A 288358-nucleotide genomic window follows, 5' to 3' on the forward strand; every position below is an offset into this window, starting at 1 on the left:
CACAAGTTGGACCTTCTACATGAAGGTGCAGTTAGACAACAATCAATTGAAACCCCTGATAGGTGATCTGCATTGCCGTAATTCTGTGACTTCTAAAACCAACTGCCTGCCCCAAATTAATTTAAACCACTATGCAAAGATCTGTTTTCACTTTGACATTAAAACAGTCTTTTTCTCGTGATCAGTGTCAAAAACAGTCTTTATAGAAATACTAGCAAAATACCCGCGCTTCGCAGCGGAGAAGTAATGTGTTAAAGAGGTTATGAAAAAAAAAAGAAACATTTTAAAAATAACGTAACATGATTCTCAATGTAATTGTGTTGTCATTGTTATAACTGTTGCTGTGTTTTATATATATATATATATATATATATTATATATATAATATACACACACACATAAACATTTATATACATATACATATATATACATATCTACATATACACATCTACATATATATACACACATACATAAACACACACATAAGACTTACTGAGTGAAACGGGCTTTCATTGACAATCATGTTACGTTATTTTTAAAATGTTTCCTTTTTTTTTCATAACCTCTTTAACACATTACTTCTCCGCTGCGAAGCGCGGGTATTTTGCTAGTATATATATATATATATATACATATACACACATACATGCAGTTTTTAATAACACAGAAATCAATATAAACATTAACATCATTATCATATGAGAATATGAAGTAATATATAAGAAGCACATTTCATATAAATATAAATTATTAAACAGTAAAATCTTCTTCTGTAATTTGCTACCATGACAATTTGTGTGTCTGTCCAGGATTTTAAATGACCTGTAGCTCGCAAACCGTTGCACCTATACACTTGAAATGTGGTACACATATAGTACGTCACGTCTACTATCCGCTTTATGGGTGATGATTGTTTTAGTCTTTTTATCTTTATTTTATTTTATTGTAGAATCAACTCCTATCTGCGCACAGCAGGGCAGCCGTGGGCGGATGCGTATGGTGTATTCACTCCATGTTATCGTGCATTGCGCTGTCAGTGGTATTTTGATAAAAGAATTTGAACAACATATAAGAAGCGTATAAATTATTAAACAGTAAAACATTAACATTTAAGAAGTAAAGTTACATTAAGTACTACTGCTGTGCCTTCGGGTATACCTCATTTTTTGTTTGCCCATTACATGCTTAAATGTATACATTTTTTGGTGCACCTACCCGAGAACACGCGACATATAACCGAGCGTGGGAGAAGCATGTATTTTAAACACGCGTTGAGTTGATCTGCTGGTCTCCCTCGTGGAATAACTGGTAATGTTTGACTAAAATGTACAGCGAGTAAAACGACATTACCTCCTATTTTTTTTCTTACGATCTCTGAGATCTTGCTTTTTTCGGTTCAAGGCTTCATAAGCTCTTTTATGTTGTATGGTGTACTTATCCCAAACCATCATCTTTGAATGTTGCAAGACTTTCGCCTTGTATGTAGATTGGGGTAATTACATTCATTGCATTCCTAGTCTGAATCACAATGTGATTGTATGGGTGGTTACCTGGCACTGTAGGGTTGCCATCCGTCCTTTAAAATACGGAATCGTGCCGCGTTTGAGAATGAAATTGCGCGTCCCGTTTTGAATCAATACTGGACGGGATTTATCCCGTATTTTTTTTATGATTTTTTTTTTAAAGCAGCGTCTCATGCAAATGATGTCATCGTTAGTTTGATTGGTGTTTTTAACTGTCCAGTGAGGAGTGTGTCTTTTAAGTATAGTCTGCAAAGTGTTGGCACTGAGATGTGGCGTCAGCGCCATACTTGAAGCCCCTAACGTTGCGGTCAGCAAGTCGGCTAACATCCGCCATGTGCCGTCTTTCAGTTGCGAGAAGCAGATCATAGAATGGTTGAAACTGTTGCCCCTAACGTTGCGCCACGGCGTGTGGTTCGTTTATACCTCGTGTGTTCTCATTAAAGTTTTATCTCGCGAATATGTTATTGCAATCCGCAGCGGGAGCATTTCTATAAACTTAATTTAAACTTACGTTTTACACCGTGCTTTCTTTCCCTTATGAACATGCTTGTATGCTTAACTCGCTCCGTTCTCAATTGTTTAATTAATTTTTTGCTGTTAGCTGTTCGCAGGCTCTTCCTCCATTTCCCCCTACTTCGTTCTTTTATCTCGCGAATATGTTATTGCAATCCTTAACGGGAGCGTTTCAATAAACTGATTGAAAATAGTTTTGCATTTACCTTTTTAGTAAAAGGCGAGCTTTTAAGCCTGAGAAATCAGCCCGTAAATGCACACGTTTAATTGCACATGTGTTAATATATATGGTTACACAGTATTAAAAGACAGTGAACAACGTCAGTTACCTTTCTTCCCGCGTTTGATAAAAGGTGAGCTTTTAAGCCTGAGAAATCACCCCGTAAATGCACACGTTTAATTGCACATGTGTTAATATGTATGCTTACACAGTATTAAAAGACAGTCAAAAATTAACGTCATTTACCTTCGTTCCCGCGTGTGACTCGTGCTGTAAATGTCTTCCTTGTTTTTAGTTCACGTGATTACGTAGGAGGCGTGATGACGCGATACGTGACTCCGCCTCCTCCATTACAGTGTATGGACAAAAAATATGTTCCAGTTATGACCATTACGCTTTGAATTTCGAAATGAAACCTGCCTAACTTTTGTAAGTAAGCTGTAAGGAATGAGCCTGCCAAATTTCAGCCTTCCACCTACACGGGAAGTTGGAGAATTAGTGATGAGTGAGTCAGTGAGTCAGTCAGTCAGTCAGTGAGGGCTTTGCCTTTTATTATTATAGATGAATCACCACACCAGTGTGCATGTCCCCAGGCACTGTTTCTGCCATCCATACAATAGTAAAGTGTTGCACCAGCTTAAACATCCTCACAATATCCTGGACTTTAAGCATTACAAGTTTGATCTCATCCCTCCTTGTGGCTTTTTATTTACTTCATGGACCTCAGTCTTGGAGATGGGCCCAGCCACAGCCAAAGTTATTACACTGACTCCCAGAGGTGGGCTTATTTGCTGAATACAGGAATTCCTCATACAGTATTGCTCTTTCCACATGTGGATAATATCCACAGGTGTGGCCAATGTCTCCCAACCCAGGGGCAGAACAAGCTGGATGGTGACCTGCATTACCTTTCCCAAATAATTAAATTATTTAGTAGAACCTTATTTGAACTATATTTTTAACAATCAGGCCATTCAGCTCAATAAAGCTTACCAGTCACATCCACTTAATCCTTCTGAAATAACATCAAGTCCAGTTTTGAAGGTCCCTAAAGCCTTACTGTCTACCACACTACTTGGTAGCTTATTCCATGTGTGTGTGGCTCTCTGTGTTATTGAAAAACTTCCTGTTTGTGCAAAATTTGCCCTTAACAAGTTTCCAACTGTGTCCCCATGTTCTTTTTGAATTCATTATAAAGTCATTGTCTCGATCCACTGGACTAATCCCCTTTGCAATTTTAAAAACTTCAATCATGTCTCTTCATAATCTTCTTTTTTTTTAAACTGTAAAAGCTCAACTCTTTTAAAATTTCCTCATAACTCATCCCCTGTATCCCTGGAATCAGCCTAGTCACTCTTGTCTGGTTTTTTACTAGTGCTGTTATGTCCATTCTGTAGCCTGGACACCAAAACTGCACACAGTACTCCAGATGAAGCCTCATCAGTGTGTTATAAAACTTGAGGAGAACTTCTTTGGACTTGTACTCCACACATCAGGGTGCTACATAACCTAATATTCTGTTAGCCTTCTTAATGGCTATCTGAACATTGTCTGGTAGTTGACAGTGATGAGTCCACTATGAGGTTTTAGAACAAATCACAGCACAGAAACTGCACTCGTTAAAGTAGTAAATGACTTGCGGGTAAATGCAGACAGAGGCCATTTATCTGTTCTCATCCTCTTAGATCTGAGTGCCGCATTTGACACCATTGATCATAATATTCTTAAGAATTGCCTTAGTCAATGGGTGGGCCTCTCTGGCAGTGTCTTAAATTGGTTTGAATCCTACCTGGCAGGGAAAAAATTCTTTGTTAGTTGTGGTAATTATAATTCAAAGACACATGATATCCTATATGGTGTTCCACAAGGCTCTATCCTGGGTCCGCTGCTCTTCTCAATCTACATGCTTCCATTAGGTCAGATTATCTCGGAACATAACGTGAGCTACCGCAGCTATGCTGATGACACACAGCTGTATTTATCAATAGCACCTGATGACCCCGAATCTCTTGATTCGCTAACACAATGTCTAACCTGTATCTCAGAATGGATGAATAGTAACTTTCTCAAATTAAATAAAGAGAAAACCGAAATCTTAGTGATTGGCAATAATGGATACAATGAGGCTATTAGAAATAAGATGGATGCATTAGGATTAAAAGTCAAAACGGAGGTAAAAAGCTTAGGGGTAACCATTGATTGTAATCTGGATATTAATCAGATCACTAAGACAGCATTTTTTCACCTAAGAAACATAGCAAAAGTTAGACCTCTTATATCATCGAAAGATGCAGAGAAATTAGTTCATGCGTTTGTTTTCAGTCGACTAGATTACTGTAACGCACTCCTCTCAGGATACCCAAAAAAGACATAAATCGTTTGCAACTAATGCAGAATGCAGCTGCTAGAATCCTTACCAGGAAAAGAAAATCCGAACACATTTCTCCAGTTTTGATGTCACCACACTGGTTACCTGTGTCATTCAGAATTGACTTTAAAATTCTGCTTATGGTTTATAAAGCCTTAAATAATCTCGCCCCATCTTATATACAGGAATGTCTGACACCTTATATTCCAAATCGTAACCTCAGATCCTCAAATGAGTGTCTCCTTAGAATTCCAAGAGCAAAACTTAAAAGAAGTGGTGAGGCGGCCTTCTGCTGTTATGCACCTAAAATCTGGAATAGCCTGCCAGTAGGAATTCGCCAGGCTAATACAGTGGAGCACTTTAAAAAACTACTGAAAACACATTACTTTAACATGGCCTTCTCATAACTTCACTGTAATTTAATCCTGATACTCTGTATATCCAATTCATTATAATAACTATTCATTCAAAATCTGTACTAACCCCTACTCTCTCTTCTGTTTCCTTTTCTGGCTTGCGCCACCACCATCTACCCAAAGCTCCATGATGTTCCAACAATGATGGATGGATTAAAAGCCAGAAGTCTGTATGACCATCAGCATCAAGTGACTCCATGAGAACCCTAACTACAAAGAGGACTATTTCATTTATGTTAGGTAGAATGCCCAAAGGGGACTGGGCGGTCTCGTGGCCTGGAACCCCTACAGATTTTATTTTTTTCTCCAGCCTTCTGGAGTTTTTTTTTGTTTTTTCTGTCCACCCTGGCCATCAGACCTTACTCCTTTTCTATGTCAACTAATGTTGTCTTATTTTAATTTTGTATTTTGTCTGTTATTTTTCTTTTCTTCATTATGTAAAGCACTTTGAGCTACTTTTTGTATGAAAATGTGCTATATAAATAAATGTTGTTGTTGTTGTTGAGTCCTAATTCTTTTTCATAAGGCGTATTTGAAATTTTCAGACATTGTGTATCCAAGCCCAACATTTTTACTTGTCTAATAGTTTGCATTTACTGACATTAAATTTCATCTGCCACAAACCTACCCTAATTTGTATGCTGTCCAGCTCCCTCTGTAATGATTCAATGGATTCTAGATTATCTGCCAATCCACCTGTCTTAGTATCATCTGCAAACTTAACCAACTTGTTACTTATATTCCAATCCATATCATTTATATATGTTAAAATAGAAGCAACCCCAGCACTGACCCATGTAGAACACCACTCTTAATGTCAGCCAATTGTGATAAGGTTCTTCACACCATCACCCTCTGCTTTCTGTGTGAGCCAATTTTCCACCCACCTACACTACACCCTGAAGTCACACTTATTTTAGTTTGATGCAAAACTTCTAATGTGGCACCTTATCAAATGCTTTCTGAAGTCAAGATAAATAATATCATATGCTCTATAAGACCTCCCTCTTCTAAACCCATGTTGACAGTAAAACTCCCGTTCTTTGACATGTGTTGCTCAATCCTTTCTTTAATAACTAGGGGGCTCCGCCCCCTGCTCGCTTCGCTCGCCAACCCCTGGTGTTGGGAATGACAAAGAGCGTGATGTATGAATGAGATATAGAATAGTGTGACGGTGTAGATGATGCAAATAGAAAGCAAACAATAAAGTGTGTGGCACAGTGTAAAGGTTTATTGGAAAATTTCTTTGTACATGCCGTTTAAGTGTAAAAGGTAATTCCAGGTCAGAACTTGTAAGGTCAATGAAGATGGTCATTATCGTGATCAGAGTCAACTTTGTCAGAGCTTAGAAAGAGTTGTGTCTCTCCAGGAAGTAATGGAATGACTTGGGTATTTATGTTTTCCACATTAATATTTTTTGGACATAATATAGTGCGTTGTGTTAAAAGGGGCATTTGGTCTAATGAGATTGCTGTTCCAAATCTCTCTGTAACTAAGTCGTCGCAGATAAAGGCTTGAGGAATTGTAATAATATGTGGCTGAAGTCCATCTGTATTGGTGAGTGTACCATCTCTCAGTTGTAATAAGCAATTGTTATGATCTGGTTCTGGACATCGTATCTTTTTTACTAACTGTATCTTTTGAAAGCAATGCCAATTGTCTGCGTATTTTAAGGTGCACTGAACAATAGCTGAGTGCATGGAATCTGGAAGAATAGCTAATCACTGTCTAAAATCTCCTCCTCATAAAAGTACCTTTCCTCCAAATCGAATATTATTATTCATAAACGTTTGTAGAAGTTTATGAATGGTGTTGAGTAAGTGACTTCATGCCATTGTACATTCATCAATAAACAACATTTTTTGAAGACGGATGTCACATGCAGTGCCACCGTTAATGTTCATAGTGGATACCGATTTGTAGGATCTAATGCAGTTGATAAAGATTTCACTTTCAGGTACATCGTCAGTTAGAATCTTCTGTAGATATTCAGTATATGAATGTAAAGAAGGCAGTCTAATTTGACCCTTTTGACAACAACGTCTAAATGTATTACTTGTATTGACAGTTGTTTCTTCAGGGAAGTGAACTGAATGACAATGATTGCAAATGACATTCATTAATCCGAATGAATTTTCCCGGTGTATGTTTTCCTTGTGCCGTTTGAGAGGCGCGTTGTTGCATGTGTAGTATTTGGGACGTGTTGTTTTGGAGCTGTAATCGATTTGCCTGTGCTGTGTGAGACGCCCATTGTAGCCTTCCTTGCCGTTAACGTATGTCTGAGACGGGAGGTGTTTCGTTTTGAATCCGTGCCTGTTGCGATGCAGCACTTTGATTGATAGTTTGCGTCATGTGGATCCAGGATGTAGATTTGTGCATATGTGCGTTGTTGATTTGTTTCAGGGTGCACTGTTCCAATGCGATGCAGTATTTGTGCACATATGGGAAAGCAGTATGGGCCATTGCCTTTTGGTGGCCTGATATTTACTAAAAGCAAATGAACTATTGTAGGATGTAACGCAGTTCATAAAGTTTTTACTTTTAGGTACATCGTTAGTTAGAAGCTTTAGTTGAGCTTTGCGTTTTTGGAGTCGAGACATTTTTTCTTTTAGAAATATGGATAAGTAATAAGGAGTATTGCACTCACTGTTAATATGGAGACTTTTCTGCGGTTGAATGGTTAATAGTGCCTTATTGTAATGAGATCCACCTATGCTGCATAGTCGTCTATTTTGTTGTTTCTTTCGTGTTCGTGTGTTTGTTCCTGTTATCCTTTCCTTTTCGTTTTGTACCCGTGACCGTGTATTCATGACTTGTTTCTTTCTCAGCATCCGAAATATGGATAAGTAATAAGGAGGGTCGCAGTCACTGTTAATATGTTTCCTTTTCTGCAGTTGAACGGTTAATAGTGCTTTATTGTAAGGAGATCCACCAATGCTGACACCTATGCTGTCTAGTGTGAAGGTGCTGACGTTCACTTTAGAATATGTGGCTTTGGGTGTGACTTCTTATGGATGTGGGTGGGGGGGGGTTGAGGATTGTTGAGGATTGTTGTTGCGCGAGCATCTTCTTTCTTTTTGTGTTCCTGTGTCTTGTTGAATCCCCCTCTTTGTGTGTGTCCCGTCCCTCGCTTGTAGAGTCTGTGGGGTGGTTTTGTGTTCTTTTTTTTGTGTTCCATGGGCTTGTTGAATCCCCCTCTTGGTGTGTGTCCCGTCCGGTGCCTGTAGGGGGGGGGGTGCCTTGCTGTTGTGCGCGAGCCTCTTTTTTTTTTTTTTTCGGGTCTAGTTTCGTGTGCAATGTGTTTCGTGCTTTTCCTGCGTTTGACTTTGCGCCTCATTTCTCCTTTTTGTATGTGCTCACTCCTTTTTTCTGTGGTCTTGCCCGCCACTCGCGGCCCCTCATCCGCCTTTGTCGCCCTCTTTTCTCCGCCTTTCTCCGACTCTCGCGGACTCTTTTTGCGCCTGCGCCTCTCGCGGCCCCTCATCCGCCTCTCTCGCCCTCTTTTGTCCGCCTTTCTCGGCTCCTCAGCCGACTCTCGCGGACTCTTTTTGCGCCTGCGCAGTACGTCTTTTTGCAGCTACGGCCCATGGCCGGATGTGCCTGCGTCCATCATCCGGTTTAGCATTCTCGGTTAGTAATATGGATGGTTGCCGTCATGTTCTCATGCTCCCTACAATTCACATTGGAGGCTATATGGATGTCATTGGATGGATGGCAAACATAATTTAAAAAGACTTGGATGATTTTCAGAACTGGTTGAACATTTGGGAAATGCAGTTTAATGCAGAAGAGTGCAAAGTGCTACACCTGGGTGAAACAAACATCAGTTATAAATATAAGATGGAAGACCCTGTCCTACAGGAAGCAGGTTATGAAAAGCATTTAAGGGTTTATAATGACACAACATTTTCATCATCTAAGCAATGTGCAGAAGTAATTAAAAAGGCGAATAAATAAAGATATATTGTAAAAAACTGCTGAATATAAATCAAGGGACGCTATGTTCAGACTATATAATGCACTAGTGGGAACACATCTGGTCACCACACTACAAGAAACACATAGCAGCACTTGAAACTGTGCAGAAGAGGGCAACAGCTACCATCCTAGGAACTGTGGATATGTCGTAGTCTGAAAAACTTAGAGAATTGAATCTGTACAGACTGCGTGAAGGAGACTACGTGGGGACCTAATCCAGGTCTTTAAAATCCTCAAAGGCATCGATAAAGTTGATCCAGCAGAATTTCTTCAACTAAATGGTGAATCACATACTGGAGAACACCAATGTAAATTAAGGGAAAGTGCATTTAGGATTGAAGCCAGGAAGCATTTTGTTATGCAAGAAGTTGTGGGTAACTGGAACAAACTACTGAGTCATATAATTGAAGCAGAGACCTTGACAACCTTTAAGAAGAATCTACAGTGCATCCGGAAAGTATTCACAGCGCATCACTTTTTCCACATTTTGTTATGTTACAGCCTTATTCCAAAATGGATTAAATTAATTTTTTTCCTCAGAATTCTACACACAACACCCCATAATGACAATATGAAAAAAGTTTACTTGAGGTTTTGCAAATTTATTAAAAAAAAAAAATTGAGAAAGCACATGTACATAAGTATTCACAGCCTTTGCTCAATACTTTGTCGATGCACCTTTTGCAGCAATTACAGCCTCAAGTCTTTTTGGAAATGATGCCACAAGCTTGGCACACCTATCCTTGGCCAGTTTCGCCCATTCCTCTTTGCAGCACCTCTCAAGCTCCATCAGGTTGGATGGGAAGCGTCGGTGCACAGCCATTTTAAGATCTCTCCAGAGATGTTCAATCGGATTCAAGTCTGGGCTCTGGCTGGGCAACTCAAGGACATTCACAGAGTTGTCCTGAAGCCACTCCTTTGATATCTTGGCTGTGTGCTTAGGGTCGTTGTCCTGCTGAAAGATGAACTGTTGCCCCAGTCTGAGGTTAAGAGCGCTCTGGAGCAGGTTTTCATCCAGGATGTCTCTGTACATTGCTGCAGTCATCTTTCCCTTTATCCTGACTAGTCTCCCAGTTCCTGCCGCTGAAAAACATCCCCACAGCATGATGCTGCCACCACCATGCTTCACTGTAGGGATGGTGCCAGGTTTCCTCCAAACGTGACGCCTGGCATTCACACCAAAGAGTTCAATCTTTCTCTCATCAGACCAGAGAATTTTCTTTCTCATGGTCTGAGAGTCCTTCAGGTGCCTTTTGGCAACTCCAGGTGGGCTGCCATGTGCCTTTTACTAAGGAGTGGCTTCTGTCTGGCCACTCTACCATACAGGCCTGATTGGTGGATTGCTGCAGAGATGGTTGTCCTTCTAGAAGGTTCTCCTCTCTCCACAGAGGACCTCTGGAGCTCTGACAGAGTGACCATCGGGTTCTTGGTCACCTCCCTGACTAAGGCCCTTCTCCCCCGATCGCTCAGTTTAGATGGCCGGCCAGCTCTAGGAAGAGTCCTGGTGGTTTCAAACTTCTTCCACTTACGGATGATGGAGGCCACTGTGCTCACTGGGACCTTCAAAGCAGCAGAAATTTTTCTGTAACCTTCCCCAGGTTTGTGCCTCAAGACAATCCTGCCTCGGAGGTCTACAGACAATTCCTTTGACTTCATGCTTGGTTTGTGCTCTGACATGAACTGTCAACTGTAGGACCTTATATAGACAGGTGTGTGCCTTTCCAAATCATGTCCAATCAACTGAATTTACCACAGGTGGACTCCAATTAAGTTGCAGAAACATCTCAAGGATGATCAGGGGAAACAGGATGCACCTGAGCTCAATTTTGAGCTTCATGGCAAAGGCTGTGAATACTTATGTACATGTGCTTTCTCAATTTTTTTATTTTTAATAAATCTGTAAAAATCTAAATCTTTTTTCTTGTTGTCATTATGGGGTGTTGTGTGCAGAATTCTGAGGAAAAAAATGAATTTAATCCATTTTGGAATAAGGCTGTAACATAAGAAAATGTGGAAAAAGTGGTGCACTGTGAATACTTTCCGGATGCACTGTAGATGAGATATTGGGACAGCTTAGCTATTGGCTAAACAAACAAGCATGATGGGCTGAATGGTCTCTTCTCATTTGTGAAATTTCTTTTGTTCTCTTGTTCATTGTCCATAACCTAACCAAATCTCCTAACCCAACACTGATGTCTGTGCTTCAGCCACCACAGCAGGTATTGCATGTCTGGCATACTGGCACCTGCAATGAATTCTGAAGATCATATTTCATGGTTGGTATTTTTCTTCATCTTGCCCTTTTTCTTAGTGTCCACTAGTGTCTGCTCTGAGTTACCACCGGGCAACAGAAACCTTTGGCCATAGCTATGGAGTGCTTCCTCTACTACTGAAGTTGTGAACCTGATTTATTAAGACTCTATGTTTCCACGCCCTTCCAAAAATACAATAGGAGCACTTCTGGGAGAGTAATGAAATCAAATTAAATTTTAAGTGTCATATACAATTATACACAGTACAATATGCAGTGAAATGCTTTGCTGCTAAACTCTAAGACTGCATATTAGAAGAATACCGAAAGGATTATCAACAGTAGCTACTCAGCTCTATAAATATCAGTAAGTATAATTACAGCATTATATTAATATTATAAAAGTAAATAATAGATAAATAACAAGAAGAATTAGCAATAGGGATTCATTCAGCCCTAGGCACTGTCCTCATTTAGGATGCACATGGACTGTGGACAGAAACTCCTGCTCAGTCTCTCCACAGTGGTCTTCAGACAGCAGTAGCATTTCCCTGAAAGTCACACAGAGAAGAGACCGTTGTTGGAATGGCTGGTATCTCTGATAAATTTCTTAGCCTTGGATTGACATTACTAGGTTTAGAAGTCCTGAAACTTAGGGAGCGCACACCCAGTGATGCATTCAGCTCTCCACATCACTCTCTGCAGAGCCATGCTGTTTCCAAACCAGTCAGTGATGCTTCCTGTCAGAATACTTTGATGGTGGATTTTTAGAAATTGTTTTGTACCTGGGAGGGCAGCCTAAAATCCCTGAGGCATCTGAGGTGGCAAAGATGTCGTTGTTCCTTCTTCACTAAGGTGTCAATTTGCTTGGACAGTCTGGTCCGCTGTGATGTGGATCCCAGGGTGTCTGCCCTCTCTACCTGAGTGCTGTTAATACTGAAGGGGTGGTAGTAACTCAAAGTTCCCCTCAATGTCCACAGTCAACTCCCTTGTCTTGTAACAGAGTCTCTACTTCATCCCAGAAGCCTGCTCATTCTTGTAGATATAAGGCCTACTGCAGCTTTGTCATCAGCAAACTTGACAATGATGTCAATGATAAAAGTAGAACTCATCCTGTTCATAGACTTCTATTAGTTATTCTCAGCAAACCCTCACTGCCATCTTGACCCTTCCATGCCCACTCCATCTGTTTGACTACTAAGTAGTGATTACCTGACAGCTCAGCACCTCTCTATTCAACAGTGCCTGGAAAATCAGATGGCAAGACCACAAAGTCGATCTGACCTTAGGCACTATAGAAAGGCCCTGACATGACTTAAGGGGCACAGAGAGCCCCAGAATGGTGCGACTTGACGACTAGGACTCATACCCAGTTATGAAGAAAAGCCAAACATGCCGGATTGCGTGTCCATCGACACACCACTGCGGACCCGAGCCCAGAGCATGCGTGGGGCTCCCGCGTGCACTCTCACTACAGAGGCTGCCTTCTTCAGTCTAAATATGAATCAGATTAAGAGTAGAAACCGATACCGCTAGTGGATTAGAGAGGAGCGAGCTGGGGGAGGTGAGTGAGAAGAGAGAGAGAGAGAGAGAGAGAGAGAGAGAGAGAGAGAGAGAGAGAGAGAGAGAGAGATGCCGTGGCTTCAGCGCGGGCTCATCTGTCTCACCCCCCTCCCCAACCCCAGTCCGCGCCAGCAGCACATCGACTTGATGTTCTCGGGCAGGGGACCTGTTCCCTCAGGTGGACCTTTCCTTTGGACGAACTGAAGTAGCTCCTGGCTTCCCCTCCTGTCTGAGAAAAAGTTGGGCGCACATACATCTCCTTACTAAAGTCCTGGCATCGAGCGACAGGTGGCACCTTGATGCCAAAACAGCCCAAACGGACTTGCTAAGCTTGGAGAGACGGAGGGCTTAACGGGAATTGCTGGTCTCCTTTGGATTCTACTTCTTGGTCCGTAATTTTTGGCTTTGGGGCGCAGCTCTACTACTCGCGAAAAGTTTAATTTATCAGTGTGCTGGATTGCTTTTTTTTTCACTGGGATGCGCACAAAATGTAGCTGAGAGGGACCATGCAATCGCGCAGGTGAGTGGCTTCTTCCAGTTTAAGAAATGAAGGGAACATAACGACATACCTGCACACAAATACCCTGAACTATATTGCATTTGCGTGATGTCTCATAAAAGGTGGAGCGTGCCCTGACTGTATGACTAAAACGTACAGCCAGCCAATGTCCAGTTTTAGCTTTACCTGTCGATTCTTGAGTTTTTGTATTTTTGAAGTACTTTAGGAACACAAAGACTTGGGACTCTTTGCATTTATGTAGATACTTCCATCATCCAGAATTCAACGTCCGGCTTACTAGTCCGGTTTGTGAAACAGCAAAATAAAGAGTAAAGTTCTATTTAAGCCTTCTTACTTCACGTGTACTAGCATCTTTCACAGCATTTAAAGTGCCAGCAAAGAGGAAAATACAAATAATGGACATTGCAGAATGCAGAAAGATATAGTAAGCATCTAAGGATTTATAGAAAAAACACTATTTAATACAGATAGACAGAAAGACTCTACATAATATAGGCAGAAAATTCACATGTAGAGAGATATTAAGTATATAAGAGTTAGACAAGACACTATATAAGAAAGATAAACGGAAACACTATAAGAAAAAAAGACACTCAGTTATACAGATGGAAAGAAATACACTACATAATATAGACAACTAGACAAATAGAAGATATACCCTAAAAGAGAGAAAGAAAACTAAAAAAGAAGAATATAGATAGAAAAGTCAGTGCATTAAGATACAAAAGGCACTATTATGGTATAGATAGACAGAATGAAAGACAGTATGGAATATAACGAGATAGAAAGTGACAAGCTATATATACAGCAGAGAGAAACGAAAGAAAGAAAGAGAGAAAGAAAGAAAGAAAGAAAGAAAGAAAGAAAGAAAGAAAGAAAGAAAGAAAGAAAGAAAGAAAGAGAAAAAAAGAAAGAAAGAGAAAGAAAGAAAGAAAGAAAGAAAGAAAGAAAGAAAGAAAGAAAGAAAGATGCTATAAAAGGGACCTGAGTTGCCTTGAAAGCTTGCAAATTGTAATCTTTTAAGTTACACAACAAAAGGTATCATCTTGCTTGACTTTTCACTAATATAGATGGATAAATAGAAAAATAAACAAGAAATTACATTTATGCATGTGTGTGTGTGTGTACACAGTACAGGAGCGTATATAATATAGAAACAAAAGACAATGAAAATAATAGAAAAGACACTGACAAAGATAAAAAAATGAAAGACAATATCTAATATAAAGAGTTAGACAGTGATGAGCTATATATATAGCAGGCAGAAAATATACTGCCTTAAAACATAGATAGATAGATCAGATAGAAATACATTGCATAAGAAAAAATGAAAGACGCTATATAATATTCATAGCTATATATTTATTGTATCAGTATGCTGCTGCTGAAGAATGTGAATTTCCCATTGGGATTAATAAAGTATCTATCTATCTATCTATCTATCTATCTATCTATCTATCTATCTATCTATCTATCTATCTATCTATCTATCTATCTATGTATACACAGATACACACAAAGGTAGAAAAAAACACATAGTGTAGAAAGTATGCAAGCAAGAAGCAATGGACAAAAAACAGATAACCGGATAGATAAACAGACATGGAGATCCTGTGCTTGGCATTGTTCAGACAGTCTTTAGTTTCTCCTTCACCTCACCTCATTTTTTCTAGTCCAGGGTGAAGGGATGAAGCCTTACTTGGAAACTCTGGATGCCAGGCAGGAAATACCCCCAGGCAGTATGATTACCAGATTATGTGCATTTTAAATTGTGCCATGGCATTGACTACACACTTCCAGAATCATGTTTGGCAATGCCTGTCAATTCCATACTATTCTGTTCCAATTTAAGTCTCAGAGACAGTCATACCTCAAGGACACTGAAATTCAGTTAATTGTTGATCAATAATTCTCAGCTTTTTGAGTTGTCGATCAACTTGATATATAAAAGTGGCTCAGGTCTACCCCATTAAAGAATATTTCATTGAGTTGTCCTGTGGCCTTGCACCCGAAGCACTGGACTGAAAGCACTGTGAGGTTCAGAACTTTTACCTTCTGTGTGAACTTAAAGTGTATAAATTTGGCAGTAATGTTTATTCACCTGTGATTTGGATAAAATCCTCAGCTAAATTAATAAATGTATTTAATTTAGTGGCCAGGTACTTCCTTTGCAGCTACAGATTCATGATTTTTAAAAGAATATTAACCTTATCGTTAATATGCTATCTTTTCATAGGATTGTTCGTAAATGACATAACTAAAATAATCTGTTAGAGGGTTTTCAGTAAAGGAGGTTAATTGCACTGATGCTAATGTGCGTCTGTAAATCCTAAGCCAGTTCAGGTCTCCTGGTTTGATGAAATGGTCACTTTCATTAGTTTTGACATCCAGTTTGTTAACAACACGACTGGCAATGGGCTGCATGTCTGTCCCTAGAGTGGTGTGCCCTGATAAAAAAAAAATGCCGTGATGTCACATATTGTGCTGTGAGTCACACTGAGCCAATACTGTAGGAAATGCTGGTGTGATATAGAAGACAATTTAATTTGACTCTCAAAGCCTCTGATTGAGGTCATTTATTAAAGTACTAGCTAAGCTTATCTTTCGAAGACAGGTAATTGAATAAATGTGATGTCTCTTTTCCTACGTGTAGACCCTTTGCTCCTCATACGCCTTTCTCCAGTATCCTTGTGTGTCTCACCTTCTCTTGGTCGGTGCTCCTTCTCTCAGTCTTGTTCCTATAAAGCCTGCTTCTCAGACTCTTGTCATTTCATGGTGCGATGCTCACCTCCTGTCCACTTTTTGACTACCACCAATTGCAGATGAGCCACCATTACCCACTGCGAAAACATCAGTCCAATTCTTGCGAATAACTCCAGTCTATGAAGGTGACTCAGATTGTGCCTTGTTAGTATTTAGTGACCAAATGTCACTTAGTAAGTTATTCACTTTGTTGTCATTGAAATGCTCCTTGGGATTAATAAAGTATCTATCTATCTATCTATCTATCTATCTATCTATCTATCTATCTATCTATCTATCTATCTATCTATCTATCTATCTATCTATCTATCTAAAAACATTGTCACAATCAGGAATTTAACTTTACACCCCTTGTGTCATCATGCCCACCATTAAGCAACTAAAGCCAAATCGACCAATCAGATTGCTCAGAGGGATCAGACACACACACACACACACACACACACACACTTGCTCAGACAGTAGTTTTTTATTATATAGTAGATAATATGAATAAATCCTAACTGTATTCAATACAGGAAGGCTGTGTTCTATTTATATATTGATATAAGTGCAAAAAGAAAACAAAAAACTTCAAATTCATAACAAATCGTTACACTGTTTTGGGAATTTTCTGGTGCTCTGGATGTCTAAACTGTGGTATAAGTGATTTAAAAAAATGTTTGCTCTATATTTTACAAAACCTTGTTGTTATATTTGGTTTAAAAATATATTGTAATGTCATTTGGACAAGATTAAACCCTAAATAGTTTGTGCATAGAGCTTAAATCTGCATTGTTTTCTTAGTTTGTTTTTTTTGCATTCTTATACAAGTATAGTGTTAATAATATTGAATTTCTTATTTTTGTTAACTTTATTTAGTGGTTAGCACTTCAGTCTCATAGCTCAAGGCGCTTGAGCTCTATGCTCGGCCTACTGACCAAATGTGTGTGTGCGGCTTCTCCTTCTGTCCATTTGAGTTTTCCATTTACTACTCTAATCATTTCTTCCCCCTTCTCAGTGACGGCTCAATAAAATAACAACAGACTCGGCCCTTCTGCCCAAATACGCTTCACCTGCAACAGTAAATCCACTGTCAGAATCAACAAAACTCTACTAGTTGGAAGTTCTTGACTAGCAGATCACCCAGCTCCACTTTGCCAGTCAGGACATGAATCATTTACTGTAGGCAGTGATGACATGCAATTGATTAAAGTTGTTCTATCACCATATTCACCCATTTTCATAAAAGATCTTTTTACAATAAAGACCAAGGACAGCTAAAGCCTAAAATGAAGAGGGCAAGACATACACATTCTTCTTGCAACACTAAATTAGCAGACAATTTAGAACATCCGGTATGTCCAAGTTATAGACATTCATCAATTTTGTGAACACCCCTTCTATATCAAAGCTGCAGGGAAAGAATGGCTGGTCCTGCAGCATCAGTTACAAACCAAGTATCTAAATGGACTGTCTCTCTGGGCTAATTTAGTGTGATAAATATGACCATTTGTCTCATTCGTTTAAGTCAATTTTCCATTTTTCAGTATCATTCCAAGGCAGGAACCAACACTTAATGAAGTCCAAGACCGTTACATATGCCCCCTCTCACTCAGAGTGACCCAGCTTAGAGGTACTAAAATGTTTAAAAGTTTGCATTTCAGAATTCTAAAACTTCAGTTTAATACTTCAAACTGTCACCCTTATTCTTTCTACATGAATTAGAGGTTTTGGAAAATGAAAGAATAAATGAATGTTAAACTTTTCTAAAAGAGCTTGCAGCATGTTGATTTAGAAATATCACAGTCAGATATACAGAGGATACACAGCCCTCAGCAGCAGCGCACAAGATCAGAAATCACTTGGTGTAGCTAACTTGGGCGCTAAAGTTATATGGCTCTCTTAAAACACTGATCAATAAAATGTAAGGGTGATGAAAACAAAACTGAGTGCCATTATGAACAAAGCTGCACACACTATCTCTGACACACTAACACTGAGAACTTTCAGCCAACAAATTGTCACAAATTGACAAAACAAAGTGTGTCAGGAAATGCTATTGGGGCTCCTTCATACCAAGAGCAATACGTCTACATAGTGCCTCACTGGGACAGCTCCTTTAAATCTGTAGCCAAGTCAGAGGTTCTCTTTCTTTTTACTTTTCTTTCCTTTTAATCATTCTGGTGTGTATTTGAGAGGATGATTGGTGTTTTTTATAATATAATATCTATTTCTGTATTTATTGAACTTTGGTAAAAAGCCAAATTTGGACAAATAAGGTTCTATCTATCTATCTATCTATCTATCTATCTATCTATCTATCTATCTATCTATCTATCTATCTATCTATCTATCTATCTATCTATCTATCTATCTAAAAACATTGTCACAATCAGGAATTTAACTTTACACCCCTTGAGTCATCATGCCCACCATTAAGCAACTAAAGCCAAATCGACCACTCAGATTGCTCAGAGGGATCAGACACACACACACACACACACACACACACACACACACTTGTTCAGACAGTAGTTTTTTATTATATAGTAGATAATATGAATAAATCCTAACTGTGTTCAATACAGGAAGGCTGCGTTCTACTTATATATTGATATAAGTGCAAAAAGAAAACAAAAAACTTCAAATTCATAATAATCTATCTATCTATCTATCTATCTATCTATCTATCTATCTATCTATCTATCTATCTATCTATCTATCTATCTATCTATCTATCTATCTATCTATCTATCTATCTATCTATCATAAAGTGCCTTTATCTATGAATATATCTCTCTAGCAGTGCTGTGATTAGCTGTAAGGCATACTGAACAAGTTACAAGAATAGCAGCCGGACGTGCATGTTATATGTAATGGTACGACAACTGTAGCTGTATTACCAAGAATTTAGTTACTTGGTAAAGTTGAAACAACCTCTTAGTCCTTCAGCTAAGTAGAAAATGTCCAACTTTAAGCAATGAGCCAACAGAGAATTTTGACAGTCCTCAGTAAGCAAACACTACAAAATACTACAGCTGGGACAAAGTAATATCAGAACATGTTCAGATCTTATATGTCAGCTTTCATGAGAAATGTGACATGACACATGAAAGTCTGTCTTAGAGCTAATTAACCGTAGCTCACACACTGGGAACTGATAACGTACAGTACAGTATAAATTGGTAATTGGGTGGCGCAGTGGTAGCGCTGCTGCTTCACAGTTAGGAGACCCGGGTTCGCTTCCCTGGTCCTCCCTGCATGGATTTTGCATGTTCTCCATGTGTCTGGGTGGGTTTCCTTCTGGTACTCCGGTTTCCTCCCACCGTCCAAAGACATGCAGGTTAGGTGCATTAGCGATTCTAAATTGTCCCTAGTGTGTGCTTGTTGTGTGGGTGTGTGTGTGTGTGTGCCCTGTCGTAGGCTGTTGCCCTGCCCGGGGTTTGTTCCTGCCTTGCACCCTGTGTTGGCTGGGATTGGCTCCAGCAGACCCCCCCGTGACCCTGTGTTAGGATATAGCGGGCTGGATAATGGATGGATAAAGAGTATTGTAAATGTAGAAGTAGTAGTAGTATTAAAAATCTTGCTATTATTTACAATCAACATGGCTATCCTAACATTTCTACAAATAAGCCAGCATGTACATGATGGTAATGGGGTGGAAGAGATATGAGCACCACTAAATAACAGTAGAAGAAAGGAGAAAACACAACAGAACAATAATTAGGAGCACTTTGTCTGTGACATGAAGATGTGCTTCTGCTCGGGCAGTTTCATTATAGGACCATACCCTTCAGTTTCCAGTCCGGCTCTTTGAGCTATGACAATCAAACTCACCAGTTAATAAGAGTCATTAGACAGAAGCCTATTAAAATGTTGGAAATCATGTTTCTCTGATCCAATTCATTCACTACAGGACATGTAAGCTGCAGTTTCAGACAGGGAGGTGGACTGTGCTTGTGTATTATTTATATCCTGTGTACTCACTTTCTTTTTGTGATTATTCTACAAGTATGTTTGATCAAATTAGTGATGCCGTGATCAATCAGCCGCCAATCTAAATCACTGGTTTTCACCACAAAAGACCCAATCAGTGATTGGTAAATTGCCCGATCACAAACAGTACTTTTTTCAGCATCTGCTTTTCTGAGTGTTGCAGCAGTTTAGTTGCGATGCTCCTTTACACGAGGTATTACGGGAGTTGAGTTAGTGAACGTCTTTTTTTGGGCTAACTTTACCATGAAAAGAGACGTTTGGAATATTAGCTATACCATTAAAGAAAGTGCAGTTATAAAGTGAGAAAAATGAATCGGAGGAGTCATCCTCTGCAATTAGACAAGCTTTAAGAAAAGCTACTTTAATGAATTCAGGCCTCTTTATTTTGTCCTTTAATGAAAATGAACATTGCTTGTCTAAGTTTGAATGGTAAGCGAGATTGTGTTTAGTACAGCAGTTCCCATTTTCAATTAGAAAAAGAAAAGATAAAGATGAATTTGAAATTGATGCTTAGTAAACAATGGATGTGTTAGCTTAAAAGATTATTTGTATAATTTATAAACTTGTTAATCATATTAGCCTTGCATCTTATTAAATAAACATAAAATTTTGATAGATTTGCAGCTTTTTTAAAGTTTGTACTGTGTTTATTATTTGTATGTGTAATGCAGTATAAGTATACATACTGTAATTACAATTGTAATACCTATTTATAATTACACCTCAAGAATTAGGAATGTCTAGCTGGTACGCTGTAAGTAAAATAAAATTAAGTTACATTTAAAAAACAACTGTATAAATACAGTAAATGTATATTTTAACAGCAAAAAAGTTATAATGTAATTCATGAAATGATTAAAAACTATAAGTATATGTCTTTTTACATTTAAGCTGAGTTTAATTCTAATATCAATTAACTGAATCAATGTGTGAGAATATATATTTTTTGATTAGACAAATGGTGAACACTACTTTTTGTAAATTAAGCTTTCTTTCAGATAAGTATAAATAAGAACAAATTAAACAAAATGACAGCTTATAATTATGAGAAGCATTTCTTTTTCTTCTAAGCCATATGTATTATGGATTAAATATTTTCTGTATATATTTCATTAGCAAAAAAATACATTGTTAATGAATGTTTATTTATTTTCATACTTTATTTTATTTATTTTAGTATCGTTCAGGTCACTGAACAATAAGCCTATTGAATTTAATTTTGTTCACAAAAATGAACAAGTGACAGCTGTGCTCTGTGGCTTAACTATAAAAACACCAAAGTTAACAGGTTAAAATAGAAGACAAGGCTTCAACATGTCTGCTTATTCAGAGGAATAAAGAAATCAGACTCGGTGCTGGAATCGGCCGTTTCAGTAAGATGAAATGTGTGCTCAGGTAAAAGAGCTGATCAGAACATCCCTGGTTTAAATCTGTCCACGCTAAATGGAGAGTAAGAATAAAAAAATTAACATGATTTAACTCTGTTGTCCCAATTCGAAACCCGCACTTGCCTTCAAAAATGAGCATCATTCATATTTTAGTAAAACTGTTCATGCAAAAATTAGCCTTTAAGTTGTCATCATCTCTGATCAAAAAGAAATCACTTAAGATAAAGTGTTCACTGCAGACTTTGTTATGAGCTCAAGCCATTTCACGTTTTTAATATTGGCTTGGGTTAAATCAGGAAAGCTTGGTTTTGACCAGAGAATCGTCTCTTTGTTGTGCACTTAAACACCCATACTGTCATAATGGAAGGGCACAGCAAGCACAGCTCAAAGCAGAATTTTGTTATAAATGTTTCAAATAAAGACAATAAGATTAATTCACTTGACAATCTTGTATCTTTTCTCCAACCATAGTGTTTCTTATGTTGATTTAAAATCTGCACATTTGGATACACATCACGAGTGTGACAGGGCGGGTAAAGCATCCCATAATTCGATTACCGTGGATCAAGGTCAAAGGTCAGAATCAAGGTTGGTTGAATATGATTGGCCATGTGCGTTATGTGCTCATGTCCAAAATATCAAAGAGAAAAAAGCATAGTAAAGAAAAACTCAACACTTGTGTGCAAAACACACACATATTCGCTTCTTTATTAATTCTGGTCTAGTTAATGTACTATTCTGAATTAATCTTTTAAATCATTTCAACTTATTCTTTTAAATCACACTTATAAAACGAAGGAACAGTAATAATGCAACAAAAAATAACCTGCAACCAGAACATAAAAACCATAATGATGGGCAAAAGAAAAACACATTCTAGTTGACAGTACCAAGTCACTGTAGCTTTCGAAGATCCTGATAATTAGTAAAGCAAGTTTAGGAAATATCTGACTGTGATGGCTAAAGTTCAAATCAGTTTTGAAGATAACAGACATTAGATTACAGGTAGATTCTGACAAATTAATGTTAATGTTTTAATCATTTAGAAATCTACAGCATTGCCTTTCTATCTCTAAAATTATTGTCCACTAAACAAACTCCAGTTTTTTTTTTAATTATGTGACAAATATGTATCCCTCCATTGTTTCTCATCATTCAAGTCATTAATCTATATCTATATCTATATATATATATATATAAGATCCAACATCTGACTGTTTGTCTGTCTGTATGTCTGTCCGCTTTACACGAGAGAACTTCTTAACGGATTTAGATCGAGTTTTTTTTTTCTATAATTTGCTTGAACATTCCAGTTGATTTTGTGACTTCTCTCATCGCATTAAATATCATAGGTCGATTGCGGTACCGATTTATTTGCGCGAATCCATGAGATCGGCTGCAGGCCAAGGGGAAGAGAGGGGGCACCTCTCCCTCCTCACTCACGTGCCAGCCTCCATTTGAGTCACTCTACCTCTTGCCACATGTTGGAGCGTACCTTGCCTCTGCTTAGCTATCGATGCCTGTTTGTGCAGCAGACATTATTATCTAATGATTGTTAAGGAGTAACATTTGACGTTTTTGAGACAGAGAGATCAGAGAGAGAGAGAGAGAGACAGAGAGATGTTTTAGAGGGTACCTGCTCAATGGCAGAGATATCATGGCTACGTGCTCTTGTCCCATCAGAGCTGACCACAATCAGATACAGTGGCGACATTTGATGTTGGCGAGTACCTACCTTCTGCTTGGCCAGAATTGCATTTATTTTATTTGTGTATTGATTTTTAAAGTTCATCCTGTTTCGCTACTACGTGGGCAGAGCCACGGGGGGCAGCTAGTCAATAATATACCTGAAGTGGGTATCGCTGCTGCCTCGCAGTAAGGAGACCTGGATTCGATTCCCGGGTCCTCCCTGCATGGAGTCTGCATGGGTTTCCTCTGGGTGCTCCGGTTTCCTCCCACAGTCCAAAGACTTGCAGATTAGATGCATTGGTGATCCTAAATTGTCCCTAGTTTGTGCTTGGTGTGTGTGGGTGTGTGTGCCCTGTGGTGGGCTGGTGCCCTGCCCGGGATTTCTTCCTGCCTTGCTCCCTGTGCTGGCTGGGATTGGCTCCAGCAGACCCCCCGTGACCCTGTGTTAGCATATAGCGGGTTGGATAATGACTGACTGGTGTCACTCAGTTTAAATTACAAATATGGCTAAGTGTCATCATCATCATGAAAATGACAGTTAATGTTATGTTTCTGAATTACCTTGAAGCTGTCTTACTGCTGAAGACAGACATGAACTCTTGTGTCTCGTTCTTTTTACTTTTCATTGCTGGACTCTGTCATTAATACAGAATAAAGAGTATAATGTAAAGGATGTGCAGTATCCGTAATGATTTTTCTTCATCTTATTAGGACAAGGCCAGCACATGACGGCTCAGTGCACATCTGATCAGCCAGCTCCAGTATTAGAAGAAAAGGCAGATGAGGCTACCAGGTCGAGCGTTTTTGCAAGTTTCTAGTTTGTGTATTGCTATGGTAAAAACATACGTTAAGTACACATCCTATTCTGATTGGGCACACTCCTTATCTGGGACAGTAACTGTGAACATTTCATTTTAATACAAATAATATGCTAAGCTAAACCACATCACTCCATCTCCCTAGTTTGGCTTTGAAATTGTTTTGTCAAATTATAATTTAATAATAATAATGATACATTTTATTTATTTGTAGGCACCTTTCTAAACACTCAAGGACACCGAACAGTAGATAAAACACAGATTATAAACAAAAGTAAAATATAAAAGTTAAAATCAGACAGAGCAATTGTAATCAAAGCGAAAAAGCAGTCTTAAACAAAGGAGTTTTAATTTAGATTTGAAAAGTGAGAATAATTCAATATTTCTAAGCTCAGATGGTAGCAAGTTCCAGCGCTGGGGAGCAAAGCAACTGAATGCTCTGCTCCCCATAGTGGTAAGAAGGACGAAGGGGACAGTCAAGTGGATGGAGTAAGAGGATCTAAGGGTACGGGAGGGAATGGCAACATGGAGGAGGTCAGATATGGAGGGGCAAGGTTGTGGATAGCCTTAAAAGTTAGTAGGAGAATTTTGAATTGAATTCAGAACTGAACTGGAAGCCAATGAAGCTGCTGAAAAATGGGAGTGATATGGTGAATAGAGGGGGTTCTAGTAATGATGCGGGCAGCTGCATTCTGGACTAGTTGAAGCTTATAAAGAGATCTGCGAGAAAGACCAAAGAAAAGGAAATTGCAATAATCCAGACGAGAAGTGACAAGGCTATGAACAAGGATAGCAGGGGTGTGGGGAGTGAGGGAGGGGCGAATACGATTAATGTTACGCAAGAGGAAATATGCAGACCGGGAGATGTTATTGATGTGGGACTGAAAAGATAAAGTACTGTCAAGGATGACACCCAGACTCTTAACCTGTGGGGAAGGGGAGACAGAGGAATTGTCAGTAACAAATGAAAAATGATCAGTTTTGGATAATGTTGATTTTGTACCAATGAGGAGAACCACAGTTTTGTCACTATTTAATTTAAGAAAATTTGAAGAAAACCAGGATTTGATTTCTGCTATGCAATCAATAAGTGAAGAGGGTGGAAAGAAAGCAGTAGGTTTCCTAGTGAGATAGAGCTGGGTGTCATCAGCATAACAGTGGAAGCTAATGTTATACTTACGAAAGATATTACCAAGGGGAAGGAGGTAAATAATGAAAAGGAGGGGCCCCAGGACAGAGCCCACCTGAAGTAAGAGCGGTGGGTTGGGATGTGAAAGTTTTAAGCTGAACAAACTGAGTGCGGCCTGAGAGGCAGGATATGAACCAGTCTAGTGGAGTGTGGGTAATGCCACAAGTTAATTTACAACTTAATTTATTGCCTTCATTATTTTGCAAAAACAAAAATTGCTAAATGCTGCAAACACTGTTTCAAGACATTATTGTTAAATTATCTTTAAAGTATCCTCAACCCAACAGTGCCATACCCTCTTAAAAATACTGGATCTTTAATGGCACTTTATGGTTTACTCCTGGGTTGTGTGGTCCCTCATAGAGCCATTGCTTGACAAAGCACCACTTTATTCTGGGAAGGGGTCTTTGCATAAGAAGTTGGTTCTTCGTGCTTTGAAAAAACTTCCTAATATGTAGAAAAACAAACTGAAATCTTAAATTGTGGAGGGCTACATAGCAGGACACAAACAGATTAAGAAATGTTGTACTTAACTTGTAAGCAGTTTAAGAGTCCTTTTAAAATCAGGAACCCTTGGTATTTCACAAATCTGTTACCATCTATTCTTGGTTATTTACTGTATGGAGCTTGTTACATATCTAAATAAATAAAGTTCTTTCTAGAACCTTCATGTGGTTGGATCTTTTGGGAACCTAAAATGTTTCCCTTATGGCATCGCTCTGAAGAACCACTGGGGCACCTTTATTTTTAAGAGTGTATATCTATAAATGAAAGGAAAAAGTATGTGTACCTGATAGGAAACATGCATTCTAGTAATTTTCTTTCCTTGAGGCTTTTTAATTCCTTTGCCTGAGTTCTTACATGGCGTGCTTCATCTCTGCCTTGGTCCTACACATTTTGTTTTTCTTTTCTTCAGTATCTCACTGCTGGAGTTTTTTTCTGTCCTCTTAGCCATTTAAAGTTATCATTAGACTCATCTTTAGAGACTTAGAATCTGACACTATATGTAAGGATTTTGCTGCTATACTATTTATATCTCTTTTATTTAAGCCCATAATGACATATATTTATTACTTATTCTTTACTAATCTTATCTAATTTATGTTTCTTTTCTTGTAACTGTTTTTTTGATTTCGCATAAAGCACTTTGAGCTGCATCCTCCATATGAAAATGTGCTATAGAAATAAATGTCGTTATTGAACCACCCAAAGATTGTGGCAATGCGGACATAAACATAAACAAGGTTTACACAAAATCTCACACAGCTGTTTTAGTCCCAGTAGGTTTGCAGTTTTGTCACTACCTTGTATTGCACTCCTCCCAAGAATATCCAGTAAACAGTTTAAAATGCCTGAATTTTTACTTTTTAAAATTTTTTTCTGTTTTTTGAGCTGGGCCACACAGTTCACATAACAAATGTATTCATACAATATCTGTATGAATATCATGCTTTTTGCATGCTCAAAAAAAGAAATTCTATTAAAAACCCTTCAGAGAAACCTAACTCTATAGAATAAACTTCAAAAACTAGACAGAAGACAAAAGAAGTTTAAATGCCTATATCTAGTTTGAAAGTATGTGAACTGGCAATGCAGCTCTACAAAGAAAGAAGGCCACATCCTTACCCAGGCATTACTTGGGCATCTCCATTGAGAGTCCCATTGATGCCAGAAGTGACACATCCATATTACTAACCGAGAATGGTAAACCGGATGGCTTGGACGCAGGTACACGGCGATAGGACCATGAGACGTACTGCGCAGACGCGTACAGCGCACGTCTCATAAACCGCAATCGAAGTCGTATCCACTGCGAACGAAGGACTCACGGCCCAAAAACGAAACAGCTCAACTGACGTGAATGAGAAATGAAGCAATAAGGCGCCCATAGCTAACGACTACCGACACAGCCACGCCAAAAAGAGGATTCTGTGCTGCAGCCCGGATTCAAACGGAAGAGGCTACGGCGGCCCCACAGGTCCACAAAGATAGTACGAAGGGCGCAGGTGTCACCGCCATATTGTGAGTGGCACTATTGCGGGGTGAAGTTAGGAGTAATGTGCTGCTTGGGATTGTACAAACCGCTGAATGCTTTACACCAAATTCAAACACAATACAGCTCAACGATACAAACACGAGCCCACCTAGATAAGATCAATGAACGCAGGCGCATACAACGCGTGTCTAAAACTGCGGAAGCAAAGCAGGCACGGGTTCAAAACGAACGAGCTCGACTGACGGATATACAAACACGAGCCCGGCTGGATAAAATCAATGAACGTAGGCGCCTACAACGCACGTCTGAAATGCCGCAAGCAGAGCGGGCACGGCTCCAAGACGAACGAGCTCGACTAATGTATTTCAGGATACCCAACACCGGGGGTAGACAAGCGAAGCGAGCAGGGGGCGGAGCCCCCCTTGTTAGAGAATAAGAAGACTTCTGTGTTAACACTTCTACCAAGGCGCAGTGGTCCACTTGGCGTAACTCAATTCAGTTCAGTTCGCTGTTGTATTGCGCTTTCCACTGAGAGTGCTGTGGCATACACGTTCTCTGGTAAAATGCAAGTATAAATTTGACAAATTACTAAATACAGAATTAGCACACAGAAAGCAAAGAAGAAACTGATTAACACATGTGGAGACCAACACCATCTGTCCATTGAATAATTGTTGAACTATGGCCAGTTGACAACGAAGAAGAGGACAACAAAAACGCCAGTCAGCATACATATCTGGAAAAAATAAACCTATTGGGGGGGTAGGGGTCCAGGGTTAATTATAAGAGAGACAATCAAAGACAAAGCCAGACACAGTGAAAATGGTGATTTACCACCAACTCATTGAACTGCTGAACGAAAGCCTGGCATTACAAGTTTTACACACAACAACAGTGTTTTGTTTCTGTATCCCAGTATTTCCTGACCTGACATTTCTTTTTTGACACCATATTTTATCCCTAATTTTGCTCCTCAATGGCACAGCGTTCGTATACTAGACCTCCGAAATGCACACTTTTGGCTTGTAGTGTCCAAGATGAATTTTACCACTAACTATTCATCTCTGGATTTGTGGTTGGCACCCATAGATTTTGAGTTGCATTTAGTGATAAGACCTGCTTCTTTTGTTTGTGAATGGATACTTTGTTCATGAAAATGGTGTAAACAACATTCTCATAATATAGTGTGAGTTATGCTGGGGTTTTAATTATTACATATGAATTCTGAAAGCATCTGCTGCTGCACAATGATGCATTGAAGAGACAGCGTTGTCCATCATATGACCTTTTAAAACTGGAATGCATTGGGACATCTTTACAGGGAGTAATGGCTGACTGTACACACAGTTGCAGGAACGCCTGTGTAATGTCAGCACACTCCATTTTTCCCAAGAGAGAATGTGAAGGATGTCCTGGCACTAAACACACACTCTGGTCCACATCCACTGTGAATCAGTAACTCCCTGGAGGAACAGTTGGACAGCACTTTGGCTGGGTGTGATCCAGGGCACTGTCTGGCACCAGTATTAGTCCACACCATGACACTTAGCTGCTTGTAGTCAAAGCTGTGCTTCCAACCCATCAAGCATAATCCTAGCAGCATTTTCTGTGTTGGACAATATTAGACTTAAAGCTGATTCTGTGCTGGTAATCAGGGTGCAAGCCAGCCTGCATGTATGTATCAAGACTGGCCATTCCATTCTGGGCATTGCATTACCAATGAGCGTGTCTTTTTATTAAATACCAATATGAAATTAATTAAGGTCAGCAATATGAAACATCTGTCTGCATTTTACAAGAGCTTCTGTTACGCTGACTTAGAAAGTTCATTCCAAACAGTAAATTCCTGATTATTTAAGTTAAACTATCCCCAACATCTATCAAGCTGTCTGTCATGTTTTCCCTTACAGAAGATCTGAATCCTTATTTTTTGCGTGTTTACATTCCAGGAACAAATTTTTAGCTGAGTTAAAGCCCTTACATTTCTGCTCATTTTGTTTTATTTAGTTATTTTACTGAGCAACAGGAAGGGTGACATTTATATGAATTTCTATTCTGCGAAGGTATCTTTCTTTTGACTGGTCTGCCAATCTGTGGATAGAGTATCACTCATTTCAGGAATGGTTTGCTACAGATGCAGGTTTTTTTTTCAGATAGCAATTATTTTCATCAACTGTTATTATTTTAAGAGTATAATGAAATGTATACAGCAAGTGCAGGATTAAACAAAATATTCCTAACCCAGAATCCACTGACATCTTCACCCACTATTCGCGTATGTCCTACGTCACCTACAGAAATTTTATGCTCTTGTCATAACGAGACTTTATGGCCAGCAAGTATTTCTTTCTGAGAAATAAATTGTTATAAGATTGTACACAAAAATGTATATTCAGTTTTATGGAGTCCAGCTGGCCTGAGTGTGCCAGAACTTCATTGTCTATGTAGATGGCAGGGTCCCAGACTTTCATTTTTTCCAAAATGTGATTCACACCAACATCTTTGTTTCCCTCTGATGCTTTTTAACCTACTTACAGGCCTAAATCTCCTAGACCTACTACAGTATGTACTCTATAGGTTTGAACTATTAATTAAAAAAAAACAACTGTAGCCATGATAATTTCTAGCTTTTCGCTAATTTCTATTTTGATTGTGTGTGACGCGTACTGTAAAGATCTTTATACAAAAAACGATTTAATACAAATGTATTAAAACTTGTGTTAGTGAAGAGATGTTGTGTTTCACTGATATGGAATTCTATGAGGAAATACTAAAGCATATGATCGGAATGGCACATACAGTATTATTTATCTTGATTTTTGGAAAGCCTATGATAAGGCCCCACATGAGAGGCTTGTGACCAAAGTCAGAGAGTAAAGTTGAGAGTGTAGATGACTGCAAAACTGGCCTAAACACAAGAAAGAAAGGGTTATGTGAAGGGAACCTTATTAGAATTTAATTATGTTAAATAGGTAACCCTCTTTGGCCTGCACTGGGTCACTGCACTTCCTAAAGTACATTCATAATTCTGATAAGAATATGAATAACAAGTTGTTAAGTTTGCAAATGATACCAGAATCAGCCAAATAATTAAAGATAGAGCTGGACAGAATTCAGACTTGAGACAAAATTAAGTAAATGCAAAGTACTACACAAGTTTTGTCTCATACACTGTACATGCATACATTTAATAGTAAACCTCTATTCCAGCCATCCATTATCCAACCCGCTGTATCCTACTACAGGGTCACGGGGGTCTGCTGGAGCCAATCCCAGCCAACACAGGGCGCAAAGGCAGGAAACAAACCCTGGACAGGGCACCAGCCCACCGCAGAGCACACCCCCCCACACACCAAGCACACACTAGGGACAATTTCGGATTGCCAATGCACCTAACCTGCGTAAACTTCTATTGAATTTACTATTACAGACTTACAGTGGGGTGCTTCTGATTACTTCACTTGTGAGTTGTTTGTAATTGAAAAACCGAGGAGGCTGCGCATTCGTGTGTACGTTGATTTTTCAGAGCAGCAGCTCGGAGGAGTGTATGTTCTGTTAAGAATGATGGACGTCATTAACTGCAGTTTGTAACTTTTTTTCTTTTATGTTCTTTAATGGAATGTTGTCTTCTTGACATTCCCTGTTTTGTGTTTCTAAAGTTATTTTTTATCTCCTCTTTTGTCTTTGCTTGTCTTTTTCTTTCCTTTTACCCTGCCTCTTTGTTTTAAATAGGTCCTTCTTAGTCATTTTATCATCCAATTCATTTCATTTTAATTTATTTCATTTTTTTAAAAATGCATTACTTCTGATTATTGTTTGTGCGGACATGTAGTGTTTTATGAAAACACTTGTGATATGTTGCGTTTTGCCAATACAAATCATGACATTTTTGAAAGTGAAATGTTCTGATTTAGATTTAACAAACTTGTAAAAAAAATAATATTGTCAATTATTTTCTGTGGAATTTGGTCACATCAAAACTGTTATTTTTTTAAATGACCTGACGTGGCTAAAATTGGTATTTACTATAACATTTGGCAATGAAATGTAAATTTGTCTGCCTGTGAAGTCCGTACAGATTTTCTTCTCATCTCAAATATGTATGTCACAATTAGCAGTAAATCGTTCCAATGTTAGTGAGTTTGTGAACATTAGAACAATAGAGACGAGAACAGGCCATTCAGCCTAACAAAGCTCGCCAGTCCTTTCCACTTAATTCTTCTAAAATAACATCAAGTCAAGTTTTGAAAGTCCCTAAAGTCCTACTGTCTACCACACTACTTGGTCGCTTATTCTAAGTGTCTGTGATTCTCTGTGTAAAGAAAAACTTCCTAATGTTTGTGCAAAATTTACCCTTAACAAGTTTCCAACTGTGTCCCCGTGTTCTTGATGATCTCATTTTAAAATAACAGTCTCGATTCACTGGACTAATTCCCTTCATAATTTTAAACAATTCAATCATGTCACCTCTTAATCTTCTTTTTATTTAAACTGAAAAGGCTCAACTCTTTTAATCTTTGCTCATAATTCATCCCCTGTAGCCCTGGAATCAGCCTAGTTGCTCTTCTCTGGACCTTTTCTAGTGCTGCTATGTCCTTTTTGTAGCCTGGAGACCAAAACTGCACACAGTACTCCAGATGAGGCCTCACCAGTGTGTTATAAAGCTTGAGCAGAACCTCTTTGGACTTGTACTCCACACATCAGGGTGCTATGTAACCTGATATTCTGTTAGCCTTCTTAGTGGATGCTGAACACTGCCTGGCAGTGGATAGTGATGAGTCCACTACAACTCCTAAATCCCTCTCATAAGGTGAATGTTTGATTTCCAGCCCTATAGTTGCTTGGATCAGGTTTAACAGGATTTATATTTGCTGTTTTCCTGTCCTCAGGAATTTCCCCAGTGTGCAGTGACTTCCTACAAATATGCGTCAAGGTCTTAAGTCCGTACTTGCTAACCTCCATAAGAGCTCGAGGGTAAATATTATCTGGTCCTGGGGATTTGTTTGATTTCAGCCTATTAGCAAACCCTTCAATGTGTGTGTGTGTGTGTTTCAGAGCTGTTGACGGACTGGAATCTCATTCCATGTTTTTTTCCTCTCCTGCCCCTAATACTATTAGAATAGGCTACAGCTACATTAATTGACTAATAACATTATAATATGCAGTTCAGAAATTTATTACAGTATACTCTGCACTACCATATCTCCAGATCTGTTTCATCTTTCATTACGTTGGTATCCCTACAAGCCACTAAGCTGCAGTATCCTTATCTAGTGGAGACTCTCCTTACAACTTTGAGCAGCTCAATTTTCCTACAGGTCCATAAATGTGCCTCTCTACTTAAAAATAAGCACATTAATTGTGTCCGTTTTCAATATCGACATTTTCCCACCAGGGGCCACAGAACAACTGTGCTTATTCTTGCAACAGCAGAGAGCACACACTCTGTTGCATAGTGTAAATTAACAAGACTGAGTTCTGTCTAATTAAGAATTAGCTTTACACTGCCTCTGAAGATTTGGGGGTATCTGGATTGTGGATGATGCTTTAAGCACATGCCCTCAAAGGCAAAGCAGACTGCTGCTGAAAGGTGACGCCAATTGATTGCATTTTCTTAAGAAACCACAGGACTGCTGCAAAGGTAGTGACTGGGGTTGGAGGGTTTAGAATGGAAAATGAACACACATCCCATTCAAAGCCAAGCCATTCCTTCATCAGTATATATTTTACATTTATTATGATATTTATTATGATTTATTTTATTTATTATGATATGATACTAAATTAAGTCACCAATTCAGGAATTGTGAGTAATGACTTCAGTCCAGGGGCTTTTACTGTTTTACTGTGACATCACAATACCAGTACGAATGTGATAAATGTTTACTCTGAAGCTGCTGTACTTGGGAAGGCATGTCTACAAATGCGCCTTGTCATTGTCATTATGTCAGTTAAGACATTCTAGGGAGGGCAAAGAAAAATCCTCCCACCTGCTCCAATCGGCTTTAATGCTTCTGTAATCAAGCACTAATCCTCAATGCACATTTCAAACAATTCGTCAGAAGATAAAGAAGCACACTTTCAACTCCTTTATCATATAGTTCCACAATTAACAAACCCTTCAGCACTAATTTGGATTATATAGTTTAGTGGATTAAAATTACTTACTTCTTATTTGTCCCACATTTTTGTTCCACACTTTGTCACTTACTTCTGTTTTGTTCCACATTACAAAGGCCGACAGTGAAACTGACTTACGTCTGTAAATTGGACGAGTTTGAGAGTGTACTCTGCAGTGAAATGGCATCCAACCCCAAGTTCCAGCTTTGTGGCTAAAGCTGCCAGAATGTATAGGAATAAGCAGATTCAGAAAATTAATGAAAGGAATAATAATGACAATTCTTTTCTCTGTTCCACACATTAACAAAAATTCCACAACCTATTATATTTAATCAAACTATTCTTTTTTCTGAACCAAAGGTTTCCAATGCAAGGTTGTGTGGAAGCAAAGTCTATCTTGGGATTACCAGTCCTAGAATGTGCAGAATAACCCATACGGGGGCAATTTTAAGTCATGTATTCAAGCAAAATGTCTGTAGACTGTGGAAAGAAACTGTAGAGAGAAACGTTTTTGTAGAGTGCTTAAGGAGGGTTAGTGAGTGCATGTATAAAACACTATAGCACACGGGAGAGATTCTTATGGATTTGGGTCTAGGAAATATTATATCATTACATGAAAAAGGGTGGGTGGCACGGTGGCGCAGTGGGTAGCGCTGCTGCCTCGCAGTTGGGAGACCTGGGTTCGCTTCCCAGGTCCTCCCTGCGTGGAGTTTGCATGTTCTCCCCGTGTCTGCGTGGGTTTCCTCCGGGCGCTCCGGTTTCCTCCCACAGTCCAAAGATATGCAGGTTAGGTGGATTGGCGATTCTAAATTGGCCCTAGTGTGTGCTTGGTGTGTGGGTGTGTTTGTGTGTGTCCTGCGGTGGGTTGGCACCCTGCCCGGGATTGGTTCCTGCCTTGTGCCCTGTGTTGGCTGGGATTGGCTCCAGCAGACCCCCGTGACCCTGTGTTTGGATTCAGCGGGTTGGAAAATGGATGGATGGATGGATGAAAAAGGGTGATTTTGCTGAGCTAAGTAAGTATGGGCTAGTAAGTGTAACACGTATTACAAGTAAATTAATGGGAGCAATGATTAAGGAAAGGGTGAGCATCACATAGTAAGAACACTTGTACTGGTAAACAGTCAATGTGGGCTCAGAGGGGGCGATCATGCTAAAATTCTATGTGGAAAAAATTCATGTATATGGCCAGAGAGGTGAATGCGGTATTATTTACCTGGATTTTAAGAAGGTTGTTGATAAGGTATCATATGAGAGGTTAGTCACAAAACCAGGGCTACATCTACACTAATAGGTTTTCATTTAAATTTAAATACAGTTAGGTCCATAAATATTTGTACAGAGACCACTTTTTTCTAATTTTGGTTCTGTACATTACCACAATGAATTTTAAATGAAACAACTCAGATGGGGTTGAAGTGCAGACTTTCAGCTTTAATTCAGTGGGGTGAACAAAACGATTGCATAAAAATGTGAGGCAACTAAAGCATTTTTTTTAACACAATCCCTTCATTTCAGGGGCTCAAAAATAATTGGACAAATTAAATAACTGGAAATAAAATGTTCATTTCTAATACTTGGTTGAAAACCCTTTGCTGGCAATGACAGCCTGAAGTCTTAAACTCATGGACATCACCAGATACTGGGTTTCCTCCTTTTTAATGCTCTGCCAGGCCTTTACTGCAGTGGCTTTCAGTTGCTGTTTATTTGTGGGCCTTTCTGTCTCAAGTTTAGTCTTCAACAAGTGAACTGCATGCTCAATTGGGTTAAGATCAGGTGACTGACTTGGCCATTCAAGAATTTTCCACTTCTTTTCTTTAATAAATTCCTCGGTTGCTTTGGCTGTATGATTTGGGTCATTGTCCATCTGTATCATGAAACGCCGCCCAATCAATTTGACTGCATTTAGCTGGATTTGAGCAGAAGTATGTCTCTGAACACCTCAGAATTCATTCGGCTGCTTCTGTCCTGTGTCACATCATCAATAAACACTAGTGTCCCAGTGCCACTGGCAGCTATGCACGCCCAAGCCATCACACTGCCTCCACCGTGTTTTACAGATGATGTGGTATGCTTTGGATAATGAGCTGTTCCACGCCTTCTCCATACTTTTTTCTTGCCATCATTCTGGTAGAGGTTGATCTGGTTTCATCTGTCCAAAGAATGTTTTTCCAGAACTGTGCTGGCTTTTTTAGATGTTCTTTATCAAAGTCCAATCTAGCCTTTCTATTCTTGAGGCTCATGAGTGGCTTGCACCTTGCAGTGCACCCTCTGTATTTACTTTCATGCAGTCTTCTCTTTATGGTAGACTTGGATATCGATACGCCTACCCCCTGGAGAGTGTTGTTCACTTGGTTGGCTGTTGTGAAGGGGTTTCTCTTCACCATGGAAATGATTCTGCGATCATCCACCACTGTTGTCTTCCGTGGACGTCCAGGTCTTTTTGCGTTGCTGACTTCATCAGTGCTTGCTTTCTTTCTCAGGATGTACCAAACTGTAGATTTTGCCACTCGTAATATTGTAGCAATTTCTCGGATGGGTTTTTTCTGATTTCGCAGCTTAAGGATGGCTTCTTTCACCTGCATGGAGAGCTCCTTTTACCGCATGTTGTCTGTTCACAGCAAAATCTTCCACATGCAAGCACCACACCTCAAATCAACTCCAGGCCTTTTATCTGCTTAATTGATAATGACATAATGACGGACTTGCCCACACCTGCCCATGAAATAACCTTTGAGTCAATTTTCCAATTACTTTTGAGCCCCTGAAATGAAGGGATTGTGTTAAAAAATGCTTTAGTTGCCTCACATTTTTATGCAATCGTTTTGTTCACCCCACTGAATTAAAGCTGAAAGTCTGCACTTCAACTGCATCTGAGTTGTTTCATTTAAAATTCATTGTGGTAATGTACAGAACCAAAATTAGAAAAAAGTTGTCTCTGTCCAAATATTTATGGACCTAACTGTACACACACATTAGTCTCCGTTTTCATCTTTTGTCCACATTACTGTAGTATTACTAACAGTTTTGTGCTTATTATGTGACCCATTCCTGATTGGGTTCTGCTCATTACAACCCTGATTGGTCAGCCATCACAGAGGAAAACCAGATTCCAACATGGCAAACACAGAGGAGGTGCTCGTTCTGTTTTTTATCATAAATTTTGCACAATTTGAATGGTACATGAATGTGCAAAAGACAGAAAATGTAAAGGTCATGACAGTTTTGTGATAAATTCCATGGCTGATGGTGTAACCATCACTTCAAGGACCACAATTCCTTACCTGTTTATGCCAATGTGAGTGCATGAATGGCCAAATCATATGCGTTTTCTGTCACTTTAATGTGAGTCGAGATGCTTCTGCAGGTGATGTGAAAAAGTGAGTATGGACAGAGATCACTTTTGTTTAAGTGGCTTAGCCCACTGCTGTTTTTAATATACAAGACTATTCAAAATGAAAGAGTAGATTTCAAAATTCTGTGTTTGATCGGAGCCTAGGAAATCCATATCAAGCATTGAACTTGGAATTCCTCAAACAACGGTATGACATGTTCTTAGACAGCATCTGCATATGAAGCCTTACAAGTTGCAGTTAGTGCAGGCATTGGATCCTGACGACCATAAAAAAAGGTTTGAATTTTTCACTGCAATTTTGGAGGATATGGAAGAGGACAATTTTCCCGAACAACTAATTTTTTTGGATGAATCAACTTTCCATCTCTCTGGTAAGGTTAATCGTCACAATGTTAGAATTTGGGGGTATGAAAATCCTTGCATAGTAGTCGAACATGAAAGAGACTCACTGAAGGTAAATGCAAGAAATGTTTATGGACCTTTCTTTTTTGCTGAGCAAACTGTGACTGGATTTCCATACTTGGACATGCTACAAAACTGGTTGTTTCCCCAACTTCAATAAGATTTGAATGAATTCATTTCCATGCAAGATGCCCCGTCACATTTCCACTTGGAGGTCTGGCATTACCTGAACGACACCATTCCAGGATGATGGATTGGAAGAGGTAGACAACAAGATCTTGCTCATTATCTATGGCCTCCCATGTCTCCAGACCTTACCCCCTGCAATTTTTATCTATGGGGGTACATTAAAGAATGAGTGTTTGTTCCACCTATGCCCGCTAATCTTCTAAGATTTGCGACATCGAATTCAGGAAGCTGTGAATTCAGTAACTAGGGACCAGTTGACTCGTGTGTGGCAAGAAATGGTCTACTTTTTTTTTTCTTTTTACTATTCTAAAGGAGACAGTTTAACATCATACCCTTGGGTTATTGTAATTATTATTGCATTAGGGTTTACTATGCTTATCCAGGGCCACTTTTTATCACCATTCCCTGGGTGTACTATCTTACTTTTTAAAGACTGTTAAAGATTATATTTTATGCTTATACAGTAGTATTTAGACTGTATTAGCAATAGATATCTCAATTTTAATCCTAATACTCCGCTGGTGGGGGGCTTGTTTTGTTTTGGACGAGCTCTGTCTCTATGTATGTCAGAGGACTGGGACTTTGTGAATTGGGGTCCAGCCTCATGTGGGGAGGCAAAATGGGGGGTGGGGGGACTAGGGGGGGAGAGAAAGAGAGCAAGCTATCTCTAATCTATCCTTTTAATCTTTATAATTATAATTACCAATGTAACAATAGGCTGCATGGCAATAACTCCTGGGAAAACTGGAAATTAAGGTCAAAGCTGTCTCACTTTCAGTTAAAACTACAAAATTACATCAGAAATTCAGAATCAATGTCTCCATGATGGGACAGTTAACTTTGTAAGCTGGAATGTTAAAGGCCTGAATCACGAATTAAAGAGAAAGAAAGTATTCTCTCACCTAACAGGTCTAAATGCTAAAATAGTATTTTTACAGGAGACCCACTTATTAAGGAAGGATCAGTTCCGGCTGCAAAAAGACTGGACTGGCCAAATGTTCCTTTCCAGCTTAACAAAGAAAACTAGAGGCGTGGGAATCCTCATACATAGAACAGTCTCATTTGTAGAATCAGATGTAGTATCTGATCCTGAAGGGAGATATGTGATTGTCATGGGCAATTTATTTAACTGTAAAGTGATTTTGATAAATGTTTATGCACCAAATGTGGATGATAGGGAATTCATGCAAAATGTATTTATCCATTCCCAATGTGAACACTCATAAAATTATAATAGCTGGGGACTGTGTTTAAAATCCACTCTTAGATAGGACTCCTGTCACAGGGGTGATGACATCTAACACTGCAAAGACAATTACACAGTTTGCAACTGACCACAACTTATCAGACTCCTGGAGGTTTCTAAACCCAAACTCAAGAACATATTCCTTCTACTCACCAGTGCATCATTGCTACTCAAGAATTGACTATTTCTTTATAGATAACAATTTCTTGCCTACCATTAAATCTAGCAAATACGACACTAATGTTATTTTCGACCATGGCCCTCTAATCTTTGAGCTAAAATCATTATGCCCCACATACTCATCTCGCAGATGGCGTTTTAACCCACTTTTATTAGCAGAAGAGAACTGTACAGAATTTATATCAAAACAAATCAGTATTGTTCTAGAGACAAATACATCCTCAGAGGTCTCTGCAGGAATACTCTGGGAAACCCTGAAGGCCTTCTTAAGAGGACAGATTATCTCATATCTTTCCCACAGAAATAAATTAGAAACCAAGAAGGTATCAGAGCTAACCAGCGAAATTGTTAGAATACATTAAGAACATGCCAGGTGTCCAAGTTAGGCTCTTCATAGAAAAAGGCAGGCTCTGCATTCAGAGCTCAACCTCTTAACAACTAAAGAAACTGAACTCATTTTTAAATCAAGACATCATAACTATGAACATGCAGAGAAAGCTAATAAGCTCTCAGCTCAACAAATCTACAAGCAAAAAGTTCGCAATACAATTCCAGCAATCACCAACACAAACAGAGACATGATCATTGACCATAAAAAATATTTTAGAGACTACTATAAATCCTTATATTCTACTGAGTTTAAAGAAGGAATTGGATAAACCTTTGGCACTATCAGAATTACTAGATGCTATAAAGTCACTTCAGAGTGGAAAAGCAGCAGGGCCTGATGGCTACCCTATCAAATTTTATAAGAAATTCTCCACTCAGCTAGCTCCCCTCTTATTAGCAACATTCACCGAAGCTAGAGACAATGAAATTCTACCTCAAACTTTTTGCCAAGCATTAATCACCGTCTTTCCTAAACAAAATAAGGACTTATTGCAATGTGCATCATACAGACCAATTTCACTTCTCAATAATGATGTTAAGATACTCTACAAAGTCCTAGCTAGAAGGATGGATAAAGTGCTGCCTTCGGTATTATCACAAGATCAAACTGGTTTCATTAAAGGCCGATGCAGCTTTCAATCTTCAACACCTGTTTAATGTAATATATTCACCCACAAAGTCTAACTCCCAGAAGATTTCTGGTCTCAGAATTAAACTGAATAAAAGTGTGGTCTTTCCAGTGAATTCTCAAGCATACAATATTAGATTGGACACCTTCCTTTTTATCATTGCAGATCAGTTTAAATACCTAGGGGTAAACATCACAAGTAAACATAAAGCTCTTTATAAACAAAATTTCACCGTCTGTATAAAAAAAATAAGCAAGACTTGCATAGATGGTCAACCCTTCATCTCACTTTAGCTGGAAGAATTAACGTTGTTAAGATGAATATCCTTCCTAAGCTTCTCTTTTTATTTCAAAACATTCCAATATACATCAATAAATTGTTTTTTAAGCAATTAGATTCAGCCATAACCTCATTTATTTGGAATTTAAAACATCCAAAGAGAGACCCTACAAAGACCTAAGGCAGAAGGTGGCATGGCTCTACCTAACTTTCAGTTTTATTACTGGGCAGCAAACATACAAGCCATAAAAACCTGGACATGGACACAAATAGATGAACATACACAGGCTTGGTCCGCAATAGAAATAAAATCCTGCAGTACTTCTTTATATTCTCTGCTTTGTGCCCCCATTAATGCAAGTTATCGCCAATATACTTAGAACCCAATTGTGCTTCACTCACTCAGAATATGGAACCAATGTAGGAAGCATTTTAAGACATCTATCTATCTATCTATCTATCTATCTATCTATCTATCTATCTATCTATCTATCTATCTATCTATCTATCTATCTATCTATCTATCTATCTATCTATCTATCTATCTATCTATATCTTTAGAACATGGGACCATACAGGACTACCCATTATCACCATCGCTGTTTGATATTGCTATTGAACCCGTAGCTATCTGCCTCCATAAACAATAAATTGTAATGATAGGATTTTCTATATTACTAATCCATATTCATCGCTGTCTGTTTTATTGAATATATTTGAAAAATTGCATAGAATCCCTGAGATCAATATTAAATTCAATAACAGCCTAATTTTCCTTGTTAATAGTCTTGCAGATCAACTTGAAATGCATCAGTTTATAAGTACAAATATGTTAATATTTATTCATATTTAGTTTTTACATCTTGGTGAAAAATATCCAAAAAATATTAATTAGTGGTTTTCTCTAAATCTCACATCAGACTGTTATGTTTGTGCTAGAAAAAAAAGCAAACTTTACGAAGTGGAAGTGACTAAGAGGAAAACGAAATTGTTCATCAGTTTTAAATGCTAAACCAAAAATTAAAATCAATTGCCAGAGATACTAAACTGAAATGCTGTCCACTAAAAACACAACCTATGCAGAAATTTCTTTGATTTTATCCACAAATGTGGATGACCAGGAAGTGCACTTGCATAGCAATGTTGCAACCACTGCTTGAAATGGTAGACCCCCTGAAAACCAAGATGGCATCAGAAATAGATGCAATAAATAATTAAAAGTCAGAAAACTCAAATTCAATCTAAAAGATAAATGGATCAATGGATTCTGCAACCTAAAAAACTAAAATAGGATGCAATTTGTTGGAAACAGAACTTAGGAAAATGTGGGCTTCCCCACTGAAATAAATCCTGTATTGTGCTGGGACCTCGGTCTGCTGTGTCGGGTGTTTGGGGAGTTGTGCACCCCCTGGTAACCACAATATATATTGCCTTTGGCATTAAGCAGCAATAATAATAATAATATGTTTTATTTATATAGCACTTTTCTCATGTTCAAAGTGGAAAATCAGAGCTCATGCAAATAATCTTCTTTATAAATAACAATTACTTTATCATTATTATTATGATCATCAATAATAATAATAATAATACACTTTAATTGTACAGTAAAATTAGTACTAATTATTGTGATTCTACGACGGTCAGGTGGTTTTCTTCCAAGCAGGTCTGGGCTGGGCACTTGCCAAAACAGGTGTCCCAGTGAAGCAGGTACCCAGCAATGTCAGCCACAAATTGGATCTTGACATGGCTACAATTTGGATAGTCTTATTTGAGTGAAATGTGTTCAGTTTACAATTTTCCATTGAATTAGCACAGGTTTCGCACAAATCACAGAACAATGTATTTTAAGCAGGAACTGACTTCCATTCATTGTCTGAAAATCTCCTTTAAAGGTTTCATTTCTTACACTCTGCCAGGTCATCTAAAGGTGTACTCTTTTAAAATCACTTCAGTAAAAAAAATATTTTTTAATTACATTTTCATCAATATTACATTGAATTTTGATTCCATGTTTGGAGTTACATCGTGATAATGCAACGTATAACTGCCCGTGAGTGAATATCGCTTCTTTCTCTCTAATAAATAAACCAACTTTTTCGAATGTTTGTCCCTGTGAATTGTCATAACAAAAGCTATTCTAATGGGAAACTGTAAATGTTTTAATATGAATGGCATATCAAGATCTCCTTTGGTGTCTAATGTTATCCGCAGAAGATGTACTACATTTCTTTTCTTGTCGCCTGTTAAAATTTTACATGTCAGAATTGTTCGACCGATTTTGAATACAGCTAATCTTGTCCTATTGCATAGCCCATCACTCATACATAAATTACGCAATAACATTACGATACATCTTTCTTTCAACAGTAATTCGGCCAGTTGGAAGACCAGATGGTGTTAATGGTTGTAGATATTCTACGGGATATTGTAAGTTGATGTTTTCATCTTCCGCACCATCACCACCAACTTTTTCAGCATAGTCTATTGATACGCATTTAACCAGTTTGCCGTGTAGCCAATCAACAATTTTCATGTTAATTCGTTTGACTTCATCATTTCTCTGTGCTAGGATTGCCCGTGTACTCATTTCTTCTATTGATAACCATTCAGGATGAATTTCTTCAATAAGATTTGGACATAATAAGTCTTAATTTATTGGGAACTTAAAGTGAGGAAAACGTAAAAATTTATAAGAGCTGAGAGCGCAGGAACTGTGTCTGACAAAAGCATTCACACGAATGAGAAGTGAGAGGACCATGGGCTTGGGCCGTGAACCTGAAATGATTGAGAGGAGGGCGGGACTTGAAAAAATCTCTTGGCAATAGTCTTGTCTCAAGATTTTCTTTTATAATAGAGATATAGTTTTTTATAACTAATGCCATATAAAAACAAATAGAATGTAGCATTAAATCATACAACCTGATCATGCTAGATCTGTAGTTTCAGGTGGCACTTAAACTTGTAGTTCTTTCTAGTGAGATCTTTTCTGGTCAGCTGTCTTCTGGTCATCATCTGCATAGGGTCAATCAGCCAGTCTAAATATTGCTGCTGAGAGAGAGGTCTTCTCAGACAGCATGCCTTTGCAAACCTCTTCTTATTGTGCTGTGATGCCCCTGACTCACCAATGAAACAGTTTAGTGATAACAAAAAGTCCAGCATTCCTCTTGTCAGCATCTTCTCCCATTTCAATGGAATGCACAAATGCAGTTTCAGACAAATATGAAAGTAACAAAAAGGGCCCAAGTGCTCTTTTGATCAATAAATCTCTGATCAATTATCCCACTAACAAAGGTCTTATCTGCTCTTTTAAGCTGTAAATGTCCATGAGGGAGAACTGGCTGGTGCAGCTTCCCTACATTTTAAAGGTAGACATTGTTAGACATTAATAAAACAATATTAAACTATATGCTAGATATTATTGTCCACTTCAATTCCATAATCTCATAAACTGTATATTCACAGCACAATAGGAGGGTTGTCATGCCACTGTCTGTTTTAGATAAGTGAAGATTTCATTTTTTTGTTTGTGGCTTCTTAAACTTCCAAATTAACAAAATTTCAATGTTATACATTTTTTAAAGAAGTACTTTTTAATATATATTGGAATGCACTCAAAAAACTCTAAATATTATTGGAGGGATAATTTCCTCCACTAATGTGAAACAGACACTTGACCAGTTGCTAAGGTTTTACTTAACCCTTTGGATCACTATTAAACTATGATTCCTAAGTGTATATAAACAGTTAATACTACAAAACGTTTAGCAAATACCAATCAAACCTGCGTTTATGATAACATTAATTTTGCACTCTGATCAAGCTCTTTAGAAGATTTGGGGTTTATATTGATAGAACCCTGTAATCTTTCAGATATTGTGCAAGACCAACAAAAAATGCAAATGAATTAAGTTACATCATAAACACTGTTGAACTACAATCAAGAGATCTTGTGCTCAAAGTTCGTACAACATTACTGAGTACCGTAGGAAGTTCTGGTGACTGCACTCTGGAAATTTTGCAGAAGCCCTGGAAGCCGTGAAGAGATAAGCAAAGGATGCATCAGGGGACTCAAGGGAGCGTTCTACTCTGAGAAGCTAAGGAAGCTACAACATGTTAGTTTTGTGTAGAGTACATTATGGTACTGACCGCTCTGGAAATGGAGCAGCAAAATCAGTATTAGGAATCAGGAAATGAAGCAAAGTCAAAACCAAGCCATAAGCCATAAGTAGAAAATCAATAAACAAGTAACCAGAGACAAAATGTTCAGAAAATGGAGCAAAATGTAGTGAACCAGAACTTTCAAAAACAACAAAGAAGTGAGCTCTGTAAGGTTTGATTGAATCTAAATCTCAGACAAACAGCTCAGTGCAATGCCCACTTAAACAGCTTTGCGTTAGTCTCACCTGAGACATGGCTTAGCAACTAGGGACATGGCCAAAATAGCGGCTTCAATAGAAGAAAACAATACGCCATTACAGAAGGAAGTGATTCATTTTTAACATTGTTAATACAAAATTAAAATTAAATTTGAATTCCTTGGTCTTTAAAACCTCAATCTACATGTAATGCTGTTAGTCAGTGTATGAAGTGAGCCATGCTGGCCATATTAGTACCGTCAGTTAGCATATGCATAGTTTTTTTGCCCCACAACCCAACTGGTATTTAGAAAAAAAATCTGTAATTTCACCAAGCTTTCGTGCTTTAAAGGGGTCCACCAACCCCACCACTAGTTGCACTATACTCATACTTTCTACACTAATGGAAGCATAGGTCTGTGAAATGGTTTGCATATTTGTAGCTGGAAATGCACAAAGGGAGAAAATGAATCAGGTATCTTAAAATAGTTTTTTATACCTGAGCTTTCTATACTATAATTTCTATACTTTTTGTGTTAACTGTGCTATCGGACCTCCAAGGGAGATCTACCTGCAGTTTCTGAAATTGTTTTAAACAACCATCAGCAAAATTAACAAGGAGTACTGGCAGATCTTTTTTACCACTTCAGCCTCTGGTGCCAGTGAAGACCAAGGAGCAGCCAGAAATGATTAAATAAAACACCATATCATGAAAATTACACGTGGGCCTAATCATTGTCATTTATAATTTTCTAATGTATTTTAATTATGTATCATGTAGTAGGGTCACCCAGTAGAAATTAATGGAAAACAGATTAAAGATGGAGGACAGAAAGTATTTCTGCACTAAAAGGATTGTGAGAATCTGGACAAACAGACAACAGCATTGTGTAGTTTATGTTAATACCATGATCTCAAGACTGTTGAAATTCTTCCATATCAAGTCCTGTTAAACCCTTTTAATAAATGAAGTGTCAGATTTTAAGGGATTTCCCAAAAGGACAGTCAAACATAGCCATGGTCAAAACATGTCATGTGGCCAATAGGGAGCACTGCAGCTCCCCAAACACAGACACAAAGGGTTTTATTTGTGTAAAACTCTATAAAGGAAGAGTTTCCCACACCACACCCGCCAACGCAACCCTAATGCACAGCAGCACTTTTGTCTTCTTTTTTCTCTCTCCTTCTCTTCCGCTCTTCTCTCAAGCTTTGTCCACCTCCTCCCAACTCCTCACAGGTCAGACTGAAGCAGAACTGTACCTTTTATATTACACCCAGAAGTACTTCTGGTGTCCCGAAACTGTGGCTCAGAAGCATTTCCAGGTGAAGTTGGAGCCCGACATAACAGGGCTCACCAGCCCTCCCAGCGCTCCTTGGCAGCACATACGGAACCCAACATGGCTGTGCTGACAAACTCCAACTGCCAGGATGTCCTGTGGGAATCATTTTCTCCCACAAAAGATTTGATTTCCTCTAAACTTGCTATCACACTATAATGTATATTTGTACAACAATTATCAGATAAGCATTTTCGTTAAGGATGGCATCAAACTAGGTTCTGCCCTCTATGTGTAGTGCTTATTTTACTGAATTTGGGCACAGGGTAATGGGCTTCAGAGTGTACAGTATATATTTATGTGATGTTAGAGTTTAGTATACCTATGCAAATCAAAACTGTCATGTGATAAATTCAAACCTAGCTTTTGGAGGTCTATTATTAATCTGTCAACCACTCACTCAGTCAGTTAATCAATAAATCATAAAGTCAATCAATTAATCAATCCATTAGTAAAACCATTATTCAATCAGCCTATCAAATGATCAGTTAAAGAAACACTCCATCAACAGTTCATCCACCAGTTGATCAGTATTTAAGGTCCACATGCTGTCTTCCAATAAATCTGTTATTCATTCTGTAAGTCAGTCATTAAGTCACACTTCTAGTCCATTAATCAATCACTAAAACTATGTTATCAGTCAAATGATCAAATCAGTTCAAGAAACAATCCATCTTCATTTTAGACCACAACTCAGACTTACGTAACTAGTGTTATATTTATTACACGACACGTGTTATGGAAGCCTGCAAACCACCACGGTACATCTGGTAAGCACATGTGAATTGAATCAGATGGCTAGTGGAGCTTGGGATTGCGACAAAAATTACTCATCCATTCCTTTTCCTCCTGGGACTGCTTTATACCCACAAGGTCAGTCGTTGTCCTCCAGCCTCTAATCTTCAAACTAGATTATCCTCAATCACAGGCTGTAGCCCGTGCCCCAGAACGCAGTCTGCAGCAAAGGAAAGCTTATTGTCCTTTAGTGCCAACAAATGAACTCTCTGGCCTGCATGCCTAGGAGGAGGCCAAACATTACCGATAAGCACATTATTCAGCAGCGGCCTGTTACTGTACTGTGGGCTCAGTTTAGATGTTACGCCTTGGCAGTTCAGCACCAGTTCTCCGGACAGGCTTAGTGTAAGGTGGTAGGATGAGGTGGTTAGAATTAGGAGAGCATATGGCAATTCTATAACTTTTGCTGTTGCAGTGACACTGAACTACAGCAGTCTGAAGATATTTGTGTGCAGGCCTTGAGCAGGTCGGGCACCACATGCCTGGCACCTTAAATTAACAGATGACGGTAAGGGGGATGAATGTGAGCAAAGCATGGCTAGCTACATTTAATTATAGAATTAAATGACTGGCACCTTTTGTGCAATGTATCAACGGATCCATGTTTAGATAATCTCAGAATTTTGGATTTAGATTTAGATTCCATCTCCACTAGCATAAGGTAATATTTTACTATTCTGTAATATCGCAATCTTTTCTATTTACATGTATTTATTAATTCTAGGCATTCATTCAAAACCATTTTGAAATCAAAAGTATAGTCAAATAGAATAACTGGTTTTAAATTTCTACATCTGGAGCACTATCAATGGTACCTTGAATAAGTGAACAATGTTTGCTCTATCTTGCCCTGTGTGTACCTTCAGCACCTTTCCTCCACATTCACTTGTGTGTGAATGTCTCTTACCCAGCACTTCCTGTAAAGCCTGTTTCTTTCATTATTTGTAAGGCACATTTCTCGCCTCCCTTATACTTGCCATCTTTAAAGACAACTCTCTCTGCGTAGCTCCTTTACTCCTCTTTGTTCATCTCACACTCTCACTTCCTCTTTCATCACATCACCAAAGCCAAACTGGCCAATCAGATTGCTCTGAGAAACTGGACACAAATACCTTAGTGTTTTATTATACAGCAGGTAATGTATAATATATTAATATATTATAATACTAGCTGTCCCCCGTGGCTCCACCCATACAGTAGTGAAACAGGACAAACTTTAAAAATCAATAAAAAAAATTTTAAAAAAATAAAATAATTTGTATTGAGAAGAATTTATATTGATAGATTTCATATCCATGAGCCTCTTGATATGCAATATTTTTGGTTTTTCAATCAGGGGCAAGAATGTAGCTGTGATCTCTTTACCAAAAATGTAAAAAGTTGGCGAGGTACCTCTGGCCAAGCGGAAGGTAGGCATGCTTCAACGCCAAACATTGCCACTGTATCTGATCGTGTTCAGCTCTGATGGGAGAGCTTCCTCCACGTTGGGAGAAGAGCCCTACTCCTGAGGTCCAGCCTCCCCCTCCCCTCGGCCCGCAGACTGTCTCTTGGATTTGTGCGAATAAATCGGTGCCGCAACAGAACTATGATACTTAACGCAATGAGAGAAGTAGCAAAATCAACCGGAATGTTCAAATTATAGAAAAAAATCAGATCTAAATCCGTTAAGTAGTTCTCTTGTTAAAAGCGGACATACATACATACAGGCAGACAGATGTTGGATTTCTATGTATACAGTATAGAGATGTTAGCCTTCTTCAGAAATGGAAACTGAGCCATAAATACAAAAGGGTAAGTCTTGCAATATGTGAAGTTTTGAACCTCTTAAGATAAACATGAACTAACTGCATTTTTGAAGAAGGCATAAAAGCTACAATGTACGTACAGCCCACATGGTCCTAAAGGCCTAAACTTTGAGATACTGGAAGTTACAGTTGGTATGTTTGCTTGTAAACCCTGTGGCTACCAGTAAAGAAAACATTGCAAGAAACAGAACAGAGATTGACATTTACTGTATGTACTGAGCTAAGATGGAAATCTGCAGACCCCAAGTCCCTCAGTTTCTACTGTCACCCTTTGAAACACAATCCACCTGGAGTAATTCTTAGATGGCATAGCATTCTATTAAGATGTAGACATCTACAGCCAGCATAATTTTCTTCTATTTTTTTCCATTAAAGACTTTGAAGTAGCTGAGCGTTTTTGCAGTAAACATTAGACCTTACTCTGCTGTAGGTGTCCATCACTATCAGGTAAAGCTGCTTCACTACTTCTCCCAAATCCAAGATGGGTTAGAGTAACTAAAGACAAGGGATAACCTTCAGTGAGGCACATAAATTACATGGGTCTGGGTTTAATGTGGAAGTGCCAAGGGCACTGTCTGCTTCTGCCATCTAGTGGCACCAACTGTCAGTGCATCCTGACCTCCACAGCCACGGACATACAGTATGTCTCCTATTGTGGCTAAAACCGAGAATTACACTATTGGGTGGGCCAATCCTAAAAATCAGGGCTGAAGAAGCTTCAAGTATGGCAGAGTTCAAAGATATGTGACTTTTTTATTTTTCTTTCAGTTGCCTCTAAACATTACATACTGTATTTGGCAAAATGATGCAGAAATCTATTTCTGGGCATTTCAGCGTTGTTTTTTGTTTTCTCTGGGGGATTAATGGCACTATAAAAAAGAGGCAAAAAGTCTGCATGATTTTTATACTTCTCGCTCTGTCAAATGGTAAATTGTTGCATTGCAAAAGTTTTGTCAGATTTGTTAGAGTCAAGATTTATTTTCTGAATATTACAGCATGGGATCTGGGATCCACAAGAGTAAAGATCCATTTAGGGACCACGTAAGGTGTCCTGAAGACTTAGATAGATAGATAGATAGATAGATAGATAGATAGATAGATAGATAGATAGATAGATAGATAGATAGATAGATAGATAGATAGATAGATAGATAGATAGATAGATAGATAGATAGATAGATAGATAGATACTTTATTAATCCCAAGGGGAAATTCACATACTCCAGCAGCAGCATACTGATACAAAAAAACAATATTAAATTAAAGAGTAATAAAAATGTAGGTAAAAACAGACAATAACTTTGAATAATGTTTCCGTTTACCCCCCCAGGTGGAATTGAAGAGTCGTATAGTTTGGGGGAGGAACGATCTCCTCAGTCTGTCAGTGGAGCAGGACAGTGACAGCAGTCTGTTGCTGAAGCTGCTGTTCTGTCTGGAGATGACACTGTTTAGTGGATGCAGTGGATTCTCCATGATTGACAGGAGCCTGCTGAGTGCCCGTCGTTCTGCCACAGATGTCAAACTGTCCAGCTCCATGCCAACAATAGAGCCTGCCTTCCTCACCAGTTTGTCCAGGCGTAAGGCATCTTTCTTCTTAATGCTGCCTCCCCAGCACACCACTGCGTAGAAAAGGGCACTCGCCACAACCGTCTGATAGAACATCTGCAGCATCTTATTGCAGATGTTGAAGGATGCCAGTCTTCTAAGGAAGTATAGCATATAGTATATGCACTTTGTAGAACATAAAGCCAAGAAGGTCTGAATACTGAATGTGCAGGAGACTCCAAAATGGAACTGTTTAATAAACTCCATGAATTATACAGGTATAAAGCAGCTGTTTTCATTTGTAGTACGCATTGCATTTGTCATTTCAACTGATGGTGCATCACAAAATGTAACACTGCTATTATGAATTTCATGCCATATGGAATACAAAACAGACTTATTCTTTTACATTTGACATTTGGCAATTTATAACTTACAAATGTTTGTGATGTGCTATCTGTTGGAATGCATTTTAGTGCTACGTGCATTCGAAAATACATTCCAAGAGATGGTGTACTGCCAACGCTAAAGCTGAGGTCTACGTTGACCACCCTAGATGGTTAGCACAGCTAATTGAATATAATTCTAATTGAATATAATCTGATGATTATAATTTACTGTATAGTCAGATTTATAATGAATATTATGCATTTAACCTACAGTAATTACAACTAAAATAAAATATTAGAGAAGGGTTGCCTTTGTGTAAATTTAGTAAATAAAAAAATAATATGTAACAGTTGCTTCCAGATTAAAAAACACAGACACAAAGTTTTGTCTTAATAGGGATTATTGTTATTGTTAGAAATCCTTCTCCATTTTCATATTTAAGAATGTGATAAATACAATCAAGAAGCCCTTATGTTCAGGTTCCACTGCACACGTATGATGGTGCCCAGTTCTTGTCACCGTGCTACATAGAACACTGCACTAGAATGTCTTCAGAAAAGACCAAGCAAATGTGTCCTTTGCTAACAGGCATTGACGATATTTATTTAACTGCAAAGCAGCACATGCAGGCGACAACAGGGGTGGGGTGCTGACAGACCATCTGGAAGTCAATGTGGAAAGACGCCTTTTGTTGTTAATGGGCTTATTATCATCGCATTAAGCCTGAAAGTTTCTTACTGGTTAGTTGTATCGTCATGTTAGCACCCTTTTGCTTTGCGCCCCCCCCCACAACCTATCATCTGTGGGGGAGGTGCAAAAGCTTTAGATTCGTCAAAAATTTCGATCTCCAGTTCTCAAGGGATCTCAACGTTTTAGGGTCCCCTGATACTGAATACACTGATATCATGGTGATGGGTGTGTGTCTGTCCTGTGTGTGTGTCACAGGTTCTTGAGGTCAGTCTAGAGCTAAAATGGCTGGATGGAAAAATACCAAACTTGAAACTTAAGCCTGTTATGAGATGATGATGTGCTGATTAGTTTTTGAGCCAAATCATGCAGGAGAAAGACGCAGTCACAAGAAACCATCACAGGTGGTGCAATGGTAGTGCTGCTGCTTTGCAGTAAGGACATCGTGGGTTCGCTTCCTGGGTCCTCCCTGTGTGGAGAGTACTTTGATTAGTGAGTAATTCTACATAAATGTAAAGAATTATTATTAAACTGTCAAATACCATAATTCTGCAATTAATTATTGTTTAACAATTAGAATCGTTCTCATCAATTGCTATTGTAATGACCTATTTTATGATCAGAAAGATTAGCATCAGAGCGGTAAATAATTACTGAAATGTTACAGAATAGTTTGGGTAACCTGGTTTTTAGGGCGCAAAGCCTACTGACACTCACATCCGAATTTTTTGTATTTGCTTTAGCCTATGATATTACTACAGGTATAATGTATCTGACACACATCATGAAATATATTATGATGTTAAAATGTTAACTAAAAAAGACAAACCGCAGTGTAGACATTCCTTCTGTGATAAAAGAATATTGGACCTCTCAAAAGTAACAGGTGATGATTCTGACAAACTTTAACTTTTATCACGCTACACTAAGCTTTGTAGACAGTAGACAGGCAGAGCAAAATGGGTGGTTTAGCCATCAGCACTTTGAGCTGGTCCTTTGTGAAAGGTGTCATAGAAGGGCAAAAGACTCTTTATCAATCATCTTTCACAAAGTATATCATCTGAAGGTGCTTTAAACACACACATTAATACAATTGCAAAGTGTAATAAAAAAATTTTAAAAATTAGGAAGGAGCTACATCACTTTAAATGAGTAGATTGGGCTGACTGTTGATAGTCAGTGTTAATAAAAAAGTGCAGTTAACCTTATAGAATAAAACAAATGCTGCTAAAATGCCTTGGAGAGAAGGTGGATTTTCGTGTGTGATTCAAACACCACTCACTATCATTGGAAAGAACCTCGTCCTAAAAGGAGAGAAGATCCAAAAAGTAGGCGCCTCAAAGCTCAGTGAGTCCTCCCTGGACGCCTGGTTATGATGCCATCTTCACCAGGCAATGCAAGAACCACATCTGCCAACACCGAGAACAAGCCAGGCCACTGGTGGAAATGTCAATAATGACTGTAATCACCTTTTTGATGAGTAAGGTGAAAATAAAGTTGTAAATCTACTCTGGCCTTCAGATCCACATAATCTTTAGTTAATGCTACAAAATGTTTTGTGGTACACATAAAAAATGCAAAGGAAATTAAAAAAAATTCTTGATGTTAAGTAAGTGGGCAGCTTAGTGGTTAGCACTGCTACCTCACAATCTATAGTTTGTCCATTCCCACCTCTGAATTCTCCAGTTTGATTTTCTCCAGTTTGCCTTCCACATCCCAAAAGACACAAGTGTTGGGTTAATTAGTGGCTCAAAGTTGACCCTTCATGTGTGATTGCAGACGTTTGCATTAATGTTCCCATCTTTTGTCCCAAGTGCTGCAAGAAACTGACCTCATAGAGGACTAAGCAAGCAAAAAAAATGAATGGATATTTTACCATACCATACCATACCATTTTTATTTGTTAAGTGCTTAAAAACACAGCATTACAACTGACCGAAGCGCTGTTCAGTTAAAACAAGCAAGACTAAAAGCAAAATATTAAAAACAAACATTAAGAGAGAATTAAAACAGAGACACTAAAAACAGGTCAGGGGACCCAATAAAACAGAGAAATAGCAAAAAGCAAGTGGAAATAAGACAGATTAAGAATTAAAAGCCAATGTGAAGAAGTGCGTTTTTAGGTGTGATTTGAATGTGGTGACTGAAGTGGCTTGCCTAACCACTAAAGGTAAGGAGTTCCAGAGCTTGGGTGCACAGACAGAAAAAGCCCTTTCACCACGAACTTTAAAACGTGCCTTGGGAACGGTTAGGAGCAGCTGATCTGCGGATCTAAGAACACGAGGGGGATTGTGACGATGGAGCAAGACACTCAAGTAGGCAGGGGCTAGACCATTTAGTGCCTTATAGGTTAAGAGGAGTATCTTAAAATCAATTCTGAAGCTAACCGGCAGCCAGTGTAGGGTTTTTAAAATCGGTGTAATGTGTTGGCTTCTGCTGCTTCCAGTTAAAAGCCTTGCAGCCGCATTTTGAACCAATTGAGTCTAGAAAGAGTGGCTTTACTAATACCATATAGGCAGGAAGTAGAATAGTCGAGCCGGGACGTAATGAATGCATGGATTACTGATTCCAGGAGGTGGTAAGGCAGAATTGGTTTGAGTTTGGCAATTCGCCTGAGATGGAAAAAGCAGGATTTTACTGTGCTGTTGACTTGAGCATCCATTTCAGGACCATATCCATTTTGATTCCAAGATTGGAAACAGACGAAGTTACTGGAATGGGAAGAAAGTCGAGGCCAAGGGGTAGGGTCTGTTTGCGGTCAGGACTAAAAACAATTTTAGCTATGTAGAAAACTGGATAAGATCTTATGTCAAAACAGCCTTACAATGGCACCACTGCATTTGATAAACAGGAATGTCCTTTAAAAGACAAGCTGGAAGGCTTGGAACTGCAAGAAGAAAATCCTAGGAAGTGTTGAGGGGTTTCTACCTGACGACCCAGACACTCTTGATTCACTGACACAGTGTCTCACTTGTGTTTGTGAATGGATGAGTAGTAATTTTCTCAAACTAAATAAAGAGAAAACATACATTTTAGTGATTGGCAATAATGGATATAATGAGGTTATTAGAAATAAACTTGATGCATTACGATTAAAAGTCAAGACGAAGGTAAAGAATTTAGGGGTAACTATTGACTCTGACCTGAATTTTATATCACATATTAATCAGATTATTAGGACAGCATTTTTTCACTTAAGAAATATAGCAAAAGTTAGACCTCTTTTAATAGTGCATGAAGCAGATAAATTAGTTCACGCTTTTGTTTTCAGTCGGCTAGATCAGTGTTTCCCAACCTCGGTCCTGGGGGCACACTGTGGCTGCAGGTTTTTGTTCCAACTAGCTTCTGTTTTTAATTGGATTCCTGGGATAATTAAGTGATGCATTATTTTCCAAGTTCTGTGTTTTGGGAACAATATAGAAATAAGAAAACTAAGTTTAGTAAAAAATATATATATATATATATATATATATATATATATATATATATATATATATATATATATATATATAATATATATATATATATATATATTAAAATGTATCAAGCAGTTATATGGGAAATAATGAATTTTTTTCTTTTTAACAATATTTTGTTCTTGATTTTCATTCTACTTTTCTAGGTGTTGTAATTGTTTAATTAATCCATTATTTACTAAACCGTGGGTCTGTTGCTAAAGTAGTTGCAGCCTTTGCTTATTCAGTGTCGTTTGCCAGCGTGTCTGCTCGGCTCATTTTAATTGTCATGAAGGGGAAAAACTGCACAGAGAAAGGGGCAAAATATAATGAAATCAAGAAAAGAGAGTTAAGCATTTAAATCTATAGCAAAAGCAGAAATATTTCTAAATGTCTTATAAATGTAAAAATCATGCTGCTGTGCTTTTCTGAATGTCGAATAAAAGAAAAATAATACCAGCTAATTAAATGAGATCCATGTTATGTGTTGTCACTGATTAGGAATCTGGTTGGAACAAAAACCTGCAGCCACAGTGTGCCTCCCAGGACTGATTTCGGGAAACACTGATCAAGATTACTGTAACGTACTCCTCTCAGGACTACCCAAAAAAAGGCATCAATCGATTGCAACGAGTGCAGAATGCAGCTGCTGGAATCTTAACTCGGAAATGAAAATCTGAGCACATCACCCCAGTTTTTGATGTTACTACACTGGTTACCTGTGTCATTCAGAATTGACTTTAAAATACTGCTTATGGTTTATAAAGCCTTAAATAATCTCGCTCCATCTTATATTTCGGAATTTCTTACACCTTACACTCCAAATCATAACCTTAGATCTTCAAATGAGTGTCTGCTTATAATCCCATGAGCTAAACGTAAAAGAAGTGGTGAGGCGGCCTTCTGCTGTTATGCACCTAAAATCTGGAACAGCTTGCCGATAGAAATTCACCAGGCTAATATGGTGGAGAACTTTAAAACACTGCTGAAAACACATGACTTTAACATGGCTTTCTCATCGCTTCATCTTAGTTAAATCCTGATGCTCTGTATATTCAATTAATTATCATTATCATTCATAGTGGCTCCAATCCGTACTAACCCCTACTTTCTCTTCTGTTTTCTGTGGTTGCGATCTGCGCCACCACCACCTAATCAAAGCACCGTGATGTCCCTGCATTGATGGATTGAAGGCCAGAAGTCCACATGACTATCATCATCAAATTCTTCCATGAGAACCCTGAATACCATGAGGACTGATTGAGGTCATTTATGTTAGATAGAAAACACAGAGGGGGCTGGGTGGTTTGTGGCATCAGTTTTTTTTGTGTGTTTTCTGTCCTCCCTGGCCATCGGACCTTACTTTTATTCTATGTTAATTAGTGTTCCCTAATTTTAATTATTTATTTTGTCTTTTATCTCTTTCTTCATCATGTAAAGCACTTTGAGCTACGTTGTTTGTATGAAAATGTGCTATAGAAAGAAATGTTGTTGTTGTTCTAATGACTTAGTGTCCTCCTTCTCTAGGCAATGCACAGATAACATATGTGGAAAGGTTCATAATATCCTAGGCTATATCAATGAAACTTGAATTCCCCTCCTTTGATAAACGCATTATGTTTTTATATTTTGACTCTGATCTATCCAGACCTTACCCAGGTTAACTAAAGGCCCATTCAGATGGTTAAAGCAGGTAGCTCAGGACCTCAGCATTGACAGAATGTGACTGAATGTCCTCCTTCGGTTTAAAAATGGGTTTTATCCTCACTTCATAGTGCTAACCATAGTATAGGCCATGTCCTGACTCTTTAGGCTTTATTTAAGCATTGTATGGTAATTGAAATGGCAGCATCTTAGTATTCACTTATCAAATTTCTCCTAGCATTTTCTGAAACTGATTTTCCAGCATGAGGTCCCCTATCCAGGTAGAAAGGCAGGAATCAACCACATGGGGAAACATGCCTTGCATATACCATGTACACACTGACACTGCGCCATTATAAATATTACAGCCAGCTTGACAGCATCTCTATGGACTGTGCAAAAGAAACCCACCATAAACCCATTCTAACTCTATCTGTGCTTTAAAACCGAGTCAAACCCCAAGTGAATTGAAGGAAGTTAAAAAAACAGGTAAGAGATCAGTCCTTCAATGAGAAAAGTGAACAGAGAATGAGAGATCCTTCATGCCTTGCTCCTGCTCTAACTCCCCACAACATTTGCATTAGGGTGGATATGAAACTTTATTGGAAGGGTTGATAGAGAAAGAGAGAAATTTAGGACTACAACAGCTATAAGAATGTAAAAAGCAGTTAATGTGACTAATTTATATCATTGTGGGCCTCAAACCACAAAAGAGGAGAAAGCAAAAACATAGCGACTTACTGTCGGGACGTGAGGGAATTAGCATGCAGCTTACGATTATCACTTTTCACTCCTCCCTTCTGGTGCAGGCTAGCAACGTGAAACTATCCAATCACAAAGCAGACGGCTTTATTCTAAAAGAAGATTAACTGTTGACACTAAATTTCCTGTGTAATAGCGATTACCTAAGAACTCACTGTTTTCCCTCTTTGTGGAAATGCAGATTTAAGGCTCCTGCCATACTATTTAAGGCTCCTGCCATACTACATACTACACAAACTGACTTCAAATTAAAGAAGGTTTTAGAAGCAGATGACATCTGTAATACTGTAAATGAGGGTACATGTCAAGTGTCAGGAAAGTGTTTATTGCAAAGTCAGCTTTTCAACCGGCTCTAATTGCAAGCTAGATACGTTAAGTAAATGAAGTAGGTTTGAAGACGTTACATGTAATTGGAGCACAGGTAGGTTAAAAGACTTGGCCAGATTGACATAGTAAGTTCCAGGTAGGAATAAATTGTGAATTTACTCTAAAGCCTCTAAAAAGTTTATGAAAACAGAAAAAATGACAGTTTTCTACTGAGTCAAGGTAGAATAGTATATTTGTGCTTTTCTGCGCGGAACAATTTTTTATGTATCATTAAAATTTTAAAGTTCTGAATAGTTTTAATGTCTTATTATCACAATAGATAAATAGAACTTCATTTGTCCCCAGAGGGATATTTGGATTTTTGCAGAAGCTTTTTCAATAAATGAGCCGGTAATATCACTTCAACAGGGGCCCACTGAATCAACAAACTAATTAAAAGGGCAGGCTCAGTTATAGGACACACTCTGGACCCCCATTAGGTAGTAGAGAAGGAGAGAACTAAAACAAAACTGAGTGCCATTATGAACAACACTGCACATCCTCTCTCCGACACACTAACACAGAGGACATTCAGCCAATGAATCATTCACAGAAGTGTGTCAAGAAACATGAGGGGAGCTCCTTTATACCAACAGCAATATGTCTGCATAATGCGTTACTGGGACTGGGACTGGGACTGGCAAGTCAGAAGTTTTTCTTTCTTTTTAATTTTCTTACTTTTTAGTCATTCTGTTGTGCGTTCATACCATAGTGTGTTATCTATCTATCTATCTATCTATCTATCTATCTATCTATCTATCTATCTATCTATCTATCTATCTATCTATCTATCTATCTATCTATCTATCGTGCCTTAGGTATTTATCTATCTTTAGGAAAAATGACAGACGTTGAGGTACCCTTTTTTATTAATTTAAATATTTGTGTGCAGATCTAGGATTGGATGTAGAACATTAGAATATTAGAACACTCTAGACGAGAACAGGCCATTCAGCCCAACAAAGCTTGCCAGTCCTACCCACTTATTTATTCCAAAAAAACATCAAGTAGAGTTTTGAAAGTCCCCAACTTCTTACTGCTTACCCAGTGGCAGCTCGCATATAGGCACTGTGGAACTGCAGCACCCCCTATCCTATTTCCACTTGATATTATCGATAACATTTAATATAATGAGTCCTTTTTTCTTTAATTCTTTCTTTATACTTGTACAGTATATAATCCTTAAGCTTAATGTCAGTAGCCATTCCCCAGTTTATGAAAAAGATACAAAAATCTTTGTATGGAACTGTGCGCTTCACAGTTCCAGCAGCGTGGTGTTTGGCTGTGGTGCGCATGCGCACATAGGAAGCAGCACGCGAGGCTGCGAGGGAGAGAGAGCACTGTCGCTCCCGCAGTGCCGACCCTGGCGTGCTGGTGGATGGTAGTGTTTTTTTTTTACTCCGCGTGTGTTGTGCTTAAAAACCGTGTACCATATTCTTGAATGTGATAAAGTGTAGAATTAGATTATTATCCTGCTTCCAGCTATTCTATTTGATTCATTTTTTTTTCGGTTTCTGAATACATTTTCTTTTTATACATGTTTATTTCCTTTTACACAATTTTTAAACAAAGGCTAAAAATTTTCTGGGGCAGCGAACCACTAATTTTAGCTACGAGCCGCCACTGTGTTTACCACACTACTTGGTAGCTTATTCCAAGTGTCTATCGTTCTTTGTGTAAAGAAAAACTTTTTAATGTTTGTGCGAAATTTCCCCTTAACAAATTTCTTACTGCGTCTCCGTGTTCTTGATGAACTCATTTTATAATTACAGTTTCAATCCACTGTACTAATTCCCTTCATAATTTTAAGCACTTCCATTATGTCACCTCTCAATCTTCTTTTTCTTAAACTGTATAGGCTCAGCTCTTTTAATCTTTTCTCATAATTCAACCCCTGTAGCCCTGTGATCAGCCTAGTCGCTCTTCTCTGGAAGTTTTCTAGTGCTGCTATGTCCTTTTTGTAGCCTGGAGACCAAAACTGCACACAGTACTCCAGATGAGGCCTCACCAGTGTGTTATAAAGGTTGAGCAGAACCTCCTTGGACTTGTACTCCACACACTGTGCCATTTAACTTAACATTCTGTTCGCCTTCTTAATGGCTTCTGAACACCGTTGGGAAGTCGATAGCTTAGAGTCCACTATGACTCCTAAATCCTTCTCATAAGGTATCTCAACAGTATTTGTTATCAAGTTCATATCGATAAATGCCAAAATGCATGTGGAAATGAGTCCACCAGTGTTTAATACACAAACATGGATATTTGATTGTATCACACAAACGGGGCCTGCTTTCTTCCACTCTTGGAAGCTGACAGACCACTTGCTATTTTTCATTTGACTGTCACATCACAAATCTTGTGATCTTGTTTCAAGGAAACTAAACAAAATCTACTGTCCCAGCAATTTTGTGTGTTTTAATTTATTTGCTGGGAGAGTAGAATTAGTTTTGTTTTTAGAGTCATGTGTTCAACTTGTTTGAATTTTTGTTTGTCACTGCTGACTGTCCAGTTTCTCTGTCACAGTTTGCATGTTTGAACACTAGCTGTCTGGTACTTTTAAACACTCCCTTTTTGTGTTTTTCTCTTGTTTGTTGTGTAGATGGGTATTTGTTCATTCAGGGCATCACTCATTCTAAGACACGCAGTCTCAGGTTTGAAGAGAAACCCAAGCAGACTCCTCGTGCTATGCTGTTTCAGTTACCTGGTCTTTCTTGCTGCTACTTTGCATTGCAGTGCCTTCAGAAAGTATTCAGACTTTTCGCCTTTTTCACATTTTGTTATGTTCCATACTTTTGCTAAAATCACTTAAATTCATTTTCCCACATTAAGCAACACTCAATAGACCAGAATGACAAAGTGAAATCAAGAGTTTAGAAAATTCTACAAACAGTACTTAATTGAAGCCCCTTAAGTAGTGATTCCAGCCTGGAGTCTTCTTGGGTCTGACACAATAAGCTTCACACACATGAATTTGGAGATTTTCTAACATTCTTCTCTGCAGATCCTCTCAAGCTCTGTCAGGTTAATAAGAGATGGTTGGTGGACGGATATTTCTGAGGTCTCTTTTGAGCCGTTCATTCAGATTCAAGTATGGGCTCCCTGGGCTATTTAAGAACATTCCCATAGTTGCCCTTAAGCCTTGCTCCTGTGTTGTTTTTGCTTTGTGCTCAGGGTAATTGTCCTGTTGGAAGACCAATCTAGACGAGAACAGGCCATTCATCCCAACAAAGCTCATCAGTCCTATCCACACAATTCTTCTAACAAAACTTCAAGTCGAGTTTTAAAAGTCTCCAAAATCCTACTCTCTGCCGTACTACTTGGTCACTAATTCCAAGTGTCTATCGTTCTTTGTGTAAAGAATAACTTCCTAATGTTTGTGTGAAATTTACCCTTAACAAGTTTCCAACTGTGTCCCCGTGTTCTTGATGAACTGTTTTTAAAATAACAGTCTCGATCCACTGTACTAATTCCCTTCATAATTTTAAACACTTCAGACATGTCACCTCTTAATCTTCTTTTGCTTAAACTGTAAAGGCTCAGTTCTTTTAATCTTTCTTTATAATTCATCCCCTGTAGCCCTGGAATCAGCCTAGTCGCTCTTCTCTGGACCTTTTCTAGTGCTGTTATGTCCTTTTTGTAGTCTGGAGACCAAAACTGCACACAGTACTCCAGATGAGGCCTCACCAGTGCATTATAAAGGTTGAGCAGAACCTCCTTGGACTTGTACTCCACACATCAGGGCGCTATATAACTTAACATTCTGTTAGCCTTCTTAATGGCTTCTGAACACCGTCGGGAAGTTGATAGCCTAGAGTCCATTACAACTCCAAAATCCTTCTCATAAGGTGTACTCTCGATATTCAGACCTCCCATTGTGTATTCAGTCCAATCTGAGATCCAGAGTGCCCTAGAGTAGGTTTTCATTAATGATACTTCTGTACTTTGCAGTGTTCAACTTTCCCTCAACCCTGTCTAGTCTCCCAGTATATGTTGCTGAAAAAAAAAACAACAGAATGATGCTACCACCACCATTTTTTATCATTGGGATTGTATTGCGCAGGTGATGAGCAGTGCCTGGTTTTCTCCAGACATGACACTTAGAATTGGGGCCAGACAGTTCAATTTTGGTTTCAATAGACTATGGTGTCTTGTTTCTCAAAGTCTGAGAGTCCTTTAGTTGCCTTTTTGGAAACTTCAAATGGGCTTTCATGTGTCATCTGGCCACTCGGCCACTCTGTCATAAAGCTCCGATCAGTGGAATGTTGCAGTGGTGGCTGTCCTTCTGAAAGGCCATCAGGTTCTTTGTCAATCTCTGACCAAGGCCCTTCTCCCCTGATTGCTCAGTTTGGTCGGGCAGCCAGCTCTATAAAGAGGTGTGGCTCTTCCAAACTTATTCTATTTAAGAATTATGGAGGCCATTGTGCTCTTGGGAACATTCAATTTTTTTTTTGCCTTCCCCAGATCTGTGCCTTGACTCAATTCTGTTTCTAAGCCCTGTAGGCAATTCCTTCAGTCTCATGGCTTGGTTTTTGCTGTGATACACATTGTCAACTATGGGACCTTCTAGAGACAGGTGTGTGCCATTGCTAATCATGTGCAATCAACTGAATTGATCACAAGTGGCAACATCTCAGTGAGATCAAAAGAATGGGATGAGCCTGATTTCAGGTGCCATAGCAAAGGTTCTGAATACTTGTGTCAATGGGCTCTTTCAGTTTTTTATTTTAAGTAAATCTGCAAAAAAATAGAAAATCCTATTTTAGCCTTGTCACTCTGGGGTACGTAAATTACTTTAGCAAAAGGCTGCAACATATCAACATTTGAAAAAATGTGAAGAGATCTGAATACTTTCTGAAGGCACTAAAAATCCTCCACATGGAATAAGATTAAAATGTACAGTAATAGAGAACGATACGAATTTAAGAAGAAATCAGGTAACATTTTCAATTGCTTGTTCAAGTAAGTAATGGAAAGGCGTTACAAATCTTTCTTTTTTTCTTTTTGTGTTCTGTTCTGCAGGTCTCACCCAAGGTGAAATCACCATGTTCAGTGAAACTGTTGGTTCCTGGTTCGCCTCTGTAAAGAAACATGCAGGATAGGCATTTTGTAACAAACCGACTACCTGGAAGTTGTACCTTACCATTTCCTGGTTCTTGGATGCTCTTCCTCAGTGTGTCTCACATAAGGACCATGTCCCTAACTCCAGAGTACTTTTGGAATTTTTTATTAACAATATCCAACCATCCAAGGTGGACACAGAAGTGGAACTGGACAGGGCATTGCAATGTATTTTTCTGCTGGTTCTTTCTAATCTTGACAACAATGCCAATTTTTGTAGGGGGTGCCACATTCAAAGTGGGAGTAGTTGGGCCCTGGAATTGTGACCCGTTATTTTATAATGCCCAACCTGAACTAGCTGCAAGACTAGCAGTAAGCCGAATCAATAAAGACCCATACTTGAATCAAGGATATTGGTATGACTATATTGTGCTAAGCGAGGATTGCCAGACATCCCGGGCATTATCGACATTTGTTAATCTCGAGAGCTATGCTACTGGGTTCGTGGGACCAATGAACCCAGGATATTGCACTGCAGCAGGTCTCATGGGAAAAAACTGGAACAAGCCAGTGGTCTCTTGGGCCTGTATCAATATGGACCTAGAAGAAGGGGGCTATCCAACTTTCCTACGACCCCTTCCTCTTGCCTCCAAGGTTCTCTTTTCTGTTCTCAAGTACTTCCGATGGGCACATGCAGCTATAGTAACATCTGACCAGGACGTGTGGATGGAGACGGGCCATGAGCTTGCCAGCTCCTTACGGAGACTTGGACTACCAGTCAGCGTCGTGGTCACCATGGAGACTGACCAGCGAGGTGCTGAGGATGCATTAAAACGCATTAAAAGGGCACACAAAGTAAGAGGTAGGGAAAATATATATGATATATATAAAGAAGAGCATGTCATTAGCTAAACTCCAGTTGTTTAGTATTTGTAAGATAGAAAATGAAGTGTGGTATATTTATGAAAGTAGTAAATATTAGTTTACCAGAATGAAAAATAGCACAGAGTTTACACATTAAAAACAGCTCTCAATTTAGTCTGACTTTACCTGTTACAGTCTCATTCTATGCTTCAGACTCATTTCAGGTATTAAGCACTCATGTTGTTTCTAGAAGATTCTTCCACTTTTTCATGCAACATTTGTGTAGATCTAGGCTTTTGATTAATATACTTTATTTTATAACAACTTAAGTGCATTTTATATAAAGATGAACAAGTAACGGTTATGCTAACAGATCACATTACTGGTGGTGGCGTGAAACTGTGGTATTGTGATTCCTTGACCTTAGGCTTTTAGGTGTGCTTGGTGCCGTCTTGTCACGTATCTTTGTTTCTTGTCTTTTTTGTTCCTGAGTTTTTGTTATTTTGTTTGAATCTTGGCCATCAATAATGCCATTACCACACACCACACGTGTGCCTTAGTATGCCTCAGATGTTCTTGCCACACATGGACATGATGCATACATACGCACCCATGTGATGTCACAGGTACCATTCTGCAAGCAATGTGCAATGAGTGATGCTTGCTTGATTTGGTATGGAAAGTCCAAAGTAAAGGAAAAGAAAGACTGTTATGGTGGGAGAAAAGAACATTTTTTATTTAAAGGCAAAAATTCTAAAATTAAGAAAGTTTTGGGGGAAATGACTTCTGTTTTGTGGTACAACCTTTTTATATCTTTTGTTTCGCTAGGTTAGGGACTGGATTCAGGGCCTGAAACATATAACATCAAATGAGAAGATTTTATAGACTTGGGGAGATTTCAGCTTAAGTTTTAAAATTTTAATAATAACATTGTCATCACATGTCTTCAGTTTACTGTTATTATCTTATATTTTATGGATTTCATTATATTTTAATGTTACTTTATCTAGTTTCATGGGCTCAGGCATTTTGTGCTGTTTTAATTTGGGTGTGGCCGTGTTATTTATGGTTGCCATCCCAGCTGCCACTATTGCTTGAGCCTTAAACTATTTAAGATGGTGGTGCGTGTCCCTCAGTATCCTAGATTTGGGGAAATTATTTTTAAAAAAAGTTTCTTTTCTGGTTCGGAGTTCTGCATTAAGACTTTTTAACTTCAAAGAGAGGCAAAAATCAGGCAAGAAGTCAAAACCAGGCTAGACACGAAAATCAATTAGCAAAGACAGGGGTTTTTTTTGTATTTAAAGGATTTCCGCAGATTGGATAATGACCTTTAATCTCGTCGTTCTGATGAACTCAAGGTCACGACCCCAGAGACCATGCCCTGGAAATGTAGGATGCGACCCTAACAATGGTTCCGCTAAATGGAGTTTAATACGGAAAAAAAAATAGAACCCTCAAATTCAGCCCTGATCATGGCATTAGAGGGTAGATTTTTGCTGTTGTGATAATGACTTTTGGCCCCTCTTTCTGACAATACCCGCTGAAAAGAAATTGTTTATTAATACTTTTATTGATTCATACATGTATTATTGAATCTGCATAATTCACTTCCGGGTTTTCAAGAGCTAACCTATCTAGCAATACAGTACTCCAGTCTGTGCTGGTTGAATCTGATTTGGAGCTCTAGGAGGGTAGAACTGGTTTGGCACCCATCTCTGTACATAACACAGAATTTACAGACCGTGCAACATTTGGTGTTAATAGCACATGCCCCTTAACATTCAAAAACAGCACCAAAAATGGATCGGCCATCTCAGAATGTAATTACCCTTCCTAAGTTCTAGGTGTAGAAATGCCCTGCGCCACCCTGGGCAGCTGCCAATGTTGTTCACACCTAAATCCAATACTAACTCCAATAACACAAACAATACAAAAATGACAATTTCATTTTATTGAAATGGCACAAGTGCAAAAATTGCACATACAAATATTCAGTAACAGCAAAAATTTCAGGGCATAAATAGTCTTCATAAACAAATGGGTAAACTAAGAAATTAAAATTCAGAGCATATTTAAAAAAAATATAAGTAAATGTTTTATTTGGAACTTAAAGCATTTAAGACTCTTTGTTTATTTTGTTGCTCTTTTTATTAGTGTAATTTATTGTAAATTGGAGCTTTTCTCGTTTAGTATATTTCCATATCTGATATAGCTATCCACTGCAATACACAATTGTGAGGTATTTTGAGTTTAACTCACAGAGCAACTCTCTCTTGTCCATGAGGAGTATCTCATAATTTCTGAAGCTCTTCTCATTTTTAGCTACTGGGAGGTACTGTATATGTAGTGCATTGCATCTCTGAAACCCCGATTGCCAGGTTGCCTGAGATGGGTCCACCCACAGTCCTCGGTGACTCCACAATTCAGTATCTTCGCTGGACAGCCAATTGAATTGCACATTTTTGTTTTTTAGTTTACTTGACTTGAGTTAGATAACCCTTCCCCAACCCTAATGTTAACCATTGTGTAACCAGGTGTTATCACTGACGTATAATATGAAGTGACAACCTCGTCCTGGAGTAGAGCGCTGGAGGTCCACAGCTAAAGTCTGTTGGGTTGCCCTTAATCATAAAAATCACCTCAATATTGCTGCACCCTCAATTTAGCAATTCATTAAGAATTTCAGTACTATTATACAGTAGGTCCCATAAGTAATCTGACTCCGAAGTCTTTAAAGAAATTTGTTTAGACAGAAAAAAACCAAGAAACTTCTAAACACTTAAAAAAAGTAATTTGGATTGTTCCTGTCTTGTGATGCATATATGGTTCATTACAATTTGGAGTAGGTATAATTTTATCTCAAAGATTCACTGCCACTGGGAAATTAAATTCTTGTGAGTATTTCTAAAGGAAACTGACAGAACAAAACTATGATGTAGGACACTGAGAACATTTAACAATGAAGTTACTTGTTGTGAATGAGTGAAATTGCATAGTCCCAAAAATGCATGAGGTGCCAACCAGGCACCACTGTTTAATATCTTTTTCCTAATCTAAAAAGGTTGCAATTAAATAAACTTATACACGGTATTCTAGAACACAAGGTATTCTTTTGGATCATCTAACTAAGATTTCCATCCTGCTGCTAGTCTGGGTGTAAGATAGATGCCACCTTCCAGGGAAGGGCTCTTTTTATATGTTTCCAATGATGAAGGGTGGGCGTTGAGGAAAGGGATGCCTGTTCTGTGATGCAAAGGGAAGAGAAAAGACAGTTAGTGACAGCGCCCCCTCTCACCCTGGAGTGGTACTGCAAACCTGATCAGAGCCAGCAAGGTGATACTCAGACGCTCATGGATGACATAGTCTTAGAAGTATGGAGTCACTGGTTAGAGGGGTCAGAATAACTATATTTAATCTTCACATATAGTAAACCTTAAATTTAAATACAGTAAAATGATCAAATGACACACAGCCAAAATAAGGTATATTTTTCACTTGATTTAGTTTTGTAATTTCATTTAAACTTGGTGATAAAAAAAATAAGGTAGATACTTATTTTTTTCAATTAGAGAGTATGTTTGATCTAATAAAGCATTCTGAATTTTAAAAATAAGCAGTAGTGAAATAACCCAGACCAGTTGCTAATAAAGATCTGTCACTTAAAGCAATGGAATCCTGAAAGCTTGTTTTTTGTTCCTCTTATTGAACTTCTAAAAGTCCTGTTCTGGGTTCATGATATATTATTGCTGGGTCACTTGAAAACAAAATCTTGAAATCTTGAAAACAAAAAAACTGTTTTAAGGTATTGTATTTTTGGTGGCCTACACTTCATGATGATGCAAAAATAATATTAACACATGTGCAACATGTAACTCTGTGATGAACTGTTAACCTGCTCATTGATAATTCCTATACATTCTTGGTATCTTCCTACCAGAAAGTGGAAGTGTTTTGCATGTTAGTTTGAAATTCAAGTAAAACTTCCACGGTACAGGTGACTGCACAGCAATGACAACAAATACTAGTACTACTACTACTTATTCTTATAAATGAAATGTTTAAATAGCAGTCCAAACGGGTCTTCTACAATTTTTACTGGCCCTAATTAATCATAAATGTATAGTACTGTTTTTCGTGAAACTGGTGAGTTCCAAAGCACAGGTCCCAAAACACTTTCCAGTGTTGCCTAATAGAGGGGGAAAAATAAAATCAAAAACCATGACTAGAAACCAAAAAGGTCCTTGCAAAATCTTAATAAAATAAAAGGTTTATTTTCCCAAAGGCTCTGCAATACATGAAGCTCCACAGTGAACAAAGTCCCAAAACAGGCAGTGGTCAAAACAGAGCAGGGGTTCAAAATATCAGTAAACAGAATTCAAAGAGTGCAACGTCAAAATACTAGAAAAAGAAGAAGCAAAAACACCCGACTCCCTAGCTACATTCGAAATGAATCACCAGGAACTATGGGAGGCCCTAACTTAAATAGGGTGGAGGTCCATTCCTGGCAGTGATTGACAGGTGGTCCCACCTCCTGGGTACCCACCCATAACACACAAGGGACACAACCAAGGCCACATTCATTTAAAAACAAACACAAAGAAAAATGTACATAATAAACAGAAGAAACATAAATACAAATAAATTTAGTGAAATTAGACATTATGAACAAAAAGCATATCTTCTGGCTGAACCATAACAGTGTTAATTTCATAATGGACCTATTACCCTGTTAAGATTTTATTACTATTTTAGCAGTAGTAGTCTCTGTAAGGCAAACTAGTTTATTCCATTGGTATAAATCTCATCTGCTCAAGATAAAATATTGGTTATCTAAAATATTTCTTGCAGAAATTTTCCATTGGTTTGCTTTCCCTATACCCAAAGTTACTGATTAGAGACTCTAATCATATTTCCCATTTTTTTCTGCTTGAAACGGCAATTTTGTATTGATGATAAAATATGGTTGTCCTGAGAAATGAAAAAACAAATGGCAAAATACAACGAATAGTCAAAAGCACTAGCAAGGTTGTACCAATGAGAAAATTTAGAAAAAGAAAAATGACAGCCAGGAATCTAAGTCAAAAACATGATTTCCAGAGCTGAAAATTTGAAGATTTAAAGAAAAATAAATCAAGCACAAAATTTGTTTGGAAAACTTTGAGGTTGACATTCCTGTGCCTCCATCTTATACAGGAGTGACACAATAATCAGACACATCATATGACTTAACGTGTTGTGACCAGCAATTGCTCCTAAATAAAAGAGAGTGTCCGTGAAAGTTGATGAAAATAGCATTTTGAAGATGGTGGGCAAACATTAATAACATTGCAGAAAACTGAAAATAGTGCAATAATTTGAACAAAATGTTGTGAATAACAATTGAGCATCCCATCTAAGGCATAGGGTTTAAACACGCCTGTCAAGTTTATAAGTGCCAGTGAAAATCCAAAAGAAGGCAAGGAGCATGAACAGCAGGAAACCCAAGATCTGTCTTCTTGGCCAAAATCACACCAATGAACTGAAATATTTTGAATTTTGTGTGGATGACGAATGTTTGGAAGGTGTCAGGAATGAGCATACTATATTTTAACTGAGAAACAACTGGTAATACCAGTTTAAGTATTAGAGATACAAACGTTTTCAGAACCGTGTAAGGTTCTATGAAACGTGGCTCTGGTTTAGGAGACTGAACTTTCAAACAGATGTCTCAGGTTGCAAGTCATGCTTTACTTAACACCTTAAGATCATTTGCAAGTCTACAGCATGCTTGCAGTCTGTTAAATGAATGGCAGAGGTCACCTCCATCAACAGGTTATCCCAAAACAGTTATCACATATTCTGTAAAAGTTTCTGAATAATTTGTCAGACATAGTACAGACAAAGCAGGTGTCAAATGAAAATAGTTTGGATTTAACTTAGTCGTGACATTCAAAGGGGCACATACCCCTTTAAGTTAATTTTAATTTATTCTTTGAAAGTTTAGCAAAGGGTTAAAGGTCAGACTAATAGTTCTCAAGATCCTGATTTATATGTTGTGTTTGCCCTTTGATTTCTGAGTGATATCCTGAGGTTAAATAAATTAACAATTAGATCAATCTGTTTGCCTAAATCAATGTAAGGTATAAATTAATCAAAGGCCATGATAGCTTCTGGCTCAATATTCTGAATTTCCCATTTGAATTGCCTGAATTATGTGTCTGCTTTTTGATTTTTATGTCCTGCTAAATACAAAATAATAAAATTGAAGAGCTAAAGAACAATGTAACTTAATGGTAATTTATTTGTTGTTTATTAAATGTATTTTACGGTTTATGAAAATGTATAAAAGGATATTCTGCAACTTCCGGTCCAGTGCCTCCTTTCCTCTAAGGCTAATTTTGTGGCTAAAAATTTTCTGTTACCCATCTTGTTCTGTGGAAATGCTAGACTGAAGTTTGCAGGAATGAGCAAATCAATAGGGGAGAATAGTGCCAACTCCAGTGTTGTTATAACTTTAATAGAAATAGCAGAAATATTTTAAAATAGGGACCGAGACATGAAACGAACTCTAAACTGAGTAAAAGTTTGTAACAAAAAAATCTGCCCCGTCTTTTGTCAAGGTCTAAAAAAAAGGCAGAAAATGTTGTTGAGAAAGCTAAAGCAGAAGATTAAAACAGGCACAAAGCAAAGCATACCCCACACATAAAGAATATTTATTCTCAGATTACCTTTTATATCGTCACACAATAGACAACACTCACTGCATACTCCCAGTTAGCAACCATAGCAATGGAGGTCTCAAGTTCCAAAAAAAATGCTTAGCAAAGAATAAAGAAAAATAATTAAGCATTTTAAAATATATTTCATTTACACAAAGTATTTTCAAAAAGCAGAATTAGTTTCAGCACAGGTCAAAACCCTTAACGCAAAGAAGAAATTCTATACAAAAAGCCAAAGATAATTTCAAAGTAAAATTATAACAAATACTTGATGCATCTGTTATGATCCACAGGGTTCCATGAAACTCCAGATGAAGCTTTGGGTCTAAACCAGGTCTTCAAGCTTCAAGGTGTGCCTTACCCCAATACTGAGACGCAGGCTTGTGGCCTGCACAGGCCCAAAAGAGAGGGAATCAAAATTTTAAACAACTCGGAAAGGGACTGGTAACTGTAAAACTCTTAGGGCCTACAATAACAAAAACTTACTTCCTTTAAATCTGAAGATGTATTATCAAAATGGTGTTCCTAAAAGGCAAACCTTAGGTAAATTAGACCAGCCTGTAACCCCGAAATCTTAACCTTAACAAAGACTAAAGATTGAAAAGAAAGATAAAGCTCTTACAAAGCATACATTTCAAAATTCAGGAAAGAGATGAACAAAAGAGGCAACTTGAACTCAATATACAAAAGAAGATCAATGATGTAATGACATAAAACAATAATGCAAAATAACAAATAAGGCAATACTCAGTAAGGAGTAATAATATTCAAATAGAAAGAAAACAAAATATATATTCAACAACATATATTACAGCAGCATACATCCATAGTTCAGCAATTAATTAATGGACAGATGATGCTGGTTTCCATTTATGTTAAACCTGTGGAAACTTTTTTGGGGATTTGTTTTCAAATTTGGAAAAACTTTAAGAAGCATGTGTGGACAAGTGAAGAATTGAAAGTCCCAGACATGGAAATGTTGGTGCACCAATCTGGTCATTCTCATTTACTTCAAAGTGGTTTAATAAAATATGCAAACGTAACATATCAAATTAAATAAAATAGCCCCAGTCGGGCTCATTCTAACGTCAGGTTATCCCACAGGAGCTCTGACTGTATCGTGCTCTGCTCGCAGAATGATACCTCTTTCCTTTGACCCTGTGATATAAAGCCAGGGGTTGGAGGGGGCGGAGTCATGTGCCCTCAGGGGTCGTCTTCTTGGTGTAATGGGAGGAATCAGAGAGGACATGATTAGCAAAAGCGCCCCCTCTCTCAATCTGGGGTGGTACCACTTACCTTAGAGGAGCCCTGAGCGTGTTCCACAGATGCACATGCGTGAAACATGGAAGCTCTGTGAAAAGATTTGGCAGTTGCTGGGGAAAAGAATCACCCAGGTATGGCAGAAACTGTGGATCACTATGTGAAGCATCTGATAGTGGATTCCATCCTGAAAAACAATTCTTAAATGCATTGATCATTTAAAGATTTCAAATAGAAACTGTCACATATAATAATTAAGCTTTACCTGTTTATAATGGGCAATGTAATCTTGATCTGTAGCATGCTACGATTATGGGAGAGGATTGCCACATGCTTTGCTTATGTTTGTAAGACTACCTGGTAGACACACAGCTCTGTTCCATCCATCCGAGTTCACAACACTTAAAAAGCAAACTCTAGTCTGGGAAAAAATCAAAAAATATATGGTGCAATGATATAAAAATATACACTAAACAAGTACAACGATTATATAAAGGACATGTTCAACATCAAAAGATAGCACTAGTCATTCATACAGACATGAACAACCAAATGTCCAAACTTCATAAAGATAAAAGAAGAACTTGACAGACAGAAGAGCAAGCCAATAAACAGTGAACCTGAAAAGAAATAAGACAGGGCATACTCAGGGTGGCCCATCTACAAAGGCAAACTAGATAGCACTTGACATCATTATGTGGCCTATTAGAAACTTAATAGCATAAGTTGACAATAGTGGTCTGGTGTGCACAGTTCTGAAAAGTAAGCATATTTACCGTAATAATATCCATTTATGTAATGATGTTTTTTAGTTGTTTAAGTGTGCTGCTAGTTTAATTTGTGCAGAAAGGACTTCCTGAAGATTTCCAGTTTGAGTCTGTTGGCACTCACGAAAGAGAAATGCTGCATTACCGATAGATTTGCATTGTGTGTATCAAACCATCCTCAAATCCTTAAAAATCTTGCAGGGCTCAAGTTGCTCTCTATATGTGTCCTGTTGCCCATTTCTAGTGCTACAATATTCTGTGCGTGTGTGTGGACAGACACTGTATTGCATTAATGTCATGTTACAAAGGTCAACAGAATTGTGTCTTGCCTAGAGCAGCAGAATGGCATGTGCGGCCTTGGTACTGCCAGTTTTATTCTTTGGATACTGAAGCAAGAATCCTCTGAGTAAACTTTGAAAGGCCATTACTCTTACAAGAACTGACATCCGTTTTGCGATAGTCATTTGTGGTTAAATCTGTATTTGTAAACTGCTGATATTTAGCCACCAATGGGAGAGATGATCCATAAAGGTCAGGCCTTAGATGTCAGAGTAAAAATTATAAAGACACAGAGCACCTTTATGGTAAGAAGAATCAAGATGGTGCTTCTGCCTGCTCATTTTAAAGTTGGTCCCACTTTCATGTTTCACATCTCACACCCGTTTTTCTGATGCTGTGTACTGATTTGCACTGGTCATTCTGTACTGAATTCCCTAGACAGTGTATGGTGAGACCGGTTAAATACTCTGACTCAAGGTTATGGCTTCCACATGCCTCATAAGAGATACAAAATAACTATATAATAAAGAGATCCAATGTACTGTGACATAACTTAACACCAAAGGAGTGTCTCTCTGTCTGCAGTGATCATCATGTGCATGCATTCCGTCCTGTTGGGTGGTCAGGAACAGAAGATCTTGTTGGAGAAAGCAGAGGAACTACGTATGGCAGATGGCACATATGTTTTTATCCCTTTTGATACCATGTACTACAGTCTGCCCTACAAGAAAACACCCTTCCCTATGCTGGCCAACAGCACAAAGCTTCAACAGGCCTATGATGCTGTGCTGACTATCTCCATTGAATCCAAGAGCCAGAGTTTTTATGAGGCCTTCCAAGAAGCCAAAGACTCCTATGAGATTCGCACAGCCCTACAACCTTCACAGGTGAGGTATTGGAAAGAGAGTTTGGAGTGAGGATAAATCCACACTTTACTTTTGACTGCAATGGTCGATCAGTTAGCCTACCCCTTTTTAACCTGTAAAGAAAAAACATATTGAGAAGCTGGTGAGGCCAGTTAGGTATAATTAGGGGGTAATAATCCTGCAATGCATGGCTGGTTCCTTGAAAAATAATTCGGTAGGAGCACCAGAGCAAAGAAAGTGCCATAGGGGGCTTGCAATACAAAAGCCCATTTACCTGCAATCACCAAGTAGTCTGGGTAGGGAGACACTGGGGCTTTGTTTTTAATGGTGAAGTGCAAGTGGTGTCCACTGGCAGGTGGTAATGTAGTCTGAGATATACGAGAAAGTAAGCTAGAATAAGATCTGATTTTGATGGTACTGTGGTGCAATAGTTAGCACTACTGCCAAAGGATTCAGCATCCTGGACTGAATCATACACATAGTTGGTGTCTGTGTAGAATTGGCATGTTTTCTCCATGTATGAATGGGGTCTCTCTGGGGTACTTTGGTTTCCTCCTATATCCCCACAGACATCCATGTAGGCTAAATGAGAATTCCATACTAACTCAGTGTGAATGTGAGCTTGATGAGGCTGAGTGTGTGAGAAGGCCCTGCAAAGAACTGGCCCCCTATCTAGGGCTGTTTCCTGCATTTCAGTCGAGATAGGCGTCAACCTCGTGAGACCTTGAATTGAATTAAGTGGGATTCAATATGTTTTAAAATGTTTGACAGTGTGCACAATCTATCTATCTATCTATCTATCTATCTATCTATCTATCTATCTATCTATCTATCTATCTATCTATCTATCTATCTATCTATCTATCTATCTATCTATCTATCTATCTATCTATCTAATAGTCAGCAGCCATACCACCTGCACTTCCAAAGTAATCCATTAGAAGTATCTTTGGGCCCAGCCAGTACTTGGATGGAATACCACCTAGGAAAAGATTGGGTTGCTGCTTGAAGAGAAGTTGGTAAGGCCAGCAGGAGACTTACCCTGTGGTCTGTGCAGTGCTGTAAAAATTGGTGTTATCCTTCAGATAAGATGTAAAACTGAGGTCCTGACTCTTTGTGGGCACCCTTCGTAAAGAGTAGGATGTATCCTGATGTCCTAGCTAAATTTTCCACCTTGGCCTTGTCATTCTGGAACCCAAATCATTCCTTTTCTCTTATTGACTATCTCTCTCTCTCTCACCACTTCAAAACATAATGGCTAATGTGTATTGGGCATACTGGTACAAAAAATGGCTGCCATCACATCCTTCAGGTAGATATTGCACCACTTACTATGTAAAGCGCTTTGAGTAGTGAGAAAATTGCTATATACATTTAAAGAATTATTATTATTACCTATCTATCTACCTATCTATCTATCTATCTATCTATCTATCTACTATCTATCTATCTATCTATCTATCTATCTATCTATCTATCTATCTATCTATCTATCTATCTATCATCTATCTACTTTATTTCAGAAAATGGTGACTGTGGACCTTAAATATTTTATTATTTCACTATCTCACTGCCTATCCCCAGGTGTCTCCTTTATTTGGCACAATCTACAATTCCATCTATTTCTTGGCCATGGCAGTAGAACGCAGCAGGAGGAATAACCGGTGGGTGACAGGCACATCCGTGTCACAAAATACCAGAAACATTGAATTTGAAGGTTTTAATCAGCCACTGTGGTCCAATCGTCATGGGGAGCTGCTCGCCAACTACGTGGTGCTAGATAGCGACGGCTCAAATGGTTTTCTTAGGGCTACGCATACAGTGGACATGGCTAATGGCATGCTGAAATATATGGGAAACTCCATCCATTTCCCTCAGGGTTCTAGCCCAGGAACAGATTCTGGCTGTTGGTTTGACTCAAGCACTATCTGCACTGGAGGTAAGGATTTCTTTTGCAGAGAAGAGGAATCTAGGCCACGCATTTCACATTTTATTTAGTAAAAAAGGTTACTTTTTATCAGTACCCTGTATAGTTAGTCATTTAATTAATGTTTAATGTAGTGTCCTACATATACTCAAAATGTATCAGGGTGTGTTTATATCAATACATATATGAAGTGCACTCAAATCACTTAACAAGTAGCTCCTCACACTACAGGGAAGATGATGAGGAACTGGGGCAAAAATGAACTTTTGCCTTTACTTTTATATGAATATAAAATAACTCACATTCATATTCCTTTTGGGAATCATAATTAATTACTGTTTTTATTCTAAAATATGAAGATGAGGGAGAGCACCATGAGTTTTAATATTGGTGGGAAGACAGTTAGTTAGTTAGTTAGTTAGTTAGTTAGTTAGTTAGTTAGTTAGTTAGTTAGTTAGTTAGTTAGTTACAAGAGAAACAGGGTGGGATCATGTTGACTTTTTGTGGCAAAAGATAGAGAATAGCTTGTTGAAAAAATTACATTGTAATTGAGATGGAGAGAATGAGGCCAAGCAGTAGGATGATGAAGAAGAAGAAGACAAAGGCAGAATTCATGGTGGGTGAAGTAAAAAAATGAGTCCCATTCTTACGACTGGAACTCTGGGAGCAACTGCTCCAGCTGGGTGAACACAGATAATACCTTTAAGGCTGGTTGTTGTGTGTTTGAATTGCCTGTCCTGTCTGTGACTCAGTTTCAGTAGGTGTGCAAACAGCTTGATCTGTATACCATAATATGAAAAATGGAGTCTTTTCTTTCTTTTTTTCTTTTTTTTTTTCTTTCTTTCTTTCTTCTTTCTTCTTTCTTTCTTTCTTTCTTTCTTTTTCTTTCTTTCTTTCTTTCTTTCTTTCTTTCTTTCTTTCTTTCTTTCTTTCTTTCTTTCTTTCTTACAGGCGTGGATCCCTCCTTCATTCTACTCATATTCATCTTGATATGTGGACTAGCTCTCGGTGGAGGTGCCTTGGCTTACTTTTTAAGGTGGGTGCACAGAAAGATGTGGATATACCTGGGATACACTTGAAAAGAATGTGTGCATCATTGGCATTTCTATAATACATATGTGTGTACTCATTCCTGATGTATATATCTACACTATACAACCTCCGTTGGCATGGCGATTTAGATGTTTCTACATTAAAGATACACTAAGCTTATCTCACCCTAGGTTTGTCTAAGAAGACCACTAATATATGTCATACTTTTATCTGGCTCATGTGAGCTATAAGCAATGTTACATTCCCATTAGAACATGGATTTGCTGATTGTATATTTGTTGAATGAATGAAACCTTCTTCTGAAAAAGCTGGAGGACATTTTAGTACCGTTCAGTTCTGTGGGTCAGTGAATATGTGCAGATATGGCTGTGAAGAATAATTCTGTCTTGGCAATACATTTAATTGGGTTACTGCCCAAGTGCCAATTCTACAGGAAACATCCATAGTAGCTACACCTGTGTGGTCCTTGTGTGATCAATTTCTGTAGCAGCATAAATTCCAGGAAAAATTAGACTTATTTCTCAGATCTTTACCATTTGCTGATCTCTGTTGTGTTCACATTACATCTTTCTGTGTGGTCCAAAGAAGGTTTAATCAAAGTCTCCTACAGTGGTTCAAGTAGTCCAGGGTAGCCCTGCTCATTGTCTTTTTCTGTGCCCAGAAGAGATGCTTCACTCTCCCACTATTTCTGACAGTGGTCCTAAGCTGGTGTTGACCCTCTTACTGTCTCTTGCTATTATCAATGCAAGTTTTCTTGCTCAGTTTTTTACATTTAATTTGGTGGACAGTTAAAGCCCTTACTATCTTTTCTAATTAGTCTCAGAGTGAAGATAGAGTATGTTTTACCATCTTTGTATGGTGGTTTGCACTCCATCTCTTTTCATGACCTAAGAATTGAAATGGTCAGCACCTCTCTTCATGACCCAACGGAAGGTTGACAGCCTCACTGTATACTTTCATCATTTAAGGCAAAGTTGAGTTACTCTTTGTTTCCTGGGCTAAACCAAAGGAGGGCTACAGAAAGTTGTAAGAAATATTCACAGGCTTCAATCATTGGATGAACAAATAGCATGTGCATCAATCATCTGTCAAGCCTAAATGTTACTTTAATTATGATGTCTAGTATGTTAGATCTGATGTTTCAGCATATGTATTATGCCCTCTGCCATATTTTATTTGTTTGTACTAAGTGTATGTTTAATGGCTGTGTTCTTTGTTGATGTATTTTAATGTCATGTCATGGTCCTTCTGTAAAACCCGCTGATGAACCAGATCTCCCTCTTTTGACAATAAAATTGAATTGAAAATTGAAAGTACACCTTATGAGAAGGATTTAGAAGTTGTAGTGGACTCGACAATATCAACTGCCAGACAGTGTTGAGAAGCCAATTAGAAGGCAAACAGAATGTTAGGTTATATACTGTAGCACGATGTATAGAGTACAAGTCCAAGGAGGCTCTACTCAAGCATTATAACACACTGGTGAGGCCTCATCTGGAGTACTGTGTGCAGTTTTGTTCATCGAGCTATAAAAAGGACATAGCAGCACTAGAAAAGGTCCAGAGAAGAGCGTCTAGACTGATTCCAGGGCTACAGGGGATGAATTATGAAGAAAGATTAAAAGTGCTGAACCGTTACAGTTTAGACAAATAGATTAAGAGGAGACATGAATGAAAAGTTTAAAATTATAATAGGAATTATTAGTGGATGGAGACTGGTTACTTTAAAATGAGGTCAACAAGAACACAGTTGGAAACTTGTTAATGGTAAATTTCGCACAAACATCAGGAAGTTATTCTTCACACAGAGAAATAAGTGACCAAGTAGTGTGGTAGACAATAGGAGTTTAGGGCTTTCAAAACTTGACTTGATGTTATTTTAGAAGACTTAAGTGGACAGGACTGGAGAGCTTTGTTGGCTCAATGGCCTGTTCTCATCTAGATTGTTCTAATGTCCTAAGTCAAGTAAAATGACACCTTTTGTAATGTAATGATTACATCTTGCCTGAAGAAGGGGCCTGAGTTGCCTCAAAAGGCTTGCATATTGTAATATTTTTAGTTAGCCAATAAAAGGCGTCATTTTACTTGACTTGAAAAGGAGGCTTGATTACTGCTTCTAGCAGCATTCCAGAACAGGGTGACTATTTCTCAGTCCGCTGGTCCAGGGAAAGGTTGATTCTTTCTCTCTGGTTGTGTTGCGAAGAGGGTTTCCTTGCTAGTCTTCTTCTTCTGACGGCCTGTATTATTAAACCTTGCTGTAGTCCAAAGCCGAGGAGGTTTGTTCACTATACTAGGTGTGTGTTTCAAAGAAAAGGAAATTCATTTTTATTTTTTCCTTGGATCCACAAGAGGGCTCATATTCAACAACAACATTTCATTTCCCAGTTGTATAAATATGTGCTTATGTAAAAGATTTGCACTGTAAAGTGCAAGTACAGAATTATGAGACACCAAGAATGGTTCTATACGAACTAGAGATTTTCTTCTTTGATTCTTCACTTTGTAGGATGAAAGGTATGAGGATTTTCTTGTATTTTATTCATTGAATATCATTTTTCTGACACACATTTATTTCCCAGTTTTGGTCCTCTTTACAATCAGAAAGATTGTATTGTAATTAATTAAGAACAATTGTCAAGCACCAATACTTTCGTAGCCTGTGTTTGCTTTTCCACTAAAGTCCACAACATACTTTTACATACCATTTTGTTGTTGATGTATAATTGCAGGCGGAGAATCCAACAGGTGCAGATGATGAAGGGACCAAATAAACTGCTTCTCACCATGGAAGACCTGGTTTTCATTAATGTACATCTTAGCAAGAAGGTGGGTTGTCTGCCAGTCTGTGTCTCACTGTCTTATATGTCTACCTGTCCAGGAAAGACAAGTTTGTGTTATTAAGAATTTTGCATAAGTGAAGAGTAGGCAGCCTGCTCCTTACAGCAGATGCACACTAAGCAGTTGCTGAACAGAGAGGCTGATCCCTGCAAATGCAAGTGACTCAGCACTTCAGTCCAAGAAGTTTTATCAGACCCTGAATATCAGCACAGTGTTTTACATCAACAGACTATTGAATGATAAGTGAAGATCGTCTTAGCTTATTGTCTGTAGATGATCTTCAGATTGCTGGCAGGTATTCCTCAACAGTGTTGTACTTTTCAATTGTGTTTTGAAAGTCAAACATGAGTTGAACAACAAGTGAAATGTGTGCGGTTGTTCCTTTCTTTTTAATATGATTTGATAGTCACAAAAAATTTGAACTGTTTTTGTCCAACATGTTTTGAGACATTCTGCTGCATGACAACTTAATGAAATAAGTTTCATGCCGGGGAACTCAAAGGTTAGCTGTTTTTTTATTTTTGATTTTGATGTGTGGATGTGAGCAGAGGACAACAAGGCATGTTCAGAAATAACGGTAATCCAGATAATCATAATCTTTCAAAGGAATTACACATTACAGTAATAAAATAAGAATAAACTGTATGTAAGCCATTTTTATTTATAGCCCTGCACACACAGACAAGGAAATAGTCTTGACATAAGCCTGAGAATACTGTGTGACAGAAAGGGGGCGCCACTGAACCCCAAACCCTGAACACAACTGACACAAACAATCACAGGTTTAAGATAGAGTACTTTGTATTTCGTTAAGTTACCATACACAGCACAGTATATACAGGGGCAGTGTAGCCTTCATCTTTCTTCTCTTCCTTTTCCACTCCCCATCCTCCTCACCAGTGTTGTCCACTGCCTCCCGACTCCAACTCCCAGAAGAGAGGCGGAGGTTTCTTTTTAAGCCAGACCCTGGAAGTACTTCCTGTGTTTGGACAAAGTCTAAAAGACGTGCTTCTGGGTCACTTTACTGTCATAAAGTAAGGATAGTCGATCCCTGTAGCTCCCCTTGGCAGCAAACACGACACCCAGAAGGGTTGTCCCATAGGACTACAATTCTCAATCTGCTAAATCTGGAAAATGGGAACAGTGACACATGGATGCTGCCCTCTAGTGCGTCGAGGCGTATTTACTCTGAACCTTCTAGTCTGCCGTCTAGGTAAGGGATGACCTTTATTTCTGGATTGGATGCAAACAAAAAAAAAACAAACATTTAGACTCAATAGAAAGTTATTGAACTTTTTTTGCTGTTCTCTGCAAGGTTATTGTTCATTAAACTTACAGACTAATTTAGAATGTAAAGACTTTATTAGTTGCATCAAAGACCTGCCACTAAAGTAAAGCGTTATTATGTCATAACCGAATTTCATCAGTGCTATTAGAAAATCTAACAGTGTGTTTCAAATGACATACTGTAATTTGGTGCAAAAAGAATAATCAAAGGCAATTTAATTTGCCAAATTTTAAACTGCAAGAGACACTATATATATATACATATATATATATATAAATATATATATATATATATATATATATATATATATATATATATATATATATATATATGTATACTGTATATAGTGAAGAAATCACAAACACAAAAAATAAAGGTTTGGGGTAGCCACCCCGTATACTTGGAAAGCAGTCAATGAAAGATGCAAAAATAATGCCTTTTCAGACCGAGCTCAATACAGAACTGAACTGTAGTGCACAAAATGGCATTTATATTTGATTAGAACAGGAAGTGAGGTCAGGAGAGCCAGGACAGGAAGTGAGGATCGTCAGGCGGGACTTCCTTCTAATGTCCACAGAGCACGAAGGAGAGAAAGTGTTATTTGACATTGCCAACACCTAATCACACTTTTTCTGGCCTGTAAACTGTCTACTGCACATGTGTGACAGTATATATAAACTGAATATATACAATAAGAATGAAAATATATAATAAGAATGACTTATTTATAAGTCATTCTTATGAGGTGAAAGTGTATATCTCCATTCTCACTTGTGCTGTATATCTTTGTATATATCAATACTTACACAGTAAATACGAGTGTGTGTGCTCATGTGTGTGTGTGTGTATCCACACAGATATTCAGCAGATGTCTCAGTGGTCGCTTTTATGACATTTCACATTTATTATTTTAGCCAGAGCTTTTGAATCTTGAGGTGCATGTTGGACATTTAGCTACTTGACGTCTTTCACTGCTGCTTTAGGTTCTTCTTCTGCCAGGAGCTTGAGGTGCAGTTAGAGGTGCCTTGTTTTTCAGTATGTATTTCATTACTTAACTGATTTTGCTTTTCACTTTTGACTTGTTGCTATTTTTTATCCAGTGGGAGAATGCCAATGAAGAACACAGTTTGCAAAAGTTCTCTAAATATCACAACTCTTTGCCTTGTTTGAGCAAAATGACATTGCCTGTGTCTCATTTCTTTCGATACCTGCAAGGGCAAAATTTCGCTCAGAAACTATCTAAGTAATCTAGAAGTAATTCAAATGTTCTTAGACATAATGAATTTTTGTTTTTGCCCTCTAATGCCCATAAATAATAATTTATTATAATTATCCTATGACCAAATAAACAGCTCATCTTATTTATTAAAACAGGGATGGGAAACTGACTATGACACGGCGATATCTATAGGTATATGGGACAAATGCCTTCGAAATATACACACTCATGCCGATAATGCTAGACAGTTTAAGGTAAAGAACAGACTTCATTCCTTTAAAACCAGACTGCACAAAATTTACTCCTCAGTTACTACAACATGCAACACATGTAGGACGGAAGGGGCTGCTCTCACATATCGCTTTGGCTTTGTCCCAATATTCACAGATTCTTTTCTGGCATAGTTTGTGGCTATGCAGTGAAGTGTATCGAGAGAATCTGGGACCTGGAGCAACGCTTGCTGTCATAGGTATCATTCCACCCTGGCAGAAGCTTATTCAAACAGCACAAGCAAAAACATTTGGAATTTACGAAACCAAAAATAAATCAATAAAACCCACTGATGAGCTAGTGAAATCAGTTCTAGTAAGCTGGCCACAAAACTAATTTACGATTAGTTTATTCAATATGGAAAGAATGAGATTCAGCATGTTGGATGAGATTGACGATTTTGCTGCAGTCTGGCAACTTTATGTGATCTATTTGGCCTTGGCTGATATATGCTGATAGACATGGCACTAAGATTGAAAGTTATACTAACTTGAGCTGCCTTCAGTTACATATATCACCAGCATTGACCTCCTTTCTTTAGTCTAACTTGAAAATGCTTATGAAGGATTTCCTGTGGCATTGTGCACTTATAAAGATAGTACATATTTTGATCTGTCCTCTTCTGTTGTTTGCATTGTTAATGTTTTTTGGAACTTATTGTATAGTCTTACCTCCAGTTCAGCTGTAAGAAGTAGTTTTGTAGCATCTCTCAGTAGAAGCAGTCCATGTGCTTCAGTCTTGTTTCCAGACTGTTTAAAAGTTTAATTGGAAAGAATGCCACAGTAAAATATGGCCAGCAAAACAGGATGAGGAAATTGATAGAATGTGTGTCTTATTCCCATCAGAAAACCAATGATGACAGTACTACTGGACGAAGTGTATCTGACATCAAGAGCACCAGAACACCACGTCATTCGGTGTCAGGAAAGAGCCTTGCTGCCACTCCAGAGAACTCCAACGTCGCCATCTATGAGGTACTTTCCCTATGGCCTTGATCATTATCTTTTTAAAATACCCAAGAGGTAATGAATCATATACCATACACCTTTGGGATTGTATAGCAGTTTAATTTAGCCATGATGTGTTGCTTACATGCTGCACTAGGGCTGGGCACCCATTTACAATTTCCCAGTTTTAATGTTTCTGCTTTTCAATCAGTTCATCTTCACTCAATCTCACATTCCTCCTATGATAACCTGCTGAGAATGCTACATAAAAATACACACCTTGTAAAGTCCGACCCCTTTACCCAGCCCTGCAGCTACACTACCAAGACTATTGCCTTAGCTAACCTGAGGTTCTCAGCCTAATAACAAGCCATACTCCTTACAAAATAATCCTTTTTCCCCCAAACAACAAAATAACAGGCACTACAAGTCAGCATTGTAAAATCAAGTGCAGATAAATCTATATATACATACACAAGGACAGACAAATAGGGCGGCATGGTGGTGCAGTGGTAGCGCTGCTGCCTCGCAGTTAGGAGACCCGGGTTTGCTTCCCAGGTCCTCCCTGCGTGGAGTTTGCATGTTCTCCCCGTGTCTGCGTGGGTTTCCTCCGGGTGCTCCGGTTTCCTCCCACAGTCCAAAGACATGCAGGTTAGGTGGATTGGCGATTCACTAGATTGTCCCTAGTGTGTGCTTGGTGTGTGGGTGTGTGTGTGCGCCCTGCCCAGGGTTTGTTTTCCTGCCTTGCGCCCTGTGTTGGCGGGATTGGCTCCAGCAGACCCCCGTGACCCTGTAGTTAGGATATAGCGGGTTGGATAATGGATGGATGGATGGATGGACAGACAAATACTCAATACTATATATATATGCACAGAATTCACCACTATCCCAAAGACACCAGTGAATGATTAAATATATATATATTATTTATATAAACACGAATAAACAATAATAATATTTACAAAAACCCTCCCTTGCCCCTAAACAATAAATGAATAAACACAGAACACAAACACAGATTAATGATAAACGGCAGTTGAAATGTATATGATAAATGAGTCCAAAGCTAATAAAGCCCGGCGGTGATTGAATATTGGCTGAAGTGATATTTTACTTCTTCCCGAAATACAAAATTACCTCACTGTGTAAGTCCGTGGCAATGGCTGATAGGAATCCAAGCCCCGGGGTTTCTCTGCACTGGTTGTCGTGATGATGATCCGGATACTGAAAAAGCAAGCAGAGGAATTGTTCAATGAATGGAAGTGATGAGTTTGAAAATGAATGCGTAAAATAGCTCCTTTCTTCTCTTAATCTTCTTTCTCTCTCCTTGCCTTTCTTTCTCTCTCTCTCTTCTCGCCTCTCTCTTCTTTTCCACTCCTCTCATTTAAAACTGAATGTCCTGGATGTCATTGGATGATTAAACAGGAAATTCTCGTCTTGGGGTTAGTCTCCCTTCACCGTCCTTCACCCGTTTGACTTACGGGGACAACATTTACTTACACATCACATACATGATAGTAAACGGGACAATGAAACAAAACGCAACTCAGCATAGACACAAAAAAAAAAAACTATTATTATGTAGCCCCGCTACAACCTAAGGTTCCCAAGCATCATGTCAGCCTGGGAAAATTCAAAAGGATTTCTGAATGACCAAAATGGGCAAAAGTTTATTACTCAAAAGAAAAAAGGAAAGACATACAAAGGAATAAGAACACCATAACAAAGCAATGAGGGTACAAAACCCATAAACCCAAGTAGGCCTGACTATCATAGGTTTTGCCTATCAGCTAGGATTGCTTTCCCATCTGCCTACTACCACTAGTTTTCTCTTTCACTTTTCTCTTTGTATCTGATGACTTTCCATCAGTCCACTTTAGACTTACTTAAACACTGGCAGGAAGGCTTTTAAATTAATTCAAGGAATCTCTTCTGGAGCAGGAGATGTTCTGTAAACCTCCAGGGTGTTTAGTGGTTCTTCTTCTACAATAAGAACATAAGAAATTTGACAAACAAGAGGAGGCCATTCAGTCCATCAAGCGCGTTTGTTTAGCTAATAGCTAAGCTGTCCCAAAACCTCATCCTTCTTAATGGTTGTCAAGGTTTCTGCGTCATCTACATGTCTTGGTAGTTTGTTCCAGAGTCCCACAAAGAGGTGCTTCCTGGTCGTCAGTCTTAAATGTTCTTCCCCTTAATTACCACTGATGTCTTTGAGTATGTGATTCACTCTTAAGCTGAAAGAATGTTGCTAGATCTACTTTATAATGACACTGCCAGCCTGCTGCTGCATCCCTAAGCAGTCACATTAATTTGTAATCCATTATCAAGTGTGGGCTCTGCTCTCCTCATATAACCCTTGTCTTGTCCTTTTCCTATTTTTTGTCCTTTCTGTGTTTTTACAAATACTTGTCATCTGGGAACTCATTTCATTTTCCCCTCACTCACCTGTAAGGCCAGTAATTCCCAGTATAACATAGCCCAAAAAAAGGTTTGGAAAAAGATTTTAAAAATATGAGTTGAGTTTATTCTAGTATGTCATATTTAGAAGCCTCACAAGATGAGTCTGTGATTGGAAGCCATTGCCAGGAGCAAGGTTCATTCCAAGATGGAATAGATCCCTCAACAGCACCAGTAGGCACATTCCAAAGATAGAAAGAGATCTACTACATGAAGCCCCAGAAGTACAGGTGGAGGGAGCTTGCTGCGTTCCCAATAGTAAGCCAAAGAGGAGGCTGGTCAGGATAATTTAAGGTTGCCTGACAATCTAAAGAGAAATTTGGAGGCAGGCAGACTATTATGGGTCAATGTAACTTTTTCCAGATTGGCAGATGGAGGCACAGCAACCCCACTTGGATAGATGAAACACCTAAGAACCAAAGCAGGTTTCCACAAAACTCCATTGAAAACCTAACATTTTTAATCTTAATCAAGGCTTAGCAGAAGAGCTACCTCATGGACTACTGGAGTAAGTTCTAGTCTGGTGTGACAGTAGGCCTAGTTGGCTAGTTGTGACTGGGTTTAAGGTGTTCCCTGACCAGGAGCATTTTAAGGTTGGACTTGGGAGGAGAAGTTTAGCTGGCAAGGAGATGAGAGACATTGTGGTATATATAAGTGGGAAAGCCACACCTAGTAGAAGATTTCTTTAGTGCTAGGCCACAATTTTTCATGAGTTTTCTCAGTGTTTTGTTTCCAAACTTGGACTTCTCATCTCTCTCTTGTATGCTTTGTCTACAAAATAACCTGGTCCTCTCAGCATTATTCTTCGTGTTGAGAGACCCCAATTGGCACCCTATTTATTGAGTTTCCACAACAAGCAGAAAAATGTGAATATAAAATGGAAATGCTGTGCATGAACTTTAGAGTGGATTTGGAGTATGGCCATGTCAGCGTGTGTCTGAAAAGTATTAAAAAATTCTGCCACTTAATGAATGCCCTTTTTTGTTTTTGGAGAATGAATGTCACCTTTTAAATAGCAAACAGAGAAGACACGGTTGTTCAGATATTTGTTTCAGCTTGCAAGTTCAGTCACAATCAAAGTGGAGTTTCCATGCCATTTCCTTGTTTGTGTCAGGATTTCCCTCGATATTCTGGTTTTCCTCCCACATCCAGAAGATATGCGTTAAGTGGAACAGAGACTGTAAATGGCCACTAAGCGTTAACATGGCTGTGTGTGTATGAGTGAGCCCTACTGCCTGGTCATGAAGTGCTTCTCCACCAGGTTTAGTTCTTGTTATAAGTCAGATGTTCTCCCATACAGGCATTGGCTCCCTAGGATCCTAAATGTGGATTTAGCCTTTCAAGATGATAGATGGAATGATGAATGATTTCATACAGTGGCTCCAAATGTCAAAATGCAAAAACAACAAATAGTGAAGGAAATGGACAAAAAAATTCTTAAAAATAATAAGAACATAAAACTCACACAAAAACAGTTCATGCAATTAACAAAAAAAAAAATCAAACAAAAACACATGAAATAAAAACGAGTACCGAAAAATCAGCAAAATTTGAATGTGCAAAAAAATTATCAAACATTGCACAGCATGAAATTAAAATCAAAAAGTGAATGCATGAAATAAAAATTAAAAAATTGGTTCATAAAACGGTGATCAAATAATGTGTAAGTGAAATAAATGTCTAAAAGTGCTTTCGAGAAATTAACTTCAAAAACCACAAAACAGCATCTGTGAAGGTGACCGTGCATGACTGCATGCAGTGCTGATTTCCTAACATGGACAGGACAGTCTGATGTTCTTGGGGTCTGTGAGGCGCACGCGTTGACCTTGTAATCCACTCACTGCTCAGCTCCACGGAGAGTCTGCACAGGTCGAGCAGGCTACTGACCATCCAGAGGGGTGAATTTATTTTTGTTGTGGATTGCATTTACGTTTATGAGCACACTTATTTATTTTTATTTCATGCATAGATTTTTTGATAATTATTTCAGTCATCAGTTTTTATCATGATTTTATCATGAGTTTATGTTATTTCTTGCACTCATTTTTATTTATTTGCCCAGGAGGAAAATAAAGTGTTTTTAATTGTTTGAGAAAAATATAATTTAAAAAAAACACAACTTTAAAAATAAAAATAAATTAACAAACAATGAAGCTAATGTGCTTGTCTTGCATGTATGTTATCATCAAGCTGATGCTCGGAACCGGCCAACTCTATTTAATTTCAAAAGCAACAGGGGCGCAGTGATTCTCAAGCATAAAGAATGCTGGCAGTCACCTGCAGTTTGCCCTCTGGTGGTCGTTCCGAGTTTCAACTGGATGATAACATGCATTCAAGACTGCAAGATCAACCCCATCCTACCCAGAAGGGGGTTGGTTAGGGTTAATTTCACCCTACAGTATTTTTAGTCGACCAATGAGAAACATGTAGCAGGTTTCATGAAAATCGCTCCAGCCATTTGGAAGTGATGCTGGAACATACATACACACACACACACACATTGGCCTTAATATATATAAAGAGAGATTTTGTCCTTTGAGGCCAGAAAAGTTATATTACTATGAGAAAACTGGGGTCAGAACATCTGGTTGACCATAGAATTACAGTAATCCATCCTGTCGGTGTTGTCAGACAGAAACGACGGAGCTAAAAAGATCTCCCCTGTTGTGACATTGGGGTAATATTCTTACAAGATGGCAAACTCCCTAGTACACTAGGCATTCAATGCCTCAAACTTTAACCATCCCAAGCTAACTTTGCAAAAACTATGTTTGCCATTAGAACCATCAAAGGATTCAAAGGATATACTTATGAGCAGTTTCTAAGATTCACCAATGATGTGATTTTTCAGTATGTCACCATTGTTCTCCTCTCACAGGGAGACTGGGTGTGGCTGAAGAAATTTCCAGATGGAGTGAAACACATGGAAATCAAACCTGCAACAAAGACCATCTTCTGCAAGGTGAGCACCAGCCTGCTGGGACCAAAACATCTAGCTTTAATTCCATTCCTATTTTTCTCACAACAGTCTGAAATTGAATGTTGCATCAATTACTGCAGTTTATAGCAAGCCAGGGTAGCGTCACTCGTAAGACCTTGCCTCCTGCTGTGCTTATTTCAGGGCAGTTAATTAAACATCTTAGAAATACAAAAAGTGGTAGACAAGATAAGAGGTTGTGGCACCACATGGTGAACCCCATATAATTGGCAAGATTGTTGAAAAAAAGGTTTTGTAGAAATAAATATCGAGGCTGTCGAGTAATGTCTTTGCAGACATGAGTCCAAATCATGACTGCCAATTTATGCTATTGATGTCCTACTTTGGAAGTCCTGGCAGGGACAGGTGGAGTCAAGGTCACTGGATCCAGACGTGACATCAGCAGTCCTCAGGCCATCAATCTTCTGGTCTGTGGCTGGAAAGAAAGGAGAGACAATAAGTGACAGCACCAACCCTTGACTCGGGGTGAAATTACTGTATAATAAACCCTGAAGTTTTCTCCCATTTGTGCATGTGTCACAATCTCTACAAATTTCTGATCATAGATTAACATAATATTATGGTTCTGATAAAGAATAATCCAGATGTTGGAGTCTTTGTTTCCGCTGTGCAGGCTCTAAAAAAGATCATCTGTATAAATGTTAGTTACTTAATTACTTATGTGTTACTGTAGGTCATCCCATCAATCAAACTTTATTTTGTACCATGCATTTAGTCAAAGGTACAAGTAGTTTTTACAGTATTCTAGAAGAATCCTCCCAAACCCTCAAACCACCTCGGCCATCTTAGTGGCCAAACTGCAGTGGTTGGCAGTAGGAGTCTGTGTTCTGTACAACAGATGCTTACAGGCTGCACTGAGAGAAATCAAGGATGTTATCTGTGATGCTCAATATATAATATACTCTTAAAACTGTACAGGCACTCTCCAATGATGCCAATGTACAGTATACAAAAACTAGAGTGTTTATTACACCAGTAAAACACACGATGGAGAGATATCTGAAGGTAAGCACAAAATGCGAAATAGACAGAAAGATAAGCAAGATCATATTACCTTTCGGGGCCCTCATACACAGTTACACATCGTGTCTTCTTGGTGGAAATGCTTGTCCTCTTGCCCACCTGAAAACACCTTGCATAGGGTTACTTTTCTCACCTGTGCTCAGTGGACTACTGAGAAGGAATAAACTTTAAATGCTACCTGAAGTTACTTTCTGATTGATAATGAGCATTTTTTTTTATTCTATTGATTCTGTTCTACTACTCTAAGGTTTCAGCACATGGAGAATCCATTTCTGTATGTATGTTGTGCTTTTGGCTTTGTTTTCATGGGGTTGTAAGTTTTTCACATTTTTATTTTTTTTGGACGTGCCACCATTTTGTTTCCTTGTGAGTACCACCATTTTGAGACTCAGAGTAGCCTTGTTAGTTCTTGTTAACAACGTCTTTGGTTGCTATCTTGTGAGAACTGGAATTTGTGGCTTGTGACGGTAACATAGTGCTGATATAAAGATCAATGTTGTGGACTCTGGTTATCCAAGATTGTATATATAACGAACAGAAAAACTTGAGGGTGCTTTTTTGGTTGGGTTTTTTGAAACTTTTTGTTACAAATTTTTGATTAGTGTTCAGGGTTTTTGGTGCGTGTCTTTGATAATGTAAAGTAACACACCTTTTTGTCTTGTGTTTTAGTAGTTGGAAACTTTGCCAGATGTTATGAAACTTTTAAAGATGTTTTAAATTTTTTGCTTCTTCACAGCCAGAAACAAAAGGTATGGGGTGTATATTCTGGAGAATTTCCAAGCTGACTTTATGAAGCCATCCAGCAGACCTGTGGGAGGTCTTGTATTCACTACAGGGATTTAAATAAAATTACAGTTATAACTACTTACTTCCCCTGATTTCCTTACCAACCAAGTTACTGGCTCCATCATATTCACAAAAAGAGATCTTAAAAGCGAATATAATCTTACACATATAAAAAAGAATGAAAACACTTTTAATGATTCCAATGGGCACTATGAATACAGAGTTATGTCCCATGGGTTTTTCAAGTCTTTGTGTTGTTCTAGTAGCTGGTAAATATCACTAAAAAAGAATGGACCAGAAGAAGTGATGTATTTGTAAAAAAAAAAAAAGATTGTAACCCAGAAAGACAATATATTATTGTCAAAACCAAAAACACATGTCAGGAATCGTTGCTGAAGAAATGGAGCCAAATGATCTTTCACTAGAAAGATAGTATATGGAAAAAGGATTCACTAACAGTTGACGTGAATTATACACAATCTTGGATCGAGACTGGATGTCAGAGTTGACCATTTACTCCATCATGCCACCTTTGAGACATGTCCCTTGGCACTGACAAAACTCACAGGACGGTGGGGTCCACATATTAAACAGAATGGCACCAAAAATGGGGCTAAATAGTTTTAACCACATTAAAATTTCATCAAATTAAAAAAAATAGCAAATTTGGATTTGCACTCATAAAAGGTTCACAGTATCAACAGCAAAAATTGACAAAAATCATGGAAAAAAACTGCAAACAAAACCAAATTATAACTCTTTTGTTCATTACTTATTGGCACATTTTGGGATTATTTGTTCTGATTTATTCTGACAACATTTTAATCTTTTTCAATGATCAAGAAACTCATAGTCAACATGTAGTGGGAATTCTTAGGAGTCTTTGCACCTGGAGAAATATGAGTTTCACAAGTCTTTATTTTTTAGATTACAAAATTTCTCCTTCTGGTCTTAGTATAGACTAATCACAAGTAGCATCAATCTTAAATGGAAACCTTTCTAAAAGCCTCAAAAAATTATTCATGTTTAATTATTTTCATCTATCACTTCTCTTCTCTGTAATTTGTTTGGACATCAGAAGCCCAAAATTCCTTGCAGTTATTGAAAGAGTATTTTTATTCTAAGAAACCCCAAAACTTCCCTTTAATTTGAAGTAGAAGTCAATGCCTCTAGGTGTTTGGAATTGCTGAAATTCTGTCCACCTCTCTACCTTTTATGTAAATAAATGAACTCCACCTAATCAAAATTATAAAGTGAGAAATAAGAAATTTACTTGAAATAAAACTGTTCCTAGAAGAATTGTGCCACTGGCTAGGCAGGGCCAAATTTCCATTTGTCATTTACACAGATCATAAGAATTAAATGTGCAGTATGCTTGGTGTGTGGGTGTGTGTTGTGTGTGTCCTGCGGTGGGTTGGCACCTTGCCCAGGATTGTTTTCCTGCCTTGTGCCCTGTGTTGGCTGGGATTGGCTCCAGCAGACCCCCGTGACCCTTGTTCGGATTCAGCGGGTTAGAAAATGGATGGATGGATGGATATTTCAAAACTGCTAAAACCACTAAAAGAGTGTAATACAGGTGGAATCCCATTGTAACGAAATCTTGGGACCATAAAAATATTTTGTTTTTAATGGAAATTTTTGTTATAAACAAATATGGAGAAAATACAGTATGTATACTATTGTGACCGGGGACACCGGTGATTCGCCATCTCTAATGGCAGCAGCGCAAGGACGATACCACAGCTGCTCTTCTGTGTCTGGTGAACATCAAACCAAGGGTAAAGTAATTGGTTGTCCTCTGCAGGACCAGCTTAGCATGTAACGTGTTTGTTACAAGATGTTTAGAACATTAACACCAGGGTTTCACCTGAGCTTGAGCACTAAAGTACAGTCATATGAAAAAGTTTGGGAACCCCTCTCAGCCTGCATAACAATTTACTCTACTTTCAACAAAAAAGATAACAGTGGTATGTCTTTCATTTCCTATGAACATCTGAGTACCAAGGTGTTTTCCGAACAAAGATTTTTAGTGAAGCAGTATTTAATTGTATGAAATGAAAATCAAATGTGAAAAACTGGCTGTGCAAAAAATGTGGGTCCCCTTGTAATTTTGCTGATTTGAATGCATGTAACTGCTCAGTTCTGATTACTTGCAACACCAAATTGGTTTGGATTAGCTCATTAAGCCTTGAATTTCATAGACAGGTGTGTCCAATCATGAGAAAAGGTATTTAAGGTGGTCAATTGCAAGTTGTGCTTCCCTTTGACTCTCCTCTGAAGAGTAACAGCATGGGATCCTCAAAGCAACTCTCAAAAGATCTGAAAACAAAGATTGTTCAGTATCATGGTTTAGGGGAAGGCTACAAAAAGCTATCTCAGAGGTTTAAACTGTCAGTTTCAACTGTAAGGAATGTAATCAGGAAATGGAAGACCACAGGCACAGTTGCTGTTAAACCCAGGTCTGGCAGGCCAAGAAAATTACATGAGCGGCATATGCGCAGGATTGTGAGAATGGTTACAGACAACCCAGAGATCACCTCCAAAGACCTGCAAGAACATCTTGCTGCAGATGGTGTATTCTGTACATCGTTCTACAATTCAGCGCAATTTGCACAAAGAACATCTGCATGGCAGAGTGATGAGAAAGAAGCCCTTTCTGCACTCACACCACAAACAGAGTCACTTGTTGTACGCAAATGCTCATTTAGACAAGCCAGATTCATTTTTGAACAAAGTGCTTTGGACTGATGAGACAAAAATTTTGTTATTTGGTCACAACAAAAAGTGCTTTGCATGGCAGAAGAAGAAAAACCCGTGCTACCTACTGTCAAATTTGGTGGAGGTTCCATCATGCTGTGGGGCTGTGGGGCTGTGGGGCTAGTTCAGGGACTCCTGGCCCTTGTTAAAGTCGAGGGTCGGGTGAATTCAACCCAATATCAACAAATTCTTCAGGATAATGTTCAAGCATCAGTCACAAAGTTGAAGTTACGCAGGGGTTGGATATTCCAACAAGACAATGACCCAAAACACAGTTTGAAATCTTCAAAGGCATTCATGCAGAGGGAGAAGTACGATGTTCTGGAATGGCCATTACAGTCCCCTGACTTAAATATCATCGAAAATCTATGGGATGAGTTTGAAGCAGGCTGTTCGTGCTCGGCAGCCATCAAATTTAACTGAACTGGAGAGATTTATATGGAAGAATGGTCAAAAAATACCTCCATCCAGAATGGCAGATACTCATCAAAAGCTATAGGTGGTGTCTAGAGGCTGTTATATTTGCAAAAGGAGGCTCAACTAAGTATTGATGTAATATCTCTGTTGGGATGCCCAAATTTATGCACCTGTCTAATTTTGTTATGATGCATATTGCATATTTTCTGTTAATCTAAAATAAAATCACTGCTGAAATACTACTGTTTCCATAAGGCATGCCATATATTAAAAGGAAGTTGCTACTTTGAAAAGCTCAGCCAATGATAAACAAAATCCAAAGAATTAAGAGGGATTCCCAAACTTTTTCATATGACTGTAATAGCTCCTGTTTTTGAATGAAGTCTTGAGACTGTACCTGCCTTCTCTATACAGTAATAAACTACCTGTATTTTTTCTTGGAAACAAGACTCACCTTCCAGTCTCTCATGCTAAATCTGTGACGCAAGCTTAACAATACCAACATAAAAAAGCACTTCTTAAAAAATACTGTATTTGAAAGTGAGACATTAAATGTAACTTTTTTTTTGTTCATTGCAAAGAAAACTTTGAGAAGTACTATGAAACTCAACAGTAAAGTATCTGCACACAACACAACTACTCACACGGACGTTCACTGGAACATGGACTCTGAATTCAGCTATACCTGTATGATGTCACACCTACACTATTGCTGAGCTTCGCTGAAATTTCGCATCAGACTAACACTTTCTTTAGTCTAAGAAGAAAGAGACAGCCTGTTACAGGGTACTGAAATTACAGGTGCGGCATTAAGTATTTTTTGCGTCGCATTATTATTTTCTGTGGCCATTTTTGGTCGAAAAAACATTTGACATACTGAAAGTTACATTTCATTAAAGCGAATTCTGTTAAACCTGATGTTGTATGAACGTTTGTCCAGGCCAACAAATAATATTTGTTATTCTGAAAATGTAATTATTTCAGTATTTGCTATAACGGGATTTGACCTGTACAACGCAGGCTAGGTGGACAGTTTTGACTTTATCAATGTATATCATATCACAGATAAAAATGGGAAGGCAGATGCATTTTCCAGGCAATCTGATCTGGATAAATTGTATAATTTAAACATGAGAAAATCCTACCGCTGGAAAACTTTCTAGCAGCCACTACAGTTCTTGTGGTACTCCTATGTCTGCAGGTTTTTGTTCTGACCAGTCTCACGATCAGTGAGTTATTGTATTTCTAATTTTATCTCTAACTGATCTCATTGTTTAATTAGATGGTCTCTTTTGTTCAGTATCTTTTTAAAAAATAAAAGTAAATTTTCATTTGCATCTGAGAAATGCATGTATTTCAATTTTATGCCATAGTTTTAAGTTCTTAACTCTTTTTCATAATTTTTCTGTGGCGTGATTAATTAATAATGGCTTCATTACTGGTCTGTATAACTGTTCCAGTGGCATTTGATAATTTTCCTAGGAGTTTTCTGCCTTCTGCTTAATTTTTTTCATCCTAAATTCAATGGGATGACTGAACAGGTAAATCAGGATTTAGAAAGGTTATTGCAATGTAATAATAACACTTTTCAATAGGACTGGAATTCTGTTCTACCATTGGGAGACTTTGGTAGTAATGTATTATATTATACATCCACTGAAATGTCACTGTTTGAGTGCTTACATAGTTTTCAGACCTTATTTTTTGGGTTTTCTCTTAGTCACGTGTTCCTAATCGGTCTGAATACCTGACTGAGTTACAGAATACTTGCAAGTTAGTTTTGGATGCTGTGCCAAATGACATTCAGAACATAAAGCAGGGACAACCACAGAGCTTAGGGTCAGGTAGAAGGTGTGCCTCATAGTGCAAGACATTCTACAGAAGGATCCATCCCATAAACTGGCTCTTCCATTCCATCTTCAACTCCTATAACTTCAAACTAGCTCTTCCATCTTATGTTAAGGTTCACCTTTTGTTTTATATGTCCAGATTCAAGCCTGTACGTTGTAATCTGTATGGCAGGAAAAATTCTGGCCTACCACTAATCCTGGTTGATGGTTTCAATGAATTTGAAGTTCATATTCATAGTATATTATTTGGTGCATTGGCAAGGATATGGTCCAAAAGACCACGTGTGTGTTCCCTATAATTATATTCATACTCAGCTTTTTGTGATAATTTCACCTTCGTCACCTGGAGAAGAAGCACAGGCTCATTTGAAGCCTCTGCCATAAGAGGGGGCTTTGTTATGATATAATAGGTTTTTATTTAATTTTACATCTGATTTTGTATTTATTTATCATTGCTACTGCTATACAATGGTTTTGGAACAGGCAAATTAGTCTTTAGGGTTTCTGAAATGTTTTGAGTTAGCATTTAAAGTTGTGGTGCATGTCTGTTTATTACCACCACAAACCCCGATCCCCCGTTTTTTAGTTTTTGCACAACTTTTCATTTTGAGTTTCATCTCTTCATCCTTTTTTCTCTTGCTTTTCATCATTTAGTGGACCGTTTTGCCACTGTTTTTCCAGAGCTTGTCCACATTTCCAAAACTCAGAAAGAGTTGAAGGGCATGACATCTTTAATGGTTCAACCACATGTTCAACATTATAGCCCTCTACTGCCACCTGATAGTGTGGGGAACATATTGGTGCCCATGGGAGAACTACACTACTTCTCTTTATCTAAGTATACTATACTCCCTGGTGCTGTGCCTTCTTTTGCACTATAATGACAGCATAACATGTCATTGCAAATGCATGCTGTCTTCTAAGACCTTTCTGGATCTCGTGCCTATCTCAAGCCTATTTTTAATTCAGTACGTTTATAGATCTGTGCATATACAGTACTGTGCAAAAAGTTTTAGGCAGGTGTGGAAAAAAATGCTGTAAACAAAGAATGCTTTCAGAAATGGAAGTATTAATCATTTATTTTCATCAATCAACAAAAATGCAGTGAATGAACAAAAGAGAAATCTAAATCAAATCAATATTTGGTGTGACCACCTTTGCCTTCAAAACAGCATCAATTCTTCTAGGTACACTTGCACACAGTTTTTGAAGGAACTCGCTGGTAGGTTGTTCCAAACATCTTAGAGAACTAACCACAGATCTTCTGTGGATGTAGGCTTCCTCACATCCTTCTGTCTCTTCATGTAATCCCAGATACACTCGATGATGTTGAGATCAGGGCTCTGGGGGGGGAGGGGGGGGCCATACCATCACTTCCAGGACTTCTTGTTCTTCTTTACGCTGAAGATAGTTCTTAGTGACTTTGGCTGTATGTTTGGGGTCGTTGTCCTGCTGCAGAATAAATTTGAGGCCAATCATACGCCTCCCTGATGGTATTGCATGATGGATAAGTATCTGCCTGTATTTCTCAGCATTGAGAACACCATTAATCCTGACCAAATCTCCAACTCCATTTGCAGAAATGCAGCCCCAAACATTCAAGGAACCTCCACCATGCTTCACTGTGGACTGCAGACACTCATTATTGTACTGCTCTCCAGCCCTTTGATGAACAAACTGCCTTCTGCTACAGCCAAATATTTCAAATTTTGACTCATCAGTCCAGAGCACCTGCTGCCATTTTTCTGCGCCCCAGTTCCTATGTTTTCATGCATACTTGAGTCGCTTGGCCTTGTTTCCACGTCGGAGGTATGGCTTTTTGGCTGCAACTCTTCCAAGACCTCTTCTGGCCAGACTTCTCCGGACAGTAGATGGGTGTACCTAGGTCCTACTGGTTTCTGCCAGTTCTGAGCTGATGGCACTGCTGGACAACTTTCGATTTCGAAAGGTAATAAGCTTGATGTGTCTTTCATCTGCTGCGCTAAGTTTCCTTGGCCGACCACTGCATCTACGATCCTCAGCGTTGCCCGTTTCTTTGTGCTTCTTTAAAAGAGCTTGAACAGCACATCTTGAAACCCCAGTCTGCTTTGAAATCTTTGTCTGGCAGAGACCTTGCTGATGCAGTAGAACTACCTTGTGTCTTGTTGCTGTGCTCAATCTTGCCATGACATGAAACTGTCTTCCACAACCTCACCTTGGTAGCACAGTTTGGCTGTACCTCACCCAGTTTTAAGCCTCCTGCACAGCTGTTTCTGTTTCAGTTAATGACTGTGTTTCAACCTACATGTGACATTGATGATCATTAGCACCTGTTTGGTAGAATTGGTTGATCAGACACCTGACTAGAATCCTACAAAATCCCTGACTTTGTGCAAGTGTACTTATAAGAATTGATGCTGGTCTGAAGGCAAAAGGTAGTAACACCAAATATTGATTTGATTTAGATTTTTCTTTTGTAAATTGATAACAATAAACAATCATTATTTATATTTCTGAAAACATTCTTTGTTTACAGCATTTTTTCACACCTGCCTAAAACTTTTGCACAGTACTGTATGTTTGGGTAAGAATTTATTTATATATACAGTGGATTCAGAAAGTACACAGACCCCTTCACCTTTTTCATGTTTTTCTAGGTTACAGCCTTGTGCTAAAATCATTTAAATTCCTGTTTTCCTGATTTAAAGCAACAGTCAATACTCCAGAATGAGAAAGCAAATGGGGGATTTCTAAATTTTTTCCCCTTATTAAAAATAAAAAACTGGAATTTCCCATTGATACAAGAACTCACAGCCTTTACTCAGTACTTAGCTGAGGCACCTTTGGCAGTGATTCTAGCCTGAGGAATTCTTGGGTATGACACAACAAGCTTCCTACACCTGGATTTGGGAATTTCCTGCTGTACTTTTCTGCAAACCCTCTCAAGCTCTGCAAGGTTTGATGAAGACTGTCAGTGGACAGCTATTTTCAGGTCTGTCCAGAAATGTTTCATTGAGTCCAAGTCTGGGCTCTGCCTGAGCAAATCAAGGACATTCCCTTAAGCCACTCCTGTGTTGTCTTTGCTTTGTGCTTAGGGTCATTGACGTGTTGGAAAATGAACTTTCAACCTAAGGTCTAAGGCCCAGAACACTCTGACGTAGGTTTTTATTAAGGATATCTCTGTAGCTCCATTCAACTTTCCCTCATCCCTATCTATTTTCTCAGTCACTGCTGCTGAAAAACAACTCCACAGCATGATGATGACACCATGCTTCACTAGTGGAATGGTATTGCACTCTCTGATAAGCAGTGCCAGGTTTCCTCTAGACATGACATTTATCTTGGTTTCATTCCTCCAGATATGACGCTGGTCTTGGTTTCATCAGACTAGTGACTCTTGTTTCAACTTTTGGCTTCATTTTGCAAACTCCAAGTCAGCTTTCACGTGTCTGGCCACATTGTTATAAAGCCCACACTGGTGGTGTGTTGCAGTGATGGTTATCTTTCTGGAAGTTTCTCTCATCTCCACATGAGTTCTCTGAAACTCAGCCAGAGTGACCATCAGGTTCTTGATCACCTCCAGGAAGACTCAATGTTGTTCCAATCTTCTTCTATTTAAAAATTATGAAGGCAACTGTGCTCTTGGGAACCTTCAATGCTAACTTAGAATTGACACCAAACAGTTCAATCTTGGATTCATCAGATTAAAGTGTCTCCTTTCTTATACTCTGAGAGTGCTGTAGGTGGCTTTCTGCAATCTCTGAGCAGGTGTCATCTGGCTACTCTGTTATAAAACTCTGATTAGTGGAGTGTTGCAGTGGTAGCTGTAATGTTCTCCAATCTGCTCACATGATCTCTGGAGCTCTGGCACAGTGATCATTGCATTTTTTGTCACATCTCCAACCATGGTCTTTCTCCCCTGATTATTCTGTTTGGCCAGGTAGCCAGCTCTCTAAAGTGGTTGTTCCAAATGTATTCCATTTACGGATTAGTGAGGCCACTGTTCTTATGGGAAATATCAATGATGCAGACATATTTTTTGTAGCCTTCCCCAGGTCAGTGCTGCAGGCAGTTTCTTCCACCTCATTGTGTGATTTTTGTTCTGACGCACATCATCAACAGTGGAATCTTATACAGACAGGTGTGGGCCTTTCCTAATCGTATACAGTACAATCAACTGAATTGACCACAAGTAGAATCCAAACAAGGTGTAGAAACATCTCAGTGATGATCAGTAGAATGAACCTGAAGTGTCAACAAAAGGTCTGAATACTTGTGTCAATGGGATATTCCATGTTGTATGTTTAACAAATTTACAAAAAATTCTAAAATCCTTGTTCACTTCATCTTTTTAGGGTACTTGACTGCTGCTTAATGGGGAAAAATTAGTTGAAATTATTTTAGTACATGGGTTTAATGTAACAAAATGTGAAAAAATGGGACAGGTCTGTATACTTTCTGAATCAGCAGTGCATACAAATTAACCTAACAGGCGTATCTTTGATGGATTTGGGAGGAAAAGCAAAGCACCTGAAGGAAAAGTCTCAGTTAGAGGATACAAACTCCAAAAACAAACAACAAGCAAGCGTAGGACTTGAATTTAGGACATCTAAGGCAGCAGTGCCAACTACAGCACCATCCTGTTACTGTATATATAAATATGTACTGATTGAATGTATTTGTATTATGTACTATATTACATATAAACTCCATAATTTATTCATATGGATTTTCCTTCCAGATGGTCCTGAGTACCACTTCTAGTACTTTGTATTTGACTTTATTACATTTTTTTTTTGCAGCTCAGAGACATGCGCCATGAGAATGTCAACCTGTTCCTTGGTTTTTTTCATGACTGTGGCGTGTTTGCCATTATCACTGAGCACTGCTCTAGAGGCAGTCTGGAAGATCTTATCAGAAACAGCGACATGAAGCTGGACTGGATGTTCAAATCGTCTCTCCTACTTGATCTCATCAAGGTGAAACTGCATCATTGTTTTTTTTTTAAAGATTAAAATTGCTGTTCTGTAAGTCAATTTATTTTTCTGTTTTTCATATTTATCTTCCCCATCACCAATTCATACACAATATCTTAAAGTGTTGATTAAAACACTTTTTCAAAGCTGCATAGTTATTGCACATCCTGCCCTTTTGTTAACTCAAGTTTCCTACAAAGACCTGGACGTGTAAATTACCTTTGAATTTCTGTCTGCACAGGCAATGAGCAGACTTAAATTTGCTAGGTGATATTGGATACAGCTGAGTATGGATTGGAAACCAATAAATAATTATTTTAGGACTATTTAATCTTGTCAGGTGGGAGGCTGAGCTCCATATTTGTCCCTATCTTTCAATTCGACAGTTTTATGTATTTTTGTATAGCGCTCTCCTTTGAGTACAGGATCAGAGCACTGTTCAGGCTCGGGCTCACGTACATAAGGTAATGTACTGAAATCAATGAGGAACCACAGATCATGCATTTGTCATCTGACTTATGGAGCAGGACACATTAACTACACATTAAAACAGAGTACTGTTACTGTTTAGGTTTTAAATCTGTTCTTTGCACTCCTCCTATATGCGTTGCATGACTTGTAAGTTACGGGGATTATGGCACAAATTGAATGATTCGGATGTGTGCTCTCTGGAGATTTAGCCTTCCTTTCAGACTTTGTACCTGTCTTAGAGCTACTGCTGCCAGGTTAAGCTCCTGCCACTCATGACTCAGTAACATTAGAACATTAGAACAATTCATACGAGAAGAGGCCATTCAGCCTACCAAAGCTCACCAGTCCTATTCACTTAATTCTCCCAAAATAACATCAGTTCAAGTTTTGAAGGTCCCTAAAGTCCCATGTCTACCACACTACTTGGTAGCTTACTCCACTTCTTAATGTTTGTGTGAAATTTACAGTCTCAATTCACTGTACTAATTCCCTTCACAATTTTGAACAAAGGCTCGGCTCTTTTAATCTTTCCTCATAATTCATCCCCTGTAGCCTTGGAATCAGCCTAGTCGCTCTTCCCTGGACCTTTTCTAATGGTGCTATGTCCTTTTTGTAACCTGAAGACCAAAACTGCACACAGTACCCCAGATGAGGCCTCACCAGTGCATAACAACATTTAAGCATAACCTCCTTGGACTTGTACTCTAGGGCAGTGGTCCCCAACCTTTTTGACAGCAAGGACCACTTTATTAGATGCAAATTTTTCCACGGACCAGTCGGGTTTGGAGTGGTGGGGGGCAGTTTTATACACAATTTACATAACATTTCTATTATTATTAAGTTATTAAGCAGTTTGCATACGTTTGCAACCTGAGATTTTTCTTCTTTTTTTTCATATAACAAAGACATATGCTTTGCATTTGCCATTCCAACAGACTGCACATCACAAACATTAACATTGTTATCGTTTCTTTCATGTCTGCCGTTTCTATAGGAGGGTGACAATGAGTTAAATTCCAATGGATGTTTTTCAAATATTGACAAGCAATAAGCAAAAGGTATCACTGAAAACCACAGAAAACAAAAACAGCAAAAAAAAAAAAAACAGTACGAGGAAAGTTCGAAGAAAGAATTTTTTTTACAATGTTTCTGTTTGGGGATCGTTGTGCAAACGTGCACATCTGAGCTGCGACCACAGATCTAACTGCTCTGTGGATGATTCATTCACGCATTTCAAGGTCACTTCGTTGTAATGAAAGTATCTGCTGAATGTACTTCGTAGTAACGCGATTTCTATAGTCTCGTGTCATATGGGGAAACTGTCGGGACCATAAAAATACTTTGTTGTAATACTCTCTCACCTCGGTCTCTCTCCTCTCTCTGCGCCGCTGCAAAGCCCCGCCCGCCAAGCGTTCTGAAAAGTCTGAGTGAGTCTCCGTTGCCGGCAGTTCTCTCACGGCCCGGCTGTCAGACGGCTGCGGCCCGGTAGTGGGTCGTGGACCGGTGGTTGGGGACCCCTGCTCTAGGGGATATCAGGACATGGACATTTCAAACACTTCTCTAACCCTGTCTAGAATTATTGCTTTCCTTATTCCATTTCACTTTCCAACCAGAATTATTGCATTCAGTTTTTCAAATAACTTTAAATTTGTATAGAAAGAAAGAGGACATACTACACTCTGTAAGAATCTCTTTGGCCATTTATTTTCATACATTCATACATACATTGGAAGTGAAATCTTTTCTTTCTTTATAGCAGGTAATGATTATAAGGATTCAATTAATGAAAAATAATGAGGGATGGTGTTGCTGTCTTTATGTTGTATTACTGCGTGCAGAGCTGTGGCATTCAGTCAGCACTGTCCTCTCCATGCCAAATGGCCACTTTTTCCATCATTTGGTTCTTTCTAGTCTGGCCACATATGTTTGTTAAAACAGGCAATAGAGAATCAAGGAATCAATTGTCAATACCAGAAAGTCTTATACAAATTGATAAAAATAACCAATGAGAAGTCAAGCAAAGTGACACCGTTTATTGGCTTACTAAAAAGATAACAATACGATTACATATTGTAATCTTTTTAGTTAGCCAATAAAAGGTGTCATTTTGCTTGACTTCTTACTACATTCATAATGGCTAACATGGCACAACATTCTAGCACTATAAAAATAACTATAAATTGCAGACATGCGCCAACTTACAGCTCCATTTGGGATTAGCCATTTGTCAAATTGACCATATGTCAGTCAATTGCAGGTCATTGCAATTGAGGGTCTTTGAATGTGGTGTGGCTCACTGACATGAATACTTTAACTGCTGGTACGAAGCACAAACCGATATTCTCGATGCTACCTCTGCACCTCCACCACCACTTCTCTCAATGCATCTATGTAGAGAATACCATTCTATGGCTGGCAGCCCTGCTGAAATGACATGATTAAAAAAAGGCATGTAACCTTTATGGCCTCTAGTGGCTGGTTTTGGCAGTTTCTAGAAGATTGTTACCCTTTTGATTTCCTATGGTCGTCCTTAAGTACGAATGGCCTCAGCTCAGTCAGCCATAAATTGCCACATGTACTTATCTTGCCTACAATCTAGGAGACCAAAAGTAGCAAGTGTATGTGATTTGTCTGAGTGTTAGGTTGTTTGATATGTGGAGTCATATCACACTGTAGATTCAGGAAGACTGGGAAATAAACACTCCTGGTAATAAGGGCAGGGGCAAAGTACTATTTGTAGACCATTATTAATGGTTGGCTAGTGTATTTTTTATTACTGATTGTAAAATAAAGAGAATGCACTAAAAGTAATTTTAATTATTGAATTCTAAAATTTGTACGTATTACTCTGTACACTTCAAAACTAAATATTAAGTTTACCATTAACTATGTTCTTTACATCTGTTCAGGCAATGAAGTATCTGCACCATCGTGAGCTCATTCATGGCCGATTGAAGTCCCGCAACTGCGTGGTGGATGGCCGCTTTGTCCTGAAAGTTACTGATTATGGATATAATGAAATCCTCGAATCCCAGAAGTTGCCTCATTTAGAGCCAAGTCCTGAAGGTAGGAACCTCTTAAGTAACAGTAGTCAAGCATTTATCCGCTAGTCAATTTGGTTTGTTAAGGAAACATTGATGGGAAGGCAAAGAAGAGCTACAGCAGAAACATCAACCAGAGGTTTTAATTTTTCACAACATTAAGAACATCTGTGACAAAGACCACAATGAGCATGAAGAATGACCCAATTCTCAAATCAGCACCTTGTTGCTCAGTCTTCTTAGAGGTCATTTGGCATTACTGAAGGGCAATCAGTCAGACAATTTAGAATTCATAGTTAGATGTTCACTTATCAACTTAAGGCAATAAATAACATACAATGTAAATATTTATTCATCAGAGCATCAGTAAGAAATGAAAGTTGACTACATGGAATGCTGGCTAAAATTGAACAGATGTGACAGACAGACAACTGACTAAGCTAGGTTCTTCATGTAAAATAAGAATTACGGAATTCTACATAAGAGCAAAGGCAAATTTTAGTCTGCAAATGCATATTAATAGACTATGCTAAAACAGTTAGTGATGATCATGTGGAAGATGAAAACATCAACTTACAATATCCCGAAGAATATCTACAACAGTTAACACCGTCTGGTCTTCCACCGGCTGAATTACTGTAGAAAGAATGATGTATCCAAGAAAGGTAATGTAGTATATCTTCAACAAAGGAGTTCTTGATATGCCATTCATATTAAAACGTTAACAGTTTCCAATTAGAATAGCTTGTGCAAAGACAATTAACGAATCTCAGAGCCAAACATTCAAAAAAGTCGTTTTATTTAATAGAGATAAAGAAACGAAATTCAGTCACGGGCAGTTATACATTGCATTGTCATGATGAAAGTCCAAACACAGAATCAAAATTCAATGCGATATTGATGAAAATTTAATTTAAAAAATAGTTTTTTTGAAGTTTTACAGTAAAAGTTTAAAAAGTATTTTAAAGCCAAACAGAATGAAAACGTATAACGCAGCAAATAACTCTAACACAACATGAAACAATGTACTTTCAAATTATTACATTTTACCCTTTTTTAATATGGTTAATTACTCACTGTAATGTAAAATAGTTAGTTCTGTTATGCATATGTAACAATTCCCATGAAAATAAAAATCTGTTTAAATTGTAAAACCTCATCCCCATACGTGACCACAAAGAAGCTAGCACATAGTGCAGGCCCGGGTGTTGGCAAGCAAAGCAAGCAGAGGTTAAAGCCCCCTAGTGTATATATATATATACGAGGGGGGACCCAAAAATAACCGGAATTTTGTTGTTGTTAGGTTGGTACTTGTAGTACGTGGTTGGGCCGCTAGGGCGATCTAGTTACACTCCTCACAAGTCAGTCTGCCAAGTGCCATCAGTCTGGAAGGTTGTGCTTGTGTTCAGTGAATTTTTTTGTAAAAGTAGGTTGAGCAACAGTGTGAGAAGGAAACGCCCTGATTTGTGGGAGTCGGGCGATTGGTTCTTTTATCATGACAACGCTCCATCTCACACTGCTCTCAGCATTTGCCAATTTTTGGCAAGAAACGGTATGACAACCCTGAACCACCCACCCTACTCACCGGATTTAGCTCCGTGTGATTTCTTTTTGTTCCCTCGGATGAAAAAAGACTTGAAAGGAAGGCGTTTTGCTGATGTCGAAGAGGTAAAACAAGAAACGACCAGAGCATTAATGGGCATTACTTCAGACGAATTTAAAAAATGTTTCGAACAATGGAACAAACGGTTAGATAAGTGTATTTCCGCCAATGGAGAGTAATTTGAAGGAGACTAATTGTAGTTTGTACAGAAAATTAAATTAAACACGTTTTAAAAATATTTCCGGTTATTTTTGGGTCCTTTAAATGTTCGTCTGTCAATCTTGTTCTGAACTTTGATTTCATGACATTCATGTCAGACTCACAGAGGTATGGAGACCAAACAGCAGACATTTTCAGAGCTGCTTGGTGAAGATTCTTATAGTTATTTGACTCTACTAAGCTCCAGAAATGCTGAGAATGCTGTTGAGACTTTAACTGCATGTTATTTTGAAGGTTTACTAATATATAATATATAAAATCCAATGTCTGTCTGTCTGTATGTCTGTCTCTGTCTCTGTTTCACGAGAGAACTACTTAATGGATTTAGATTGGGTTTTTGTCTATAATTTGCTTGAACATTCCAGTTGATTTTGTGACTTCTCTCATTTCGCTATGTATCATAGTTCGCTTACAGTACTGATGTATTTGCGCGAATCTGAGATCCACACAATGGGGCGAGGACTCAACTTTGTTTGATATTTAAAATAAAGTGTTACTTAGGTCTTGTTGAGTTTGAGTCCGGATATTCTCTTAAGTGTATGCCACATTGAGAAGATAGATTGTAATTCAGATTGTGATTTTGTGTTAAATGGATCGAGATATGTTTTTTTGGAAAGATCGTCCACCCCTAATATAATTTATGTAGGATTCATTAACCCTTTGGCGAGCTACTAGGAAAGGGGTTGCGAGCTAGGTAGATCGCGAGCGACGTATTGGAGACCCCTGCTCTAGATGATAATGTCTGCTGAACAAACAGGTATCACTAGCTAAGCGGAGGCAAGGTACACTCCAACACATGGCGAAAGGTACAGCAACTGAAATGGTGGCTGGCACGTGATTGAGAAGGGTCCCGTCCGCAAAATCAACCAAATTCTAGAAAAAAACCTGATCTAAATCCATTAAGTAGTTCTCTCATGAAAAGTGGACAGACAAACAGACGTTGGATTTTATATATAAATATATATATATATATTTTACATAGATATACATATATATATATATATATATATATATATATATATATAATTTACATTTCCCTCATATTTCCAGTCTCTGTATGGTTATCACACATTTCATAACATAATATTTCAGAAGTTTAAATATCTGTGAATGTCAATGCATCATGGTTTGACAGTTGTATTATAACCAGTTGGAACCATCCATCCATCCATCTATCCTCTTCCGCTTATCCGAGGTCGGGTCGTGGGGGCAGCAGCTTGAGCAGAGATGCCCAGACTTCCCTCTCTCCGACCACTTCTTCTAGCTCTTCTGGGGGAATCCCAAGGCGTTCCCAGGCCAGCCAAGAGACACAGTCCCCCCAGCGTGTCCTGGGTCTTCCCCGGGGCCTCCTCCCGGTTGGACGTGCCCGGAACACCTCACCAGGGAGGCGTCCAGGAGGCATCCTGATCAGATGCCCAAGCCACCTCATCTGACTCCTCTCGATGCGGAGGAGCAGCGGCTCTACTCTGAGCCCCTCTGAGCTTCTCACCCTATCTTTAAGGGAAAGCCCAGACACCCTGCGGAGGAAACTCATTTCGGCCGCTTGTATTCGCGATCTCGTTCTTTCGGTCACTACCCATAGCTCATGACCATAGGTGAGGGTAGGAACATAGTTTGACTGGTAAATTGAGAGGTTTGCCTTGCGGCTCAGCTCCTTTTTCACCACGACAGACCGATGCAGAGCCCACATTACTGCGGATGCCGCACCGATCCGCCTGTCGATCTCACGCTCCATTCTTCCCTCACTCGTGAACAAGACCCCGAGATACTTGAACTCCTCCACTTGGGGCAGGATCTCGCTACCAACCCTGAGAGGGCACTCCACCCTTTTCCGGCTAAGGACCATGGTTTCGGATTTGGAGGTGCTGATTCCCGTCCCAGCCGCTTCACACTCGGCTGGAAACCGATCCAGAGAGAGCTGAAGATCACGGCCTGATGAAGCAAACAGGACAACATCATCTGCAAAATGCAGTGACCCAATCCTAAGTCCACCAAACCGGACCCCCTCAACGCCCTGGCTGCGCCTAGAAATTCTGTCCATAAAAGTTATGAACAGAATCGGTGACAAAGGGCAGCTCTGGCGGAGTCCAACTCTCACTGGAAACGGGTTCGACTTACTGCCGGCAATGTGGACCAAGCTCTGGCACCGATCGTACAGGGACCGAACAGCCCTTATCAGGGGGTCCAGTACCCCATACTCTCGGAGTACCCCCCACAGGATTCCCCGAGGGACACGGTCGAATGCCTTTTCCAAGTCCACAAAACACATGTAGACTGGTTGGGTGAACTCCCATCCACCCTCCAGGACCCTGCTAAGGGTGTGGAGCTGGTCCACTGTTCCGCGACCAGGACGAAAACCACACTGTTCCTCCTGAATCCGAGGTTCGATTATCCGACGGACCCTCCTCTCCAGGACCCCCGATTAGACTTTTCCAGGGAGGCTGAGGAGTGTGATCCCTCTGTAGTTGGAACACACCCTCCGGTCCCCTTTCTTAAAGAGGGGGACCACCACCCCGGTCTGTCAATCCAGAGGCACTGTCCTTGATGTCCATGCGATGTTGCAGAGGCGTGTCAACCAAGACAGTCCTACAACATCCAGAGCCTTGAGGAACTCCGGGTGTATCTCATCCACCCCCGGGGCCCTGCCACCAAGTTGGAACCAGATGTTTTTATTTTGCGGTATTTATGTCCAATATAACACTTATTGAAATTTTTTTTGCATTCAAACTTTCATTCAAAAGTTAGTTTGCAATTTAGTTAGTTTATGACTCTTTACTTAATTTTACCTACTGATTTATTGTATAGATTGAAACTCATGCATAACATTTACTATCATGGTCATGTAATTTGGCAAACAAAATTACATTTATTATCTGGTCCTATCTATTTTATAGTTATCAATTGTTTATATCAAAACACCTCTTAATGTCTAATCTTTTGAAAAGGAAGACTATTCCTTTTCAACAATTGCTTCTCTTTAAAATATATTGTCTGTATCTGTACTGTATATGCAAAATTAATTTAAAGTTCTTAGAAGCAATCTAAACTGACAGACAAGGTTATTATGCCTATCACATCACTATCATCTCAAATACTGCAGAGTTTTGCAAAAAAGAAAAATTCTGGAGGTCCAAAATGACATTTTCAATTTGCATTCTATAGCAAGCAATACCAAGCTATGCAGGTTCTTTCTCCTGTTTTTCCATCTCCAAAAATGATGTTGCAGTTTTGAAGCCAGTAATTTTTATTTTCATTTCAAACTGTTAATAGTGCTGGTTATGTCCTTTTCTTTCCCTTCTGGCTTTAAATTAAATTTGTTGAGAGCACCAGATTAGTTCAAAATGAGAAATTTACTAGCTGTGTTCATCTTCCAGCTTTTTGTTTTCTGTATGATGAGAAAGGTAAAAGGGTTCCCTGATTTCCAGTATCAGCTCCCAAAACGTCCACAGAAAGGTAGCCATGCTTAGCCACCAGATGTCCGTGGATAGCAAGAGCTCTGTGTGGTTTGTGTCAGATTCCTCCGAAAATCCCTGAAAGAGGATCTTGTTTGTATTGAATGAACCATCTCCAATGACACATCAATCACCTACACCAGCCGATTTTCATCTTAAACTGAATTTAAACAACTGTGTATACTCTCCATGTATGGTTTAAAAAGATGTCTGGCACTGGGAAGAAGGGAATTTCTGGAGCAATTTGTCTGTGTTTTCAGAGTGACTGTCCTCCCTGATTTACTGAAATGAAGTTATGTGTGTCATGGGGGTCTGTCATCAGCTGAGATGATTTCCAGTTTTTCTAACATTGACCTCTGACACATGCTTACCAGATCTTTGACATCAGCACCAATAACTTTAGCTGCATGTTTGGTAATCTGCTGGAGCTTTGTTAAATTTTGATTTATCAGACCACTAATCCAGGGAATGAAGCTGAAAGTGATGATGGACTTGCATTTTAAAAGCAGGGGTCCAGTACAAAGCAGAAGCTGGTTGAGATGGACAATTGCAGTTGCAGTACGGTGGTCCACAGGACTAAACCTGAGAGCCACTGAGTTAAGCCTTTACTTACTTATTAGCACACACATGAACGTGACACCAAAAGAGCTGCTCCCTTTCAGCATTCAGAGCCATTTGTACTCGTTTCTGTACTTCCTATCACTTAATTGTCAGTATTTGAATAAGGAACCACAAAAGGAGTGGACACCACAAAAAACGTGAATTGTTAAGAAAATAGAAGGATGGATGTATGGGTGTAAAGACCTATTGCAATTCAAAATAATTTCTGGATCAAATTCTTACTCCTGCTATTAATGATGAGTTAAATAGTAGCCCCTTGAACTTTCCTACTGCCTCACAGCTTCAATGACCATGAGTTAGTTTTTAGTAGAGTTTGCAGGATCTTCTCAATTCCATGTGGATTCTCTGGTTTCTTGCTGTATGCCAAAGATCCATTTGATAATGGGTGACTATAAAAGAAACTTGTGATGACTGTGGATGTTTGCGTCATTGTGCTCTATGATACTTGGGTGTTCTGACTGGTTCCAGTCTTAGGTTGATGTTAACTCAAATGGCTTTGATTAACTAGATACGATATGGCTTTGATTAATAGAATTAGCACGTTAAAAAAAAAAAAACTAAGTTGCATGATCAGTAATATGTGGAAGCTAATTCAGTGTTTTACACTCATTATACAACTTCTAAAGGGTAAATGGTATAACTGGTTCATTAGACCAGACCATTCCATGACAAATGTCCACCAAGCAGTTCATGTTTTAACCAGGGATGGAGAGTATCTTGACAAATTTAATACCATAGTTGTCAATAGTGGGAATTGTTCTTCTCCTTGTAGCTTTATTTTAAAGGATTCACAACCTTAAAACAACAATGAACAGGCCATCTGTTTAAAGTATCTATTGCTGCAATTGCAATCATATCATCTGCTTTCAGACCAGTTCTGGACTGCACCAGAGCTGCTGAGAGACTCAAACCTGGAACGGAAAGGTACCTTTAGAGGCGACGTGTACAGCTTTTCCATCATAATGCAAGAAGTGATCTGCAGGAACTCCCCATACTGCATGACTGACATGCCCAGTGATGGTAAGTAGCATTGCTTGTGTAGTCTGCTTAATATTAAATAACTTCTTCTTCTTCTATTAGTGACCTGTTAGGGGTCACCACAGCAGATCATCTTGTTCCATATCTTCATGTCCTCTTAATATTAAATAACAACTTATTCACAATTTTTCCTCAGTACCTATAATTTCTCATGACCTTTTTAAAAATGTTTAATTTCCAAAATCTAAGAATCAATGCATTTACTGAAATTCTCTTAGGGTGACCTTCTGCCAAAGCCCATGTGCATTTTTCTGAGTAAATACTTATTCAGATTTTCAGCCTTCACATCTGATGCGCAAATGTCCATTCTCAGCAGTCTTCATGAGACGGAAGAAGTAGCTCATGATGATGTCAGATTTCATCAATGGGTTTGGCTTAGCTTTATTTTGTAACAAATCGATCTCTCTACTCTTCATCACATACTATTGCTAGATGTTTACCTTTGTTTTACAGCCTTCACAGTACTCACATAGCTTGGTTTATCCTATATTTTTTTCAATTACTTTTTCAAAAATTCTTTGATCCATATGAAAGCAATGCATCTAATAATAAATGTAAAATCACATAAAACACCTGACGTGTAATTGTGTGATCATGAACTCTGCACCAATGATGACATGTTGGAAAAATTAATGACATGTTGACAACACAAACGTTCCTGATCATTTTTTTCCACAGAAACATTGTCATGGGCTCATGTTCAAAATGCAGACGCCACTTGTTTTCCCTACCCCAAACCCTTATCTTAAGGTTTGTGCGGTGTAGGCCAATATATTTCATGGTCCTTAATGTTAAAAATTAGATCGGGTGCCTGACCTTAAATTTTAAAAGGTGCCCAATCTTAAAATTGTCCTTCCTGTTGTTTGTTTTAGACTAGCCTACCCCTACTACAAACCCTGAACTTAAGGTTCGTGGGGGTAAGTTAAACAAGATGGCATCCGCTTTTTGAACAAGACCCTCATTGTGTAGCTTGGTGTCAGCGGTTCAGTCTGTTATCCAGTAAGTCAGTGCTGTCCAAACTCAGTCCTGGAGACCCAACTGTGGCTGCAGGTTTTTGTTCCAACCAACTTCCATTTTTCATTAAACTCTTAGCCGAATTAAGTGAGCCGTTATTTCCCATTTTCTGTGATTTGGAGTCAATGTAGAAATTACAAACTAAGTTTTGCAGATTTTTATTAAAATGTAATAAGCAGTTGTATGGCGAATATGTAGTTTTTTTAAGTAACAGTATTTTCAAGCTAATTTTCATTCTGTTTTTCCAGGTGTTCTGGTTATTTAATTGATTATTTATTAGTTAGCGGGTCTGACACTGAAGTTGTTACTGCTTTCATCATCCTGGGTGTCTGCTATGCAGGTTGTTAATGGTCACTATTAGGGTTAAATGAAGGGAGCAAACTACACAGGAAAAGGAGAAAATAATAGGAAAACAACAAAAAAGACATAAGCATTTATAGCTTTAGAAAAAAAATAGAAATATTTCTAAATGTCTTATAAATGTAGAAATGATACTGTTGTGTTTTTCTGAAGGCAAAATAAGAGAAGAGTAAAAAAAAGATCAGCTAATTAAATGAGATCAGTTGTTATCGATTATTATCACCAATTGTGAATCTGGTTGGAACAAAAACCTGCTGCCACAGGGGGTCCCCAGGACCGAGTTTGGGAACCACTGCAGTAATTCCCTCCATACACTTTCCATTCATCATCTCACCTTTTTGCTGGTCCAAATATGTCTGAAGCTAACAGGAAGATTGCAGCTTTGCTGGGTTGCTCCTCTTTGTGCTTGCATTGATATGTTCAATTCCCTTTTGATCTTCCGCCCTTTTAGATGTAGTTCATTTTTATTTGGCTTCTCTTGTAATGCATGTCAGGACTGTCATTCCATTGAATGAAGCCATGTGTGCTACTGTTTGTTATGTATTGTGGATACACAATCAACATTTTACAACAAGAACCAGCATGTATGAACTTGAGCAAGACCAGCAAGCAAAGCGCTGAGGCCAAATGTTGGGTAGAGCCACAGACAACAATGAAATTGCTTTGAGAGACTTTTTCATGCTTTCAGTCAAGATCACATTTATTAATTTTTCATCCATTCATTTTATCACTCCAATATCTAATAACCCTGAAATGGAAGTGCTGATTAAAAATGGATGGATGGATGGATGGATGGATGGATGGATGGATGGATGGATGGATGGATGGATGGATGGATGGTAAGTATAAATAAAATGAAAAACCCAAGGAGGAACAACAGCGACACACAAAGAATGTGTTGATTCCACTGAAACAATAAATGGGTAAGGAATTGAAGCCTGCTCCATTGAACATTTAGGAAGCGCCATTAACTACTGTGCCATAATATCATTTAAATTAGTGTTGTGAATTGAAAATAATTAGTATTCTGGAATAAAATTAATCACAAAAGCCTACCACATTTTGGCAGGGTTAAATATCCACTTTACTCATAGGGTATACATCTAGGGCTACACGTACAAAGTGGTCATATACACATATTTTTTGGCTACCATAATCATGGACTCATTTCTACATGAACTTAAGTATTATCTGTATTCGTAGTCATCTACCCACTGATCAGCTCGCAGGCTAGTACTGCAAGTCTCCACTGGCTCTATTGTATTTTCCATTGTTCAAGTCTAACCAGCCAATGAGCAGGAAATGTAACCTGCATGTTACTGAAATCTAAGAGGTTCTTCTCAATACACTAATCAATCTGAACAGTGCAGGAGTTTCACAAGACCAGGTAACATTTAAAATCATCATATTTATTGTAATTTGTTTACATTACCAATGTATAGTGAGCTTTTGTCAGATGCCAAGATTATTTGTTAAGAAACAAACAGTAATCACCAAATGTGAGAAATAACCAAAAAATGCAAAACATGAAAGTATGGGCTACATGATTAAGTGTGGCCTTTAGTGAGATCTGTTGTGATTTTTGTCCACAGAGATTATTAAAAGAGTCCGGAAGCCTCCTCCACTTTGTCGACCATCTGTTTCAGTTGACCAAGCTCCAATGGAGTGTATCCAGATCATGAAACAATGCTGGAGTGAACAACCAGAACGGCGGCCAACATTTGACCAAATTTTTGACCAGGTGATCTTTTTTAATTCCTTTTGATTGTCTTCGTTGATCTCTTTTACTTTTTGCATATCTTTTCAATGGCCTCTGCTTTTTACAGCCATGTTTAATTTGCAGAGCAGGTAATTAAAACTATGAATTTTGTTGGCATAAATCAGAAGTTATGTATTATAATCTGGAAGCTGAAAGTATAGGGAAAGTATTGTAATTGTCTAAAAATCGATTTTGAGATTTTGATGAAATCTCGCCGTTTTAGATCTCCCTGAGTCTGAAAATACCATTTTTGGAATTATGTATATGTGTTTGTGTCTGTGTGTGTATTGTGACAGTTTAAGGTCTCCGTGACCTCTTTACCCTCAGACCAGACGTCAGACACCAGTTAAAAATCCAAATATTGAATTTATTATAATAATAATGTGCACAAAACACCACTACTCCACACTACTCCAATAAATCACCAATAATAATCAATCAATAATAAACAATCCTCCACTCCCAGACGCGTTGCCACCCTTCCACCCAGCTCAGCTCAGTGTCTGGGCTTTCCCACAGTCCTTTTATATTCCCTGACTCGGAAGTGGTTCCAATCCTACAGTCCATGATTCCTTATCACTTCCGGGTCAGATTAAAAGTCCTTTTCTTCAACCCAAAAGCACGTTGTTCCTTCCGGTCATATGATTATGACGCACTTCCGGGTTATAGGGCACGTAGCACTCTGTAAGCCTCCCTACAGCTGCTCCTGGTGGCCCCCATGGTATCCAGCAGGGTTGTTTATAAAAACTACACCGTCCAAAATGCCATGCTGGAATTTGGGGACCTTCCATGCTGCTGGGAGGACTCCATCTAGCGGCCTGGAGGTGTGGACCGGAATATTCGGCCGGCCATCCCTCACAGTATGTAAACACAATAACTTGAGTACGCTTTCACTTAGGTCAACCAAATGTTGTATACAAGTATTAGGTACAAAAAGTATATTTCTATCAACTTTTGAGCTATTTCTGCTAATCGGAAATGGTACTTTACCTTTTATTCATTTAGCTGCAGAGTCCAATTTATTCAACTTTACTTTTATATTAATTGTTCAGTATATTATTAATTTGTTGGTGGTGGTTCTTTAATGTACATAGTATAAAAATATAATCATTATTTTCCGATTTACTCCTCAAATATCCATCCCCATATCTGAGTATACAAGAAAGTCTATGGGAGACCACTCCTGATTTTTTTGTTTAGAGAATAGATTTCATATTTACAGCATATCATTAGTTACCTGATAGGAAGAACTATCGTACAGCAGTTAGCTTTGTCACTTCACAGAACATGAGCCCAGTTTGATTCCAAGATGAGCTACAGTATATTATGTGGGCAGTCTGTCTGTTCTCCACTTGTTTGTGTGAATCTCCTACACAGACTTTTGTTCCCAAGATTCTGTATGTTGTCCAGTTGATTGGCCACTGTGGATTGTGTGTGTGTACGTGTTGCTGTATGCTTTGTGGTCATCTGAGGAAATGTTGGGGTGCCAGCTGGGTCTCTCCATTTCTTTGATTGTCTTTCCTTTATACTCCTCTGACCAGAAGGGGTGGAGTCAATTGCCCTCACTGGGTGTCTTCCTCTGGCTGAGGAAACAGAATTAGACAAGTGACAGTGCCCCCTCTCATTTCAGGGTGGGACTGCTTTCCCAAGATGTGTCAGGATGGTGATCCACAGACACATGCGTGACAGTGTCAACATGACATGATTGTTTTTTGTTTTTATCATGTTTGGGGCCTGAGTTTGATTCCTGGCTCAGTCACTTGCTAATTCCTTTTGGTGGTATTTACATGTCTTTCATTAGCTATGTTAACTGCAAAATACAAATAAACAAAAGGCTAAATGTAAAGAACCTCATGAATATTTTTTCTGTTCTGTCATTTTCATCCTTTTTGAACTTGCATCGTTTTACTTTTTTGCTTATATTAAAAGGTATTTAGTTATAATCATACTTTCATTTAAAGTTTATCTTTGATATTCTAATGATGCTATCTGCCATAGCAGTTTTTGAAGGGAGATTTGTTACACTATTTTCATGTTGCCTGTCACTCTATCAGGTTTGCATTTGACTTTAATAGCAGAAGTTGCTGAGTCTCTTCACAGCTTGGCCTGTTCGAACATTAGAACAATCTAGACGAGAACAGGCCATTCAATGCTGCAAAGCTCACCAATGCTACCCTGTTAATTTATCTAAAATGACATCAAGTCCTACTGTCTACCAAACTACTTGGCAACTTATTTAATATGTCTGTGGTTCTCTGTGTGAAGAAAAACTTTCTGACGTTTGTGCGAAATTTACCCTTAATATGGACCCCAGATGTACAGAGCATATAGCACTCAAGACTTTGGCTGGAATTCTTCATAGGTAGAGTCACATATCCCAGTATTTGGTAGTTAAGCACAGCTTTTGACATGAGTGCTATCCTAACATTGACTTATCACAGCTCGAGGGCATTGTGGTACTCAAAGTATGCAGAACAAAATCATCAGTGATCCTGGAGAACTCAGTATCTATTAAAGAAGCACAACTATCACAAATCATGAAGCCAGATAAAGGAGTATGAATTCTGCAGCAAAAAAGCAGGAACCATCACTGGAACAAAAGCTCAAAGCCACCAAGTTTTAAAATAAGTACAGCAGAAGTACAGGAATGCAAAATTCAAAAATTAAAGATCAGCAAAGCATTTTGTCATGATGTGCAATGTCCAATGTGCAATTTTAGAGCTCTAACACAAGTAACCAGCACATATTGGGAAGAGCCAAGGGAAACATCTGATAGTATGGTGCTTTTGCTGGGGTTCTTTATAGCTTATCTTACATTCTCCTAAATTCAAAGTCACCCAGAGCATTTGCTGTGCACGACTGTTGCTAGAGTACTTCATAGTTGGTGTTATATGTATAATCTCATGTTCAGAATTTAAGCGTAGTAGATTTTGCTCAGCGTTTGCATAATTACAAAGATGCATTATAAACACCAAGGATTAAAAAAGGATAATAATATTCAGTTTAAGTCAATTTGTTTCAAAGACCAGACACACAACTTTTTCTTCCTCTTCTTTTCCACTTCTGTGTGGGGTTGATGCACTTGATCAACCTTCTCCTTGCACCTTGGTCCTGTACCTCCTCACCAGTAAAGCCTCTTTCTTTCAGACCTTCTTTTACTTTATCCATCCACTTCTGCTTTGGCCTCTCTCACCTTCTCTACCTCCTTGCACTTCCATTCCCATCACTCTTTTGCCCATATATTTATTGTCTCTCCTCATCACATGACCACACCACTTCAATCTACTTTCCTGTACTTTCTTAGATATCTCTTCTTTCGCTGTCTCTCTCTGATTGTCTTATTTCTTATTCTGTCCTTTTTTGTAACTCCACACATCCATCTCAACATTCTCATTTCTGCCATGTGTAACTTCTTCTCCTGTGCTTCCTTTACTGCCCATTGACTTAGCTGCATAGCTCATTGCTGGACTTACCACTGTCTTAAAAACCTTACCTTTAACCTTCGCCTTCGTCTTAATTCTTTGATCACACAATACTCCTGATACCTTCATCCACTCTTTGGGTTATCTTGGGCTACCACTGATCCTAGTTATTTAAATTTATCCTCTCTTTTCAATAGCTATCCCTGCAGGCTAACATCTGAATCCTAATCATCATTAAACCTCATATATATTCTGTTTACTTCCTATTAATCTTCATTCCTCTGTTTTCCAAGGACCTTCTCTATTCTTCCAACTTTTTCTCCACTTCGTTCTTTCTGGTGCTACACAACACAATGTCATCAGCAAAACCAGTAGGATTTGTCTTTTATCCCATGACCCAACACATCCACAACCAGATCAAAGATGTAAGGACTTAAAGTAGATCCCTGGTGCAGACCTACTCTATGTGGGATCTTATCTGTTAACCCAACAATTCTTTTAACTCGAGTCCTCGCTCCTTCATACATATACTTGACAAACCTCACATAGACATAACAAACTGAATTGCAGACATTGCATTTAAAATATTATAAAAAGGGTTGGGACAGGAATAAAATGGTTTTTTTTTTAAAAAACAGGAAGTGTTTTGTAGACTGTATGTGTTAAAATTTTAAAGCAATTAGTAAGAACTTCTTTTTTTTTCTTTTTTTAGTTTAAGAATATTAACAAAGGGAAGAAGACAAACATCATAGACTCCATGTTGAGAATGCTGGAGCAGTACTCAAGTAACCTGGAGGATTTGATAAGAGAGCGAACTGAAGAGCTTGAAATTGAGAAACAGAAGACTGACAGGCTTCTCACGCAGATGTTGCCACCGTAAGTTTACTAGTCTGTTTTAACCAGTTACATGGCCAGAGATGCTTTTTTGAGCTTTTGTTTGCTAATGTATTTTGGTCCATTCCATAATAACATCCAGAATGTAGGCATAGTAGATTTCCAGTGTAACCTTTGAGTCTCAAATGAACTTGTCATGTTTTTTGTTGTGTAAGGTCCTATGATGACCCTGTTTTCTCCTTTATACTCTTTATTCTTAATAAAATGTCTCAATACTTAACACTCTGTGGTCAGGTACTTTAGCACTTCCTCCACACCTCGCTTCTACATCTGAAAACTTCAGGCAATTAGACAGAGTAATGGGAGGCAGGGGTGAAGATACACATCTAATTATGCATCTAATATACTCAAAAATAATAAGGAAGCAGAATACAATGTGAATGTTGGCAAACCATGCCATCACAGCCTAAGTAGCAGTACATCTTGCATCCATAGGCAGCTCTTGGCTTATCTTCACACTAGCTTGCTTTGTTACCACATGGCCATTGAATGAGGTATTGAAACAGGTCTTCTCTTCATGACTAGATGGTGAAAGAAAGGTTAAACCAAGGTGACCAACTTAATATTTTTATTTTGTTTATCACAAGCCACAAACCATTGGGACATTGTAATACATAATGGCCTCCAGTTCACATCCAATCATAAATAGCCATACCTCGGACCACTTGAATTAGATTACCTATCCCTTCCTGGGCCATTTACCAATGAAATCACTTATGTACAAGCTATCCCCAAGTTGATTTGTTTAGATTGTTTTGGGTGGCTTATAGACCCATGTAAATCGAGACACGGTCACCCTTGCAAAACCAGTTTGATAAATGCTCTATCCCTCCCTGCCATACTTTTTACATTCTGGGTCAGTCCTACTGACTTGTATGTGGGAGAGTTGGTTAGATTAACACCAAAGCACCACTGCTGTTATCAGTAATGTAAAACATGCCTCCTGAGACATTAGCTAATATTACATTATAGATTTCTATCCTGCAGCAAGCATTTCAGTTTATTTTAAATTTCACAATGTTGCAATGGAATACAGAGATGGAATTTCAAATTTACTTAAGTCAAATAGAAAGAGAATAATATATTGCAACATGTTGTATAATAAGATTGCAAATTTATTGTATTGTGACCCAAATATTATTATAATAAAGTATTATAGAGTCCCTGGCAATCTCCACAACTAATGACTAACAGCTATTTCTACACCTATAACACCCTTTCGCATGTTGGGACCATTGCCAGAGTAGATACACCTGGACAATACGAAGAGAGTTAGGCTGACTCCTGAAATAGTAAGAGAGACAGACTGTGCCTTATAAAGAGATGAGAGTGAGACTGAGGTCGAGTGATTTATGGATTTGAAGTCAAGTGAGTGTTAGTGACGAGTGTTGATTGGCAAGATTTACCGAAGCATTTTTCGCAGCAAATATGCTGTGTTTGCTGATGGCCTTGAATGATGTAGAATTATACAATGATTGCCTGAACAATTATCTGTTCTTATTTTTTATTTCTATAAATGAAAGCATTCCTGAGATACTTAAATGGATGAATATAGTTTGGGGTTAAAGAAATCAGTCACTTCTTGATATAACTGCATTTTCTTTTTTGATCAGTTCTGTGGCGGAGGCTTTAAAAACAGGAGCCCCAGTTGAGCCTGAGTACTTTGATGAGGTCACAATATACTTCAGTGATATTGTGGGTTTCACCACAATCTCAGCTATCAGTGAACCCATTGAGGTGGTTGATCTTCTTAATGACCTCTACACTCTGTTTGATGCCATCATTGGGTCACACGATGTGTACAAGGTGAGTAAGAAATGAGTTTTAGGTACATAACTTTTTACTCTTGCTGTTTTAGTTTTCAATACATTTCATAAAGTATTGAACTGAATTCTTTAATTATTTTACTTTTCATGTCTGCATGGGGTTTTTCCAGATTTGTGATTTCCTCCTAGATTCCACAAAATGCAGATTAGGTTAACTAAATAGGCCTGGTATTTGTAAGTGGTGATATGTGAGGTGAAGTATTCCCTGGAGTTCCATCCAGTGTTTGTTTCTAACTTTTCATTGATGCTGATGCTGGGATGATATCTGGCTCCTCACACCTCTGTACTGTAATGTAGAAAAAAAAAATTGTGCCTACAGTGTTGAACTTTAAATCCAAAACTTTCTGATTCGATCCTTATCTTTGACTCACTTTATGACCCTGTTTTCTGTTTTTCATGTGGCTCTGTAACAGGTAGAAACAATAGGAGATGCTTACATGGTGGCATCAGGTCTGCCCAAAAAGAATGGCAATCGACATGCAGCTGAGATTTCAAACATGTCCTTAGATATTCTCAGTTGTATCGGCGCCTTCAAGATGAGACACATGCCAGAAGTCAAAGTCAAGATCCGAATAGGTCTGCATTCAGGTAACTCTTTGGCCCTTTCTATTACTGAAGCAAATTAAATTATAAAACTTTCAGAACCTGAATTAAATGAATCAAAGTTCACTGCTAAAAAACCTAACCACTGTAGTCCCAAAGATAAACTGGTCAGGGCAACACAGAGTCATCTGATCAACTGGGCAGACAGTGTTTGGAGAGTAGGAAGAGTTCAAGAAATATCAGGCATGGACAGAGAGAGAGCACAAGCAACATGAAGCACAATGAGCTTAAAAATTATTCTTGCATGCAGTGACTTCCATATACAATCAATCCTCAAAATTTGTGCATTTAACTTTAGTGACTTCAAGCATTTGCATGATTTTAATTGTAACTTTTTTTTTACTTTCTTGTTAGCAACCTCACATATTCACGAGGTTCATGACTATGTGCATTAGAAAAAGAAATGAGAGGTACAATGCATGCAAGTTTGGGGAGCCATTAGTATCCTACTAGGCACTTCACCAGTCTTGATCAACCTACCAGTATAGAGTTAAGAGCTCCCCATGCATATGTTGCAAATTTCTATTGTTTTGCTCAAAATATCAAGTTTTGTATTGCAATTCTGCCCCCAAAGCATAATGCAATACCCTCAGGTGCTGAGCCCAAGTGTGTAAAGTCAGTGGTCTGGCTTAGTGAGAAAGTGAAGGTGTTAGATAAACTTCATGCCGAAAATCGACTCAAACATTGGTGTTAACGAATTGACCAGCTGGCTAAAGACTTTGTTGTTGCTGATCCCATCATCAATCGCAGCTTCAAGATTAAACATCAACTTGCCTCTGCTCTGCTCCCATTCACTGAGATCTTTAAGGATCTCAGGCTGTGCCCAAAACAGACGTTGCTGATGTATTATTTCACATGTCCATCATGATTTCTAACCCTATCCACAAAAAAGAGAGAGTGTTGGAGATGATGTTGAGACCACACCAATGTCTGTATCTTCTGACAGGGTTATCATTTCATTAACTCACATAGTGACCCTAAGCAAATGATTTAACCTGTCTGTGCTCCAACTGCAAAAAATACAGTAATAATAATAATAATAATACATTTTATTTATACAAGGTGCCTTTCTGAGAACTCAAGGACACCAAATAAACAATAAATAAATAAATAAAAGACACAATTATAAACAACTTAAAACATCAGAAAATCTAAGAATTAAAACCAAACAAAACCACTATAATCAGAAGGAAAAAGAAAAAGCCATTTTAAACAGATGTGTTTTAAGTTTACATTTGAAGGATGAATATGATTTGATATTTCGGAGCTCCGCAGGTAATGAATTCCAGAGCTTGGGAGCAGAACGGCTGAAAGCTCTGCTCCCCATGGTGGTTAGACGGGCGGGAGGGATGGTCAGATGAGTGGAGGAAGAGGATCTAAGGTTACGGGATGGAATGGCAACATGAAGAAGGTCAGACAGATATGGAGGGGCGAGGTTGTGGATGGCCTTAAATGTTAATAGCAGAATCTTAAAATCAATACGAAACTTGATCAGGAGCCAATGAAGCTGCTGCAAGACCGGAGTAATATGGTGAATAGATGGGGTTCAAGTGATGATACGTGCTGCAGAATTCTGGACTAACTGAAGCTTATAAAGAGATTTATTAGGGAGACCAAAGAGGAGTGAATTGCAGTAGTCCAGCCAAGAAGTGACAAGACTATGAGCAAGAATGGCAGTGGTATGAGGTGGTATGGCAGTAAGAATGCCAATGCACCAGCACACTTGTGGCTGTTGTTAAGGGGATATTCTCTGACTTAACATGGCCATACATTAGATTAAGCATCTTTGGGGTGAGGCAAGAACTGATTCTGGATGAGACACCAGTGTACTACAAGGTACGCCGGCCTTTTTAGAGTGCATTGCAAGATGAAATTGTCCTATCAGTAGAAAGACAGACACAGAAAAGGAAATTCAAACTCAGGATAAACATTGACAGACCTATGAATCAAACAGAGTCCATGGAGGTGGGAAGCTAACCAGTATTACCACACACCATCACCCAAGTGAAATAAATTTAATTCAGATACATAATAGATGATCCCAGATTAGAAAAAGTCAAAATAAATAAATGAAAAAATAAAAGAAATATTAACTACATAGACAAATAGCATTTTAAAAATGCAAAGGTGAAAGTAGTTTTTAATAGATTTTGTAGTGAACTCTTTGTGTCACATTTTACAAAATGAAGAATATGAAAGTATATAGTGCAATAATATTATAACAGTCAGTAAGGTCAACAGGACAGCATATCAAAAAGGAGATGAAACACAGTTGGAAAAACAAAACATCACAGCTTGGAGAAGAATTTTATTGTAGCTAAACCAAGGAATAAGGCTGCAGGCAGTGGTCCAAAAATCTAATAAGTGGTGTAACAAAGGCGCTATATGAGCGCCTGACCTGACATAGACTCTGGCCGTTGAGTGGTGGTTGCTGGGCCCTTTTATAGTCCACCCGGAAGTGCTCTAGGTGGTTGATTGCCGAGTTTCAGCTGCACCTCTGGGTGTGGCAAATACACTGCCCATATGGGCTCAGGAGTCCTAGCTGCAGCACCCCCTGGTGGCGCCTGCAGGACCCAACAGGGCTGCACCCAACTCCATTTCCCACGGATCCCTGCGGGAAACCGAGGCACCTCTCCAACCCAGGGGGGCGGCCCTCTAGCATCCAGAGGGAGGTATTGCATAGTCCGGGGCTGCTCCCCCTGATTATACAGTGAAGGGGCGTCTCGGCCAGGGTCCATGCCCACCGTCTGCCACGGTGGATTTATTTTATAGCTTGTAAAGGTGCTTATTAACATTAAACTTCTTAGAAAAACTCCCCTTTCCCCACGCACCACTATTTATAAATAACATTTCAATGTTGTGATCCAGGCTTGCCACATTTTTGTTGCGCGTTACTGTTGTATTTAATGTTACTGGATTCTGGATGGATTACAAAGTGGATTGTGGTGGGTCACCATGGGTTGGTTAATCAAATGACTTTTCTATGGTACAACCCATCTTGACGATTGAATGTAATTGACTATCATCAAGGCATTCAACAGGGAATGGGTCTTGAAGACACAAAAAAGGACAATATTGGGTCATGACAAAAAAAGTTTAAGAAACCATGATATAGTGAGGTACCAAGCTCAAAGTCCCAAAAAATTTCAAAAATGCCCACTGGGGGCAGGAGGGTGACAAACCCGGACTAGTCAAATCAAGAGCAAACTTTGAATCCTTATAAATAAAATGATTTATTTTAACAAAAGGCTCTGTTAAACAAAAATAAGCTCTGAGGTACACAAAGGCACAGAAGACAGTGCCTTTCAAAATAATCTCAAAAGCAAGCAAAGGCCCAATACGAAAATCAAACAATGGTTAAAGACAGAGCGAAAGGTTACAAAACCTAATAAATCAAAATAATCAAAAAAGACCAATAGACACAGGAGAATTCACCAACAACTCCACCAGTGCTTTCACAATGAACCTAAAGGGACTAAATTCTCCTTAGCCTTTAAAGGGATGAGGGCAGTGCCTTGCAATGATGGTCAGGTGGCCTCGCCTCTTGGAGAGCCACCTGCAAAACACAAGGAATGTAGCAGAAGAAGTTTTGACAAATAGAAAATAAATATCAACAAATTTAGCATAAAACTCAAATAAAAAAGCATAAATGAGAATTTTTTAATGTCCTGAGGGGGACCATGGCTAAACATACCAGTCTGTAGCATTTCCTATGCCCAATCATTAGGAGGTTTGTGTGGAAACCAACTCAAGTGATGCCCTTTTTAATGCCATTAGTGCTGGTACGATGCTCTTTTCTGCTCCTACCTATTTCTACTCAGATAATCTACTAACAAAAAAAAAACTGCAGCCTTCCCAGCTTCCAGGACCCATTGGGGTTGCATTACGTTTCAGAATTCATTTCAAAAGCTAAAATGGGCTAACGTGACCAAATGTAAAGATTCAGAGTGAAAGAGAGTGGGTGTCAATAAGCTGAAATAAGCATTTTAGAATTAGCTAGAGGTTGAGCTTACATTATTGGTTATGTCAGACAGGCCAAAAATGCACTCCACAGCCATCTTTGAATGGTACTTGATAAAACCTTTTCCAAGCTCTCTATTAATATTTTTATTTTATTAATTTTCATTGTAATCATTCCATACAAACAGATCAATTTATAACCCAACAAATTTGAAGACAAATCAAACCCCACCCCTGAGAAGGAGAGCTTAGCTAAAGGAAAATTGCTTTAAGCTTTTTAATAAGGCAACATTAGACAAAAGAAGGGGAGAAGTAAATATCTATATAAATAAGAGATGGAGAAGGGAGTTAAATGCAATAATAGTTAATTCTCTTATTCTAAAATAATATTGATTAAATCCTGCCAAGTTTTGAAAAAATTTTGTACAGATCCTCTAACTGAAAATTTGATTTTTTCCAATTTCAAATAATATAAAACATCAGTTTCCCACTGACTTATAAGAGGAGAATTAGGATTCTTCCAATTTAACAAAATAAGTCTGCGTGCCAAGAGTGTAGTGAATGCAATCACCGTTTGCTTGTCCTTCTCCAATTCAAGTCCATCTGGAAGGACACCAAACACAGCTGTTAGTGGGTTAGGAGGGATTGTGATACTAAGGCTGTCTGAGAGGCACTTAAAAATTTTGATCCAAAATGATGTTAGTTTGGTGCAGGCCCAAAACATGTGACCCAGTGAGGCAGAAGCTTGGTTGCAGCGTTCGCAGGTTGGATCTTGCCCTGGAAACATTTTGGACAGTTTTAAGCGAAACAGATGAGCTCGATATATAATTTTTAGTTGAATAATTCTATGCTTTGCGCATATGGAGCTCGAGTGAATTCTCTGCTTTGCTACCTTCCACTCCTTTTCTGATATATTGATTAAGAGATCTTCTTCCCAATGTCCTCTTGGATCTTTGAAAGGTAGGGACTCTAATAAGATTTTATATATTGCGGAAATAGTGTTTGTTTCCTCGGAATTGAGCAGTATTTTTTCCAGCATTGTGGAGGGTGCAAGGTGGGGGAAATCGGGCAATTTCTGTTTAACAAAATTTCTAATTTGAAGATAGTAAAAGAAATGTGTAGCTGGGAGGTTAAATTTTGAACGTAATTGTTCAAAAGATGTAAATATGTTGTCTATATAAAGATCTCTGAGCATTTTAATCCCAAAACTTTTCCAGGTATTAAAAACTGGATATACTTGCGAAGGTTGAAAGAGGTGGTTCCCTTGCAGAGGTGCCACTGATAAAAGATTTTCCATCTTAAAATGCTTCCTAATTTGGTTCCATATTCTGAGTGAGTAAAGCACAATTGGGTTATTAGTATATTTGCGATAACTTTCATTTATTGGAGAGCAGAGCAGGGAATATAAAGAAGTACTACAGGATTTTACTTCTATTGCAGACCAAGCCTGTGTATGTTCATTTTTTTGTGTCCAGGTTTTTATGGCTTGTATGTTTGCTGCCCAGTAATAAAACTGAAAATTAGGTAAAGCCATGCCACCTTCTGCCTGAGGTCTTTGTAGGGTCGCTCTTCGGATACGTGGGTGTTTTGAGTTCCAAATGAATGAGGTTATTATTGAATCTAACTGTTTAAAAAACGATTTATTGATATATATTGAAATGTTTTGAAATAAAAAGAGAAGTTTAGGAAGCTCTCTACTAAAACGAGTAACTCCCAGACTTTAGTGAAAGCTGTAGCATTATACTGTTTATTAGCACTTCTTTCTGTTTGTGTCACATTAAATCAGTTATACAAACGGTATTGTCCAACATCTATCTGTTGACATGTTGCTGTGGTGTTTGGATGCACAACATACCATGTAATGCGTTGTTCAGTAAAGGTTTCTTGGAGGTGTCCATATTGTCTTTCCAAATATTTTACTGAAACGTGATAAGCTCAGGTGTCACAGCATTCCCAGCCACGGGATCCAAGATAAATGGAACACAGCCTTAGATTTATGCCAGACTAACATCAATGATCTTCACATTTTAGAAGGCCTATGTAAAGTTATTTTGAAATTTGATTACTTCTTTACCAAGACGTGCCAGATGAATGCATATTTTTTAATTCTCCCTTCTTGAATTCTAAATTTAAAATCAGTGTCTCTGTCTCCTTTGAAAGCAAATAGTATTCAGATGAAAGACGAGAGAATGATTCTATATTACTGAATGCTGTTTCCTTTTTCTCAGGACCCTGCGTGGCGGGAGTGGTTGGACTCACGATGCCCCGCTATTGTCTCTTTGGGGACACTGTCAATACAGCCTCTAGGATGGAATCCACAGGGTTGCGTAAGTGAAACTTTCTTATGCTTCTGTGGGGAGTTGTTTGAGTTACAGTAACTAGTGAATCATGTAGTCAAGCACACACGTGGAAAGGAAGACTAACTGATGTTAAAGTGGAAAACACAAAGGCATTCTTCATGCAAATGGTCATGAGAATCTGGAAGAAACTACAGAGTCATGAACTGAGGTAGAAAGTTGACAGCTTGTAAAAAATTGTATGAGTGGTGACTAGAAGTCAAACAATATTATATCTGAAATATATTTAGCCATGTATTACACAGCATAGGCTAGACTGTGGATGATGGGTTTAATGTCGCTGATAATGCTGTTTTCAAAAAGGATGAAAGCAAAGGCTAGCAATATATATCATATATCATACAGCACAGATTGACAAATATATCCTTCTATTATATAAAAACATCTTGGGATGAGACAAGGCTTTTTCAGAGAGACGGGACAAAAATTTTCAGAGACATAATTTCAAGTCCTGCAAGACGAGACTTTGTGCCAGGAGATGAATTGAGAAACTTAACAGGTCCAAGCGGGGGCAGAAATTAAAGACAAACAGTAGAACAAGAAAAGACATAGATTTGAAGACAAAGTAGAACATCGTAAAGAGGCTCAAAAACGTTGGCGCGATACACATGCAGAGTGGGTTAGATATTATTAAAGTACGAAAATTCGAAAGTGTCAAAAAACTGATAGTAAAGATCACATTAACGCTAGCAAATGGAAATTATTACTAGGGGAAATAATGGAACAGCGAAAAGAGATCAAATATATGGACAGATATTGTTCAGCTTTAAAGTTTAAGTCGGAGACTTGTAGATCGTCTAATTCGTGTTGCCAGATAGATAGATAGATAGATAGATAGATAGATAGATAGATAGATAGATAGATAGATAGATAGATAGATAGATAGATAGATAGATAGATAGATAGATAGATACTTTATTAATCCCGAGGGGAAATTCACATACTCCAGCAGCAGCATACAGTGTTTCTTCCAAATGAAGAGGCATATCCGCGAGAAGTAAAAGATTTGTTATTTGGTGAAAGTGAAATTCACAAACACTACAGGCAAAATATTCAAATCTATAATAATCTGTTCATGTTCGCATCATTCAATTCTCAAAATATAGATTTACACGATTCAGGACCATACACTATGAGAATCTGTGGTCCCGCAACAATTAAAGCTACTACAAGTTTAATTTCAAAGAAACCACAATTCGGTCAGGTTTATATTTATGATCATGGAAAAGCAATGCAACATGAAATCGAAAGAGTTAAACGATTGGACGTATTAGAAATTCTACGGCCAATAATGGATACAACTCAATATGTCCAAAAGTATCGCACTTTACACAAAATTTATCTGAAAAACTCGGACAAAGAAGTTTTCTTGGATTTCTATATGAATCCGAAAGATCACACTTGCATTTATAATAAACCAACTTGTGATGAATTGTCAGCGACAATAGGTTCAAAAGATGGAGATATTCATGTTTATCCAAAAGCACAGCACAATTCGTCGCAAACGGCAGATCCATGAAATGACTAACGCATAGGGCCCACACGGGGGTTGATGAGCAAAGCGAGCAGGGGGCAGAGCCCCCTAGTCTACTATATAATAAAACACTAAGGTCTGTATGTATGTATACTGTCCCACAGAGCAATCTGATTGGTCAGTTTGGCTTTGGTGACACAATAGAAAGATGACGTGAGAGTGTGAGATACATGAAGAGGAGTGATGGCGTAGGAACCACTCAGAAGGCTATAAAAGAGGACTGGAAGAGAGCAAGGCATCTCGAAATGATGCAGGCTTTTCGGGAACATTCTTAACAGAGGGAGCTCCAGGCAAGAGAGATTTAGACACAAAAAGCTGAAGGTACATGTGGGGACAGAGATATCAAATATCTTTTACATTTATTCTATCTTTAACGATTAATTTGGCTATTGCAAGATAAAAGAGATGCAGTTTAAGTTCTTCATAAAAATTTTCAAGGTATGAGCTAGGGCCACACAGGTTCCTGTTGTCTGCAATACTTACAAATGGCCAATGATCATTGGTACCAGCCTGGTGTGCTGCCAGCATTAAGTGGTTTGTCATGTTGCAGTAGGCACCACCATTCTTCTCTGTGCTATTTTTAACTTTAATGTGCAATACACTAATATCCAAAGTAGAGCTAACCCTTTATTCCGCGGCAGATTCAGGCCATTCAAACCTGACAGCTTCCTGAAGAAATTAAAATAGGCTTCAGAAATGAGATTAAGAACATCTCTGACGCAGGCTGGTCTGAAAAAGAATAACACTTTCGTCATTAACACTTCTTGTAGCAGATCAGTGATGCCATTTCTACTTTCCGGGAGTGTAATAAAAAAAAGTCAAGGCCTTTGAAGAGGCACCAATCGATTTAGAAGTCATCCACTCCAAATATAGGGCAGCTTTGATTACAGCAGGAGCGTTTATTTATTTAGACACGTAGAGAAGAAGGGAGATTAGAGGCTCTGAAGAAGCCGTTACATAATGTTGCTGTCTGTGGGAAATGCAGCTGAGAGCCATTTATTAAAGAAAAGAAAAACAACACCAACCGTGAAGTAAAGTCCACAATGCATCAGTAATAATTTATGAAGTGCTCAACTTGAAAGACCAATTCAGAGGATTTAGAAGATCAACAGATTATCAGCCAGCATAGGACTTCCGTTAAACATTTATTCATTCATTCATTTTGTAAATCTGATTATTGTAATCGAGCATTATAGGAGGCCAGTGTTGAGTTCAAGGCAGGAGCAAACCCTGAATGGAGTGGTAGACTATTATAGTCCATCAAATACAAAATTAGCAAACATATACCATGTGCCAAAGGCCACAAATTTAGTTGCAACAGAGTAATGCGTACATGTCTGTACAAGATGGTGGTTGTGATGGACGCCCTATTTATGATGCTCCATTAAGTGATTAATTATATTGTTTATTAAAATGTAGAGATTTTGTGTTTCTCTCATTCATTTTCATTGACAAAATCAAATCATAAATGAAAGCTTTGGTAGTTACTGCAGGCCTTTTAGTGAGGAAAAAACAAGGATAATTGTAACTTAAATGAATTAATGTGTATTTTATGAAGTCATGTCCATTAACTGTACAGGTTTCTGTAGCCAGGTGGTGTTTACCTGCTTGTTTCATGGATAGTTCCACTTGTGATATACAGTAGCTTGTCGAATGACTCTCAAGGAGTAATGTACCATACTCCTGATGCGGTAATGCTTGTCTTAAAGTATGTAGTCATGACCACACATCACTTTGGATAAAAGCTTCTTTTATACAGACTCATCTTTGGTCACATGGAACAAAAATGGCATCCATTCATGCCTTTGTGTTACCTTAGATAGCTAAAGAATCCAGTCCTTAAGCCACAAATCTTACAACAGTAGTGTTCCACTTGGAAGCGGGTTTCTCAAATTTGGATTCAATTACCATGACCTTCTTGGTGTGTCTGATCAGAGTCCTGAAGTAAACTGTTGCTTGATGAATTGGCCTTTGTACAGTAGGCCTGGTGGGGATCTTTGAATGGCTTTCTCTGGCCATTCCAGATCCTCTGGCCTTGGCTCAGCTGAGAATAGAAGATTTGCTAGGAAACAGTGACGGTCAACAATGGTTGTCTTCCTGGAGGATCATGACTTAAATGCTGGCCACCTTTGTTTCAATAAGAAGGTTGGACTTGTTGAATCCTCAGCAGTTGAAACAAAGTAATCATTCAGGGGTAGTGTTCTAAACGCATTTGTCTTTATATGTATTTTTATTAATCAAAAATAAATAATAAACATTTAATAAATTAGAGCATACTATGGAGTCATTAATATGAATTCTAACCTTGTGTCCACCTCCCCCTGATCATCAGGCCAGTGTCAAAACCCCACTCAGGACACTAAAGGGCTTTATCACTTGAACAACACAAACAAATCTCTTAATTCCATCAACAACATAAGCTGTTAATCTTCGTGAAAATAATTCCTTTCTCTCTCATCCACCTTATACCTCATGTCCCACTGATCTAAAGGACATTGCAGTGAAGCACATGTCTCAGAAAGGTGGGCTGTCTGTGTCTGTAACACTAGCGTGTGTACTTTTCTGGCACATTCCAGAGCGCTGCCCATAAGCAAATCCTGTGTGCTTGAAATGGATCAGTCCTGATGTGACAAAACTGATGATCTCCATGAGTAGTATAAATGGAAATATGTACAATAACTTTGAAAGATCTAGTCCACTGGTAAAAAGCCACAATAACATAAATAATACATTGAAAATTGCTTGCCTTAATTCTATCAGTGTCAAGAATAAAATAAGAGAGTTGGATTTATACATAGCTGCACATAATTGTTACAGCAATAACAGAAACCTGGTTAAATAATAAAGACGGGAATGAGTATAATATAAATTGGTACACATTATTTAGGAAAGAATGGATAAAAACAGAAAAGTCAGGTGAGTCATCATTTATGTAAAACAATTAGCTGGAGAGCCACATCTTAGTGAGGATGTTTGGAATCGACCAGAAAGTGTTTGGGATAGAGGCCTTGCAGTATATTAGAAGTGATACAGAAATGCAGATAATAATTTCCAATATACATCTTTTTTGTTAACAATAAAAAGGCAAGTTTATAGAGGGCAGTTACAGTCAAGTTGGACATTAAATGTGAGTTTCCCATTGGGATTAATAAAGTATCTATCTATCTATCTATCTATCTATCTATCTATCTATCTATCTATCTATCTATCTATCTATCTATCTATCTAATTACCCAAATATTAACTGGCTAACTAAAACAGCCAGGGAGAGGTGTGTCAGCCAAGACAGGCCAGCAGCATCCAGAGCCTTTAAGAACCCAAGGAAAATATCATCCATGCCCCCCAGAGTCTTGCCACTAAGGAGTTTTTAAACCACCCTATTGACCTCAGCTCCAGTAATGGGTGAGTACCCCTCCAAGTCCCCTGATTCTGGTTCTTCAAAAGAAGACAGGTTGGTGGGATTTTGGAGGACTACAAAGTGCTCTTTCTACCATCCGATTATATTCCCAGGTGAGGTCAACAACATTCCATCCCTGCTACAAACAGCATGGACAAAGCACTGCTTCTCCCTCCTGAGTCACCTGACAGTTTGCTAGAATCACTTCAAGGCCAAATGTAAGTCATTTTCCATGGCCTCACTGAATTCCCACATCTGAAATTTTGCTTCCAAAACTGTTATTGTCATGTTCCACTTGGCCTGTTATTCTCTGTAAACTGCCTCTGGAATCCCACAAGCTGGCCAAGCTCGTAAAGACTCCTTTAGCGTGATGGTGTCACCGGGTTCAGAGATTACCACCACAACAAGCACCAATGACCTTACCGCAGCTACTCTGCACAGTCGCCTCACCAATGAAGGCACGGAGCATGGCTCATTTGGTTACAATGTCCCCAGCCTCCCTCAAAATACAAGAGAGATTTGTCTTGAGATGCAAGTTGAAGATCTCCTTGTTGGGGTCCTCTGCCAAACATTTCCAGGATGTGGCTCATGGCCTAGGCAGCAGTTGAAGGCAGGAACCTTGGCGGACTGCTCCACAGCTACTGAAACTGATTATATCTCATTACATCAAAAGGATGATCAGGCTGATCCAAGTACTATGCATCACAGGTAAGTTAATGAAAGTACTTATTAATGAAAAGATTGAGCATCATATCAAGAATAGTGTATTAGCAACTAATCATTGTGAGTTCAGATTGGGAGATCGTGTTTCACTAACGTGAGGAAGCAACAGAAGCATATGATGAGGGAAGTGCATATAATGTTATTTACCTTAATTTTCAGAAGGCTTTTGATAAGTGACCACAAACGTGGTACGTAATAAAGCTAAAAGAAGTGAACATTTATGACTCTGTGTGTAGACTTATACAGAATTGGCCTAGACACCAGGATAAAGGGGTTATGATAAACAAAACCTTTTTCAGAATTAGGTGATGTTAAAAGTGGTGCCACCCCCTTTAATGAGTGCTAGAGATGCTGCTCATTTTAATATGACCAGGATAAGAATATAAATAACAAGGTGAAGCTATACTAGGAGTAAGAGAAGATAATGTAGACATGCTCAGATAATTAAACTTGTTGTCTAGACTGGAAAAGACTGATTTAGGACCTCATACTGTTCTTCAAAATTCTCAAAGGAACTGATAAGGTAGATCCAGATGAATTGTTTTTCACCAAATGATGAATCACACCACTACATTTTGGTTTAAAAATGCAATTTTTACACAAAGAAACAATCTGACTTTCTAAATGGAAACTATCTTTGCTCACACTAGCTTTTTCACATCGTTGATAGCCAATAATGTGCTGCCTGACAGCAGCAGTGCCTGTATAAAGGCTCTCCAGGTATGGTGAGTTCAGTTGTAATCTCGATCCTTTTCTGTTATGGTATGGCAAACATGAGACATCACACAGATAAGTCTCTCTTCTTTTTACGTGATCCAAAGCAACTGTGTTCCTTTTCTCCTCAGGACTGTGTTGCTTGCAATTCCGGATGAACACTCATTCGTTGTCAGCTCTTGTGCACATGGTAGCCCACCCCTGCAATTTAAGACTAAAGCAGACCTTCTTGATTTTATTGAGATGAGACAACAACAACAAAAAGAGCAACATTAATTTCTTTAACACAATTTTCATACACAGGATGTAGTTCAAAGAGCTTTGAAAGATGTCAAGGAAATAGTTACAAGGAAAGACAAACAAATTAAATTGGTAAGAATGATAAAGGATAAATTTTAAAAAATAAATCAGTACGATAACATAGACATATAATTAGTGGAAGGGTACATTCCTTATATGATGATAAGGTCAGATTGATGGGAGGACAAAGAAAAAACAAAAAAAAAAAAACCTCCAGTTTAGCCAGAGAAAAATATCAAATCTGCAGGGCTTCCAAGGCCAAAAGACCACCCAGCCCTCACTGGGTATTCTACATATCATAAATGCACTTTTGTTCTTCCTCATTATTTCCAGGCTTTGCCCCAGAGGATTTGATGCAGTAGGTCTTGTGGAAATTGGCGTACCCACCTTCATTCCAGCATCACAGGAGGCTGCACAGGGTTTTGTTCAGGTGGTGGTAAAACGCCACCACACGAAAAACATCAAAGAGCCATCTGGAGCTCAGGAGGAGGTAGTACCCTGTGCATGTGCTCTGCTCCCCCAGTCCTTCCATTATGGGAAAGGGCCCTGGGTGTCCATCACATAGGACATAAACATATTTACATTACAAAACAACTTATTCTTATTTTAGTGCACTTCACTGGGTGCAGGTGCAGAGCGAATAATATTAAGTCAAAATACAAGTATAGAATTTACTGATTACTAAATACGGAACTGAAAAAACAGATTTTTTAAAACACTCAGATAACAAGGTAGAGATGATTAAACATAAATGGAAACCAAAAATATCGGTCCATTAATTAATTGATGAACTATGGCCAGTTGACAACAGAGGAGATTAAAACTGTAAAAGATGAAAGTCCAAAGCAAAGTCAGACACAGTCCCAGTCACGGAGACCCTGCTGAGTTTTCTATACTGTGGAGCCTCAGTCTGTCTATCTGTAATGGCTGTTTTGAAGCTGCAAAGTAGACCCATTGATGTCTTTAACCAGACAACATAAAGAAGTGAATAAAACTGTAATAATCTGTTAAGTTTGTGCCGTGAGGAGCACAAGTCTTTACATAATTTATAAGCAACGCTTTACTTTAGGTATTGCAAAAATGCATCTATTATTCATGCACTCTTATGTAACAAGACCTTAACAAACACTTCTTTGGGTCTTCATAAGACTTACAAAGCATCAATAAAGTATTTATGCATCTCTTGAATGTGGCCTACTGACAGCACTTCACTTTGGAGTGGTCTGAGTTGCCTTAACTGAGACACATTTCTCTTGATATTACATATGTAGTATAAAACCTGTGAATCCTTCATATTAACAAGTCATTTTATCGTCATGTCAATATGCCACACTGCACAGAGGTGAACGACTGATGCTTTATAAGTGTTAGGAAGACCAAAAGAAGCCTTTCTTAAGCTCTTGTTACATTAGATGAAATGAGTAACGGATGCATTTTTGGAAAACCTGAACTAAAGTGTTACCTAAGTAACATAGTATAAGATCACAATTGAAATACTCTGTGTGGTTTTGGTCTCCTATTGTAATAGCAATAGGAAAATCCAGATCATAAGAGTTATTTAAATACAGTAAAGTTTGTGAATTGAGTATTATCTCTGTGCCAACATTTTCCACACCTCCTCATTAAAATAAGTAATTATAAGCTATTGCACTGCATTCTCTTTCTCTGGGCACTCAGATTGTACACTTTACTTAGGCCGCAAACACTCACAGAATGTCTGGTCATCAGACTGAAGCAAAATTAAAAGAAAAACAGCTGCCAGCTGACTACAGGAAAGACTTGTTCTCATTCATGTCTGCTTTCTTTCTTTTCCAGCTTACAGAATCCACCTGAATCAAACAACAGTCAATATTTTACATAGCTTGAAAATGGGGTATAAATTAGATGTCAGAGGAAAGACTGAACTAAAGGTAAGAGTCAACATTTCATTCTCCAATCTCTCTTTGTCCCTCACTGCAGAAGAACAATTGGTCCTCTTTTATTTTATAGTGCTAAATGTATTTTTCTGTTTTTTTTCATCCCCTTCCACTGTTTTAAATTGTAACTCCATCAAAGTGAAGGAACATCCATCCATTATCCAAACCACTATATCCTCACTACATGGTCCAATTCCAGCCAACACAGGGCGCATGGCAGGAAACAAAACCCCAGGCAGGGCGCCAGCCCATCGCAGAGTGAAGGAACATTGAAATGAAAAATTGAACATGTACAAGGAAGTTTACTGACTTTATGATTTGCTTCATAATATACTGTATAGTACATGCATATGAGTCCTTACATTCATAAGCCTAGCTCACCCGGTTCAGCAGAGCAATCAGCCCTGTGTAACAATACATTTATGTGCTTTTGTAATATTTCCCTCTAACAGTCATTTGGTGGCTCGATGTTACTTGACTAGAAACTTCTCTACTAATGCCAGTAGTGTTGACTTCAGGATAGAAGAGGTGTTTGAGGGTTTGCACATGATTCACATAATTGTTTTGTAAAGTGTTTAAGTAGCAAAGGCCTCTCATTTATCATGCAGTTATTTCCTTCCATGTGGCCTTAAAGAAAGCTGAGATCCCACTCCGTAGTGGGCACATCTTGTAGCTCCGTCACTTTCTCTTATCACTGTTAAAATATGGCAGCCATCAACAATATGGCACAATAAAATGATATTAAAATGTAAGTATGTGGGGTCAGGGCAAAACAGGGTGCCCCAGTGAACTACTTTGCCCAGGGGGCATATGATGCTGTTACGACGGCCCTGGGGTACAGTCTAGAAAGTGATCATTTCAAATCTCTACCTGTGGCCATCTGCCTTTTTAGCTAAGAAAGTTCATTCCAACTGTGCATTATATTATTTATTAACTGGTGGATCTGTGAAGACAATTTGATTTTTTTCTAAAACTTTAATATGATTGGATATTCATGTCAGTTACTACAAAACCTGCATTACAGTGAAGAACGACTTAAAGAATGCTTGTACAAAGTAATGACACAGAGGAGGAGAATGAAAAACTAAGCAATATAGAAAATCTATCTACAATACTACTTACTATAATCTGATGTTAAATTTGAAGTAACCATTTTTCTCAGGAGCAATGTCAAATAACCAAGCTCTTACCAGTCCATGTACTTCTACCTGCAACTTATCACCTTCTTTTTTACTTTGTCATTATTGACATGTATCTTTTTTTGTGATAATTTTGACACACAAACCCAAATAGTGAGTTATTGTTATCTACATTTTTCCACAGCTACCACTAATACCAGCAATAACCTGCTGTTCAGGGGGCACTATTTACTTCGATTATTTGTGTGCTACATACAGTATCTGAATATATCCTCACGTGTTCATTTCTGTATTAAAACATTAGAAACATTTTGATGAGAACAGGCCATTGAGTCCAACAAGCTTGCCAATCCGATTCACCAAACTATCTCAAGTCGAGATATGAAGGTCTCTATCGTCCTGCTGTCTGCCCCACTACTTGCTAATTTATTACGTGGCACCTATGATTTTTTGTGTTAAGAAAAACTTTAGAACATTTGTCCAAAACCTTATCACATTTGTATCTGTGCCCCTGTGTTCTTGTAGAAGAGTTTATTTTCAATTAACAGCAAGGATCCACTGTATTAGTTGGCTTTATAATTTTAAATAGGTACTCATGTCTCCTCTTAACTTTTGTTTGCTTAAACCAAAATGTTTTCTTAAATCTGTATGTAGCATAATATAGCACCATTCAAATGAATATTAGTTTCTATAATTATGACTTTGCTCAATACTCATCAGTACTTTTTGTCTTTTATGTCTCGATGCATGCTTAATAATCCAGGTAAGGAAATTCTAGAAAGCTGATTCAGTTCATCTGGATATAATTTTTCACCAGGGAGATACGTTGCATCACTCATCCAAGTGACTTCCTTAGTCTCAGTTGACTGCAGGTTTCTCCAGCCTTATAAACAGTACCTTTGCATAATGACCGCAACTAGCACCGCTGACTAACAATGGGCCATGTGATCAATGATATGCAAAAATGTCAAAGCAGGGAAGACACCTAAAGAATGATCTAAGCAATCCAGGAGAGAGGAAGGACAACCACTGCCTAAGCGAAAACCTTTGGTGATCCCTTATGTGTCGGAACAGCTGAGACACATTTTTTCAAAACACCAGGTCTTGGTGGCTTTCAAACCCCAAAACACACTACGCCAAAAATTGGTCCACCCCATGGATCGGGTGCCCCAGCACAGACAGAGTGATATAGTTTACACAGTTAAGTGCCAAGAGGATTGCCGTGAATTATACATCGGGGAAACCAAACAACCACTGGCGAAGCGGATGGCACAACACAGAAGAGCTACCTCATCAGGACAGGACTCCGCAGTCTATTTACATTTACAGGACAGTGGTCACTCTTTCAGTGATGAAGATGTGCACATCTTAGACAGGGAGGAACGCTGGTTTGAGCGAGGAGTCAAGGAGGCCATTTACATATAAAAGGATGACCAACTCTGAACCAAGGAGGGGGCCTAAGGGTACATCTTTCACCATCTTACAATGCTGTGATTGCAGCCATTCCCCAACTCTCTGTGAATGGTACTCATGGCCATTGATGAATGGACAATTTGCACATCATTGATCACACGGCCCATTGTTAGTCAATGGTGCTAGTTGCGGTCATTATGCAAAGGTACTGTTTATAAGGTTGGAGAAACCTGCAGTCAGCTGAGACTGAGGAAGTCACTTGGACGAGTGATGTAACGTATCTCCCTGGAAAAGAACTATGTCCAGATGAACTGAATCAGCTTTCTAGAATTTTTGTCTTTTATTTCTCTTTCTGTGTGTTCAAACACATATTACTAAATCTAATACTTCATAATACTGTATATTGGGACTCTCGCCTTCATTCCTTTGATTATTCACAGTCCTGAAAGGCAAAGATTCCTTTAAATGGTTTTGCTACAAGTTCTCACTTTTTAGCATTCGTATCACAAGGTGTGACCAACAAATATCATTTTTTTTAATATAGATTATTTGCTGAAAAAGGAAGAGAGAGGCAAAGGTTTAGAATCACTAAATCAGGAATCAGTAAAAAATTGGAACATTGTTGGCCCGTTAACTAAAATATAAAGCCTGATGAAATACTTGAAACATACTTGATATTTCCATTCCTCATCTTATAGTATTCTACTGATTATTATAATTAGTATGTAAAATCTGTTTTCATAAAAATAGTGGAATCACGCACTCAGTCAAGGAAGGAAGACATCAGAGGAGAAAGGATGATTTCATAAAGATTTTACAGATTCAACTACTGGTAATTAGAACACAGAAGGAGTTGTCTTTTATTTCAGCCAAGAAAAATCTGGATCTAATCGAACCATACTTTTCTGTAGCCATAGATTCTGGCTTTGTAAAAGAATGTTAGGCACCACTATGCTCATAACATCCCAAACATGTGTATTTTCAGCAAAATATTTTTAAATAAACCACCTCTGGAAAACGGTCTTGTGAACGAAAATGGAACATGCTCAGATGCAAATAGACATTGGACTTGTAGACCCGCCTCACAGCATTGAATTTACACTAATAGCAGTAAGCCACAATTGGAATACTTTGAGAATATTTAGTGGCAGGCTGTGTGAAACTATACGAGTGAATTGAGCATCTCCGCTATGCACAAGTATAAGACGAATTCCTGATAATGTTTTCACATACTTTTCATTAACTTTTAATCTTTAGTTTCTCGGTGCATTCTTTCTGCTGATATCACATGAATTGCAAAGTTAGCCAGTAAATAAGCTGTTACTGAGCTGGACCTCTAACCAATGAATGAGCCCGGGAGGCGGGTCTTCATTTCAAATCCTGATGCGACTCTGAGCATGCATTATCTTTGCTCATGACAATGTTTTTCTGATCTTTAGTTTATGTAACAGTGTTTTAGTAAAAATAAACATGTTTGCAACATTATGAGCATTCAACTGGATGACTTGACATGTAGATTATGTAAATGAGTAAAGTGAGATTTCTGGATATTGTTTCCTGGTCACCATAGATCCCTGTTATATCAGATACTTTATCTTAATTCTGAATGAAAACATGAGATTACATTTCTTTGTCCATCAATACAAACTACGTAGTGTAAGTAATACATTTAAAAAAATATTTTTTGAGTTAAAGGAGTTTTCCCGTAACAAATCAAAATGAATGTAGTTATATAGTGGAATGTACTTTTACATTTGCTGCATTGACACTGAATAACATACTGCCTTTGTGTTCATGGGTGCCACCATTTTTGGTTTCTTTTCACTATGATGTTGTGTGGTTGCTACCCATGAAGGCCACGATATAAAAGATAGTTGCGTGCAGTATCATGTGTCTATACTTTAAGACTATTTATTGTATATACTTTAAGACTATTTATTATAATAACTTTTTAGGGAAAAAAGCAAAGTGTTTAGGGACATTTTCTGGTTACAACATTAACTTCCTTTAAAAATTTAAGTCTGGCTAGAACTTTGATTTTGACTTTCGATTTCATGGCTTATGTATAACAGACCCCTTGCTTGTTTTCTGACTACTCATGGCCTCCTATCCTGAAGTTTTCATCATTTTATTGCAAATAAACAAGTTTTAAAAGTGGTTTTATTTATATAACTTACACTCTTTTCCAAAGTGATTTAAACACTACAAGTGCATTGTATAATTTTTTTCGATCCTCCCTCTCATTTTGAAATACAGGGCCAAGAGGACTAACTTGCTTGTGGTCACATAATGGGTGCGGTTACATTAATTTTATTCTTAGAAACCTTGTTACTAAAATGCCATCTAAAACCTTATTCCGGGTAGAGAAACTAGGATATTGGTTTCTGGAAAAGCAGGTTAACACGCATAGATTTCTTAATGAGTAACCTGGTTATTTGACCATGTAAACCCTTAACCGGTAACACTTAAGAATCCTGTAATCTGCTCATATCTGTTGCACTCTGTTCGCCTGTTCGTGTGTTAACTTCGCACACACTTTCAATAGCCATTGGAAGACGGTGGAAGCTTCCACAGAGATAAATTACTTGAGGCAAATTCTGAAGCTATCACATTATGTCTAGTCCTGATTGAAATTAGTATTTCAAAAATTGATACATTTATGAACTGAACGTATAGTGCTAAGCACAATCTTGGGAACGGCGCAGGAGGAAATGCATTAAATGTTATGTGTGTTATAGAGACAAATTACTTTTTAAAGTAACGAGTAACCTAACAAAATACGTATTTTATTGAAATACAAAAAAAATTTGTGTTAAAATTATCCCGGAATCACTGGATGTAAATCAAAAAGCACACATACCGATATGCCACTCCTGTGCATGGCCTACTCATATAGCCAAGAGGAAAAGAGTATGCTGCATGCAGTCCAGTTACAGAAAAATATGAATCAAGGGTCACTTTAGTTTAGTTATTGATATGCTGAAGCAGTTATACTGGACGACGTAGCAGCACATAGTGTTCATAAGTCAAATCTTTGAGGGCTCAGGTTGAGGATGGATGTTATTTACAGTACATCACAGCTGAAGAAATTTATAAAACACAAGAAAATGATCAGATGCTTCACGCTCACATCTGGATGACATTTTGCTCGGTTTAGTGATGTTTAAGCATTTTGCCAAATAAGAACTCCAGAAGTGTACTTAGTATCTTGGTTTTGTGTGTGCATGTAAACACACTCAGTGAGTACCGGACCAACACCCAGTCCTGTGCCTTAACCACAGCGCCACAATGTGTATGTCAGCTGACTCATTGACTCCACATTATGATGTACTTATTGCGATGTAGTTATTAAATTGTTTCATCTATAAGTTAACTAATTTAACAAGCAATTTGTAATTATACTTAATGGAATAAGCTGCAAGATGGATGACTGGTTGAAGACTATTTTTTTTTCTTTTAAATTAATGATTGATTACCTGATTAACAATTTGGTTTATTCGAGCAGGTTTAGGCTTGGGTTAGAGGAGAAATGCTCAGATGAGTGGGCACTGGCACACATGATCCAAAAAATACATTTTTACTTAAGATGTCTCTACCCAATCAGAATTCTATCACAAACTTTACCAAAATTAATATAATAAGCTTGATCTATAAAAATCATTTGTAAAATCCTTAAACATATCTTAGGGTTAGGGTCTGCTACTGTACATGAAGTTTCATATTATGGTGCCCTCTCTGCTCCTGTTATTTTTCAGTATATTATAGCAAATTACTCTGCTTTTTTAAATTATATGTATTTTTTTTTTATTTGACTAGGGCAAAGGAATTGAGGATACATATTGGCTTGTCGGGAGAGAAGGATTTACAAAACCTCTTCCTACTCCACCAGATATAGTGCCAGGGTAAGAAATGTTTTTGTGCCTGCATTAAAATGGTGAGAACACGCTGAGAAGAAAACAGGTGCTGTTGGGACTGCTTAACACCAACTCATTCACTGTTATACATACTTGTGGTTGTTCATCAAAAATGAAAAAATAATGTTTCATGCAGATAAGAAACATAATAAGCTAAAAGTACTCACATAAAATGTTCTGCTGATATGTCAGCTTTAAAACAAAACACTGTCAGGTATATGCTGTCACTTATCTATGTAGCCATTTTCTTATGCTGTTCAAATTCTCTGTATATACACACTCTTTCTTTTTATTAACACACATTTCTTTGACACCCTTAAATATATCTAAGAATAATTTATAAATTAATTGTTCTACATCTTCTTATTCGAAAACAGGATTACCTTGGCAGCACTGGACACAATGCAGGAACCAACCCTACATTAGAACACTCTAGACGAGAACAGGCCATTCAGCCCAAAAAAGCTTGCTAGTCCTATCCACTTATTTCTTCCAAAAAAACATCAAGTTGAGTCCCTAAAGTCTTACTGTCTACCACACTAAGTGTCTATAGTTCTTTGTGTAATGAAAAACTTCCTAATGTTTGTTTCTAACTGTGTCCCCGTGGTCTTGATGAACTCATTTTAAAATAACAGTCTCAATCCACTGTACTAATTCCCTTCATAATTTTAAACACTTCAATCATGTCACCTCTTAATCTTCTTTTGCTTAAACTGAAAGGGCTCAGCTCTATTACTCTTTCTTCATAACTCATCCCCTGCAGCCCTGGAATCAGCCTCGTCGCTCTTTTCTCTGGACCTTTTCTAGTGCTGCTATGTCCTTTTTGTAGTCTGGAGACCAAAACTGCACACAGTACTCCAGATGAAGCCTCACCAGTGCATTATAAAGGTTGAGCAGAACCTCCTTGGACTTGTACTCCACACATCAGGGCACTATATAACCTGACATTCTGTTAGCCTTCTAGAAGTCGATAACTTAGAGTCCACTATGACTCCTAAATCCTTCCCATAAGGTGTACTCTCGATTTTCTAACCACCCATTGTGTGTTCAAACCTAACATTTTTACTTCCTATGTGTAATACTTTACATTTACTGACATTAAATTTCATCTGCCACAAATCTGCCCAAACTTGTATGCTATCCAAGTAATGATATAACGGATTTCAAATTATCTGCTAATCCACCTGTCTTGGTATCATCTGCAAACTTAACCAGCTTTTTACTAATATTCCTATCTAAATTATTTATACAGTATATATTACAAATAGCAGCGACCCTAACATTGACTCCTGTGGAACACCACTCTTAAAACTGGCCAATTCTGATGAGGTTCCTCACACCATCACACTCTGCTTCTTGTGTCTGAGCCAATTCTGCCCCCATCTACACACAACACCCTGAACTCCCACTTCTTTTAATTTGATGCCCAACCTCTCATGTGGCACCTTGTCAAATGCTTTCTGAAAGTCCTGATAATTAATATCATAAGCTTCACTTTGATCATATCCTTCTGTTGCCTCCTCATAGAATTCTAGCATGTTAGTACAACGCACTCTCTCTCTTCTGCACCCATGCTGACTGTTCAGAACAACACCTGTACTTGACATGTGCTGCTCAATTGTATCCTTAATAATTTCTTCCATTAATTTTCCTGTGATGCATGTTAAGCTTACTGGCCTATAGTTGCTTAGATCAGCCCTATCACCATTTTTATATGATGGGATGATATTTGCCATTTTCCAGTCCTTTGGAATCTCCCCAGTGTGCAGTGACTTCATAAAAAATATATGTGTCAAAGGTTTGTACAGTATATGTACTCGCTAGCCTCCTTCAGAATTTGAGGGTAAATATTATCTGTTCCTGGTGATTTGTCTGATTTCATCTTATTTAATCTGAGCAGCCTTTTCCTTTGCAGGACAGGCACACAATTCCATATTCATTCATATAATTCAAAATTAGTCTCCTATTAACCTAAGCTTCCTATCTGTGCCACCAGAAGCAAAGGCAACACAGAAATAAGGAAAATGTGCTAACAGTGACCTGCCTAAAATCTGAATCTCCGACACAGGAGTTGTCATGTTTTAATGACAACCGGTACTTTCACAACCCTTCAAAGACAGACCCCTGAAGGTCTGCCCCCTGCACTTCATCAATTATAATATTCAAATCATGCCTGAATAAATCATCTTTTTTCTCGTATTTGCATTGTTTTTTAAGATGTATGGTGACACAGTTATCAGTGCTGTTGCCACAGTAGATCCAGGGTTCAAGTCTCTCATCTGGGGAGTTTAGATATGTTACCCATACTTCAGTAGGGTTTCGTCCAGGTACTCATTTTTCCTCCCACGTCCCCAGATTCAGATTTTTGCAGGTTAGGTTAACAGGAAATTCTAAATTAGCCCCATGTGAGTGGGTTTTTGAGAATGGGCCTTGTGATGGACTGGTGCCCCATCCAAAAATGCTGTCTGCCTTGTGCCCATTGCTGCCAGAATAGTGTTTGGCCTCTCCTGGCCATGAATCAAATTATGTATGGTTATGTTATTTTGTTTTTTCTTGAATTTAAACAATGTTTTTATATGTTATACTGATGCTGACTCTACTCTGTTGTCTGTTAGTTTTAACAGTCTATTTACTTTTATTGTGTGGGTATTCAGTTATCAATTTATTCTTTGTTTTTGTGCCAGGTAGGGCTATCCCCTGTGCCTGCAGTTCAGATATGAATGTTTCAAAATAAAAATATATGCAGTATGTATAAATGTATTTATGTGTGGTTTAACAATTCTGGAGACTTCATGTATATTTCTTTTCTCAGCAGGACCATTAATGTGTTGTTTCTGAAATTAGCTATTTGTTAAACTTTCTTATATTCTTCTATTCATGCCGTTGATATTAAAAGATGCAAAAAGTACACATTTTGTTTCTCAGTATTGATAAAAGTTCCATGTCAATTAACCTTCTGAAGAAAAAAAAAATCCTGTGATGCTAAACATCCTCTTGTTGTTTCTAAGCTCTTTATTTATTTTGTTTTTTTTTCTTTTGAACAGAAAGTATTATTGCTGCTCAGGTCAGATTTACAATTCCTGTAAGGGTAAACTTTGGGCAGTTGGGGTCTTGGCAAATACAGAACGTGTATGCAGTATAATTCATGATGCGCACTTGCTTTAAGGACACTGAAGAAGTTGTGCTTTAAAAACATGCTCATCTCTGTCCCTCAGTCTCGACCTACCTTTACTCTGCCATGGGCTTTACCTTCTATGGATCAGCTCAAGTTTTGCTGCTCTTCTAATTTTCATCTAAGCTTGGGGCTAATTGTTGTAATCTTATTTAATGTCCTACTTATTTATTTATTTGTAAAGAGGCTCCGATAAAAGAGTATAAATAAATAATAATAATGAAGTTGAACCACTAACTGATCATTGTAATACAACATATAATACTTTGATTTATTTCATTTGTGAAACATTGAAAGACAAATACTCTCCAAGTGTAAATAACCGAGACAATTGCAGTGACAACAGTCATTCATAATTATTGTTAAATCAACTTAATTTTTTTTTGTTTGCTATTATGTAACTTTTTCTAGTTATGTTGACATAATTCTCTTAGATGTCACATTAACACAATTAAATCATGTCAACACAAAACCATTTAATTATTTTCATTTAAAAGAAGTGCTATCAGCCTCTGGGATTGTTGTCTTTACTCACATCTTTTAAGTAAATCTAATACAAAATTGTCTAATACTCAAAACATTGTGTGCCCATATTTACTATGTACCGTTGAATTAAGCTGATTGAACTTAAAATAAACACATTTTGTATATGTGGCTATCCTATATTTGCATAAAGCCCCACCCCTTTTGTTGCATTGTGGTCCAAATGGATCCCCACAGTTTTATACAGTTGGAAAGAAAGTTAAAGCCTTTCAGCACATCGATTGTTTTGTGGATGCCTTGGGTTTTTGTGGTTGTGGAAGCCAACTTGTGGTATTCTTTTAATACACTGGCAAATTTCTCTTTGCTTCCTACAAATCAGAATTATTAATGTTAATATTACTTGAGAAGTGCAATTGCCCAACAGAATTATTAATGAATTATTATTAAACATACAAGAGAATTATTAATTTTAATATTACATGAGGGGCACAATCTCCCAAAATAAATGAAAAAAGACTTCCAGATTCTTTATTGTTTGCATTGATAAGATATTAAATATTAAATATACCCAATGTATCTGTATGTATATCAATTACACCCAATGTATCTGAATAGTTTGAATATCATCTGGATGAAGTGCTTTAGAGATGATATTTTTATTTGGAAATAGTAATCATGTGGAAATAATACATGTCATCCAGTTAAAATAAAAAATATATATTTAATAAACACAACAGGTTACATTTAAGTAGAATTTAATTAATTTATTTAGGTGGAAAAAAATAACATGAAAAAATTAATTAAATGTTTTTGAGTGTTTCTGTTCTTTGCTTTGGTTACACCCAGAAAGAAGTAGTGGTGAGCATCAAAAACTTTTAAATAATGACAGCATGTAACACAATGCAGCAATTTAACTAAGAAGTTAAACATTTTTCAATTTACATATTTGAATTGTAAAACATTTTTGAGCTTTCCCTGCAATAAAATAGTAATATGGCAGTGCTAAAGCCAGTGCATTTACAGATTTAATTTATTTTCCTGTCTTACAGTTAACTATTGTTTTGTTTCTTGTTACTGATTGGTATTTCTTCCAGATTTGGCACCTTTTGGGTAAATAATTCACTAATAAACGTTCAAACAACACTCTGTAGACAAACACACTAGTCCTTTTACATTTTCTTATGAACACACATCTCTGCATATGCTTTTAAAGAGCCGCTTTCATTCCGTGAATCAGGTGAGAATTTGATAAACTGAAATTTAAAATACCCCATTTGCAGTCACAATTTGTAACTTAATATTATTTGTAATCTCAAATTTTCAATCCATCTGAAATGCATCCCTGTGTACCAAAAGAACTTCGTTATCTCCTGTATATGCTATTTATCACAGTAGTCTATCAACAGTAACGCTGACAGCTTTGTCATAATTATGTGTACATGTGACTTTTATCAATATCACGTTTCTCTTTATCTCCCTTTTGTAGGGCAAGTAATCATGGAATCAGTTTAGAGGAGATTCCAGCTGACAGGAGAAAAAAACTAATTGAGCGGGAGCAGAGGATGAAAAAGTAAAATAAAAAGGTAAGACTGTCACTAAATGTGGAGGATCTGCTGCCTTGTTGAAGGTTTATGTAATGGTGTGTTTGTGTGTATTTGATTGACTTTTAAAGATCTTTTAACTTTTTCTACAATAAAGTGATGCTTTATTTGAAGAGTTTCATCAAAAAATGTTATCCATGTTAATCTATCTATCTATCTATCTATCTATCTATCTATCTATCTATCTATCTATCTATCTATCTATCTATCTATCTATCTATCTATCTATCTATCTATTAAACCATTCCATTTTTACAGAAAATGTTTTTCTTTATGTTTTTTGGTAAAAAACCATCATATGTATTAAAAGGTTTTTGGTAACACTAGTTTAGGTGCTGTAAAAATGTGTCTAACTCATTTATTACTATGTAACAAGACAATTACAAACACTTTTTCGGTCTTAACACTTACAAAGCATCCATTAAGCATTTAGCCATTTCTGCAATATGGCTTACTGAAATAACCACTTTGGAATGGCCTGAGGAGGTTAAACTGAGACATGTTTCTCTTGATATTGCATATCTTCTTATATAATACGCTACCGTGGCTGTCCGTTTGTCTGTTCAGGATTTTAAATCACCTGTAGCTCGCAAACCATTTGAACTATTGACCTGAAATTTGGTACACATATACTATGTGATGTCTACTATCCTCTTTCAGGGTGATGATTGACCTCCAAAGTTATTCCTCTTTTTATTTTTATTTTATTTTATTGTAGAATCAACTCTCGACAGCGGCCAGCAGGGCATCCCTCATCCCTCCCACCTTTGCTGTCACTTCCCCTACCTCTTCATATCTTAAATTATTCTTGAGGCACATTGAAGACTTAAGTGCCAGCTTAAGTGAAAAATTAAAGAAAATGTACTAAGTAATTGCAACATAAACACTGACTTAATCAGTTTTATCGCGAAAAGATGCCGATGAAAGAAGAGAAGACGCCGACCACTACGGTGAAGAAAAAAAGAGCAGCTCAGGAAGCAGTAAGCGCATCAACCTCTGAGCAGACAAATGCTAAACGTACAGAGAAAGAGGATGAAAACTATGAACGCTCAAGTCAAGTGTATTATCGTGCAGTGTGCCATTACTGGTTTCACTATAAGACCTGTAAATCCTTCATATTCACATTTCATTTTACCGGGATGTCACTATGCCACACTCCACAAAGGTGAATGACCACTTACCCGATGCCTTGTAAATGTTGTCAAGATCAAAAGGAGCTTTAGTTAAGGTCTTGCTGTATAGCAAAATATAAGTAACACGAGCAATTTTGCAGTACCTAAACTACAGTGTTAGTAGTTTATTTATTATTTTCACACACCACTACATATACTCACAAGCAATGATCACTGGCAATACATTTAAAAAATAAAATCTCTTTATCAGAAAAAAAAATCTTGGAAGGAGACGAGACATGATTTTCTTGGAGAGACACTTATATGTCCCTTGAGACGAGTCCATGCCTGGGGTAAAGCAGAAAATCATAAAGAATTCAAAAATGTTGACATGGTACACATGCAGAACAGGTTAGACTTAATGGAAGCATGAAAATTCAAAAGTCTCAAAAAAAGGATAGGAAAGATCGCATTAGCACAAACAAATGGAAATTATTACTCGGTGAAATAACGGAACAGCGAAAAGACATTGAATATATTGTTCGGATTTAAACTTTAAGTCAGAGACTTGAAGATCATCTAATTCCTGTGAGATGGAGACTTTTAACATGAGATTCTTTCAAGTCATGCCCTACTTACAACTATTTTCAAACAAGACCACGGTCATCTAACCTCAGTCATGTGAATGCTTTTGGCAGACACACTTCCTGCGCTCTCAGCTCTATTAAATTTTATCAGGACAATAATTTTATACATTGTAGATGACACGTCAGCGACTAAGCGAAGAAGAAAGAGCATGGACAAACATTTGAAAAAGTCGTTTTATTTACAATACATACAATACAGTTTATTTTTGTATAGCCCAAAATCACACAGGAAGTGCCGCAATGGGCTTTAACAGGCCCTGCCTCTTGACAGACCCCCAGCCTTGACTCTCTAAGAAGACAAGGAAAAACTCCCAAAAAAACCTTGTAGGGAAAAATAGAAGAAACCTTGGGAAAGGCAGTTTAAAGAGAGACCCCTTTTCCAGGTAGGCTGGGCGTGCAGTGGGTGTCAAAAGAAGGGGGTCAATACAATACAATACAGTACACAGAACAGAACAATTTCTCAATATAGTAAGAAATAAAAAATATAAATTTTAGAAGTACAGAGCAGAATTTAACAGTAGATGATATATCCCATAATAAGATTTGGATTTGTGTAGAGTCCTGGAGACCTCATCCTTCAAGCTGCCTCCCCCATTTGGCCATTCCACGGCTGAAACAGTGCTGGGCCAGCCAATCCGATGAAAGGACCCCTCTTTCCCACGATTCCTGCGATCCTCCATCAGAGATGACTTTTCCTTAGGCAGGCAAAACAACTTGGCAGGTGGGCCATAGCACCAAGTGCCACATTTGAGTACCGAGAAGAAAAACAGAATAATTAGAGAGAAAGAAACGATATTCACTCACAGGCCGTTATACGTTGCGTTGTCACAATGTACTGTAAGTCCAAACACGGAATCAAAATTCTATGCGATCTTGAAGAAAAGTTCACTCCAAATATTGTTTTTAATAAAGTTTTAAAGTAAAAGTGAAAATAATGCATATGTAACAATTCCCATGAAAATAACAATCTCTTAAAATTGTAAATCCGGTTAACCAAACCCGGGGGTGGACAAGCGAAGCAGGCAGGGGGCAGAGCCCCCTAGTAGGTTAAAATAAAATAATTTTAATTATAGAAAAACTAAGGATGTACTTAAAAAAACTATGGGGTAACTAGAAAGCAAAACCTAAGCAAGTGGAACAAGCAAAAGCAAAAATGCCTTCATGAACACACAGTCAATAATATCATGAAGACAGTGCCCAGCAACTGATGAGGAAACAGTTTCAGAGATGCCATTTAGGACATAAATCATATTTAACACAATATACACTTACACAGTGGTGTCCTTTAAAGCGAATAGTCCAATCTACACAAATTCATCAACCTCCTCTGTTTTTCAACTGTTTTTTAAGTCATAGTACTTGGAAAATGAAGTAATTTGAAGCACATTATAAGTTAGCTACAGTGAATTCAGTAAAAGTTCACTCTTAAATGTATGTCTACGCAGTGTATGAGACGACATCTGGCATATGCACTTCATTATGTAGAATGTTTATGTATACATTCAGTGTACATGTAGGCACTTCAGTATTGAGTGCATGACGGTTAAGAATAAGTTAATGCCATTAAACAACATCTCATAAAAGCTGAGAACTCACAAGGTTTATGTGTGCACTGCTAATTAACACATAATTAACAGAAATAAATAATACTAGTAAAGAAGCACTCAGCTGATGCTGCCAATAGTGAAACTTCAGATTTTCTCTTTGGTTATCTTAAGAGTGGTGTCCCACATGAGGTCAGTGCTTGGGCCGCTGATATTTTTAATATATATAATTGATTTGAATAGGAATATAAGTAATAAGCTGGTTATGTTTGCAGATGATACCAAGGTAGGTGGAATGGCAGATAATGTCGAATACGTAGAATTACAGAGGAACTTGGACAGCATACAGGCTTGGGCAGATTTGTGACAGATGGGATTTAATGTCAGCAAATGTAAAGTATTACATGTAGGAAGTAAAAGTGTTAGGTTTGAATACACAATGGGAGGTTTGAAAATCAAAAGTACAATTTATGAGAAGGATTTAGGAGTCGTAGTGGACTCTATGCCATCAACTGCCAGACAGTGTTCAGAAGCCATTGAGAAGACTAACAGAATGTCAGGTTATATAGCGCCCCAATATGTAGAGTACAAGTCCAAAGAGGTTCTGCTCAAGCTTTATAACACACTGGTGAGGCCTCATCTGGAGTACTGTGTGCAGTTTTGGTCTCTAGGCATCAAAGAGAAGATTAAAAGGTGTCAAGATTGAAGTGTTTAAAATTATAAAGAGAATTAATCCAGTGGATCAAGACTGTTACTTTAAAATGAGTTCATAAAAAACCCAAGGACACAGTTGGAAACTTGTTTAGGGGAAATCTCGCACAAACATGAGGATGTTTTTCTTCACACAGAGAACCATAGACACTTGGAATAAGCTAATCAGCGTAGTTGTCTTCTGGGTGGTGATTCCATGTTCTCATCTTATTCCCAAAACCCAAACACAGACTGTCTGCTTTGGACACACATGGTGTGGGTATATAAGGGTATAAGAATTGGTCCTGGCAATTACAGTGTAAAGTATGTTTATAATTTGTGAGAAAATGGGTAAATAGTTTGTGTTTTGTATTTTTATTTTCTATTTGCATTTTCTAAATCTACTGTGATATCTGATATGACATTGCCTGCGCATTGCCATTTCTTTGCTTAGCTAGAGGAGTCCTAGCACAATTTCAATATCACAAAGGGAAAGTCATGTCTTATATTGCCTAAAATTACAAAAACAAAATCATGTTTGCACTGCAAATATTCCAAAGCATTTTCAGAATTTGGCAAGATTTCTTAATTCTAATACAGCCTGTCAAGTCTTTGCTTGTACTTTTCTCTTCTGTATAAAGATGGGTAGGTTAGGATAGGGTTAAGGTATTTGATGATTATTATTTATTGAAATTTTAAATGTTAATACTTAGGAATATTGTACTGTCTTTTGTTCTTTTTTGAATGTATTTCTTTTTGTACCTATTGTGATTTAACCTCTCAACGTAATAGTAAAAAACTTGCCAGCTGTTGGTCTTTATTTATTACACCTTCTGTATGTTATGGTAGTGGGACAGCATCTTAGTTGTTTTACTTTTGCTCACTCATAAGATATGAAGTTTGGGGTAATGTGCCTTAATGAAGATATACCATACATTCTAATGGTTGGATATTATTCATTTTCACTTCCATTCTTGTTTATCATGGTTCCAGAGAGTGGAAGTGTGTTGCATTTGAGTGTGACTTGCAAGTAAAAATGTTGATGTGCTCTGTACATTTGACAAAGACACTGTTACTGCTGCTACACCTGTGTCTCCTTGCAGACTGACTATTTCAATGTTTCCTTTACGTCGTATGTATTCTATTGAAAGTTTGTTTTCCTTTTGTAGATGTTCAAAGATGGCAAGATGTAGCAGCATCTCCTGCAGGACTATTATTTGTAAAAACTATCAAGTGGACAAAGATCTCACCTAGGAACACCGAGCACTTGGAAATGGTTTGCTGTGGTTTCCTTAGAACACCAGAGTGTGTGTTACCATGCATGGGTGCCAGCAGACTGTGTAATCTGAGACCGAGGAGGTGGAAAGTAAGCAAACTTAACACCTCATTGTCAGCACGCTTGGGCTGGAGTATGACTCTTAAGAGCCCTCCATCAGGCCAGACAGTGATCAGGTATCTGTAATGTAGGGATGGGGCTCCAACTTCATCATGCCTTGTTCTTTCACCAGAAGATTCACTGACATCCCATGATGTTTGGTAGCCCCAGTGCTCTATGCTGCCCTGAAAAATCTGTATATAGTTGTAGCCTGGGCACATTCATTACATGACACAGCTGGTAATTCTGTAGCCACTGTAAATTTTAAATACAGAACCAGGGGATTTCCAAGTTGCATATGCTTGACTGAACCCACAAGTATCATGAGACTAACACACTGTGGATGAAAGGGTATTTCTTATTCATTACTGATATGACCCTGCACAGAATTAAGTAAACTAGGCACAGAAAACGGACAGAAAAGAGAAATGCATCTTGGGCAGGATGTCTAAACTTCACAAAGTGTTTAAAAACAACAGAAGGTTACAGAAGCTCCAGACCAAATCCAAGCTGTGGACCATATGAAAGCTGTGAAGCCACCTTCCAATACTCAATCCCTGTAAATCTCTAGATGGCTGAGCAGAAGACTTTTGTATCATCACCAGCATAAATACTGAAAATGGTTCAGGTGATTGACCTGTGGTGATGGCCACAAGCCATTGTCCCTTTTGGAGCTTCGAGATTGAGACTTTTGAAAACTATAAGTGTTTTCCGTAATATATCAACTTATATATTATATAGTGCCTTTCATAGGAGTTATTGTCACAAATTGCAAAGTAAGTAAGGTTAATCTAAGAAATGCACAAACCAAACATCATGTGAGGAGGCTGTGAGTAACAGCTGGTTGACAGTAGTGCTCTGAGTTTTATGTTACCTTGCCACGGCTGAGTGTCATAAATGTTTGGTTTCTTTTCAAAAGAAAATGTGACCAGGAAGGATTTCAGAATATATTGAATTTACATTTCTTTATGCTATAAATTATGTGCGTCTCCATCTTAGAAATGAGCCAGAGAATAAAGTAGTAAAGCATTTGTGAAACATCATGAAATCTCTCTTGACACAGATGACCAAAATCATGTTTTACGTTATGATTGATTCATTTGACTGATCGGTGGGACCAGCACAGTGAGGAAATGAGTAGGGAATTCAAGAAAATCAAGAATATGATTGATCAGCATTACAAAGTGTCTCAGTCGCTACATTATTTCCACTCTTCCATGGACATTCATAATAGTAATAATAATCATCATAATAATAATAATCATACATAGCGGAACCTAATTTTTCATTTAAAGGATCATGCAGAGTGAAAGTATAAGACAGGAACCCACCCTGTGTGGGATGGCAGATCATCACAGAGAGCATACGCACTCCCATGTTTTCTTACATGTTAGTCCATCTGTTTTTGAACACACTTAATACAATCCAGGACTGCTAGGATGGAACATATTGTAGCAGTACAGGGAGCAGGACTGAAACCGTCACACACATTCATTCACTTATCCATGCTCTGAGCCTTCTAATTCCAATACAGTTTCATGAGGCTGCACCAAGTGCAGGGTAGGGACTAGTCCATCACAGTCCATCACAGTCACACTCATGTCTAATAAACAGTTGCCAATTAAACTTACCTGCACATCTTTGAGTTCCCTGGAACTGTGATTCATTGTAATACCATGATGCAGTCAACACTTATTATTAATGTCAAATATATAGCCAAGTGTCTTGTTCTGCATCAGAAATTCCATCCATCCACCCAACCATCTTCCAAACCCACTTTATCCTGAGCAAGCTCTTAAAGAAACTGGAGCCTATCCAGGCTAGCATAGGGCACAAGGAAGGAAGAACCCCTGAATAGGGTGCCAGTCTATCTCAGAGTGAACACACACACACCAACACGGGCCAATTTAATATCACCAATCCGCCTAACTTGCATGTCTATGGCCAATGCAAGGAAACCAGAGCACCTGGAGGAACCCCATGTGGTAACGGAGAGAACATGCAAACTCCATGCAGGAAGGACCCAGAATGTGAACCCCAGCCTTCTTGTTGTGAGTCAGCAATGCTACTACTGCCCCCCATGCCACCCTCAGACATTCTTATTCATGTAAATTTTACATTGCTGCAGGAGAGGTATGAGCAGCACCTAGTTTGCTCCTCTCCAGTTACCTAACTGGTGTGATGTGCCTCATTGTTAATTTGTGTGGATTGTTAAGGAAGAAAAATAGTCAGAATTGTAAAAAACAAATAAAATAAAAATGAAGAAATCCATAGAGTATAAAGACTGAATCAAGTCCTTAAATGTTCAAAATATCACAGACAAGTGAACTTTGTACTATTGAGAATTTTGAAGGTTGTAGATTGAGAGTCTGGGCAAGTCATTCACAAAAATATGTGTTCAGTTAATGCAGGAGATTAAAAAATGGTTTTGAGCAAAAATCTGAAGGCACTGAGGTTATTCAGCACTACTTTTGTCCACCCCTTTAACAAGAGTGTCTTTCTAATTTAAATAGTACTATATAGTGCAACATAATCAACCCAATACACGGTTTAAGCTCAACACCATGTAAATTTATATCAAACCAAACTTTGTCTTCAGACATCACACAAAAGCCCTCAAAAACTGCAATGAGCAATGTTACTTATGTCCTCCCACTGCCACTTTACATACTGAACACCATATAAACAACAAATTTTTTTTTTTAAAGTTTATTTTTAATGTACAACACAGTACATAAAGAATTGGAAAGAAAAAGAAAATTGTCTTCAGACGCAGCATCCCTTCTCTGGTCAGGGTCAGGTCAGAGAATTTCATCGACATCACATGCAATATGAGCCCTGGCCAGGCAGCCTTGCATACCTTATCCATCCTTGGCAAGACTCAGCTATGATGTAGAAGCAAGCTACCTCCATGGCCATGCAGAAAAAACTCCTCAATATGGTTTAGGAAAGGAGAATATGCAGGTAGAAAGATGTTGCTGAATGTGTTGGTTTATTGGTGAACTACTCACGAACCAGAGCAGCCCGGTGGAAAAAGATGTCTCAAATTACAACTTAGCATGGCTGTTCAGGTCCTGCTGGCTCCCTCTGGTCGAGGTGGCATACATGATCTAGGAGACCATTGAGGAAAGCCTGTAGAAGCATGGTGTCGTAGGGAACAGGAATGGCATGTCAGTGTAGGATCCCTTGGTGGCTGGTGGCAGCATACATTATCACATTCCCCTCTCCCTGGATAGGGGCATACACAAATAAAGGAGGCCATAAATACTGTTTGTTCTGCATTTTAGTGCTGTACAATACAGTAATACATGCTGTAACTACTCTCAAATACTTCACAAAGTATGAAAAAATCATGCCTGCACATATTCCAGGTGCTGGTTTGTCCAAAGGAACTTGATAGGCCTGTTTCATCATCAGCCTATTCTTTCATAGATTGAGGTCAATTGTGGAAATGCTGACAGTATCAATCCCTCTGAAGATTTCTTGGTCCTCAATAACCCTCTGTCGTATCACCACGAGCGAATCATGTTGTTGGCCATAACCATATTGATCATTGCCCTCTCTTGCTCTTCAGAAAATAGGGTTAACTCTCAGTTCTAGAAAACACAATACTGCAAGTACTAACTGTAAAACCATCCATTTTACAGTAGGAACATACAGTAACTGTGTGAAATGGGGCTGTAATTCAATGCATTTCATTCTGTATACAGTCCAGCAGAGCAAACAGCTGCAGTACATGCAGATGTTGTACATAACAGTGTACAAAAGTCCAAAGTTTCAGCAGAGAGCAGTTAGTAAATGACCTACCTACTTTACTCTCTAAAGGTTCATATTATAGAAGCTAGTGTGAAACGGCTCAGGTTTGGTTGCACTCTCTGCCATCAACATCCCATGCACAAGGACATAGTCAACAAGCGTAGCACAAACCTCATTTGAAACCATTGGTCTCCTTGTTCTTGCTCTTATTCTTCTTCTTTGCCCTCTTCAGCCTCCCCTCCTGTGTCCTCTTACACTACCGTTCTGTGGTGGTTGATCCATTGTCCCAAAACAAGTGAACTGACCCCTGGCCCTTTCATCTATCTATCCTGAGGGCATGACTGGTGTGTGAACAATTTTGACTTGTGGTGTTTGCACTGTGTGTTAAATGTGTAACTTTGAGTTAATGATATTGAAGCCAGCAGTTTCTAAATGTGTGTATAGTGAAGCCAATGATGCAGAATGGATTTGTGTGTAGAGTTTTGTACAAAAAGTGAAATGAATCTGAATCATGTGTCAAAATAGGGGAATAGTGTTTATAGTTTCAGGAAATTAATTTGTATTTTGGTAGATGCCAGTATGGTTTGGGATTTTTAGTTAATAAGTTAGTGTGTAAGTGATTGAGAAAAACTGTAGCAAAGACAGTCAAAAGCTATGAAAGCAAAGACCGCCATCCTCTGCCATTAGAGGATTACTTTGTTTACTTTCGCCATCTACTGGCTGAGTGTTGCTATTGCCAACACAAATTTCTGTGGCATGTTTTCCCATCTGTTGTAATGCACTGTTGACAGTGATACCCTCTCTAAACAAATTCTAGACTAGCATTACAAAGACACTAATACAACTGTTCTGTGCATTTAACTGTTGGCCATTTTTCCATTTTTAAAATTTTACAACCAACATGTAAAACCTTTTGATTTTAGTATCTAAAGTGTGTTTTTTATATTGTAAGTGGCAGCATGTGGCTTTGATTTTAGCAATGGCTCCTGAGATAAGCTCACAATTTTAAAGAATAGCTATTACAAGAAAATTAGTGCCCAAAACTCCTTGTTTTGTTCAAAGTACATTCTGAGTGATGCCTACTGACTTCTGGAGTTACATTTTGTATGTTGGATCTGCTAAAGGTTGACATATAAGGTAATAAGCGCCCAGATTCGTCTGATAGTCAGATGTGGAAAGAATATAATATGTGATGAGAGGACTAAGCTAACACAGAAAATGAATGGACGAACGAAGTAAAATGATTTTTATGGATGTCACAGAAAAACACAGAAAGGTAAGTGTTTTAGGAAATCTGAATGAAGCACAGATGTTGTGTTTTGTTTGGTTTCACCATTTCAATCTCATTAACTGTCGTAAGAAGCATTCAATGTCTCTTTGCTAAGAATTTTTAAAAATTTTGGAAAATATCTTGCAATATATACTGAACTTTTCAACAATTGAACAAACTACACAGAAATGAATGGTTAAAAAGCCTTTTCCTCTTGAGACAACAACCTCGTATTCACTTTCAAACAATGACAAATGAGAGACTTCTGTGACCTAGAGTAGCCAGAGCAGATTCCAGCACCAGACTATGAGAGGCATCTAGGAAGGTGACCTGCAAGCTTTTGGATATCTCATAACTGGTGGCACCCCAAATTAGAAGAAGCACTTACCGTTGGCCTGATCCGTCTGCTGGTCTTTGCTCTCTTTGCTTATCTGAACTCCTTGCTGTGTCCCCTTACCAGGACAAACAGAAGAGTACGAATTTGTTGGTACCCTCCAAAAAGAAGAACCCACAATTGTCTCTGAAATAACTGAAATTGACAAAAGTAATTGGCACCCATTGTAATTTATTCCGCATTTAACAAAAATCAGACTTTGTTTTCGAGTTTTGATTCATAAGAATATTTCAGATAATAACACAAATTAAAATTGCATGGACAAAAATAATTGGACACTTAATCTGATATTTTGTTGCACATCCTTTAGAGGCAATCACTGCAATCAAGCGATTCCTGGAGCTCTTCATGGGACTTCTGAACCTGTCAACAGGTAGGTTGGCCCACTCTTCCTAACCAAACTGCTCCAGCTACATCAGGTTTGAAGGTACCTTCTCCTGACTGCAGATTTCAGTTCTTTTCCTACTGTACACGTTTGATAGGATTCAAATCAGTGCTCATAGAAGGCCACTTCAGAATAGTCCAATGTTTAGTTCTTAGCCATTCTTGGGTACATTTTGCTGTTGGAGGATCCATGACTTGTGACTGAGACTGAGCTTTCTGACATTGGGCAATATGTTTCACTCCAAAATGTCTTGATTGATTGTCTTAATTGTTCCCTGCACAAACTCAAGGCACTCCATGTCAGGTACAGTAGAGCATCCCCAAAATATAACAGAGCTTCCACCATGTTTCACAGTAGGCACAGTGACCTTTTCTTTGAAAGATTCTTTTGTGGACATAAAGTTGATGTGACTTGCCAAAAAGCTCCAGTTTTGTCTCATCTGTTCGAAGGACATTCTCCCATATGCATTGTGGCTTGTCACAATTTTTGCAAATTCCAGTCTGGCTTTTTTTGTGTTTTTTAAAAACAGGATCTTCTTCCACTGAGCCCACTGTAACTCAAAAAGCGACAGATGGTGTGATCAGACCTTGACCTTGGATTTCAGTTTGTGTCTCTTTGGAAGATGTCCTTGGCTTTTTGTCTACCATTCTCACTATCTTTCTGTCCATTCGGAGGTCGATTTCCCACTTATGGCCGTGTCCAAGGAAGCTGGCTGCAGTCCCGTGGACCTTAAACGTCTTAATGTTTGAAAGTGTTTTTGTCCCAGGAACATCACATTGCTTGGAGGTGGTCTTCTAGCCTTTGCCTTTAACATGCCTGTCTATAATGTTCTTTCTGTTCTCCTCAGGCAACTCTCTCCTTTGATTTCTCTGGTCCATGCTCAGTGAGGGGCAGACTGATAACTTTTTTCGTTTAAATCGGCTGAAAGGCTGATTGCACGATTGTAAACATGTGTGACACTGATGAACAAAAACTGTTAGTTTGAAAAATCACTCAAATCCAATTATTTATGATATTTTCTAGGGGTACCAACGAATGCATCCAGGCCATTTATGAATATCTTCGTGGAACAAGCAATATTTGATCTCTTTTCACACTTGATTTGCTTACTTGATGGCATGCAGGTATACGTGGGACAATAGCTTTTCATTTAATCACCTTTCAAGTGGCAGACAGCACTTTTACAATGAGCTGTAAGGGTAGCAGCAAATTTATCTACATCTGTATAGTGATTTTTGAACTGAAGGTTGCTGAAAATTCTTGAAGGTGGCTGATGTGACATGTGAACTGATGTCACTGAATGACTTTTTGTGAACCTACTTAATTTTAAATAATGCACACAAACTGAAGTATGGCACTAATAGCACCCTGAGGAATAAGACCCCTGTACTCTGGCTCATTTGTTCAATAGCTGCCCCCTGAGATTTCTGGGAGTACATGCACCCGTATGACTATTGCAGTAGTATGGTCCAGTAGCTCAGGTGGTGGAGTATAACCCATAGGTTACTGGTTTATATCCACCCACTGGGTCAAACTCTATCACAATAGAAAGTTATTCAGTACATGTAAAGCATCACTTTTATATGAAAGGCACTATGTAAAATAAAGGTTGTCTGGTCAGTGTTTGTGAATGACTGGCTGAGTATGTGGGCCACAAACCCACCCATTATGTACTGTACCTTGGGCTAGTCTTTGCTGTAGAAAAGTCCTATATACAGTAAAATAAAAATTGTTTGCACTTCTCTGAATTGCAGGAGTGCACTGGGTTTTTGTTCCTTTCTGCAAAGCATCATGGGTACTTTGTAGGATTGTTGATTCTCCCTCTCCATTTTAAATAGAGTTCTGCTCCATCAGTCAATTGTAAGCAATAAAGGAATTGATTTGTAAAAAGAGTTATTTTCTTCTTATATAAATGTGAACAAATGATGAATCGATTCATTATTCTTGTGTATTTAACTGTACATAAAAACAGCTGTACCAACTGAATGGTAAATTCTGTATATTAAAAAAAAATGAGAACACAGTAAAGTTTATAAACTGTAGTTGCAATGTTGAGAATGTTCCCCAAAGTATGAAAATGTACATCTGTTAGACAAGTTTTATATTCAGCCACATGCAAACTGAGTTTGTTTTGCAAATATGTAAAATGTATAATGGACACGTGTGTTGGTGTAAATAAACTTGGATGTAGACACTTGCTGGAAGTTTCAAATTGATTCATATTTTTTGAGGAGGTTTAGCAGCCTATCTTATTACAATCTGGCTGAAACGCAGGCCCTTCTGTGTCTCTTCATTTTCGCTTAATGACATCTCCAGAGGATGTTAATCCATTTTTTCATTTTGTACTACAGTATTGCTGGTCGCTCACACTGAACTAACTGCACCAAAATAGTCGACCTACAGTACTCAGTGTAAAAATGTGGGAGGAGAAAAGAGTACCAGAACAAATATCAGCAAACCTCTCACAGACAAGGAAGACCAGGCAGAGAATTCAACTTTAATAATTAAGAAAGTAGTCTTTGAACTAATTAATCATTAATTATTTTGGTTTGTATTTCAATTTATAATGTTTTACCTTGGGGGGTCAGTTTGTAGGAGTTTTGGATCATTTTTACTTGTTCTCACAAAGTTTGCTATTTTTTTTCGTTTTGTCTGTCTTTTGTTTGTGCGACTCACTAAGACACATCGCTGACACTTCATTGGCGCCACGGCAAGTCCACTATGAATTCAACATCAGCACCATGTTTCATTATCCTTTGGTTGGATAATCTGTAAACACAAAGACCTAGCAAACTTAGCTTATTGACAAGTTTGGTCTCGTTTTTGGTTTTGTTCCCTTTTCTGCTTCTGACTTTTGAATTATGCTTTATCCTCATATTTTGTTTTATGGTTGCCTTGCTCTTCCCAGTACTGACCTCAGCCTTTCCCTGTCTGCATTTCTGTCTGCCATTTTGTCTCCCAGTCATTCCTGTTGCTCATAATAATGCCTGGAAATGCTGTCTCTACACTCTTTGTTGGAGTGGCATTCTGGAGCTGTGGGTACAATTGGTATGTCATACTGCTTGAACCAACGTCTGTTTCCTTGTATGATCTACTAACATACTGAGAGAAACGGGCACCCAATCCATACATAGTTACTCCCTTGTTCTTACTGTTAGTAGGATGGACTTCAGCTCCTCACAATCTTGCGTTTGAAAATATAAGTTTAGACAATGGATGGATAGAAGCTTTGCGCTCAAGAGCTTGGATGGATTGGAGACTATGGATTCTTTAAATATTCACCATTATCTGCACTGAAAAGGCAATTATATGAAGAAAAAAGTATGTACGGCCATGGACTTTGTGTCCTTGCAATGTATATCACAGACTTGCCCATTTTTTACATAGTTAATAATCTGGCACGACTTTCAAGCCACACAGTGGATGATACAAACTTAAACCTAACCGTAACCCGTGTTGTCCCTAGTAGTGGAAGTGCCACACCACACAGGCTGATTTAAGGTAATCAGGTGTCAAACCCTAAAACACACTTGAACCTTTTGCCAAAGCAAAATGAAATCTTGAGTCAAAGTTGAAGAGAACAGTAAAATGTTGGAGAATTGAATCACAAACAAAACTCACAAACTCTTTTTTAGTTTAATCCACAAACTCTTATTTACTGACTTTTTTCCTTTCATAATTCATAGTGTAATCATGAAAATCGCTCATAGTAATACCACAGTAACCATCAAAAAAATTACACTGTCGGCAAAAACCAATATGGTGTCCTGGGAATACATTAAATATTTTTTAACTCCTAAAATGGCTGAAAAAATGAATGGCAGAAATTGTCTCAGGGTCTCCAAAAAAACTAAAAGGAATTAGTAATCAGGAAATAATTAGGAGAAAAAAAATGATCCCCAATCATAACATCTCCAACCCAAGCGCTATGAATGCAGGGCTCTGCAAAATTCAAAATAGGGTTTCAATACAAAAATTAGGCCTCAAGGCTCCCATGAGGCCTAGAGTCAAAAAATGCCTTACCCCCAACACAGAGGTGATCTCAGGATCACTGAATTGGAGGGAAGAACCATAAAACCCTTGGTCTGCACTAATAAAAACAATGTTCACTTATATTCAGAGAATTTACTTACAAAACATATTCTCAGACAAAAAGCAAAAAGGCTGCAAATGTTAAAAATTGTTAAACCCTGTTTTGGTAAGTTAGACATTTTTTTCTGCTTCATATAATTTTTTTCTTTATATTTTGAAAGTTTAATTTTCAACCTTTATTACTTTCTCATATACAAAGTATAGGAAAAGTATTGTAATCGTCCAAATATTCGATTTTTAGATTTTGATGAATCTTGACGTTTTAAACCTCCCTGAGTTCGAAAATACCATTTTTGGAATTATGTCTGTACGTCTGTCTTTGTGTGTGTGTAAACACGATAACTCAAGTACGCGTTCACTTAGGTCAACCAAAATTTGCATACAAGTATTAGTTACAAAGTGTAGATATCTATTAACTTTTGGGCTATTTCCGTTAACCAGATGTGGTACTTTACCTTTTATTCATGCAGGTGCAGAATCTGATTTATTCAACTTTACTTTAATAATAATTGCTTAATATATTATTAATTTGATTTGATTTGTTGTTGATGGTTCTTTAACATGCATAATATAAAAATAATTATTGTCTTGTGGTTTCCATCCATCCATCGTCCAACCCACTGAATCCGAACACAGGGTCACAGGGGTCTGCTGGAGCCAGTCCCAGCCAACACAGGGCACAAGGCAGGAACTAATCCCGGGCAGGGTGCCAACCCACTGCAGGACACACACAAACACACACCAAGCACACACTAAGGACAATTTAGAATCGCCAGTCCACCTAACCTGCATGTCTTTGGACTGTGGGAGGAAACCGGAGTGCCCGGAGGAAACCCACGCAGACACGGGGAGAACATGCAAACTCCACGCAGAGAGGACCCAGGAAGTGAACCCGGGTCTCCTAACTGCGAGGCAGCAGCGCTACCACTGCGCCACCATGCCGCGTCTTGTGGTTTACTCCTCAAATATCCATTCCTATATCTGAGTATACGAGAAAGTCTAGGGGTGACCACTCCCGATTTTTTTTATATATAAGTTTCAATTTTATTTCTTTAGTTGTAGAGAAAAGCCAAGCAAAATGACACCTTTTATTGGCTAACTAAAAAGATTACAATATCCAAGTTTTCGAGGCAACTCAGGCCCCTTCTTCAGGCAAGACATCTTGCCTACATCTTGTCTGAAGAAGGGGCCTGAGTTGCCTCGAAAGCTTGGATATCATAATCTTTTTAGTTAGCCAATAAAAGGTGTCATTTTGCTTGGCTTTTCTCTACATTCATAATGGCTAACACGGTACAACACCCTAGTTATGGCCTAGTACTACAGATATTTATTTAGTTGTAATTTTGTTCATTTAAATTTTAAGTGCATCACATTACCATTTTAGAAGCTGATTTGGACAGAAAGCTGTTTGCTATAGGATTTTGTCTTCTTGCTAGAAAACCGCAGTCCTGACTTGCTAATAATTTCAGGATGGCATTGCAGCTCCTCTGTCTAAGACATGGATTTGATCAGTGAACAAGCGTGGTTAATTAGTCTGAATATCGACATTCTAGTTTTGACTTGTAGCTTTCGTCTTGACTCGTTTTTTGTCTTAGTGTTTTGACTCTATTAAAATAATGGAGTCATAGAGGTAAGCACTACTGTCCACTTGTACCCACATCAGAGGTGTGACCAGAACATCATGTGTGGGTGGGCATTTGGCTTGTCTGGGGGGGCAAAAAATATCCATCCATCCCCATTTTTGTAGGGGGGTCAAATAATAATAACAACATAGTTTTACATAACATATAAAAGCAAAAATTGTGGCATAAATCATAACCTATTGTTCAATAAAATTAACAGAGGCAATGGAACTTGTATTATTATTTTTTGTGAACAAATATAGAACTACATCTACAAGGTAAATATCAATAAAGTCAAATGTATACAACATATGAGAGCAAGAACAGAAACGTGGCTTATTGTAGTCATGGGAGGCTATAGGACATCAGTTTCCAGTGTTTAACCTGGATATTATCTACAGGACCAGTCTGTGATTACTCTTGGCAAATTCTGAAATAAATTCATTCATGTCTAGATTTTCTGTGATGTTTTTCTCATGTGCCAGAATGACTACATTTCTCTTCCTTGAATGCAGCATTATTCGGCGGAGTGGAGTGAAAATACAGTTCAAAGTAGAGAAAGAGCTTTTGCATGCAGCTGAAGACACACCAATGATGAGTGCTGTGATGCAGACATGGCTCTGACGCGCGGGATACTAGACGCATGTTTGTGGAAGCCGCCACCGTCTTTTTCTAGAGCTTTTTTCCAATTAGTGTAGCCGTGTTTGGTGAATATGTCCTCACGGTCTAAATTGGAAACACTAAATTTGTGGAAGGCAAAGCAAAAGCTGCCATCACGGACAACAGAATATTCAAGCCATGGTCGAGACTGATACCAGCTTGCACTAAAACATCTGAGTGTCTTTCCGAATGCGCGCTTGGGATAATTAATTAAAATGGGCTGGGATGGGCTATCCATATTTAAGTCAGGCAGACCGGACTGTATATTTTGTTGAAGGCAGAGGTTTGGAGTACCCGGCACGGGCGCAGAGCTGGAGGATTGTGTAGGCTTAGCTACATCTTTTGGAGTTTCAGTTCCCGACATGGTTGCGCTGTGCTCCGTGTTGGTAGCAGCGGTGCTGGGCTCAACAATGGAGCCAGCAGCTTGCGGAGGGACAGAGGTTGAAGATGTCTGCTTTTTAATAAGCCACCTATGCATAGCCTTTGGTGTTACCAACCAGAAAATAAAAGAAGAATGGAATGTATACGCTGTTTTAATTAAAGAGTGCGGTCAACAAGTTCAAAACATGCTGCAAAATGTGCGGCAAAGTGAACTGTGAGCAGCACGGTGCCTGTCTAGTGGAGGAAACACTGATGGATACGTCCCAAATTCAAACGGGCCGATTGGAAAACAACTCAGTTTTGAAAATCAAATGTTATTCTTCTCCAGAGTTTTCATTGGACATTGCATTTCGCAGGGGGGCACGGCTTGTCTCTGGGGGGGCAGTGCCCACCCCAGCCCCCCCGTGGTCACGCCTCTGACCCACATGCAAAGTTCCCAGGTACATTGGTGTGACTAAACTCAGGCTACCCATAAGCAAATGACTTACCGGAATGCTTTTAGATAGACAGCACTTGTTTTTTTCCCAGGTTTTATACAGAATGTCAATAAATAAATAATATTATATTATGACACACAACAACCCCCCTCTCAAATAGTTACCAGAATGACAATTAAGAAAGAAAAACTTCTAACTTTTCTAACTATGAGAGGACAGTCCAAGTCACAGTGAGTCAATCTGCAGACATATTGCTGTTGTTATAAAGAAGTCTGTTTGCCACACGTCTGCTGAATGATTCTTTGGCTGAAAGTCCTCAATGTTAGTGTATGAGAGAGAGGATGTGCAGCATTGCTCATAATGACACTCACTTTTGATTTCATCCTCTCCTCCTCTACTACCTCCAGGGGGTCCAGAATGCGTCACACAGTTGAGACCTTCATTTTATTTAGTTTGTTAATTCAGTGGGCCATTCTTGAAGTGATGTTACCAGCCCAGCACAATACAGCATAGAAAATCGCACTAGCCATAACATAGTTGTAAAAGATGTGATGGATGTCACTTCCCTTCCCACATTAAAGGAACACACTCTAAGAAGAAGAAAGAGCCTGCTCTGCCCTTTATTATATACTGTAGTTCCTCCCTGCAGTCTCTCCTGCAGGCGTCACTTTTAAACCCATCTTGTGATCATCTTTTTGGTCTCATCCCATAGGGCCCTGTGATACAGTTAATGACCAGTTGGCTTCTTATCAGCTGGCTGGACTCAACTTGGCATAAGATGTGCCTCAGCTCAGTGACATATGGGGAGTTTTAGTAGGAAGGATGCAAGGAGGGCTCATGTCACTGTAAGTGTTGGTCATTTGAGGAGTATGCCCAAATCATCCCTGCTGCTGTCCTACAGGCCTCAATTCCCAGATTGTGTCATTCACCTCAGCTGGTTTTGGACCTCTGTAAATCTGCTTTACATCATGGGTCCGGTCTTCTTTGCACACATCTGAATAATACAGTAAGTAAAATTTAAGTTGATGAAGCCTTGAAATTGCAGCAGCGGTATTAATATGTGGTTGTACGGAAGTGCGCTTACCGTTTGTGTGTTGAGGGCGCTGCCGCGAGAACGCTGGGCCGTCTAGCGGGTGAGCGCTGTGAGGCGCGGTGTGTCTGGACACACGTGGAGCCGGTATAATGGCCAGTACGGGCTCCACCGCACGTGTTCATTTTTACACGCCGGTATCCTCGCAGCCTGCCCAGCTCAGGCGGTTTGAGGTGCGGTGCGCAATAAACAGGATAGAGTCCGAGATTGGTGATCCCATATTGTAAATAAATTACTTCACTTACTGGTGAGTCGGCAACGGGTGTGCTTGAGCTCAGCATAGCCGTTGGCCGTCCAGGGAGGGCTTACGCGCGCGACCGACAGGGGTTCGAGTCTAAATGCATAGTTGCTCGGGGTGTTGCGTGAACGCGCTAGCGTCTACCTGGATAGGTGCGTGAGGTAGACAGGGTGGCAGATTGGCTGGGCAATCTTGGCGCTTATATTTAAGGAGTTACCGGCCAACAGGGGTCGTCAGTGGACCTAAAGACGAGGTAGGAGTAAGCACTGCTGAGCTATTTGGAGGAGCAGTTGTGATTTTGGCGGCTTTGTAAATATTCTTTTTTATATAGTGTTATACAGTACTGTATATCTCCTAGTGATCATTTTCGGTGGAGATATATATATATATACTTACTTGGTGCTGGGATAGTTTTTGATTTTGGGTTTGGTGCAATTGTTTTTGTAAATAAAGTACACACACTTGTTTTTGTGTATTTTTCTTTCCTGTTGGAGGAGCTTCTTGAGCCAGAGATAAAAGAAGACAACCTTCAGTACTGGAGTGTGTGTGTAGTTTTTGTAGTAGTGCACTGTTTTTGTAAACACACCATATTTTTTCTTCTTTTTTGTTTTTATTTATTTTTTTAAAAGTGTCAGTGCTGAAGGACTGTGTCTCAAAGCCCACCTGACACTACTGCATTTTTCGTTGTACAGCACTTTTGTAAATAGACTTGCTCCATTCACCCTTCAATGTTTGTCTGAGTCTCATCTCTCCATTGATCCTGTTCGGTTCATAATTATCAGATGTCCAGAGTGTAGGCTGGGGCCAGTTCCCATTACACGGGATATCACACATCCCTTGAGTGAGGGAGCACCGAGAAGGCATGGACGTCAGTAAGTGTTTTCTGTGTACACTTCAAAGCCCTGCTTACCCTAACTAAATTATAGCATGGTCTCTGCCAAAACAGAACAAAGAGTCTTGTCATCACCCCCATTCCTCAACATCTCTGAGCTCCCATTAAATTAAGGATCCTAGAAAGTCTTCATTGTGCTTCAGGGTTGTCATATGCAGCTGAAAATCCACAACTGCCATTACCACAGGGGTGAGAGGATGGCTTTAGTGTTCAATAAGCAACAACAACAACATTTATTTATATAGCACATTTTCATATAGGCAATGTAGCTCAAGGTGCTTTACAAGACAACAAAAAGAAAGGTATATGAAATGGAAAAGAAATAAGATTAGGCAATAATATTAAAGACTTGGTAATAAAGGCAAAAGGTAAGATCAGAGAACATATAAAAAAAAAAAAAAACTTCAGTAAGTCTGGAGAAAAAAAATAAAATCTATAAGGGTTCCAGGACCAGAAAGACCACCCAGACCACACTGGGCATTCTACCTAACATAAATGGTTATAAATCAGTCCTCTTTGTTTTCAGGTTTCAAATGATAGTAGTTGATGATGCTGATCTTCAATCCATCAATACAGGGGGCTGCATGATGCCCTGATCAGGTCGTGGTGGGCAGATCGCCACCACGGAGGAACCGGAAAAGACAGCCAAGAATATCAGAGATTAGTACAGATTGCGGATTCCTGAAGAATATGATAATTCTAAGCCCATACAATCTATCAAGAAATACAACTAAAATGTAACTATTAAAAAGCCAAATTAAAATAATGTTTTTTTTAGAAGTTTTTAAAATGATCCACAGTACTAATCTGGCAAATTTCTTTCGGTATACAGTATTCCAGATTTTAGGTTCTTAGCAGCAAAAGGCCACCTCACCACTTCTTTTCAGTTTGGTTCTTGTAACTATAAGCAGACCTTCATTCGAATATCTAAGATGACGACTTACAGTGTGAAGAAACAGAAAGGAGATAAGCAGTGACATGAGCTTGTAACTCTCCCATACACTGCCCTAAATCTTCTTCTGGCATGACCCTAGTTCATTTCAAGAAAAGAAGAAGCCCCTGGACAAAACTGTCTGCACATGGGATTTAATAGCAGCAAGAAGTGACACAACATTCAGTAGAAGTTGGGTGGCACATTCTACTGTCACCTAGCGCCAAGTGATAGCAAATACACACTGAAATTTCACGTGAAGCCACTTAATACTGTGAGAGACTGGAGAATGTTTTTCTGACACACATTAGGGCCTGCAGGTATCTACTAAAGAATGTCTGAACAGCAAGGTCTGTCTGAATTTTACTGCAGACCAAGTTCACCTTCTCATGCCTTCAGTTTAGCCACAATTGGATGGGTACTTCCAATATAAAATCCCCACCATCCCCTCCAGGAGGCGCTGTCTTGGAGCCATTTCAGCCATAGCCTCATTCCACAATGGTGTGCTGAGAAGTGCCTCACGGGGTCTTTTCTGCCCACTGCTATCAAGATATTCAATGCTTCCTCTCAATATACTCTTTAAGTTCATTTTTAAATATTTATTTATTAATTGATTGATTTTCTGTATGATTTGTCCTGTGAGTCTATATCCTTGTTTTTTACATTTCATTCACTCATGGATCACTACCTTGTGGAGAATCTTTGGGGTGAAGTGGAAAAGGCCATGCAATTTGCAGAAATTTCACAGAGCAATAATTTCTGAACACATTCGAGGAAAAGAACCAGTGGGGCCCAAGACAACAACTACAGAGCACAAGTGGAATGTGCAGTCGTAGTCAAACCAGTTAGAGAGGAATGTGTGATGCAGAGTCACCGTTAAACCAGTAAGATATGAGATACAGAGCCATCACTACACCAGTTACTGAGGTATTTGATCAGATGAGTCATCTTCAGATGAGTTAAAGGGTAAAACTTCAGTTTAGGCACTGCCAATAGGAATCCATTATTCATACGTAACAAGAACTTAACAAAGGCTTCTTTTGGTCCTCATAACACTTACAGTATAAAGCTTTAGTAGATGAGTAATTCACCTCTGTGTAGTGTGGCATATTGACATGATGTTAAAATTGTATATTAATATGAAGGATACATATTAATGCTAAATATGTAATATCATGAGAAATGTGTCTCAGCTAAGCCATCTCGGACCACTCCAAAGTGAAGTTTTGTTAGTGGGTGACATTGTGGAGATGCTTTGTAAGTCTTTTTACAGTATGTAAAAATAAATGAGGAATAGATGCATATTTGTTACCAGTTATAGAGAAATCTACCTGTGGTACAATCATCAAAGCAATAAAAATGACATGTGAGCTTTACCTAGTTCCTCAAATAAGCTGCAGAAATACAGAGCTGCCATCAAACCAGCTAGAGAGAGCTGTAATCACAACTGTTACTGCTGCTCCAGTCAAACCAAACCACCCCCCAAACCTTTATAGAACCCATTCAATCTTGTCCATAGTTTCAGTAAACTAGAGTCGATCAATTAGCATTGGGCACAAGGCAGGTACCAATGCTGAAGTGCCACTCTACTGCAGGGCACACTTCTGCACTTATTCGCTCTCAGTTGGCTTAATTTGGAGTCTCCAGTCACCTAACCTGCACATCTCTGTGATGTGGAAGGAAAATTGAAGCACCTGAGAAAAACAAAAAACAAAACATACTAACATAAGGATGACAGGCACTGACCCGGTCAAGATTTGAACCCAAGATGTTGGACCTGTGATGCGTCATTGCTACCCTTAGTCAAATCAGAAGAAGAGTGAGGGACAGACAGAGATGTCTCAGTGGTTGTAGGCAGCAGTGAAGTTTAATGATTTTCAGTTACTATGATCTGAGTAATTAATAAGTTGTACTCATATAAATAGACTGCTTACATACAGTATACTTTTATTTGTGAATATTATAATTACAGTCCTCCAGTGCTCACTTTTCCTTTTGTGCTCTATAAACCAATGAGAAAGCATTTCTTGTTTCTGCCGGGATGAATGCCTAGAAAATTCTTTTCAGATTTCTGGGAAAGGAGGAGCAAAACCTTTAGTCAAATCCTGATTGGTTTATCATTATCTAAACAATAATATTCTAATGTTACGAAAAAGTGTCACCACGTCCTGGTATTTTAAGACCCCAGACATGCTGGAGCATTGAAGTTGTTGATCTGCTCAACCCTGGGACTTTTAAATTGCTGCTGTCTGTAACCTTCAGCATCTGGAGAAGACAATGGCCAAAACACTGCGAGCACCTCAGCTGACTACTCCATGGGTATTGTGACAAAGTCTGCTTGTGGATTTGTATGCTGAAAGCTTCTTTAATACAAGATAAGCACTTCTTTATTCAAAGAGCTAGGGAAGTTTGGAACAAACTACCAAGTCATTTACTTCAAGCAGAAACTTTGACAACTTTTAAGAAGAATCTGCATGAGATATTGGGACATCTCAGCTACTAGCTAAACAAACGAGCCTGATGGGCTGAATGGCCGTCTCTCGTTTATCACATTTCTTATGTTTTAAGTTAAGTTTAAACATATTTTCTTGTTTTTTAAATTGACTTGTGTTGTAGATTGTAATTTTTTTCACCTTTGTGGTGGTATTGTCAGCGGAAAAAAACCTTTCCACATTGTGCTGAACCTGGTCTATCTGAGGAGCTGGCATGAGAGATGTGCAGGGTGTAGAGATTTCATTCAAAGAAGTTAAAATGAAATGTACTTATGGAGACCTCAGCAGTAAGGCATCAAACTAGTCTTTAAAATGTTAATTAATTGCCCGTCAAATCTGTTAGGTTCAAGCACTGTTATGGTGCTACCTTGAAGTCATTAAGAGAGTTGTGATGCCTACATGACTAAGGTCTATAACGGATGATTAATTACAGTTTTGTGTGCTCATCGATATTTTGGATTGCCTTTCTTTTCCATTATGTAGGAGAAACACAATAGACCATATGACAAATACAGTGTACAAAAAATTCTTTGCGTCACTATACATTAAATACATGTTAATGCACAAAGGCAGAGCTGGACAACATCATTTGTGATACAGTTAATTGTTTAAAGCAGTAAGCAGACAATATATGCACCAAAGTAACTTGTTTTCAATCAATGCAAACTGTTTCAGGCAGAGTTGTTTTTCATAAAAGTTCAAGAAATAACACAGAATGAAGAAAGAGAAAAGGTGCAATGTCAGTGTGTGCCACTGGGTGTCGCCAGCACCAAGGCCTCCTGCAGGCAGTGAGCACCAGGCTGCTTTTCCAAAGTTCTTTCGTTCTCAGAGTGTGAAGGAGCTTGTCTGGAGGAGCCGCCTAGGCCACATATAAAACCCGGGGTTGGTGTGGTTTTTTGTTTTTCTTCTGGACCAGTAGTACTTGTATAGTTTAGGCTACACTGAATCAATTAAATAGTTCATTTTGAGTGCTGTGTGGCATCTGTTTATCCCTGAAACACTAATAGTGGGAACATTTTATTTTACCAAAGCCACACGTAGGAATGGACTTCTAAGGATCATTCCTTATCCAGTCAACGCTGTCCACACTCCTAATTTACTTATCCTCACTAAAAGAAGGTCAGGGAAAGTGATGTCTTCATTCAATTGAGAATGCAATATTATTAATTTAGAGAATTTAGTGATCTCAGTCCAGTACCTCCCTGAAGGAGGCTGCACAATAGAGGGTATGAAGGTCCTTCGGTGCTAAAGAAGCTTTGGTTTCTGTCCCTTCTCTTCCTTGGATCTTTTTGAGACCGATGTGTGCAGTTTTGGTTCACAATGACAGATGAGGAAATAATTCATAATAATTCTCCCACTGCTCAGCTGCGTGCCACTGCTACCAACACCTTCAAGGGGTCCATAATCATGGACATTTCCTCTCCACACTTTGTTTGCCTCCTTCTTCGTACTCCTGTTTGGAAATCCACATCTGCTGGAATGTGCCCTGAAGAAAAGCATTTCAATCTCATTGGCAGAGTAAGCAAACATAAATGGCAAAAACTACAATATACAAGGCATTCCACTGTATTATGTAGTAGTAACATGGGGAGGAGTTGCCTTGATAAAATAGAGGTAGTCAGCAGCTAAACTGGCATAAAACTAACAAACCGCAAAAACTGTAGAGCACAGTCATGGGGTGAGGCATATAAACTACATATTAATGACACGGACATAGCAACTGTGTGAAACCATTACACTGCAGTGGCAACATCTGCAAGAACCAGCCAGGCATAATAACTGTTCACAAAAGCGGGAATAAAACTACAATTATAATAAACTGGTAGCCAGCATATTGAGACAATTTATTGACCTCTAATATTCTACTAGGAATGCGTGTTTAATAATTTGTCACATATAAAGTCATTACATGCAAAACTAACTCATTCTTATAAAAGCTTCATTGTCTATTCCACCTCCACTTATTTCCAAATATGGCAGGTCTAGTTAATAACATTTATCATAAATGCAAAGTCTGAAGTTTGTTTTCTTACTGAAATCTATCTATCTATCTATCTATCTATCTATCTATCTATCTATCTATCTATCTATCTATCTATCTATCTATCTATCTATCTACTTTGAGACAGATTATATGCAGAAATGAAAATTCAGAGGACTGACTGTTGGTAACAGTTCAAGGGAAACAGCTATCCCAGCATGCTCTGTCAAAGAAGTGACATGTATGGACTACACAGAAGCAGAATCCTGAAAGAGAAACTGTGAGCAGAATATTGTATAATTCCTTCACTGGTGAGACCTCATCCTTCTCCTCACCTTTACAGTATTATGCCACCTGATGCAGCCTGTTTGAGACCTACCAGTGAAGCCAGGATGGAACCCCCAATCCAGGGGCTGAAGCGTCGCTCCATTGTGCTGTTGCTGGCAATCAGTTTGAGACGCATGCTCTGGAAGAGAAAAACATGTGAACAAGTGGCAGTGGGGCAGAGGGACTTCATGAGCACAATGTCAAAGGACTGAGCTAATGCTCAAAATGAAGGTCTTACAGGTGGAGTTTTCTGGGAGAGCTCACGATTGAGTCGGTCAGTGAAACCCTGGAGAAGAGTGTTGCCACCAGTGACAATCACACTACCATACAGGCCCTGGAAAAGTAAACACATAAACTCACCTGGTGGCCACCCTAAATAGCTTATACCTTGCCATTAAGGTGCATCCAAGGCAAATCCCACCCTTCATACTCACAGGACGAATGTCAATGTCGCACATCCCAATACTGGTGGTCACAACATGGCCAACTCCAAGCATTGTGTTTCCTGACAGACCCTGACGGAAAGGTACAGAGTTTTGAGAACACACCCAAAGATGCAAAACACTACCAACAGCTGGCAGAGAGTTAATATGAGCAGGGGAATCTAACCTTAACATTAGAGGGGTCAAAGAGACCCTCAGGGATCCTCAAACGCTCGGCTCCATAGTCTGTTGTATATCCACTTGGCATTTCATAATGAACCGTAGGCATCTGAGCAGCCACCCTACATGGAAAAGAAAATGTACAGGTTAACTCCATTAGGCCGCCACTGGGGAGGAAGTTTCTGAGTTGCCACAGGGCAAAGAAAGTGTTATTTTAACAAAAAACACAGAGAGAGTATAAGGTTCAGAAATAAAATATGATAAGCTAACTCCTCACAAAACACTGTCTCTCCAAAGAGGCCCACCTAGTCCTACAGAGAGGATGCCCCAGCTTCAGAAATGCTGTTTTCTGTTCCAAGTTTCCCTTCATTAATTTCATGCACATACAGGTTTATTTCTCACAGTAAGGAGGCTAGGGTTCATGCCCTGGGTCCTCCCTGCGTGGAGTTTGCATGTTCTCCTCATGTTTGCGTGGGTTTCTCCCACTGTTTAAATACATGCAGGTTATGTGGATTGGCAACGCTAAACTGACCATAGTGTATGGTTGGGGTGGGAGTGTTTGCCCTGTGATGGACTGGTGGGGTTTGATCCTGACGTGTGCCCTGTGGTAGCTGGAATAAGATCCAGCACCCCCCATGAATCTGTTCAGGACTAATCAGATTAGAAAAGAAAAAATTCACATGATAAGAAGACAGGGCTACTATTTCTAAAGAATCTTAGGAGGTAGTGGTTTGACAAGTTATAATCAACATCCTGCGTCATCTAAAGTGACATGCCAGGTCACGGACAAACAAAATGAAGGTCTTCAGTGCTTAATATTTCAGTGATTTCATGATGTGTAGTGTGATGGACAGCCGGCAGCTCATCCCGGCCAACACACCCAGGACGCTAGATGGCGTCTTCCCTGCAGCCTAAAGGTGCCCCGGATTCCCGTAGGGCACCATGGGAGATGGAGTTTGGCTTCACAACCCTGCTGGGTACTGTGGGTGCCACCGTGTGACGCTGCAGGGAGATGCGGGGATTTTCATTTTCCCATATACTCCCAAGTCACGGGGACAGAAGAACAGAAGTACTTCCGGGCTGAAGAAAAATGTAATTCTCCATCTGACCCAGAAGTGCTGACAAGTCACGTGAACAGAAGAGGAGAAGAACTTCCGGGTCAAGGACTATATAAAGGACTGGTGGAGACCCAGCAAGAGAGCCGGAGTTGGGAGGCAGTGTAATGGAAGCTGCTGGGAGGAAAGGAGGAGAATTATTGAGTTTAATATTGTGGGATTATTATAGTGATTTACTTGTTTATGGTGGAGGAGGTGCTTTTGGGCACTTTGAAGAAGAAAATTAAAATACTTCTGGGTGCTTTTAAACCTGTGTCTGCATCTGTCTGTTGGGTTTCACGGGGCAACAGCACCCTCAAGCGTCCACCTATTGACAGTAGCAACAATTGTATTAGAATATGCAAAATCCTCTCCAAGATAAATGTCTGTGTGTCTGGTTGCTATGTCTCTCTCATTTCATCATAAACATTAACCCTGTTTTTACAAATCCCATACCAAATGGCATATAACAGAAACATATGCATTGAATGGCACACTGGAAACATTAATGCTGATGTCTACGTTAATTATTTACATTTCACCCCATCTTAGATGGGTAGCACAGCTAGCACAGAAAGTTTTGTTAAATCATATTACTTGCCAGTGATATTCAAACTACATGAGGAGACATCTATTCAGCACAAATTTCAGGTGCACACTATAAAACCTATCTCGAGCCCTATATAATTTAGATGCCTCTGAATGAATTGTGTAATTATTCCAAAACACCATCAAGGCTGTATCTTTATGGTCTCTAGTACAATAGTCTGTAAGTTATGTCACAAATCCAGGTTCTCTTTTTGCAGACGATGTGGTCCTGTTGGCTTCATTGGGCTATGAACTTCAGTAGTCATTGGGACGGTTTGCAATCAAGTGTGAAGCTGCAGGGTTAAATAAGGATCAGCACCTCCAAATATGAAGCCACGGTCTTCAGTCGGAAAGAGGTGGACTATACTCTTCAAGTGGGAGGTGAGTTACTGCCTCAAGTGGAGAAGTTTAAGTACATCAGGGTCTGGTTCACAAGTGAGAGGTAAAGGGATGGTGAAATTGACAGACAAATGGGGCAGTGAGTGCAGTGATGCATGTCACTCTACCAATCTGTAGTGATGAAGAAGGAGCGGGTCAGAAGGCAAGGCTCTCGATTTACCTATCAATAAAGTCCCTACCCTAATCTATGGTCATGAGCTTTGGGTAATAACCAAAAGAATGAGATACAAATGGCCAAAATGAACTTTCGCTGCAGGTTGGCTGGGCTCCCTTACAGATGGGTTGAGAAGCACAAATATCGAGGATAAGCTTGGAGTAGAGCTGCTGCATGAAGAGGAGCCAATTGAGGTGTTCAGGCTTCTGAATACAGATGCCTCCTGGACGCCTCCCTGTGGCAGCTGTGAGGAGAACCCGGGGAAGACACAGGGCCTGCTGGGAAGATTATATCTTTGGGATCCCACAGTCTGAGTTGGCAAGCGTGGCAGGGGAAAGCAAGATATGGGCCTCATGATATGATGTGGAAGTGAAACTAGGAAGCCAAGAAGCTCTTCTTCATGCAAAGAGGTTGTGTTAATCTGGAACAAACTAACAAGACATGGAGTTGAAGCAGAAACCTTGACAACCATTAAAAAGTAACTGGATGAGACACTGGTTGAGAAGTTAATGGACTGAATGGTCTACTCTTATATATCAGATTGCTTATATTCTTATGTCTAGACCTTTATCAATTACCAAGACCAACACTTCATACAATATTCCAGATGAAGCCTCTCAAGCACTTCATACAGCTTAAGAAAAACCTCCATTGGCTCGTACTCCACACCGTGAGCGTACTACATAACAAACACCCTTTTAGAATTTTCTGTTGTCTTTCTCCACTACATGGGTTTACAGACAGTGAGGAGTCTACTGTGACTCTTGTTCATAAGCTGTTCTTTTAAACTCTAGACTATCCATTGTATAATTCCAACTCATTTTTATGATTTGCATTTTTCATTAATTTCTTGCTCTTTATTCTGAATTGATCCTGACTATCTATATGTCTATTCTGGGATTTAAAACCTATGTATTCTGCTTTTGAAGACAAATCTGATGTATGCCACATTTTTTAAAGAACTCATAATATATTATTTTGCCACAACGCCATTTTGTTTTTTCTGTGGCTGCCACAATTTTGTGGATCCTGTTGTCATGATGTGGGTCCCGGTTGCCAGGGGTATGGCCTCGTATGTCACAACATAGAGGGGTCAATTAGGTGAGGGCTCAAAAGTCCATCTCGGAAGCCATTTTGTGTCCAGGTTTGTGGATAAACCACACTTTCAAAATCTTTCTAAACCTTTTGCTTTGGTGTTTCCTACTGATCTCTTCCTCTTTGTTCTGACTTCTTCATTTTTGATTACATATGTAGTTTGTTTGAAAAATAGAATTGATGTTCATTTCCAACATTTACTTGCTTTTCCATGATGCATTTCTTCTGGTCCCTCACATAAGAATATTACTGTTTTCCTGAGGGGCAGTACACTATGAAAATTAAGATCAAACTACATTTGCCACATGCCAAATTTTAAACTCTAATCCACTTACCATTTTTAGTCATATTTCAATTTAACCAACTTATTTTTTTACCTTTTTTCTGTAAATTGTTAATATAAAATACAAAAAAGCACTGACCTCTGCGGTAGGCCATTTTTGAAATCAACAATTAGAGATCCTTTCAGCATAACCAGAACTTAAACCATCTTGTACACCCCTCTCTGAATGCTAAGCCCCTCATGGGGTAACTTATGAGTGTGACAATATTAGTTTTAATGCTTTTGTTTTTTGTGTATTCTGGGGTTTGGACCTGCAGATCACATTTCTGATGTTTATTTTTTGTTTTGAAAAGTCGACTTTGGCTAACATCTCATTTTTAATATTCAGACATTTGACAAATTAATGACGTCATGTTGGTGTCACTATAAATATGTGCCCTCTTAGTGGATAAAACCATGTTCAGTTTAGCGTAGTTAGCTTATTTCCAAGTAGGCCCTGTACTAGGTTGACTTTTAGTTTCCTGATTCTAGCTTACATCTTTGACATTTGATTTTTACCTTGCACCTTGGGTTGCATAGTCTCAGTCCATCTTGACTTAATGGTTACAACTTTGATTCTTGCATCTTAACTATGTCTTGTTTCAATTATCATATCCTAGTCTTTTGCTGGAGCAATGGCAAAATGGCAAGTGCAGTTTTTAATTTGAAAAGTGGCAACTCAGTGGCAACTCTAGTCAGTAATGTAGGTGAGGCAAGGGCTGGAGGATGAGCTCAGATCGAGCAGTTATCTGAGGAACTGCCTAATTAAGCATGCACATGTAATAGAAAGATCAGGGCAGCCATCAGTCGCTAGCAGCTCTGGGGGTCGATTAGAGCAGTGCCTACACAACCGTATGAAAGGTCTGAGTAAAGGCAGATTGGGGAAAAATAAAAATCAGAAGAGAAAGAAATGGAAGGAATGAAATAGAGCAAGCGCACTTAGAAGTGTGGACCAGTCAAGTGAAAGTCTCATGGTGGATCACCAGGGGCCTCATGTATAAACGGTGCGTACGCACAGAAATGTTGCGTACGAACGTTTCCACGCTCAAATTGCAATGTATAAAACCTAAACTTGGCGTAAAGCCACGCACATTTCCACGGTAACTCATACCCTGGCGTACGCAATTTCTCAGCTCGGTTTTGCAGACTGGCGGCACCCAGCGTCAAAGCAGTGCTACTGTTCCTGTGTGGTTACCCTTTCTTTCTTAGATCCACATTCCTGACGCGGCTTTATAAATACACTGAAATTAACTAAACTAGCATATTGTTTATTAGTGTAATGCATCTGATTGTAATTAACCTGCAGCAATATAATGGTCCAGGGAATAGCCATAGTATTCCAAATACCATAACTGCTTTAGCGTTGCTACTCTCACTGCATCTTCTTCTTCTTTCAGCTGCTCCCGTTAAGGGTTGCCACAGCAGATCATCTTTTTCCATATTACTCTCACTGCACCACTCGGAGTATTTATATCACTGTATCTGAGTGGGGAATCACAGCAGCAGCTGATCAGAAAGAGAATTATCGGGACACAGCATGAAGCAGACGCTGCCTGACCAACGGCAAAACGTTTCAGAGACTTTCCTGTACGGACTTTGCGGTTTAGAAAAAGTTTCATCCCAAGAACTATAAACGCACTCAATCAGTCCATCAAGTGCTCCTTGTAGAACTGTTTACTTATAAGTACAATCACCTCACTGTAAACTTGCACTACAGTTATAATATTGCACAACCTGCGTCACTTTATAAAGCGTGTATTTACATATGATGACGATATCATTTTTAAGATGAAATGCAGCAAAACATGTTAATTATATTATACAGATAAAACTTCAACTTCATTTAAATAATCTGTATCTATAATAATAAAAGGCAAAGCCCTCACTGACTGACTGACTGACTGACTGACTCACTCACTCACTGACTGACTGACTCACTCATCACTAATTCTCCAACTTCCCGTGTAGGTGGAAGGCTGAAATTTGGCAGGCTCATTCCTTACAGCTTACTTACAAAAGTTAGGCAGGTTTCATTTCGAAATTCAAAGCGTAATGGTCATAACTGGAACATATTTTTTGTCCATACACTGTAATGGAGGAGGCAGAGTCACGTATCGCGTCATCACGCCTCCTACGTAATCACATGAACTAAAAACAACGAAGACATTTACAGCACGAGTCACACGCGGGAACGAAGGTAAATGACGTTAATTTTTGACTGTCTTTTAATACTGTGTAAGCATACATATTAACACATGTGCAATTAAACGTGTGCATTTACGGGGTGATTTCTCAGGCTTAAAAGCTCACCTTTTATCAAACGCGGGAAGAAAGGTAACTGACGTTGTTCACTGTCTTTTAATACTGTGTAACCATACATATTAACACATGTCCAATTAAACGTGTGCATTTACGGGGTGATTTCTCAGGCTTAAAAGCTCGTCTTTTACTAAAAAGGTAAATGCAAAACTATTTTCAATCAGTTTATTGAAACGCTCCCGTTAAGGATTGCAATAACATATTCGCGAGATAAAAGAACGAAGTAGGGGGAAATGGAGGAACAGCCGCAAACAGCGAAGAGCAAAAAATTAATTAAACAATTGAGAACGGAGCGAGTTAAGCATACAAGCATGTTCATAAGGGAAACAAAGCACGGTGTAAAACGTAAGTTTAAATTAAGTTTATAGAAACGCTCCCGCTGCGGATTGCAATAACATATTCGCGAGATAAAAGTTTAATGAGAAGACACGAGGTATAAACGAACCACACGCCGTGGCGCAACGTTAGGGGCAACAGTTTCAACCATTCTATGATCTGCTTCTCGCAACTGAAAGACGGCACATGGCGGATGTTAGCCGACTTGCTGACCGCAACGTTAGGGGCTTCAACTATGGTGCTGACGCCACATCTCAGTGCCAACACTTTGCAGACTCTACTTAAAACACACGCCCTCCTCACTGGACAGTTAAAAACACCAATCAAACTAACGATGACATCAAGTATTACCCAATCAAAACTAGGAAAGGAGGCATCTTCATAAAATGCGTGTGGGATGATTTGCATGAGACGCTGCTTTAAAAAAAAAATGATAAAAAAAATACGGGATAAATCCCGTCCAGTATTGATTCAAAATGGGACGCGCAATTTCATTCTCAAACGCGGCACGATTCCGTATTTTAAAGGACGGGTGGCAACCCTACAGTGCCAGGTAACCACCCATACAATCAGATTGTGATTCAGACTAGGAATGCAATGAATGTAATTACCCCGATCTACATACAAGGCGAAAGTCTTGCAACATTCAAAGATGATGGTTTGTGATAAGTACACCATACAACATAAAAGAGCTTATGAAGCCTTGAACCGAAAAAAGCAAGATCTCAGAGATCGTAAAAAAAAAAATAGGAGGTAATGTCGTTTTACTCGCTGTAGATTTTAGTCAAACATTACCAGTTATTCCACGAGGGAGACCAGCAGATGAACTCAACGCGTGTTTAAAATCCATGCTTCTCCCACGCTCGGTTATATGTCGCGTGTTCTCGGGTAGGTGCACCAAAAAATGTATACATTTAAGCATGTAATGGGCAAACAAAAAATGAGGTATACCCGAAGGCACTGCAGTAGTACTTAATGTAACTTTACTTCTTAAATGTTAATGTTTTACTGTTTAATAATTTATACGCTTCTTATATGTTGTTCAAATTCTTTTATCAAAATACCACTGACAGCGCAATGCACGATAACATGGAGTGAATACACCATACGCATCCGCCCACGGCTGCCCTGCTGTGCGCAGATAGGAGTTGATTCTACAATAAAATAAAATAAAGATAAAAAGAGTAAAACAATCATCACCCATAAAGCGTGTGTGTGTGTATATATGTGTATATATATATGTTGATATGTGGATGTGTATATGTATATATATATATATATATATATATGTAGATATGTATATATATGTGTATATGTATATGTATATATATGTTTATATGTGTGTGTGTGTATTTTATATATATAAAACACAGCAACACTCATAACAATGACAACACAATTACATTGACAATCATGTTACGTTATTTTTTAAATTTTTCCTTTTTTTTTCATAACCTCTTTAACACACTACTTCTCCGCTGCGAAGCGCGGGTATTTTGCTAGTTGTTAATAATTAAACATGTTCAGGGATTGTTCCTGCTTTGCGTTGTATTCTTGCTCGTGCTGACGCGACACTGGAAGGATAGACGGATAGAATAATTAAACATGTACTACGAAGATATTTCAATGTTCCTTAAAAGTTTTGAAAAATCGCCGTTCTAAGCTTACAGATGGCTTAACGTCTATTACAGAGCTGATTGTGTGGTGATTGGGTATTTGGAGAAAGAAAAGTAAGGACAGGAATTGGAGGTTAGTACGTTTGAAAGAGACAGTACTTCTGTAATAAATTATTTCATCGAAGGTCGCGCATGGGGCAGCAAGCCTCTTGCGTGAGACATGAACAAGCACTGCTCCACCATGTTCCCATGTTTAATAACATGCTTTCATTCCTATCATCATGAAAAAGATATCACGTATACATCTCAGTATTTTAATTATTCAGAGAGCTGTAATATCACAAATGTAATGGATTATGTGTCCTGTCGGAGGAAGAGAAAGCCCGTTTAAGAAGCAGGTAGTGATTCACACACAGAGCACATAGAAGATCAAATACAGAACAAAGCATTTAACATGCTACTTTAGTTACAATGGGATTGAGAAACTAGTAAATTAAACGATTTTAAGATGAAGTTTATGATGTTCTACTTTAATGGCAAAATAAACTACGTGATTAAAGTGGAAATTTCGAGATTAAAGTTGACATTTCGTGCTTTTTTCACACTGTGTGCCTTTTTTTTCACTGTACCCTAATAAGCTTTCATATGACACTCAGACGGTGGGCTTCGACTTGCCTTTTCACAGCGACTTTGATATGTGATTTCTTTTTTATTTCGGGCACTGTGCGACTTTGTGAACTTGATCTTTCAAGTTTCTCCGACACTCTGTCACTCGATCAACTTTCTTTTGTTGATTATACCACTGTTTAAACCAACAAATAGTACGTTTTTCCTTTGCCTCCACTTGGTATTCGCTGAAATTCTTATATTTTCCCCCGTGCTTTTCCCATTGTCTTTTCACAGAAGGCTATTTATATTGATTTGCATATTCAAAGAGGTGTAATTCTGGGAGGAGTTGGGGCGGGACAGCAGGCGTGTGCACATGCGTTACTTTTCACACTGATCGGGATGTAGCGGAAGAACGTGGAAGTTTGCATACGTACAGATTCCTGCATCTGAATTTTTCTGTGCATATGCACATTCCCGCTTTTGTGCTTACGCCATTTTATTGTGTGAGTTCTACACATGGCGTTATACATGAGGCCCCAGGTGTTGTTTCAGGGAAATGGGTTGAAATCGCTGAACAGAAGTTTGGAGAAGGTGGAGATCACAGGCTCGTGAGGACTCACTGTGCTGAACATTGAAGGTGGCAGGGACAGCGAGGGTTTGTGAGGACTCTCAGTGGTGACAGACTAAAGTGGCGCATAGAGAGCCAATGTTATGTAAGAGTGTGTATTTATGTGTATTTTGATTTATTGTAATTTTTGAATGATTATTTCTCATATCGCTATGTCTTTTTCTGTTACATTCATGACTGTGTGTTGTTCCTTTAAACTGTGCTACCATTCCTTGTGTGTTGTGGGTGGCCACTTAAGAGGTGGGGCCACCCAGACAGCCTTCTTTCTGAGCTCTCAAGCTAAATTCAGGAAAAAATTCTAGTGTGTAGGAGTTTACAGTAAGTATTGTTTTTGTGAGCATTTTCTGGCTTTGCTGATTATTTCTGTTCTGTCTTTGGTTTTTGCTAATGGATTATGTATTGGGACATGTTTGCTAGATTGCCTTCACATCCTTTTTTGCTATTTTGAGCATTTGTCTTGTATTTTTCTATTCTACGAATAAAACCTCAATTTATAAAGACTACTGTTTGGATTGTGTTTAGAAGTTAGAGTTTTCATGGCAATGTCTCTTGCAAGACATTTTTCCATATCATAGTCTTTTTGAACTTTTAAGGCTATCTGACCATTTTAGGGCCTGCTCAGTCTGTAGCCTGCATTTATATTTCTGGGTCAAGCTGGTCTGAGTTGTGACTCTTCTGGGTTGGCCTGTGAAGGCCTCACCTCATCTGCCATGTTTGGGCCTCCAAATGTTAACAGCCATGGTGTCTCAATTCTTCTGAATGACTGACTTAGGGCAGAGGAGATGGTGGGATTCACTACAGGGAAGACTTGTGCAATGGTGAATTATGGGTTTTAACTTTGGATAATTTTGAATTTTAATTATTTATTGGATTTACCCCACAACACTGATTTTATGGATTTATTCATTGAAGATTAATTATGTAATGAAAAAATGTGGATACACTTTATTAATTTATTAATCCTAGAAGGGAAATTGTCTTTTCACATGACCTTTGTGGGTCAGAGTGCAGGGTCAGCCATTGTACAGGACCCCTGGAGCAATTTTCAGGTAAAGGCCCTAGCTCAGGGGCCCAGTGGAGTGGGATCCCTTCTTGTGTTGTGTAGTTATGTATTGTCACAACATGACAATCTACAACATCAACATCTACTGGTCTTATGTGGTACTGAAGTTCAGATAAATATGTAAATGATCATTTTACTTCTCACCATCAGATGATGTAATCAGTAGTAACTGATAGGAAGAAGCATGGTTGTGTTTATTCACTCAATCCATCATCCATTTGTTTTCTGTTCAAGCTGGTCAAAGTTCTTATTATAATTTGACTGGCAGCTTAAACCCAATTGCTAAATTAAACAAGTTAATAACAGTTTTGTATATTTGCTAAATATGCACTTTTGCCCCTTTTGCACCAAAACTTGTTGTTGAATCCTCACTTGCCCAAGTCCATCTCAACAGAGCGTGATGCCCATGGCCGTGGGCACCAGGGCATCACAGCTACTGACAATAATCCTCAGACAATGAGAACCAGTTTGAAAACTAAACTAAATAATGCTATATGCTCATCTGAGCTCAATATTGCTGTTGTATGAAGTTCTAGCTTATTAGTGAAACATGGATGATCCTTTTCTAAGCTAAATCCATATTGGTTGTCCTTTACAATTGCTTCCTGCCTTAGGACTATGCATAGTCTTCAAGGCTTCTCATGAGTTCACAATTGTCATGTCTCTTTTGCCCTGATTTCCTTGAGTTCCTGTCTTTGATACTGATCCATGAATGTGTCCTACCCTTTGATCAAGAACCTAATTAGATTAAATTCACACATGGGCCGCATCTTCTTTCTCCTTGTTTGCTGTCTTCTGCAGAACGTCTATGGGAAACCTAAAACTGCCAGAGGTGGCCATTTAGCAAGATGTGCAGGTAGGATGTTGTAGGGAACTTTCCTCTGCAGGGTCAATCAATAGACAGATGATTACATATGGGGGAGCAGGGAAAGATTTTCTTTATGTGACACAAAAATTAAGAATGTATCCAAAGGAAAGTGAGCAGATTTCAGATTGCATTTTCAAACCAAGTTGAACCTATTGTCACACAACATATTCAGATGGACAGAATTGTTGATGGTGAGCTAATATTTTCTGCTTCCATCTGAAAAAATGAAAAGGGATGCATTCTACCAGCCAGCGCTGGCCATTTCAGCTACCAGAAGCTGAGCAGAATGAAGAAAAGGAGGAAGTTAAAGTTTTCTGGAGATTTCTGACGCAGTACACCATTATTTTTGGATTTCAACCCTTCTCTTTTACCACAAATAGATCTAAATAAGCTTAAATTACTGTATTTCTGTTACTTTGAAGAGCAGTTCTTGACCACTAAGTATGCTGAATACACACAAAGTTTCAGTCTATTTCAGAATATTCTGTGAAATTTCCCAGTCACACATTCAGCAGTGATTGAAGTACAGACTTTATTAGCAACCTAAAGAAATAAAGAATAAATTGTTGTACCAAAATGTGTACTCAGATGTAGAAAGAGAAAAGCAAAAATGAAGTTAAAGATGACATCTCACTTTCAAGCTCCAATTCATGCACTTTCAACCACAACCTAATCAAAAGCTGTTATTTTTCTTGTAAGCTCTTTGTTTTCTGTGATGTGAAGGAGCCCTTGTGATGCAGAGAAAAGAAAAAGAGACATTTTTAACATTTAGTGCCTTAATGTCTCAAAACTCCTCATGCCACATATTCCTTCCAGTGATTATGACTTCAGCAAATTGCATTTTTTCGTCAGTTTTAGACAATTTAAATTCTGGGGTTGCTCAGAACCTTTTAGGTATCTTCCCACCATTCAGGTTGGAACTGACATTTTAAGTGAGACACAATCTTCCATGCAGACACTGGAACACATGGAAAATGATGCCAAAATATTTGAAAGTGGGCACCTTTCTCTTTAAACTGGTTTTATTTTACTTAGTTGAATCTCCTACTCTAACAATGCAGGATTTATCTAGTTAACAAAGCAATAACTTCAGAAATAACATGTCTGAAAATATCTGTATATTAAGAAAAAAGGATTTATTCTACCCCAACATGGCAACTTCAATTGTTTATCTGAACAATTGATAATTAATAAGGCATGTTTGTATGCTATGCCTGTATCAGAATTACACCTGTATTCTAGGATGGCCACTTGAAAAAATGTTGTTTTGTTTCAGTTTGGTGCAATATTCACAGGACTCAAGTGCATTTAATATCAGGGAAGGATGAGAATTTGAAAACAAATGACTGATGATTGAAAATGTGTACATGGATCACAGCTAAACAAAAAAGCAAGGCCAAGTACAAACCATAGATGTATGAACACATTCACGAAATTAAAAATAGGAGTTATGAGAAACTGTAGGAGTGAAGCAGAGGATCTTACTAAAAACTGATAGACGAGTAATAACATTTCGATCAAATACTCCTGTAATACTATTACTAATAACACTGTCAGGGATGGCTGGAAGCTTGACTCAGCTGGGACGCCCTCAGCCAGGAACGACCAGGGGAGATAGCATACACAGGGCATTATCTCCCCTGGACTGACAGATGGCAGCACTCCTGGGTTGTGACAGTGCCACAGTTTCCCACAGGACATCATGGGAACTGGAGTTCTTAAACACAGCCCTGTTGGGTTCTGTGGATGCTGCCAGGGGTGCTATGGAGACTAATAAGCCCTACCTTGTCCGGCTCCAGCCTAACCCAGAAGTGCTCCTGGACCATAATTATGGGACAGTGGAAGTACTCCCGTGTTTCACATAAAAGGAGCTACCTGCCACAGGTCAAGGAGCCAGAATCAGGAGAAAGGAGGACAACGTTTGCGTGGAGGAGTGGAAGTAGAGAGAGTGACAGAGAGAGAGAGAGAGAGAGAGAGAGACAGAGAAGAAAGAAAGACAAAGAGTTGCGGAGTACCGTATTACTGTGAGCTATATCACTGTGCTTTGTACTTGTGTTGGTGGTGGGAAACGGGTTTTTGGAAGACTTTCCCACAATAAAAAAACTCTTTGTGCTTTTATACTGTTGTCCATGCCTTTGCGTCGGGTGTTTGGGGAGTTGGAATAATACTACCATAATGCGACAAACCTTGAGTGAAACAGGCAATTATTAGATGGACGTTGACCACACACATCACAGATCTCAAATTTACAGACGACATTGTCAAGTTAGCAGAAACAACAAATCAGCTATAAGAGCTCACAAACAGACTATGAGAAATCGCTAGTAAAGTAAACTACACATAAACATGAATAAAATGTAAATCATGTTCATTAATCTACAATCCGACAATTACTTACAGCTCAGGGAACAAAGTCATGAAAAACTCAGCAATTCATCTACCCAGGCAGTCCACTGATGGCAGTGTCCAGAAAGATAAGAACTGTTGTACTGGCAAGGCAGCAGTGGCATTTCAGAGAATGGGAATGATTGTTCCTCAAATAATATCAGAACTAAAATAAAACAACACTATACAGTACCATTGAAAGGAGTGAGAAGTGACATCGGACACCATTGGAAGAAGCCAATCCACTACAGCAACAGCTACTCCCTGAGAATGACCGCCATAAGACCGACCAGACCAATAAAAGGTGTATCCACCTACAGAGATCTGGCCAGTCCCCGGTCTGCGAACTTCAGATAGTGCTGCCACTGAAATGCGGAGTTTACACAGCTCCTCCGACAGCAGAGGAAGATGATCATCTTGCCACAGAGACAAGACGTTCCATGCGCCCACCTGTATGGACCTCCTCAAATTGGGATCCAAGTGCTGCCGTGCAGCGGGCGACGCCTCAGCACCACACCAGTTCCGATCCCCAACAGACCTGACCTTCAACAGTTTCGACTCTTCCAGGGATGGGGCTCCCATTCATGATGCGAGCAGCCTTCCTATGGGCGGCTGCAGCAGAGCTACTCCAGCGGAGAGCAAAAAGGAGTCCTTTCTGTAGTCTCAGAGCTTTGTGAAGTTTTTTTACGTTGGCTGGAGTGCCAGTCCGTAAAAAAACGCATCATTGGACTTGGTACTCCAATACTGGTGGTGCGGTGAAGGAGATCAAACACATCCTCATGGGCAGACGCTGGAGGCTCTTGCAAAACTGCAGGGTATACAGAAGTGCCCAGTTTGTGAATTCTGACCACAGACTTGTTGTTGCTACTCTTAGGATCCAGCTTAGGTCCAGTAGGTTACCACCTACTAGGAAAATGAGGCTGGACTTGGCCAGATTCCAAGACCAGGCTGTTTCTAATGAGTTTGCATGCAGGTTGCGTGAGGAACTTGCAGATTTGGGAACGACTGCCGATCCTAATGTGATGTGAGAGACCTTCCGTGACAAGACCCTGAAGGTTGCTGAGGGTTGTGTTGGTGTTACCGGTGTTTCATCTCGCAGGGCACCCTGGATATCACTGAGAGGAGTCAATGGCAACTCTGGTCTGTACCAGGAACTGAGACGGACGGCTGCAAGGTTCTCTGAGGGCAGATAAAGAGGCGTTTGTTAGAGGAATCTGTGAGCAAGTGACACACCATCTGTGGTCTAGCGACCCACATCCAGCTTACAGAGGAATCGAAGCATTACGCACATCTGAATCTGTTCCTCGGAGAGTCGCAGTCAGGGCAGCTGATGGAACGGTCCTTATGGGTGGCACTGCAGTTGTGACCCACTGGGCTGACTAGTTTGAGCAGTTGTTCAAAGCTGATCCTCCGGCTAGGACGTTGGATATCTCTGGGTCCACGGTTCTTGAGGCTGATCCTCCAATTAGCTGTGAACCACCCAATCTCATTGAGATTGCACAGGTGGTGAACCAGCTGAGGGTAGGGAAGGCTGCAGGGATCTGTGGTATCTGGGGTGAACTTCTCCAGGCTGGTGGTAAGGCTGTCCTCCTGGCATTGCAAGCAATCTTTGCTTCCATTTGGGAGACTGGCATCATCCCAACTGACTGGAAAACGGGACTTGTCGTCCCTACCTGGAAAGGGAAGGGTGACCACCTGGATTGCAGCAACTACAGGGGGATAACACTGCTCTCGGTGCCAGGTAAGGTCCTTGCTAGGGTCGTCCTCAATAGGATCCGTGATCACTTGCTCACCTACCAGCGACCGGTACAGTCTGGTTTTAAGCCTAAGAAGTCTGCCATCGATCGCATCCTGGCACTGAGGGTTCTCATGGAGTGCAAACACGAATATCAGCAGAGTTTCTTTCCAGCCTTTGTCGATTTTCACAAAGCATTTGACTCAGTTGATTGAGCTGCCCTGTGGGACATCCTGAGGGTTCACGGGATCCCCTCGAGGTTGCTGGATATAATGGCCAACCTGTACACTGGTACTGTGAGTGCTGTGCAGAGTGGAGGCAGGATAAAAACCAAGATCCAGGCCTTTAATGACTTCTTGGGCACAACCATCAGCAGTGTGTCTGTTTGCGGAGAGAGTGTTGACGTTGTTGAGAGGTTTACTTACCTCGGCAGTGACATTCATGTCTCTGGTGACTCTTCCTATGAAGTCAGTAGACGGATTGGGAGAGCATGGGGGGTCATCAGGTCGCTGGAAAGGGTTGTGTGGCGCTCCTGATATCTATGCAAAAGGACGAAGGTCCAAGTCTTTAGAGTCCTGGTGCTTCCTGTCTTGCTATATGGTTGCAAGACATGGATGCTATCCAGTGGCCTGAGATGAAGACTGGACTCCTTTGGTACTATGTCTATCCGGAAAATCCTTGGGTACCATTGGTTTGACTTTGTGTCGAATGAGCGGTTGCTAATGAAGTCCCGAATGAGGCACATTACCTGCATTATGAGGGAGCATCAGTTACGGCACTACAGCCATGTGGCGCGTTTCCCCAAGGGTGATCCAGCTCTTAAGATCCTCATTGTTAGGGACCCGAGTGGCTGGACCAGACCAAGGGGTCGCCCACATAACACCTGGCTGTGGCAGATAGAGGGTCATTTCCGGAGGGTGGGACTGGACCACGTGTCTGCCTGGGGGTTGCAAATCGGGATCCCGAGTTGTTTCGTTGTGTAGTAGGTGCGGCAACACATTGTACCAGTTCATGCTCCCCAACTTGACTATACAGTACAGAGGTCCAATCGGTTTCAACCTATGCTCCTGAAACATGGAAAATTACAGCACAAATTGCCTGGAATCTAAATTTGTTTCATTAAAGATGCCTTTGAAAAGTTCTTCATGTTAGTTATAATTGGCAAAAAACAAATGATGAAATCCTATGGCGTAGTGGACCTCAGAAGTTACAGGGCATAACTACACAGCACAGGATCCATCTGGCTAAGCATATTCTATGCTGTCACATCATAGACATGCCAAAATTGCCATGTAGCGGGTAACATTCAATGGATTTAGAATAGGAGAAAGCACATGGAGCAAAACATTTAATGAAGCGAACACAGGTCCCCTTACTGCGAGGCACCAGCACTACCACTGTACCACCATGCTGCCAAGATTGAAATGTTTAATTTTGAAAACATGAAGTAATTCAAATATTCAAAAGTAAGCTTAAAAATCCTGGGAGCTATACATAGTTTTTTATGATGTACACACAGCCTGCAAGAGAACATCATCATGCTGTTTTTGAAGTAAATCTTTATTAAACCTTCATATATTCTTTTGGTCATAGCACAGAAGTTAAACAAGCTAATTGTACATATTTTGGTTATTAATGCTGATAAATGTTCCATGCAAGTTAACCTTTGAAAAAAACATCCTGTGATACTTTGCATCTTCTTATTTTTAAAGGATTTTACTTTTTTCCTAATTTGTTCATATTTGTGCAGTTTTGGTGCAGGTTAGGTGAAACTTGGCTGGTTTGGATAGGGTGAAAATGCAAAGAATTAAACAATTGCAGATAAGGTCTTTCCTGTATTTCAAGGAAGGTTGTGAAGGTAGTCATGATCTGGATTCGTAATTATTATTTTCTGGCTTTATTTTGACTTCTTTTCAGTATTTCTTTTTTTCAGTTAAGGATTTTGATATCCACTGAATTCAGTTCAGCTGCCAGTTTTTTGGAATTCTGTTCTTTAAAGGTCCCTAAAAATATTCCACGATTTCCATTTTGTTTTCTTGTGAATGCCACCATTTTCCACAATTTTGCTATGGCATTGCTATGGGTGTTGTTCTTGGCCACAATGCACATGTCATGGAGGGACAAGAGTATACACTTCCTTGTATCTGAGATCAGATAACAAGCTTTTCCTTGTTGTTGTGCACTTTCTATCTTGACTTTCTGGTTTTTACTAGGAATCCTATCTTTGTTCTCTGATTGTGATGTTTGTTGGCAATATTCAGTTTGGTTTAAAGACTTACTTTGGTTAAAAAAACTAGGCTTAACTTGTGATAATGTTTAACTATTTGGCTACATAATCTTTTCTAGCTTCTCCCTGCACAGGGAATAACAAAGTTAGGGTTTACACTGAAATGCAAACAAAATTAATGGGATGACCACGATAAGAGTCGTATAAACAAGTAAGGGATCATTACCAGAACAATAATAGAGAGATCATCAATCCCAAACTGTAACCTAAAACCTAACTAAGAAGTCTCTAGAAGATATTTATGAAAGAAAACCACAAATATTTAATCAGAATCCATCAAACTTGGATAATTACTCTTTGTGTATTCCTTTGAACATACAATATATGGACCGTAAAGGACAGCGGGCAGCCTTTCCTGGCCAGGATGCCCATGAGATGGAAAGACCGGTGGAGATAATGCCCTGTGCACACCCTCTCCTCTGCAGCTGCCCTGGGTTGCAGTGGTGCCCCGGATTCCCACAGGACGGCATGGGACATGGAGTTCTTTGACCCAGTCCTGTTGGGTTCCATGGGTGATGCCGGGGAGTGGGGCAAGGATTGGGGAGCCCTTTTTCATGGGGTTTCTATTTGACCCGGAAGTGCGTTCGGACCACGTTTATAGAAGATCAAAAGTACTCCTAGGTGGGAGATAAAAGGAGCTGCCTGCCTCAAATTGAGTTGGGAGGAAGGTGAACAACGTTTGCGAGGAACAATGACCGAGAGAGAAGAAGACAAAGAGTTGCTTTATTGTGCTTATTGCATACACTTGTAGCTGTGGTGGTGGGAAATGCTTGATTTGAAGAGTTTCCCACAATAAAAAACTCTTTGTGCTTTTTATCTTTTATCTTGTTTCCACACCTGTTTGTGTTGGGCGTTTGGGGAGCTGGAGCTTCCTTTGGTGTACACAGGACAAAGTATCCATCTATTTGTGGGTTTTAGGGTCAAGGATTCTCATTTAAGGGTGGTTTTAAAAAGTTGCAAACTATTACAATTCTGCCACGACGTTATCTTGAATTTACTTTGGGCACTGCCATCAGTATCAGGTGTTCTCATGGCAATTACCTCCCAGAACTCTCTGAGAAGCGCAGTGCATGTGACGTCATCAGGGTAACCAAATTGAGTTTGTTCACGGATGTTTGTTCTACATGCAAAATTGATGGATATAAACCTTAAATGCAAGTATGAAACAACCTTTCTCTGTCCTCCTGGTATTTAGATACTATTCTTCTGGTTTCAGTCTTCGATTTTTGGTTTGCAATTTCAGTTTCATTCTTCTAATCAGTTTGACTGCTGGCTTTGACTTAGGCTTGTTCTGACTATGTTCTTCAGACCCTATTCATTAAATTTATATTGTCTCACTCAGAGTCGGTAAAGTTATAGTTCCTTAGTGTCAATGACATAATTTCCATAACTTCTGAGACCACTCTTCACAGCAACAACAGATGAAAAACAGCTACCACACAAAATGGCAGTGACTGAAAGTAAATAAAAATAATGATGAACTGTTTCCAAAAAATACACATATGTAAATAAATAAAAAGAAACACAAAGAAACACTTGAGTTAGAGAAAGAATCATAACAAACAAAACTGTGCACACTGCAGCCATTCAGCAAATGTTGTAAGCAATTCTTAAACGTCTCGCCTCTTCACAAAGGCATCTTGGGACTGCTCCAGAATTCTACCCTTCCACTCTCCTCCTGGATTTACTGCAGCACTAATTCTATCAACTCTCAACTAGGTGAGATTTCATTAGATTTTTAGTCTTTATCTAGTCATGAGCAAAGGAAACAGGGGAATGATTAGAGGATCTTGAAAGTTGAGAAGAAAATAAACATAACATTAAAATATAATTTATTATTGTATTGGTTTAAAAAAATAAAAATTAAAAAGTGCAACTTTAAAAAGGAAAGAGGCAAACTATAGCTTCTAGAACTAGGTGAAACAGTATGTGAAGCAAATTTACATTTACATTTATTTGCTTAACAGATGGTTTTATCCAAAACAACTTACAAAAGGGATGAACATAATCAAGTAACATATAAGCCTGGGGCCTGTTTGTGAACAGGAGTTATAGGACAAGGGTACAAATTGATCTCCACCTCAAATAGAAATACAAGCTAGATTTACAAAACCTAACAGCTATCACTTAGATAGGATTTACTAACTTCCTTGACAATTCTTGCTAAATGTGTTGCAGAGAGTTGTTGAAATGCAAGACACTTACTGCTCATCGTAGGGGGAGTCCGAAACCTGAAGAACTGATGCCTGGAAATCCTGGATAACCTCCTAGAGACACAAAAGAGACCCCAGCAGTTAGCACTCCCTTTCTCTGGGTGTGAGAAGATGGGCATTACTTTGATGGTAAGTGGATGTTTAAAGCACAGATTGTGTGCTGACATCAATGTGCTGCTGTGTTGAGACTAAATTGAGTATTTTATTTGGAATTGCGTGTTTTTTTTCCTTTTATAGGTTTTTCCATGCAGAGATTTTTACTTGTTTAACCTTTCAATAAGTAAGTACAACACACAGTTGAATAACAGACTGGGAGCTTGTGAGAGTTTCATTCCAAGAATAAAGAGGCATTAATTTGACAAAGTTAAAGAGAGCTTTTGTAATGTAAAATTTTATACAAACCTATAGTAAGAAGTCTGAGCATCTGAGCAAAGTCTCAGGCTTGAGCAGTATGAATCTTTATTAAAGGGTAAAAAGATGAACATAACTGGACCTAATTAGTGGAAGAGAGGTATCGACAAAGGGTTGTAAATGTTTAACCTGTAGTAGAGAGAGGAACAACTTGGAATTAATTTAATCTCAGGAAGAAAGGGTTTTAAAACAAGCTGCCGCAAATCCAATAAAATCACAGGTGAAATGGGACACTTGGAAGTGTCTTAGAAGGTCCTCAGTCCTGCAAAAGCATACAAGTAATATTAATAAATGTATGCAAAACCATAACATGATAACACTTGTTGAATCTTTGTCTTTATGGGATAGCATCTTTTATGAACAGTTCATTTTCTTGTGTGAGCTTCCCCAGTTTCAGGAATCAGATATAATGCTGCTGCACCTTATTCATTGGCAGCGACAAAGACAAGCAAAAAACCTGCTTGACATAAGCACTAGGCCGAACTGCAGACATAGATGAACAGCAACTAAATAAATTGTGGGGCGTTATGCTCAACCTATATAATGCACTAGTCAGACCTCATCTGGAGTACTGAGTGTAGTTCTGGTCACCATGCAACAAGAAAGACACAGCAGCACATGAAGCCGTGCAAATAGCAACCAAGTGCATCCCCGGATTTATGAAACACTCAGAGAATTAAACCGGTTTAGTCTTGAGGAGGGAACCTAATCCATATTTTCAAAATTCGCAAAAGGATTGATAAAGTAGAGCCAGCAAAATTCTTTGAATTTAACGGTGAATCTCATACTTGAGGACACCAGTGGAAGTTTTAGACCATGGGTGGGCAAAGTCAATCCTGGAGGGCCGCAGTGGCTGCAGGTTTTTGTTCCAACCCAGTTGCTTAATGAGAAGCACTTATTGCTCAAGTAACACTTCTGCTTTATTTTAGTTGTCTTATTTGTTAAGATTTTGAAGCCTTATTGCTTATTTTAGTCTTAAACAGCTGTATTCTTGGTTTTTAATTGCTCCTAATTAGAAATAACATGCAAATGACAAAACAGACCGGCATTTCTCCATTTAGCTTGTTTCCATTTACACCTGTGTGTATTTCTCATGCACTATTGGGTTTAATTAAATACTTGGAAGGAAAGTGAAGAGAAAAAAGTGAAGCACTGAGAATAACTCATCCATTTTTGCCTTCAAATTATTTGGATGATATCCTTACAAAGGAAAAAAAATCTAGGATATGAGAATGACGTGACATGGCAGAGTTAAAGCACTAACAAGCTATGAAATTAAATTATTGGCAAGAATTGTTTTTTAATTAAGCAACTGGGTTGGAACAAAAACCTGCAGCCACTGCGGCCCTCCAGCACTGACTTTGCCCACCCCTTGTTTTAGACTGAAGCCACAGCGCACTTCTTTAGACAAAGAGTTGTGGGAATCTGGTCAATTTACCAAGACATGGAATTGAAGTACAAACCTTGACAACCTTTGAGAAGAATCTGGATGAGATATTGGGACAGCTTAGCTATTGGCTAAACAAACAAGTTCAATAGACTGAATGGTTTCCTCTCATTTGTCAAACTTCTTATGTTCTAAACTCAGATAACTCTTAGGTGTCAAAGAAGAAACCTATTGGTGACACCTAAAAAAAAACACACTTAAAAAAGCTAATTAAATGTTATGGTCACTGGGAGGCATAGTTTATTTCAGCAGTACTTTTCAGGGATGTTATACGGTGTATTGCTTATGCAATACTTAACTACTTCATGAAAGCTCCATGGATGTGTGGCAAAGTTATGGCCTGAGGCAAAGTGAAACCAGTTGTCATTGTTCACATTGGTAAACAAATACGGTAAGTACAAGGAAGGCAAATTCAGCAAGCCACATTTAAAGAGCTGGATAAAAGGCTCAGTGGGAGACTTGACAAGGTTTTTGAAAATGTGTCTTTGTTACATTTTCATCCCAGTAAGGCTGAGGTTTGATGAATGGCATACAGTAGATATTGATGCAGGATAAAGGCCCAGGGGTTATAACAACTTTTAAAAACCAAAAGACCCAGGAGAAGACATTTGTGCAGATGAAAGAATGGAATCTGAGAGGCAAGGAGTTTAGAACAGACAGGGTGTACAGTTTAAATAAGTTATTAGACAGAAATATTTATTACTATGTGCAAAAACAGGGCTGATGAACTACTGTATTATATAAGAATGTTAAAATAGCTTAAAAAAGATTATGCAAAAGAGAAGGATTATTTGAATGAGCCTGCCAAACGTGTGTCAAGTGCCTTACTACTTCCAGTAAAGAGTAAACAGGACAGCGCTAGACACACCTGACACGCAGGTCTTTGGGGAAGGCATCCTGCAAACTATTTTTGTTTAATTTCCGTGTTTTTTTCTCTTACAGTTCAAACTAATTTGGGTAAAGCTGCTTATGCCACTGTAATGGTAAATTTGAAACCATCTCTTTTAATATATAGTTTCATTCTTAATGATTCTTAATATTACAAGACAAAATAATGACTGTTGAATTTAATAATGAAGAGACACAAGCTGATGGAATAAACATTTTTAGCATCAAGGGCCACCATGTGAGGACTTACATTGCACATGTAGTTATGCCAGGATTTGGGGACTTGGGGCAGCTTCTCCTTTTTCTTCCAGATGGGTGGTGCTCCTTCTCTTACTGGCTCCTGCAGAAAGGCAAAAAACGATAGAGTGACCAAGATCTTGAGACAAGCCTGACTGGTGAGGACATGTGTTACTACAGGAGGAGATGATCTGCTTTCTGTGTCTGAATTGTTCGTACCCCTCTATCATTTGGCTAAATTTATGCTCTTCCAGAGATGCTTAGAGATTAAAAAAAATGCCAGCTATATTTAGTCATCTACTGGTTCCTTCATTGGAGGTCTTATGTTTGTGGATTCCAGAGATCTGACAGAGTCCTTAGAAATGTGTGGGAGTCTGTTATACACAACAGGTAATATGTTGAGTTTGGCTGACTCACAAGTCTACTGCACTTTAGTTTTGTTGATCCCTGTGTTCTTTTTAAGATATTATACACAGTATAGTACACATTATTGATAAGAATCGAAACAGTGTAGCATTCTGCTATGCCTATGAATGTGCCATCTACTCAGCTGTCACTGAAGGCTCATTTCAGCTCCTTAGTGTCATTAATTGTTTGGGTTTATGACACCTTAGTACTAGAACTGTGTTTCTAGATGTACTTCTTTGCTTTGGGTTTAGCAAACAATGTGTTCTGGCTGCTCCCTGGTTCTGTGTAAGAAGTCACATCCCTCTTGTTCTTTTCAAAGTGTGGTCCTCTATTGCTGTGTGGCATGTGGATGATGGTTTCAGCTCCACCTTCTGCCAGTTTTATTTGTGTTTTAGGAGAGAAGAAATTCAACCTAATTCTTCATGTAGCCAGTTTATTCACATTTTTAACTCTTTTGACTACTTTATTGCCAGTTCTTGAATCCCCACCTTTTCACTGCTAATTGCTATAGCCTTTTGACCCATACTTATTTCAACTATGCTGTTCAGATTCCCTTCTCTTGTATTAACTTTTGGCGTCTGTGATCTCTGCCTCATAAATTTTCCCCTGTCATGCCCCAAGGTCCTCACCTTTGGCTTAAGTGTGATCTTGGGGACATCGAGTATCTGGACCGAGGGTCAGTGAAACAATAAGGAAGGCCAATACAGTAGGTGCAGCAAACAAAAAAGGTGCATTTATTGTGCTAGTTACTGTTCATTTACAACCCCAATTTGAAAAAAGTTGGGACACTGTGTAAAATGCAAATAAAAATAGAATGCAATGATTTGCAAATCTCATAAGCGCACAATTTTATTCACAATAGAACACAGAAAATATATCAAATGTTTAAAATGATAAAATGTACCATTTTAAGAAAAGAATAAGGTCATTTTGAACTTGATGGCAGCAACATGTCTCAAAAAAGTTGGGGCAGGGCCATGTTTACCACTGTGTAGCATCCCCTCTTCTTTTAACAACAGTCTGTAAATATTGGGAACTGAGAAGACCCGTTGCTGGAGTTTTGGGATAGGAATGTTGTCCCATTCTTGTCTGATATAGGATTCTAGCTGCTCAACAGTCCTGGGTCTTCCTTGCCATATTTTTCATTCCATGATGTGCAAAAATTTTTCAGTTGGTGAAATGTCTGGACTGCAGGCAGGCCAGTTCAGTGCCTGGACTCTTGTACTACAAAGCCATGCTGCTCTAATAAATGCATTGTCTTGCGTCTTCCGTGAAAAAGACGTCTTCTGGTTAAGAGCAAATGTTGCTCTAAAACCTGTATATACCTTTCAGCACTGAAGGTGCCTTTCCAGATGTTAAAGTTGCCAATTCCATAGGCACTAACACACCCCATACCATCAGAGACGCATGCTTTTGAACTGAGTGCTGATAACAAGCCGGGTGGTCCCACTCCTCTTTAGTGAGGAGGATGTTTTCTGAAAAAAGTTTCAAATTTTGATTCATCTAACCAAAGAACAGTTTTCCACTTTGCCTTAGTTCATTTACAGTAAATGAGCTTTGGTTCAGAGAAGACAGTGGCGTTTCTGGATCATGTTCATATATGGCTTCTTCTTTGCATGACAGAGCTTTAAACTGCTTTTGTAGATGGCACAGCAAACTGTGATCCCAATGATTTCTGGAAGTGATCCTGAGCCCATGCATTGATTTGCATGACAGAATCAGGCCTGTTTTTAATGCAGTGCTGCCTGAGGGCCCAAAGCTCATGGGCATCCAATACTGGTTTTCAGCCTTGTCCCTTGAGCACAAACATTTCTCCAGATTCTCTGAATTTTTGATGATATAACATACTGTAGATGAGATATCTGAAATCTTTGCAGTTTTAATGTTGCAGAACATTATTCTGAAATTGTTCCACAATTTGTAGATGCATTTTTGCTGACTGGTGAACCTCTGCCCACCTTTACTTCTGACAGACTCTGCCTCCCTATGATGCTCTTTTTATACCCAATCATGTTACTGACCTGTTGCAAATTAAACTAATTATTTGCAAATATTCCTCCAGCTGTTTCTTTTTAGCTTCACTTACTTTTCCAGCCTTTTGTTGCTCCTGTCCCAACGTTTCTGAAATGTGTTGCTGCCATTAAATTCAAAATGAGCTAATAATTTTCATGAAATAGTAAAATGTCTCATTTTCAACATTTGATATGTTTTCTATGTTCTCTAGTGAATAAAATATGGGTTTATGAGATTTGTAAATCACTGCATTCTGTTCTTATTTACATTTTACACAGCGTCCCAACTTTTTTGGAATTGGGATTATAAAAAGAATACAAAACAGTGCAGTTATCATAAATTGTCAATAAATAAATGAGAACTGAGAATAATAAAATATTCATGAAAAACAGAAGAAAAAAATAATCTTAAAAAAATGCAGCCAGCCCTTAAGAGTAGTGAAAAAAAAGTCCTTTGTGGTTGCTCTCTCTACCTTAACCTAACCTTACCAAAACAGGAATGACACTTCACTGTATGACTAGTCTTGCACAGACTGCCCCCTATGGTGATGTCAGTAAGGGGCCCATGGCAATGTGCAGATTTTTTAAATAAAAATGGTGCAGTTCAGTCTCGGAGGGTGTGGACGCAGCCATGGTGGGGGGGTGGGGGGGGGGTCCGTATGGGGACAAGCTGAATGTTTCATTAGCTCAGCTGTTCCACATTAGCACTCTGTTGGTCCTAATTAAGGCACTGCACTCACAAGAGTATAGAGGGGAGCCTGAGGTGATCAAAAATGAAGGAACGAAAGAGAAGGTAAGACCGGAGGATAAATCGAAAGGAAAGAAAAATCATGATCATGACAGGCACACCTAGCAGATTCCTTACAGCACCCCTCACCCACTGCTGTGAGGAAGCAAGCAGTTGGGGATGACACTCCAGGTAGGGCAAACTGGAAATGAATTATGCACATCTCGCCTCACCTGCACACACCAAGCACCCGTCACCTATTGCCTGCCCTTTTCAATCACTGCCAGGGCCTACACTGACCAGTCACCCCCTCCTTCAGCTCTGCACTACAAAACCCTAATGTAATAATATGACAGGCGATGGGCATTCTCAAGGGCCCACCCGATTAAAACAGACTTTGGCTGCAGGCCAATAATGGCCCATCTGTGGCTGCTCTAGCCGCAGGGTTCTGGCATTATTTCATGGAAATATTCCAGTACTGTAACAGCCAACTGATCATGTTGAAGATGGGTGGAGTTGGATGCCTGATTGACAGTGATTTGTCACCTACGTACATGCGCATTGCATTCCACAAATTTCAGGAAGATTCATGCAACATTCTACAAACAAAGGAAGATTCAACAATGAGAATGAGAAAACATATGGCAAAATAATGCAGAAGATGAGGATGCTCTTTGGTAGATTGCAGAGGAAGAGCACAACATTGAGAAGGATAATCCTAGCATTCTACATGACAAAAGACAGACCAAGAGTTGCTGTATGTAGTTTTAAAGTGCACGTTTGTTATTTTCTAAGGCATGTCCCATGTCTTCCAACAGCAGGACTTTAAGGACTTTAGGCTTCCTAAGGTATGGACTGACAATGTGTAATTGTTAAATAAGCATACTTGTTGTTGCTCTTAATGGCTATACAGTGTATACCTCACTCGTTTCATTTTGTTATTCATTTCAGTTCATTTAACGTGAGAATACTTTTAGATATTTGGTGGTTAAAAGCATTTGCAACACAACTAATTTAAGGTTTGTGCTATGATACAAATGAAGAACCAATTGAACTCATACACTTGTTAGTTTATGGTGTTGGTTTTATTCAAGGAATCTATGCTGGACTCTTGGGGACACACTAAACAGTTAGTTTTCAATTCTTTCTTTCTTTCTTAAGTGACTGTGCCTTCTAACATGCTTAACAAAAATGGGCTAAAATTCTTTTACAACATTACCTGCTGAGGCATTTCCTCACAGACTATAACTACTGCTAAGAGTTACTGCATTCCCTCCCTTGCACTACACGTTTAAGTCCTGGGGGTAATTTATTGTGGAAGGTACAAACTGATAAGAAGAATTAGTCCTTAGGGTGAAACTGAGCTGAGCTGGACAGTTTGCTGTTTCACAGTCCAAGAAGTTCCAGTTCTGGTTACAGCTCTCCTACCAGGCTTTTGTCTGTATAACTTTGTCACATTTCCTCTATGAACTCTGCATTGCCACAAGAAAAATAAAGGTGTGGAACTGGACTGGGAGATGAAAAGAGAATATCTACTGAAAATGGAATAAGAGGTATCAGCTATAAGTAGTGAGTGAAGGCGTTGAACCGTTTCAGAGAGATTAAGAGCAGACATGGTCAAAGTGTTTAAAATTATAAAAGGTATTAGTACAGTGGATCCAGGCTGTTAATTTAAAATGAATTCTTCAATATGAACTTGGGGCAATGGTTGGAAACTTAAGGGAAGATTTCACACAAATGTGTTGCAAAACACAACAGACACATGGAATAAGTAGCGTGATGGAGAGTAGGACTTTAGGACCCTTCAAATCAGTGTTGGTCATTTTAGAGAATTTAGTGAATAGGATGGAGAAGTTTGTTGGGCTGTTCCAGTTGCTATTGTTCTAATGTCCTAATGTTTTGTTTTATTGTTATCAATCAATTTCCATGCAATAAAATAATTGATACCATCCATCCATCCATCCTCTTCTGCTTATCCGAGGTCGGGTCGTGGGGGCAGCAGCTTGAGCAGAGATGCCCAGACTTCCCTCTCCCCGGCCACTTCTTCTAGCTCTTCCGGGAGAATCCCGAGGCGTTCCCAGGCAAGCCGGGAGACATAGTCCCTCCAGCGTGTCCTGGGTCTTCCCCGGGGCCTCCTCCCGGTTGGATGTGCCCGGAACACCTCACCAGGGAGGCGTCCAGGAGGCATCCTGATCAGATGCCCGAGCCACCTCATCTGACTCCTCTCGATGCGGAGGAGCAGCGGCTCTACTCTGAGCCCCTCCCGGATGACTGAGCTTCTCACCCTATCTTTAAGGGAGAGCCCAGACACCCTGCAGAGGAAACTCATTTCAGCCGCTTGTAATCGCGATCTCGTTCTTTCAGTCACTACTCCATAGCTCATGACCATAGGTGAGGGTAGGAACATAGATCGACCAGTAAATTGAGAGCTTTGCCTTATGGCTCAGCTCCTTTTTCACCACGACAGACCGATGCAGAGCCCGCATCACTGCGGATGCCGCACCGATCCGCTCCATTCTTCCCTCACTCGTGAACAAGACCCCGAGATACTTGAACTCCTCCACTTGAGGCAGGATATCGCTCCCAACCCTGAGAGGGCACTCCACCCTTCTCCGGCTGAGGACCATGGTCTTGGATTTGGAGGTGCTGATTCCCATCCCAGCCGCTTCACACTCAGCTGCGAACCGATCCAGAGAGAGCTGAAGATCACGGCCTGATGAAGCAAACAGGACAACATCATCTGCAAAAAGCAGTGACCCAATCCTGAGTTCACCAAACCGGACCCCCTCAACACCCTGGCTGTGCCTAGAAATTCTGTCCATAAAAGTTATGAACAGAATCAGTGACAAAGGGCAGCCCTGGTGGAGTCCAACTCTCACTGGAAACAGGTTCGACTTACTGGCGGCAATGCGGACCAAGCTCTGACACCGGTTGTACAGGGACCGAACAGCCCTTATCAGGGGGTCCGGTACTCCATACTCCCGGAGCACCCCCCACAGGATCCCCCGAGGAACACGGTCGAACGCCTTTTCCAAGTCCACAAAACACATGTAGACTGGTTGGGCGAACTCCCATGCACCCTCCAGGACTCTGCTAAGGGTGTAGAGCTGGTCCACTGTTCCGCGACCAGGACGAAAACCACACTGTTCCTCCTGAATCTGAGGTTCAACTATCCGACGGACCCTCCTCTCCAAAACTCCCGAATAGACTTTTCCAGGGAGGCTGAGGAGTGTGATCCCTCTGTAGTTGGAACACACCCTCCGGTCCCCCTTCTTAAAGAGGGGGACCACCACCCCGGTCTGCCAATCCAGAGGCACTGTCCCTGATGTCCATGCGATGTTGTAGAGACGTGTCAACCAAGACAGCCCTACAACATCCAGAGACTTGAGGAACTCCGCGCGTATCTCATCCACCCCCGGGGCCCTGCCACCAAGGAGTTTTTTGACCACCTCGGTGACCTCAGTCCCAGAGATGGGGAAGCCCACCTCCGAGTCCCCAGGCTCTGCTTCCTCATTGGAAGGCATGTTAGTGGGATTGAGGAGGTCTTCGAAGTACTCCCCCCACCGACCCACAACGTCCCAAGTCGAGGTCAGCAGCGCACCATCACCACCATATACAGTGTTGACACTGCACTGCTTCCCCCTCCTGAGACGCCAGACGGTGGACCAGAATCTCCTCGAAGCCGTCCGAAAGTCGTTCTCCATGGCCTCCCCAAACTCCTCCCATGCCCGAGTTTTTGCCTCAGCAACCACCGAAGCTGCATTCCGCTTGGCCTGCCGGTACCTATTAGCTGCCTCCAGAGTTCCACAGGACAAAAGGGACCGGTAGGACTCCTTCTTCAGCTTGACGGCATCCCTCACCGCCGGTGTCCACCAACGGGTTCGGGGATTGCCGCCACGACAGGCACTGACCACCTTGCGGCCACAGCTCCGGTCAGCCGCCTCAACAATAGAGGCACGGAACATGGCCCATTCGGACTCAATGTCCCCCACCTCCCTCGGGACATGGTCGAAGTTCTGCCGGAGGTGGGAGTTGAAGCTACTTCTGATAGGGGGCTCTGCCAAAAGTTCCCAGCAGACCCTCACAACACGTTTGGGCCTACCAGGCCTGACCGGCATCCTCCCCCACCATCGAAGCCAACTCACTACCAGGTGGTGATCAGTTGATAGCTCCGCCCCTCTCTTCACCCGAGTGTCCAAGACATGTGGCCGCAAGTCTGACGACACGACCACAAAGTCGATCATCGAACTGAGGCCTAGGGTGTCCTGGTGCCAAGTGCACATATGAACACCCCTATGCTTGAACATGGTGTTTGTTATGGACAATCTGTGACGAGCACAGAAGTCCAATAACAAAACACCACTCGGGTTCTGATTGGGGGGGCCATTCCTCCCAATCACGCCCTTCCAGGTCTCACTGTCATTGCCCACGTGAGCATTGAAGTCCCCCAGCAGTACGAGGGAGTCCCCAGAAGGTATGCCCTCTAGCACACCCTCTAGGGACTCCAAAAAGGGTGGGTACTCTGAACTGCTGTTCGGTGCATACGCACAAACAACAGTTAAGACCCGTCCCCCCACCCGAAGGCGGAGGGAGGCTACCCTCTCGTCTACCGGGGTAAACCCCAATGTACAGGCTCCAAGTCGGGGGGCAATAAGTATACCCACACCCGCTCGGCGCCTCTCACCGGGGGCAACTCCAGAGTGGTAGAGAGTCCAGCCCCTCTCAAGGAGATTGGTTCCAGAGTCCAAGCTGTGCGTTGAGGTGAGCCCGACTATATCTAGCTGGAACCTCTCGACCTCAAGCACTAGCTCAGGCTTCCACGTCCCAAGAGCCAGCTTCTGTAGCCGAGGATCGGACCGCCAAGGTCCCCGCCTTCGGCCACCACCCAACTCACACTGCACCCGACCTCCTTGGCCCCTCCGATAGGTGGTGAGCCCATGGGAAGGGGGACCCACGTTGCCTCTTCGGGCTGTGCCCGGCCAAGCCCCATGGGTGCAAACCCGGCCACCAGGCGCTCGCCATCGAGCCCCACCTCCAGGCCTGGCTCCAGAGGGGGGCCCCGGTGACCCACGTCCGGGCGAGGGAAAACGTCGTCCAAATTTTTTATTCGTCATAGGAGGTCTGTTGAACCGCACTTTGTCTCATCCCTCACCTAGGACCAGTTTGCCTTGGGTGGCCCTACCAGGGGCATAAAGCCCCGGACAACAGAGCTCCTAGGATCATTGGGACACGCAAACCCCTCTACCACGATAAGGTGGCGGTTCGAGGAGGGGAATAACTGTACTTTCATCTAAATCCAAGCGTATTCTCCTATTTGGTAATTTGTCACATTAATCCTTTAGAGGATTCCTTCTTGAAGGTGTTTTATAACCTCAGAAGTGAAGGGGGATCCTGGTATAAATAAGTAGATGCTTTTTACATCAGCACTTTGAAGTAACTTCTGACTTTTATGTACAGATCCAGGCTGGGTTCTTCATCATAAAATTATGTCAACTTGGAGGATTTGCCCTCATAAAAATCAGGAAAACTTTCATCCTTGGAGAGGACAGACTCAAAAAGAAAAGTTGTTTTGTAAAGATATTGTGCTGTAATGGCTAGGTCACTGGACAACCCTGAGCAAATGACTTAACCTGCCATGTAAATGAAACTAACATCTGCTGATCTTATATGCTGTCTTCAGAAAAGTAAAATAAAATATACTATAATAAGTTGTGTGATTTCTATGGGGGAAGAATTCTACACTGAAGCATTTCATTGTAGATTTGTAGCAGAGTTCCCTTTACAAAGAAATTTGTGAAGCTCTGGTGAGACAGGAGTAGACTTTGAGGTTTTAAAAATTACACATTTTTTAAAAATCTGGATAAACCCTTAGACTGGTTTCAGCTAGGAATATGTTGTAAAAACACGGTGAGCCATGTCACACATAACAGATATTATTCAAATCTTATACATGAATATTCAGTCATTATTTTAAAATAAGTTGATGTTTACCTTGGCTGCTATCATATACGGAGGAATGATATCAGTATTCATTTCCTGGAAAAGTTCACGGCATTGCATTGAAATGAAATCTCCAGCCAAGGGAGATTTAACAATACCTGAAGGAAGAAAAACACAATCAAACATTATTGGCATTATCACAAAGCAATAACTTTTTTATAGTAAAATGAATTGTTTTAAAGAAAATGAGTGAGAGTTGAGTTGTTGAGGTGCAAAATACCTTGTTGAAGAACGTAACCGTCATGGACTGGAATTGCAGTTGTGTGTGTGGCTCCACTGTCTAAGACGAGGCCTGTTGCTCGTCCATTTGCAAAGCTATGTATAAGGTTAAAGAAAGCATTTGTCAGTGAATTGCAGTTAACTGGTAAGTACTGCAGGTTCTCCATGTGTTCACATATTTCAAGGTTGCTGGTTGTTGTGCAAAGTTAGAATTTAGCATGGAAAGAAGAAAAATGATTATAAAAAGAGAAGTAGTTGAAAACAAATAATATAGGATATAACTGGAAAAATTTAGAAGATACTGTCATCAAAAACAAAATATAAAGCATAAATCCGAGTTGGAAAAACCAGCCTTAAAGATTGTTAACCAGTAGAGCTTACTAAAAAAGATTTGTAATACAAAGTTTGTTTCTATCCGCAGTCTCGGATGAGGAAGAGACATCTGGGGTGACCTTTTAACCCAGTGCAATTTGTGTTGTCCCACGCCGCATCCTTTCAAGAATCTCAGTGGCAATGAGTAAATATTTGGCAGCATTCATGTCACAAACATGAAACCTAAACATTACGAAAGTAATTTTAATGATATTATATAATTAATGCATCCAAAAACATTAATGGAATGTACCTGAATTCACAATGTAACAAAAACACTGAAAAGGTGCAAAAAGCACACCAGAAAAGAGCGGAATCCTATTAAAAATGGAATTACTTCATAACACTGGTGACAGAACCTATCCTCATAGCATTAGTGAAAGATTGTGTCAAATATACAGAAATAAATAACTTGTTTAGCCATCCTGGCCTAACACAGAAGCAAACAATATGGTAGAATCATGCTACATTGAATAACTTTGTTTGTCATGGGAAGACAGAGCAGAAATGGACTGCTGCTCTACCCTTTGGAAGTCATTACTTCTTAACCCCATCTATCTTTGGCTGTTGTCAATCAACATCTGTTATACAGCCACCATTGTTGAGCTCCCCAGTGCCTTTTCTTCTAGTCTTTTTAATAAATTTTTCAATGTCAACCATTTTTGCCATTTCTTTTTGATTAATGCTTTTCATGTAGAAATTCAGGTAGCTCACTCATTTGAATGCATTTTGTATTTTAACTTTTTTTGCTTGTTTTTGTATCCAGCATTTTGCTACACATTTCAGTGTTCCTGCTTGACTTTCTGTTTACTACCAACTATCTGTTCCTTGTTTGGCCATTTTTTTGTACTTTCTTTGTCATGCCTGTTTCATGATTTGCACTTTATTATGGGTTTGCGATGGTTAGCTGTGTTTCACAGAGTGCAGCAAGTGTTCTGACAGGCAGCGTGGCAGGAGCCAGCAGTGGAAAGAACTCAGGTCTGTTGCAAGATATTCTCATGGCTTTTACCACCCTCATTAAGAGACCATTTAGATCTACCGAGAATATCAGATGGTGTCACTTTGGAGAGCAGAAGAAAACTGCAGGTCCTGGAGGAACCCCACAAAAACATGGGGATGACTTGAAAACTCCACATCTGTACTGCTTCAGTGACACCAGTTTTAAAAGGTTCTGGGATCAGAAGATGGCACGGAGAGTCAGAATTCATGCAGGGGGTCATTACTGCAGGTTGACTGTAAGTAAATACACAAAGCTGAGAATGTGCAGCAAGAATTGTACTCAAAGAACTGAGCAGTAAGTTAAAAAAAAAGTTTGAGTAACCAGAGATATGAAATGTGACACCTAAATAGTAGTAAGGGGGCAGATAAATTGTCATAACCAGTAATTTCAAAACTAATAATAAGAAATGAGGCAAAGATATTTTCTTCTCTGAATCCAATCTTGCGCAACCAGGAACATGTAGCACCTTTTTTTAAAAGAGTTGAGCAAGTGTTGTCATGACGTGTGTACTCACACCAGGTATGTTTGTTCCGTACCAATGCCAGCATGCATGTCAAAATGATTTACTTATTTTGTGGTTGTTTTGAAGTCATGTAGGGTAGGATAATGCTCTACCATCTTATGGATTTATTGAGCGTACAGCACAGTGTTTTGCTGTTAATCGTGCTGCACAACCGAGAAGATTTTTACAGCGACACATGATGTTAAGGGAGGAATGTGCAGCTTTTCTTGGCAACTACAATTCACGTTCATGTATAAGGTGAGAATAAAAACCTGTTTTTAACTCAAAAGATATTGAATGAAATGAGAATTGCACTATCTGACTTGTTGCATCATTGATGTCATGTCTGTTTTCCGTGCTTGGGCACGTTTAGCGATCACACTGTTCCTGAATGCTACTGAATCGTGCTTGGGCCAACGTCATCCAAGCAGGTGAGGACACGGTACAGTTGATCTGGCACGGAGCGATCACACTAGTCAAATTAATGAGACTTTGTGGAGTTACATGCAGACAAACGTGTTTGGGCTCGGAACAATTTGCCAGTGTGAGTACATCCTTCCAGGAGCCTCAATCTTGTACCGAGACTTTTCATCTTAGCAACCAGTCCCCAAAATGGAGGTGTTTATAAGGAAAACAAATCAGCGTCACAGAAGAACACTGTAATGGTTGTCAGGTGTATTTCCTGTCAGTGTCTGACTGTACCTTTCATTTTTTTAATAATAATACATAATTCAGTCTCAAGGGGTAGTCAAGTCTATGGACTGCTTTGGAAGGAGCACCTGACTCAGAGGCCCAATGAGAGCCACAAATATGAGAGGGCAACACCAGAGGGATGGGGAGAAAGTCACAGCATTCAAGGAAATACTCTGCCTGCAGGAAGCCATTAGATGAACCCAGGCTCTTCGATACAGAAGGGAAAATCTTTATGAATGGTTGGAGTATCAATGATGAACTCGGGAGAGGGCCTAGTGGACCTGCAAAAAGGGACTGGGGCTGTTACTTTCAGTTAGTCTTTAGGTATGGCTCAGCGAAAACCTCACAAGTATGAACTTTAAGATAAAAGTAATCAAATTTCTGGACATTTCAGGGACTTTTGGTACATTATATGTTATCACTTTTTATATAATTGTTATTTGTATATTAATGGTTTATTTTTTGTGTGTATAATCCATTCTTGTACAATAACTTCCTTATTTCCTTGCTTACATTCATCTCAGTTGGTGTGTTCTGTACTTGTGTTGTGTGGCTAATAGGAAAGTAGTGTTGGTACTTGCCCTCCGGTTTGTTAATTATTTTCCTTTTTGGCTGCTGCTCTAGGGATCATCAGCGTATATTATAATTGTGTCATCTCAGGCAGGAAAAGGGTCTTGAGGAGTGGTACAACAAAAATATTTTTTGTCAAATGCACAAGGAAACAAAAAATAAATGTAACCACTAGATTCCTTGGCTTTGGAAATCCCAAAAAAATGTACTCAGATCATTTTTAGAGGCTAAGGAACAACTGGAAAAAAAATGAAAATCACAAGCCACATCATGATAACATCGAAGCATGGAATGAAACCAATGTTCAACCGCAGCATAATGTAACAACACCACTTTGTATCTGCTGGCCCACCATGTGACTTTAGTAAGAACATAAGGGCATTATATTTTCAAACACAAAAATTTAAATTGCTTTAAAAATATATTAAAGAATACTGTTGTCCTGTTTTACTGTATAATGGCATCTTGTCCTTTGCATTCTAGAACTCTCTCAGCTGTAATGCCCCCCTCCCCTTTCATCCTTGTTGCACTTACTGTTTTTCAATGTGCACATTAAAAAAGCGGAGGACACGGTGGCACAGTGGTAGCACTGCTGCCTCACAGTAAGGATACCAGCGTTCATGTCCCTGTCCTCTCTGCGTGGAGTTTGCATGTTCTTACCATGAATGCTCCAGATGCTCTGATTTCCTCCCACTGTCCAAGGATGTGTAGGTTAGATGGACTTGCAACAGTAAATTGTGGTTGTTGGTATATGGACTGGCACCCTGTCCAGGGTTTGTTACTGCCTTCCACCCTATGCTAGCTGGGATAGGCTCCAGCACCCCTCCCAAATGTTCAGGACAAAGCAGTTTAGAAAATAACTGACTAACATTAAAAAAGCTTCACAAAGACCACAGGCATGACATCCAGATACATGAAACTAAAGTGGAAATTCAAGGTGCACTTTGTGAGTGAAACATTGTCTTAAATACATGAAGTAACAAATGATGGGGCAAGTACTTTCTTTCTGAATTAGGTAATGTTAAAAAGTGTTGCTCTTCAGGGAACAGTGTTAGGGCTACTACAACTTTTAATTTAAATTATCAAGATAGAGATGTAACCAACAAACTGACTAAGTTTACAGATGACATTAAACCTGGAGGAATGGTGGATACCCTTGAGTCTGCTGAATCATCACAGATGGACCTGGACAGATTTCACATTCATAGCAGAGTAGGCTTAATGTACATACTGTGCCTTCAGAAAGTTTTCAGACCCCTTCACTTTTTAAACATTTTGATATATTTCAGCCTTATACTAAAATCATTTACTGTAAATTCATTTTTCCCTCATTAAACAATACTTGATATCCCATAATGACAAAGCAAAAACAGAATTTTAGACATTTTAGCTAATTTATTAAAAATAATCTGAAATATCACATTAACACAAGTATTTAGACCCTTTGCTATGGTAATTGGAATTTTGTCTCAGGTGCATCCCTTCTATTGATCATCATTGAGATGTTCCTATATCTTGTTTAAAGTCTACCTGTGGTCAATTCAGTTGATTGCACATTATTAGAAATGGCACATAGCTGTCTACAGAAGGTGTCTCAGTTGAAAAAGTGCATTAGAGCAAAAATTAAGCCATGAGTTCGAAGGAATCGCCTACATTGCCTGGCCAAACTGAGCAACTAAAGAACAAGGGCCTTGGTAAGTGAGGTGACCAAGAATCTGTTGGTTGGTCACTCTGGTTGAGTTCCAAAGAACCTGTGTGGAAATGAAAGAAACTTGCAGAAGGACAATCACTACTGCAACATTTCACAAATCTGGGTTTTATGGCAGAATGGTCAGATGACACCTGAAAGCTACTTGGAGTTTGCAAAAAAGGCATCTAAAGGACTCTGCAACTATGAGAAACAAGATTCTCTAGTCTGATGAAATCAACGCCACAATTCTGAGTATCACATCTGGAGGAATCCAGGCACTGCTCATCACCTGTGCTATACCATTTGAACAGTGAAGCATGGTGGCTAGCAGCATCCAGCTGTGGGGTTGCTTTTTACAGGTAGTGATTGGGAGACTAGACAGGACTGAGGAGAAGCTGAACAGTGCAAAGTACAGAAACATTCTTAATGAAAACCTGCTCTGGAGTGCTGTGGATCTCATACTGGGCCAAACATTCACCTTCTAACACTACGATGACCATAAGTATAAAGCTATGACAACCCAAGAGTGGTTAAGAGACAACTTTGGGAATATTCCTGAGTGTCCCAGTTAAAGCCCAGACTTGAACCCAACTGAACATCTCTGAAGAGACCTGAAAATAGCTGTCCATTGATGGGCTCCTTCCAACCTGACAGAGCTTGAGAAGATCTGCAGAGAAGAATGGCAGAAAAATCTCCAAACCCAGGAGTGTTATCACGTCATACCCAAGAAGATTCCAGGCTGTAATCTCTGTAAAAGGAGTTTCAATGAAGTACTGAGTAAAGGGTCTGAAAGTGTGTGCTAATGTTATATTTCAGTTTCTTTTATTTTTCTTAAAACTTACAAAAAAAATTTTAAATCCAGTTTTCGCTTTGTCATTATGGGGTATTGAGTGTTGTTTGACGAGTGAAAAAAATTAACTTAAATAATTTTAGCATGAGGCTACAATGCAACAAAATGTGAAAAAAGTAAAAGGTCTAAATATTTTCTCAAGACGCTGTACGTGTAAAGTAAAAACAGATATGCTGTAATTACACAACATGGGTATGAAACACGAAATATATTTCATTGAAAGCATTAGTAGTCATAGTGTATTATAGTGTTTAAGCACTATTGTCCATTATTATTTTCATTTGGAATTTTGCATGCAGTGGTGGATGCCAGCTGTAACTTTAAACCAAGTTCATCAACAAGAACTTGGAGACACAGATTGAGGTCAGTAAAGGGTAAATTTGATCAAACCTAGGAAAGTGCTTTTTCACAGAGATAATCACAGATATGGAAAACAAATTAAAAAGTAGTGTGGTAAATATTAATACTTTGGGGACCTTCATATCTCAACTTGATGTCTTTTTGAAACAGATGCATAGAAATAGACAAGCGGTGTTAAGCTGAAATGTCCGTTGTTGTTGAAACTTTGCTCATGTTTTTATGTTCTTATTCAAAAAACTCCAAGCACCACACATCATCAACAGCAGGAATATAAAACTTTAAGCCTTTAGTGGCTCTGTTAAACACCCCTTAAAGTGCATAATTAATAAATACACCCTCAGACAGCTAGAATGCATTGTAAACAGACATTTTTTGGTGTAAAGTCAAATTACATTTACAAATATATTACAGAGACACAGGAATTTTTCACAGAAAGCATGAAATATTCACCATCTTCACCCTGAGCTTTAACAAAAAAAATTCTGTAGGAGTGAGGCGCTTATTTCCACTATCACATCCCTTTAATTTGTTTTACATGGAATTGCTACCCACAGTCTATGGAGATGATTGACAGAGTGGTTTATAATTCATTACTGCAGGGCCTTTGCTGACCACCTTGCGGGCACTGATACAAAGCAGGTCCCTGAGCCTTGGGCCCTTTCTGAAGGATACGCTGTGAGTACCGCAGTCTTGCACAGAAAGAAGGCTGGAATGTTGTAGTGTTCAAACATGAGCTCTGTCAGCTTCTCCCGCTTGGCTCTTGTGTTCCACTGTGGATCAGAAATACAAAATGCAACACATTTAGTTTAGAGAAAGCCCCTCTAGTCAGACAGACTGAATTCAGGGCCATTTAGGCAGCTGACATCCTCAGCAGCAGCACAGAGATCTCCTTCATCTGGGGTGTGACTGTGGCTGTGAGGGCTTACAGAGCAATAGGCAGCATTCCATCCTGGGATCTCTAATTTAGGACCAAGAAGACCAGAGGGTAGAGTCTTTATAACAAATACAAGAGCATACAGAAAGGGATGGATACCTTAGCAACCCCACCCACTAGATCAGAATGTGTCTTTAAAGTCACTGGTAGACCCGCACTAACTTTTCAATCAGGACTGTATAATAAACATATTACTTATAATTAATGACCTGCAAGAAAAAATTCTTATAAACATTTAAAGTTTATTTTGACAGTTGTTGCAGTTGATGTTTAGTGCATTGCTATGTCCATATTTGTACGATTCGGGCTGTTATTATTTATGTATGCAAATGACTACACCTGGGGTGACCCATCTATCCGACTTGTTACGCTTGCAGATGACACCACTTTAATAGGCCTTATTTTTTAACAATGTTGACTTTTTGAAAAGGACATTAAGTTTTGACAGATGGTCAGCATTATCATTAATAATACAATATTGTCATAAATATGTTCTAAAATTTTCCTGGTTAAGGAAGAGAGAAGTTTGGAAGTAAGTTAGTTCTACTTACTAATCATGGTGCCAGTGAGTGCTGATGTGTTGCATGTGTCCTGGCATAGAACCTCAAGCAGGATGAGAGCATTGCTTGTACCATTAAGAAATCTCATCAGAGGATGTTTGATCTCTCACAAACAACTCTGGTTCAATTCTAAACAGCCATCACTGAGTTTATATTGGCTTCATCAAGAACTGTCGCACTCCATGCTGCATCTGCTCAGGATAAGGTCAAACTGAAATACATCATCAGATCTTTTGAAAAAATCATTGGCTGCAGTCCACTATTCATTCAAGGCCTATTGTGAGTCCAGGCTAAGGAAGCATGTGGTGAAGATCAGTGCTTATCTTTCCTATGCTGGACACTAAATATTTCAAAGACTCTCCTCTGGTAAACATTGTTGGACAGTAAAAGCCACAGTTTTGTTGAATAATCAGGTTTGATTCCTTATCCATACCCATATCTACTTACACCTCACTAAAGACTTTGCACATTCACCTATCTGGCAAATCCTGCAGGGCACGTATGGAGTATTCTGAATGATGCTATTTTGTATTTATTCAACTGTTTTATTATTATATTTAATTTTAGATTTTGTGCCCTGTACTGTCATTGTATGTAAGCACTTCTACTACCAATTCTTAAAATATGTTAGTGTACCTGCCAATAATGTGATTCTGATTCTGTTAACATACTTATTTTATATAATCACACAATGTTGCTAAAAACATACCCTTGAATTCTAACAGCCTGAGGAAGGTTAGATACTTCTAACAATATCTGTGAAATTCTAACAGGCTAGAGGGTTTTTTTAAATTATATGAAAAGAGAAACTGAATTCTCATAACAATAGGAAAAATACGTGTATCTGTCATTCTCTAATTATTTAAATCTACCATAAATGATTTGTTTCGAATTTGGACGTTCCAGGACAAAAGATCTTCTGAAATATCTTTCACTGAAATAAAAAAGATTTTTCTCCATAGGCTACTTTCATTTGTTCTTATTTACCATCAGCACTAAAACAAGCTAAATGCATATTTTTATAGCATTTTATTTTTCTTTACCCATGGATGTGGTTATAACATTTAACTTTACCGCTGAATCCATACCATTTCATTCCCAGGTAGCCATTATTCCCTGCTGTATGCAGCAGTATAAAATAAAGAATCTCATACTCATTGTAAAGAGAAACTCCAAAATATTTGATTATACTGTATAGTAGAAAATGGAGAATACAAATGAATGAGCACTAGTTAAACTAAGTAGTGTGCTAGCAGATCACATGTGTATGCAATTCTGCATTTTGGAGCAGGACCAATGTTGCTCAGCCCTGATTTAAAGGGTCTGAGTCTTAAATAGTAAAGAAATTAAATGAGTGTTAATTAGTACATATAAACAGTAAATTGGACCACACTGCTTTATGACAATGATCTTTAAGTTGCAGAAGTTACAAAAAGGAGTAAAGATATTTAAGGTATTGAATTTCTTGGACTATTCTATTAAACATATTTAAATAGAATGATAAATAACAGATAAAATACTGTCTTGCTGGAGTTTATCAGCCCATCCAGCTTTGGACATTTTGGCCAAACCAAGTCATCTTGGCCAACTGAAGAGCCAAGTCTTTAACCATACATGCAAAATTCACCCATGATCCTGTTGGACCAGAGCTTTTCTTCTCATGGTCTGCTGCCTCCATGCACCTTTATAGCTGTTTGGCTCAATAAGTTAAATCAGCACTAAAAATCAAGCTAAGCTGTTTTAAAATTCCTGTAATGTTCAAGTGTTTTGATCTCCAGTCACCTATTTTGAAGTCTGTGCAAGAGAAAAGAGGTACATTTTATGCTTTATGTTTTATCTGTGCTTGTAAAGCTAGTTAGAAATTGCAAAAATAAAACCTATTTTGATGAAATATCAGCTCCTATACCCAAAGGAATGCTAGCAGTCATATCTGTTATGCCGGTGAAAACTTTAACAAATTTAACAAGGAAAAATATACTTTCTTGCTACCATTCCAATTATCACTTTTGCTTACAAAAATGAGTACAACTACATAGGCTGTCACTCATACTGTGATCTTCAGAGTAGAGGTGAGTGTCTAGACGGGGATCCTTCAGGATCCAAGGTACCCAGCATAGAATTTACAGCTGTGGACATTTTCACTGTTGTAAGGCCAGTAATTTGTGATTGGAATTGAGATTGTGTGACAAATGTAAGATGACAAATTGCCAATAAAAGGTATCATTTTGCTTGACTTCTCACTACATTCATAATGGCTAACACGGTACAACACCCTAGAACTACAATAATGTTCAGTAAAACTCCAATTTAAAACCATGCTGCCTTGCATATGAACAAAACCCATTACATTCTAAAGATTTGTGACTTGTCTACGTATTAAAAATCCAGCTACAATGCCAGTATTTTTTATGTAATATCTGAACATCATATACTTGAAGCAAACTGAGAAAATGGAGACAGCAAATGTGCAAAGGGAAATCAAAACCAGCCAGTGTATTACAGTAAAGAAAATTCAGAGAAGTCAACATTATAGGGGCTCCTTTATACCAACAGCAATACGTCTGCATTATGCTTCACTGTCATTGCCAAGTAAGAAGTTTTCTTTCTTTTTAATTTTCTTGCTTTATTGCCATTCTGGTGTGTGTTCAGACAAATTGTGTGTGTGTATTTATTTATTTACTTACTTACTTACTTTTCTACCTATTTATATATTTATTTATTTAAAAAGCTTCTGTAAAAAGGCAAATTTCTCCCTGGGGACACATAAAATTCAATCTATTTACGTAGACCAGGTAACAAATTCAGGTACAATGGACACAAATCAGGTTTGTTGCAGCCTGCTTGTTTAATGATCCCTGGGCAAACTGGGATTGGTTTCGGAGAGCAGCTTTGCACAAGAATCAATAGTGAAACACGTTGAACTTATGTGTCAAGAGCTTCCCCCCCCCCTGTCATTCTGCAGCTGGTAAAGGCTTTTTGCAGATTGAGTAAAGATTGTTCAATACTTCTACAGCTGCAAAGTACTGTACAGCCAGCTTTGATGTGTATGAATACAGAAGATGTCTGCAGGAATGGGCAGGAGCAAACAGATGTGGGATTAAAAACACAATAGAAAATGTACATATGGTGTAACAATCAGGTGCGTTTGAGGACTTAGTTAACAGTTTTGAAAGCTGGAGAATTTTTCAACTTTGTTAATATACTTCATCAGGGACATATCTTTTTTTCTTAATTATTTTTATAACAATGACTCATGTTTAATTGAATGTAATTACTTGTCTTAGTGGAGTACATCAAATTTATGTTTTTTTGTTGTATTTTTCAATATCATATAGTTAAAAACTGAGCCCAAACAGGCTTATAGTATCAGAAATAGCTTTCAGAGTTACCAGATTCCAACTTAAGTGAAGTACAAATGGCATTGATTAATGTATTACTGTTAGTTTTTGGTTGCAGATTGTATGCTACATAATGAGAAAGTGGAAAGCCATGTAGAAAAAATGGAAAGGGATCAAGAAATAAGCCATACGCCAGAAACGCAAAGTCATACCTAGACAAATCTGTCAAACTAAGTCGCTGCCCTGAAATCATAGTCCAAGAAGAAAGCCACAGTCAAAAAACTTAATTCTACACCAAAAACTAGCATGTTTATATTAAAGAATGATTTAAAATTTTTCCACAATCTTGGATTCCTAGAGACACGCATCTAAACTATAGCAGTGCTGTGATTTCTGGAACATGTCTCCTAGTCATGTCACAGTTGTTCTGCCACCCAAAGATATAGACAGGTATTTTTCTGAATAAAAGATCAGGAGATTAAACGTAGTCAAAATGCCATGCAGAGTTTGAAACCAAAAAGAAATCAATACACAGTTACATCTCAACACAAGCAGTAAACCAACATTCTCAGTTAGAAACACACAAGCAGAGAATCAATAACCAGAAAAACTAGTAAACAAAAACTGCACTAACAAGTCTGTTCAAATCATATCTACAAACTTGGACAACAGGAAAGTGTGCGGTGCTGACCTTTATACCTTGAACCCTGTGATGCCACGTGCCAACCCTTCCAGTTGACCTTGCCTAACATAGCAACCATTAACAAAAACTTATCAAAATGGGGACATGAGAGAATGTTGAAAGTGTTTAACATTATGAAAATGAAAACTAAAACTAAAATATTATGAAAACTTAACATGGACTTCCTGATCAACATACAACAGTTTGTGAAGCTTCAGGGCTGTGTGTCAGAAATAGTGGTGTGTAATACTGGAGCACCTCAGGGAACTGTCCTATCTCCCTTGCTGATCACCCTCTACACAACAGACTTCCAGTACAATACCAGTGCTGTCACCTACAGAAATTCTCACATGACTCCTCCATCATAGTCTGCATTAATAAGGGAGACATGTCAAAGTACAGGAGGCTTGTGGAGGACTATATCTTGTGATGCAGGGAGAACCACGTGAAGCTCAACATCAGCAAGACAAAAGAGATGGTGGTAGACTTCCAGCGTCACCATTCAGGGAGAGGATGTGAAAATACCTGGGGGTCAATGTCAATGTCAATGTCAATTTATTTATATAGCACATTTAAACAAATATTGTAATGCTGTGGCCAAAGTGCTTTACAAAAATAGAACATATTCACATAAAACATAAATAGAAATAAAATATATGAACATAAAATTAAATACATAATAAATAGAAGTAATGTTATATACATAAAAATAGAAGTAATGTAATATAATCACAAAGAGGAAGCCATCAGTATTACTGAAGGTAACTGAATGCAAGTGAGTAGAAATGAGTCTTTAATCTTGTTTTAAACAGTTCAATTGTAGACGACTCCTTTATGTGATGAGGTAAAGAGTTCCACAGGCGAGGTGCAGCAGCTGCAAAAGCCCTGTCCCCCTTGGTTTTACACTTGGTACGAGGGACAACCAGAGACATGCTGACCAGAAGATCTAAGCACTCTAGATGGCTGATGTAAAACACACAGCTCAGATAAATAGGCAGGAGCAAGCCCATGTAAAGATTTACAAACTAGCAGCAGGATTTTAAAATCAATTCGAAAATTGACAGGCAGCCAGTGTAAAGAAGCTAAAATAGGAGAGACAGAGTCATACTTTCTTGCCCCAACCAGAAAGCGAGCGGCAGCATTTTGGACCAGCTGTAACCTGTGTATCAAGGATTTGTTAATCCCAGAATACAGCGAGTTGCAGTAATCGAGGCGAGAAAAAATAAACGCATGAGTGGCTATCTCAAGATCCCTAGAAGTTAAAAAAGGCTTTATCTTACCTAATAGACGAAGTTGGAAAAAGCAACTCTTGACTACAGAATTTATTTGTTTCTCAAAAGAGAGGTTACTGTCAAAGGTAACACCAAGATTGCGGACTTGAGGTTTGGAAAAGACAGAGAAAGAGCCGAGAAGACCAAGACCAATTTGGGCTTTAGCTGATGGACCCACTATAAGCACCTCCGTTTTATTTTGATTTAGATCAAGAAAATTATTAGCCATCCAGGATCTTAATTCAGACAGACAGTTGTGGAGTTGATTTGTTGTAGAGTTGCAGACAGGAATATAAACCTGAGTTTCATCAGCATAGCAGTGAAAAGAAATGTTAAATTTCCTACAAATTGCTCCAATAGGGTGAAGGTATATGGAGAATAAAATAGGACCCAAAATGGATCCCTGAGGAACACCATATTTAAGAGGAGCAGTAGATGAAGAAGAGGAATTAAAAGTCACTGAAAAGTGTCTACCAGTTAAATATGACCTGAACCAGTTAAGAGCAGCCCCTTTAAGCTCAACAAGATGTTCAAGCCGCATCAGCAATATCTCATGGTCAATAGTGTCAAAGGCAGCGGACAGGTCAAGGAGGAGAAGGACTGCCGCATCACCTGAGTCAGAAATAAGAGAGATGTCGTTGAACACTTTCAGGAGTGCCGTTTCAACACTATGATAACGCCTAAAGCCAGATTGGTAGATCTCAAATAAATTATTAGAGTTAAGGTGATCAACCAATTGATTATAAATAATTCTTTCTAGAATTTTAGCCAGAAATGGCAGTTGGGAAATTGGACGAAAGCTGCTACGGGTCCAGATAAACAGCAGCTGGACTGGTCTGACAACATAGTGGTACAGTAAAAGAAGGGCCAGAGCACACAGTACTTCCTAAAGAGACTTTGGTCTTTTGATGTATACAGCAAGTGCTGGAGATGTCCTATCAGTGCATACTAGCTAGGGTGTTGTTCTACGCTGTGGTCTCCTGGGAAAGCAACTTGAATTTAAAAGTTGCCGACTTATTAGGAAAGTCTGCATCATCACTGGGTGAACTCTGGACACACTGGAATCTGTCGTTGAAAAGAGGACAGTGGCAAAATTGGATGCAATCTTGAAAAATCTCCTCCAACCCCTGAAGGATGCACTGTCTTGGAACGCTTTTAGCCACAAACTAAATCCTGTATGGTGTGCTAAGTAGCACCTCTGGGGGTCTTTTCTGCCTGCTGTTATCAGGCAATTCAATGCTTCCTCCTTACATCCAAGACTAAATAGTTATATTCTTTAATTTGCTGTTTCTGCACAAAATCCATTTTTTATTTATTAATTTAGCTGTCTAGTGATTGGCTGTATTATCTGTTGTGTCAGTCTGTATCCTTGTTTTCTTGTGTTTCTGCTATTGCATGCATCTAAATTCCTCTTTGGGATTAATAAAGTTTATCTAATCTAAACAAAAACAAATGTCTGAAATAGATCCATAGAACTTCAAACCCCTATTCTACAGGAACAATTTTTAAGGAAAATTCGGTACATATTAAGTAAAGCAGATGATCATAACAGTAGCAATTGTGCACAAAATGGCAACAGACATGAAAAAACAAAATGGCGTCACTGCTATTTACAAGACAAAATCCATCCATTTTTCAACCCGCTGAATCCGAACACAGGGTCACGGGGGTCTGCTGGAGCCAATCCCAGCCAACACAGGGCACAAGGCAGGAAACAATCCCGGGCAGGGTGCCAACCCACCGCAGGACACACACAAACACACCCACACACCAAGCACACACTAGGGCCAATTTAGAATCGCCAATCCACCTAACCTGCATGTCTTTGGACTGTGGGAGGAAACCGGAGTACCCGGAGGAAACCCACGCAGACACGGGGAGAACATGCAAACTCCACGCAGGGAGGACCCGGGAATCGAACCCAGGTCCCCAGATCTCCCAACTGCGAGGCAGCAGCGCTACCCACTGCGCCACCGTGCCGCCCCTACAAGACAAAATGCTAATAAAAAATAAAAAGAGCCAGATCAAAACAGTTACGTACAAAATGAAACTTCCAAATGATTTGCTGAACTTTAATATCCATAAAATGAGCAGAAGCAGTCAAGAAAAAATGTATTTAAGATGAAATAGATAATGAAAAGCAGCATAATCTAACAGTGGAGGGTCTACAGTATTAGTAGTTAATTTTTCTTAAAAATGACATTTTTGAAAGAAGTACCAAGTGGAAAGTTCCAGTCTATGGGTGCACAACTAGCATTAGCTGATGCTGAGTTTCCAGCCATATGCACAACTCTGCTGGCATTTCAATCACTTGTATAATGGGTCTGTTTTACCGTACGGTATGACAGGATCTAACCACGGCTTCCATCCACTGTAGTCAGTATCTATACGTGTGGTGACATTACCACACACCTGTCATCGTCATCATTAATAGATTTCAAATTAATTTTGGTAAACTCATTGATGAAAGATCAACATAACAGACTTGCAGTTAGAGTAAGCTATTCCTCCCACAACCCTAACCTTAACCACAATTACATAATTGCAGCCTTACAGCAGACAAAGTATGTGGATGTTTCATGAAAAACTTTCCACGATGTATGCCTTGGAATGCTCATATCGAAAAAGATACACATGACTGAGCATGTCATGAGTGATGTTTGAAGCTACAACACATCGGTGACATCGGTGGTTGCAGTTGTAACATTACAGAACTGCAGACTGTAGTTACACTCCATTGTCAGAAGAAGCTATCACAAGTACAGAAGAAGAAAATGCACAAATCCCTTTAAAGGGAAATTTGGAAGAGTAAATTAGTCACATACAGTATTGAAGTTGCAAAGAATGTTTCTCAGTTTTAAGGAAAGTTATTTCAAAAATTCATCAATAGTTTTTGTCACAATATGGGTTTTGGATGTGTCTAGTTTCATTTCTGAATGGTACTTTGATTATAGTTTTACTCTTTCTATTTTTCTTTATTTTTACCATTATTTTGATGACATCATCTGTCACCATTTTGTGCAAACATTTTTTCCCATGGTATATGCCATTTTACGTATTTTTAATCTGGGATTGCCCATGTTATTTATGGTAATAATAGTTCCACTGTGTATGAATGATTTGATAAAAGATTTGAGTTTTATGAATTTTGTTCGGTGAAATAATTATTGTTAGAGCTCAGATTTTTGAATAGTAAGGTTTTGACTTTCGCTTCATTTTTTGACAATGATTTTTTCTTTTGTTTTGCAGTTAGACGTCTGATATTATATTTTTTATGTGCCGACCTCTGCCTGTTAAATGACTCTGTCCTTGTCTCTTCCCTTAAAGGAATACTCTATCTATCTATCTATCTATCTATCTATCTATCTATCTATCTATCTATCTATCTATCTATCTATCCATTAAAACATGGGATTACATTTTTTTCCTAACCACCACTACAAACCACATGGGGGAAGCAACATATTAAAAAATATATCATTTTTGAATGGAGCATGTCTTTAATGCCTTCATTTCCTAGTCACAGATATTTGTAATGGCAACTCTGCATCTTGGCCATGCAGCTTCACTGCCTGCTCTGTCATCTTTTTAAGGTCTGTAATTAGGAAAGTGAATATGAACGGGGCTAAGACAGAGACAGAGAAAATAATGGTAGTAATTGTTTGGATGATTTGGTGTAGCCGTTTTTACTTTCTCACACATAGTAAAATAAACATCAAAAAGTATATGCAGGAAAGAATTTCACTCAACTATGTATATGTGACAATAAATTCAATTTGAACTTAATAAAAACATCATAATAAAGGAGACAGATATATATTCCTTGATGCAAAATGAAGACATACTGTAGATGGTCTTTGACCCCATTATGCCATCCTTGCTCTATAACCTCTTTACAATGAGCATATTGGCTTACCATCATCATGACAAGTTCTCCTTTACCTGGCAGGGCCTTGTCTCCTACTCACCGGTGCCTCTGACATTAGCACAGGGTGCAAGTGAGGCTCTGACTTCACGTGTTTGCTGTATGTGTGGTCCAGTATCGACTGGAAGCAGTCCCAATCCTCAACTGCAGAAAAAAGAGAACAGGCATAGGTGAGCTCCCTCCCTGAAAGAGTTGTAGCTTTTAATGAATACGTTTGTAATATGTTTAAAAGAGACACTTTTTCTCTACCCCAATTGCTTAACCTTCTGCCAGTAGGAATGATCAACACATCCTCTCCTACATTTGTTTTCACGCATTGTCAGATTACTGGTCTCTTTGGAGACTCAAAATTCTATAAAAAGATGAGAATTCTTGTCATACAGGCTAGAACTGATACACAAATGGGAATTCATTTCTTAAAGAAGCAAGGCAAAAGCCTAGGAATGAAAGCAAAATTCTGTTACATTATGCCAGAACCTTACAACTAACATTAAGATTTAGAAGAAGAATCAGACCATAGCAAACACACAGTTTGCAACTACCAGTGAGGCCCCATTTATATATACCACTGGCCATTTGTGACCGGAGTTCACATAGCAGCTTGAAAAGAACATGCATTGAAGGCATGTCATGACAGCAGTCATTATTGTGAGCTTTACAACAACAACAACATTTATTTACATATATAGCACATTTTCATACAAAAGTAGCTCAAAGTTCTTTACATAATGAAGAAAAGAAAAATAAAAGACAAAATAAGAAATTAAAATAAGACAACATTAGTTAATATAGAAAAGGACTAAGGTCCGATGGCCAGGGTGGACAGAAAAAACAAAAAAAAAAAACTCCAGAAGGCTGGAATCCTAACAAGGCTATAATACATCATTTAAAAATAGCAACTGAACCATAAATTATTAGGGATAAAAGCACACATTGCGTTGTGAACATTAGGGTCATATGATCAGTGCTGTGCAAGAGAAGCCCAGCCAGCCTACATATTACCAGACTCTGGTATCCAGGGTGGTGGAACCCAGCTGGATAACTAGATGCCTGCTCTCTCTGCAATGCTGCAGAACTCACTATAGGTGGGAAAGAGCACACTGATTTCAGCTGAGCACACTGTGACAGTGTGCTAGCAAGGATTAAGCCCTCCCAGACAACAAAAGAGGTGGAGGAGTGGGAGCTGCTAGGTGACCTCTGAATATTACATGTGTTACATACTCATTCCATTCTTCAGTGGAGACAGGGTCTCAACGTTCTCACGGGGCACATGTAAGGAGTTGGTATCAATATAATATGTCTTTGTCATTTTTTTATCTTTGTCATTGTCCATCTCCATCGTGGATTCATCTTGAACCAAATGGCCAACCGTGGTGGGGAAGTCAGCCTAGGAAAAAAAAGACAAGAACAAAGAAAGAAAGAACTGACTACAAAGGAGAAAGACAGCCATCTATTTTCAGGACTTGTATGGATTAAAGATATAGGGAATCAATCGGGAGCGGCATTGTTGGGGATAAGACAAGAACTAACCAAATATGACCATTCCATTGAAGGACACTTTGACTCCCACCCACTGAAATCAACACATTTTACAGTCACCAGTGAAACCCCATCTTTACCATGCAGAAGGATATCACTGTACTCTGACAAAAAGCATGTGGATGTGGAGGAAATGTGGAAGCTCCACACCAATAGTAGTTGGGCCTGGGAATGAAAACCTGTGTGTCCTTTGGCTGTGAAGCAGAAGTGTTAACCAGTTGAGGAGATAATAATAATAATAATTCTTTACATTTACACAGAGCTTTTCTCATTATTCAAAGCACTTCAAATAGACAATAGGGACCTATTTCAGCCACCACCAATGTATAGCATCCACCTGGGTGATGCAACGGCAGCCATTTTGCACCATTTTGTTCACTACACATGAGCTGTTAGGAGCTTAAGAACTGAGAGAGATGGCCAGTTAGAGACAGGGGATGATTAGGGGGCCAGAATAACCAGGCCATGGAGGACAATTTATCCAGGACATTGGGATACACCTTGCTCTTTATGAAGGATGCCCAAGGATCATTAATGACCACAGACAGTCGGCTTTACATCTCATCTGATGGATGGCGCAATTTTAACAGCGTGGTGTCCCTGTCACTAGAATAGGGCATTGGGATCCACACACAGACCACAGGGTAAGAATCTTCTGCTGGCCTCACCAACACCTCTTCCAGCAGCAACCCCAGCTTTTCCTAGTACTGGCTGGGCCTGAACATGCTTAGCTTCAGGTGGATGACCTGTTTTGAAGTGTATGTGATAAACGATGGAGAAAGTCCTGGACTCATCACTCTAAGGCATAAACAAGCACTTTCAACCTGGGGGAAGCCAGAACATCATTCTTTATTCTGCTGTATGAAGTTGTACCAACTGGATAATGGAAAATTCTAATTTGTGCCATTGTGAGAGTGTGAGTGTGATCTGCAATGGGCTAGTGCCCCATCCAGGGTATATTCATGCATGCTTGCTGAGGTAGTGATCCTGAATCTTTATTCCTTTCAGGCTTCTTTTCAATTATTTCTCTGTAGCATGACTGCAGATGCCATTCATTCTGTTATTCTGTCTACATGAGCTTTGCCACTTGGCTCGATGTTAAAAAATGGGTCACTGACATGCTACCTGACTTTCTACCCAGGTGCTCTCCGTGTTTGTCCTAGAATAGCTCAGAGGTTGACTAGCCTGGGTGTGACTGTAGGATTTCAAAAGTTATAAGGATAGATTTATGCCTGCCATTAACCTTAAACATTCACTTATAACATATGATTCTTAACATAAGGTTATTTAATAATTTCCATGAAATATGAACAGTTCCCTTCATGATGAATGACATGTATTTCCTCCTTTAGGAGACTCTGGGGCAGCCATTTAATTAGTCTTTATTACTACTTTCTGTGTACAAAAAGAGTGTGGCCCCTGAAGACCATCTGTTCAATGCCTATAAAAGCTGTTCAACTCCTTGCAAGATTTCATATTGTACTGTTATACAGCAATGAATCACAGTGGATTTAGTTTGATCAACAGAAAAAAAACTTTAATGTCAAAAACAGATCTCTGTACAGTGGCCTAAAATAAGTAGAAAAATATAACACAAAATAATTGATCTCATAAGTATTCACCTTCTGTAGTATGGCACACCTAAATCATAACTAGTGCAGCCAATTGGTTTTAAAAGTCACAGAATTAGTCCAATGGAGGTCACGTGCCTGGGATTTCCGTTGATTGTCATATAAATGCCTCTTTATGTGGAAGAGCCAACTTGCGGTGAGTCAGTATGGTGGTCAAACCCACACAATGAAGACAAAAGAACACAACAAGTAACTCGCAACTCTGGGAAAAGGGGATTGAAAGGCAACAGTCAAGGGACGGACACATGAAAATGACCAAATAAGTGAATATACCTTGGAGTTGAGTTAAGTCAATCATTAAGAAATGCAAAGAGTATGGCACTGCTGTAAATCTACCTAGAGTAGGCTGACCACAAAAACTGAGTGATGGAGGCTACCAGGAGACCTATGAGAACTCTAAAGGAGTTACAAGCTACAGTGACCAAGATTGGACTGTACCCGGGTGCTTCACCAGTCACAACTTTATGGGAGAGGAAGCCATTGTTTAAAAAAAAATCACATATGACATATCAGAAGGCACATGGGAAACTATGAAGTCAGATGAAAGAAGGTCTTATGGTCTGATGAGAACAAAATTTGAGATTTTGGCCATCAGCCTAAACACCATGCTTGAACACTCTACACTATCAAAACCCCATCATGAGGCATGGTGGTGGCAGCATCATACTGTGGGGATGCTTCTCTGCAGCAGGCCCTGGAAGGCTTGTGAGGATGGAGGGTGAAATGAATGCAGCAAAATCCTGGGAAATCCTATAGGAAAACCTGATGCAGTGTACAAGAAGCCTGCACCTTGACAGCAGATTTGTTTTCCAGCAAGACAACAACACCAAGCATAAAGCCAAAGCTACACAGGAATGACTTTAAAACAAGAATGTTTATGTCCTGGAATGGCCAAGTTAGAGTCCAGAGCTCAGTCCAATTGAGAATTTGTAACTGGACTTGACAAGGAGTGTTCACTCACAATCCACATGCTGCCTGACAGAGCCTGAGCAGTTTGACACATAAGAATGGGGAGAAACAGCAGAGTCCTGCTGTGCAAAGCTGATGAAGAGCTGTGCACACAGACTCATGGCTGTCATAGTTGCCAAAGGTGTGTCTACTGAAATACTGTTTTGAACTTCTTACAATCAATTATTTTGTGTAAACAAAGAATGCTTTCAAAAATGGAAGTGTTAATCATTTATTTTCATCAATCAACAAAATGCAGTGAATGAACAAAAGAGAAATCTAAATCAAATCAATATTTGGTGTGACCACCCTTTGCCTTCAAAACAGTGTCAATTCTTCTAGGTACACTTGCACACAGTTTTTGAAGGAACTCGGCTGGTAGGTTGTTCCAAACATCTTGGAGAACTAACCACAGATCTTCTGTGGATGTAGGCTTCCTCACATCCTTCTGTCTCTTCATGTAATCCCAGACACACTCGATGATGTTGAGATCAGGGCTCTGTGGGGGCCATACCATCACTTCCAGGACTTCTTGTTCTTCTTTACGCTGAAGATAGTTCTTAATGACTTTGGCTGTATGTTTGGGGTCGTTGTCCTGCTGCAGAATAAATTTGGGGCCAATCATACGCCTCCCTGATGGTATTGCATGATGGATAAGTATCTGCCTGTATTTCTCAGTATTGAGAACACCATTAATCCTGACCAAATCTCTAACTCCATTTGCAGAAATGCAGCCCCAAACGTTCAAGGAACCTCCACCGTGCTTCATTGTTGCCTGCAGACACACATTATTGTACCGCTCTCCATCCTTTCGATGAACAAACTGCCTTCTGCTACAGCCAAATATTTCAAATTTTGACTCATCAGTCCAGAGCACCTGCTGCCATTTTTCTGCACCCCAGTTCCTATGTTTTCGTACATACTTGAGTCGCTTGGCCTTGTTTTCACGTCGGAGGTATGGCTTTTTGGCTGCAACTCTTCCATGAAGACTACTTCTGGCCAGACTTCTCCGGACAGTAGATGGGTGTACCTGGGTCCCACTGGTTTCTGCCAGTTCTGAGCTGATGGCACTGCTGGACATCTTCCGATTTCGAAGGGTAATAAGCTTGATGTGTCTTTCATCTGCTGCACTAAGTTTCCTTGGCCAACCACTGCATCTACAATCCTCAACGTTGCCCGTTTCTTTGTGCTTCTTCAAAAGAGCTTGAACAGCACATCTTGAAACCCCAGTCTGCTTTGAAATCTTTGTCTGCGAGAGACCTTGCTGATGCAGTAGAACTACCTTGTGTCTTGTTGCTGTGCTCAATCTTGCCATGACATGAAACTGTCTTCCACAACCTCACCTTGGTAGCAGAGTTTGGCTGTTCCTCACCCAGTTTTAAGCCTCCTGCACAGCTGTTTCTGTTTCACTTAATGACTGTGTTTCAACCTACGTGTGACATTGATGATCATTAGCACCTGTTTGGTAGAATTGATTGATCAGACACCTGGCTATAATCCTGCAAAATACCCGACTTTGTGCAAGTGTACCTATAAGAATTGATGCTGGTTTGAAGGCAAAAGGTAGTAACACCAAACATTGCTTTGATTTAGATTTTTCTTTTGTTCGCTCACTTTGTTTATTGTTATCAATTTACAAAATGCAATCATTATTTATATTTCTGAAAGCATTCTTTGTTTACAGCATTTTTTCACACCTGCCTAAAACTTTTGCACAGTACTATATATATATACAGTGGTGTGAAAAACTATTTGCCCCCTTCCTGATTTCTTATTCTTTTGCATGTTTGTCACACAAAATGTTTCTGATCATCAAACACATTTAACCATTAGTCAAATATAACACAAGTAAACACAAAATGCAGTTTTTAAATGATGGTTTTTATTATTTAGGGAGAAAAAAAATCCAAACATACATGGCCCTGTGTGAAAACGTAATTGCCCCCTTGTTAAAAAATAACCTAACTGTGGTGTATCACACCTGAGTTCAATTTCCGTAGCCACCCCCAGGCCTGATTACTGCCACACCTGTTTCAATCAAGAAATCACTTAAATAGGAGCTGCCTGACACAGAGAAGTAGACCAAAAGCACCTCAAAAGCTAGACATCATGCCAAGATCCAAAGAAATTCAGGAACAAATGAGAACAGAAGTAATTGAGATCTATCAGTCTGGTAAAGGTTATAAAGCCATTTCTAAAGCTTTGGGACTCCAGCGAACCACAGTGAGAGCCATTATCCACAAATGGCAAAAACATGGAACAGTGGTGAACCTTCCCAGGAGTGGCCGGCCGACCAAAATTACCCCAAGAGCGCAGAGACGACTCATCCGAGAGGTCACAAAAGACCCCAGGACAACGTCTAAAGAACTGCAGGCCTCACTTGCCTCAATTAAGGTCAGTGTTCACGACTCCACCATAAGAAAGAGACTGGGCAAAAACGGCCTGCATGGCAGATGTCCAAGACGCAAACCACTGTTAAGCAAAAAGAACATTAGGGCTCGTCTCAATTTTGCTAAGAAACATCTCAATGATTGCCAAGACTTTTGGGAAAATACCTTGTGGACTGATGAGACAAAAGTTGAACTTTTTGGAAGGCAAATGTCCCGTTACATCTGGCGTAAAAGGAACACAGCATTTCAGAAAAAGAACATCATACCAACAGTAAAATATGGTGGTGGTAGTGTGATGGTCTGGGGTTGTTTTGCTGCTTCAGGACCTGGAAGGCTTGCTGTGATAGATGGAACCATGAATTCTACTGTCTACCAAAAAATCCTGAAGGAGAATGTCCGGCCATCTGTTCGTCAACTCAAGCTGAAGCGATCTTGGGTGCTGCAACAGGACAATGACCCAAAGCACACCAGCAAATCCACCTCTGAATGGCTGAAGAAAAACAAAATGAAGACTTTGGAGTGGCCTAGTCAAAGTCCTGACCTGAATCCAATTGAGATGCTATGGCATGACCTTAAAAAGGCGGTTCATGCTAGAAAACCCTCAAATAAAGCTGAATTACAACAATTTTGCAAAGATGAGTGGGCCAAAATTCCTCCAGGGCGCTGTAAAAGACTCATTGCAAGTTATCGCAAACGCTTGATTGCAGTTATTGCTGCTAAGGGTGGCCCAACCAGTTATTAGGTTCAGGGAGCAATTACTTTTTCACACAGGGCCATGTAGGTTTGGATTTTTTTTTTCTCCCTAAATAATAAAAACCACCATTTACAAACTGCATTTTGTGTTTACTTGTGTTATATTTGACTAATGGTTAAATGTGTTTGATGATCAGAAACATTTTGTGTGACAAACATGCAAAAGAATAAGAAATCAGGAAGGGGGCAAATAGTTTTTCACACCACTGTATATATATATATATATATATATATATATATATATATATATATATATATATATATACATATTTTGTGGTCCAGCGGGGCACGTACAGCCACCCTACCCCAACACAGAGAGGCAGACACAAGTTTACCATACAATACACCTTTTATTTATACAGCACAAGGTTTAGCTGACAGGGCAAAGTACAACACAGTCCCTTTTCCTCCTTCTTCTTCTCCTCCTTCCTCTGTTTCTTAGCCGCCTCCACCCCTCTTCCAGCAAGCTTTGTCTTCCTTCCTCCCAACTCTGGCTCCCGAATGGAGTGAGGCGGCTCCTTTTTTTCAGGTCCCGGGAGTGTTCCAGATGGATCATTAGTATATTACCTAGAATCACTCCCAGGTGTATTGGAGGTCCACTATGGGGCTCTGCAGCTCATCCTGGCAGTCCAAAAGGAACACAACAGAGCTGCACGAAATTCAAGCTCCTGGCATGCCCTGCGGGATACCTTGGTTCCACAACCGCTCAAGGGGGCTGCCCTCTAGTGCCCCAGGGGAGGTATTGCCTCATCAATGCACTCTGCCCAGGTCCTTTAATCCAGGTGGTGTCCCGGCTGGGTAATGGCAATGGTTGCCCGTCACAATATATATATATATATATATATATATATACTGTATATGTATACAGTATACAGTATATATATATATATATATATATATATATACTGTATATATATATATATATATATATATATATTGCATGTTCTCCCCGTGTCTGCGTGGGTTTCCTCCGGGCGCTCCGGTTTCCTCCCACAGTCCAAAGACATGCAGGTTAGGTGGATTGGCGATTCTAAATTGGCCCTAGTGTGTGCTTGGTGTGTGTGTGTGTTTGTGTGTGTCCCGCGGTGGGTTGGCACCCTGCCCGGGATTGGTACCTGCCTTGTGCCCTGTGTTGGCTGGGATTGGCTCCAGCAGACCCCTGTGACCCTGTGTTCGGATTCAGCGGGTTGGAAAATGGATGGATGGATGGATGTATATATATATATATATATATATATATATATATATATATATATATATATATATATATATATACACACACACACGCCCACACACACGCACACACACACACATACTATGATCTGAACATGCACCAGAATGACTAAAATGGTAGAAAACTTTAAAAAGAAACAAAAGGTAACTTCTGACTTGGCAGTCCAAATGAGGCATTATGCGGATGTATTGCCGCTGGTATAAAGTAGCTCTAATCACATTTCTTTACATGCTCTTCCTATGTCTATATGTCAAAGGCTTGTGCATTTAGTTACTCTGTCATTGTCTGTCTGCCTGTCTGCTTGTTTGTTTGTCTAATGTTATTGTACATGTAATGTAAGAACAAGGCCTGTGATGGACAGGCATCCAGTCCAGGGTCTGCACCTGCTCTTCACCCAGGACTGCCAGGAAACACTGTGGTTCTCCAAAACACTGTAATACAAAAAGCAGTTCCATATAATGGTTGGATTAATTGTTTTTATACATTACTTGACTTAAAATATGGTCTCTCCCCTAATGATGACTGTGAAAGTGTAGGAAGGGTATTTGGATGAAGCTGAGAACCTGGTAAACCAAAGCCATGGATGGCCAACCAGCTGTCTCTGTTGTGCATGTTTTGCATTCTCATACTTTTGTGGTATTTCACCTAAGCTAAGGGCAATCCAGGTTCAAAAAGCTGCTTACCTTAGGACAATCTTCACCTGCATAGCCAGCTCGTACAGAGTAGGACCCAATGTCAAAGACCAAAGCTCCAACCTCATCTAAGGGGAAAAAATAGTCACAAATAACAAAATACTGTACACAATAACAGTCATCAAGATGTATAACATATGATGCCCACCATTTATATGTAGGCTCAACATAATAAAATAGTCAGTAATCACCTCTAACAGCATTCATAAAAATGTACCTTTCTGTATGGAAACAGCTATCAGAAATGCCAAATGTGTTCTAGCAAAACCTCTACATTGATTACACACTTACTCATCCATAGTCTGTCTCTCCGCTCATTATAAACCTGCTCTACTGTTGGGGTTATGAGGGCGACGCAGTCTTCTGCAAAGCAATGGCCAGACATTAGCCAAGCCCACAGCAAAGGACATCAACCTCATTTCTGTAGTAGACATTGTGGGACACAGCTTAAACTGGGATCTTGGCACTTTAAGTATACAGCTTACTGTAATGCCAAACATTTTACTATGAATTATTTGTTTATTTATTACCTTTATTGTGTTTTTGGGTGGTTCCTTTTAAAAATGAGGCATACAAAAATCAGTCTTTTTCAGCATCCCCAAAACATTCAAACTAACTTAACTGGCAATCCCGAATCTCCCACAATGGCATATTGTACCTGTCTGTGCATGGCAGTGCCCAGAAAAAGCCTGACACCCCATTCAAGATCAGAGCTGCCAGGAAATGCCCAAGATCCACTCCACCCCATCATACATATAGAAGATTCAGAAGCTGGATGCATTTTATATAGACAATATCAATAACCATATCTACTGTAAATATAAAGTAAATCATATATAATGATGGATAAAGAAATGCAACACATTCTGGAGAAAACTCTGCTTCTAGCTTGTGTATTTTAACAAAGAGTTATCCATTTGTTTTAGCATTCTGACCAGCAATCGAGCTTGAGAAGTGAGACCAAACACATAAAAGCTCTTTTACCAAATGAGGATCAGATGGAACAAAACCTGAACAGATCACCTTTAAAGGGCTTTCATTCAAGACAACATCCATATACTTGGTCAAATGTTTTTGCATTTCATAATGACTTAAATGACTTCAGAATCAAAGGACTATGGCATTGGCCTGCACCAGGCAAACAGGCACAACAATAGAAAAATGTAGACAACAGGCCATTCAGCCCAACAAAGCTCGCCAGTTCTAGCCACTTAATTCTTCAAAAAAAAACCATCAAGTCGAGTTTTAAAAGTTCCTTAAGTCCTACTGTCTACCACACTACTTGGTAGCTTATTCCAAGTGTCTGTAGTTCTCTGTGTAAAGAAAAACATTCCTAATGTTTGTGCAAAATTTACCTTTAACAAGTTTTCAACTGTGTCCCTGTGTTCTTGATGAACTCATTCTGAAGTAACCATCTGGATCCACTGGACTAATACTTTCTGAATTCACTGTGTATATCCACTGTCAACCAGAGAGGCTGAGCAGTCCAGTGCAACACACAGCTCTTCACCAGACAGCCAAGTGCCTCTGATAAGGCAAACTCAAGAAAAGCAATGGCAAAGTTTGCAGACATAGTCCTGAAGTGCCTGTCTTCATGTCGAGCTAAAGCTGCCTAGACTAAAACTCTGTTTATTATGATTGGAAGCAAAATGGCTACTCACTGCACTGCTTGGCTAAAGCAATACACCTACAGTATATGAGTAATGTATTTGTGCACCCGTTAATTTACTATTCTAAGGAACAGTAAAGAAATCAATAAACTAAAGGATGTCCCAACAGTTCAGACCAGGGACCATTTAGCCCAGGTTAGCCCCTCCAGATATCACAAACAAACCCAGATGTACAAGGTGAGTCAAAATTATGTTAACATTTGAATGAGGGAAACAATTTATTCACAAAACATACTTCATATGTGCAAGATGATTTACAGGAATGTCTCAACCTGTTCGCCATCATGTTCAATACATGTACCATATGTGGCATATAAATTGTCCACAAAACGTGTATATAAGTACAGTATATACATAGCAGTACCATTAGTGTTAATATAATTTTGACTCACCCTGTATAGTTGCTTGTTGGACTTTTAGGACTTGATCATGTCATGCCCCGCCTATTATTTCAGATTCCCCACACCCCTTGATATTTTCATCTGGACCAGGGCCTGGAACAGTTTCAGCATTTAAAAAAGGCTGAGGACTCATTTCAGTAGGGCATACCACTGTCTGAGTTGTTGATCCACCTTAACAAAAGAATAAGTATTTGGGTGTCCGTCTGTGTGTACATCCGGCAGTTGCTGTGTCTCTGTCATTCCAATTGATGAAGCATCACAAACATTAACACTGCCTTTATGAATCCCATACCAAATGGCATATAACATGGACATATGCTTTGCATGGTGCACTACAAACATTGACACTGAGGTCTACATTGATTATTTAGATTTGAACCCCTCTTAGATAGGAAACACAGCCACTATTACATTAAATCATTGTTAGATGCTTTTTCTTTGAAATTAAGCTGTAAAAATTTCCATGACCATTTTTTAATGTTTATCATTATTCTGAGAAACATTGGGTGCCATTGCTACACTGACCAAGATCAGGCTTTCAACCAAGGATTCGAGTAACTGATTGATTGAGACCTCAGATGAGCACATCATCATCACATCATAAAAGACTAAAGTGATGAACCTCAGTGCAGTGCATGCAAATGCAGAATTCCTCGAATGTGGATGCTGGCCAAATGTCATAGTGTCATAAATACAAATGACTTTCCAAAGGACCATAATTGGGGGAATGCTTACGTTGTTGGGGGTGCTGCTGGTGGTATTTTATTGTCCCACTCTCCTTTGTTGTGCACTGGCCAAATATTTTGTTTGTTTATTTGACTAAACCTGCTGTGTTATTGTGCATCATGTATATTGAATGGTGCTGCATGTTTGTTTTGTAGTAATATATTTATAAATCAGCGAAAGTGCTCATAGCCAGTCTTCTCAGATGGGCGCTATATAATGTAAATTGTACTGAACTGAAAGCAATAACACCGTTTAACAACTGAATTATGCATTCATTAATTCCCCAGTACGGGATTGTGAGCCCATCCAGGCTGTATGGAGCGCAAAGCAGGAACAAGCCCTGATGCAGGGAGCCGGTCCATCGTAGGACACGGCAGATACGCCTTCTGCTTACCGCGTATTAGCTCACACCACCAGGACAATGTAGCACCTCATCTTCTGTCCCCACTCGGTTTATTAAATAACGGATTACCCTAAATGAGAAGTAACACGCTCGCTGAACAAACATTTGCCTGCGTGACATCCAATTACATTTCGATGCTATAGTGCACGAAAACTGAACCGATGTGCGGAATTATTGCAGGTGCAACAGAGACTCGTGTAAAGTGATGTGTGCTGTTACAGTGACCAGAAAGAACGAACACGGAAAAGAGCATTGAATCACAAAGCGATTCACTGACAATTGCTTGACCATCTTAAATGCTCTCCAGGATGGCACGTGTGCCAGGGTTGCCCACTCAATTTAGACATTCGTTCAGAAGCTCCACGGCCACTTTACACCTGAGCGGTGACCCCCGTCTACTAACCTGAACATTTAAGAGCAATCGCTTGACTACAAAGGAAAACCAGTTCTCTCTGCACAACCCTTTGCCGGCATTTTTTTCCTTTTTCATAGTAATAGAAATGCCAGTGCCACTTACCTCCGCCGTACACACCTCCGCTCATTTTTACAGGGCTGACAGAAACAAAAACGGAAAAAGAAATGTGCGGTTGTAGGTTGGGGGGGGGGGTGTAAAATGGCAAACAAATGACAAACCGATGGGGTGAGAGTGAGGCAGAGATGCTCAGATGATAGGAAAAAGACGGCGAAAAAGGATTTTAATAATTTCCAACATCAGGGGTCATCATAGGAACGAAGATCTCGGATAGCACTAACAATCATCCAATCACGTCCCGAACTGAAGGGCTCGGCCGCCCCTATTGGCTGGTCATCTTAAAGGGACTGCTAAGAGAAGGTAAAAACGTCGGCCGACTCGTCCTGGCCAAATGGCCCTGCCCAGTTAAACCTGTGCTACATAGACAATACATCGATCCGTTCTCTGTGACAGACGTGTGATACAAGATGGAATTGAAATTAAACGGCCCTAATTAGCCGAGGTTCTAACTGGACTCTTCGGAATTTAAGCCTGGAAAAAATATATGTTGTCAATGTGTAACATACCATAGCATAGCATTCACAGAACCACGAGAGGTAATTGAGGGCCGCGGTGGGCCGATCCCTGCAGTGTTGGGCGCAAGGCAGGAAACCAAAAGCCCCTTTCACGCGTATCACTGGTGATGTGTGAGTAAAACAGAACGAGGAAGCTTCACACACACAATCGACCTGGCATGGAATTTGAACCTTGGAAGCCGGAAAGAAAAGGCAGGCTCGCTAAAAATGTTCCGCCCGAAAAGCAGCGAAATTACAAGGAATAAAGCCAGAAACACATCCATGTAAAATGTAACTTGTTGAACGTTAATGGAATTGAGTGGCTTGCGTTGTTACCTATTCTGAGGCAAAAGCGAATTACAATGTTTTTTTCTGATCGTGGAAACACAAAAATGGAGTTACAATCACTGAAATCATTTAGTCATGCACCAAAGCCTGCAGAACTGCAAACAGCTCAGCACTCAGTTTGAAATTTCTGAGAGCACATTTTGAAACACACTACACACAGTTCTCTATGTTAGACACAATTACCAAAACTGAAATCGTTCTTGATTCAGTTTGGAAACCCCTGCCTCTCAAAATGCTACAGTCACTGGCCAGATGCCTACACCTGATTCTCAAGTGTGTGAAAACACAGCTGATTTATTCACTTACATATCAGACCATGTATAGGCTACAGGTTAGCTTTCTTGGTTTGGACAACAATGGAGGAAAATATTAGAGAGACTGGAGAAGAGGTGTGAGGATTAGAGAGGACAAGGAAGAAGACAATGGAGAATGAAATCTGGGCCACCCTTGTTGATCAAGTGGAAGGTATATATATGATTGCCAGACCTACATACACATACTCCTTCTCCAGGCAATGGAGGAGGCCTGTGGGGATATACAGTAGATATTGGGGCATGCCAGGCGTGGATATGTCACTTCACATGATACTTCCTCTGAGAGAACATCACTTGTGATGTAGGTGAGGTTCTGTGACCAGACCCAAGCAGGAGACAGGATGCAGCCTATTTTTTGTTTTTAGTTCTTTCCTTTCTTTTCTTCTTTCCTTGTAAAAGCCTTTTTGTATCTTCTTATGTATTTGTTTTATTTAAAAGCCTAATGTTCATGCCCAAGTGTGACTGAAAATGTGTCATTTTAGAAACATACATTGGATTTTACCCTTGTATTTGTGATTTACTGTATATTGACTTCATGCATGTACATTTAAGTAAATGTCTGAATACAGTTGAGACCATCCACAGTAGACTGCCATGCACTGCACTCTGAAAATGCAAAAGGGACTGCACTGTTTTGCATTGGTGCCATCACTTAGTAGCCAGTGCTTAGGATGAACTACTCAATTGAAGGCTTGTGTGTAGAGTTTTAATGCAAAAATTTTGTTTTTAGAACAGTTCATATGGTTTGGAACAAATTGTGGTCTTTTGCAAGAAATGTGTGACATTTTTCATGTTGTATGAGTTTTGAAAAAAATGAACAATGGTGTCAGAAATCATGTATAAGCATTCAGAAAAAAGTTTAAGAAACACCAACTATCATTGGTTATTGTTATTAGGATGTTTCTTTTCTATTGATATGTGGCACAGATGTAATATTTTCTTTATTACATTCACAAATGTAAATAACTCACAATTAACAGCATTATTTAGACATATGGAATTTAATCTTAAATTATAGGGTTTTTCTCGATTGCTTAGATAAGCAGATTAGATGAGCGGTGCATGTAGTCAGGTTGACACACCATATGAGCAAATCTACACAGTTTTTGCAGTGAGCAAGCAATTTCAAAATTGTACTCACATTCGTCTGAAGTGCTAGTGAACTTTTGCACAACACTAGACACAGTAATCATCCGATAACATAAAAATCCAATGGCGGTATCGGGCCACACTTATTACCATAAAATGCCCTCAGGCACTAACAGCCAATCGCAAAGCACAACCTCAAATTGGCTCAGTCTTGCAATGAGTTACTCACTTCCTGCAAATCCGTCTCCTAAACAAATCACCACATGCATACACAAAGAAAAAGGAGTTTGTGGGTAGCTTTATTTCACTTGGAAAGCAGAACGCAACATACAACGGCAATCTTAAGCCCAAAGAGCACATGGGAGACACAATAGGAAAGGAAGAGGAAGAAGACTTCACCCTGAAGGATGTTGTAGAAGATTATACAGAACAGAGGTGTCCAGTAAAATCAGAGCAACCATCACAGACCGTGTCATAAATCATGGTCTCTCTATGCATGAGGATGATTTAAGGGTGCAGCCGAATGTTGCATGTTCATGCGTGACATCAATTATTTGGACATTCTTAATAACCCTAACCCAAACAACATTTGCACAATACACAAAGTAATCAAGTTTGACACCCAAACCTGACAGAAGTTTGACATTCTGTAAACCAATAATGTTTTCTTTCTTGTTGTGTCATACAGTAAATGACCACAGTGGAAATATACCATCTTTACAAAATAGAAAGAAGTCCCCTAGCTGGCAAAAAATGCATGATATTCACTAAAGAACCAGAAGCAGCAATTGTTCAGATGGTTCTGGAGAACAATGCCATATCTCTACATGAAATACAGGGGGCTGTCATTGTAGATGTCACAATATTCCACAGGTCATATTTAACGCTGAAATTTTACAATGTCATTATGAAACGAATCTACAGAGTGTCCTTGCTGCAGGAAATACAGTAGACTAAAACTGCATGCATAACAGTGAAGGTGTGTGTTCTCATTCTTGCATTTTACTCTACTGGACTGTCTGTATTTCTATGGTGGATTGCAGTAAACGTCCTGTAGCATTGCACTCTACTAAGACACAAGCACTGCCTTGTGAGGCTGATCACTGTTTGTCCTACACCTCGGAGAGCGATATGCTTGGTGTTTTGTCTCTGCTTATCCAATGAATGTTTGTATGGGTTACCGCAGTGATGCCTGCGTGTCATTGTTTGAGTGGCTCATGCAGTTTTCCAGCATGTATTTATTGTTACAAGTGGGGAAGTCATTTTAGTAGAGAAAAAGAAGAGTTGAGCCGAACAAGGTTGTTTTGACAGTGTTGAGAATGTGGCTGTTGTTTTGACCACTGTGCTTAAGCAACTGAGAAAAACTATATATGCGCAATACAGAGGTTCTGCATGTGGACTCATTCTGTGTTTTTCTCTAATACGTACAGTTAGGTCCATAAATATTTGGACAGAGACAACTTTTTTCTAATTTTGGTTCTGTACATTACCACAATGAATTTTCAATGAAACAACTCAGATGCAGTTGAAGTGCAGACTTTCAGCTTTAAGTCAGTGGGGTGAACAAAATAATTGCATAAAAATGTGAGGCAACTAAAGCATTTTTTTAACACACAGCTGACCATAACTTAAATTGAATGAGGTACTTGCGAGTTATTCCCAAACACAGCATAACACCATTGAAGCCAAAAATGAACTAAACTAGATAGTTTATTAAGGAAATTAATAACACAAAGAAAGGGGAATAACAAAGTTAAGAACAAAGAATCAAAATTAACACCTAACTGGTGTTTAAAAATAATTTGTACCCTGATTATAGGCAGGAAACCTATCTCACATGTTCTTCCTTCTTCACCTATTAGCTCTGGCCCCACTACCTCCTGCTAGTCATGCACTTCCCAAATTCTTCTTCCTGACTCCATGCTCAATTTGCCTAGTGGCCAGACTGCTTCCAGATGAAGCCATGGAAATCACTTCAGGGCTTGGGAATGGCATAGAGAACATCTGAGACCAAACTCCTACAACTCATCCCAGCAGCCATAAGTGTCCCTACAACCCCAGGCTACAATTTAGACTACATGTCCCTACCCTCTTAAATGAGCATTTGAGAAATCCTAAAGAGAGTTGCTCCTGCTGCCACCTACTGTATTGAAAGCTTTTATATAATTACACTGAACAGCAAAAGTTTTCCTATCTGAACACTTCTGGGTGTATCTTATGTATTTAGGCCTGTTGGTCACAAAACATCTTTAAAGTTTCATATCACATACTATTTTACTGCAATTGCATATTTTTGTGATTTCCCTCATAATTTTATTATACACATACAGTACAATGACCATAACTGAAACATTTGTAGTGATCTAAATGTATTGGCACTGCTTTTGGGAATGCAGCTCGGATATACCAAGTACTGGAATGGGACAGCTGTTTGAAGAGTGTCATTACATTAAAAAGCAGTGGCTGCTCCATAAGCATTTCATTCCAGAGCAGAAAATTGTGGCATATAAAACATTTGTCGACCCAACAAAGACATTTTTGCCTCTTCTAGTGACTATACTCCATTGGGCCCTTGAGCAAGGCCCTTAACCTGCTATTACTCCATCCTGGGTATGACGTCAATCTGCATCCAGCCCTGCAAGCAGGTCCTCCAAATTACTTGGAAAACTTGGGAGTTGGTGGCAAGACTGGCACTCCAGCCACCATTAAAAAAACCTCACACTGTTCCAGTGTGGTGCTGAGGTGTCACCTGCTGCACTCAGGTTCCAATCCAGGTGGTTCGTTGTGTGGGGGGTGTGGCAACGTGTTATCAGTGCACGCTCCCAACCTTCAAATAAAACTTTTGTGATAGTGATGAACAAGGAAGGTGAAGGATTTCAATATCTGCGACATGTTTCCATGAATAACTGAAGCCAAGACTAAGGAAGGAATTTTTTGTGTTTCCACAAATCAGACACATTATCAATGTAAAGTGGTTCAAAGATCTGCAAGTGGTGCCAGAGGAAATCACATGGAAGGTATTGAATGATGTAGTTGAGAATTTTCTTGGCAACTACAGAGAACCAAACTACTTCTAGCTGGTTGACAACATGCTTCAACCATACAAAACCAAAACCAAGTTCATACTTGAACTTTGTCTATCTAAATGTACTGTAGTGCAATCAGTGATAAACATGGTGAAAGGTTTCAACAGAACATTGCAATAATGGAAAAGTAGCATCAGAGCATGAGGACTTCACCAATGCCGGACGACTGTTGTTGGACACTACAACAAAAAGCAACAAATTAAATCAACAGCAAAACATTTTTAGCTTAAATTAATTAATGCAATGTGTCAGCACCGTTAAGTAATTAAACACACTAAACCTGATCAAAGTTAATTTCTTGTTTCTCTGAACTCCTATGTAATAACGTCAATCTGAAATTTGATTGGTGTTCAGTCTGAAGCTGTCTATTATAATCATCGAAATTTTTTCAAAAAGCAAAACTTTTGAAAAGAAAAAGTTGTCTAGTGTTATCAACAATATTTACAGCTCTTCCCCTATACATATGTCCTCAATTGGTGCTAGGTTGACTACACAAAGACATCAGGTAAGTGTCCGCTGTCAAAATAACCTTTACTTGGCTCTGTTTCTGAATCAAGTGTGAATAGTTGCTCTCCTTCCATACATAATTTTGATTTACGTATTGATAAATGTTTTTAAAAGTAAATGTTTTGTTAAATTGGAAGAATCCTAAATCTCCTCTGATAAGTCAGTGGGAAACCAATGTTTTATATTATTTGAAATTGGAAAAAATCAAATTCTCAGTTAGAGGATCTGTACAGATTTTTTTCAAAACCTGGCAGGATCTAATCAATAATATTTTAGAATAAGAAGAAATATTATTTCCGCATTTCTTTTCCTTCTCCATTTATTTATTTATATATATGTTTTTTTTCCCTTTTTTTTTTTGTTTATTTTTGCCCTATTAAAAAGCCCTAAGCAATTCTCCTTTGGCCATGCTCTCCTTCTCAAGGGTGGGGTTTGATTTGTCTTCAGTTCTTTTTTGTATTAATTGATCTATTTGTATGGAATGATTACAATAAAATTAATAAATAAAATTTAAAAAAAAAATAAAAAATAAAAAAATAAAAGTAAATGTTGCAAAGTTTTTTTATTGTATCACATACTACTCTGAAACCTACAGGGGACCACAGCCTGTCCCAAGAATACAGGACTTATGGTAGGAACACTGGTCTATCAAAGGGCCTGTTGTTTCACACCAGAATGTCTTTGGGGTTGTGGGAGGAAAGCCAACACAGACACAGGGAGAACATGCAGGTGAAGGATTTGAACCCAAATGGATCTGTGCAGCAGCAGCACTAATCACTGCACCATTGTACTGTACATTTTATCATGTTATAAATATGTTCAAACCCTCTGAGCCTATGCTCAGTGAAGACTACTATACAGAAACTGTTTGAATTTAATAATAAGGTGCATTCTGGGACTTAGATAACTGATTTGAAAGACAGAGTATTTTAAAGTTTTTTTATGTTCTTCATCAAAGAGTTGATTTTCACAATTTTGTTTATTAAATATTTATGAAACAGTGAGTCATATACAAAAATAACAGCCATGATAGAATGCAGTAATTACAGACAGACAGACAGACAATGCAATTGCAGTAAATGCTTTTCACTTTATATGCAAAAAAAAATAATTAAATACTAAGTATTAAAAAAATAGGAGGACAACAACACAGCTGCTGAAACATTATTTGTTCTTTCCTTTAATTTTAACATATTGTTTACATAAATGTTTAATATGAATTTCTAAGATTTAAATTCATATTTATATTTACTGGGCTATATAGAGTAAGATTGTGATAATGATCTACATTTTTGTTTTAACTCACAAACCCACTGCCACATTTATTTTTCTCTATGTCCAAATCTAAAGATCCAGCAGTCTGGATCTGATGTTTGATTTTTCCAGACATCTTATATCGTATAGCACATTACATTTTACTATAATTAACTATGTAACATATTTAGTCACTTTTTGTGAGCAATGAGTAATGTAACTAAGTTACTTTCAAAAGAAACATTTCCTTACACTGGTGGTAAGGTAGTTGTGCTCACTAATCTTGGAGCCAGAAAATGTTGACATGTTGGCAGTTGTTTTGCCTGCCTAAGGTAAAGTAATCCCTGATGGAGAATCGCAGGAATCTTCTGGTAGATGGGTCCTTTCATTGGATTGGCTGTCTCATATTATGTGATATCATCTACTGTTAAATTCTGCTCCATACTTGTAATTTTTTTATTTTTATATTGCATTGAGGATTATTTGTGTTCTGTTCTATGTATTGTGTTGACCGTCTTCTTTTTGACACCCACAGCACAACCAATCTACCTGGTAGGGGTCTCTCTTTGAACTGCCTTTCCCAAAGTTTCTTCTATTTTTTCCCTACAAGAGTTTTTTTTGGGAGCTTCTCCTTGTCTTCTTAGAGAGTCAAGGCTAGGGGGCTGTCAAGAGGCAAGGCCTGTTAAACCCCATTACGGCACTTCTTGTGTGATTTTGGGCTATACAAAAATAAATTGTATCGTATTGTATTGTATTGTATGTAGCATGTTGATTAGCATATGCAAGTGAAAATTGTACTGTACAAGTACATACAACAATAACAGTGACAATAACGATTGTATAAACCTATACAGTAATCCCTCGCTATATCACGCTTCGCCTTTCGCGGCTTCACTCCATCGCGGATTTTATATGTAAGCATATTTAAATATATATCGCGGATTTTTCGCTGCTTCGCGGGTTTCTGCGGACAATGGGTCTTTTAATTTCTGGTACATGCTTCCTCAGTTGGTTTGCCCAGTTGATTTCATACAAGGGACGCTATTGGCAGATGGCTGAGAAGCTACCCAGCTTACATTTCTCTTTCTCTTGCGCTGACTTTCTCTGATCCTGACGTAGGGGGATTGAGCAGGGGGGCTGTTCGCACACCTAGACAATACGGACGCTAGTCTAAAAATGCTGAAAGATTATCTTCACGTTGCTATCTTTTGTGCAGTTGCTTCCTGAAAAGACATGCTGCACCGTGCTTCGCATACTTAAAAACTCGAAGGGCACGTATTGATTTTTGCTTGCTTGTTTTTCTCTGTCTCTCTCTCTCTTTCTGTGCTCTTGACGGAGGGGGTGTGAGCTGCCGCCTTCAACAGCTTTGTGCCGCGGTGCTTCGCATACTTAAAAGCCAAACAGCCCTATTGATTTTCCTCTGCCTTTATGACAGTCTCTGCTCCTAACTCCTTTGAAGAGGAAGATATGTTTGCATTCTTTTAATTGTGAGACGGAACTGTCATCTCTGTCTTGTCATTGGGTTATAAAGTAGCCACACAAAACACAGCTAAAAATATGCAGGCTTCAAAATACCCTAAACCAGACCAGCACTCCCCTTATCTGAACAGCCACAATAGGCCTCACCCCTGTCAGCCAGACCCTAAACTCCATAGACAGCATTCAACCTTCACAGGCTGAAAAAGTGGAAATTATGTATCAAAATACACATAAATGCCCTTTCAAGGAATAGGAAACCTTAAAAACCACAGGCTTAAAGGCCAGAGTGACCAAGAATCTTTTTTAAATAAAGAACTTACAACAACTTATTTACAACAAAAAGAGAAAAAATGTAAAAAAGGATTTGCCAAAAAAGCATTACAAAGCAACTATGTCTGAATCTGAAATCCAAATCCTTAATTAAAAAAAAAAAAGCAAAAATATCAGATCATCCAGCAATACTCGGTAAACTTGAACCAAACTCCACAACTGTCAACACTAATCAGGAGGGCATGTCTCTTTACCTCATATAATTAGGCAGAAGGCAGTCCTCCAGCTGAAAGTCATGCTGTGCCTGCCTCCTAATTTTCAATCTTAAGGGGACAGAGAGGATAACTGAACATTAAAATAATATATAAAAGTGTTAATACATACATGACAAATTAATATACTAAACAATACTCAAAACATAACAAAATGCATAATTACATTACATAAATACACAAGAATGATGTTTAAGGTAAAACAAAAAGATCATAATATATGACAGTATATTTAAGCCAGAGTTGAAAACATGTTATATTGTTTCTGTAAATGCTTATATTTTCTCTTTTCATTTAGAAACATTTTCTCCTTCAATGCAGTTGAACTGATCTTCTATCTGACTAATTGATTACAGTAAAGCATTGACAATTAAAAAAAAAAAATTTTCTTTTTTCCTTTATTTGAAAAGAAAAGATTACAACAGAATTACAAATTAATCAAACAAATAAGATTAACATAGCAAATACAAACCAATCAAAAAAGAACTCATCATTCAGCCTCCCGACTAAAAAGAAAAAAAAGGCATGTGAACCGAGAACTCCAATTAAAACAAACCTTAAGTCAGCTTTTCTTATATTATTGACTATTAAATAATAATAATGAAAATCACTTTTTGAAAGGCACAGTGGGTAGCACCCTTGGTTTGATCTCTATGCCCATTCGCTGTGATGCTAACCTGGATTAAGCAATTTCAGTGAATGTTATATTATTCTACTTTATTTGATTTTTACTTGGTGTTCCTGGCTAGTGTCACCTCTTTATTAGTGTAAATTCTTGGTGTATTGTTCTTAGCCCCGTTTGCTTTCACAATGAGATGTGCTATTTTACAGTGCCTGCTGGTAGATGAAATTTTTATAAGTAATTTTTTCAAGTTAAGTTGTACAAATGCAATTTTACACAAAGGCACTTTGTAGTGACCTTGGCAGTGCCCAGTAATAATCATAGGTCTCAAGCAATAGGCCACTTTCTCGAAGTAATATCAGACCAACCCATGTTCATGTGTTACATACTTTATTCCACTTATGATTTGCTTGAGGGCTCCAAAATAAGATTCAGTTAGTTATGGCTGATATCATCAACCCATTCTATCTCACTGTCTCACAGTCTAGGGATATATTTACAGCGTATCCAACTGCCAAAGAATAGGAGAGCAAAGTTGAAGGATTACAATCAAGCCCAAACAGCGAAGATACAAAAAATAGTTAACACAAAATCAAAGTCAAGGCATTCCAGCAAACCAGGATTTTACAGACTGAGCAATAGGAGTCCAGGTTTCAATTGAATTGCCAGAGGCACCATTAATTTCATGTTTGTGTGCCTGTCTGTTGTTGCATCACAAACATAAATCCATCTATCCATCCATTATCCAACCCGCTATATCCTAACTACAGGGTCACGGGGGTCCACTGGAGCCAATCCCAGCCAGCACAGAGCACAAGGAAGGAAACAAATCCCAGGCAGGGTGCCAGCGCACCGCAGGACACACACACACACACCAAGCACACACTAGGGACAATTTACAATCCAATGCACCTAACCTGCATGTCTTTGGACTGTGGGAGAACATGCAAACTCCATGCAGGGAGGACCCAGGAAGCGAACCCAGGTCTCCTAAGTGCGATGCAGCAGCGCTACCACTCACCACCGTACCGCCCAAACATAAATCAAAACATGAAAACACAAAAAGCATTGCGTTTGTCTTTCAATAGATGGTGCATCACAAACATTAACACTGCTTCTATGAATCCTATAACAACTGGCATATAACACAGACATATGCATTCCAGTGTGCACTGCAAGTGTTACTGCTGAGGTCTACATCAGCTACTTAGATTTCAACACATCTTTGACAGTTGGCACATCTACTTAAATGAATACTTGAATAAAAATGTTATTCTTGATAAGTTTTACTCAGGTTTCAAACCAAATCACAGCACAGAAACTGCACTGGTTAAATTAGTCAATGATTTACATTATGTCTTAATGATGATTCAAACAATCTATTAGTTCTTGTTCTATTAGACCTGAGTGCAGCATTTGACCCCATTGATCACAGCATTCTTATTGACCACCTTAGACATTGGATTAGACTTTCTGGCACTGCCTAGACTTGGTTTCACTCTTATATCCCAGTAAGAAAATTCTTTGTCAGTTGTGGTGATTATATATCAGAGATCTGTGTTATTGTAAATGGAGTAAATAGTGATCTATTTTGGGCCTGTTATTATTCTCAATCTACATGCTTGCATTAAGCTTCTGCTTCTTCTTCTTTCGGCTGCTCCTGTTAGAAGTTGCCACAGTGGATCATCTTGTTCCATATCTTTCTATCCTCTGCATCTTCCTCTGTCACACCCATCACCTACATGTCCTCTCTCACTATATTTATAAACCTTTTCTTATGCCTTCCTCTTTTCCTCTTGCCTTGCAGCTCTATCCTTAACATACTTCTCCCAATATACTCAGCATCTCTCCTAAGCACATGTCCTAACCAATGCAATCTCGCCTCTCTGATTTTTGTCTCCCAAATGTCCAACTTGAGCTGACCCTCTAATGTCCTCATTTCTAATCCTGTCCATCCTCGTCACACCCAATGCAAATCATAGCATCTTTAACTCTGCCACCTCCAGCTCTGTCTCCTGCTTTCTGGTCAGTGCCACCGTCTCCAACCCATATAACATAGCTGGTCTCACTACTGTCCTGTAGACCTTCCCTTTCACTCATCTGTCACATTACTCCTGACACTCTTCTTCACCCATTCCACCCTGCCTGCACTCTCCTCTTCACCTTTCTTCCACAATCCCTGTTACTCTGTTACCTATTTAAACTCATCCATCTTCGCCAACTCTACTCCCTGCACCCTCGCCATTCCACTGACCTTCCTCTCATTTACACACATGTATTCTGTCTTGTTCCTACTGACTATTTCAAAACATAAAGTACATTATTGTAATTATGCTGATGATACACAGATTTATACGTTGATAGCACCAGATGACAGTGATGTACTAAATCCTCTGACTTAATGTCTTACCAGCATTATTGAATTGATGAGTAATAATTTCCTTAAATTGAACAAGAAAAAGGGCGATGGTATATGACAAGACAGGACCCAAAGTAAATTTGTCGGCAAACAGAATATCCTGAATATATTTATTTATTTAGATAGCATTAATTAGTTTTCACATATTTAAAATTCTACTAATGATTTTGGATATTTATAAAATCAAATGTAACTGTTATTGTCCTTTAATATTCTTCTTAAAGGCACAGTCATTGGAGCAACTAAATATTTTACAACATATTATAATGTATGTATAATTTCCATCCATCCATCCATTTTCCAACCCGCTGAATCCGAACACAGGGTCACGGGGGTCTGCTGGAGCCAATCCCAGCCAACACAGGGCACAAGGCAGGAAACAATCCTGGCAGGGTGCCAACCCACCGCAGGACACACACAAACACACCCACACACCAAGCACACACTAGGGCCAATTTAGAATCGCCAATCCACCTAACCTGCATGTCTTTGGACTGTGGGAGGAAACCGGAGCGCCCGGAGGAAACCCACGCAGACACGGGGAGAACATGCAAACTCCACGCAGGGAGGACCCGGGAAGTATGTATAATTTGCATGTGACAAATTTGAATTGATTTGATTTGCTTTTGCTGATAACTTCCCACCTTATTCAAATTCAACATTTAATCTTGTTTATGTGTAATATATAGGGTATACTTGTTAGCAGTTTGACATGTTTATACATGTGAAGAAGTTAACAACCTTCCAATAATCACAGTGGCACAGTGGTAGCGCTGCTGCCTCGCAGTAAGGAGACCTGGGTTCACTTCCCTGGTCCTCCCTGCGTGGAGTTTGTATGTTCTCACCGTGTCTGCGTGGGTTTCCTGCTGGTGTTCCGGTTTCCTCCCACAGTCCAAAGACATGCAGGTTAAGTGCATTGGCGATCCTAAATTGTCCCTAGTGTGTGCTTGGTGTGTGGGCAGTTGTGTGCATGTGCCCTGCGGTGGGCTGGCGCCCTGCCCGGGATTTGTTCCTGCTTTGCGCCCTGTGTTGGCTGGGATTGGCTCCAGCAGACCCCTGTGACCCTGTAGTTAGGATATAGCGGGTTGGATAATGAATGGGATGGATGGATAAACAAGGAAAAAACAGAAATTGTAATTATTGGTAGCAAACAAGCTAGGCCATCTGTCTTCACAAATCATGCCAGAAGTAAAGAATTTCAGTGTCATTTTCAATTTAGAGCTAAACTTTAACACAAATCTCACATTAAGCATATTACAAAGACTGCATTCTTTCATTTCAGAAACATCACACAATTTAGATCTCATATATCACTGCAAGATACAGAAAGGTCAACATGTTTTTGTATTTAGCTGTCTAGATTATTGCAATGCACTCCTATCAGGATTACTAAAAAATGATATAACTTAACTGCAATTAGTCCAAAATGCTTCAGCAAATATTTTAAGTAAAAAGAGAAAATCTGAGTATATCTCACCAGTCTTAGCATCATTGCATTAGCTGTCTGTGTCCTTTAGGATTAATTTTAAAATACTTCTAATTGTATATAAGGCTCTACAAAATGTAGCACTTTCTTATATTTTGGACTGCTTGTCCACATACATTCCTTATTGTAATCTTAGATTCTTTCACACTGGCTTGCTTAGTATTCCAAGAATGAAGCATAATAGAACTGGGAATACTTTACCATTAGAGATACTTTGGACCAATACTGTTTAACACTTCGAAAAACTGCTAAAAAACACATCTCTTTAATCTTGCATTCTCCATCGATCACTTAAATTACTACCATCAGTGATACTACTAGTTGTTACTGTGGGGAGAAGGAAATTGGTTCTTTACAATTAAATGTAATTCTATTTGCTGTTTTATAGGCTGGTCACTAATCACTACTTTTGTGTGATTTCTTTTTCATTTTTTTTTTTTTTTGGTGGTACTGTGTGGTGGCCACTGCCCCCTGGCCTAACTTTGCTGCAGCTGCCTGAAATTCTAAAAAGACAAACAGAAAGAACTCTTCAAGAGTATCCTGCAATGATGACATATTTATGGAATGTAGAATGCCCAGTGGGGAATGGGGGTGCTCTTTTGGTTTTGGAACCTCTGCAGATTTTTTTTCCTGTCCTCCCTGAACAACTGAACATACCATCAGACTTACCTTTACAGACTTAAAAACGAGATAAGGAATCTATTTTTCACTTACATATCTATGTCCATCCATCCATCCATCCATCCATTATCCACCGCTTATCCGAGGTCGGGTCGCAGGGGCAGCAGCCTAAGCAGGTAAGCCCAGACCTCCCTCTCCCCGGCCACCTCCTCCAGTTCCTCTGGGAGGACCGCGAGGCGTTCCAAAGCCAGCCAGGAGATATAATCCCTCCAGTTTGTCCTGGGTCTGCCCCGTGGCCTTCTCCCAGCGGGGCATGCCCGGAACACCAAGGGAGGTGTCTAGGGGGCATCCTAACCAGATGCCCGAACCACCTCAACTGACTCTTCTCAATGCGGAGGAGCAGAAACTCTACTCCGAGTCTCTCCCAGATAACTGAACTCCTCACCCTATCTCTAAGGGAAAGTCCAGCCACCCTGTGGAGAAAACTCATTCCGGCCACTTGTATCTGCGATCTTGCTTTTTCGGTCACTACCCAAAGCTCGTGGCCATAGGTGAGGGTAGGAATATAGGTCGACTGGTAAATTGACAGCCTCGCCTTTTGGCTCAGCTCTCTCTTCACCACGACGGACCATTGCAGAGCCCGCATTACTGCGGATGCTGCACCGATCCGTCTGTCAACCTCCCGCTCCATTCTTCCTTCACTCGTGAACAAGACCCCAAGATACCTGAACTCCTCCACTTGAGGCAGTAATGTGTTCCCAACCCGAAGAGAGCATTCCACCCTTTTCCAGCTGAGAACCATGGCCTCGGATTTAGAGGTGCTGACTCTCATCCCCGCTGCTTCACACTCGGTTGCGAACCGCTCCAGTGAGAGCTAGAGGTCACTGTCCGATGAAGCCAACAGAACCACGTCATCCGCAAATAGCAGAGACGAGATTCTGAGGTCACCGAACAAGACCCCTCCGCTTCTTGGCTGTGCCTAGAAATTCTGTCCATATAACTTATGAACAGAATCGGTGACAAAGGGCAGCCCTGGCAGAGTCCAACCTCAACAGGAAACGAGTCCGACTTATTACCGGCAATGCGGACCAAGCTCCTGCTCCTCCTGTACAGGGACTGAATGGCTCGTAACAACGAGCCTTGTACCCCGTACTCTTGGAACACACCCCACAGGATGCTTCAAGGGACATGGTCGAATGCCTTCTCCAAATCCACAAAACACATGTGGACTGGTTGGGCAAACTCCCATGCCCCCTCCAGGATCCTGGCCAGGGTGTAGAGCTGGTCCAGTGTTCCACGGCCGGGACGGAATCCGCATTGTTCCTCTTGAAACTGAGATTCAACCATTGACCGAACTCTCTTCTCCAGCACCCCTGAATAGATCTTACTGGGGAGGCTGAGGATTGTGATCCCCGTATAGTTGGAGTACATCATCCGGTCACCCTTCCTAAAAAGGGGGACCACCACCCTGGTTTGCCAATCCAGAGGTACTGCCCCCAATGTCCATGCGATGTTGCAGAGATGTGTCAACCAGGACAGCCCCACAACATCCAGAGCCTTGAGGAACCCAGGGTGAACCTCGTCCACCCCAGGGGCCCTGCCACCTCAGAGCTTTTTAACTACCTCGGCAACCTCTGCCCCTGTTATGGATGCCCCCCCATCGGAGTCCTCCAGCTCTGCTTCCTCTAAGGAAGACATGCTGGTGGGATTGAGAAGATCCTCAAAGTATTGCTTCCACCGGTCAATAATGTCTGCAGTTGAAGTCAGCAGGGCCCCATCTCCACTGTACACAGTGTTGGTGGAGCACTGCTTTCCCCTCCTGGGGCACCTGACGGTTTGCCAGAACCTTCTCGGTGCCGACCGAAACTTGTTTTCCATGGCTTCCCCAAACTCCTCCCATGCCCGAGTTTTTGCCTCTGCAACAGCCGATGCAGCCACACGCTTGGCCCGGCGGTACCCCTCAACTGTCTCTGGAGTCCCACTGGTCAACCAGACCCGATAGGACTCTTTCTTCAGCTTAACGGCCTCTCGAATACTTAGGTGTCCACCACCGGGTTTGTGGCCATAGCTCCGTTCTGCTGCTTCGACAATGGAGGCTCGGAACATGGCCCATTCAAACTCAATGTCCTTCGCCTCCCTCTGAATAATAATAATTCTTTAATAATTCTTTGCATTTATATAGCGCTTTTCTCACTACTCAAAGCGCTCAGCAATTGCAGGTTAAGGGCCTTGCTTAAGGGCCCAACAGAGCAGAGTCTCTATTGGCATTTACGGGATTCGAACCAGCAACCTTCCGATTGCCAGTGCAGATCACTAGCCTCAGAGCCACCACTCCGCCACTCCGGAATGAGGTTAAAGTTCTACTGGAGGTGGCAGTTAAAGATCTTTCTGATCGGTTCCTCCGCCAGACGTTTCCAGCAGACCCTCGTTATACATTTGGGTCTGCCTGGTCTGTCCGGCAGCCTCTCCCGGCATCTGATCCAACTTGCCACCTGGTGGTGATCAGTTGACAGCTCAGCCCCTCTCTTCACCCGAGTGTCCAAGACATAAGGTCGCAGATCCGATGACACAATTACAAAGTTGATCATCGAGCTGCGACCTTGGGCATCCTTGGTGCCAAGTGCACTTATGGACACCCTTATGCTTGAACATGGTGTTCGTTATGGTCAATCCATGGCCAGCACAGAAGTCCAACAACTAAACACCACTCGAGTTTAGATCAGGGAGGCCAGGCCGTTCCTCCCAATCACACCTCTCCAGGTTTCACTGTCGTTGCTGACGTGAGCATTTAAGTCTCCCAGCAGGACGATAAAGTCCCCAGGAGCTGCGCCTCGCAGCGCCTCTTCCAGGGACTCCAAGAAGGCTGGGTACTCTGAACTGCTGTTCGGCGCATAAGCGCAAACAACAGTCAGAGTCCTTCCCTCAACTCAAAGGCGTAGGGAAACAACCCTTTTGTCCAACGGGGAGAACCCCAACATACAGGCCTCGAGCCGGGGGGCCATAAGCAAGCCCACCCCTGCCCAACGCCTCTCACCCACAGCAACTCCAGAATGGAACAAAGTCCAGCCTCTCTCAAGAGGAATGGTTCTAGAGCCCAGACCATGCGTAGAGATGAGCCCGACTATATCTAGCGGGTACCTCTCAACCTCTCGCTCCAGTTCAGGCTCCTTCCCCACCAGAGAGGTAACATTCCATGTCCCAAGAGCCAGTTTCGGCAACCGAGGGTCGGAACGACAGAGTTCCCGCCTTTGGCTACCACCCATATCGCATTGCACCCGACCTCTATGGCCTCTCTTGCAGGTGGTGGGCCCACAAGAGAGTATTTATGTTAGGTATATAATGTTTTAATTATTCTTTTATATATATTTCTAATTTGTTTTTCTTTTCTTGTTATTTGTTCTTTGTCATCTTGTAAAGCACTTTTAGCTACATCCTTTACATGAGGTTGTGCCATAGAAATACATGTTGTTTTTCTAGTTATTAATTGATAGAGCAGAGTTATGAAATAAGGAAGAATGCCATTTTTCAGAGTGCAAGAGGCTTTTCCACACTGTGCCAAATGCTGATGGCATATGACAAGACAAGACCCATAGGAAATTTGTCGGCAAACAGAATACCCTGAATTTATTTATTTATTTAGATAGCATTAATTATTTATCACATATTTAAAATTTTACTAATGACTTTGGATATTTATGAAATCATATGTAATTATTATTGTCCATTCTTCTTGAAGGCACAGTCATTGGAGCAACTAAACATTTTACTACATATTGTAGTGTATGTATAATTTGTATGTGACAAATTTGAATTGATTTGATTTGCTTTTGCTGATAACTTCCCACCTTATTCAAATTCAACATTTAATCTTGTTTATGTGTAATATATATGGTATATTTGTTAGCAGTTTAACATGTTTATACATGTGAAGAAGTTAACAACCTTCCAACAGTCACAGGGCTCGCTATGAATGTGATGTGGAAATTGTAGAGAGAGAGAAGTGTTTCTAAGATTAAACAGACTGAAATAACTATGGGACAGTAAGCATGATAGGATTTATATGTAATTTAATTTAATAAAGTATTAAGAAGAATACTGAGCAACACATTTGTAAGAACAGGTGTATTAACAAACAGTCAGCATAGGTTTAGGTTGGGGAGATTGTTTTTCACCAATATGCTGTAATTCTATTAGGAAGCCACAAAAGCATACAGAAAGGGAGGTACATATGTTATATCTTTACTGGATTTTGAGAAAGCTTTTAATAAGATACCTCATAAGAGGCTGGGATCAAACCAAAAAAAGTGGAAATTCAGGGTGCAATGTATACATTGTTGATAAATTGACTTAAGCACTGAAAACAAAGGGTTATGATAAGGTACTTCTTCTCAGTTAAGTGATGTTGAAAGTGACATCCCTTCAGAGTCAGTGCTCAGGGCTGCAGCTCATATATATACATAAATAGTCTTGATAAGAATATTAATTGCAAGTTGCTTAAATTTGCATATGTTACAAAATCAGGTGGAATGGCAGATAATCTACTTAAATCATCACAGAGGAAGCTGGATAGTGTGCAAGCTTGGACAGATCTGTGGCAAATGAAATGTAATGTGAGTTAATATAAGGTACTACACATAGAAAGTAAAAATGTTAGATTTGAATACATAATTAAAGGTTTGAAACTTGAAAGTACCCCTTATGAGAAGGATGTACGAGTCATGGTGAACTTGTCACTATTTACATCTAGACAATGTACAGAAGATATCATGAAGGCTGAAAGGATTTTAGGTTATACTGTATTTTGATATAAGAAGTAAAACTCGAGGGATTTCATGTTTAAGCTACAGTATATAACACAATTGATGGTCCTCGCCCAGAGTACTGTGTTTAGTTTTGGTCTCCTTTCAAAAAAAGGCATACTGTAGAAGCACTAGAGAATGTCCAGAAGACACTGTCTAGGCTGATTCTGAGACTGTAATGTATGAGTTATAATAAGAGAAATTTGACAGAGATTATTATTTTCAGTTCAAGTAAACAGAGAGTAAGAGATAAACATTTTTGACGTGTTTAAAATGAAATAAAATTAATTAGCAGTGGATCCCAGCTGTTATTTTAAATGAATACTCTACCCATAAAATGGCATTTTTTATCTGTTACTTACCTTGTGTTGCTTGTAAGTGATGGCTGAGAAAAATTTTAAGCTTGTCTTTTCATGGAAAATGGAGATAATAGGTTTCAACGGGAGCCAGCATTCGATAACACTAGAAAACAGCAAACAATACCAAAACAATTGTTAAAAATGACAAATGAATTCTGTTGCCTAGCTCACATGTCACTTATCTTGTTGTGTGCTCACAACATCCAAAATGCATATTTTGGCTAAAATATTGTTAAATAAATACTTCTGTAAAACCAAAGTACAGGACATTCAAATTGACTTAAGCCTTTGAAACAAAGACTCGCTCCCCCCATTCTTTGGTCAATCACCCTGATCCTGTCATTTTGGTGAAATTAGGGGAATACGGCTGACAGGTTTGATAAGCTGAATGGCCTGTTCTCATTAAAATTTTGCAACATTCTAGTGTTCTAATCTACCTGTTTATGTAATTTACTGGATAGAAAAAAACAGCTGTAGAATTTTCTCTTAGGTTAAACCAAAAGGCTACTTAAAATCATAATTACATTCATAACAACATAAACATTAGAAAAACTTTTAATGAGAAACAGGCCAATCAGCCCAACAAAGCTCACCAATCCCTAATTCCTCCAAAACAACATCAAGCCGAGCTTTAAATATACCTAGGTTCCTACTGTTCACCATACTACTTGGTAGCTTATTCCAAGTGTCTATGGTTCTCTGAATAAAGAAAAACTTCCTAATATTTGTATGAAGTTTACCATAAACAAGTATCCAGCTGTTCCCCTGTAATATTGTCAATATTTGCTACTCTCCATTCCCTAGGAATTTCTCCAGTGTTCAGTAACTTTCTAAAAATATGTACCAGGGATTCATACAGTATATGTACTCATTAACCTCATTAAGAACTCGATAAATGTTCTCTGGTCCTGGTGATTTGTTAGACTCCATCCTAGTTAATCTAAGCAGTACATCTCCCTCTATATTTTCCAAATCACCAGGTACCTACCTAATTCTTCTTGTTACTGCTAGAAGGTTATCAATTTTGCCACATGTGAAAACTTCAGAAAAATACAAGTTTAGAGCAATTGCCATTTTACTGTCTGCATATCTGAATTACCACTTACTACTCCTGATACATTTTACCCAGTGCTGGATTTAGGCAGAGGCTGAACAAACTACTGTACATTTTAGGGCCTCACAATCCACAGGGACTATACAAAATTTCTGAATTTTGTTTGGCTTTTAAAATTTTATGTGGCATTTCATATGTACTGTAGTTTTAAATATGTAACCAGTAAATGCATTCATCTGAAAAAATTCTAATTTTCACTTTAAATACCTTGCTATTAAATAATTTGAAGGCATATATATGTTTTCAGTTTTTTTGTGATGACCCAAGGTCCTGTTTTGGTATGGTCCTTAGTGGGACACAACAGTGTAATTTTTAATCGAGGGGCCCCCAAGCTTTATGTAGTCTGACCCAACATAAATTCAGCACAAACTCTGTCTCCTCGTTGACAGTTCTTTTACTGATAAAATACTGCAAAAAAAAAAACTTTATTTGGGTTATCTTTTGCCCGATCTGCAGTATTCTTCTCTAACTGCCTTTTAGGTAATCTAATATCCTTCTTAATTGTTGCCTTCATGCTCTCATACACCCTATGATTTTAGCATACCTTTTTTGATTTTTTTTATATGGCCTGGTGTTGAATTTTATGTTGGAGTTGTGTTCATTTTATGATGTTGGATTTATTATTGGATGGCTCATTATACTGCAGTCTCTAATCTGTAGGAACCACACAACCAAGAATCTCATTTTGTTATATACACATGACAATAAACCTGAATCAAAACTTAATGCACTATGCATGATATATGCCTCAGGCCTAGGTCATGCTAGGCTACTGTCTGTGGTCATTCAGCTCTGATTAATTTAATCTGTACATTGTGGTCCATAAAGGCATTTCAAAAGAAAGCTTGTAAACGGCACTGTCTGCTATGGACAATGTAGTAGCCTTCAATTATACCAGTTACATATTAGTTAATGACCTTAAGGATTTCATGTTGTGCTAGTCACATCTACCAGTTATTTTAAATGATATAACTTCTGGAATGTCTCCTATAGCTGATATAAGGCTTTGTTCTTGCTTTTTAGAATAAAATGAAACATTTATTGTGAAAGAACGGTCGAGTGTCCCTGCGAGTGACGCTTCCCCGTGTTGCACCTAAAAGCTCCTAGGATATCTCCTGGTGCCCTGTGACAATGTAATATTAAAAGTAGATTCACAAAATGAATGGATGAATGAAAAACACACTGTGATTGTGAATATTATGTTTCAATCCTAGCTCAGCCTAATTCAGAAATCAAGGAGGCAGGCTTTATTAGTGACTACATTGCAAAATTAAATATGTTTGCAGGCTATTACTACGAAAACTACTTGATCTACGTTTTTTCAAGCTATATGCACCACGCTAATGCAATCTTTCTGCAAGCAAGCTGCATGCAGTTTTTCTTTTTAAAAATAACATTATATAAACATAGACTTTATATAGACATGTGGTCATCTATACATGTATTCTATTGCACATTTAATTGCATCAGTGTGTTAAGTGAAGAGCTTATTTCACTTTCCTCAGTTAAAGGTGGAGATGATCTACAGTATCTGTGGTTCATCCTATATCTTGCAGAGCTAAAAATCCGAAAATTTTATTGCCATAAGATCCACAGATTTTACAATCAAAATGGAAAATAGATCAAGAGTATCTTCAACGGGACTCTGTCGAAAGACGTAAGACGAACTCTGGACATTCATCTTTCAAACACACAAACACACAAATCGGCAGAGCATTTGCTCCACCCACCAGAGAGCCGGCTGGACTACTATTGGTTCACAACAGCGTCAGTCACGTGAATGCATGAGCTGTCGGGCGGTACCAGGGACTTACACGCTCTCCCCAGAGGTTGTTTGAAAGAGACCGGACGCCACCCAAACTGAGCTTTACGCTTGTCATACGCAGTATATTTACGCCCGCACACAGATATCGCAATTTATTTAGTCCGTTTTGGTTTCAAGGCAAGGGGTGCGAACGAGACAAGACGACGGTGGACTCAAGGAAGCACGCACTGCGGTGTGGCATCCGGAGGACGGCTCGGAAAACGCTCACTCGGGAAGGAAGGAAGGAAAGGTAGGGCGACGCTTCCTCCTCTTCTCCGTGGGGCTCACGGCCCGGTTTGGTTTGTCTAGCTTCTTTTTAATCGTTTTGGTGAGTGACCGAGGATCTTTCCAATACATGTACGGTTCATGGCTGTGTATGGCAAAAATATCTGAGATGTGTGTAATGGGCGAATAATTGGTTCTTGGCTCCGCACAATCCGGTCGCATTTCTCCTTTTTCCGCATAACGAGACTGGCGCTGGGGGCGGACACACACACACACACACACACACACACACACACACACACACGTGCGATTGCAGCACCTTTTGGAGACATCTAGTGGTGCCTTAAAGTGCAGTGTGGGGTGCCACAGAGGGAGGGAGCGAATAAAGATATTGGTGTGGAGTCGGGGGTCGCCTATTGCCCTTTCTACTACATCACCCGTGAACTTGATATAATTATCAAGCAGACACATTACTAGTATTAATGGTTAAAGACTAAGGATCAGAAATCAAAGTCTGATTGCCAATAATTTCCAGACCACAGCACTGAAGGGTGCGGCCGGGAGTAGGGGGTGGGGGTTATGTCTGGTTGTTGGTTGAACGTACCGCAGTATAAAATGGAAGACAGTCGCTATAAATAAACAAACACAGGAGGAATAATGTCGTGGGCGCGTTGTGCAGCCTGTCTAAATAGAACCACACTGTGTAGTTTCAGCTTCCCATACGGACTCTCATGCAGACCTTGACAAAAATAAAGCTGTCCTAGACCAACCTGAGGGGCCCGAAGTTTGATCCCCTCCCATTTCAGAAATGTTTTTAGAAAACGGCATATTTTGCATTTTTTGTTAATTGTACCATTCCTGAGGATGTACTTGTGGACTAGGACCGCGGTAGTAAGTAGACCAGTTAGCCTCCTCCTTAGGTGTGCAAATCATCACTAGCACTGTACAGGCAAAGTAGAAAAGATGGTTTACTTTATTCTAGTTGGTGGACTTAAAATATTTGCGCTATGATAATTATGCATGAAGAAGCAGATGCAGGTGGTTGAATTATATAGAGTGACAGGCAGTTTGAATGAAGTGGTGTGCTATAATGGTTATGAAGGGTGTTCATCCAAGCAGGAGGTTTAAGACAATGTGAATGAGGTAGGGACAGAAGAAACAGGAAGAATGGATCTTGTCTGTAAAGATGACCCTGACTGGAGAAATAGTTGGCAGTTTCGTCAATTTGGGGAAACCCAGAAAAATTGGTGTTAAACTGATCACATTTGGGGGTAATTTCTTCTTTCACATTAGGAGAATTTGGAGGGTCAGTGAATGAGAGGGTAGTTTTGTCTGGCATTTTTTCACCTGTTTTGAAGGATAAAGGCGAAACACCGTTGGCTGTATGCATTTTTATATGTTTATATGTACACGTCTATGAAAGTCTGTCTTTGGTACAGCTCTGCTGTTTGTCAGATATTCTGGTTCATGAGAAAGTGGTGCCAGTGTGGACACCCCCGTTTGCTTTTTTTCCTTTGTAGTGACTGAATGTAGTACTTTTACACCTCATACTACAGCTTTTCCCATTACACATTCATATTTATGTTTATTTATAGAAGATGCCCTTTTTAAACATGAATATACAGTTGAACTCTCTACAATTGTTTAAATACAAATTAATATGGTATATCACACACTGAATATATTGTTGCATTTTTTCTGTGAAAAAAAACAACACTTTTGTGTTTTTGTATGAGGAGTCAAGTTATCCTTTGAAAACAGGTCTGTGGATTTGAGTGATTGTTTCTCGGTTTAATTGTGTATAGTTTCAGAAGTTAATGGCCTGGGCTTCCACTGGCATTTCCAGTTCACAGCAGGCAACACTTGTCTTGTGAATATAACTCTGGTGTTAAGAGGCTCAGAAGCTGTGCTCTTTTATATCTTCTAAGATGATGCACAAGAGCAGTGAAGTGAGATAAATGAATTGCAGGTTGTCTCCATCCATGTGCTACTCCTACTGCCATTCCACCTCTGGCAATATGTTGTGCCAAGTGGGTAATTTGTGTATCATCTACATCTTTTCACTTCCAAGCAGTTATTTTAGATATCCATATGAAAGCAAGAAAAACCAGTACTTTATGCTTTCAGGAATGGCCAGTTGGGAAACAGATGGGTCTGTGCTAGAACAATGGGTACTTCTTTCTATTTCCTGTTGGAGGGGGGAGACCAGAAATAGAGGAAGAGTATTATAGCATAGACAGATAGGGTAAAAAACACTATTCAGATCTAAAATGTAAAGCTTTGCTTTACATCAGCAGCTTTATTCTATCATTCGTTTGTCAAATCAGGCACTATGCTGTAAGGGGAAGAATAAGTTTATGAAGGGAATGTCATGAACACCATTAAAGAAATTGGTGCACAGTCTCATTTCACTATCAGATGCAATGTGTTGCTTAACGTGTAACTGATATCTAAATCTTCCCATATGTAATTCTTGTACAAGGAACTATTTACATACTATAGACTGTCTTGTTGTGTTATGAAAGTGTAAATCCTTTCTCAACATAATTTTTATCCTCTACTTGAACTCAACACTCAATCCATGTTAATTTTATCTATCGGTAAATACGCTGTATTCATCATGTCACTACACATAACCATAATAATAATATTCCTTACTGTAACTCCGATTGCATATTCACATACAAGTGTTTGAACCACACATTGTTGTTGGTTATCACATGGAGCGAAGCAGTCTTTTGTTTGCATTTCTACATACACATCACACATTTTCTCAGCAGTAAAGTAAGATTAAAGACATCTTCTGACTTACTAACACATTACCATTTACTGTGTGTGTGTGTGTGTATGAATGAATGAGTGTACCAAGTAGAAGTATCTTTGTGTGTATTCCCTATTTGCCTTGGCAGAGGCATTTTCTTTTTTTAAGAATTTTATTTAAGTAGTTGTGTACCTGAGTTCAAGCCCCCAGATGTTCAGTGTAATGTCATGTTCTGTATTTTCTGCTGGTATTTTGTTATAGCTGTGCCATGCACTGTACAGCTGATCAATTAAGACTGTTGATTGGAAAATGAATGATTGCAGGATCTGGCTGTGCCGCATTGTGTTGAACGAATCCTGCTGGCGTATATACATGAGGTAGAAACAATGAGCTCTGACCAGAGCCTTCATTACTTGAGCCTTCACTGATCACTAAGGGCCCACTAGCCTGTTGCTAGGCAACACAGCCTCCGTTACCAGGCTCTCTAATGAGTTGGGCTGAAGAACTTGGCAGGTGGAATGTACCACTGCTTTGCTAATTCGGGTAGGGTTTTCCTCTGTCTGTTATTTGCATAGTAAAAGAGATCAAGCAACTAATACAGAGAAACAAAGAAAGATAATACCATTTGTTCCATCACTCTTTTGTTGCAATTGGATCATGGAAAAGTAACTTCCAGTAAAGTATGAATTCTCTTTTGATATACTTCTTCTTAAATTATGTTTTAAGTATTTGAGCTTAAATACAGTTGTATTTCTGAAAAAGTATGTACAGTGTAGGAGAGGAATGCATATAGTCACTTAACAAAGCCCAGGCATATAGCCTGTATTTTTTGTAGAGGAGAAGGGTGCCATGGACATCAGGAGACAGTGGCCAAGCTGAGCTCTGTGGGGCTGTTGTTTCCTGTTCTGATGTGCTAGTCAAAAAGCAATTATTGTTTTTTCCTCTCCATCTGTGAAGTGTCTCCACCCAGTACTGGATGCAGTTGTTATTCTGCTTATGTGTTCTGGCTGTATCCCACAGTGCGAAGCCTCATTAAATTGTTTTGTTTAAAATTATAGATGCTGTTTTTTTAGAATAATTTTTATTACCTTTGACCTTTATGTCAGTTAACTTATTTAATATGAAAAAAAAATTTCCCAAAAAGACCTCAGACAGAGCTGAACTGAAAAATGCTTGTTGGTAACTGAATTGTGTAAAATCAAACTCAGCATTCATTGATCCAGTAACTCCTGTTGCTTATAGGAAAAGTAATGCAATACAGTTAACGCTGACACAAGTAGTAAATTCCATTCTACCAAAAAAAAAAATTGGGAAGATCAGGAATTAAAGACAGATTTAAAGATAAATACATTTACATATTTTAATGAAGGATGTACTTTTTAATAAGAGCAATTTGTTTGTAAATATATTTAGTTAGATACAGCATTGTATGAAAATGTCTGCCACCCTAAAGCATGACCTTTAAAAACAAATGACTGTTGTATAACAGCAGTAAATACAGTTTACTTTCAAGTATTTCTAAGATTTCCTGAACAATAATCCCAATTAATTTTTTTGCCATGGGTGTGTGAACAATGTAGTGGACCAGAGAATGCATTATGGATATCTTTAGCAAGAAGAAAGATTTTACCTGGCCGCTATGAATTGGCTCATAAAAACCAATAGAACAAATTCTGTTTTATATTTATTTTATTCCAGTGGTATTAAACATCTATGCAGTCCATTATGGCTGCACAATTATCATCATTTTCATGCAGAACTAATAAATTACACTATTCTTACCTTATATGTTAATACATATTTGAATTTTCTTGTTTTAAACACTTAATTATTGATGAAAATCTCAAGGGACCTATTCAAAGAAGTAGTTACTAGAGTTTTATTAACACAACAAAAACAGTGGACTACAAACTGGACTAGACTGTTAGTGTGGCAGGAACTGTATATAAATGCCTATTCTGATATTCTTTCTTTTCTAATTGGACAAAATTACTTATGGCTGCAAACAGGAATTGGGTGACATTAAGGAGTTTTTTTTTTTTTTTTTTGCAGGTTCAGGGTCCAAAGGTGTGTGTTGGTTCAAGGCTAAAAAAATAGTAAGATATAGTAATTCAGTAACAATGTAATGTTGTTTTTGTAACTTTTTTTTGCTGTCTTCTCTCAGACACCTCAGCAGTCAGGGTTTAGTTGATGACATGAGCCTGGCATGCCTTCTAACAGAGCCTATGACATGAAGGGAAGGAAATGCCTTTTCTCTATTCACAAATAGGAAAGACACTCGCATTGCTGGCCAGGCACCCCCATCATCATTGTGGAACCATATTACTTGATATTGCAAAGGCAAAATTAGTTCCTGAGAAATATTAAATATTTGACAATACATCTTGACTTACATTACGTTTGAGAACACTGTGGTGTTGTTATTGTTTGAAAAATAACACCTGTCATTAAAAAATATTTTAAGATGGTCACAAAGTAGATGCGCAGCTGATGAACTTATAACTTAATATCATAAATTTTGCCTTGTTTGTTGTAATTAACTTTCACATATTTTTACATTTCTTTTACTGTACATTCAGAAAAAGGCAGCACTTACTGAAAGTGTACATTTAATTGGATATCAATCTGTTGCCACTGTGTTATCATGATACTACTTGTGAATCCATGATCCTGTAATGGGCATAGGGCTAGTTTGGAAAATACAAAGAGACATGTTAGGTGTGAACATTGTGGGCAGGGATGTCAATACAGTAATCCCTCCTCCATCGCGGGGGTTGCGTTCCAGAGCCACCCGCGAAATAAGAAAATCCGCGAAGTAGAAACCATATGTTTATATGGTTATTTTTATATTGTCATGCTTGGGTCACAGATTTGCGCAGAAACACAGGAGGTTGTAGAGAGACAGGAACGTTATTCAAACACTGCAAACAAACATTTGTCTCTTTTTCAAAAGTTTAAACTGTGCTCCATGACAAGACAGAGATGACAGTTCTGTCTCACAATTAAAAGAATGCAAACATATCTTCCTCTTCAAAGGAGTGTGCGTCAGGAGCAGAGACTGTCATAAAGACATAGAAAGCAAACAAATCAATAGGGCTGTTTGGCTTCCGCGGCACAAAGCTGTTGAAGGCAGCAGCACACACCTCCTCCGTCAGGAGCAGAGAGAGAGATAGAGAGAGACAGAGAAAAACAAACATGCAAAAATCAATACGTGCCCTTAGAGGTTTTAAGTATGCGAAGCACCGTGCAGCATGTTGCTTCACTAAGCAGCTGCACAGAAGGTAGCAACGTGAAGATAATCTTTCAGCATTTTTAGACGAGCGTCCCTTTCGTCTAGGTGTGCGAACAGCCCCCCTGCTCAGTCCCCCTACGTCAGGATCAGAGAAAGTGCAAGAGAGAGAAAGAGAAAAGTAAGTTGGGTAGCTTCTCAGCCATCTGCCAATAGCGTTCCTTGTATAAAATCAACTGGGCAAACCAACTGAGGAAGCATGTATCAGAAATTAAAAGACCCATTGTCCTCAGAAATCCGCGAACCAGCAAAAAATCCGCGATATATATTTAAATATGCTTACATATAGAAGCCGCGAAAGGCGAAGCGCGATATAGCGAGGGATCACTGTATTCCTTCGTTGTCCAAGTGTCACTCAAAATATTTAGTTGATCAAATAACTTTGTTTTAAGGTCTGCCTAATAATGAATAAATGGCATAACTACTTTGTCAGTGCAGGAGAATCATAAGGAAATGTAATTATACAGTGCACACGTCAATATATTGATATATTTACCGTAAATTGTATATGGTATTATATTGATTTTATGTGGACCGCTAAAACATTGCATGTATACATTGAGCATTAGTTTTATAGTAAGGCCATAGAAGCGGTAACAAATTAAGTAAATAGAATGTCTTCTGTGTAAGTGCTAATGAATCAAATAAAACTTCGCTTTGTGTTTATGATGCCTCTGAATTGTGTTTGTCTTTCTCTTTATTCATAAAGTGTTCTAAGAGGCTCATTTCACATTTTAGGCATGTGATGAACAAATTAAAAAAGGTTAGCTGGAACCCTAGCACAGCGCAAACATCACTTAACTGTTTATTATGAGGATGTCCAAGTCTGGTCCTGGAGATCTACAGTGGTTGCAGGTTTTTATTCCAACGCTTTTCTTACTTAGTGACCCATTTTTGATGCTTATGAACTCCTTTTGCTTTAATATTAACTTGCTATTTAAGAGACAGACCTACAACAAGCCATGGAATTAAAAAAGGGGTTTAATTAACAAAAAATGGCTTCTAATTAAGAAACTAGTTGTAATGGAAGTAGTTGGAGTTTATGGTCCTGATTTAGCTTTGGTCTGTTCCAGAAAGAGAGAGTAGAAAATCCTGGCTCTCCAGACTGATTCCGGCTTGCTATAGCTTGATATTGTACCATTGAATTATGTGGTCTCAGAACATGGGATTTTAATCGGCTCACACAGTCCTGGATGGGATGATCCTACTTAACGTGTGTTCACAGCAAAATTTATGAGTCGAGCACTGACAGCTGATCAACCATGGACTAAAAGTCATAGAAACAGAGGGAACAACTGTCATGCTTGCAGAGCAAGAGATGCTAGTGGAACGTGTGAAGTTTATCGGTATATCCTCCAAAACAGGAGCAACACGGCAGCAACAGCTATCAAGGAAAGGGAGATGGCATAAAGTAATACTGAAAGAATGAATGCGTAAAACAATTAATCAGTAAATCTGTATAAATTATTTTGGTAAATTATTGCATTGTGCCAAGATGTATCCTGATGATATTACTTTACTTGAAATGTTGCATGCCCTCAAGTAAGAAATGTGTTCCACTTTTTCAATATTAATGATATCTATATGAGTCTAAGCCCATTAAATACAGTGACATACTATAATAATAAGAAAGCAGATGCAAATTTTTGGAGTAGCCGGGGTGGGGCTGTAGGTGCATGCACGTGCTTTAAATTTCATGTTTGTTGGGATTAGTAAAAGGGAAGTGCGTGGAACTTAGTGTACGCATAGATTTATGCATTTGGATTTTTTTGTTTGTACTTCCAGTTTTATCTATGCCATGTTTTAGTGTGAATTCTATGCACAGCATTATACATGAGGCCCCTGGTGTAATGTTATAGTCTGAGGTGTGCAGAGTGAAGAGAAAAGGAGACAGGACTTTTCCTTATGGTGCTTCGGTATTGTTCTTATCTGTATCAGAAACCATTGAAGCCTTTGTCTGATATGCAAATGGCAGTGGGTCCAGCTGCCTGCAAGAGGACTCCTATAGTCCAGTACCAGTCTCGTAAGGTATGGTTGGTTCTCAACACAGATGCAAGCTCCACATTAATTAACCACCTGTGTACTATGATTTTCATCTTTCTTCTCCCTTTAGTAGGGAGGTATTAAATTTGATTTAAAAAGAAAAAGATTTAGAACAAGTAAATTGTGAATGTTTCCATTTGAAAACTTCTTTGTACCACATTTCTTGTGTTGACCTTCGATTTTTATCTGTATGCCATGTTTTAGTGTGAATTCTACGCACAGACAGAACTTTTCCTTATGGTACTTTGGTATTGTTCATATCCGTATCAGAAACATACTCTTTGAGTCTCACAAACTGCGGTCTGCCTGATGGATAGTCCATTATCCAGGACACCATTGTCTCATTCACTTGCATATCTCTGCGTTTTTCCCTTACCAGGGATGGCCATATGGTATTAAAGGTACTGGAAAACTCAAAAAACATAATCCCCACAGTGCTGCCAGGTGAAGTAAAGTCAAGACAAAACTACACTCTCATTCACTTACCATCCATTGAAGCCTTTGTCTGATATGCAAATGGCAGTGGGTCCAGGTGCTCGCAAGAGGACTCGTATAGTCCAGTACCATTCTCTTATAGGTCTTCATGATTTGAGATTTAAGTGCCAACTGGTATGTAGTCATTAGGAGAAGAGACACCTGCCTTTTTTGCAACAGGAACAATACAGGATGTTTTCCACAGCAGTGGCACTTTCAGAAGGCTTAGGGACAGAGTACAGTAATCCCTCCTCCATCGCGGGGGTTGTGTTCCAGAGCCACCCGCGAAATAAGAAAATCCACGAAGTAGAAACCATATGTTTATATAGTTATTTTTATATTGTCATGCTTGGGTCACAGATTTGCGCAGAAACACAGGAAGTTGTAGAGAGACAGGAACGTTATTCAAACACTGCAAACAAACATTTGTTTCTTTTTCAAAAGTTTAAACTGTGCTCCATGACAAGACAGAGATGACAGTTCCGTCTCACAATTAAAAGAATGCAAACATATCTTCCTCTTCAAAGGAGTGTACGTCAGGAGCAGATAATGTCAGAGAGATAGAGAAAAGCAAACAAATCAATAGGGCTGTTTGGCTTTTAAGTATGCGAAGCACCACGGCACAAAGCTGTTGAAGGCGGCAGCTCACACCCCCTCGTCAGGAGCAGAGAAAGAGAGAGAGAGAGAGATAGGGAGAGACAGAGAAAAACAAACAATCGAAAATCAATACGTGCCCTTCGTGCTTTTAAGTATGTGAAGCACCGTGCAGCATGTCGCTTCACGAAGCAGCTGCACAGAAAGTAGCAACGTGAAGATAATCTTTCAGCATTTTTAGACGAGCGTCCGTATCGTCTAGGTGTGCGAACAGCCCCCCTGCTCAATCCCCCTACGTCAGGATCGGAGAAAGTCACCGCAAGAGAGAGAGAGAGAAAAGTAAGTTGGGTAGCTTCTCAGCCATCTGCCAATAGTGTCCCTTGTATGAAATCAACTGGGCAAACCAACTGAGGAAGCATGTACCAGAAATTAAAAGACCCATTGTCCGCAGAAATCCGCAAACCAGCAAAAAATCTGCGATATATTTAAATATGCTTACATATAAAATCCGTGATAGAGTGAAGCCGCGAAAGGCGAAGCGTGATACAGCGAGGGATTACTGTAAACGGGTGACAGAGGACACCACAAAGTTTGTCAGCACAGGCCTTAAGAACTCAAGGACTGACTCTGTCTGGTCCTGCAGCATTTCTTTTGCATAACTTCCTCAATTGTCTCCTTACTTGGCCATCAGTTATGGACAACCCACAATAATAGCCAGAGGTGCAAACATCACTGGCCATTCCAGTTGACGTGATAAGAGTTCTTGATGTTGTAGGGCTGGTGTAGGGAGACTGGTTATTGAAAGAAGGTGGCACTGGGAGAGAAAAATCTATTAAAAATGTAGGTTAGTTTCAGAACATTGTTTGCTCTAGTAACAAATGGATTTCACAAGATCTTTCTTTCTGGAATGGGCAAATCCTGACCCTGCTCCAAAAAGCAGTATTGTCGGGTTATGCACTTTTGGCTAAATACTGTTTCTCTGGACTGGAATTAGCACAATTTCCATGAAGTCCGACTTACTTTAACGGGATTTCACACTAATCCTGCTTTCTAGACTAGACCCCTGGTCATCTGTTGGCTCACTTAAGATATCATTTTTGTTTGGCTGCCTTGGTTAAAAAAAAAGTTTAGGAAATCGAGTATTGAAAAACAAAGCAATTAAATGAAGTAGAAATGAAGTTAGTTAATATCAGAAATTGATCATTGATTAAGAAGGTTGCAGGAAGGAAAACCTACAAACACTGTGGGTCTCCAGGATCAGAGTTGGACTCCTTTGGTTTATTAGTTCCCTCTAAGGCCAACTGGAGAAGTTTGCTTATTTTTCAGAAAATAAATTTTGACAAAATGATGATGAGTTTTGTAGCTGTGATGGTAGGACATTTCGCAGCAACATGCTGCTAAATTTTCCATGTGGGAGAACCACTGATAAAGTACTGTATGAAAAGTCTTAGGCACTTGTGAAAAAATACTTTAAAGGAGGGATACTTCCAAAAATAATGCAATGAATGGTGGTCCATGTCATCTTTTGCAGGTACCCCGGTTCCTGTTTTTGCTGCAGACTTGTGTTTGGGGTCATTGTCATGCTGCAGAGTTGGATAGGGCAAGAGTAGACTCCTCTGTTATGGATTTGCTTAATAGTTAACAATCTACCTATACTTTTGAGTAGAGAGAGGGTCATCAATTTTGATCAAATCACTAACTGAGTTAGTGGAAATGCATCCCCAAACCTGCAGGGAACCCCCAGTGCACTTCACTATTGAGTGCTGAAGGTGCACTTATGTGCATGCTGTCAGTGCACAAGCTGTCTTTTGTTAGAGCCATATAGTTCTAATTTTGACTCATCAGTTCTGAGCTGCTGTTGCCATTTTTCCTTCACACCAGTCCTTGTGTTTTTATGCATAGGGGAGTCATTGGGCTTTATTGCCAGTTTAGTGGAAAGACATTTTGATTGCAATATGTCTATGAAGACTACTTCTGATAAGACCTTTTTGGACTGAAGATGAGTGCACTAGGGTCATTTCAGCCAGTCCTGAGCTGATAACAGTGCTGGACATCTTCCTATTTCAGAGGGATGTAAGCTTGATATATTTCTCAGTTGCTGCACAAGTTTTCATGGCCAACTGCTTTTCTGGTCTTCCAACTTGCCCATGTTTGTTCTTCTGCAAAAGAGCTTGAACAGCACATCTGGAAACATCTACTGCTGAATTTCTGCTTGGGAGAAACCTTGATGATGGAGGATGTCTTTTTGTGCCTTGTTGCTATGCTTAATGTTTGCCATGGTATAAACTTTGCAGGTTAAACTGCTACATCTACTGCAGTCACCCTTGCCAAGTTGTTTTTCACCTCTACACAGCTCTTTTTGCTTTAGTTAATCACTTTGATTCACCTACATATTATGTCATTGATCTTTAGCACCTGTTTGTTATACTATAACACCTGTCTATATGCCTGTAAAGATCTCATGTTTTTAACTGGAAAGTCATGTACTACTATGTTAATTTCTTTCTTAAGATACATTTATATATCTTGTTGTATTGATTCAATTTTTGCAAAACGTATGGTTGGAACTGAAAAATTTGCTCCTTTCTATTTACACACTAATCAAGAAGAAATAAAATAACCATTTAAGATGACTGTTTCTGTGAACTATCTAAGACTTTTGAACAGTACTGTATATTTAGATTTATTTGAATATAAGCAAATTCTGATGGCTGCATAAGGTATGGTTGGTTCTCAATATAGATACAAGCTCCATATTAATTAACCACCAGTGTGCTATGATTTTCATCTTCCTTCTCCCTTTAATTTTTGTAATATCAGTGACTTTGGTAGTACATAAAGAGAAATCTTAATAGTCTGGAAAACACTTTTTAAAATATAAATCACTGCATTTTTGTTGTTGTTTGAAGCACACCTTGATACAGAAACAAGGAGGACTTTCAAGGTATTAAATTTGATTTTTTTTAAAAAAGATCTAGAATAAGTAAAATGTGAAAGTTTCCATTTGAAAGTTGCCTTCTTTGTACCACATTTCTTTTCTTGGACATTTCCTTCATGTCCTGAGGCAGACAATACTTTTTTTGTCTAATAACACTCCTGCTCACGAGTGTTTCTGTGTCTGATAAAATAATAAATATTTATCCTATAGTTACTTTAGAGCCTAGATTTTGTTTTGTTTTTTATTTTGGTGTCAGAAACCTTCAAATCAAAATCAAATCAGTGCCCATGTTCAGATATGAGAAGGAAAGTTGTGGTATGACCTGTGTTTACCTCTGTTAGTTTGTACTTTTTTTTAACATAATCTTTTGTCATTGGACACACCCATCTGCAGCTTAGGAACCTGAAGCAAGTCACATTAGACCACAGTCTGCAAAAGTCAGTTTTCTGTATTCACAGATGCCTGCCTGGCATGTACACATACACAAATATGTAAAAGTAGAGTCAGAAATTTGTGCTGAATTAAACAAACACTTTACGGTTACTCTTTTGCTCTCGCTAACTCTCTACCTAGTACCTTTATTTCCTTGTTCCAGTTAAGCTCTTGCTTTATGTTCTAGTTACTAGAAAGATGAGTTTTAGCATGTTTTCAGCTATAATTTTTTGTGTATTACATATTTACAACATTACTGAGTGCAGGCGTTAAGGATACTAAGGTAGAAAATGTATATATTTTTGATACTGTACTAATACTGATAGAAATACCAAATTTTATCTTTACCCAAGGCTTAGCAAATATATATTTATGGTTGTTAGGAAAAGCATTTTACAAGCTGCCATGTAAATGCTAAAAGAAAATGAAACATTAAAGCACTGTTCATACTTCTTAACCATCTTTAAAAATTATATATATTATGCTGTATATATGTGAGTGTGTGTGTGTATATGTACATATTATACTGTATGTGTATATATAATATATATGTACATGTAATATTTCTGTTTTATAAAGTATTGCTTGATTTTTTTTTTTTTTTTTTTTGCCAGGAAGAAAAATGTGTAAGCTAATTGGGTTGATTCCCCGCATCCTTTTCTATATATAGACTTTACTGTCAACAAAATAGGACCACAGTGCAGTGAAGTGCAGAATAAGTTCAGTATTTTTCAAGTCAGAGTTATTTCTTCACAAACATGGAATATAATAATTTGCCACATAAAACTGTGCTCTAAATTGAAGAGTTTTACATTTTTAAAAATGCTATCTGTTCTTGCCACTTACATTAGGATCTATGGAGCATCAGATCCACATACGCCCATTTTTCAAGCCAAAAATATATTTGCGTACTGATCCATGCCTTGAAATTACACACATTTTGTAAAACCGCATATCCATGTTGTTTTAAGAAGAAAAAGTACAAAAAAAGGAAATGATTATTGTGAGATTTGTCTATTTTAAAAGGAGACTGGCTCAGAGTCTCATGTCTTTGCCAACTTCCCTGTTCATCTTACTCTGCTGTACTCTCTCTCTCTGCTCTGTAGACAGCAAATAAAATAATTGGGGTGGGGGGGGGATAACACTTATGATTGTGTGCTTCAGTGAGAGAATATTGAGCTCACGTAACAGGCAGTGAAGTGACAAGAACTAATCAGACATTATATCCATACATCCGTTGCTTGAATGGAAGAAAGCCTGTGTGTTGTATCATGCGTACTGTCAAAATTCAAACCTTACGGCATGTACAGTGCATCCGGAAAGTATTCACAGCGCATCACTTTTTCTACATTTTGTTATGTTACAGCCTTATTCCGAAATGGATTAAATTCATTTTTTTCCTCAGAATTCTACATACAACACTCCATAATGACGACGTGAAAAAAGTTTACTTGAGATTTTTGCAAATTTATTAAAAAATAAAAAAATTGAGAAAGCACATGTACATAAGTATTCACAGCCTTTGCCATGAAGCTTAAAATTGAGCTCAGGTGCATCCCGTTTCCCAGGATCATCCTTGAGATGTTTCCGCAGCTTAATTGGAGTCCACCTGTGGTAAATTCAGTTGATTGGACATGATTTGGAAAGTCACGCACTTGTCTATATAAGGTCCCACAGTTGACAGTTCATGTCAGAGCAAAAACCAAGCATGAAGTCAAAGGAATTGTCTGTAGACCTCTGAGACAGGATTGTCTCGAGGCACAAATCTGGGGAAGGTTACAGAAAAATTTCTGCTGCTTTGAAGGTCCCTATGAGCACAGTGGCCTCCATCATCCATAAGTGGAAGAAATTCGAAACCACCAGGACTCTTCCTAGAGCTGGCCGGCCATCTAAACTGAGCGATCGGGGGAGAAGGGCCTTAGTCAGGGAGGTGACCAAGAACCCGATGGTCACTCTGTCAGAGCTCCAGAGGTCCTCTGTGGAGAGAGGAGAACCTTCCAGAAGGACAACCATCTTTGCAGCAATCCACCAATCAGTCCTGTATGGTAGAGTGGCCAGACGGAAGCCACTCCTTAGTAAAAGGCACATGGCAGCCCACCTGGAGTTGCCAAAAGGCACCTGAAGGACTCTCAGACCATGAGAAAGAAAATTCTCTGGTCTGATGAGACAAAGATTGAACTCTTTGGTGTGAATGCCAGGCGTCACATTTGGAGGAAACCAGGCACCGCTCATCACCAGGCCAATACCATCCCTACAGTGAAGCATGGTGGTGGCAGCATCATGCTGTGGGAATGTTTTACAGCGGCAGGGACCGGGAGACTAGTTGGGATAAAGGGAAAGATGACTGCAGCAATGTACAGAGACATCCTGGATGAAAACCTGCTCCAGAGCGCTCTTGACCTCAGACTGGGGCGACGGTTCATCTTTCAGCAGGACAACGACCCTAAGCACACAGCCAAGATATCAAAGGAGTGGCTTCAGGACAACTCTGTGAATGTCGTTGAGTGGCCCAGACTTGAATCCGATTGAACATCTCTGGAGAGATCTTAAAATGGCTGTGCACCGACGCTTTCCATCCAACCTAATGGAGCTTGATAGGTGCTGCAAAGAGGAATGTGTGAAACTGGCCAAGGATAGGTGTGCCAAGCTTGTGGCATCTTATTCAAAAAGACTTGAGAATGTAATTGCTGCCAAAGGTGCATCGACAAAGTATTGAGCAAAGGCTGTGAATACTCAGTTTTTTTATTTTTAATAAATTTGCAAAAACCTCAAGTAAACTTTTTTCACGTTGTCATTATGGGGTGTTGTGTGTAGAATTCTGAGGGGAAAAAATGAATTTAATCCATTTTGGAATAAGGCTGTAACATTACAAAATGTGGAAAAAGTGATGCGCTGTGAATACTTTCCGGATGCACTGTATATCTATACATACATCCATCTTTATACCCTGCTTATCCATGGCAAGGTTACGGCCCAGCTCAAGCCAAACCCAGCAAGTATTGGATGTAAGGCAGAAACATTAATCCTCAGAAAGGGTGCCAGTCCATCCCAGAATGAATATACATGTGCACTATAGGGCCAGTTTAGCAATACCAATTAACCCATTTTAATCAGGTTGAAGTTTAGTAAGGTCAGTAGTTTTAATGTAGACATATGTAGAGTGGGCTGCCATTCCTGCCTTACAGCTCCAGGTTTTACATAGTTTGCATGTTTTTACAGATTGATTGGCATCAGGGTTAAAAACATTGTGCTCAGTTCTTTTATTATTAGTACATCTTTCACAAGAGCAACTCATGTATGTATGTATGTATGTATGTATGTATGTATGTATGTATGTATGTATGTATGTATGTATGTATCCATTATCCAACCCGCTATGTCACGGGGGTCTGCTGGAGCCAATCCCAGCCAACACAGGGTGCAAGGCAGGAAACCAACCCCGGGTAGGGTGCCAGCCCACCGCAGGGCGTGCACACACACGCACACACTAGGGACAATTTAGAATCGTCAGTGCACCTAACCTGCATGTCTTTGGACGGTGGGAGGAAATTGGAGTACCCGGAGGAAACCCACACAGACACAGGGAGAACATGCAAACTCCATGCAGGGAGGACCTGGGAAGCGAACCCGGGTCTCCTAACTGTGAGGCAGCAGCGCTACCCACTGCACCACCGTGCTGCCTATATATATTCATGGCATTCGTAGTCTGAATCACAATCTGATTGTATGGGTGGTTACCTACCAGGTAACGCATGTGGTTGGTCTGCAAGCCGTCAAACATCCGCCACAGTGCCCTCTTTCAGTTGCAAAGTTTTACTGTCAAATAATGCAAAGAGTATGCGACATGTGTTTCACTCTAATTCTGGGCTCATCAGGCGTACACACTCACTGCACCCCCCTCTTGGGGAATCGAACCTCAGACGTCAGCATTAGAGGCGATGCCTCTCATGTTGCGCCACAGCGTGTGGTTTGTTTATTTGACAGCATGTAGATCGGGGTAATTACATTCATGGCATTCGTAGTCTGAATCACAGTCTGATCGTATGGGTGGTTACCTACCAGGTAGCAGTGAGTGTGTACGCCTGATGAGCCCAGAATTAGGGCGAAACACGTGTCATGTACTGTTTGCATTATTTGACAGTAAAATTTTGCAACATTCTGTGATCTGCTTCTCGCAACTAAAAAAAAAGGGCACTGTGGCGGATGTTTGCCGGCTTGTAGACCAACCACAAGCGTTACCTGGTAGGTAACCACCCATACAATCAAATTGTGATTCAGACTACGAATGCCATGAATGTAATTACCCCGATCTACATGCTGTCAAACAAACGAATTACACGCTGTGGCCCAACGTGAGAGGCTTCGCCTCTAACGCTGACGTCCGAGGTTCGATTCCCCGAGAGGGGGGTGCAGTGAGTGTGTACGCCTGATGAGCCCAGAATAAGGGTGAAACACGTGTCGCGTACTCTTTGCATTATTTGACAGTAAAACTTTGCTATATATATATATATATATATATATATATATATATTGTATAAAATATATATAATTTTTTTTTTTTTTTTTTTTTAAATGGCAATAATGAGTTTTTGGTGCTTCAATCTGCTCTGTTGTACACACTCCTTTTTTCTGGGTGTTTTATTATTTATTTGTGTTTGTGTGTGAGGCACCGCAAACGTAGCTTGCCTCTTTTAAAAATTCAGTTAAGCTTAGATGTATTGCTATTTTATACAAGGTATAATGACATTCCTATGTGCTCCTTTCACTACTCTGCCATTTGCTGTGTATCCTGCTCCATAGACTATATGTAAAACAATTATAATTATTTCAAATTGCATACTTAATATGAAGGTCTTGCTTATGAGTAACATTAAGAACACCAAAAGTGCTCCACTTACAGGATGGTTTGTCTGTATTTTACACTCGGAGTTCTTTTAAGAAGGAGCAGAGTCAGAAGGCAAAGCTGTCAATTTACCAGTTTATCTATGTTTAAATCCTCGCCTATGGTCATGAGCTTTGGGTAATGACCAAAAAATGAGATTGTGTGTACAAGGGGCCTGATTGAGCTTTCTCTGCAGACTGGCCAGGTTCTCTCTTAGAGACAGGGTGAAAAGCACAGACATTCAGGAAAGTCTTGGAGTAGAGCCACTGACCCTCTGCATAGAGAGGATCCAATTGAGGTGGTTCGGTATGGTACGCCTCCTTGTAGAAGTTTTAAGGGCATGAGCAGCTGGGAGAAGGCACTGGGGAAGAACCCAGTGCTCACTAGGAGGTTTATATCTCCCATTTGCCCTGGAACATCTTGGTATCCCACAGTATGAGTTAGCAGGTGTGCCTGTGGAAAACAATGTTTCGGCCTCTATGCTAAGACTGTTGCCCCTGCGACCCGGCTACAGTTAACCAGTGGAAAATGTTTTTCTTTGAATCTGTTCAGCATTTGTAACAATGGTGATATGCTCTCTTTGGCAATATAAGCAATGCATTTCATTGGTACTTATGGATTTCCAAAGCTGATACATAAATCTGAATACTTCATTGTGTTGATTTATATATTGCTATTAAAAATATGAAGTATTGCAATACAATACCGAATCTTTTTTAGGAATTTGCCATTGTACCATCTACACAATAAAAAAGTTTGCTTCCAATTTCTGCTTTTGAAAACAGAGGACAATTTTAAGGTAATTCAGAAGTGCATAATCTTAAATGTGAAAACAAAGTCGTCAGTGATATAACAAAACTTTTTGTACTAACATACTAATGCACACACACGCATACAATCAGCCTGCCTTATTGCCATTTTGACGAACCACGGATTGAAAATATAAAAAAAAGAATATTTTTGAAAAAGTACACTTGTAATTACTGTATGCAGCGCGTCTTGCTAAATATGCTTAAGAAACAACATGCGTAGGCTGATGATTCTGAGTCACGGTGTGCCCAATCCCAAACAAACATCAGTCTGGCTGTATCAGCCCTTGTGTTTGCTTTTTGCGTACAATAGTCTTTATGCTCTTGTACTGTATAAGGCCTGAGCATCTGCATTTTTTGCATATTCGCAGGGGTACCTGGAACCATGTACCCATAGATAAGGTGGGTTGACCAGTATCTATAAAACTATCTCTTTTACTAGACTTTACCCAGGAACTTTAAGTCATTGGGCCTCAGTTATAATGCCATTGGTGTTTGTTTTTTTTGTTCTTTATTTCGTATTAGGAATTTGTTAGTTTTCGCATACCCCTTGGGGTCAGAGCGCAGGGTCAGCCATTGTACAGCGCTCCTGGAGCAATTACAGGTTAAGGGTCTTGCTCAAGGGCCCAGCAGAGTAGGATCTCTTTTGGCAGTGATGGGGATTTGAACCGGCAACCTTCTGGATACCAGCACAGATCCTTAGCCTCATTGCCACCACTCTGCGCCAAGGATATCGCGTATTAGCCGAGGTATAGCTGCAATTCTTGAGAGACAATCTACCAGAAATTATTGCAGGGATGCAGGTTCGAATCCCGCTCATGGCACATTGCTGAATGAAAGAATATATCTCTAAAATATATATTTTTTTAAACTTTCTCTTCGACGAACGGTGCTTTGAATTGTACTTTGCAGATTTAGTTGTTTATTTTTATTTTTTGATTAAACAAAGACTGTTTAATGAATGATTGATTTGTTAAGGAACACATGGACAACAAGCATAGTTAAAGTCACAATTAAACAAACTGCCTGCAAATTCTATTGAATCATAATTATAACAAATAATAACGCATTTCACTTACTTATATAGCACCTTTACCATGGTCTCAGATGGCCGCACAGATAATCAAGAGAGGTACAATAAAAATGAAAGCACAATAAGAATGAATATATAATAGTTCACAGCCTTGTGTTTGTATGTATTTATAAAATTTGGGAAGTAATATATTCTAGTTGATGCTGACATTTAATTAATTTGAAGTAGGTAAAAATAAATATTTGGAAGTATTGCAAAGGGAAATGTTTATATACTTATAGTAAACAGCACACACACCATTTAGTTAATTATATATATCTTCTTCTTCATTCGGCTGCTCCCGTTAGGGGATGCCACAGCGGATCATCTTTTATATATATCCTGGCCAAATCAGGCATCAGAATAGCGCACAAACCTGCGAACAATCTGCACACTGTCCTTTTCAACGCAAAAAACAAGAAATTGACAGCAGAAACACGAAACGAAATTTATAACATTCCATGCAGTTCTTGCCCAGCGGTATACAGAAGACAAACATCAAAAAGAATTGCAGCTCGCATACAGGATCATCGCAACGCCGTTAGAAGGAAGGACTCACGATCACAGATCTATACGCATACAAAATCAACAGGATATACGTTTAACTGGGACAATGTATAAGTAAGATTTAAGGCCAGTACTAAAAGTGCCAGAGAACTGGCTAAATCTTGGCTATCAGACAAAAACGCCATTAACAAACATTTGGACATAAACCCAGCATATGCAAACTTAAGTAGAATATGTACTATACTATACTATTATATAATATATTTATGCTGTTCTACAGCACGATTAGAATCGTCTGATATTAAAGGTGTAGGTCTATTTTATAAGCATATTTTATAACATCAATGTTAATATAGAGTATAACTATAATTATTATTATTCTGTATTAGCATTGATATGAACAATTTGTGAAATTAGTGTTAAGTATAAAAAATAAAACTATGATTATACAATTCAATGTTCATTATATTTATACATTATTATATCTGTCTTTACACATTTTGCACACATTTAATAAATGTAATAAACTGCACCGAGTGGTTAAAAAAATCATTCAAAAAATGTGTATGTGAATGTAAATATACAGTATCCGCACAAACCGACACTTGTGAGTAACATTTTTAGAAAGTTCAAAATGAAACTCAAATCGCAAAGCGTCTGTGTGCCGCCTCGAACAAGCTTTTGCAGAATACATTAACTGAAAAGAGGCTGGCTCGCCCTTTCTGAGTTTTGGTAGCCAACACAAGCCATGATTCAGCAATTCTTGGTAGCTGAACCAGGTTGTGAATGGTCAATTCTTGGTAGCCGATACGGGCCGCGATTGGCCCAAGCTTTCAATTCTTGGTAGAATCTTGGTAGCAGAAAGCGATCTGATTGGTTTTCGCTACCAAGAATTACCTCGACTCATGGCTGCTCGGAGGCCCCACTCGGATCTTTCAGATGTACTTTGTAATGAAGTTCTTTTCTGTATACAATATTTGTATTACGGTTGAATTACGGTTGTGAGCAGAGGTACCACTGTGTATGTATGTGTATGTGTGTGTGTGTGTGTGTATACACAGTGGAACCTCGGTTCACGACCATAATTCGTTCCAAAACTCTGGTCGCAACCCGATTTGGTCGTGACCCGAAGTAATTTACCACATAGGATTGTATGTAAATACAATTAATCCATTCCGGACCGTACAAGCTGTATGTAAATACAGTGGTGTGAAAAACTATTTGCCCCCTTCCTGATTTCTTATTCTTTTGCATGTTTGTCACACAAAATGTTTCTGATCATCAAACACATTTAACCATTAGTCAAATATAACACAAGTAAACACAAAATGCAGTTTGTAAATGGTGGTTTTTATTATTTAGGGAGAAAAAAAAATCCAAACCTACATGGCCCTGTGTGAAAAAGTAATTGCCCCCTGAACCTAATAACTGGTTGGGCCACCCTTAGCAGCAATAACTGCAATCAAGCGTTTGCGATAACTTGCAATGAGTCTTTTACAGCGCTCTGGAGGAATTTTGGCCCGCTCATCTTTGCAAAATTGTTGTAATTCAGCTTTATTTGAGGGTTTTCTAGCATGAACCACCTTTTTAAGGTCATGCCATAGCATCTCAATTGGATTCAGGTCAGGACTTTGACTAGGCCACTCCAAAGTCTTCATTTTGTTTTTCTTCAGCCATTCAGAGGTGGATTTGCTGGTGTGTTTTGGGTCATTGTCCTGTTGCAGCACCCAAGATCGCTTCAGCTTGAGTTGACGAACAGATGGCCGGACATTCTCCTTCAGGATTTTTTGGTAGACAGTAGAATTCATGGTTCCATCTATCACAGCAAGCCTTCCAGGTCCTGAAGCAGCAAAACAACCCCAGACCATCACACTACCACCACCATATTTTACTGTTGGTATGATGTTCTTTTTCTGAAATGCTGTGTTCCTTTTACGCCAGATGTAACGGGACATTTGTCTTCCAAAAAGTTCAACTTTTGTCTCATCAGTCCACAAGGTATTTTCCCAAAAGTCTTGGCAATCATTGAGATGTTTCTTAGCAAAATTGAGACGAGCCCTAATGTTCTGTTTGCTTAACAGTGGTTTGTGTCTTGGAAATCTGCCATGCAGGCCGTTTTTGCCCAGTCTCTTTCTTATGGTGGAGTCGTGAACACTGACCTTAATTGAGGCAAGTGAGGCCTGCAGTTCTTTAGACGTTGTCCTGGGGTCTTTTGTGACCTCTCGGATGAGTCGTCTCTGCGCTCTTGGGGTAATTTTGGTCGGCCGGCCACTCCTGGGAAGGTTCACCACTGTTCCATGTTTTTGCCATTTGTGGATAATGGCTCTCACTGTGGTTCGCTGGAGTCCCAAAGCTTTAGAAATGGCTTTATAACCTTTACCAGACTGATAGATCTCAATTACTTCTGTTCTCATTTGTTCCTGAATTTCTTTGGATCTTGGCATGATGTCTAGCTTTTGAGGTGCTTTTGGTCTACTTCTCTGTGTCAGGCAGCTCCTATTTAAGTGATTTCTTGATTGAAACAGGTGTGGCAGTAATCAGGCCTGGGGGTGGCTACGGAAATTGAACTCAGGTGTGATACACCACAGTTAGGTTATTTTTTAACAAGGGGGCAATTACGTTTTCACACAGGGCCATGTAGGTTTGGATTTTTTTTTTCTCCCTAAATAATAAAAACCATCATTTAAAAACTGCATTTTGTGTTTACTTGTGTTATATTTGACTAATGGTTAAATGTGTTTGATGATCAGAAACATTTTGTGTGACAAACATGCAAAAGAATAAGAAATCAGGAAGGGGGCAAATAGTTTTTCACACCACTGTATATATATATTTTAAGATTTTTAAGCACAAAAATAGTTAATTATGCCATAGAATGCACAGTGTAATAGTACACTAAATGTTTACTTCTTCTGCTTGGGCTCGCTCGCTTGCTCTTGCTCGCTCGCTGCACAGGGAATGCACAGGTAGAGACTGAACACGTGTGGAAATCATTGGCGCGTACGAACCAGAAGGGAAACTATCTTGTTTGTTGGGCCGCAGCTGCGACGCATGCGCCTCAGTAACTGCCGCTCTGCCATCTTCGGCCTGGGGACACTGCAAGCGGTGGCTGGACGGAGGCTGGAGGGGGGCGATTTCGCTGCTTGCGCAGTGTAGTGTCCCTCGGGTGGCTCCCGGTGGCAAGCGGTTTCACTGCCCGCCCACCACACACGGCTGCCCCATTTGTTCTCGGTGGGAGGCTGGTAATGCTGCAAGCGGAGGCTGGAGGGTGGTGATTTCGCTGCTCACAGAGTGTAGTGTCCCTCGGGCGGCAAGCGGTTTCATTGTCTGCCCACCACACATGGCTGCCCCGGTTCGTTCTTGGTGGGCGGCTGGTAATGCTGCAAGCGGTGACCCGGTTGTGGCTGAACGGAGGCCATTGAGGGTGAACGGGGCGGCGGGGGGATGCGTTGTAGTGTGCATCGGATGGCTGCCTATTGAATGGGGGTGATTCACTACCCGCTTTTGGCCGCACCTTGTTCATTCTCGGTGGGCGGACGCTGCAGGCAGCATACTGTAGTGGAGGTGACTGTGTGGTGGGCTGGTGATGCCCCGCCCATCGATGCCCCCATTCATTCTTAATAGCCAGTCTGCTTGTACTATTACACACATAGCAGGAAGTTGTCTCTTGTCAGTACATCAGACGTGTTGACGACTGGTCCCTTCCTGCTATGATAGCGTGTACAGTGCTGTGCAGAAGAGCTCATCTTAATCTTTTGTCTTCACCCCCACACAAATCTGATGCAAGTGTTGGTGATACAGTAAAGAAGAGAAAAACCATCACCATTGAAAATAAAGTAGAAATAATAAAAAGGTCAGAGAGAGGTGAAACTCTATCATTCATTGGCAGAGCTCTTGGTTACAGTCGGTCAACAATAGCATTTATTAAATTATGTACCTGTTCCGACTTACATACAAATTCAACTTAAGTACAAACCTACATTTCCTATCTCATATGTAACCCGGGGACTGCCTGTGTGTATGTATAAAGTATTTTTTTTAGTTCACTTTTTTAAACGATTTAAATAGTAAATTAATGTTTTGTCACTGAGCACACCCAGTGTTTAATATTAAATTCTTGTAGGCTTGTTTACTCTAAAAATTACATTCCAGACTTTGAAGCATTTCAAAACTAATTATATAGTTTAGTCTAAGATACACTTTAAATCAACTCTAGTTGGTGTTTTGTCATGTAAGCAGTTAATAGCGCAGGCTGTATACTTTCTCTTCTGATGTACCTTGTATCAATGACAGAAGCAACTATTTGTTTTTCCCGGCTTTAGTTATTCTAGCATTGTTCAATGAAAGGTAACACATGTGTTTGAAAAGTACAACGCTGAAAGTTTTATATCTTTGGCTCTTATAACTTTTCCTAATACTGTAGTGCACTCAAAACCGTGTAAGCCAATTTTTCAGTGCTTTTATGTAAGTGTTACTTCCTGTTTGTTCCTCTCACCCTGTGTACTGTTTCAGTGTTTCCTGGCAATGTTTCCTGTTTAAACTATGGCAAAAGATCTAAAAAGTCATATTTTTATATATACATTTCCCCTACTAGTTTCTGTTGCTGTTGGTTAGTCATTTTAGTATTAATAATATTAATACGTTTTAGTTGCCTTAAATGGTTCACCACAAGTAAATAGTATGACTATGCACTGTTTTGGTATAACCAATACAGTACAGAAAGTAACCAGTGTCCATGTGCCATAGGTCTGCTGCTCTTTGTCATTTACCTTCCGCCATATTCTTTTATATGTGTGTATATATATATATATATATATATATAATATATCGTTCTTCCGGAAAGTATTCACAGCGCATCATCACTTTTTCCACCTTTTGTTATGTTACAGCCTTATTCCAAAATGGATTAAATTCATTTTTTCCTCAGAATTCTGCACACAACACCCAATAATGACAACGTGAAAAAAGTTTACTTGAGGTTTTTGCAAATTTATTAAAAATAAAAAAAACTGAGAAGTCACATGTACATAAGTATTCACAGCCTTTGCTCAATACTTTGTCGATGCACCTTTGGCAGCAATTACAGCCTCAAGTCTTTTTGAATATGATGCCACAAGCTTGGCACACCTATCCTTGGCCAGTTTCGCCCATTCCTCTTTGCAGCACCTCTCAAGCTCCATCAGGTTGGATAGGACGCGTTGGTGCACAGCCATTTTAAGATCTTTCCAGAGATGTTCAGTCGTATTCAAGTCTGGGCTCTGGCTGGGCCACTCAAGGACATTCACAGAGTTGTCCTGAAGCCACTCCTTTGATATCTTGACTTTGTGCTTAGGGTCGTTGTCCTGCTGAAAGATGAACCGTCGCCCCAGTCTGAGGCCAAGAGCGCTCTGGAGCAGGTTTTCATCCAGGATGTGTCTGTACATTGCTGCAGTCATCTTTCCCTTTATCCTGACTAGTCTCCCGGTCCCTGCCGCTGAAAAACATTCCCACAGCATGATGCTGCCACCACCATGCTTCACTGTAGGGATGGTATTGGCCTGGTGATGAGCGGTGCCTGGTTTCCTCCAAATGTGACGCCTGGCATTCACACCAAAGAGTTCAATCTTTGCCTCATCAGACTAGAGAATTTTCTTTCTCATGGTCTGAGAGTCCTTCAGGTGCCTTTTGGCAAACTCCAGGCGGGCTACCATGTGCGTTTTACTAAGGAGTGGCTTCTGTCTGGCCACTCTACCATACAGGCCTGATTGGTGGATTGCTGCAGAGATGGTTGTCATTCTGGAAGGTTCTCTTCTCTCCACAGTGGACCACTTGGAGCTCTGACAGAGTGACCATCGAGTTCTTGGTCACCCCCCTGACTAAGGCTGTTCTCCCCCAATCGCTCAGTTTAGATGGCCGGCCAGCTCTAGGAAGAGTCCTGGTGGTTTCGAACTTCTTCCACTTACGGATGATGGAGGCCACTGTGCTCATTGGGACCTTCAAAGCAGCAGAAATTTTTCTGTAACCGTCCCCAGATTTGTGCCTCGATACAATCCTGTCTCGGAGGTCTACAGACATTTCCTCTGACTTCATGCTTGGTTTGTGCTCTGACATGAACTGTCAGCTGTGGGACCTTATATAGACAGGTGTGTGCCTTTCCAAATCATGTCCAATCAACTGAATTTACCACAGGTGTACTCCAATTAAGCTGCAGAAACATCTCAAGGATGATCAGGGGAAACAGGATGCACCTGAGCTCAATTTTGAGCTTCGTGGCAAAGGCTGTGAATACTTATGTACATGTGCTTTCTTAATTTTTTTATTTTTAATAAATTTGCAAAAATCTCAAGTAAACTTTTTTCATGTTGTCATTATGGGGTATTGTGTGTAGAATTCTGAGGAAAAAAATGAATTCATTTTGGAATAAAGCTGTAACATAACAAAATGTGGAAAAAGTGATGCGCTGTGAATACTTTCTGGATGTGTATGTATATATATATGTGTGTGTATATATATATATATATATATATATATATATATATATATATATATATATACACATACAGTAATCCCTCCTCCATCGCGGGGGTTGCGTTCCAGAGCCACCCGCGAAATAAGAAAATCCGCGAAGTAGAAACCATATGTTTATATGGTTATTTTTATATTGTCATGCTTGGGTCACAGATTAGCGCAGAAATACAGGAGGTTGTAGAGAGACAGGAACGTTATTCAAACACTGCAAACAAACATTTGTCTCTTTTTCAAAAGTTTAAACTGTGCTCCATGACAAGACAGAGATGACAGTTCTGTCTCACAATTAAAAGAATGCAAACATATCTTCCTCTTCAAAGGAGTGCGTGTCAGGAGCACAGAATGTCACATAGATAGAGAAAAGAATCTCTAGCAAACAAATCAATAGGGCTGTTTGGCTTTTAAGTATGCGAAGCACCGCGGCACAAAGCTGTTGAAGGCGGCAGCTCACACCCCCTCCGTCAGGAGCAGGGAGAGAGAGAGAGATAGAGAGAGACAGAGTTTGTTTTTCAGTCAAAAATCAATACGTGCCCTTCGAGCTTTTAAGTATGCGAAGCACCGTGCAGCATGTCGTTTCAGGAAGCAGCTGCACAAAAGATAGCAACGTGAAGATAATCTTTCAGCATTTTTAGACGAGCGTCCGTATCGTCTAGGTGTGCGAACAGCCCCCCTGCTCAATCCCCCTACGTCAGGATCAGAGAAAGTCAGCGCAAGAGAGAGAGAAAAGTAAGCAATCTAGCTTCTCAGCCATCTGCCAATAGCGTCCCTTGTATGAAATCAACTGGGCAAACCAACTGAGGAAGCATGTACCAGAAATTAAAAGACCCATTGTCCGCAGAAATCCGCGAACCAGCAAAAAATCCGCGATATATATTTAAATATGCTTACATATAAAATCCGCGATGGAGTGAAGCCGCGAAAGGCGAAGCGCGATATAGCGAGGGATCACTGTATGTATATATATATGGTTGAAATAGTTTACTGTCAAATAAATGCAAAGAGTACGCGACACGTGTTTCGCCCTCGTTATGGGCTCATCAGGCGTACACACATATATATATATATATATATATATATATATATATATATATATATATATATATATAATATAATATATGATCTGAACACGCACCAGAATGACTAAAATGGTAGAAAACTTTAAAAAGAAACAAAAGAAAACTTCTGACTTGGCAGTCCCAGTGAGGCATTATGCAGATGTATTGCCGCTGGTATAAAGTAGCTCTAATCACATTTCTTTACATGCTCTTCCTATGTCTATATGTCAAAGGCTTGTGCATTTAGTTACTCTGTCATTGTCTGTCTGCTTGTTTGTTTGTCTAATGTTATTGTACATGTAATGTAAGAACAAGGCCTGTGATGGACAGGCATCCAGTCCAGGGTCTGCACCTGCTCTTCACCCAGGATGAGCTGTGAATACTATCCGGATGCACTGTGTGTGTGTATGTGTGTGTGTATATACATACAGTGGGGCAAAAAAGTATTTAGTCAGCCACCAATTGTGTAGGTTCTCCCACTTAAAAAGATGAGAGAGGCCTGTAATTTTCATCACAGGTATACCTCAACTATGAGAGACAAAATGAGAAAAAAAAATCCAGAAAATCACATTGTCTGATTTTTGAAGAATTTATTTGCAAATTATTGTGGAAATTAAGTATTTGGTCAATAACAAAAGTTTATGTCAATACTTTGTTATATACCCTTTGTTGGCAATGACAGAGGTGAAACGTTTTCTGTAAGTCTTCACAAGGTTTTCACACACTGTTGCTGGTATTTTGGCCCATTCCTCTATGCAGATCTCCTCTAGAGCAGTGATGTTTTGGGGCTGTCACTGGGCAACACGGACTTTCAACTCCCTCCAAAGATTTTCTATGGGGTTGAGATCTGGAGACTGGCTAGGCCACTCCAGGACCTTGAAATGCTTCTTACAAAGCCACTCCTTTGTTACCCGGGCGGTGTGTTTGGGATCGTTGTCATGCTGAAAGACCCAGCCATGTTTCATCTTCAATGCCCTTGCTGATGGAAGGAGGTTTTCGCTCAAAATCTGACGATACATGGCCCCATTCATTCTTTCCTTTACACGGATCAGTCGTCCTGGTCCCTTTGCAGAAAAACAGCCCCAAAGCATGATGTTTCCACCCCCATACTTTACAGTAGGTATCGTGTTCTTTGGATGCAACTCAGCATTCTTTCTCCTCCAAACACGACGAGTAGAGTTTTTACCAAAAAGTTCTATTTTGGTTTCATCTGACCATATGACATTCTCCCAATCCTCTTCTGGATCATCCAAATGCTCTCTAGCAAACTACAGACGGGCCTGCACATGTACTGGCTTAAGCAGGGGGACACGTCTGGCACTGCAGGATTTGAGTCCCTGGCAGCGTAGTGTGTCACTGATGGTAGCCTTTGTTACTTTGGTCCCAGCTCTCTGCAGGTCATTCACTAGGTCCCCCCGTGTGGTTCTGGGATTTTTGCTCACCGTTCTTGTGATCATTTTGACCCCACGTGGTGAGACCTTGCGTGGAGCCCCAGATCGATTAAGATTATCGGTGGTCTTGTATGTCTTCCATTTTCTAATAATTGCTCCCACAGTTGATTTCTTCATACCAAGCTGCTTACCTATTGCAGATTCAGTCTTCCCAGCCTGGTGCAGGTCTACAATTTTTTCTGGTGTCCTTTGACAGCTCTTTGGTCTTGGCCATAGTGGAGTTTGGAGTGTGACTGTTTGAGGTTGTGGACAGGTGTCTTTTATATTGATAACGAGTTCAAACAGGTGCCATTAATACAGGTAACGAGTGGAGGACAGAGGAGCCTCATACAGAAAATGTTACAGGTCTGTGAGAGCCAGAAATCTTGCTTGTTTGTAGGTGACCAAATACTTATTTTCCACCATAATTTGCAAATAAATTCTTTAAAATCAGACAATGTGATTTTCTGGATTTTTTTTTTCTTATTTTGTCTCTCATAGTTGAGGTATACCTATGATGAAAATTACAGGCCTCTCTCATCTTTTTAAGTGGGAGAACTTGCACAAAGTGCAAAAGTTTTAGGCAGGTGTGAAGAAATGCTGTAAACAAAGATTGCTTTCAGAAATATAAATAATGATTGTTTATTGTTATCCATTTACAAAATGCAAAGTGAGCGAACAAAAGAGCATCAATTCTTATAGGTACACTTGCTCAAAGTCAGGTATTTTGCAGGATTATAGTCAGGTGTGTGATCAACCAATTCTACCAAACAGGTGCTAATGATCATCAATGTCACACACGTAGGTTGAAACACAGTCATTAAGTGAAACAGAAACAGCTGTGTAGGAGGCTTAAAACTGAGTGAGGAACAGCCAAAACTGTGCTACCAAGGTGAGGTTGTGGAAGACAGTTTCATGTCATGGCAAGATTGAGCACAGCAACAAGACACAAGGTAGTTATACTGCATCAGCAAGGTCTCTCCCAGACAAAGATTTCAAAGCAGACTGGGGTTTCAAGATGTGCTGTTCAAGGTCTTTTGAAGAAGCACAAAGAAACGGGCAACGTTGAGGATTGTAGATGCAGTGGTTGGCCAAGGAAACTTAGTGCAGCAGATGAAAGACACATCAAGCTTATTACCCTTCAAAATCGGAAGATGTACTGGCAGAAACCAGTGGGACCTAGGTACACCCATCTACTGTCCGGAGAAGTCTGGCCAGAAGTGGTCTTCTTGGAAGAGTTGCAGTCAAAAAGCCGTACCTTCGACATGGAAACAAGGCCAAGCGACTCAAGTATGCATGAAAACATAGGAACTGGGGTGCAGAAAAATGGCAGCAGGTGCTCTGGACTGATGAGTCAAAATTTGAAATATTTGGCTGTAGCAGAAGGCAGTTTGTTCGTCGAAGGGCTGGAGAGCGGTACAAGAATGAGTGTTCTGCAGGCAACAGTGAAGCATGGTGGAGGTTCCTTGATCGTTTGGGGCTGCATTTCTGCAATTGGAGTTGGAGATTTGGTCAGGATTAATGGTGTTCTCAATGCTGAGAAATACAGGCAGATACTTATTCATCATGCTATACTATCAGGGAGGCGTATGATTGGCCCCAAAGTTATTCTGCAGCAGGACAACGACCCCAAACATACAGCCAAAGTCACTAAGAACTATCTTCAGCGTAAAGAAGAACAAGAAGTCCTGGAAGTGATGGTATGGCCCCCACAGAGCCCTGATCTCAACATC

General features: G+C 39.2%; 3 protein-coding genes across 6 annotated transcripts in view; 2 read left to right on the top strand and 1 right to left on the bottom strand.

Annotated features, from left to right (window-relative positions):
- The first annotated feature begins 12956 nt into the window (after window positions 1–12956).
- LOC114649547 (retinal guanylyl cyclase 2-like) lies at window positions 12957–152886 on the top strand. 3 transcript variants are annotated; one of them, XM_051925116.1, is made up of 21 exons: window positions 12957–13352; window positions 62124–63024; window positions 72616–72917; window positions 74481–74835; window positions 75775–75859; window positions 78605–78701; window positions 81376–81474; window positions 82336–82464; window positions 87773–87856; window positions 99507–99683; window positions 103061–103217; window positions 109958–110107; window positions 113092–113240; window positions 117393–117556; window positions 119188–119380; window positions 119814–119988; window positions 126192–126290; window positions 134804–134898; window positions 141273–141358; window positions 146512–146608; window positions 151789–152886. In XM_051925116.1, the coding sequence occupies exons 2-20, from the start codon at window positions 62193–62195 to the stop codon at window positions 146597–146599; spliced, it is 3516 nt and encodes a 1171-aa protein (XP_051781076.1). In that variant the 5' UTR covers window positions 12957–13352; window positions 62124–62192; the 3' UTR covers window positions 146600–146608; window positions 151789–152886. The 3 variants fall into 3 exon arrangements, with proteins under 3 accessions (XP_051781076.1, XP_051781077.1, XP_051781078.1); XM_051925117.1 differs by lacking the exon at window positions 81376–81474; XM_051925118.1 differs by lacking the exons at window positions 81376–81474; window positions 146512–146608; window positions 151789–152886 and having other exon boundaries at window positions 141273–141362.
- Window positions 152887–171144: 18258 nt separating this feature from the next.
- On the bottom strand, window positions 171145–235518 carry actl6b (actin-like 6B). The gene is made up of 14 exons (XM_028798271.2): window positions 235256–235518; window positions 231530–231606; window positions 223573–223738; window positions 222395–222495; window positions 212314–212411; window positions 205606–205700; window positions 205377–205483; window positions 196252–196341; window positions 193248–193309; window positions 173552–173666; window positions 173377–173457; window positions 173181–173276; window positions 172995–173081; window positions 171145–172120 (listed from the first exon to the last, which is right to left on the bottom strand). The coding sequence occupies exons 1-14, from the start codon at window positions 235278–235280 to the stop codon at window positions 172040–172042; spliced, it is 1281 nt and encodes a 426-aa protein (XP_028654104.1). The 5' UTR covers window positions 235281–235518; the 3' UTR covers window positions 171145–172039.
- Window positions 235519–257572: 22054 nt separating this feature from the next.
- Window positions 257573–288358, top strand: part of LOC114648927 (guanine nucleotide-binding protein G(I)/G(S)/G(T) subunit beta-2) — a 214817-nt gene continuing 184031 nt past the window's right edge. Inside the window, exon 1 of one of the 2 annotated variants that reach the window (XM_051925125.1) lies at window positions 257573–257935. The gene's annotated coding sequence lies outside the window, so the exon portion shown is untranslated. The remainder of the gene's footprint in view (window positions 257936–288358) is intronic. The other variant, XM_028798272.2, reaches the window with a different exon arrangement.

Source organism: Erpetoichthys calabaricus, chromosome 3 (genome assembly GCF_900747795.2).
Source record: "Erpetoichthys calabaricus chromosome 3, fErpCal1.3, whole genome shotgun sequence".
Taxonomy (NCBI): Eukaryota; Metazoa; Chordata; class Cladistia; order Polypteriformes; family Polypteridae; genus Erpetoichthys; species Erpetoichthys calabaricus.

What these genes read in the sequence shown, in the direction of transcription:
- LOC114649547 (XM_051925116.1), top strand. Translation starts at nt 62,193, where the DNA reads ATGCAGGATAGGCATTTTGTAACAAACCGACTACCTGGAAGTTGTACC. An exon ending in CAGCCCTACAACCTTCACAG is followed by an intron (nt 72,918 to 74,480) that starts GTGAGGTATTGG and finishes GCCTATCCCCAG; the next exon opens with GTGTCTCCTTTATTTGGCAC. An exon ending in TTGACCAAATTTTTGACCAG is followed by an intron (nt 113,241 to 117,392) that starts GTGATCTTTTTT and finishes TTCTTTTTTTAG; the next exon opens with TTTAAGAATATTAACAAAGG.
- actl6b (XM_028798271.2), bottom strand. Translation starts at nt 235,280, where the DNA reads ATGAGCGGAGGTGTGTACGGCGGAG. An exon ending in AAGACTGCGGTACTCACAGC is followed by an intron (nt 205,701 to 212,313) that starts GTATCCTTCAGA and finishes CCTTATACATAG; the next exon opens with CTTTGCAAATGGACGAGCAA. An exon ending in GACTCCCCCTACGATGAGCA is followed by an intron (nt 173,667 to 193,247) that starts GTAAGTGTCTTG and finishes TTTTCCATGTAG; the next exon opens with GGTGGCTGCTCAGATGCCTA.